Source organism: Bos javanicus, chromosome 2 (assembly GCF_032452875.1).
Source record: "Bos javanicus breed banteng chromosome 2, ARS-OSU_banteng_1.0, whole genome shotgun sequence".
Taxonomy (NCBI): domain Eukaryota; kingdom Metazoa; phylum Chordata; class Mammalia; order Artiodactyla; family Bovidae; genus Bos; species Bos javanicus.
The window spans coordinates 125,713,070-125,997,186 of record NC_083869.1 but is presented as its reverse complement, the minus strand read 5'-3'; the positions used below and the strand labels follow the sequence as shown (position 1 = coordinate 125,997,186).

At 47.7% G+C, this 284,117-nt stretch overlaps 8 protein-coding genes, 1 long non-coding RNA gene and 1 other non-coding gene across 31 annotated transcripts; 6 read left to right on the top strand and 4 right to left on the bottom strand.

Moving 5' to 3' along the window:
* Positions 1-34,003: 34,003 nt before the first annotated feature.
* On the top strand, positions 34,004-100,560 carry WDTC1 (WD and tetratricopeptide repeats 1). Of its 8 annotated transcripts, none has more exons than XM_061391772.1 (17): positions 34,004-34,089; positions 47,985-48,132; positions 49,501-49,584; positions 81,570-81,616; positions 82,051-82,162; positions 84,851-85,041; positions 87,075-87,257; positions 87,955-88,049; positions 88,422-88,537; positions 89,874-89,949; positions 90,563-90,671; positions 91,331-91,504; positions 94,538-94,773; positions 96,147-96,324; positions 96,961-97,153; positions 98,623-98,799; positions 100,240-100,560. In XM_061391772.1, exons 2-17 carry the CDS (start codon positions 48,085-48,087, stop codon positions 100,360-100,362), a joined length of 2,142 nt encoding a protein of 713 aa, XP_061247756.1. In that variant the 5' UTR covers positions 34,004-34,089; positions 47,985-48,084; the 3' UTR covers positions 100,363-100,560. The 8 variants fall into 8 exon arrangements, with proteins under 8 accessions (XP_061247756.1, XP_061247789.1, XP_061247764.1 ...); XM_061391780.1 differs by lacking the exon at positions 34,004-34,089 and adding an exon at positions 34,494-34,580 and having other exon boundaries at positions 84,854-85,041; XM_061391788.1 differs by lacking the exon at positions 34,004-34,089 and adding an exon at positions 34,494-34,580 and having other exon boundaries at positions 90,566-90,671.
* Positions 100,561-112,839: 12,279 nt separating this feature from the next.
* TMEM222 (transmembrane protein 222) lies at positions 112,840-124,151 on the top strand. Of its 3 annotated transcripts, XM_061391948.1 has the most exons (6): positions 113,281-113,499; positions 118,775-118,859; positions 120,137-120,168; positions 121,663-121,759; positions 121,860-121,990; positions 123,088-124,151. In XM_061391948.1, exons 1-6 carry the CDS (start codon positions 113,303-113,305, stop codon positions 123,173-123,175), a joined length of 630 nt encoding a protein of 209 aa, XP_061247932.1. In that variant the 5' UTR covers positions 113,281-113,302; the 3' UTR covers positions 123,176-124,151. The 3 variants fall into 3 exon arrangements, with proteins under 3 accessions (XP_061247922.1, XP_061247912.1, XP_061247932.1); XM_061391938.1 differs by lacking the exon at positions 123,088-124,151 and having other exon boundaries at positions 112,840-113,499; XM_061391928.1 differs by lacking the exon at positions 120,137-120,168 and having other exon boundaries at positions 113,103-113,499.
* A 2,617-nt stretch (positions 124,152-126,768) lies between these two features.
* Positions 126,769-136,094, top strand: SYTL1 (synaptotagmin like 1). Of its 2 annotated transcripts, none has more exons than XM_061391892.1 (15): positions 126,769-127,373; positions 129,461-129,689; positions 130,655-130,854; positions 131,003-131,075; positions 131,151-131,196; positions 131,622-131,706; positions 132,327-132,430; positions 132,599-132,706; positions 132,917-133,083; positions 133,350-133,446; positions 134,001-134,159; positions 134,436-134,514; positions 134,633-134,732; positions 135,447-135,652; positions 135,862-136,094. In XM_061391892.1, the coding sequence occupies exons 2-15, from the start codon at positions 129,499-129,501 to the stop codon at positions 135,999-136,001; spliced, it is 1,755 nt and encodes a 584-aa protein (XP_061247876.1). In that variant the 5' UTR covers positions 126,769-127,373; positions 129,461-129,498; the 3' UTR covers positions 136,002-136,094. The 2 variants fall into 2 exon arrangements, with proteins under 2 accessions (XP_061247876.1, XP_061247867.1); XM_061391883.1 differs by having other exon boundaries at positions 127,219-127,373; positions 132,593-132,706.
* A 150-nt stretch (positions 136,095-136,244) lies between these two features.
* MAP3K6 (mitogen-activated protein kinase kinase kinase 6) lies at positions 136,245-150,096 on the bottom strand. 4 transcript variants are annotated; one of them, XM_061391839.1, is made up of 29 exons: positions 148,822-150,096; positions 146,435-146,574; positions 146,324-146,347; positions 145,853-146,043; positions 145,569-145,737; positions 145,142-145,248; positions 144,574-144,744; positions 144,359-144,471; positions 143,790-143,949; positions 143,428-143,590; positions 143,232-143,351; positions 143,074-143,123; positions 142,895-142,990; positions 142,649-142,736; positions 142,433-142,566; positions 141,916-142,043; positions 141,538-141,674; positions 140,811-140,916; positions 140,122-140,279; positions 139,827-140,019; positions 139,585-139,723; positions 139,154-139,313; positions 138,822-138,998; positions 138,222-138,327; positions 137,784-137,955; positions 137,585-137,697; positions 137,418-137,491; positions 136,781-136,857; positions 136,245-136,478 (listed from the first exon to the last, which is right to left on the bottom strand). In XM_061391839.1, exons 1-29 carry the CDS (start codon positions 149,162-149,164, stop codon positions 136,259-136,261), a joined length of 4,029 nt encoding a protein of 1,342 aa, XP_061247823.1. In that variant the 5' UTR covers positions 149,165-150,096; the 3' UTR covers positions 136,245-136,258. The 4 variants fall into 4 exon arrangements, with proteins under 4 accessions (XP_061247823.1, XP_061247813.1, XP_061247833.1 ...); XM_061391829.1 differs by having other exon boundaries at positions 143,074-143,351; XM_061391849.1 differs by having other exon boundaries at positions 136,375-136,557; positions 143,074-143,351.
* Positions 150,097-150,546: 450 nt separating this feature from the next.
* Positions 150,547-156,118, bottom strand: FCN3 (ficolin 3). The gene is given in 9 exon segments (XM_061431245.1): positions 150,547-151,300; positions 152,129-152,226; positions 152,228-152,261; positions 152,374-152,488; positions 153,265-153,350; positions 154,174-154,288; positions 154,978-155,021; positions 155,349-155,444; positions 155,755-156,118. Coding segments are annotated over 9 exon segments (942 nt in total). The 5' UTR covers positions 155,891-156,118; the 3' UTR covers positions 150,547-151,082.
* Positions 156,119-160,323: 4,205 nt separating this feature from the next.
* Positions 160,324-164,352, bottom strand: CD164L2 (CD164 molecule like 2). Of its 7 annotated transcripts, none has more exons than XM_061391748.1 (6): positions 164,158-164,348; positions 163,574-163,741; positions 163,402-163,473; positions 162,870-162,914; positions 161,208-161,266; positions 160,324-160,649 (listed from the first exon to the last, which is right to left on the bottom strand). In XM_061391748.1, the coding sequence occupies exons 1-6, from the start codon at positions 164,243-164,245 to the stop codon at positions 160,572-160,574; spliced, it is 510 nt and encodes a 169-aa protein (XP_061247732.1). In that variant the 5' UTR covers positions 164,246-164,348; the 3' UTR covers positions 160,324-160,571. The 7 variants fall into 7 exon arrangements, with proteins under 7 accessions (XP_061247732.1, XP_061247687.1, XP_061247716.1 ...); XM_061391703.1 differs by having other exon boundaries at positions 160,324-160,457; positions 164,158-164,347; XM_061391732.1 differs by having other exon boundaries at positions 160,324-160,457; positions 161,208-161,352; positions 164,158-164,342.
* A 9,910-nt stretch (positions 164,353-174,262) lies between these two features.
* GPR3 (G protein-coupled receptor 3) lies at positions 174,263-177,440 on the top strand. Its single transcript, XM_061391672.1, has 2 exons — positions 174,263-174,383; positions 175,424-177,440. The coding sequence occupies exon 2, from the start codon at positions 175,429-175,431 to the stop codon at positions 176,419-176,421; it is 993 nt and encodes a 330-aa protein (XP_061247656.1). The 5' UTR covers positions 174,263-174,383; positions 175,424-175,428; the 3' UTR covers positions 176,422-177,440.
* Positions 177,441-184,858: 7,418 nt separating this feature from the next.
* WASF2 (WASP family member 2) lies at positions 184,859-255,344 on the bottom strand. 3 transcript variants are annotated; one of them, XM_061391642.1, is made up of 9 exons: positions 255,171-255,344; positions 204,762-204,934; positions 198,128-198,262; positions 197,446-197,599; positions 195,225-195,342; positions 194,074-194,198; positions 191,613-191,768; positions 189,351-189,856; positions 184,859-188,377 (listed from the first exon to the last, which is right to left on the bottom strand). In XM_061391642.1, exons 2-9 carry the CDS (start codon positions 204,889-204,891, stop codon positions 188,220-188,222), a joined length of 1,482 nt encoding a protein of 493 aa, XP_061247626.1. In that variant the 5' UTR covers positions 204,892-204,934; positions 255,171-255,344; the 3' UTR covers positions 184,859-188,219. The 3 variants fall into 3 exon arrangements, with proteins under 3 accessions (XP_061247626.1, XP_061247644.1, XP_061247634.1); XM_061391660.1 differs by lacking the exon at positions 255,171-255,344 and adding an exon at positions 219,417-219,586; XM_061391650.1 differs by lacking the exon at positions 255,171-255,344 and adding an exon at positions 206,116-206,313.
* LOC133232363 (uncharacterized) lies at positions 208,087-218,121 on the top strand. Its single transcript, XR_009731377.1, has 2 exons — positions 208,087-208,313; positions 217,901-218,121. It is a non-coding gene; the product is annotated as an uncharacterized LOC133232363 (long non-coding RNA).
* On the top strand, positions 214,519-214,625 carry LOC133236447 (U6 spliceosomal RNA). Its single transcript, XR_009732893.1, has one exon. It is a non-coding gene; the product is annotated as a U6 spliceosomal RNA (small nuclear RNA).
* Positions 255,345-284,117: the final 28,773 nt, after the last annotated feature.

Below are 284,117 nucleotides of genomic sequence, written 5' to 3'. Positions count from 1 at the left end.
AAAAATCCTAATCTCGCTCCTCCCTCCATTCTGTCTCCTGCCAGGGCTTCCCAGTGACCAAATCCAAGTTGAGGCTAGAGGCACAGAGCCCTTGATGTCCTCCAACCAAGTCAGCCAACCAGGGGAGAGAAGACGGGAGAGATAAGTTGGAGAATGGATCTGCTGGTCCACATGCAGGCTAGGTGGCACATTTTAATATTGTTCACTGAAACATCTTAAATATAAGCCACTGCAAAAGGTATACTTGTTTGGACTTCCCTGGTGGCACAGTGGATAAGAATCCACTTGCCAGTGCAGGGGACATGGGTTTGATCCCTGGTCCAGGAAGATTCCGCAAGCCATGGAGCAACTAAGCCTGTGTGCTACAACTACTGAAGCTCAAGAGCCTAAAGCCTGTGCTCCACAAGAGAAACCACTGCCATGAGAAGCCCAAGTAGCACAACAAGGAGTAGCCCCTGCTTGCTGCAACTAGAGAAAGTCCGCCAAAAGCAACAAAGACCCAGGGTAGCCCAAACTTTAAAAAAAAAAAAAAAAAAAGGATACACTTGCTAAATAAAACTGTTCCATCATCAGCTGAATGTAAGCATCATCAGGGTTTGATACTATCTTTCACTTCAAGAAAATACCAGAACAAGCTCACTTTAACAGGCAGAAATGCTACATCATTATTTTTTTTTCTTCTTGAACTTATAGTTGCATTTTGCTTCCTTTTCCAGAATGTTATCCTAAGGTAATATATTTTATGCTGGAAAGTCTGTTATTGATTACTTTATTCATACTCCGATAGAAATTTATATATATGATTGCAATTTAAGAAATTTTGAAATTTAAGTAATTTAAATTTTCCTTTGACTCTAAGTCTCTATGTTTTAAAATTTCTTCCGGATTGAAATATCACTTATTATTGTACTAATACACAATTGATCAAAGCAACATAACATATATCTTTTGAAAAATAATTATTAAACAAAGAGTGAAACAATATTGGAAATATGTCTCTTACTGAAATCGATTTTTTTTCAGTTAGTTTGTGAATTTATGGATGTTACTACTGGAATGAAGCTGGGTTCAGCGTCAATTTTATATCTATTTTTAACTTTTATAAATAGAAGCTCTGAGAAACCGTGTTCAAATAAATAAGTAGATGAAAATGAAGGGAGTTTTGTTATAATAATGTCACGTAACTTTTTTAATTCTTAGAGTTTCAAGCCAAAAAATTACATAGTGATTATTTTGAAAATGATCAAAAGTTATTTTGGGGGGATTTCCCCGGCAGTCCGGTGGTTAAGACTTTGTCTTCCAATTGCAAAGGGCAGGGGTTTGAGCCCTGGTCAGGGAATTAAAGGTCCCACATGCTGTGGGGTGCAACCAGAAATTTCTTTTAAAGTTGTTTTTAATGACAGCAAAATCAGAACCTCTTTCAACTCTATTTTGAGAGCAAAGAACTGGCAATTGCTCCACTTGCAAAATGCTTTATCCAGTCTTCAGAGTTCTTCACCTGTGGTTGGTACCCTGAAGGTATTTACCCCTAGGGTAAGATTGTGGGTAAAAACCAGGGCTTAGAGCCTTTTGTAAAGTTGGAGAGGATGCGTGTGAAAAAGACAGACCTGGACCAAAGAGCATCTTCTCCAGAAGATGTGTCTTAGCAAAGGGCGTGAATAGAGTTTGAGGATCTGGACACCAATTCTTAGAAGTTTCTGTGCCATTCACCTTTGCCCTCCAGGCATTTCCCATTTAGTCAGGGGGAGAAGTTTGCCTACAAAGGTCTGCATAGTCAAAGCTATGGTTTTTCCAGTAGTCATGTATGGACATGAAAGCTGAAACATAAAGAAGGTTGAGGACCAGTGAATTAATGCTTTTAACTTGTGTTGCTGGAGAAGACCCTTGAGAGTCCCTTGGACCACAAGGAGATCAAACCCAGTCTATCCTAAAAGAGATCAACCTTGAACATTCATTGGAAGGACTGATGCTGAAGCTGAAGCTCCAATACTTGGGCCACGTGATGCAAAGAGTGGACTCATTGGAAAAGACTCTGATGCTGGTAAAGATTGAGGGCAAAAGGAAAAGAAGGTGGCAGAGGATGAGATGGTTAGATAGCATCACCGACTCAATGGACCTGAATTTGGGCAAACTCTAGGAGATAGTGAAGGACAGGGAAGCTTGGCATGCTGCAGTCCATGGGTCCAAATTGTGTCCGCAAAGAGTCGGACATGATTTGGTGACTGAACAACAAAAACAGCAAGGGGAGAGGAGTTAGAGAAATGTGCTGAAGGGTCGGTGAGTAGTGATGGAGATGTTCAGGGATTTACTTTTCACTGTGGGGGCCAAAAAAGGCTTTGTGGGTGAAGTGGCATGTCAGCTGCTTTTCAGGTTGGGTAGGATTTTGACAGAAAATATAGGAGAGAGGACATTCAAGGTGGAGTGCACTGAATAAACAAAACCTCAGAGATAAGAAGCCATAAGGCAAAAGAATAAAAATGGAAGACATAGACCATGTGAGCATGTTTGGGAAATAAGCAGAGTGTAGACAGAGGCAAAGAGTGGGAGAAAAGGCAGAGACATAAACTCTCAAGGCTAAAATCTTAAGAACCATCTTATCTAGTCTCCACTGTTATCTCCAGCACTCCACCAAAATCCACTCAGTGCTGTAAAACATCTAGTCCTCAGGAGTTCATTATTCAGAGCTGCGGCTCCCCCCTTCTTAGTACTGGGGACCAATTTTGTGGAAGACAATTTCTCCACAGACAGGAATGCAGAGGTGAGAGGGATGGTTTAGGCAGTAATTCAATCATTTTTCTGTGACCCAAGGGCTGGGGACCCCTGCTTTACATAATACCCCATCCATTGGAAATATAAAGCAAGCCACATGTATAATTTACATTTTTCTGGTAACTACCAAAAGGGGGAAAAAAAAGAAACAGGTGAAATTAAGCATTTTTGTTTTCTTGGAATATTTAAATCCAGATTATTAATTTTTAAACAATTTTGTGTATGTATTTTTATTATTTATTATTTTGGCTGTGCTGGGCCTTTGTTGCTTTGCGCGGGGGTTTCTCTAGTTGCAGCGGACTTTCTCTTGTTGCGGCGAGCAGGGGCTACTCTTCCTTTGGTACTCGGGATTCTCACTGTGGTGCCTTTTCTTGTTACTGACCACCGGGCTCTAGGGGGCTCAGGCTTCAGTAGCTGCAGCACACGGGCTTCAGTAGCTGTGGGTGTGGTCTTAGTTGCTCCTCAGCATGCGTATTTTCCCCAGACCACAATCAAACCTATGTCCCCTGCCCTGGCAAGACGGGATCTTACCCAGGGCACCACCAGGGAAGTTCCCCATTATTAATCTGCATATCATAAAATTAATTAATTTTAAATGTATACGTTTTGTCATATGTACAGGTGAAATTAATTTTAATAGTTTTTTTATTTAGCTCAACACATCCAAAATATTATCATTTTAGTTAGAAATCAAAAGAAAAACAGTTACTGAGATATTATACATTCTTTTTCTGTACTAAACCATCCCAGTTCAGATCAGCCACATTTCACTTGCTCAGTGGCCCCACGTGGCTAGTGAGTAAAGCACAAATCTAGGGGGGAACCTATTATATTCTTGGACCACTTTTGGTAGTTAGACATCTTCCCTTGGATGATAGAATAATGCTGACTTGATTTCTTCTTTAAACACTTGCATCTTCGACTTGTTTGCTATTGACATGTATTAATATAGAATTAGGATAGGAATAACCACCAGGTGCTATGGTTTCTCATGTTAGGGGTGCCTCATCCTGGCCTTGCAGGTCAGAGAAGTTTTCAGGAGGAAGATACACAGGAATGGGTATAATTAATGCTTAAAAGAGATTTTATTATATTCAGCTTGTAATTATTCTCTAAACCATACTTATATGTTTGGTGTACTCCTCTGTATATGATATATTTCACAATTTAAAAATGTAAGTTTTCTTCCCAGTAGCAATGAGCAATGATCCAGTGTCCAGATTTTGGCTTCTAAAAATCATCTTCAAAAGAAGAAACCAGGGATCTTTGGAGAAGTAGATGATTTTATGGTGGGTAGAGAAAAGAAAAGGCTTCTCTGGTGGCTCAGATGGTAAAGAACCTGCCCGCAGTGCGGGAAAACCAGAGTTCAATCTCTGTGTCGAGAAGATGATCCCCTGGAGAAGGACATGGCAATCCACTCCAGTATTCTTGCCTGGAAAATTCCATGGATAGAGGAGCCTGGCAGGCTAAAGTCCATGGGGTCTCAGGACTGAGTGACTAAAAATTTCCAATTTCCAGAGAATAGACAAGATGAGCTCAGAACGTCTTGCAGTGCCAGAAAGTAAGAAAGGATTAAAAAACCAAAACCCGATAACCTGAAAGAGCAAGCGATGGGCAAAGCTGGGACAATTTGAGCTACAGAAGAAATAACGTAGTGTTGGATTATAACCCAAAGTGTCAAATAAATATTACATGAGTCCCTGTTAATAAAAATAAATAACTGAATAAATAAGTAAATAAATGGGGGAGAAGAGACAAATCTTCTTTAAAGAAGAATCCCAAATAGTTAATGTAGATGCTTCCCCCTCCAGGAGGCAGAATTTAATCCCATTCCCTAACCCTTGAGTGTCAGCTGATCTAGTGACTTGCTAAAGAACAGACTGTGGAAAGGTGTGGGGGCAGGGGTGGTGGTTATGGAGTGGGAGTGGTAGAATCAGCAAGTGGTGGAAGGTAACATAACCAGTAATAAGCCCTGTGGGTAGCATGTGACCCATGATAGGGTGTGATGAGAAGGGCTCTTCATCTCTGTGGCTATTTGTTCTCCAGAACCCATAACCTCAGTCTAGTCATGAGGCAAATAGCAAGTAAGTCCAAATTAAGGGACATTCTGCAAAATACCAAACCAGTGTTCCTCAAGGTTTTCAAGGTCATAGGAATAAGGAAAGACTAGTAAGTTGTCGCCGGCCAGAGCAGACTAAGGAGACAGGGGAACTAAATGCAGGGTGGTGTCCTGGCTGGGATTCTGGAACAGAAAAAGAAAATTGGTGAAATCTGATTAAAGTCTGGAGTTTGGGATTTTCCGGGCAAGAATACTGAAGCAGGTTGCCATTTCCTCCTCCATGGGATCTTCCTGACCCAGGGATCGAACCCGAGTCTCCGGTGGCTTCTGCATTGGCAGGCGGATTCTTTTTACCGAGCAACCTGGGAACCCCTCAAAGCTAGGGGAGAAAGACATCAAAAAAGAAAGGAAGGAAGAAAGAAAGGTCTTGCCTACTAGAAGCAGAAACCTTGGAGGAGGCTGCATTTCTGGGAGCATGGGGAAGGGGTGAAGTGGAATAGCAGACCCAGTGGAGACTCTTGGTCAGGTCAGGGTTAAGCCTTTGGGACTTTATCTCATGGTAGTGGGGGAACCATTGAAGGTTACTGAGTGTAGCCTGACTTCAAGGGTATGGCTGATTTCAGAATGACTCAGCCAAAGTCATCCTGTTCAGCTTACCCAGGCCCCTTTCTACCCTCCCCTACCCAAGGTCCCTTCTTTCCATGAGCTCTTTATTCTTTGCCTGTAGAGGCCAAACTCTGGCTGGAATCTGAGTCATTAGCACAGAGAGATCTCCTCCACTGCTCACCCTCCCACCCCCACCCTATCCTGGTTCAGTGGTCTTTAGAGGCTCAGCATTGCCACACCTGCTAAGGGCCAGAGCCACCTTTCAACCCACCCAGCAGAGACCCCTGGGCAGGGAGGTGCAGGATGGGGACTCATGTAGAAATCCTGTAAGCTCTTAGTGGAGTCATTTCCACCACACTCTGTCCCCTCTCTCTCCTCTCTTCCTCTGGTGAAAGGAAAGCAGTCCATTGGAGAGGGAAGCAGAAGGCAGCTTCAAGATGGAAACTTCTAGACTGCCACCAGAAAGATTGTTATCAGCCTTTCTTCGATGACCTGCTTGGAAACACAAATATGTCCAGGTCAGAAGCTGGGGGCAGGGATGAGGGAGAAAATGGGAGAGAAAAGGTAACTCTATAGTTTGCTCTCCATATCCGTGGATTCAACTAACTGCAGATAGAAAATATTCAGAAAAAGACATTTCCAGAAAATTCCAAAAAGCAAAACTTGAATTTGTTGAGCACTGGCAATGATTATGGCACCCCAGTCTAGTACTCTTGCCTGGAAAATCCCATGGACGGAGGAGCCTGGTAGGCTGCAGTCCATGGGGTCGCCAAGAGTTGGACATGACTGAGCGACTTCACTTTCACTTTTCACTTTCATGCATTGGAGAAGGAAATGGCAACCCACTCCAGTGTTCTTGCCTGGAGAATCCCAGGGACGAGGGAGCCTGGTGGGCTGCCGTCTATGGGGTCGCACAGAGTCAGACACGACTGAAGTGACTTAGCAGCAGCAGCAGCAGGCAATGATTTACATTGTATTTACAATGTTATTGACAACTATTTATGCAACATTTACATTGAATCAGGTATTATAAGTAACCTAGAGATTGATTGATATTTTGGGCTACGCTGGGTCTTTGTTCCAGCATGTGGGCTTTTCTCTAGTTGCAGCTCGCAGGCTTCTCTTTGTAAGAATCCGCCTGCAATGCCGGAGACCCCAGTTTGATTCCTGGGTCGGGAAGATCCGCTGGAAAAGGGATAGGCAACTCACTCCAGTATTCTTGGGCTTTCCTGGTGGCTCAGAAGGTAAAGAATCTGCCTGCAATGCATGAGACCTGGGTTTGATCCCTGGGTTGGGAAGATCCCCTGGAGGAGGGTATGACAGCCCACTCCATATTCTTGCCTGGAGAATCCCTGTGGACAGAGGAGCCTGGTGGGCTGCAGTCCATGGAGTCGCAGAGAGTCGGACACGACTGAGCAGTTAAGCACACAGCATGCTATTTTACAGGTATGAAGGACTTCAGCATCCACACATTTTGGTATTGGCAGGAGGTCCTGGAACCAATCCCCCAAGGACACTGAAGGAGGACTTCTCCTGCCAGCAGTGGTAGCTATGAGAATTCAGTGTTAGAATTTATCAATTTCCACACCTCAGTCATGCCAGTTTTCTCATCCTGTATCTTTAATCCTGTATCTTTTCCCTCTGTGGAAGAGAATACAAAACTTTAACTTTACTGAGCAGTCTGTTCTGTGCTAGGCATTATGCATAACTTCGTTCGGTCCTCATAACAACTCTGTCAGTATACACATTTTACAGATAGAAAGCTGAGGCTCAGAGAAGGTAAGTGACATGCCCAAGGTTATGCAGCTGAGAGGTAGCAGAGCAGGAAGACAGCAAAGCCAGTTCAAGTCTTTAGAAGCATGGGCTTGAAAAGGATCTTAGGGAATTTTACCTTTCAGGGTAGAGGAAGGGAATGGTTTTATGGTAAAATCCAAATTTCTTACAGGGTATCTAGCCTCCACTTCTGACCTCACCCCTATAATGTCTGAAGTAGCCACAGCATTTAGAGAAATTCTTAAAGCCTTGTCCTTCTTTCTAAAGGTGTCCCTCCAAATCGTTCATTCAGGTCTGGGGCTAAAAATCAGAGCCACCATCCTTGTTCACCCCATGCAGAGCCCACATCCCCTTCAGTCACTCTTTGCGACCCTATGGACTGCAGCACGCCAGGCTTCCTTGTCCTTCGCCGTCTCCTGGAGCTTGCTCAAACTCATGCCCATTGAGTCGATGATGCCATCCAATCATCTCATTCTCTGTCACCCCCTTCTCCTGCCCTTAATCTTTCCCAGCATCAGGATCTTTTCCAATGAGTTGGATCTTCACATCAGGTGGCCAGAGTATTGGAGCTTCAGCTTCCAATGAATATTTAGGACTGATTTCCTTTAAGATTGACTGGTTTGATCTCCTTGCAGTCCAAGGGACTCTCAAGAGTCTTCTCCAACACCACAGTTCAAAAGCATCAGTTTTTCAGTGCTCAGCCTTCTTTGTGGTCCAACTCTCACATCCATATATGACTACTGGAAAAACCGTAGCTTTGACTAAACGGACATTTGTCAGCAAAGTAATGTCTCTCCTTTTTAATACACTGTCTAGGTTTGTCATAGTTTTTCTTCCAAGGAGCAAGAGTCTTTTAATTTCATGACTTCAGTCACCATCCACATCCCCTTACACATGCTCAGGTGTCATCATAGTACCTACTGCCTCCTGACATATTTCTGTACTTATTTCTTTGCTTGTCTGTATCCATCCAAGAGAATATAAACTCCACAAGATCAGGACCTGGTCTGTTTGATTCACTGCTGTACTCCTAGTGTCTGATATAGTAGACCCATAATGTGTTGGATGAAGAAATTCTGCTTTCTTCCACTGAGTACTTGGCTCCTATTCCCCATCAGCTGCTGAATTCTCTCCCCACTTCAAAGCCTTACTCCTTCACTTTCCCATTAGGGACTGCTTCTCTCTCACCTTTCCTAGCCTAGGGACTGATACAGCCACCCAGTTAGTTGTTCCAACCAGAAACCAGAAGTCTCTTCAACTCCTCCTTTCTTTCTATCTGCCCTGTACCACTACCCCCAGTTTCCAATCAATCACCAACTCCAGTCCATTTTATCTCTTTACCTGTCCCCCAGATATGCCAAGTCTCCCAGTCCCTGCTATGCTCCCTCCTCCAGGCAGCTCTCCTACTTTGCCTAGGTTGCTGCATCAGCCTCCTCTGCCTCCGGTTAGGCCCTTGCCATTCAGTCTGCATGTTGTAATCACAATGATTAGCCTAAAACTCAAATCGCCTGGGTAAGCATCCCATTGAGTCCTCAGAGACTTGAAATAAAGTCCAAGATCTTAATGAGGAATATAAGACTCTGCCCTGTGTGCATAGCCTTACTTTCAACCACACTCTGCTCCTGTCTGATTGAAACACTTTTCGTTTCCCCAAACGTGTCCATGACATTTCTTTCGCCTGGGAACTCTGGCCAACTCCTGACTGTCATTCAGATCTTAGCCTGAACGTCACTGTCTCCAGGAAGCCCTCCCCAGCCTTTTCCTCCCCACCAGGCTGGGTTAGGAATCCTAAGTGTGTAGAATCAAGGCATTTTGCCTACCCTGAATGATCTCCGTGGTCACCTGGTCCAATTTCCCACCCTCTTCCATTGCGTCCCTCTGGGTGTCACTGCTTGAACAGCCTCCATTACTTCTCCAACACTTTCACCTTTCAAGACCCATCTCAAGTTTAGATTCATCTAGAAAAATTTCCAGAGAGGGAAAAGAAGGCTGCCTATGAGTTAGGATGTCTCTAGTCTCCCCATTGCCACTTCCTAGTGTGACTGTGGGCATGCCATTTTGCCCCTGAGAGCCTCAGTTCCCTCTAAAAAACACAGATGATAACATTACTATCTACCTCATGGTTGTTACAAGTCAAATTATAGATGTTAAAAAGCAGTGTAAACACTGAAGTGTTGTGTAGACATGAGGATGATTATCGTCTTTCTGGGCACTGTGCTCCTGCAGCACTCACAGGTCATGCCCTACCATTCTGCACTTAATTATACCCTGCCTCCAACCATCTGCTCTTGTTCCTGTGTGGTAGCCTACTGTTTACCCCAGCGCGGAAGCCAACTGGGATTGCATCTCTTACAGCCCTTCTGCATCCCCTAGAATTCAGAGATCAGCGCTGAGCTAACAGAAGGTGTGTTTTATTACTGTGATTGTAACACAGTACCGTTTATTGATTGCTTATTAAGCACTCAGCATATACTGTTTCTCAGAACTACCTGAGAGATAGGTATTTTTATTTCCACTATGCAAACTAAGGGTCAGATAAATTAAATAACTTGTCCAAGGTCACAGAGCTGTTAGGGCCATGGGGACAGAGGCCCTGAGAGTCTTTGTGGCACTATCCCCAGATGTATGTTAAGGGGCTGGTGGCTTTCCACCTATTCAGTCTTCTTCTGCCACAGCTGAGCTGTGTTGGAGAAAAAGGAAAAAAAAAAAAATCAAACCATAGGCTGATCAGAGGAGGTGGCTGCCATGTCATGGACCAGACACAGGGGCAGGAGACTTTTGGCAAGTAAGTTAGGTATGGCTCCACCAAAGGGAGTCACAAAGCCTTGGTCTTGGGGATGCAGTGGGTGAGAAGTGGTCAGCAAAAGCCCTGGGGCATCTGAAAGTGTCAGCACTGAATAGCTGCCCACACCTACATGAGGAGCGTAGAGAGAAGTGTGCTCTGATGGCAAAGTCACTCACAGCAAGAGGGTGATCAGCTCACAGTGAACGTGAAGTCGCTCAGTTGTGTCCCACTCTTTGCGACCCCATGGACTGTAGCCTCTGTCCAAACAGAGAGCTGTAGACTCCTCTGTGCATGGGATTTTCCAGGCAAGAGTACTGGAGTAGGTTGCCATTTCCTTCTCCAGGGGATCTTCCCTAATCGAAACCGGGTCTCCCTCGTTGTAGTCAGACGCTTTACTGTCTGAGCCACCGCTTCCATTTTCCTTGTCCAGGAACTTGATCCAGGAGGAGGAAACGTGGAGTTCACAGTCTACCACTAGGTGGCGCTGTGCACAGAGAGGGCGCACAAATTATGCGATCAGAACCTTTCACAAGAATCAGAAGGGATTTTAGATCAAGTAAGCCATAAAGTAAATGTCTCCTTTTATAGAAGACATGTGAGACCCAGAGAAGTTAACCAAGTTTCCTAGTTTTGTGGCTGAACCAGTTCAGTTCAGTCGTTCAGTCAAGTCCGACTTTTTGCGATCCCATGGACTGCAGCACTCCAGGCTTCTCTATCACCGACTCCCAGAGTTTACTCTAATTCACGTCCATTGCGTCGGTGATGCCATCCAACCATCTCATCTTCTGTCGTCCCCTTCTCCTCCTGCCCTCAATCTTTCCCAGCATGATTTTTTCAAATGAGTCAGTTCTTCGCATCAGGTGGCCGAAGTATTGGAGTTTCAGCTTCAGCATCAATCCTTCCAATGAATATTCAGGACTGATTTCCTTTAAGATGGACTGGTTGGGTCTCCTTGCAGTCCAAGGGACTCTCAAGAGTGTTCTCCAACACCACAGTTCAAAAGCATCAATTCTTCAGCGCTCAGCTTTCTTTATAGTCCAACTCTCGCATCCATACATGACCACTGGAAAAACCATAGCCTTGACTAGACGGACCTTTGTTGGTAAAGTAATGACTCTGCTTTTTAATATGCTGTCTAGGTACTAGAGGCCAAATTCGGCCTGCTTCTAAGTTCACTACACTTCATCTTTAATGCTCATCAAATCCCATCAAAATGTCCATCTATTCATGGTGTGATCTTACTCAAGTCATTCATGTCCTCTGTGCAGAGAATAGTGAATTAGTCTAGATCCATGATGTCAATATGGTAGCCACTAGCCACATGGCTATCTAAGTTAATCGTAGTAGTAGTGTTAGTTGCTCAGTCATGTCTGACTCTTTGTGACCCTGTGGACTGTAGGCCACCAGGTTCCTCTGTCCATGGGATTCTCCAGGGAAGAATACTGGATTGGGTTGCCATGCCTTTCTCCAGGGGATCTTCCTAACCCAGGAATTGAACTTGGGTCTCCTGCATTGCAGGCAGATTCTTTACCATCTGAGCCACCAGGAAAGCATAATTAAAACTAAAAGTTAAAATTCAGTTCTTAATCACAATAACCATATTTCAAGTGCTCAATAGACAATTGTGAATAGTGGTTATCATATTGGACAGCATAAATATAGATTATTTCCATTATTGCAGATAGTTCTAATACCATTGCTGCTGCTGCTAAGTTGCTTCAATCGTGTCCGACTCTGTGCGACCCCTGAGACGGCAGCCCACCAGGCTTCCCGTCCCTGGGATTCTCCAGGCAAGAACACTGGAGTGGGTTGCCATTTCCTTCTCCAATGCATGAAAGTGAAAAGTGAAAGTGAAGTTGCTCAGCTGTGTCCGACTCTAGCGACCCCATGGACTGCAGCCTACCAGGCTCCTCCATCCATAGGATTTTCTAGGCAAAAGTACTGGAGTGGGGTGCCATTGCCTTCTCCTCTAATAGCATTGGTTGGTATTTAAGGTCCTTCCAGCTTTTAGCATCCTAGAGATCCTCTGTGAGAGTGATGGAGGGTATAGGATTAAATGCATAAGGTTTTCCAGCTCTCAGCCTGAGTTTTTAACCACATACAAGGAATACAGAGGGAATAAGATGAATAAAAATCCTCCCTTAATGGAGTTGACATTCTAATGAGCCTAAGATACTGAATCTAAAAACCACAGCTTTGTGCCCCAGGACCTGTGGAGGGGTAGTTTGAGGTTACTATGTAAATAGTCCCTTGGAGACTGTTAGTGGCTACTGACAAATACTTCTTCTTAATTGCCTTTATTATCTCGATTCTTTCTTTCTCTACCCAACTCTCCCTGTGTTAGAACCCCAATAATGCTACCCTGCATAATTTTTGCAAAATAAATATCATTAGGAAATCCAGATGTAGGATATTAGACCATTATATACTATTTCAATCCATAGTCTCTGGAGCATAATTTTTAATCCATATGAAAATAATTTCACATTAATGCAATAAGAAAAATAACAATTTAGTGCATGCTCAGTCACTTCAGTCATGTCCAACTCTTAGCGATCCCATGGACTGCCTGTAGCCTGCCGGGCTTCTCTGTCCAGGGAATTCTCCAGGCAAGAACACTGGAATGGGTTGCCATTCCCTTCTTCAAGTGATCTTCCAAACCCAGGGATCAAACCCAGGTTTCCTGCATTGCAGGCATATTCTTTTACCATCTGAGCCACCAGGGAAGCTCAAGTACAAAGTAGAGGGACTTCTCTGCTGGTGGTTTAGCCATGGACTCTAGCCAATCAGGTTCCTCTTTCCATGGGATTTCCCAGGTAAGAATACTGGAGTGGGTAGCCATTCCCTTTTCCAGGGGACCTTCCCCACCCAGGGATCGAACCTGGGTCTCCTGCATTGCAGGCGGATTCTTTACCAGCTGAACCACCAGGGAAGCTCTTGTCACAGTTTACCTTCAGATAATATTCTACCATTTCTCTGATACAGTGTTTGCAACAATAAACGTATGCAGTAAGTTTACAGCAGTAAACTTCCAGTTCCTTCTGAGCACATTTTATACTATTATCATCATGCATTTTACTTTTAAATATGTTATAAATGCCATGCAATACATTATTGCCTATTTTGGTTTAGTTGGACAATTCCTTTTTTTAAATAAGCTATTTTTAAATTTTTTATTTCCTTTTATTTTTGTGGTGGGTCTTTGTTGCTGTGTTTGGGCTTTCTCTGGTTGTGGTGTGCGGGCTTCTTATTGCAGTAGTTTCTCTTGTTGAAGGGCACAGGCTCTAGGGCACGCAGGCTTCAGCAGTTGCAGCACTCAGGCTCTAGAATGCAGGCTCCAGCAGTTGTGGTGCACGGGTTTAGTTGCCCCACAGTATGCGGGATCTTCCTGGACCAGGGATTGAACCTGTGTCCCCTGCATTGGCAGGCAGGCTCTTAACCATTGAACCACCAGGGATGTCCTAGTCAGCCAATTATTTTTTAAATAGATTGAAAGTGTCTTTTCTATTTATTTTATTATTATTATTTTTTTTACCATTTTCAATACTTCTCAGTTCTTTATACATATCCAAGTTCCCTCAGGTATCATATTCCTTCTTCCCGGAAGAACTTCCATTACCTTTTCTTATTGTTAGGTCTACTGACAGTGGATGTCCCCAGCTTTTGTCCGTTGTCCCCTCAGCTTTCAGCCACCCCTGCACCCCTGCAACCCAGCAGGGGTTCTTCTCCATGCTCTCCGTGCTCTCCTTGGGGCAGCCTGCGGTTGCCTCTTACATGATGATATGCAGGTCACGATGGTAAGACCTAAGGTGGGTTTCTCCATTGTCGTGACCCAGCCTCAGTCTTAGGCAGGATCTATGCATCTGGGCCTCAGGCAGGAGCCTTCTCAGCATCTCTGCCCCTCCTCCTTGTGGCATCAAATTCCACCTGGAGTTTTTGGTTGGTCTATAGTGTTCCCAGACCTATACCAGACCTCAGATTGGTATTGCTGTAGGATTGTGAGCCTGAACAAGTTTCCAGCCCCTTTGCGAAAGGTGGAGGGTTTCTGCTTCTACTCACCCCCTGCCTGCAGTGGAGCCTTGCTTGTGTCTTGGAGTGAGAGTGTTCTCTACACACCCACCAGTCCAAGCAAAAGGGTGTTGCTGCTATTCCTCCTGCAGAAACAATAGATCTTTGCTGGGAGGAACCCAGGTGTGAGGGTCTGCTTCCCCTCCCCCAAAGGCTTAAAATTTTGCTTTGTTGAAAAGAAGGAAGCATCTGGAAAACTGTAAGGGACTTTGTAGTAGCTCCGTTGGTAAAGAATCTGCCTGCAATGCAGGAGACCCAGGTTCAATCCCTGGGTTGGGAAGGTCCCCTGGAGAAGGATAGGGCAACACATTCCAGTACTCTTGTCTGGGGAATTCCATGAACAGAGGACCTGGTGGGCTACAGCCCACGGGATCACAAAGAGTCAGACGCGACTGTGCGACTTTCACTTGCATCCTTCAGCAGGAGCCAGTAACCTGCTGCACACCTATCCCATGTGGGTGTTCTCTGGTCTCCTGCTCTGCTTTCAGTCTTTCTAGTGAGCCGCCACTGGAGGCCTGTGGAAGAGAACTTGGAGTGAAAACTCCTCTTGCGTCAGAGCCCCAGTCCATACCACACTGATATGCTAGCCCATGCATGGTTTTTAGAAATTTGTCAAAATTTTAGCTAATTTCTTCTCACCAGCTTCTCTGGCAGCCGCCACTTTCTCTTGTGTTTAATGAATGTGACGTGTGTGTGTATCCCATCTCACTTTTGAGAAGATTCTCACTCTTTGGAATTCAGTTGACTTCATTCTTCTCCGATGGGTTGAAGAAAAATCATGACATTGTAGACTACTTGCCTTTTTCTCCTTATTGAGTTGGGAGTGGTATTTTTCCCACTTTCTTCATCTGAAGTGGAAGTAAAAGCCTAGGAAATTTCTTGAAACGTACATTTTGTTACTGAACAGCACTGGCAACAGTAAAGGATTGGCGTAGTAAGTCAAGACTACTCTGGTGACAAGGCAGTGCCCCAAACAGGAATGTTGCCAAAAGTAATTCCCCATCCCTCTAGGTTGGGCCCACCTTTGCTGCTCCAGAGTGTGTGTCAGGCACTGTGGGGCAAATTATCCATTCATTCACTCAGTAAGTACTTACTGAGAGCATCCCGTGGAAGGGTATCCCCCAGGCTACCTGCTGGAGACTGTGCCGACAGGCATGGTCCTGGCCTTCATAGGGTTCACAATATAATGAAAGTAGATACTGAAAAAAATCATGGCAAGTGTGGTTAGTGCCCCAAAAGAGGAAATAGAGGATGCTATGGGACATCACGACCAGTGATCTAACCTAGTCCTGTCCAGGGAAGCATTTCAGATGAGAGCTGGAGGTTCAGGAGAAGCTAGCCAAGTGGAGAGAGGAGGTATTCTACTTAAGTGTGGGTATGTATCAAATTCCCCCCAGTCTTATTGGCATTTATTTTATGATCACAAGTTCCCTGTGTCAGGAATTCAGACAAGGCATTATGGGATGGCTTGTTTCTACACCAGTGTCTGGGGCCTCAATTGGAAGACTTAAAGTCTTGAGGCCTGGAATCATCTAAAAGTTTAATTACTCACTTATCTGGCGGTTTATGCAAGCTAGTGGCCTCAGCTCCCCTCTACATGGGCTTCTCTGAATGTTCTCTCCGCATGGATCAGTCTGGGCTTCCTCAGGTTCCAAGGGCAAACATCCCAAGAAAGAGAGCTAGGTGGAAGCAACACCAATTTTTCTTTTGGCTATGTTGGGTCTTCACTGGTGGTTCAAGGGGACTTCTCTAGTTGCGGGAACTTCTATTATTATGACATGCAGGCTTTGGTGCCCTGTGGCATGTAGGATCTTAGTTCCCTGACCAGGGATTGAACCCATGTCCCTTGCATTGCAGGACAGATTCTTAACCACTGGACCACCAAGGAAGTCCCAAAACCATCTTTTCTGACTCAACTTCAGAAGTCACTCAACATCACTTCTACTATTTTTCCACTTGCTGAGGCAGTCGAAAAAATTCCACTCCACGTCAAGGGAAGAAGAAATAGACTCCCATCTCTTTATGGGGGACAGCAAAGTTCTAGAAGAGCATGTGGGACAAGAAATACTGCTGTGGCCAGTTTTGAAAAAAAATCCCACAGATTGCCCCAGTGGGAAGAATATTTCAGTTGAGACAGTCCTTAAACAAAAATCTTCCAATGGGAGAAGGCAGAGTCCACCTGAGGACAAAAAAAGAGGCTGCCAGGCAGCCAAGAAAAGGAGACTAGCATGAGATCTAAGAAGTCAAAAACCAGAGTCCTCATCCTTACCCTTGATGAGTTTGTCATCTTAATGGCCGTGGTGCCTCCCTTCTGCTCAGTGCTTTACCATCAACAAAGCAGCACCTCAGCGATTTCATTTGTTTCAAACAACCACCTTGTGAGGGATGTATTATTAGTCCTATTGTACAGATGAAGAAGCTAAGCATCAATGAGGTGAAGTGGAAGGTGATACAGGAGGGGCAGAGGTACTCAGTGATTTTAGTTGACACACGGATAAACATTTTACATGTTAGTGTTAATAGTTAACATCTTTTTTTCATAGAGAAATATGTCTAAGACATCAAACGCATCATCTCATTGATATTATAGCTTGGACAAATCAAAGAAGCAAATTGATTTAAAGTTGACTTAAGGGAAAGTTTTATTTTTTTAATTTTTAAAAATTTATTTATTTTTGACTATGCTGGGTCTTTTTTGCTGTGTGAAGCCTTTCCCTAGTTGCAGCAAATGGGGGATACTCTCTAGTTGCTGTGTTCAGGCTTCTCATTGCAGGGGTTTCTCTTGTTGCAGAGCACGGGCTCTAAACACAGGCTCGGTAGTTGTGGCTCATGGGCTTAGCTGCCCCAAGGAACATGGAATCTTCCCAGACCAGGAATCAAACCAATGTCCCCTGCATTAGCAGAGAGATTCTTAACCAGTGGACCACCAGGGAAACTTTTAATATAAAAGGTGTGTAAATATTGTAATAATGATAAAGATGAGACGTAAATGAGGAGAGCGTGAGAAATACCGGCAGAGGAGTAAATGTGTTGGATATGTCTGGAGTCGGATCAAATCCTGACCAGTTCCAGGGGCAAAAAAAAAAAAAAAGGTGTGAAGAGAGAGCCTGGCAAGTTATTTAACTCCCTTCTGCCTCAGTTTTCTTATTTTAAAAATGAAAATAATCATATTACTTCCCTATGAAAAGTAAATCAGTGAATATTGGTAAAGTGTGCAGAAGAATTCCTGGCACTTAGTAAGTACTATATAAGTATTTATTAAACAACTAAATTAAATCAACTTACTTAAGCATAAAAGGGAATGTATTGGTTTGTGTAACTGAAAAGTTCATTGATGTTTGTCTGTCTTCAGTCTGGATCCAGAGGCTCAGAGTGTACCATTACTTCTGTCTCTCTCTCTTTCTCCTTCCCTCCCTGACTCCTCCCTCTCGCTCCACATCTCAGCTCTACCCTGCGTTGACTCATCCCCAGGTGACCTCTCAACCACTGTTGGCAAGGTGACCACAGCAGCTCCAGGGTTAGAGGAACCTGACAGAGTTCACAGCTCCCACGCCAAAAGGAAGAGACACCTCCTTTGCACGGATGTAGGAAAAGCCGCTTTATTCGTTCTTATTGGGCCTCCTTAGGTCACATGACCACACCTCAACCAATCATTGTGGCCCATAGGGAGGACTACTTGGGTCAGTTTAGTTACAAATGTAACCCTGACTCCAAGAGGTGGAGTGAGTTTCCGCAAAACCTTGGACCAAATATGCAGGAGGGGCGGTTCTCAGAGGAATATCCAGTGTTCTTCGAAGAAGAAAAAGCATTAGATACGGGAAGGGCTTCCCTGGTGGCTCAGATGGTAAAGATTCCACCTGCAATGCGGGAGACCTGGATTCAATCCCTGGGTTGGGAAAAATCCCCTGAAGGAGGGCATGGCAATCCACTCCAGTGTTCTTGTCTGGAGCATCCCCATGGACAGAGGAGCCTGGTGGGCTACAGTCCATGGGGTCGCACAGAGTGGGACACGACTGAACAACGAAGCACACAGCACTGGAAGGGCAAACAGAAAAAGTCTTCTATATTAAGTAAGTTTGTAAATTATCTAGAGTCGCCAGGCCTCAGTGTCCATGTGTTTATGTCAAATGAGTACAATATGAGACAGTGCCCACTGGGAATTCCCTGGCAGTCCAGTGGTTAGGACTGCTTTCAGTCACCAGCCTGAGTTCAATCCCTGGTCAGGGAACTAAGATCCTGCACACCTCAAGGTGGTGCAGCCAAAAAAAAAAAAAAAAGCTCCCATAGAGTAAAGTCATGGTAAGTTTTAAATGATATAAACATTTAATAAAGCTTAGCACCATACCAGTCATAAAGTAAGCACTCAATAAATATTAGTTACTATTAGTAATACCCATGTCACAGAGTTGATAATGATGGAGCTGGGAGTTACATCTATGTTTTCTGATTTTAAAAACTACTGGTACACTTCAATCAACTGGTCTTTGTACCCTTCAATCAGTTTTTATAACAACAAACCCTCCTATCTCTGTAGTATTTTGCAATATACAAAGAGAATTCACCTACAATTTTCTTATTTGAGCCTCGCAATAAGAAATAAGGAATCCTCCTTATTTGATACACTTTGCCCTATACAAATGATACAAAATTGGAGAACCGGAAGCTTGAAGAATAATACATTTGCTCTATTCATTTCCTCAACAAATATTAAGTGTACACTACTTTGTGTTGAGAGGGACTCCTCCTAATGCTCCAGCTTTCTTCTCTACTCACAATGATGAGACATGCTTTTCAAGTTGCAGATCATTACCTGTTAGTGGGTCATGAGATCAATTTCGTGAACTGTTACCAGCATTTTAATTTTTAAAATGAGACAGAAAACACTGAGTGCATCCCAAATAGTGAGCCAGAATTTGTGAAACTCTCATTTAATTACACAGCTGCATATATATGTTGATACAGATCATGATGAAAAATGGAGTTTCCTCTGAAAGACTGTTGAAAAAGTTTCAAAGCCATTGACCAACAGAGGATCTCAAACTTTTTGATCCTAGGACTCCTTCGTTGTTCAGTCACTAAGTTGTGTCTGACTCCTTGTGACCCCGTGGACTGCAGCATGCCAGGCTTCCCTATCCTTCACTATATCCTGGAGTTCGCTCAAACTCATGTTCGTTGAGTCGGTGATGCTTAAAAATTATTGAGAACCTTAGAAAAATTCTTGTTTTATAGGTTTTATCTATTGATATTTACCATGTTAGAAAATAAAATACTGAGAAAAATTTAGATCACAGGAATATACGGTGGAAAAGGCAGGTAACATTTCTTTTACTGAGCTGGGTCTTCCTTGGTGTACATGGCCTTTCCCTCGGGGCAAGCGGGGGCTACTCTTTGATGCTGTGCGCAGGCTTCTCACTGTGATGGCTTCTCTTGTTGCAGAAGACGGGCTGTAGACGCACCGGCTTCAGCAGTTGTGACAAGATGGCTCCGTGGTTTCAGGTCACGGGCCCTAAAACTTGGGGTCTGTAGTTGTGGCGCACAGGTTCAGTTGCTCTGTGGCATGTGGAATCTCTCTGGACCAGGGATCGAACCCATGTCCCCTGCACTGGCAGGTAAATTCTTATCCACTGTACCACCAGAGTAGTCCAGCAGGTAGCTTTTTTGCACTCTTATGGATATTGTTTTGAATGTACAGACCCTCTGAAAGGTTCGTGGGAAATGGTCTACAGGATATCTGTTTAAATGTTTCTGCCAAATTTCTAACTCACTCTTTTCAAAACACACTCATTATTTAATCAATAGACTTACCCAGAATGCCTGTTTAGTCATTGGCACTACTCTCCTTCAGTGATCCAGGTTTCAAACTAAGAATTCTGGTTTTGTGTTTATTTGTTTGTTTGTTTGTTTGTTTGTTTGCCATGCCTCAAACTCAGGCCCTTGGCAGTGAAAGCGCAGAGTTCTAACCACTGGACTGCCAAGGAATTCTCTAAGGATTCTGTCTGAGTCCTGTTTTCTTCATCCGTCAGACATCTACCTCTCTTCTGTCTTCCAAGTGGACCTGGAATTATTATTTGGGAGGTGCTGTAATGATTAAGAGCATTAAGTTGCAGTTACATGACCTTGCTATAGAGCTCTGGACAAGTTACTCACGTATATGCAAAATTCAGAAGTACTACCAGATATAAAATGAAAAGTAAATCTTCCCTTCTCTGTCCCAGAGCATCCTGTCCCTCACCTTAAAGGTAGCCATGTCTCAAATATCAGCCCTCAAAAGTTTTTCATGTCATTTCTTAATTTTTCTGTCTGTCAAACTCCAGGCTCACCTTGAACCCCTCCTTGACTCTCCCCCAACAAAACAGAATTGGTTGCTCCTTCCTATTGGCAAACTCTGCCTCTACAAGTTTACCAAATGTATCGCTTTGAACATAGACACATTTATCGTTTCTCACTGTATTTTGAGTGAATAGGGCAATGCCTTTTGCTTTTGTAAGCCTAGTGTCTGTCCAGTTCAATGCTTAATGCAGTATGAGTGTTCCGAGAGTCTCTGAAGACAGAGTGTATTTCCCTTGATCAAGAATTTTCAAAGACTCTCCAGTGTCTGTGAGGGTTCAGTCTACACTCATATGGAATTTCCAGTTTTCCCCATTTTACCTCAACTTCCCTATCTAAACTGATGCCCTGGAAAATTTTGCTGTAGCCAAGATAGTCTCCTAATTAGAGCCAGTCTGCCAAACTCTGTCCAAATGCCAGGCCTTTGTCTGTGCTGTTGACCATCAGCTGAAATTCTGAAATCAAATGTATGTTTCTTAGAAACAAGAAATGTATCTGTTTACTTATCAATATATAAGTGTTTAATATTTCTCACAAGAAATTATCTAGTTTGGAAAGTTGCATGATATCAATCCACTGCAGCATTGTTTTAAAATAGCAAAAGAATCCCACTCCTGGGGGCAGGGGGACATGTTTTGAAAGGATATATGTAGCCCAAAATTCAATGTAGCACTGTTTACAATAGCCAAGGCATGGAAGCAATTTAAACAAATGGATAGAAAGATGTGATACGTATATACAATGGAATACTTAGCCCCTAAATAGAATGAATTAATGCCATTTGCAGCCACACGGATGGACTTGGAGATTATCATGCTAAGTAAAGTAAGTCAGACAAAGACAATTATATGATATTGCTTATATGTGGAATCAAAAAATGATACAAATGAACTTATTTACAAAACAGAAAGACTCACAAACATAGAAAACAAACTTATGGTTAACAAGGGGGAAAAGTGAGGGGAGGGATAAATCGGGACTTTGGGATTGACATAAACATTACTACGTTAAAAATTGATAATCAATAAGAACCTACTGTATAGCACAGAGAACTCTGCTCAATATTCTGTAATAAACGTGAGAAAAGAATTTGAAAAAGAATAGATATATGTGTATGTATAATTGAATCACTTTGCTGTACACCTGAAAATAATACAACGCTGATAATCAACCATAGGCCCATATAAAGTAAAACATTTTTAAAAAGCAATAAAAATACTGAAAGTATCCTAAATGCCTACCAATATAGGAATGGTTAAACAATAATATAGTTTCTTTAGTGGCAAACTATATAGCTATTAAATGAGCTAGATCTAGATATATTAACCTGAATGAATTTTAAATGGAATTTTACTGCATGCTGGGCTTCTTTCTACAGTGTTATGTTCATGAGATTCATCTAGGTTGTTGCTTGTGACAGTGGCTTGCTCCTTCTCCTTGCTATATATCAATAGTATTCTACTGTATGAATACATCCATTTTACTATTGATGACCATTTGAGTTGTTTCCATTTTTCGGTTATGATTCTGTCTTCTGCTATAAATATTCTTGTGCATAAATTATGCTTATATGTTCATGATCCACGTAGAGTGGAGGATATGAGTATACATTCAGCTTTAATTGATATTTTCAAAGTCAATTTCCAAAATGGTTGTACCATTTTACATTTGTACCAATAATGAATAAGCTTTCCAGTTGATTCACACTGTCACCAAAACTTGGTAACATCAAGAATTCCCTGAGAACCTTACACTTGCACTGCAGGCAGCAAGGGTTTGATCCCTGTTTTGGGATCTCCAGTCAGGAACTAAGATCCTGCGAGCCTTGGCTTGGCCAAAAAAAAAAAAAACCAACAAAAACTTGCTAACATCAGTAATTTAAATTAACCATTTTAAGGGTGAATAGTGAGATCTGATGAAGTTTTTTCGGTTTTGGGGATTTGGGGGGTCATTTATTTTATAGGATCTTTGCTGGTAGACCACTTTCTTACACCCAGGAGACTTACATGTCTCTCAGACATGTGCCTAGAAGGCTTTTGAGGGACAAGTGAAAGTATAAGTCTCTCAGTCGTGTCTGACTCTTCGAGATCCCATGGACTATACAGTCCATGGAATTCTCCAGGCTAGAATACTGGAGTGGGTAGCCCTTCCCTTCTCCAGGGGATCTTCCCAACCCAGGAATCGAACCCAGGTCTCCCGCATTGCAGACAGATTCTTTACCAGCTGGGCCACAGGGAGGGCCAAGACTGGACCACAAATTCAACCTTGTATCAATGCCCTCCTCACCAATGCATAAGCCAAAACTTCCCCTCACCTCTTAACTGCCCAGGGGAGAGCAAAATCTTCTTCCTGATAAAGCAAAGTCTAAAGACATCTAAAGCCAAACATTCGGTAGGGACAAGCCTAAGAGAGGTGGACAAAAACCAGCCCAGTGGGTCCAGCACGATGACCAGGGGTGGCCAGGTTGGGAGCGGTCAAGGGCTGGCTCTGCACCAGCCACAGGATCTCGATGTCTCGGGCCAGCTTTGGGGGTCCCAGCTCTCAGTGCTCCAGTTCCGTGTAACAGCCACTGCCTCAACTCAAACGACTTGATGACAAGGGTGTGTGTGAGGCCTGTGGTGGCGACGCCCCTCTCCAGCTGGATGGGGTGGTCTGCCTGTGCAATGCGGTGCAGGTTGGCTTCCAGGCAGACGAACATGAGCTCCTCCTGGGCCTCTTCTATGTAAAATTGCAAGGGGAAGTTGAACTTTTCAGGCATGGTCCAACCACAGCTCTGTCTCCATGTCCTCCTGCCCCTGGCTGATTCTGAACAGGGGCTAGTTCAGGAATTTATCCCAACAGGATTTAAGAGGAATCAAGCTCATGAAGTTTTAATTTGCATTTCCCTGATACTTGAGGTTTAGCAACTTCTCATTTAATAGTCATGTGAGTTTTTTTCTCAGTATGCATCTTTTCAGGCATTTTGTCTATGTTTATCTTACCTTTTATTGTAAAGGTGGTCTGTCCTTTTCTAATTGGTTTATAGTAATTCTTTATATATTCAGAACACAAACCTTTCTCATTTGTATATATTGTAAATATCTTCTCCTGCTTTGTAGACTGCTGCTTAATTTGGGTGATATGTGAGTTTGCCCATCCTTCCCCATCTTTGTTAGCATCAAAATGGAATTTGGAAAAAAAAACAGAAAATTCTGCCCAAAGGTATTTCATTGCTATCATAGTTTTAAAATATTTTATTATTTATTTAGCTGCGCTGGATCTTAGTTGCATCTTACAGGATCTTTCACTGTAGCCTAAGGACTCTCTAGCTGTGGCACGGGCTCCTGAGCATGTCCTCTGCATTGCAAGGCAGATTCTTGACCACTGGACCACCAGGGAACTTCCTCATTGTTATTACTTTTTAATAAGTATTATTTATTTTTTAGAGCAGTTTTAGGTTTATAGAAAATTGAGCAGATAGTAGAAAGGCCCACAGACCCCCTTTCCATCGCCTCCAGTTCCTTAATATTAATACCCTTCTTTAGTGTAGCATACTTGTTATAATTGAGGCAATATTGATACATTAAATATAGTGCAGAGTTGTTTTTTTAACAGCCCATAGTTTTTACATAAGCTTCATTTTTTTGTGTTGTATAGCAATAAGCACTTTGATAAATACGTAATGTCATTTATCCACTTTTACAGTTTCACTGCTCTTAATGTCCTATTTCCTCCCTCCCTTCTTCCTTCCACTTTAAATCCCCTGCTAACCACTGCTCTTTTTATGTTGCTGTAGTTTTGCCTCTTCTAGCATATCATATAGTTGGAATCATACAAGTAGCCTGGCTTCTCGCACTCAGTAGTATGCATTTAAGTTTCCTTCATGTCTTTTTGTGACTTAATAGTTCATTTCCTTTATCACTGATTATTATTCCATTGTATGGATTTACCACAGCTTTTTATACACTCACCTTTAGAAGGACATCTTGGTTACTTCCAGCTCTTGGCAATTATGAATTAAATTTCTGTAAATATCTGTGTGCAGGTTTTTGTGTGGACATCAGTTTTCAACTCATTTGGGGTGAATGTATGTGTGTGTGTTAGTTGCTCAGTCATGTCCGACTTTTGGTGACCCCATAGACTAGCTCTCCAGGTTCCTCTGTCCATGGAATTCTCCATGCAAGAACACTGGAGTGGTTAACCATTCCCTTCTCCAGGGGATCTTCCCAAACCAGGGATTGAACTCGGGTCTCTTGCATTGAGGGCAGATTCTTTACCATCTGAGCCACCAGGGAAGCCCATTTGGGTGAATAACTAGGTGCTAAGACTAAGTCTGGGGCTTCCCAGGTGGCACTACTGGTAAAGAACCCACCTGCCAGTGCCGGGGACTTAAGAGACACTGGTTTGATCCCTGGGTCAGAAAGATCCCCTGGAGGAGGGCTTGGCCACCCACTCTAATGTTCTTGCCTAGAGAATCTCATGAACAGAGGAGTCTGGCAGACTATACAGGGTCGCAAAGGGCAGGACACGACTGAATTGACTTAGCACACATGCATGCAAGACTCAGTCTGGCTTTGTAGGAAACCACCAGACTGTCTTCCGAAGTGGCTGTGCCATTTTATATTCCCATCAACAATGAATGAAATTTACTGTTGCTCCATCCACATCCTTACCAGCATTTGGTATTGTTAGTTTTTTTAAATTTTAGCCATTCTATCATTGGAAAAGACTCTGATGCTGGGAGGGATTGGGGGCAGGAGGAGAAGGGGACGACAGAGGATGGGATGACTGGATGGCATCACTGACTCGATGGACGTGAGTCTGAGTGAACTCCAAGAGTTGGTGACGGACAGGGAGGCCTGGCGTGCTGCGATTCATGGGGTCGAAATGAGTCGGACATGACTGAGCGACTGACCTGATCTGATCTGATCTGATTAGGTAAGTTGCATTTATCAAATGGCATCTGATGTTGAGCATGTTTTATATGCTTATTTGATACCTATGTATCTTCTTTGGTGAGATATCCAGAACTTTGTCCATTTTTAAATTGGGTTGTTTTCTTATTGTTGATTTTTAAGAGATCTTTGTATGCTTTGAATACAAGTCCATTACATGACAGGTGTTTTTGCAAATATTTCCCCCCATTCTGTGGTTTATCTTTTTTAACCTCTTAAGTGTCTTTTGTAGAGAAGATTGTTTTAATTTGAATGAAGTCTGGGTTACCAGTTTTTTCTTTCATTAACCTGAAAATTCATGACCCAACTCAGGGCCATTTAACTTTTCTCTTTTTTTATTTTCTAGAAGTTTTATAGTTTCACACTTAAGTTAATATTTCCATTATAAGTTAATATTTATGAAAGATGTAACAGCAGTATCTAGATTCTCTATTTTTTTTTGTATGTGGATGTCCAATAATTCAAGAAGTATTTATTGAAAAGATTACTTTTACTCCATTGAATAATCTTTACCCCTTTGTCAATCAATGGCCAGTTAACTATATTTGTGAAGATCTATTTCTGGGTTCTATGTCTGCAAGGTTAACAACTACTTCTCATTACATATGAAAACACTGGAATTCCTTTTTTTTTTTTTTTTAATATTTATTTAGTTCCACCAGGTCTTATTTGTGACATGCGAGATCTAGTTCCCCAACCAGGGATCGAACCTAGGCCCCCTGCATTGGGCACACAGAGTCTTAGCCACTAGACCACCAGGGAAGTCCCCCACTCTTTTTAAAAAAGTTTAGTTTTGGCTGCGCTGGGTCTTCATTGCTGTTCAAGGGCTTTCTCTAGTTGTGGTTCGAGGGCTTCTCATTGAGGTGGCCTCTCTTGCTGCAGAGCAATGGACTCTGGGTGTGCAGGCTTCAGTAGTTGAGGCTTGCAGGCTCTAGAGCACAGACTCAGTAGTTGTGGAGCCTGGGCTTAGTTGTCTCAAGGCATAAGGATCAAACCTGTGTCCCCTGCATTGGCAAGCAGGTCTTTTATTTATTTATTTTGGGTTGTACTGGGTCTTCACTGCTGCTCCGGCTTTTCTCTAGTTGCGGAGATTAGGGGCTACTCTCTAGTGGTGAGGTACAGGCTTCTAATTGTGGTGGTTTCTCTTGTCGCAGAGCACAGGCTCTGGGGCTCTCAGGCTTCAGTACTTGCAGCACTTGGGCTCAGTAGTTGTGGCTCCCATGCTCTAGAGCACAGACTTAGTAGTTGGGGCACATGGGCTTAGTTGCTCTGTGGCATGTGGGATCTTCCAGGATGCAGGATCAAACCCAGGTCTCCTGCATTGGCAGGTGGATTCTTAACTACTGGACCACCAGGGAAGCCCTGAAAACACTGGAATTCTCTTTGATCTATCTTTTGTGAGTTTGATTAGCAAAAGTCATTGCCCTAATCTTGATTGATACCAGGAATCCTGATACCACCGAGAGTCTAACTGTAGAGAACTGGGCTTGTCTCTGAGTTCTGGACTCTTGAGTTCTGCCCAAATCTATCACCTTGAAAGATTCTACAGTTGATACTCCTGGCTGGGTAGCCCCCAAATCCATTTATTAATCTCTGTTCCTTTGCCTCCTCTTGGGATGCCAAATAATTGCTTACTGGACTTTTCCAAACCTACCTTGTACGTAGTTCTAAGACATAGTTCCAACAAGTGAGATATAAGCAGAAATCTGTTGAGGGCTTCTAAAAAACTTTTGCTTTCTAATAAAAGACAGCTAGCTGTTTTCTTTTCCCCTGTTCTTCTTGCTTTGAACATAGATATGATGTTTGGTGCTGCAGCAGACATTTTATTATACTGAACAATTAAAACTGAGTGTTGGAGCAGAAAAAATAGAAACAAATTATGTTGAACAGTTGGACTAATTACAACCATCACCTACCTCAGGACTTCTTGTTAAGCGTGAAAACAATCTCAAGTGTTAAAGCCACTGCTGGTCAGGTTATTTATTACTTGCCACTGAAAACCATCTCAATTAATCTTCTAACAGTCTTAGTTAATCTGCCAACTATTCTAGTGGGGCCATCTTTGGGTAGACATTTCTGGAATGCTTCTTTTGGAAATGATCTAGGATTCTTTTTTTTCATTGTGCCACTCAGCTTGCACAGGCCCTCAGCAGTAAAATCATGAAGTCCTAACCACCGGGCCATTAGGGAATTCCTACCATAGAATTCTTTGAGACATTTTCTTGAATGTTCCCATCAGTGGCGATCTCTGCCCCTTCTTTGGCTGGATTAAAAAAAAATGAAGATAATTCATTTAGGAAAGAGAAGACTCAGTGGGGACACGAGAGTCATATTCATTATCTAAAGCTTTTTTTAAAAAGATATTTAATTGCCTGGACCAGTTCTTATTTGCTGCTCATGGGATCTTTGATCTTCACTGGGGCATATGGGACCTTTAGAGTTGTGGCATGTGGGACCTAATTCCCAAATCAGGGATCAAACCCAGGCCCCCTGCATTGGAATCAGGCGTCTTAGTCATTGGACCATCAGGGAAGTCCCTAAAGGTTTTTTAAGAGAAAAAGGGATCATTTTGACTATCACTCCTAATCAAATTGACACAAGACTTTACAGTTTATGTAAATATCATTTCACTTAATACACAAAATCTATGTTGCCACAGAGAACAGAGTTGAGACAAATAAGTGGAAGTAAGAACTTCATTACAAAGAAGAACTTTCTAGTGATCAGAATAACGCAAACAAGGAAATGTGCTGCCCCATGACAGGAAGAATTGCTCACCTGGAAAGGGCTGAGCAGAAAGCTGAGGATGCCAAGCAGGAAAGCACATTAGGGCTCAGTTGATGCTAAAATTCAGACCCAAGTCTGGGGCATGAGATTGGCTAATTCTTTCTTAGTTTCGCTAAGCAGGATTTTAGAGAAGGAACAGAAGATCAGTAAGATAAATGGGAGCAGGAGGAAGCTTCCAAGTGGAGTGAGTAACTTGAACAAAGGTGCAGTGTCCTCAAGATGAGTTGGGATACTCTTGATGGACCAGTTGGACTGGAGTGGACAGTTTGGGCCCTTGAGGGTCTGTGACTTTAAGCAAATCACCAGACTGTTTTAGATCAATTTTCTCTTCCGTAAAATGAAAGGACTAACCGAAATCAGTGAGTCTGAAGTTTTCTCACAGCGACCTAGAGGGCACTCCCAAAGGCTTTGCAAACACAAGTCCTAAAGAAAATACTAGGAGGGAATGTGTTAGTTGCTCAGTCATGTTCAACTCTTTGTGACCCCATGAACTGTAGCCCCCAGGCTCCCCTGTCTATGAAATTCTCCAGGCAAGAATACTGGAGTGGGTTGCCATTTCCTTATCCAGGGGATCTTCCCGACCCAGGGATCGAACCCGAGTCTCCTGCATTGCAGGCAGATTTTTTTACCGTCTGAGCCGCCAGGGAAGCCCCTGATGAGTACATTTAAAAAAAATATATATTCAATTATAAACTATTTCAAACATTCAGAAAAATATAGATAATAATATAACCACTAAGATAAAAGTGATGTTTAATATTTTGCTGTGTTTACTATTAACCTCTTTTTTAAGAAATAAGTTAGCACTATAGCAAAACGCAGTTTCCCAGGTCACAAAAGTGGTAAACAACCCACCTGCCAATACAGGAGGCATAGAATACCAGACCACCTGATCTGCCTCTTGAGAAATTTGTATGCAGGTCAGGAAGCAACAGTTAGAACTGGACATGGAACAACAGACTGGTTCCAAATAGGAAAAGGAGTTCATCAAGGCTGTATATTGTCACCCTGTTTATTTAACTTCTATGCAGAGTACATCATGAGAAACGCTGGGCTGGAAGAAACACAAGCTGGAATCAAGATTGCCAGGAGAAATATCAATAACCTCAGATATGCAGATGACACCACCCTTATGGCAGAAAGTGAAGAGGAACTCAAAAGCCTCTTGATGAAAGTGAAAGTGGAAAGTGAAAAAGTTGGCTTAAAGCTCAACATTCAGAAAACAAAGATCATGGCATCCGGCCCCATCACTTCATGGGAAATAGATGGGGAAACAGTGGAAACAGTGTCAGACTTTATTTTTCTGGGCTCCAAAATCACTGCAGATGGTGACTGCAACCATGAAATTAAAAGACGCTTACTCCTTGGAAGGAAAGTTATGACCAACCTAGATAGCATATTCAAAAGCAGAGACATTAATTTGCCAACAAAGGTTCGTCTAGTCAAGGCTATGGTTTTTCCTGTGGTCATGTATGGATGTGAGAGTTGGACTGTGAAGAAGGCTGAGCGCCGAAGAATTGATGCTTTTGAACTGTGGTGTTGGAGAAGACTCTTGAGAGTCCCTTGGACTGCAAGGAGATCCAACCAGTCCATTCTGAAGGAGATCAGCCCTGGGATTTCTTTGGAGGGAATGATGCTGAAGCTGAAACTCCAATACTTTGGCCACCTCATGTGAAGAGTTGACTCATTGGAAAAGACTCTGATCCTGGGAGGGATTGGGGGCAAGAGGAGAAGGGGACGACAGAGGATGAGATGGCTGGATGGCATCACTGACTCAATGGACGTGAGTCTCAGTGAACTCCGGGAGCTGGTGATGGACAGGGAGGCCTGGCGTGCTGCGATTCATGGGGTCACAAAGAGTTGGACACAACTGAGCGACTGATCTGATCTGAAGAGACTCAGGTTTGATCCCCTGTGCTCCTGAAGGAGGGAGGGAATGGCAACCCACTGGAATATTCTTGCCTAGAGAATCCCATGGACAGAGGAGCCTGGCAGGCTATAATCCATAGGGTCGCAGAGTCAGACACAACTGAAATGACGTGGCATGCATAACCAAACCCCATTGTTCATCTTGGTTTTCTTCCTTTTCCTCAGAGGTACCCACTTTCCCCAAATTTCTATGTGTTTTTCCCATTTAACTTTTTGTACTTTTATTTCATATGTAAGCATCTATAATATGTGGTATTTTTGTGTTACGTTTTACATCAATGTCATACTGAATGGATCTTTTTCAACTTTCTTTTTTCCACTCATTATTATGCTTTTAAGATTTCTCTATCTTGACAGCATGTGAATCATTGAATTGGTTGTGTAGTACTTCATGATCAGGGATTGAACTTGCTTATCCTGCATTGGCAGGCAGATTCTTTACCACTGACACACCTGGGAAGCCCCTGATGGCTCAGCATTAAAGAATCCACCTGCAATGTTGGAGACAGAGGTTTGACCCCTGGGTCTGGAAGATCCCCTGGAAGAGGAAATGGCAACCCACTCAAGTATTCTTGTCTGGAAAATCCTACAGACAGAGGAGCCTGGTGGGCTACAGTCTATAGGGTTGCAAAGAGCCAGTGCAAGTAAACGCACAGTCACCAGTGGTTAAGACCCCGTGTTTCCAATGCAGGGGATGCAGGTTCAATCCCTGGTCAGATCCAACATGTCTTGAGTTGCGGGGGGAAAGGTTGTGTTCTTTTTAAATTTGTAAAAAAAAATATCAGAAGTTGCATTGCTGGGTTGTAAAATATGAGCATCTTAAATGCTTTAATGAGCATCTTTAATTTCAGGTTGACTATATCCCCTTTTGTCCCAGAGTCCAATCAGGACATGAAAATAGTGGTGTCAGTGACTACCTCTATAGAGCTGATCAGCTGGGGCATCATCGCTGCATTCACTACTACAAGCCATATTTGAGTAATCTTTGTCTACTTCCAAAAGTCAAATCAGAAAATATTAGAATTGGTCATATAATTAAATATCTATACAATAAAGTCAGAGAAGGCAATGGCAACCCACTCCGGTCAGTACTCTTCCCTGGAAAATCCCATGGACAGAGAGCCTGGTAGGCTGCAGTCCATGGGGTTGCTAAGAGTTGGACATGACTGAGCGACTTCACTTTCACTTTTCACTTTCATCATTGGAGAAGGAAATGGCAACCCACTCCAGTGTTCTTGCCTGGAGAATCCCAGGGACAGCGGAGCCTGGTGGGCTGCCGTCTATGGGGTCGCACAGAGTGGGACACGACTGAAGCGACTTAGCAGCAGCAGCAGCAGCATACAATAAAGTAATTCTTTCTAGAGTATCCTGGACAGATGACTATATAATATATCCTATACATGAATCCCACCAAAGACAGAGAGCTCCAAACCTCCCAAAGTAGCCCAACTCTAGTGGTTAGAAAGTTCTCTCTTAAATTGATCTGAAAACACCTATGGCTGGGAGGGGTCTTATTCTGAACTGAACTCCCCTGTGAGTCTCTGTTTCTTCTATGTAAAATGAGAGTAAGAATAATACCTACCTCATAATGTTGTTGTGAAGATCAAATGAGTTAGGGTGTGTGTGAATGTATAATGTGTGTAAACAAAGATACATGTATATATGTATGTATACATGTGTGTATATATATATGTATACATATGTATATGTGTATATATTTATCTATAAATGTGTACACATGTATATGCGGACATGGATACATGTATGTATATATGTATATATATGCAATATATAAACCTGTCATATATACATATATATTCATAGATGTAGAAAAGAAAAAGAGTGCGTGAGAGAACAAGTGAGCTCCTGATAGAAAATAATAAATAATAGATGTAGCTATTATTAACATTCTTCTTGCTATCATCCACTCCCTATCAACAACTTGACAACAAATATTTACTGAATGTCTGCTCTCTGCAAAATATTGTGCTAAGAGTCACAGAAAGATCAACCATACTTCTCTATCAGTATTTCTAAGATCCTCTGATATTGCCAGCATAGAACAGGGTTTAAAATGGGGGTTCTGGACTCAAATAAGCTGGGTCTTAATTCCAACTAGCTATATGATTCATGACAGTATTGCTTAATTCACTGATAAGTACTTATCTCCCATGGTAAATGTTCAATAAATGTTAGCTATTATTCATTTGAATTGACCCAGTGGTTTAGCCTGCAGCTTGGGAGCTATACATAGGTGATCTCAAAGCTTTCTCCCAGTCTCGAAGTTTATAATTTTTTATTTAAATTATTTATTTATTTTTATATTATCTTGGTCACACCATCCAGCATGCAGGATCTTAGCTCCCCAACCAGGGACTGAACCCATGCCCCTTGCATTGGAAGCGCAGAGTCATAACCACTGGAAGTCCCCTATACTTTTTTTTAAATTTTATTTTATTTAACTTTACAATATTGTATTGGTTTTGCCATATATCAAAGTGAATCTGCCACAGGTATACATGTGTTCCCCATCTTGATACTTTTTTAAATTTGGTGAAACATCTATCTGTAAGAGAGAGATCAGGAGGAATGATCCACAACATTTTTAGGATAAAGGCATTGCACAAAGCTGAATTGACAAGGGTAGGCTTTAACGCCTCCAAATGGGGAGAAATAGCACTTAGGGAGCTCACAGACTAATTCAGCTCTTGATATGAGCAGAAGCAGGACAAAACAAGCAACTCATGGAGTAATAAACACAGGGCAAACACTCTAAATGCTAAATACCTATATATAGTTCTTCCTGAGGACAAATGCTGCCTGGTTCTCACTGGAGGGACAGGTACTATTCAAAAGTTCAGACTCTCAGATTGGTTCCTTATCATCCATTTGACCCTGGGCAAATTGCTTTTAACTTTTTTATGCCTCAGTTTCCTCTACTGCAAAACAGATACAGTAATAGTACCATCTAAGGAATAGCATCTTCCTTAGTAGCTCAGTTGGTAAAGAATATCCTGCAATGTAGGAGACTGAGGTTCTATCCCTGGGTGAGGAAGATCCCCTGGAGAAGGAAATGGCAACCCACTCCAGTACTCTTGTCTGAGGAATTCCATGGACAGGGGACCTGGCGGGCCACAGTCCATGGGATCCCAAAGAGTTGGACACAACTGTGAGACTAACTTTCACTTTTCAAGGAACTGTACTCAGTACAGTGCTGACATAGTAAGCAAATGCTCAGCAAAAGCACATTATTGTTATTGTCTGATAGAGGGCACCCTATGGGTGAGCGATAAGTTTCCATTCTTGGAAGATGACCTTGTCTTCTTTTTCTGACTGGAGGCTCCTCGTGGGTGGGGCCCAGTCTCTACCTTCAGAAGTTAGGCAAAATGACTCCCTTGTGACCTTGGGAACTTCTTTAGAGAGGAAGTGACTCCTCCATCAGACTTGGGACTCCACAAGGCTGGAACCGCCTCTCAGAGGTGGGAACAGCAGTACTTGCACCGATCTCAGATGCATCTTGTCTCTTCCAACAGACTGAGGGTTTCCAAGAGTGTGTGTATGGCTGGCTCCCCTCCAGGCCACCCAGTGTAGGCTGATTACCTTTTATCCTCCTCCTTCAGGCGGGGAGACAACGGTGAGGAATGTGCCGCTGCAGCAGCCCCCAAGAATAGGATGGAGTGAGCTGAGACTTGGCTCTAGGGGAGTACCTGGGGCCCCAGCCTTGAGGGGTCCCGCAATTAAGGGGCTCTGAGGAAGTCTTGAGAAGGCTCTTGAGAGACTGTGTCGGCCTCTGGGGGCAGTGGGTGAGGGGAGTGTCCCAAAAGTGACAGCAGGGAGCATTTTACGTGGATATAGGATAGAAGGCGCGTCCGGGTAACTAATGGCAACTGGGCGGGGTAAGCCCGCGCTGCGGGAGCTCTTCGACGGAGAAAAACTACGACTCCCAGGATGCCTCAGGGCCTAGCACAGCTTTTCCGCCCGCCCACTGGCTGCCGGTCTGGCGAGCGGCGAAGCGGATTGGCCGCGGCTGTGCGGGGCTCCCCCACTAGCAGGTTAGTGGGCGCCGCCGGCAGCAGACGTTGACCGGGCGCGGGGAGTGGAGGGTGTTGGAGGGGGCCCTGATCGCCATTCTGGAAACTGCCGGGCGCTGTCTCCGTAGCGTAGCCGCTGGCTGTGAGGCGCGGGGCGGGGGCGGAGACTGCGTGGCGCAGGCGCGGTGCTGGGCTTCTCCTGGGTCCCCAGACAGCTGGAGGAGATAAACAGAGCAGGAGGAGGGAGGGGAGTGCGTGTGTGAGAGCGCGCGAGGGAGTGTGAGTGTGTGTGTGAGCGCGGGTGTGAGGCGGTGCGCAGGGGCGGGCGGAGGCGCTGTCCGGCCCCGGCCAGGCGCCGGGCGGGGAGCATGGGAAGGGGCTAGAGCAGCCCGGGCCCCCCAGCCCCCTCCCCGGGATCCGCGCCCCCCCTCCGGGGAGAGGGGCCGGGCCCCCCGGACGGACATGGGCTCCTGAAGTTGCGCCGCCACCGGTCCTAGGAAGAGGCCTGACAGGTACGGGTAGCCGCCGCCCCCTGCTCTTCGCGGGCGCCCAGGCGAGGACCGGCTCCGGCAGCCTTGGGCGCACGGGCCGCCTCTGCTCTGGGCCGGCCCCAGCCCTGCCGGCCCGGGGGCCTGAGCCCGTCCGCCTCGGGGAGGGGGGCCCGGGGTGTCCCAAGAAGGGGCAGGCCTCGCCGGGGCGGAGGGCAGAGTGGGCCGGGGTCGAGGTGGGGACGGAGGGCTGGCTGGGAAGTGGTGGGGAAGGCTCTGGGAGTTCGGGGAGCCTCAGCAGAGGGAGAGGTGGAAGTCGTCCCATCACGGGACTTTCTTGCGGAGTTTTTGTTTGACATCTGATATGGCCCGGGTCTCAGGAAGAAGGGGGCAGGTGGAAGTGCCGAGAGGGCAACGTTGACCTGACCTCCTGCTCTCTCTTAGTTTCTCTCTCTCTCTCTCTCTGTCCGTCCCCGTGTCCAGTCCAGGCTTCTGGCAGCCGCAGATGCCTTCAGTGGCCCATCCTGGCACCAAACTGAACTCTGCCGAGGTGTTTCCACCAGGCGACTGTAGCGCCCGTACAAAAGGGCCTTTACTTGGGAACTGGCTATTCAGTACCCACTTCAAAGGGCAAATAGGAAGTGTGGAGTAAGAGAGAGACTGCGACCCAGCAGGTTCCAATTCTCGTTGCTGAAAGCTGCAGAGACGCCCCCTTGCCAGTCAGGTTGAATTTGCCCAGTGCCCTCTGTCTCTCCTCTGCAGGTGTGCTACCGGGGTCTCTAGAAAAGAGATATCGGGGACTTACGACTCATGTCTAACAACCTAATTTGACTATTTCGCCCAAAGGCCTTTTTTTCTATGACTTTCTTTAACTGGTAGAGCAACTTAAAGTTTTCTTCTCAAGTTAGTGAGTTTAAAAGCCTGGTAGGGTGGCTGTAGCTTCCCCATTCTTTCTAAAGATGGGTAGGTGATCAGGGCCAAGTGGCAGTTAAGTCACCACTTTTAATAAAGCCTGAAACAGTTTTGAGAAGACTATTCTGAGGTCACCTCCTGACTCAAAGGCATTATGAAATCCCCACCTAGGGCACAGGTATGCCCAGTGGCCTCACTAAACTTTTCTGTATCTTGCAGTCCTTCTTGACTGGCTAGTCTTTGTTCCTAAGTTGAAGGAACTACTTAAGGCTATTTTGGTTTGAATTCTGGTTTCTTCTTTGTAATTCTTCTGTTTTTAAAGAGGTTGTTGGCTGTTGAGTATAGTAATAACTAGATCCTCTCTCACATGCCAAGGAGTAACTAGAAGGGCTTCCTTGGGCCGAGTCTAAAGACTGACAATCAATTTCTTCCTTGCAAGCTGTTGTGTTTCATTAGTAGGTGGGAAAACAACCTTTTCTGCCGTAGTTTGTCATCACACTGCTTCAGTTCTGGAGTCCAGCGATCCTTCCCTCTTTTAATCTGCTTGGGGGCACTTGTGTTCAAGTCACATCCCTGTTTGTAGAAGCAGTGCTTTGGGTCAACTTTGAGGAATAACTGAACAGCAATTCATATTTGTGCCTGGGACTCCTTCCCTTGGGGTCACTGAAGGAAAGAGAATATGTGTAATGCTTGTGGTGATGATCTCATTGACGATTTGCCAGTTTTGAGTTTTAAAGTAGTCAAACAGCTTTCCTAGCTGGCAAGAACTCATGAGACATCCTGTGAAGGATATTTTCACACACCTGGGCTTAGAATCTGGCAGATTACAACTGAAGAAGCCCCCTGCTAAACATCTGTAGCTCTGGAGAGGCTACAGATCCCTCTCCAGATCATCCCAGCATGGGATGATCCAGAACTGTGACTTTAATTATTCTTTAATTATTTTTCTTCTCTCTTTTTTGAATTAAGGAATATAGCCTGTATGTGCAGTCCTGGGTCTCAGAGAGGGAGTCATAGACAACGCGTAGTGTGGTGATACTTACCTTTTCTTTTGGGCGACTGGTTTAATGATCCATTCTGTTTCCTTTCTTCTTTCATTGTCACCTTTCCAGATTCTCCACCACATCTTTGGGCTGCCAAACCCATATAACTCTTGGGCTGTGCGTGCTTCTCAGCTGTATAATAAGAAAGCTCTTCAAAAACCCAAGCCTCGATAGTTCCCATCAGAAACCAGTCCCTTGTGTTACATTTAATTCTGGCTCATTTACTGTGAGGGATATTTGCTAATTGGAATACATCCTAAAAAGTGACTGACATTTATTGAAGGCCTGGTATATGTCAGACTCTATGCTCAGTAGTGTTTTTACTTTATCTAATTTAACCTTCATGACTACCCAGTGAGGCGAAAATCATTTTTCCTAATATACATATGAAGATACTGGTTCAGAGAGGTAAAATAACTTGCTTAAGGCCGCACAACTAGTAAGTGAAAGGATCAGAATTCAGACCCAGGTCTGTCTCCTCGGGAATCGTGACACTTGATCAGGAGCTGAAGGGACCAGAGCTAAGAGCCTGGGGGACATATACTTGAAGAACTGTCCTTGGAAAGGGACCTGGACTTTTCTCTGTGTGATTCTGGAATGCAGCATTAGGATCAGAGGATGAAAATCCCAAGAGGGTAGATGTTGGCGTGACAGGAGAGAATTTGGCTTTCTAAAAACAAAATGGGCTGCCTTGTGAAGGAGTGAGTTAGCCATCATTGGAAGTATTCAAGCAGAGGCTTTGCCACTTTTTATCAAAGATATGGTAGAGGAGTTCATACTTATGTAGTTAATTGGACAAGTTTTTTTTTTTTTTTTAGTAAACTGTTAATATGTGAAAATTATATAAAATTCCTATTGTTTTGATCCGTAAATAACTAGTATGTATTGAATATTTTGTGTCTGGTACTTGCTGGACACTTTTCTTCCAAGATTTCATTTAGTCCTAGTGATAAGTATTATCACTATTCCCACTCTACAGATGAGGAAGCTGAGGATCCAGAAAGTTGACAGATACGCTGGAGGTTACACAGGGAGTAATAGTAGGGCTGATACTTGATGCTGCGTGTGCACCTTCTTAGATGCGTGTCCTGGAGTAAATCAAATGTTCTCTCTGAGCTATGCTTTTCTGATCTGTGAAATGACCACCTACTCTACAGTGGGTTTGTGAGGACTCACTGATGTAATATTTGCTTTTCATTAGATCTCGTCTATGGCCCATCAAGGGCCTGGGTTTGGGGGTGAAGGGACTTTGGTTTCTTCAGGGTGAATTCAGGCCTGCCAGAAACCCTGAGAGTAGTTCTGGGGTTCATTCTTGGTGCTATTAGTAATAGCTGCTGACTCCACAAAGGGCTTTGTGGCATTAGTGACTAATACCCTAAAAACTTGAGGCCTGAATAAGAGGAGGATTCAGCCAACAGGTTGGGGTATAGGAGGCAGTGTTGGAGGCTGTGTGGAATGGAAATTCTCACCCTGTTGTAGAGTCCGCTTCAGGGATCAGTGCTGCATCTTTATATTTAATGTCTTCTTTTAGAATGAACAAGGTCATAACTGCTAGAGCTGTGACAGAGCTGGATGCAAAGAATAATAACCCTTAATCCTCCCTGTAGCCATCTGGGGAGGTATTAACCCCATTTTCTTGGGGAAGGGGGCAGAGGAGGATCTGTCCTTGCCCAGGTAGCTATCTACAGGCTCTTTGGAGGCAGTGTTAGGATCAGGACCTTGGTAAAATTATGTCCTTGTTCATAACCTCCAGATTTTATTTTCGGAAAGCATAAAACTGTGCTTATTCGTGAACCTTTTAGAGAGCCTTTCTCAGAATGGGAGTCAGGCGTTTCTGGTCAGGGAGCTTCATCAGTTGAGGCCTGAGTGTTTGGGTGCCAGTGGCTCTTCCGGTTCCCTCTTGAGCTAGACATCTGGATGTAACACAACTGCAATTGAATCAAAAAGGAAACATTTCCAAATTGATTGACTTAGTTTTCCTTGACCTTTCTGCTAGAAGTGAAATTAGAGGGTGAAACTTAAGGGCTTCCCTATGAGAGGTACGTTGAGTTGTGGCAGGATTTGGGGCGATCCAAGTTAAAGGTGAAATGCAAGACCAGATGCTCTTGAATTCAATGAGAAAGGATAATGTTATCAGAATACTCTCCCATTTCTGTTTCTGTTCCCTTCCACTACCTTAAGATAATTGTGGCCCTATGACACTGCAGATAAATTAGTATGGTCACTGAAAAGCAAAGTTCTGAGAACAGGAAAATCTTTTACAAAACTTCAGATGGCAATAGAGAACTCTACAGACAGAGAAGACATCAAGGTGAGTTTTCATCCAGAGCTCCCAGAGTGGAGCATTTCTTAGATGGCCTTTCACAGAGAATGCTTCAGTCAGCTCCATACGGAATCATTTAAGCCAGGAGCCTCAAAGATGGCAAAGAACTTTTCCAGTGATGCTTGGCTGATGGGCTTGTCCTGCCATCCACACCTTTCTCAGATGTTCTTGTGCCAACTTAGTCCATGACCCTGAAATGCAAGCTTTAAGTTTGTGTTTGAGACCAGCAAAGTCAAGGTGATTTTGATGCCTTAGCCTAACCCTAAGAAATAAGAGACAGTTTCTTTTGGCAAAGAGTGCTTGGATGTGGTCTAAATAAAGATAGTAGGAATTCTTTTTTAGTAGTCAACAGCCTGGGTTCTGGAGATAAACTATCTAGTTTGACTCATTTAATTACTGTAACTTTGGGAAGTTAACTTCTCCATGCCTCAGTCCTTCATCAATAAAATGAGAATAATAGTAGTACCTGTCTCAGGGCTGTTATGAGGAGGGGTCTGTCAGACAGTACTTGTAAACTGCTTAGAATGTCCAATAAATACTATTTGCTAGGCTCAGTATCAGGCATTTCCTCCCATTCCTCATCACTCTGTGAAGGTGGGCTTTATAATCCCTGTTTTATAGATTAGGAAACTGAGGTTTAGAAATAACTTTCACAGAGAAAGTAGGTGGCAGAACTGGAATTTGAACCTGAGGTCTGTTGGACTCCGCAGCCAACTTTATTTTATTATTTTAGTTCAAATTACCTTTATGCATTGGAAGTGCATTTTTTTCCCCCCATAGGATTGCTCCAGTAGGAAAACCATTGCAAACAGAGAGGAAACTTGCATATATCTTTTGCGTAATTCAGGATGTTGACAGGGAGGTCAGTCAGTTGTCACTCAGCCGGGGCACTTCCCTGTAGTGGGAGGCAGCAAGTCCAGAGGAAAGAGAATACAGATGATGTGGATTCAATCTCCACTCTACTGCTTCCTAGCAGTGTGTCCTGGGATAATGGTATTGGAACGAATTTTGCAGTGCATCTCAGTCTACCTCTCGTTTTACAGATGGGTAAGTAGGCTGAGGGAATGAAATGCCATACTCAGAGTCACGCCGCCAGTTAGAGGCAGGTCTTGGCTTGGAGCACAAGACCCTAATCCCAGTTCCGTGCCTCTCCCTCAGTACTGCGTAGCAGTGGGCTTCAGTTCCCCCTTGTTAAAAGGGGATCGTAGGAACTTTCCAGCTTCTTCTCAAGGTTATTGTGAAGTTCAAATAAAAGCATGAACAGAAGCATTGTGATAGGTATGAAACACTGTTTGTATGCAAGGCAGTCATGCTGTTGTTCATTCAGCAAGTTTTAATATATTGGTACCTGCTAAGCCCACATCACTCCTTGGGAGACCCAGGAGGGGTCAGCAGATGAATCAGATAGATAGAGTTGGCCCTCAGGATGTTTTCAGTCTGTTAAGAAAAAGAAGCCACATAAATAACTGCTATTCAAGTTAGGAGACAAATGAAGGAAAGGGTGAGAACTAAATTTTCTTAAATTGTGATTTTGAGGTAGAGAACCGAAGAAAGGGTTTGGGGACTTTTCCTCCTTTATAGCTGAGATATAATTTACTTACCATAAAACCCATGCTTTTAATGTGTGCAGTTCTTCACTTTTTGATATAGTCACAGTTCTATAACCATCTAATTCTGGAACATTTTCGTCACCCCCCCCCCAAAGAAAACCATACCATTTAGCTATCACTGCCCCCCCCCATCACCCCATCTTCTCTCTCAACCCTAGACAACCACTAATCTACTTTCTGTCTCTCTAGCTTTTTCTATTCTTGAGATTTCACATAAATGAATTCACACAATATGTGGCATTTTGGGACTGGCTTCTTTCCCTTAGCATAATGTCTTCAAGTTTTCATCCATGTTACAGTGTGAATCAATACTTCATTCCTTTTTATGACCAAATAACATTCCGTTGTATGAATAAGCCACATTTTGTTTATCCATTCATCAGTTGATGGACATTTTGGTTGTTTCTGTCTTTAGCTATTGTGAATAATGTTACTATATGCATTCTTATACGAGTTTTGTATAGAATTTCTTTGTTTTGAACAAAGTCACTTTTTTCCTCCTGATCTTGTATTTCAAAGCTAGCAGAGGTGATAAAGACATCCTGTTCTCTATGCCCCACCATACCACGCACAATGGAATCCTCAATGTCAGCTTTGTCTCTCTGGTAGGGAAGGAAATGTGGAAGAAATGTTGTAACCATGCCACTGAGCATAGATAACAGGAGTTATCCTGTCTTAGAATTTAGGTTTGGCTACCATATATTCCCTCATAGCTCAGTTGGTAAAGAATCTGCCTGCAATGCAGGAGAGCCTGGTTCGATTCCTGGGTGGGGAAGATCCTCTGGAGAAGGGGTAGGCTACACACTCCAGTATTCTTGGGCTTCCCTTGTGGCTCAGCTGGTAAAGAATCTTCCTGCAATGTGGGAGACCTGGGTTTGATCCCTGGCTTGGGAAGATCCCCTGGAAAAGGGAACAGCTACCCACTCCAGTATTCTAGCCTGAAGAATGTCCATGGGGTCACAGAGTCGGACACAGCTGAGCGACTTTCACTTCACTACTACTGCTGTTGCTAAGTCACTTGAGTCGTGTCCAACTAAGCCTTCAATTAACAATCTATTAAGCCCCTACTATGATCCAGGTATGTATTTTGCACTTTTATACATACTTTACCATTTATTCCTCACAGTGCTCCATTGAAGGAGGTTAGCATCCTTCTTTTACACGTGAGCAAATTGAAACTCAGAAAGATTAAGTAACTTGCCCAACCAGAGGCTGAAATTCAGGCCCAGGTGCCTACGTATTTTAAGTCTGCTCCTCTTTCTGCTACATTAACCAGAGCCCAAACAAGGACTGTGGCACACCTAAAATGGGCGGTTCCTCGTGTTTGCATATTGCCATTTAATCCTTGGTTCCAGATGAGTAATCTTCTCCAGGTGTACTTTGTTCTAGGTTTGTTAACCTTAAGCTGTTATATTACTGGTACCCTTTGCATTATGACCCTGGAGAAGGAAATGGTAGCCCACTCCAGCATTCTTGCCTGGAGAATCCCATGGACAGAGGAGCCTGGTGGGCTACAGTCAGTCGGGTTGCACAGAGTCCAACATGACTGAGTGACTAACACTTGCATTGTGAAGTATGAGTTGAAGTCCTCCAAACTGAATTTTATTAGCTTCCTTTAACTGTAACAGATATAGGCCCATTGAAGAAAGTTTCCCAGTAGCCTAAGTTAGAAGTCTGTGGAAGTGATGGTGTTAAGTTCTAGGTGTTTTAGAGCTCCAGGAACAGAATACCCTTTGGAAGATACAACATCTACATAGCAGCTCATGTTTTCTTTATAACATTAAGTCATATGTTTTCCTCTGTGCCTTAGGTGTTTCTGTATTTCTCATATTCCTGATTCACAAAAACTGGCTTCTTTCTTCCTCTTTTCCATTGAATATCAGCTGGAGTTTGCCTGTAGTATCTTAAATTACAAGTAAATACCATTCCTAAACCTTTGTATTCTAGCTGGAGAACGTTTTCTTGAACTTTCATATTCTGCTAGCAAATTAGCCCTCAATGTTATGAGAGCTTTAAGTGTGAAAATCAGAGTTTATTTATTAACTGTGCTATCCTTGGGATGAAGAAGATACATTAGAAGTTTTTTGTTGTCTGGGAGTTCCCTGGTGGTTAGGACTCAGCCCTTTCACTGTGATGGCCTCAGTTCAGTCCCTGGTTGGGAAGCTAAGTTCCCACAAGCCGTGTGGTGCAGCCCCCAAAAAAGTTGCTTGTCAACTGTTAAACTCTTCATTCTTCATTAGTGATTTCCCAGGAGTCTGCCTAGCTCTACTGTTATATGTTTAGATGTGTGAATAAATGAGTATAAGATTTAATTTATTATTCCATGTTGTTCCTTCTGAATTTACTGTCCTAGCTATTCATTTTGATCATCTGACTAAGTTAAAGTCAGCCTTCTTCAGTCTCTCCTTGGAGCTCCGATTATGGCCTGGGTGCCTTTGATGCTCCAGTAACTATGCCTACATTGTGTGCTCTTAGTCTGTCACAGTCCCTGGCAAAGTAGACACTGAATTTGTTACTTTATGGGTTCTTGAAGTCACTTAGTTTGGTCTTTTTACCCCTCAACAGAACTGAATATTATGTAATTCGCATACTGCACCAGAGATAGAAATTCTCTTGAATTAAACACTTTTCTAGTGTTTAATCACACACACACACACACACACACATATGTAACCTCCTTTTGCCAATTTCAATATTTCATTCATATCATTTCATGTCTATGAGTTCTTTACTCTGTAGAATTGACTATTTCTGAACCTTCCTTAAAATAATGCTTTTAAAATTTGACCATGATTGAATCTCACATTCATATAACTTTTATTTACTGCTCTGATTATTTATGTATTTGAGAAGTATGAAACTAGTTATGCCCTCTGTACATTTGAGTATATTTCTCTCCTGAGGTGAGCCTTTTAAATGATCTCTACTTAAAAGTGTTTCCAGTTATGCTTGTCTGCCTCTTAAAGTTTGTGAAGAGGCACTGTTTCCTTGAGAGAGGAGAGGGTGGGCTGTGTTACAAAATGAGCTATTTGCCAGTGTGCTATCATTTCTTCTTAGGATGGGAATGGAACTGTTTACCAAAATACCACCTGAGCAGTAGTTGTGTTAAATTTGACATTTTGGGTCTTAAACCTCTGCCTACCAGTCTGATACTGTTTTAAATCCCAGTTTCCATTTTACCATTTACCTGAATAGCAGTGATTTTTGCTTGCCTGGTTTCTCTGCTTTTACTCTTCTTATTCCTTTTAGTATTTCCAAGCCACACACCAATATTAGCTAGAGTTCCTTGTGGCTTGTGGGATTTTAGTTCCCCCACCAGGGACTGAATGCATGCCCTTGGCAGTGAAAAACACAGAGTCCTAACTGCTGGACCACCAGGAAGTTCCCTAAATCCCTTGCCTTTGATTCTTTGCATCTTAGCATAGGTACTGTATCTTTTCACCTTCACTGTTCCCTCATGACTAGCACAGTGCTGGGTGCTTGGTAAAAATTCAGTTTATGTTTTAAGAAAATTAGTGAATGAATAATGACAATTTATTTGGCTCTTTTGGGGATTCCCTGATAGTTCAGTTGGTAAAGAATCTGCCTGCAATGCAGGAGACCCCGGTTCTATTCCTGGACCGGGAAGATCCGCTGGCTGCTGCTAAGTCGCTTCAGTCGTGTCCGACTCTGTGCGACTCCATAGACGGCAGCCCACCAGGCTCGGCTGTCCCTGGGATTCTCCAGGCAAGAACACTGGAGTGGGTTGCCATTGCCTTCTTCATTGTGTGAAAGTGAAAAGTGAAAGTGAAGTCGCCCAGTCATGTCTGACTCTTAGCGACCTCATGGACTGCAGCCTACCAGGCTCCTCCATCCATGGGATTTTCTAGGCAAGAGTACTGGAGTGGCTTGCCATTGCCTTCTCCGAAGATCTGCTGGAGAAGGGATAAACTACCCACTTCAGTATTCTTGGGCTTCCTTTGTGGCTCAGCTGGTAGAGAATCTGCCTGCAATGCAGGAGACCTGGGTTTGATCCCTGGGTTGGGAAGATCCCCTGGAGAAGGGAAAGACTTCCTACTCCAGTATTCTGGTCTGGAGAATTCCATGGACTGCATAGTCCATGGGGTCGCAAAGAGTCGGGCACGACTGAGCGACTTTCACTTGGGGATTCTTGTGGTGATCATTACTCTAGGAAATTGCATACTGGAGCAGTTTATTTATGTATACATAGTGGTTAAGAGCGTACGTACAGTTTTGGGTTTGGGTCCCTGCTGTGTCTCCAGTTTATCAGCTATGTGACGTTGTGGGAATTGTTTCATACCTATGACTGTCTCCTCGTGTGTACAGTGAAGATAAAACCAGCACTACCATACAAGCTTTTGAGCTGATCTTAGCACTGGTTGTCTCCCTTCTCAGAATTGTATCCCCCTAGATCTTTGTGACTTCTTGCCATTCACATTTCAGCTTAAATGTCATTTTCTCAGAGAACTCCTCTGTATCAGACTGGATTTGTAGTTGTCAGCAACAGAAACCAATTCTAGATGATTCCTAAAAGGATATTAAGGAAACTCAACAAAATATCAAGGAAGGCCACAAAGCCAGACTTGAAGAATGGGCTGGAACAAGGGAAATTAGTTAGCAGCCAGGACCCACAGCCAAAATTATTCACAGAACCAGTCCGTGAGGTCACTGCTGCCACTTACGTAGCTTACCCCACCAGCTGACTGGACCCTAATGGCAACTGTAGCACCCCTTCCTGCCAGCATGGACTCTCCATGGTCCTCTGATTCTTTGACAGCATATCTCAATTAAGGTCTGGGGCTCATGTGTCTGTTGACATAGCCTAGGCCATATGCACGCACACTAGGTATAGGAGAGCCTCAGAAAGAGAATCTTGTCTCCACCATTCTCACTTCATAGTGAGAGGGCTCTCTACTTCCCACCAGACTCATGAGATGGGAAATTCCCAAAATGCAGGAAGGAAGTTCACATGCTGAGCAGCCAGACAAACTCCAAAATGCACTATATCTTTTTTAACCTCAAGTCTAAAAGTAGCTCATCAGTCACTCTCTGATCAGCTTGTTTTATTTTCATCATAGCACTTTTCACTACTGGATATAGTCTTATTTTATTTGTATTATTATTTGTTATCTATCCCCTCTTGCTAGAATATAGGTACCCTGAGAATAAGGAATTTATCTGTCTGTTCACTGCTATGTCTCCTAGGTCTGGAATAGTACCTGGCATATAGTAGAAGCTTCTTGTGCTTACTTGTTGAGTGAATAAATGAATGGGTGAATAAATATAAAGCACTTAGCATAATTCTTGGCACATAGTAAGTACATAATATTTGGCAACTTACTATTTCTTAGCAGATACAAGTATTTATGTTCCTTTCAAAATAAAATTAGGGAAAGGGCTTTATACTTACATTATTTTTTTTGACCTTCCCAGTAACCTTCTAAGGAAAAGGGTGTTGGGAGGAAAAAGTGAGCCTTCTTCTGGTGAAGCGTGCATGGCCCCGTCACTGTTTGCTGCAATGCTTCCTGTGCCTGTGAGTCACAGGAATGAGTGCCTACTTAGAGAGATTAAGAGACTTGACCAAGGCCACATGGCTGGTCTTACTTTATATCAGATATACTCACTGACTTTGGTGTTTTCCATTGTGATAAGCCCCATCTCATATTCATGGTGATTGTGGGGGCAATTACTGTTAATGTTTTGGCTTTGACTGTTATAACACAAATCAGAGTCATAAACACAATTGCAGGCCAGTGCTTAATTGATGTCAGTTTGTTCAAATTTATAATTTTAATTTGATAGCCAAGGGCCCCTGGAAAAGCCATCACAGAATTGTAGTTCTTACGATGGCATCCCTGGATGTTCTTGGTGCTTGTAGGTCTTGTGATCCTAGGTAGTGCCCATGACTTCCATATATCCCTAGTAATGCTCACTGAGACGCAGTGCTGGTTGGCTTCCACATTCTAAGGGAAGGTTTTTGCCCTTTTAAGAGCTTGTAATCCCAAAATAGATCATGGAGACATAAGCCCCAAAGAATTCAAGCCGAATGGGAGCATCTAATCAGGCAGCAAGTTTTGTTTTGTTTTTTTGTCCTACTGTGTGCCTAGCACTAAAGGGAAAAAAGCAATCTCCAATAACATAGTGTTTGTAAATGGAGTCTCCTTTTGTGGTTAAATGTCAAAAGGAAGGGAAGGAGTCTGCTCACAGCTCAGGTGGGGAATGTTTGGTTTTAGGAGGGTATACAAGGGATCTGCAGGAGGCCAGCAGGAGGAAAGCCTGGGCCAGGAGATCCAGAAGTGGCTTCAGGGGGTCCTGCTGACTCAGGAGGGTTAGCAGAGAGGCCTGATGGGTCCCCAAGGCATTGTCATAGGGCCATCATGGAGAAGAAAGACCGGACCTCCTGTGTGACTCCAGAGGTAGAAACAGGACCAAAAAGTGGGCATAACAACAGGCAGAACTTTATTTTAAAATTTTGTGGGTTTATTTTCTCTAGCTGTTTTTTTTTTCTGATTGTAAAATTAATGTGGTTATATAGAAAAAAATTGAAAACATCAAAAAGTAGAAGGAAAAATTCAGTCATACTATTTATTATCTAAAGATGGCAATTGTTATTTTTTATATTTCCTTTTTTAAACATAGCTGTGATGATAGTGTTTATTGCAAAAGAAAATACAGGCAATCTGATATAAGCATTTTTCTTTCACAAGTAGCCTTTCTAATGCTGCATTATATCATATGGCTATCCATTATTTAGCTGTTCCTCTATCATTGGAAACTTGGGTGGCTTTATTTATTTATTTTGCTCTTCCAAAGTCTGTGATGGGTGTGCTTCAGTTTGGAACTTTTTTATTTCTCATATTTTGTGCTTTCTTAATGATAAATTATCAGAAACGGTTTCTCTGTCAGAGTTGTATAACAAAGAAATAGTTTGCTTCAAGAGGTTCTGAGTATGAAAATCTACCTATCAGGATACTGAAGAAGGTTTTCTTAAAGTTGGACATGGTCACCATTACATTTCCTTTCCACTCTTTGACTCTGTGAATCTGTCAGACAGTTGAATGTTCTGTCTGTGTTACTGATTTTGTTTGGGGGAGAGCCAAGCTGAAGGTCAAGGATTTTGAAGCATAATTAAAAGTTACAGACTGGTGGCCACAGATGCATACTGAGCAAGTAAAACTTGACATCTTTCTCGCTGTATGCCTTGTTCTTCCTTTCAGGATGTGTTTCCATCTTCCTTCATACTCAGTCACACACACACATGCACACACGCACACACACACCCATTTTCTGGAGAAGCATACATGGCTCCTTCAGTGTTTGTTCCAGTGTTTCCTGTGGCTGTGAATCACTGTTTCTCCCCTGCCCCCTTGACCCTCCAGAGGTTCTTCAACACTATGGAGCAGGGCCAGCGCACCATGTCGTAAATCACAGGAGATAGCCAGTTTACTGGGTGGGCTGGTGGGGTATTTTAGGGGTGGAATCAGGGCTCCAAAGCCACCTTTCCCCATCCCTCAAGGTTTGATGATTTTTCTTCCCCCAGGTAATTAAATGTGTGTCTTGTGGACCTGGGCTTGGCTGGAATGCTCAAGGGTCCTGAAGATCCTTCTATAGCGTCCTTCTGTTGAACCCATTAAGAGAAGATGGCAAAAGTCAACATAACTAGAGACCTCATCCGTAGGCAGATAAAGGTAAGCAACCCAGGCCCATGATCCAGAACATGAGGTCCTTTTTTCCCCACAGGTTTCTTTTATAGCTGAATAAACTGAGGACTAGAGTCTCTGACTTGCCCGAAGTCGTACAACTAATTTAATCAGTGACAGACCCAGGACTGGAGCCGAGGTCTCTTGACTCTGACCTTCTTTTACCCAAGAACGTGGGATGCATGGGGATTCCTCTGTCCAAGCACGTGTACCTGGGCTCCTGAGATTGGTGGAGTCTGGGGAGGGAGGGGAGCACGAGTGTGGACATCTCTGAGGGTGGGGGTACAGCAGATGTAAGGAGAGCTTCTTCATGTTGCTCTGGCTGCTCAGCTGAACCTGGGAGAGTCCTAATCCCACTTTAGCTTAAGCTCACTCTTCTCTTCTTCGAGAGTCTCCTGTACCAAAGCCTGCACCTCTTCTCTGCGGTTTGTACATGGAAGACTCTCTAGTACTGTGAGATGAATAGATGACTGGGCATTCACACTCATTTAGCTATGTAGCCCGGACTTTGTCAGGGAGGCCCTCAGTAAAGGAACACGGGTGTAATGGAGGAGATTCAACCAAGACAAGTTGTGCTTCTGAAATAAGAACCCCAGGCTGGGGTCAGGAGCTTAGAATCTCACTGCCCTAATTAACTACCTGTATGACTTTAGTCATTTCACCTCCTTGTGCTGCGGTTTTCAACTGTTAAACGATAATAATGTCTGTCTGCCTGCAGGCTAATCTTGAGGATGAAATCTAAAAGACCCTGAGAAAGTTCTTTGTAAAGGTTTGGTGACAAAAATCTTTAAAAACTTAAGTGGCCTGCAGCATCAGGTGTGGTTGCCATCTAGAAGGACCAAGCACAGCCTCCCCATGAGCCATGCACTTGGTGCTCGTCAGTCTGTGTGTCACGTGTTCTGCTCTGCATCCTTTTGCAGCTTTGTTCACTTGTCAGGGCATTTTCTTGGTTTGATTTCATTAGACTGGGTGGCCCTCAAGGGCCAGGACTAATTCCTAGAGGCACAGAGTCACATAATTGGAGGACTGTGCAAGTTATTTTTCTCCTTTGTATATATCCCGGAATATGTGTCCTGAAGATGATGCCCACCTTCTTTAACCTAAATATGGAAACATTCTATTTGTTGTTTCAGGTTTGTTTGTTATTTTGAACCTAACAATTAGGACTTAGTGCTTAATTACATACTCTCTTCTGTTCTCTAATCCCTGCTGAAGTATAGTGTAAGCTCCTGCAGGCCAGTTTCTTGTTCTCTTTTTCTAGCTCTAGCCCAGCACATTGCTGTATATGTAATAGGAACATAGTAAATCATGTTACATTTCAATCAGTTGAACCCATGAGTTTGTTTCTGTCTGCAGGAGCGGGGAGCCCTGAGCTTTGAGCGGCGCTACCATGTCACTGATCCCTTTATCAGACGGCTGGGCCTGGAAGCAGAGCTGCAGGTAAGAGCTCCAGTTTGCACCCTAGATGCAGATGACTGGTTCTCCACTCTCTGCCTGCCGAGAATCTTCTTGGCACTGTTCAAGGCATAAACAGTTTTTCTCTGTAGGTCATACCTGAAGGTTACCTCTCGTTTATAGCAGCTTTATTAGGCACAGAAATCTGAATCAAGGTTAGTGATTGACACGGTCACACAGGAGTTGTTTTTTGTCATACTATTTCCTTGGTGCTTGGAAAAAGACTATTGAATTTCTTTCATACTGCTGTTTTTACTATTGGCTTGGACAGTTAAGATTCTTACCTTTGTATATGAATTTAGAATTTACAAAGTGTTTTCTCTCGCTCACACACGCACACACACGTTTTCTCATTTTATCTTCAGAGAAATGCTGTGGGAGGTAGATAGGAAATAGATACATATTTTTTTGAAAAAGCGATTTAGAAAAACTCAGCACCTTGTCCAGTGTTGTGTTGGCCTGTCCAGTCCATGGAGAGTCAGGTCTAGAGTCCAGAAGTTGAGCTTTTTCGTTGTGTCAGACATAAAAACAGTCCATAATATTAGTTTCATTCCCTTTTCTTCCACAAGATCATGTTCTGAATCCAGCTTTTAGCTGTCCTGTCCAACTTAGTGTCATTCTTGGTTCCTTCACATTAGTGTTTATAAGTGATTGTGTTGATCTTAGAAAAAGATTAGAAAGGAAATTATTGAATACTAACAGTGTTATCTGGAGGTAATGAAATTATAGATGATTGTTATTGTTTTCTTTCCATTATAAACTTTTATCCCTTATAAAATATGACTACATTAATAGTAATATGGAAAAGAGAACTAGAAATTACATCTTATTCCCACCTCCCTAATATAGTTACTATTAGCATTTTATATACTTTGTTTTATCTCTTGCATATTTTCACATAATCGTAATCACATTTTGATTTGATATTTTTTTCTATAATAATCCTTCTCTCTGTATTACCAAGTAGTCCTCACAGCTTTCACTGAAAATTTTTTTCTGATTATAGAAGTGGTAAATATCATAGTAGAAAATATGGAATTGACAGAAATATATAGAGAAGAAAACAAAAATCACTTTTAATTCTTCCATCCAGAGATAAACATTGTTGCTGTTTGGAATATTACTTTTGTGTATTATGAAGCAGAATGCTCATTAAGAGATGGGCATTAGAGTTGGATAAATTTAGTTTCAAGATCTATCTTCTCTCCAGCTGTATGTACAAGTTACCCCTCATTTCCTGATCTATGAAAAGGAACAATAGCTGAGAACTGTGGTGATGATTAAATGAGGTGATTTTGTAAAGTGATTAATACAATACCTGGATCATAGTAAGGTAGTTCAGTAAATAACAATTATTATTATTAAGTCTTCCAGTTTTTTTAATGCTTATATAAATTTTTTTTTACTTAATTGGTCTTATACTATTTACAAAGTTTGTTACACTCTTTTATACTTTTATTTCCCCATATCCCATGGACGGAAGACCCTGGTGGGCTAAAGTCCACAGGGTTGCAGAGTCAGACACGACTGGAGCGACTTAGCACACAACGCACATATCTCTAAAAAGCCTGTGAACACATGAGTTTGTAAATGCATTGTACTATTTGTCCTTTGTTTGTTTCTTTCCGTGTTTCCTTTAGAATATAAAGTGCATCTGTTTAGTGCAGTTGGGCGTGGTGCATGGAAAGTTTTACCTCCGAGGAGACATTTGGTAATGTCCAGAAACAATTTTGGCTGTGAAAACTAGAAGAGCTCTACGGGCATATAGTGAATAGAGTGTAGGGATGCTGCTAAACATCCTACAGTCAGAGTACAAAAAGAACGTGCAGCAGAGGATTATGCAGCGCCCAGTGCCAATAATGCCAAGGCTGAGAAACCCCGCTCAGGAGGCGGGGGATGCTGAGTAGACAGTTCCCACTAGCTGGCTGGGCTTCTCCTTTTAACTGTGCCTCCACCCAACCTGTATTGTCTCTACTATCTCTTCCTGGTTTGATAACTTTGTCCACAATAGACTTGGAAACTTCAAGAACACAAAACAGGATTCTATGATTCCCAAAGATTTGGCACTCAAATACAAAAATATGTTAAGGTGGATGAATTGTTTGAATTTACACCTGGCTGAAGGCAGCCTTGTTGGGGACCTGTAGCAGCAGTGCACAATATGAAGGAATGCACACAGGTTTAGATGGTAAAGCAAACATCCCAGCTTTGCACTTGTGAGGCTTAGAGAAGTCAGAGCAGATGGAAAGAACACTGGGAGAAAAAATAGGCTTATGAGAGAATCAGGGGGTTGGACCTGTAAAGTTGGGAAGCCTTTTGGATAGCTTTGTGGAGATGTCAGGTAGGCAGTTGATGGTGCTAACTGGGGGAGAGCTATGGACCATAGGGAGAAATTCAGAGACTTCAGCATCCATTTAGGCTTAAAGAATAAGCCTAAATCTCTCTAACTCTTAAGAGATACTCCAGCTGTCAGAATTGATTACAACCTAAGGAGATTGAAAAGTTAACCACCAAAGAGAGTCCATGAAGTAGAACAGAAACAAAACCAGAAGAGTGTAAGGAGAGCATTTCAAGAAAGGAGTGGTCAGTTTTACTCAGTGCTTCGGAAAGTTTGAGTAAGTGGGGGCAAAACAATGACTGTGGCCTAAACTAAAGCAGTTTTATTGGAGTGGTGAGAATAGACACTAGACGGAAGGAGTAAGTTGGACATGAAGGAGTGCAGAAGCAAGTAATGGTAGTGGTTTTGCCACTTAAGTCCTGTCCAGCTCTTACGACCCCATGGACTGTAGTTTGCCAAACTCCTCTGTCCATGGGATTCTCCAGGCAAGAATTCTGGAGTGGATTACCATTTCCTTCTCCAGGGAATCTTCCCAACCCAGGAATCAAACCCAGGTCTCCTACATTGCAGGCAGATTCTTTACCGACTGAGCTACAAGGGAAGCCCGTAGCAAGTAGACAACTCTGTATTTTAAAAAAAATTTTTTAGGAAATTCTCTCATAGTCCCATGGTTAAGACTCGGTGCTTTCACTGCAGTGGGCCTGGGTTCATCCTCTCGTTGAGGAGCTAAGATCCCACAACTGCACAAAATTTTAAAGAGGGTGATTAAATTTTACTTATCTGTTTATTTAGTTATTACAAACTTTTCCCCTAGATGAAAGGAAAGATAGGATGTAAGCAGTAAAAAGGGTAAACAGTGGCAGGAAGGGGGACCCCTTCCAGGGCCGGAAAGTGGGCTCTTGTCTAACACTCAGAAACGAATTGTCCGAGGAGACACACACGCTGACAAAGCAAGAGACTTCATTGGGAAGGGGCACCCGGGCAGAGAACAGCAGGGTCAAGGAACCCAAGAGAGCTGCTCTGCCCCGTGGCTTACAGTCTCAGGTTTTATGGTGATAGGATTAGTTCCTGGGTTGTCCCTGGCCAGTCATTCTGACCCAGGGTCCTTCCCGCTGGCACACTCATCACTCAGCCAGGATGAATTCCATGAGAAGGGTTTTTAGAACTTGATGGGACATACGGCCTGGTGCCCCCTCTCTCCTGACTTTTCCCAAACCCTTCCAGCTGGTGGTACCTTGTTAGTTCCATTTTGTTCACCAGGACCTCCTGTTGTAAGAAAACTCTTAGTGTTGTGCCTGGCCGTGGTGGGAGGTTTTGATAAGTGGTGCCCCTAACAAAATTGTAAAAGATAACCTTCTCTTGTCTCTACACCTCCTCTTCACCGTTTTTTCTTAGCTCACTGCCTGGATAGCTGACTTTCACAGATGTGAATCTCTCTTGTCCTGCTCTCTTCTATTTGACTTTAACCAGTGGGGAGTCTTTCAGGAGATTGGAGGAAGAAGACATCTGTTTTGTTTTCCCTTCATTTCCACCCTTCAAAGTCACTTTTGTTTTGTTTTTGTATTTGTTTTCCAGCTCTATTGAGCTGTGTAGACAATTCTTGAAGGACTTTGTTTACCAAATGGGACGGTAGATGGAGGGGCATATGGGATCAAAGGAGGGATTTGTAAGAATGGGAAGAAATACTAGAGCTTGTTTGTATGTTGATAAGAGAGAAAGGGATTGAGGATACAGGATTAGGACAGAATGACTGAAGGAGCAAAGTCCTAAGGAAGATTGGAGGGTTTAGGATTCAGAGTTGAAGCAGAGGGCTCAGCCTTTGATAAGTGCAAAGACATTTCTATCATTGTTACAAGGTCTGGTGGGTCTGGGGCCAAAAGAAGCATGAAAAGTGAAAGTGTTAGTCGCTCAGTCTTTTCCTACTCTTGGCGACCCCATGGAGAGTAGCCCCCCAGGGTCCTCTGTCCATTGAATTCTCCAGGCAAAAATCCTGGAGTGGGTCGCCAGGGGATCTTCCCGACCCAACGATCAAACCCAAATCTGCTGTGGCCCCTTGCCCGTGGATTGTTTACCCGCTGAGCCACCGGGGAAGCGTAGACTGGGATAAAAACCAGAACATCATTGTAATAGTCTGTACAGTAGCAGTTCTCAAAGTGTGGCGTGCAGACCCCTGGGATCCCCATGACCTCTTCAAGGGAATCCATGAGGTCAAAACTACTTTCATAGTAATACTAAGACATTGTTTGCAAAACTAAACTAATTCATTTAAAAGTTTGTGAAAAAGTGGTAATATTGTCATTTTAGTGTGAATCAAGGCAAGTAACATCAAATTCATTGAATCATTCACCCTATGCATTTGCAGTGACAAGCCAGTCTTACTTAAAATGCCCTTGATGTAAGTGCAATAAAACTTACTAATTTTAAATTTCAACTCATAAGTACAGATCTCTTTAGTATATGGGGTAGGAAGTACTGCTGCTGCATACTGAATTATGATGGTTGTCTTGAGGAAAAGCACTTGTTCAGTTGTTTTGGGTTGTAAGCTCAACTGGACATTTTTTTCATGGAACACCATCTGAAAGAATGGCTAGCAGACGAAAACTGTGGTTATTCAAATATGGATATTTGGCAGACATTTTCTTTAAAATGAATGAAGTAAACTGTCACTTCAAGAAGAACAACTGACAGTATTTGTTGCCAAGGATAAAATTTTAGCTTTAAAGAGAAAAAAAAAAAAGAATGTAGGAAAACTTGTGTTTGCCACCAAGAGCTTGATAGCTTCTCAATACTTAAAAAAAAAAAATTATTCAGCTCTGCCAGCTCTTAGCTGAGGTATGCGGCATCTTAGTTGTGGCGTGTTGCATCTAGCTTCCTGACCAGAGATAAAACCTGGGCCCCCGGCATTGGGAGTGCAGAGTCATAACCACTGGACCACCGGGAAAGTCCCTTCTTAATACTTCTTAAAAGACTTTTCGATGAGATCTGTGGTGATTTTAACAAATGTCAGCAATATTTTATTGTATAATAAATGTTAGCATTTGAAGATATTCAAATTCAATAAGTCGCTATTTTCCAAACAGTCATACATGTACAGAAGTCATACGTGTGTAAAAGACCCAGGCATAATGTAAAATCAACCAGCACTTTTTAATGTAGCAGGTTACCAACAGCTCATTTATGTGGATTCAGATTCCACATTGTAACATTAAGAAACCATTATTTGTCCAGTTGTTGTGTAGTATCAAAGAAGGATACCTACAGTGATCTGAAAAGGCCATTAAAATACTGCTCCTTATTCCAACTACTTATCTTTATGAGGCTGGATTTTCTTCATATACTTCAACTGAAATAGCATCTTGCACCAAAGTAAATACAAAAGTAGATATGAGCACCCAGACATGAGAATCCATTAAGCTGGACATTAAAGAGTTTTGCAAAATGTAAAGCACTACTGCCGTTCTTCCCATTACATTCTTTTGCCTTGGAAAATATAGTTACTTTTTATTTAAAATGTGTTAACTTATCATTTATTACTATTTTAAGTGAAATTAATAACTATTTTCATTAAAGTTATAATTAATAATGTTAAGTTTAAATGAAGTTAATATTTCAGTTTTAATTTCTAATATGGTAAATATTGATAACCTATATCAATAGGTCTTGAGACTAAAAAGTTTGTAAACCAGTTGTCTATAAAGACACGAAGCCGAGTGACTGGATTGTGTCACTGGTGAGAAAAAAGAAAGAAGACAGATAAAGGCCCAGGACTTTCGGCATCTAGAGATTATCTTTCTTCTCTTTCTCTACCCACAGGAGACAGAAAGAATAGCATAGTGGTGGAAGAACATGATATCTTGGAAGTCAAGGAGGAAAAATATTCAGCTGTACTGATTCTTACAATCCTGATCTCAAAAGTCTATCCTATTTCCCTCTTTCCTAGTTTGAGGTTGAAAAGGATAATGTTTTTTGATACTCTCACCCCCCACTATAGTAATAAAAATGCTATTATAAGCCATATGACCTCGGATAAGCCCTTTAACTTCTAGGGCTCATTTCCTCATCTGTATAATAAGATACACATCCTGTTTGTCTCCTGGGTTTAAGAGAAGGAATAGTTAATTTGTGTATGTAAAGTATTTAGCCGGAGAAGGCAATGGCACCGCACTCCTTGCCTGGAAAATCCCATGGATGGAGGAGCCTGGTAGGCTGCAGTCCATGGGGTCGCCAAGAGTTGGACATGACTGAGCAACTTCACTTTCACTTTTCACTTTCATGCATTGGAGAAGGAAATGGCAACCCACTCCAGTGTTCTTGCCTGGAGAATCCCAGGGACGGCAGAGCCTGGTGGGCTGCTGTCTATGGGGTCGCACAGAGTCAGACACGACCAAAGTGACTTAGCAGTGACTTAGCAGAAAGTATTTAGCATGGCACTTAGTATATTGTAAAATTCATCGTATATAGTACTCAAATATTAGCTGCTATTATTATTGTTATTTATAGAAAGTTCTTAAAGTTTCCTAAGATGCTGATTTGATGGCATCTAACTTTTAAAAACGCTTTCTGGTCATTTTCTTCCCTTGTTTTGTTTCCCATCCATTATCACATTTGTGTGTTGGTCGCTCAATTGTGTCCAACTCTTTGCCAACCCCATGGACTGTAGCCCACCAGGCTCCTCTGTCCATGGAATTCTCCAGGCCATAATACTGGAGTGGGTAGCCTTTCCCTTCTCCAGGGGCTCTTCCCAACCCAGGAATTGAACCCGGGTCTCCTGCATTGCAGGCAAATTCTTTACCATCTAAGCCACCACAGAATCCCTTATCACATATGGACCCCATTTCATTTAGCCAGAGTTGGTTTGGGGCATTAAGAAGAGGTGATATTATAAGGGTTGGGGGTGGAATAAAAGAGGTAAAATCAACAGTAAAAGCTCCTGCCTTTTGTGGTTATTGATTATAATGCTTTCCATACTGTCTGGGGGAATTTTTTCTCCTGGATTTGCTAATTTACTATTTTGTATACTTTTTGAAAAAGCAAAAGGAAATTCCAAGAGAACTTTTAGGATATAGTGCTGAACATTTAGTAGAGGTTCACTGAAAGCCTATTGGTTTGATTGGCTTTTAAATTTTTCTATTTTAGAGCTAGCTTAAAAGTTTAAAAAGGTCATCTCCTTTCCACTGTTTTTCTCAGCCACCAAATGCACTCTCCTGGAATCAACTAGCATACTCAATTTCAATATCCTTCCAGATAAATTTTATTCATTTTTATGTAGATTCTCACCTTTTCTCACAAATGTTAGCCTAACGTATTTACTACTTTGTATCTTACTTTTGAATTTAAAAATATACTTTCTTGATTTTACCATATCAGTACATAAAGATGTCTCTAATATCTAAATTTTTCATGGCTTCAGAGTATTGTGTTGTATGAGTGTAGTATAAATTATTTAAATTGTCCCTGTTGTTGAAGATGTAGATTACTTACAATCTTTTGTATGGACAGTGTTATTCCTTGCAACATCATTTGGCATATGTGGGTGTTTATCTTTAGAATAAATACCTACAAATAGAATTAGCAGGCCAGAGAGTGTATCTACCTGTAATTTTGATAAATATTAACAAAATTGCCTTTCATGGAATATGCACAGTTTATCAATTTATACTCAAAGCATCAATTTACACTCTTATCACACTTCTTCACTCTTAAACATAGTATTCAATAAACAATTGTTCTCTCAATCTCAACCTCTTCTCCCCCACGTAGCCATCATTCTGAGAAATTTCACATACAAGTGAAATACAATGGGCCAGTGAGTTGGCTTCCTAAGAGAAATGTAGTCTAGGCTGATACCTGAAATATGGATGGAAGGAGCTAACTAGATTTGGGGGAGATAGGAAGAGACTGAGCAACTTCACTTTCATGCATTGGAGAAGGAAATGGCAACCCACTCCAGTGTTCTTGGCTAGAGAATCCCAGGGACGGGGTAGCCTAGTGGGCTGCCGTCTATGGGGTCGCAAAGAGTCAGACACGACTGAAGCAACTTAGCATCAGCAGCAGCAGGAAGAGAAAAGTTCTAGACTGACAGAACAGCATTTGAGTGATACAAAAGAGAGTAGAGGGTACTTGGTTCACGAGAACAGATAGTTACAGATACAAATTGAAAAAGGATATAGATAAGGTTGGTGAGATGAGTGTGAGTGGATGATGTTTCATAATGAAGGGTGTTGTAAGCTGTATTGAAGATTGTTGATTTTATCCTCAGAGCAGTGGAGAGCTATAGAGTGGTCCGTATCATGTAAGCAACATGATCAGAGTTAAGGTTGTTTTTGTTTTTTAATTAAAATTGCCTTCAAAATGAAGATTGCTGACATTTAAACTGTGAACAAATAGACCACTTAAGAGACAGTGGTAGTGATTCAGGAAGAAGTAATTGGTTACTTGAACCTAGATAATGGTAGTTTGGGTGGAGAGAAGTCAGTGAATTTGAAAGACATGTAAGAGGTAGAATTAACAGAATTCTTGATGATTAAATGTGAAAAGTTAGGAAAAGAGAGGAGTCAAGGATGAAGTTAAATTTCTTTTAGCAGAGTAAATGATAGTATCATTCACAGAGTTAAAGAGCACTGGAGAAGAAATAATTTTGAAGGAAAAGATGATAACTTGGTTATTGCTGTTCTGGAGCTATAGGCCATGTGTCATCTAGTGCTTTCTAGATTGTTGCTGTTCAGCCACTAAGTTGTGTCTGACCCTTTGCAACCCCATGGACTGCAGCACTCCAGCCTTCCCTGTCCTTTACTATCTCCCAGAGTTTGCTCAAACTCATGTCCGTTGAGTCAATGATGCCATCAAACCATCTCATCCTCTCTTGCCCCCTTCTCCCCCTGCCCTCAATCTTTCCCAGCATCAGGGTCTTTTCCAGTGAGTCGGCTCTTTGCATCAGGTGGCCACAGTATTGGCACTTCCACTTCAGCATCAGTCCTTCCAATGACTATTCAGGACTGATTTCCTTTAGGATTTACTGGTTTGATCTCCTTGCAGTCCAGGGGATTCTCAAGAGTCATCTCCAACACCACAATTTGAAAGCATCAGTTCTTCAGCGCTCAGCCTTCTTTATGGTCCAGCTCTCACATCTGTACATGACTACTGGAAAAATCATCGCTTTGACTGTACAGACCTTTTTTGGCAAAGTGATGCCTCTGCTTCTTAATATGCTGTCTAGGTCAAAGAGGAATGTTTCATTGAGAAGGAAGTGTAGTCAGCATCATCAAATACAGCCAGGGACCAGTAAGATAAGGACTGAGAACTGTCCCTATGATTTAGGGCGAGGAAGCCTCGTGGTCACCTTGGCAAGGGCCACTTTTGTGGTATCGATAGAAGTGGGTTGAGAAATTATTGGAAAATGAGGAAGTAAAAATGTCCAGTATAGACTGCTCTTTCAGTATGGTTATGAAGGGGAAGAAAAATGGACGGCCACAGCTAAATGTGAATTTGGCATCAAGGGAGGACTTTTTAGATTAGAGAACCTTTAGGACCCTTAATCCCAAGGGGAAAGAATCAGTAGAGAAAGGGAAAGTTGAAGATACAGAAAAGTTAAAAGATCATCTAGGGTTGGGATTTTGTCAGATGAAGGTTGGAAGAGAATGATTGTGGTAACGAATCATACATTTTTAGGGAAGTGGGAAGATACGAGTAGCTTGTGAGGGAAGAATAGAGTGATTGGACTTAGAGGACTTGTTAAGGATAAGAATCATTGAGGAATGATATATATTCTCTTTTTTTCACTTACTAATGTATCTTGAAAATCACCCAGGTTGGTTCAGAGAGTTCTTTTTTTTGTTTTTTGGCTCCGCCTTGCAATCTGTGTGACCTTACTTCCCTGACCAGAGATCAAAGCCAGGCCCATGACAGTGAAAGTGCTGAATCCTAGCCACTAGACCTCTGGGGAATCCCTCATGGAGCTCTTTTTCACAGCTGCATGGTAGTCTATTAATAGTATGTAGATAAAGCAAGGCTAAGTCAGTGAATTTCCCATGTATGGGCTCTTACAGTTGTTTGTAATAGTTTGTAATTACAACGCCATAATGAATAAACTTTTTGTGTATATGGATTTTAGCATTGCTGGAGATACATCTTCAGGGTAAAAACCTAGAAGTGGGAGTGCTGACCAAAGGGTAAATGTATATGTGGTTTTGTTAGCTATTGCCATGACAGCACCTGTTTCTCCACAACTTACCAACAGACTGGGGGATTGAGCTTTAGAATATTTTACCATTCTAGCAGATGAAACACGGAGAAGGCAATGGCAACCCACTCTAGTACTCTTGCCTGGAAAATCATATGGACAGAGGAGCCTGGTAGGCTGCAGTCCATGGGGTCGCTAAGAGTCAGACACAACTGAGCGACTTCACTTTCACTTTTCACTTTCATGCATTGGAGAAGGTAATGACCACCCACTCCAGTGTTCTTGCCTGGAGAATCCTAGGGACGGGGGAGCCTGGAGGGCTGCCGTCTATGGGGTCGCACAGAGTCAGATACGACTGAAGTGACTTAGCAGCAGCAGCAGATGAAACATGATATCTCAATAGAGTTTCAGATTATATTTCTCTTATGAGTGGGCTTCCATGGTGGATCAAATGGTAAAGAATCTGCCAGCAATACAGGAGACCCAGGTTGGATCCGTGGGTCAAGAAGATCCCCTGGAAAAGGGACTAGCAACCCACTCCAATATTCTTTACTGGAGAATTCCATGGACACAGGAGCCTGGAGAGCTATAGTCCATGGGGTCTTAGAGAGTCAGACACGACTAAGTGACTAACACACAAGAGTGAAATGGAATATCTTTTTTTTTAATGTATGTAAGGGCTTCCCTTGTGGCTCAGCTGATAAAGAATCCGCCTGCAGTGCAGGAGACCTGGGTTCAATCCCTGGGTTGGGAAGATCCCCTGGAGAAGGGAATGGCTACCCACTCCAGTATTCTGGCCTGGAGAATTTCATGGACTGTATAGTCCTGTGGAGTCACAAAGAGTCGGACACGACTGAGCAACTTGCACTTTCATACAAGGGTTGCTTTAATATAATTTTGCGAAGTTTGGTTTAATGAAGGAGAGTAAGAATTTATATATGTAACTGCATAGTTTTACAAACATAAGTATAGACTGGATAAGCAGAGACTAATGCAATTGGTCATCTCTAGGGGATAGAAGGGAGAAGGCAACGGCACCCCACTCCAGTACTCTTGCCTGGAAAATCCTATGGACGGAGGAGCCTGGTGGGCTGCAGTCCATGGGATTGCTAAGAGTCAGAGCGACTCCACTTTCACTTTTCACTTTCATGCATTGGAGAAGGAAATGGCAACCCACTCCAGTGTTCTTGCCTGGAGAATCCCAGGGACGGGGGAGCCTGGTGGGCTGCCGTCTATGGGGTCGCACAGAGTCGGACACGACTGAAGCGACTTAGCAGCAGCAGCAGCAGGGGATAGAAGGCATAGAGTGGAGGGGTAGAGAAAAGGGAATAATGCTTCTGGACCTTTTTGTAGAATTTTTACTTTTATAACCACATTGAGGTTTTACACATTCAAAAAGTAAAATAAAGTTGGCAGAGATGGGGAAAGTGATGTCAACTAACTCAAGTAATTTTTGACCGTAGTACTTTGACTATAAATATTAGTTGACTGTATATATTTTGAAGACAAACTAAAGAAATCTTGATTGAACTCTAGTTAGTAAATTTGTCATTTGTAGTGCAATTGCTGCAGCAGTTCTGTAACTATTTTGCATATGTTGCAGAACTGAGCAAATTAGTAAATATGTCGGTGTTGGGGTAAATTTATCAATGTATAATAAATATAATATTTATAATGTTGATATAATGTTATCAGTGTTATTCCCTTCCAAATATGGAATAGGCAAAAGAACTCTGAGGTATTGAATTGGAATTATTAGTATCAGTAGGAATTCATGGGTGTTTTGGGGTTTTTTTCGGCCACACAGCTTGTGGGATCTTAGTTCCCCAACCAGGGATTGACTGTGGGCCCTAGCAGTGAAAGCGCCAGATCCTAACCACTGGACTGCCAGGGAATTCCTGAATTCATAGTTTAAAAATACATATATTTTAGCATACGTTTATATATTATTTCTAGCTCTATCTTCTGAGAGGGTCCAAGAAGCAATCATACCTCAATAGCCATGAGTTACTGGTTTCTAAAAAGAACTATGGGTTCTTGGAGGAGTGACTGATTCAAGTCTGGGACAGCCATGAGCCTACAGCATCTTGTGGCAGAGCATTAACAGAAAGTGAAGAAGTAAAAATGATAGGGGCTTATCATAAGGACACGGAAGCCAGCTTGAAAGGCATGCTGCTGGCCAAACCCGTTGTAGTTTGAGCATCAGGATGAATAATGACTATACTGAATTAAAAACCCACTGAATAAAAAATACCTGAGTTTGTGCTGGTGAGAGAGAGAGAAAGAGAAGGGGAGGAGAGAAAGCGGGGGAAAAAAACCACTTAATTCTAGTAGATTGTGGTGGTGGTTTAATCTCTAAGTCGTTTCTGACTCTTGTGACCCCACAGACTGTAATCTGCCAGGTTCCTCTGTCCATGGGATTCTCCAGGCAAGCATACTGGAGTGGGTGGCCATTTCCTTCTCCAGGCGATCCTCCCAATCCAAAAATCAAACCCAGGTCTCTTGCATTGTAGGCAGATTGTTTACCAGCTGAGCTACAAGGGAAGCCCAAAGTGAAAGTCATTCGGTTATGTCCGACTCTTTGCAACCCCATGGACTATACAGTCCGTGGAACTCTCCAGGCCAGAATACTGGAGTTGGTAGCCTTTCCCTTTTCCAGGGGATTTTCCCAACCCAGAGATCGAAGCCAGGTCTCCCGCATTGTAGGTGAATTCTTTACCAGCGGAGCCTCAAGGGAAGCCTAAATGAAGAAATGAAACGTTGGGAAAATCACAGATTTATAAGCATCATACCAAATCAGTAATTGATTCAGACAAAAATAATCAGTGAGTTATCGAACCTTTGGGTGGAAATTGATGTTTGCACAATGTAGAAGTATTTTCTCGCAGACAACAAAAGGGAAAATAATATTGGAGTGGAAACCCTGGTCTGTCTGTACTCAGTCTCGTCCGACTCTTTGCAACCCTGTGGCATGTAGGCTGCCAGGCTCCTCTGTCCATGGGATTTTCTAGGCAAGAACACTGGAATGGGTTGCCATTTCCTGCTCCAGGGGATCTTTGTGACCCAGGGCATCTTCCGCATTGGCAGGTGGATTCTTTATCACTGCACCAGCTGGGAAGCCAGAGCAACCTGTAGATGCCACCTTAACATCAGGTGCCACCTGATAGTGTGCACTGAGGACACAAGATCACCCGGGTGGTGGTTCTGTCAAAATGCGTGATCTGAAACTAATCCTCAGGAGGTAATCAGACAAATCCAAACCCAGAGACGTTCTCCAGCACAAGTGACATAATTATTCAGAGATGTCAGGGTCAGAAAAAATAAAGGACTGAGGAACTGTTCCACACTGAAGGAGACTAAAAGGAAAATGGCAACTAAATGCAGCATGTGATTCTGGATTGGATCCTGGATCAGCGGAATCAAAGGGATGATATTGGGACAGTTGATGAAATGTGAATGTAGACTCTGTATTGAATAATAGTATCATGTCAAATTTCCTGACACTGAAATTTAAGTATGTAAAGGGTCCTGAAGTCTGTAACTTATTCTCAGATGGTTCAAGGGGGAAAAAACGTGTGTGTGTGTAGAGAGAGAGGCGAGGGGGACACAAACGTTAGCAGTTATGAATTAGGGGAAAGATGTATGTGGGTGTTGTTGTTCTATTCTTGTTCCTTTTTTATATGTTTGAAATTGTTTCAAACAGAGTTTAAAATGCTCATTAAGAAAATATGAAGAAGTGTTGTAGTGGCAGCAACTTAGGAAGAGAGACCAAAGGGAGGTCAAAATTAGAAGATTTAAGTTTAACGTTGATTAGGATAAGTTGTAAGTTGTTCTTACATATAGACTAAAACAATTCTCTGTATTCCTTGAACACCTTTGCTGAGCGTTCCTCATCCCCCTTTAGTTTTATGTGCTAGCTCATCTTGTCTCAGTGAGTTTTGTCCTAACCAGACAGGAGCCAGATACCCTGGGATTTCAGTTTGTGACCTGCAGTCCTTACTGTGGAGGCAGGGAGCTGTTTGCTTTCAACATCACTAGGATTTTCCAGGTCTTCCTTAAACTTCTGATCATACTTTGATCCATTCTATTCCTTCCACTCATGGGATTTCTTGCCACAGTGTTTGGCATCAACACTGAAAGGCAGAGGGAGAGAGAAGAAAGTACCCTCTCTTTACAAATAATGAGAGTAAAAAATCACTTCCAAGTTCACATGAGTGGTAGAAATAAGATTAGTAAGATTTGTATCAGGCCTGTCTGGCCTTAAAGTTCATAGTCTTTCCTACCTCACCCATGTGTCTACTTTTTTAAAGGCCTTATTAACAAATAGTTCTTAGCTTGGTGGATTTATTTTTCTGCCTTTTTAGTTTTATTAATAATGTCCTTATAAGTTGCATACATTATATATGTCCCAACTTCACAATTGGTTTGATGTTTTTTTGTTTCTCTTTTGTTTCTTCTGTAAATTTGAGCATAAATTCACTGGAAACAAGTCATACCAAACTAGTGAGGTTTTCTTTTTGAATATAGTTGGTATGGTAGACCAGGATAGTTTGATAGAGTAACCTGATTCTAATGAAGATTTGTCAGAGTTTTTTTACAATATCAGTTTAGAGAAGGAAACTTGACAACTTTTATCAAGTAGTCACCCTGAAAGAAAGAGATGGAGCAGAGATCTGACTTTGTGAGAGATTTCAAGGACTGTCCTTTATATCAGGAGCCAGCAGATTATGACTTGCAGGCCAAATCCAGCCTGCCACCTTTTTGTTGACTTGAGTTTTGGGGGTTTTTTTAAGTTTATGTGTTTTATGTAAGTGTACAATTCAGTGGGGTTTTTGTTTTGTTTTTAGTATATTCACAAAGTTGTGCAGCTGTCACCATTACCTAATTCCATACATTTTATCACCCCAAAATAGAAGCTCTTTACCCATAGTACTCCCCATCCCCTACCCCTGGCTCCAGTCCCTGGCAACCACTCATCTATTTTCTATCTCTATGGATTTTCAGAGAAAGCAATGGCACCCCAATCCAGTACTCTTGCCTGGAAAATCCCATGGACAGAGGAGCCTGGTGGGCTGCAGTCCATGGGGTCGCGAAAAGTCGAACACGACTGAGCGACTTCACTTTCACTTTTCACTTTCATGCATTGGAGAAGGAAATGGCAGCCCACTCCAGTGTTCTTGCCTGGAGAATCCCAGGGACCGGGGAGCCTGGTGGGCTGCTGTCTATGGGGTTGCACAGAGTGGACATGACTGAAGTGACTTAGCAGCAGCAGCAGCATGGATTTTCCTATTCTGGATGCTTCATATGAATGGAATCATATACTATGTAGCTTTTTGTTTCTGACTTCCTCATTATGGGGGCTTCCCTTGTGGCTCAGACAGGTAATGTGGGAATGTAATGTGGGAAACATCAGTTTGATCCCTAGGTCAGGAAGATCCCCTGGAGAAGGGAATGGCTACCCACTCCAGTATTCTTTCCTGGAGAATTCCATGGACCGAGGAGCCTGGCAGGCTATAGTCCATGGGGCCGCAAAGAGTCAGACACGACTGAGTGACTAACATCTTTTTCATTTCCTTAATATGATAATTTCAAGATTTATCTATGTTGAAGCATGAATCATACTTCATTCCTTTTTATTCCCAAACAACACTCCATTATATGGATATGCCACATTTTATTTATCCAGTCATCAGTTAGTGGATGTTTTGTTTCCACTTTTTGACTATTGTGAATAATGCTGCTGTGAATAATTGGTGTAGATGATTTTGTGCAGACATTTATTTTCAGTTCTTTTAGTTATATACCTAAGAGTAGAATTGCTGTGTCATATGGCAACTCTATGTTTAATTTTTTGAGGAACTGCCAAACTTTTTTTCCAAGTGGCACCACCATTTTACATGTCCACCAGAAATGTACAAGGGTTCTATTTTCTCCATATTCTTCCCAATACTTACTGTCTTTTTTTTTATTATAGTCATTCCTAGTGGGGGTGATGTGCTATTTCATTGTGGTCTTGATTTGCACTTCCCTAATGACTAATGATGTTGCACTTCTTTACATGTGCTTATTGGCCATTTGTATGTCTTCTTCTTTGGAGGAATGTCTATTCAGATCCTTTGACCATTTTTATTTTTTTTTAATTAATTTATTTTAATTGGAGGTTATTTATAATATTGTAGTGGTTTTTTTGATACATTGATATGAATCAGCCATAGGTGCACATGTGTCCCCCATCCTGAACCCCCCCTCCCACCTCCCTCCCCATTCCATCCCTCAGGGTCATCCCAGTGCACCAGCCCTGAGCACCCTGTCTCATGCATCAAACCGGGACTGGTGATCTATATCACATATGGTAATAAACATGTTTAAGTGCTATTCTCTCAAATCATCCTACCCTTGCCTTCTTCCACAGAGTCCAAAAGTCTATTCTTTACATCTGTGTGTCTCTTACTGTCTCGCATATAAGGTCATCATTGCCATCTTTCTAAATTCCATATATATGTGTTAATATACTGTATTGGTATTTTTCTTTCTGACTTACTTCACTCTGTATTATAGGCTCCAGTTTCATCCACCTCATTAGAACTGATTCAAATGCATTCTTTTTAATAGCTGAGTAATATTCCATTGTGTTTATATAGCACAGCTTTCTCATCCATTTGTCTGCCAATGGACATCTAGGTTGCTTCCATGTCCAAGCTATTGTAAACAGTGCTGTGATGAACCTTGGGGTACATGTGTCTCTTTCAGTTCTGGTTTCCTCGGTGTGTAGGCCCAGCAGTGGGATTGCTGGGTGGTATGGCAGTTCTATTTCCAGTTTTTTAATGAATCTCCACACTGTTCCATAGTGGCTGTACTAGTTTGCATTCCCACCAGCAGTGTAAGAGGGTTCCCTTTTCTCCACACCCTCACCAGCATTTATTGTTTGTAGACTTTTTGATAGCAGCCATTCTGACTGGCATTAGATGGTACCTCATTGTGATTTTGTTGTACATTTCTCTGATAATGAGTGATGTTGAACATCTTTTCATGTGTTTATTAGCCATCTGTATGCCTTCTTTGGAGAATTGTCTGTTTAGTTCTTTGGCTCATTTTTTATTAAATCGTTTATTTTTCTGGAATTGAGCTTCATGAGCTGCTTGTATATTTTGGAGATTAATTCTTTGTCAGTTGCTTCGTTTGCTATTATTTTCTCCCATTCTAAAGGCTGTCTTTTCACCTTGCTTATAGTTTCCTTCGTTGTGTAAAAGCTTTTAAGTTTAATTAGGTCCCATTTGTTTATTTTTGCTTTTGTTTCCATTACTCTGGGAGGTGGGTCATAGAGGATCCTGCTGTGATTTATGTCAGAGAGTGTCTTGCCTATGTTTTATAGTTTCTGGTCTTACATTTAGATCTTTAATCCATTTTGAGTTTATTTTTGTGAATGGTGTTAGAAAGTGTTCTAGTTTCATTCTTTTACAAGTGGTTGACCAGTTTTCCCAGCATCACTTGTTAAAGAGATTGTCTTTTCTCCATTGTATATTCTTGCCTCCTTTGTCAAAAATAAGGTCTCCGTAGGTGCGTGAATTTATCTCTGGGCTTTCTATTTTGTTCCATTGATCTATATTTCTGTCTTTGTGCCAGTACCATACTGTCTTGATGACTGTAGCTTTGTAGTATAATCTGAAGTCAGGCAGGTTGATTCCTCCAGTTCCATTCTTCTTTCTCAAGATTGCTTTGGCTATTCAAGGTTTTTTGTATTTCCATACAAATTGTGAAATTATTTGTTTTAGTTCTCTGAAAAATACCGTTGGAAGTTTGATAGGGATTGCATTGAATCTATAGATGGCTTTGGGTAGTATACTTATTTTTGTTATATTCTTCCGATCCATGAACACGGTATATTTCTCCATCTATTTGTACTTTGACCATTTTTAAACTGTTATTTATTGTTGAGGCATAAGAATTCTTTGTATGTCCTGGATAATAAACTTTCATCAGATTATGTGATTTGAAAATATTCCTCTCATTCTGTGGATTTTTTCACTTTCTTGAGAGCACTTTTGACTCACAAAACTTTTAATTTTCTTGAAGTCCAAGTTATTTTCTTTATTTTTTCATAATAAATTATTTTCTTTATTTTTTCATAATAAATGTGACACTTTTGATGTCACATTTAAGAAGCCATTTCCTAATACAAGATCACAAAGACATATACACTTGTGTTTTCTTCCAAAAGTTTTATAGTTTTAAGTCTTCTGTGTATGTCTTTTATCCATTTTGGGTTAATTTTTATATATGGTGTCATGTTGAGGCCCAGTTTCATTCTTTTGCATATACATACTCAGTTATGTATATGGGCTTCCCTCATAGATCAGTTGGTAAAGAATCTGCCAACAACGCAGGAGACCTGGGTTCGATTCCTGGGTCAGGAAGATCTCCTGGAGAAGGAAATGGCAACCCACTCCTTGCCTGGGGGATCCCATGGACAGAGGAGCCTGGCGGGCTACAGTCCACAGGATTGCAGGAGTCGGACACAACTTAGCGACTAAACCACTACCACCATTCAGTTATTGGGCTTCTCAGGTGGCGCTATTGGTAAAGAACCCACCTGCCACAGCAGGTAGATGTAAGAGACTTGGATTCGATCCCTGGGTTGGGAAGATCCCCTGGAGGAGGGCACGGCAAATCACTTTGGTACTCTTGCCAAGAGAATCCCATGGAGAGAGGAGCCTGGTGGGCTGCTGTCCATAGGGTCACACAGAGTTGGACACAACTGAAGTGACTAAGCAGCAGTGGCATTCAGTTATTACAGCATCATCTGTTGAAAAGACTACTCTTTCTCTCATTCGAATTGTCTTGGCACTCTTGTTGGAAATCAGCTGCTGCTGCTGCTAAGTCACGTCAGTCGTGTCCGACTCTGTGCGACCCCGTAGACGGCAGCCCAACAGGCTCCTCTGTCCCTGGGATTCTCCAGGCAAGAGTACGATCTTGCCTCTGCTCACCTCCGAAACTTAGCTTGCCTTACTCTGTCCCTTTTATCCCTGTATTCTAGCCACTGGCCTTAATTCTACATCTATAGCATGCCAAGCCTCTTCTTACCTTTGTACTTGTTCTTTTCTATACCTGGCATGCTTTTCCTTCTCAGCATTCAAATTTCTTCTCAAACTTATCTATAGGGTTTCCCTGGCCAGTGTATCTAAAGTATAACCCATCACCATGTTTTCTTGTCTTTAATTAATTTTCTGTTTGTGCCGGAGCCAGCCGGCAAAGTCAATCAGGTCCCGAGAACGTGCACGACGTGGCTGAGAAAGAATACTACAGCAAAAGAATACTACAACAAAGATGGGGTCAAGAGGTTCAGACACGTCTCCACAAAGGGAAACGGTCTGACCACGACTTTATTCAGCATCTTATATTTATACAGGAGAGCAAGAGAAAAACAAGACAGTTAACATTTTTCCTGGCTGACCTATACATCTTACGAAAAGTCACAAAAAATCTTGAGAGCATGGGAATAGCACCCTGTTATTATTTCTTACACCAGATAACATTTCCCTGTGCGTGAGAAGTTTGTCCAGAACTCCAGGTGTCTGCAGTAAATAATCGCCTAATCTCTGGGGTGGCGGGACAGAGAGCTATGTTTGCAAGCAAACTCTCAAGGACTGAGGCAGCTCCCAGAGCTGTATCCTTTAGATAAAGGACCCCGTTCTCACGGGCAGCTCCCTGCATCTCCTCCTTTCTTTTTATATAGGTGCACGCTTATGTTCCTTTAACCGCAATTTCCATAGATAGAAACCTTTATCATCCATAGATCATCAATCAGCTTTTTAATTAAACAAGGTGCAAGAAATAAAACAGTTAAAATTATTAAGAATAGTCCTCCTATGGCTGCTCCCAAGTACCAAATACTATTGATGGTAGGTACATGTCGAAAAAGTTCTTTAACAAAAGACTCAGCTCTTTTTGCAACATCCAAATCAGGTCTAGGTGCATTCTCAATATTCATTATTTCTTGATGTAGATACAGTAAATCTAAGGAAATATTTTCATTATGCCAAATACCTTCTAAATGAGCTTTCACCTTATCCCAAGCAGTTATACTACCATTATATTTTTGGGGGGTAACACAGATCCATCGAAAATCGGCATGACATTGTACCCATAATCTCAACTTTATACTTTGAACCTCTTCACCTAAACATTTTACAACATCATAAAGGGCATTCAATCAGTCCTCTAGCTTTTTGTCAATATCTTCTTGAGTCCCCAGGGTAATGGATACATTTTGTGCCAGATTATCAACAAAAGTTGCAGTTTGCACTGATTGTGCCAGGGACAGGGCTGCAGTAATCGAGGAGGCGATAAGGGTTACCAAAGCTATAAATCCCAGAATTATTAACCCTATTCCCCTGCAATAACACATTAAAGCACCCTCTACTTCTCTCCAAAGCTCAAGTCCTTTTTCATCATACCAAGACGCATTAATCTTTACAGGAATCATAACAAAAGCAGACTGTCTTAAGACTAGAACCCTAGTTTGATTAGTAATTCTCCTAACGCAGTTAGATAAGGTACAATTGTTACAAGTTATATTATAATTTCATAATCCAGGTTGTACATTTACAGATCCTACTAGCAAAGCATAAGGGTGAGGCACACATGCACGAGGGTACCTCATGGTGAGATTCCATAAATAACCGTGTCTCACTTTCGATCCCACCTGAAGGTAGAAACCCTCACATCCAAGGGTGGCAGCTAGTTTCCAGATTTCTGTTTGGAACACTTTAGAGCCGCCCAAGTTCCAAATACGGGATGCAAACTTTCTATTATCTTGTGCTCCGGAGTTTCTGGCCGAGTCTGGAGACCAGTCCCACAATGACTCATTTGTCCCAAATATGTTATAAACCGTAGCAGTTCCATCTCGACACAGTTTCCATGGTGCAGCAGTGGCTCTTCTCCTTGCTTCAGGGTCACAGAAAGGGATATCTAAAGGACCAGTTCCATTACGACATTGAGGAATTCCAGATTCTTTCGTTACTCCAGGAATATATAGGCTCCAACCGTTGTCATAATCAGCCTATCCTGACTCCCCAACAAAAAGACATCCTGTTGAATTAAAATATCTAGACAGACAAATAGGTAAACGATCAAACACTCCATGATAAGAGAAATTAACTTGATTAGGAATAATATGTTTATCTGAAAACCTCCCAGGGCATATCCTCTCTATGGTACTGAGCCGCTTGTTCATTGAACTCTTCCTGTTCATCAGAGCTTAACACATCATCATTCCCTCCAGCCTTACAAGCTGTTCCCTCAGGCACGGCATAAAGCGGCTCAGGCGGAGGGGCAGAAGGCTCTGCAACTTCGGGTTCTGTGGAATCCCGGAGGGCCTTTTGAATCTTACGTCCCTCATGTTCAGGATCCAGACAGTCTCTTATGAGAGTCCACAAAGAAAAAGTATCTACAGGGACACGATTGGGACCATGTAAGGAATAATATGTCTGCAATTGTTTTCCTACTTTTTTTCAAGTTTCCAGATTAACTGTTCTTTTCTCTGGAAACCAAGGACAAACTTCTTCTACAAAAAGGAAAAACTTTTCTAGCTGTAACTTATTTACATGAATTCCCCTGCCTTTTAACATAGTTTTCAACATATGTACAAATAACTGGCAGCTACTGCCTTGTCCCATGATTTATTACTCTCGACAATAACACTCCCTGCCCCTTCAATAATTAGGCATTCCTCGTTACTTAACCTCAATCCTGATGGGCAGCAACCGTCGTTGCACTCCAATTCTCGAGTCCCTGTTCGGGCGCCACCTGCCGGAGCCAGCTGGCAAAGTCAATCACGTCCCAAGAACGTGCACGACGCGGCTGAGAAAGAATACTACAGCAAAGATGGGGTCGAGAGGATCAGACACGTCTCCACAAAGGGAAGTGGTCTGACCACGACTTTATTCAGCATCTTATATTTATACAGGAGAGCAAGAGAAAAACAAGACAGTTAACATTTTTCCTGGCTGACCTATACATCTTACGAAAAGTCACAAAAAATCTTGAGAGCATGGGAATGGCACCCTGTTATTATTTCTTACACAAGATAACATTTCCCTGTGTGTGAGAAGTTTGTCCAGAACTCCAGGTGTCTGCAGTAAATAATCGCCTAATCTCTGGGGTGGCGGGACAGAGAGCTATGTTTGCAAGCAAACCCTCAAGGACTGAGGCAGCTCCCAGAGCTGTGTCCTTTAGATAAAGGACCCTGTTCTCACGGGCAGCTCCCCGAATGTTTGCACTAGATCTTCATTGCTGTGCAGGAGCTTTCTCTAGTTGCAGCAAATGGGAGCTAACTCTTTGTGGTGCCTGGGCTTCTTATTGCTGTGGCTTCTCATGTTGCAGAGCACAGACTGTAGGCCCACAGGCTTCAGTAGTCGCAGTACGTGGGCTCAGTAGGTGTGGCATATAGTTCTAGGGCACGTGGGCTTCAGTAATTGCAGCACATAGGCTCAGTAGTTGTGGCTCTCAGACCCGAGAGTTTGCAGCCTCAGTAGCTGTGACCCACAGGCTCAATAGCTGTGGCACATGGGCTTAGTTGCTCTGTGGCATGTGGAATCTTCCTGGACCTGGGATTGAACTCGTGTCCCCTTTGTTGGCAGGTGGATTCCTATCCATTGCACCCCCAGCTAAGTCCCACCATGTTTTATTTTCTACGTAGCACTTATCACTGTCTGAGCTCATTTTCGGAGAAGGCAATGGCAAGCCACTCCAGTACTCTTGCCTAGAAAATCCCATGGATGGAGGAGCCTGGTAGGCTGCATTCCATGGGGTCGCTACGAGTGAGTTGCGACTGAGCGTCTTCACTTTCACTTTTCACTTTCACGAAATGGAGAAGGAAATGGCAACCCACTCCAGTGTTCTTGCCTGGAGAATCCCAGGGACGGCAGAGCCTGGTGGGCTGCTGTCTATGGGGTTGCACAGAGTCGGACATGACTGAAGCGACTTAGCAGCAGCAGAGCTCATTTTACTGATTCCTGTGCTTTTTTTTTTTTTGGTCTCCCTCATCACTGGAGTTCTTTATCTTATTTACCACCATAGCTTTTGCACATGTAAGAGTGCCTATTTTATAAGAAATAAAAATAAAATCAGTCCATCAATCAAATAAAGTGAATTTGCTGGGATAGACAGCAGATATAGGTCAGCATAAGGAAAAAGTTTCTCATATGGTTGTTGACTCACCCCACTATATTCATACTTAGATTTTTGCTTAAACATATAGCAGTTGAAATATATATTACCTTATTTTTTTAGAAATATGTTTTAAATTGTTCCTTTTAATAACTTCTAGGAGGATTTTTCCTTCCCCAGTAATCATAGTTCACATTAGGCTGTACTGTAAGTCTTAAATTATCCTGGTGCAGGGGAGAGAACATATTTGGACTTGATTTCCAATTTTGCTACTCAGCTATCACAGTGTTTTACAAATACTGATTTGTGCCCCACAACAATTCTATGAGGTTATGTATATTATCACCGTTTTTTTTAGAGATATAAAACCTGAAACACAGAGAAGTTATAGGACTTCCTCAAGGAAAAACAGCTTGTGAACCCAGAAACACATTTACTGTCCTTTATGAACAGTTTAATGAACTTTGAAGAGTAATTATGTGAAGCAGTTAGGGCAGGGCCTGACACGTGGTATGATGGGTTTTGGTCACTCTTGTTTCTCTTACTACTCTAGTAGGCAATTTTCAGTCACACTAAAATTTGAGAAAGCATTGAACTCAGTTAAAGAAGCAACAGAGGATTTTACAAAGATGTTTGTTTACTCACATCATTCTGCCTTTAGGATAACTGAGTTTTTTTTTTTTTTTTTTAGCTTTACAATATTGTATTGGTTCTGCCATATATCGAAATGAATCCGCCACAGGCATACACGTGTTTCCCATCCTGAACCCTCCTCCCTCCTCCCTCCCCATACCATCCCTCTGGGTTATCCCAGTGCACCAGCCCCAAGCATCCAGTATTGTGCATCGAACCTGGACTGGCGACTCGTTTCATATATGATATTATACATATTTCAATGCCATTCTCCCAAATCATCTCACCCTCTCCCTCTCCCACAGAGTCCAAAAGACTGTTCTATACATCAGTGTCTCTTTTGCTGTCTCGTATATAGGGTTATTGTTACCATCTTTCTAAATTCTATATATATGCGTTAGTATACTGTATTGGTGTTTTTCTTTCTGGCTTACTTCACTCTGTATTATAGGCTCCAGTTTCATCCACCTCATTAGAACTGATTCAAATGTATTCTTTTTAATGGCTGAGTAATACTCCATTGTGTATATGTACCACAGCTTTCTTATCCATTCATCTGCTGATGGACATCTAGGTTGCTTCCATGTCCTGGCTATTATAAACAGTGCTGCGATGAACATTGGGGTACACGTGTCTCTTTGAATTCTGGTTTCCTCAGTGTGTATGCCCAGCAGTGGGATTGCTGGATCATAAGGCAGTGCTATTTCCAGTTTTTTAAGGAATCTCCACACTGTTCTCCATAGTGGCTGTACTAGTTTGCATTCCCACCAACAGTGTAAGAGGGTTCCCTTTTCTCCACATCCTCTCCAGCATTTATTACTTGTAGACTTTTGGATCGCAGCCATTCTGACTGGCGTGAAATGGTACCTCATAGTGGTTTTGATTTGCATTTCTCTGATAATGAGTGATGTTGAGCATCTTTTCATGTGTTTGGATAACTGCGTTTTATTTGCCTTCAGGACTCATTACATTCTGTTATATTGTGACTGTGTAATCTTAATACATTAAGGCTAATAAACAACATGTATTGTGAAGTTTAAATGAATTCGTATACATGAAAGCTTAGCACTTACAGGCACATAGCAGACATTTCAGTTTTGAGGGAGATACCCCAGAATTTAAAAAGGCAGTATGACACCATGGTTAAGAGCCAAGCAGTGGAGTCTGTCAGACAAGGATTCACATTCTTACTATACTGTTTATGCAATATGGATATTAACCTTTTTCTCATTAAAAAAAATGAGAATAGTAGTGGTATTTCCATCATGAGGCAGTTGTAGAGTTTAACTCAGCATTAAGTGAAGGGCATAATGTTGTCCCTAGAGGATGGTGAGATAGCACTTACTATATATTAGCTACTACTATCACTATTATTGTGATTACCTTTTTTCTTCCCTCTCTTTATTGAAGTATGATTTGCATAAAAATAAAGTACATGGGTCTCAGGTTGGATGAGTTTTGACAAGTAACTACTACTCATGACAAGACAGAAAATACTTCCATCACCTTAGAAGTTCCCATGGTGCCCTTTCCAGTCAACACTCCTCTCTCAGAGCAACCACTTTTTGGCTTCTGTCTCCGTAGATTAGTTTGTTTGTTTTCTATTTCTCCCCATAGGTTAGTTTTGCCTGTTCATACACTTTCTGAAACTGGAATTATACAGTATGCGTGTTTTTCTGTTTGGCTTCTTTTGCTTAGCATCATGTGTTTTGAGTTTCATCCACGTGGTTTCATGTATCTATGGTAGTTTCTTTTTATTTCTGAGTAGGATTACAGTGTTTGAATACACTACATTTTGTGTATCTCTTCTGTTGATGATCATTTGGGTTATTTCTCGTGTGGGACTTTGAAAATTAAAGCATCTAGGGGGCAGGTGGAGAAGGGGATGACAGAGGATGAGATAGCTGGATGGCATCACTGACTCGATGGGCGTGAGTTTGAGTGAACTCCGGGAGATGGTGATGGACAGGGAGGCCTGGTGTGCTGCGATTCATGGGGTCGCAAAGAGTCGGACATGACTGAGCGACTGAACTGAACTGAACTGAATGCTATGAAACTATAAAGAAAGCTGAGGGCCTAAGAACGATGCTTTTGAAGTGTGGTGTTGGAGAAGACTCTTGAGAGTCCCTTGGACTGCAAGGGGATCCAACCATTCCATCCTAAAGGAGATCAGTCCTGAGTGTTCACTGGAAGGACTAATGTTGAAGCAAACTCCAAAACTTTGGCCACCTGATGCAAAGAACTGACCCATTGGAAAAGACCCTGATGCTGGGAAAGATTGAAGGCAGGAGGAGAAGGGGATGACAGAGTATGAGATGGTTGGATGGCATCACCAATTCAATGGACATGAGTTTGAGTAAACTCCGGGAGTTGGTGATGGACAGGGAGGCCTGGTGTGCTGCAGTCCATGGGGTTGCAAAGAGTTGGACACGACTGGGCGACTGGACTGAACTGAACTGAACTGAAGGATATTCTTATACCAGTCTTTAGGTGGACAAATGTCTTCATTTCCCTTGAGTAAATACCTAAGGAATGGAATTGCTGGGTCATACAGTAGAGGTGAATTTGACTTTATATCAAACTGACAGTTTTCTAAGGTGATAGTAGCAGTGAGATCTCTTTTTAATACGGGTGGGAATAAGGGTGGCATTTGAGGTAATCCAGCACAGAGAAATATTTGGAGTCATATGGGCCTGGGTTCCTATCTGGGCTCTGGTGTTTACAGTCTGAGTGACTTATTTAATATCTCTGAGACTTAGTCTTACCTGTTAAAAGGGAATGACAATAAGGTCATGTATATTACTATCTAGTATTCTACCCAGCAGCAGCATACCAAGCTGGGGGCAGTAGTGCAGGCTTGTAAGGGGGTGTGTGGTCCGCAAAGAATTTAAAAGCAGTAAGAAAACCACCAAAAAAAAAAAAAAAGAAAGCCACCTAAGTGTCGGTCTGCTTTTTACCATCATTATGCACCTGCAGGTCGAAGCAGCGTCAGTGATAAAATGCTTCTCCTTGCCTCCTTTTCCTCCTGTATACTATGCTGCCTAGCAATTATAGGAATTTATAATAAATAGTCATTATAAGCAATCTTTAATCAAGTTAAGCAGGAAGTAAGAGGTTGGAATTTGGAACCTGAGTGAGATCTAGGACTTCTGTTGCAGGTTCGTTCTCTGGGCAGTTTGTTTCTTCCTTATTCCTGGTATGCAAGGCTCACCATAAGCAGGTACGTGTCCAGGGTTCCAGGGAGCCAGCCACACAGAGGTCTGTTCCTCTCTCAGAGCCATCTGTAAACAACCACTCCTCTCTTTCTTTAAAGTTTGAGGTTTTCTCCCTTCTTTTTTACCCACTGTTTAATTCTGATATGCCATAGGCATATTTTCTTCCGTTGTATTCTTCAACTTAATTCTAGATCACGTACCTCATCTAAGGCAGGCTTATTTATCAAGGCCAAAACAAATCCTCTTAAACACCCCATGCCTTATATAAATTAGCTTCCCAAACACATAGTCTAACTTATAGAGCCCTTTATTAATGCCTTTTGTCAATAGTTACTTTGTATTTTTGTAGAATCTGATTTGGACTTTCTCTCTACACTTTCTCCAACTTACCTGTCTCTGAGCTGTTTTTTACTGTGTAAAAATGAGTCATAAGTAACATGTTTGTCTTCTGTGGCCTGTCTTCTGTACTTTGGATGCACTACTGATTTGAGGACAAATATAATAATTCTGGAAGCATTCATGCACTTTTCAGACAGTGCTTAAGAGCCCGAGCCCTTGAGTTAAAATGCTTCCTGATTAAAAAAAAAAAAAAAAAGTGCTTCCTGATACCACTTCGAGCTGTGCTACATTAGCCATGTCCAACGTGTGGGTATGTGTTGGTTTGGTTTATACCACCAAGCAACTCTCCAATACCAGCTGGTTCCCTACAATTTAACTCAATTCTGATACTGTCTACCTGGAGTTAGTGTCAAATCCCTCGGGTTAAGAGCTCAGTCCTTAACCACTAGACCACCAAGGAAGTCAAAAGCTTAGTCCTGTGAACAACCCTGCTGCCCTTCAGCCCCAGCAGCTACTTCAGACACCAGTTGCAAATCCAGGCTGTCACCTGTGCTTTCGACTAATTGTAGATTAGAAGTTCCAAGGGGCTTCCCTGGTGGCTCAGACAATAACGAGTCTGACTGCAGTGCAGGAGGCCTGGGTTCGATCCCTAAGTCAGGAAGATCCCTTGGAGAAGGAAATGGCAATCCACTCCAGTATTCTTGCCTAGAGAATTCCGTGGACAGAGGAACCTGGCAGTCCACAGGGTCACAAAGAGTCAGACACGACTGAGCGACTAACATTTCAGAAGTTCCAAACCCCTTTTCCTTGGTTTCAATTAATTTGCTAAAGTGACTCACAGAACTCAGAGAAACATTTTACTTACTAGATTACTGGTTTATTATAAAACAATATAATTTAGAAAACAACCAGATAAAAGAGGGCAAGGTACGTGGGATGGGCTGCATAGCTTCCATGTCCTCTCCTAGCATGCCACTCTCCCCAAATCTCCATGTGTACCAACACAGAAGCTCTCTGAACCCTGTCCTTTTGTGTATCCCATTACCTTGGCTGGTTGATTAAATCATCGTCCATTGGTGATCAGTTCAGCCGCCAGCCCCTCTCCCCTCCCTGGCGGTCAGGTTGGAATGAAAGTTCCAACCCTCCAATCATATGTTTGGTTCTCTTGGTAACCAGCCTGCACCCTTAGGTGCTTCCCAAAAATCTCATCATCAACATAAACTCAGGTGTTAGCTGAAAGAGGTTTGTTATGGATATCACGACATCTTTATTACTTTTATTACTTAGAAAATTCCAAGGGTTTTTAGGACTTCTGTGCCAGACAGACTATATCAAGACTATATCTTCCTGACATACAATAAATACATATAAATTACAGAATCGCAGCAGTTTACCTAAGCTCTCTGAGTATTGGGTTTTCTTGGGGTTTTTTTTTTTGGAGGGGGGGAGTTGTTTCTTTTTGTTTTGATTTTTTTCGGTCACACTGCTCAGCGTGCAGATTCTTAGTTCCCTGAACAGGGATCAAACCCATACCCCCTGTGTTGGAAGTACAGAATCTTAACCACTGGACCTCCAGGGAAGTTTTTCTTATCCATGAAATAAGTAATGATACCTGTTTCTTAAACAAGATAATGGATGTGGAATGCTGTAAAATTCCTGTGGCTGCCGTAACAAATCACCATAAACTTAGTGGCTTAAAACAGCACAAATGGATCATCTTCTAGTTCTGTAGGTCGGAAGTCTGACCTGGCTCTCACAGGCCTAATGTCTTGACAGGGCTTTGTTCCTTCTGGAGGCTGGAGAACAGAATCCGTTTTCTTGCACTTTCCAGTTTCTAGCATTTCTTGGCTAGAAGAAACCTTCCATCTTCAGAACTAGCAGTCGTCGGTCAAGTCCATTTCACACTTACATCTCTCTACTCTCTGCAGCCAGGAAAGGTTCTCTGATTTTAAGGACTCCTGTGATTGTATTGGGCTCCCCTGGATAAAGATAATCTCCCTACCTCAAGGATTTTAGCCTTAAGTCACATCTGCAGAGTCCCTTTGCCATCTACCATAATGTGTTCATGGGTTCCAGAAGACCAGGACATGGACATTTGTAAGGGGGCCGTTATTCTGCCCACCACGGGTGCACGGTACTACACCTAGCTCTTTGTAAGCCCTTGGTAAGTGATGAACATTAAAAGCCCTCAGCACTCCGGGAAGTTGCACGCTAAAGATGTGACCCCTGGGCGCAAGTAATTTAAAGCTTGGAGGGAAAATGAGAGGGGTGAGGAAAGAAATGAATCTGATTCAGGAAGAGTGACCAGAATCGTGTATGGATTTCAACCCAGTGCCATGGGAAAGTGAGAGGCCGCAGGTGAGCCAGTGGTCTGGCAAGTTTAACAGAGTGAATGTGTCAATAATGTATTGAAGTGCAGAACCTATGAAGACATGAGGTTCAACCCACATGAGCATTTTTATAGGACAATGGGTGAGAGGGAAGGAAAAAGCAGAGGAAAAGCCTCTGCTGACGAGAGAGTCAGGGGTTTGTTCATTCTCTCAAGTCTTCCCACGAGGCCCACCGGACCCACTTGTTTACTGTGCAGCAGATACGTGCCAGGCACTGTTCCTGGCCTCGGGGATACAGTGAGCGTGGTCACAGGGGCTGCCTTCCCCACTCAGTGTGGTGGAACAGACAGCCGTGTCAACACAGAGCCGTGATACAGCGTGACAATAGGAGCCCACAGGAAGGGTGTGCCTCCTTCCCAGGTTTACGGGATGGGAACAGCTGCTTGAGGGAAGTGCCCACGAACTGAGACCTGAAGAGTGAGTTGATCAGGATGCTCTGAGCCACAAGTAACAGCCCAGCTCAAGTGACCTTAAAGCAACGAGCAGACTGGCTCCTGACTGGAGCCCAGGAGTCGGGTAGGCATCAGGGTGGGTTACTCTGGTCATTCTGGCTCCATCTTTCTGTGATTCCTTTGGCTGGGCTTTTCTCTCCATGTTTATTTCACTGTCAGGCTGGCTACCCTCGTGGTCACAGTTCTAGGAGTCACATCAGGACACCCAGCATCCACAGGAAGAAAGGTGTCCCTTTTGTAGGTTCTTTTCTGAAAATGAGAAAATTTCTTTTCTACACGCTCTCACCTCCTGGCCCCCTTGCATCCAGTTGGGGTTACAGGCTCATTTCTGAGCTGGTCCCTATGTCTGGGTGAATGCCATGTCCAATTTGGCTTAGATCTAAGTTCCTGAACCCACCATTGTGGAAAGGACAATGAACTTATACTTCCTGAAATACATGGTCTTATTTTGGGCTGGACAGATAATGAAATGAAAATCAAGATTCCATTAGGAATGAGGGAAAGAAAGAACAGAATGTAGGAATGGAAGTGGCTTGTTCTCCTCTTCTCCAGTGTAAGACTTCTTTCTGCCACTGCATACCTTCTGCTTTTCATGGTTTCTGTTTCCTCGTAATTCTGGCTTTGCCATGACTTCTCTCTGTGCATGCTTTCAACTTCAGCATTCGTCAGTAAGTGCCTCACTTCTCCATGTCTCTCAGTTCACATCCCTGTGCTTGATTTACCTCACTTTACACGTACCTGAAGTAAGCTCCAGGAGACCAGGGACTTTGTTATGCCCCCAGAATCTGAACAGTACCTGGCATGCAGTGCGTGCTGGGTAAACACGTGCCCTATGAGTGAAAGATCAGGCTTCTGGCAACTAGCTGCGTTTCGGTCAGTTGGGCTCCTCTGTCCAGATTTTCTGTGGCTGAGGGGCTGTCCCTTGAAGCGACTGTTAATAGATACCCCTCTGGTGGTAGGAGCAGAAATTTGTTTGGATACATTTCCACTATTACCTGAATTTCGGTTTACTTTTCTGCAAAATAAAGTCAATAAAATCTTCCCTTTGTGGCTCAGAGGGGTTCAGTATCAAGTGGAATTATGCATATGAAAGTGTATTATATATTGTGAACTGCGTGGTGGTTTGATTCAGTCCTGGTCACTCACTCACACCTAGAAAACCCTGATGATGGAAAGGCTATTTTATCTGTTCACTTCTACTTCTTAACATTGAGTTCTCCAGGAGAACTTCTAACTGGCTCTCTTCTTGTCCCCCAGGGTCACTCAGGATGTGTCAACTGCCTGGAGTGGAATGAGAAAGGAGAGTAAGTATGAAATCGGCACCTATGGGTGCTGGAGGAGGGTGTGGGGAGGTTGGGAGGAGGGGATTTTCCTTCCTCTTTGTAGATCGAAGGAAAAGAGTGGACCCAGAAGAGGAGTTGGGTCCTCTGCTCTCTGCTGTGTCCTTAAGTTTCATTCATCAGCAGCACACAGTTAAATAATGAATCCCAGATAGATGGAAGGTTGGATGACCTTCCAAACTCTGTTTTTTTGATAAGCTAATGCATTTAAGGAACAATGAGAAATCCTCAGAACAAAATATGAGACTCAGTCACTGTTTACAAGATAACCTTATAGTCTGTGACACGTACTGTTGTTCTTAAAGTTGTGTGTGGCCTAAGTCCTTTCACCTGGAAAACATGGGCTAGAGGAACTTGAGGAGAGGAGAGGTCACAACTGTTCCTCTCTCCGCTTACAGCTTGCTGGCCTCTGGTTCTGACGACCAGCACACGATTGTGTGGGACCCGCTGCACCACAAGAAGCTGCTTTCCATGCACACAGGACACACTGCAAACATCTTTTCTGTCAAGGTGAGCAGGACGAGCCGCGGAGCAGACGGACGGTGTGACTGGACTCCGGGTGTGGTCGTGTTTGCGTGTGTGTCTCCCACCTACCCTGGGGGTCACAGACCTCTTTGTGATCTGAGCATCTGCTGGTGATTTCTAAAACTCTCTGTCTCTTTTCCATGCGCTAATTCCTCTCTCAGAGCCAAGAGGTCAGCTCCAAATGAATGTATACGCATGTGAGTGGTGATGATATAAGGTATGGTTCTGAGTACGAACTTTGATAGCATAGCAGGCAGACCCATATTTGACTCCCTCATCTGCCTCTTGGAAGCTGTGTGAGCTGGGCAAATCACCTGACCTCTCTGAGCCTGTTTACCCATCTATAAAAAGGAAGTAGCTAAGGACAATCCCTCAGATTCATGAATAAATAAACTAAAAAGGGAAGTAGCAATCCACAGGGTTGATGTTACAGTTTAAGGAGATTGTTGATTAAAAAAAGCACCTGGCCCAGGTGATTGTAGGAAATGAGTCTGCTGTCTGTTGGTGGAGGGGGGTTGAGGAGAGGGGAGGGAGGGGACTTACAAATGCCTTCAGACCTCTGAAAGTGAAAGTGTCCAACTCTTTGCAACCCCATGAACAGTATAGTCCACCAGCCCCTTCTGTCCATGGGATTCTCCAAACAAGGATACTGGAATGGGTAGCCATTCCTGTCTCCAGGGGATCTTCCCGACCTAGGGATCAAACCCAGGTCTTCCACCTTGCGGGCAGATTCGTTACTGTCTGAGCCACTGGTGCGGCCCCTTCAGACCTCGGGAGGCCTGTTACGTGGAGGTAACGTGAGGCTTGTCCCTTTTGGTCCCAGAGAACAGACCTCGAATTAGTGACTATGAGTTTTCAGAAGCAGATGGAGGCCTGATGAAGGAAAGAACTGCCTGATGCTTAGAGGTATTTGAAAAAGGCAAAATGGGCCTTCTGAGGATGTAATCAGTGTCCCAGCACTGAGGTATTCCTCACGGGGAACTTAAAGGAAATGACCTTTAAGGATGTTTCCAGCCCTGAAATTCTATAATGGTGTATGTGAGAGTGAGGCTGTCCTTTGAAAAGCCTCACTCATCCAAGAAATCTTTTCCTGATTAATATCAAGACCAATTACAAGAAGCCTGAAGAGGAAGACAGATTCAAGAGCTCAAAACCAACTCATTTCCTTAATCAGAACTTCTTTCCCAGCTCTGACTCTCATCTACTGTTCCAAGGACCAAGCCTAGATTAATTCTGTGATTTTTAATGGCAGGAAAATGCTGATTCACCTCCTGCACGATGACCAGAAACTGCTTTCGTCCCCTGAAAAGTGTTAGGTCTAGTTTAAATCTGTGGGGTCAGATCAGGAGAAGGGACCTAAGCCATCATTTTGGCATCATAGAACACAAAATGTCGAGTTCAGAGACCGGAATTGGACAGTGGCCTTGATATTCCCTAATACTAAGACCTTGGGCAAGACCCTCAGCCTCCTCTTCTATTATAAAAGGGGTTCTCTCCCTTCTGGTGATAAACCACAGATGTATTTAACCCACGAGCTCCCCCTAGTGGCATCTATAATGTAGGACGAGTAGGGCAGCAGCCGCAAGCTCTTCCCAAGGGCTCTTGTTTCTGTTGGGAGTGGGGTATATGTTGTTTCCAGACAGGATTAAAGATCCCTAGTTGTCCCTAAAAATGATCAAATTCCATCTTTCATCTAGCCCTTATGCTAGTGAGCTATTAGAGAAGTGGATGTGGAAAGAGTGAATTTTTAGCTCAAGCCAGGTGGGACTTAAGTATTTTTAGACAAAATTTTAGTATTAATCAAAATTATGTTTGTGGCTGTTTTGTCCTTGCCATATGTGATCTGGACCGTTCTGTTCTCAGCTTCATTGGAATGATGGTTGTCCTTCTGAATGATGGCCACATAGAGCTGAGCCTTCTGATTGAGCGCTCAGCCCTTCCCCAAGGTCTGACTTCTGAGCCATTTCCAGCACTGCCCTTATAAGGAGTGCTACTTGGAGCATCTTTGCACGGGTCCCGTTTTTCTTTTAGAATTACTTCCCAGAAGTGGTAGCTTTGGGTCAAAAGATAGAAATAGTTTTTATATGTTACCTGTTGCCAGATTGTTCTCCAGAAATATTTGAACCAATTTAAAACACTCACTCTCTTAAAACACTGAGGGACTTGTGTTTTAAGACTAATTTATTACTTAACCCCCAGGTTATTAAATAGTCATCATGAAGCATCTAAGAGTCAGACAGACTTGAATTTGAACCCAGTCCTGCTGAATGCTAGTGCCAAACCTCAATTTTAATGAGATTTTTATATTATATTAATAAGATAAATCACGTACTCAATGTCTAGCACATGGTAAATGCTTAATAAATGGTAACAACTGTGATTATCATCCATTCAGCTCTTGGCCTGGGGAAGAATCAGAAGAAGAGAGTTCCTTAGATAGTCCAGCTTGGCATGGGTCAGGACCACTCTGGAAAATAAAGGTGTACACCCTGATTTTGACTGATAGGCCTACAGGCTGATGCTCAAGATCCAAAGTTGTCTTGGTTGATTGGCCTGGATGGGCTCCTTTTCTTATCTGCTGTGGAGAGGGGGGAACGATGCTAAGATGCAGGCTAGTCTCCTTCCGGGGCCCACCCCTACCACCTGCCAACCTCTTCTTCAATCTCTCCCAAGCAGTTCCTGCCTCACGCTGGGGACCGCATCTTGATCACAGGGGCAGCTGACTCCAAGGTGCACGTCCACGACCTGACAGTGAAGGAGACGATCCACATGTTTGGAGACCACACAAACCGGGTGAAACGCATCGCCACGGCACCCATGTGGCCCAACACGTTCTGGAGCGCTGCTGAGGATGGGCTTATCCGGTGAGGCCCTAAGGCGGGGCGCGGGGCCTGGGCCTCCCCTGCTCCTGCTGCATGTGGGTTCCCCCCTCCCATCTGCCCTCCTGCTTCCTTCCACAGACCTGGCTCCTTCCCTCCAACGGAGGTCCAGCCTCATTGGCCTGCCCAGCACAGTTATCAGGGAACAGATACAGTGGGAACACTTGCTGATTCTATTCTTCGCCTTCCTCACTTCTTGCCCTCTCCTGAGCTACACAAGCCCACTGGCTTTCTCGCCGCCTTGCACACACAGTCTGCTTCCTCAGGCTTTTGCCCCTGCTGCCCCCTCTGCCTAGTTTTCTCAGCCCCAGCTCTCTCTCAGCTCTTCTCACCCTAAGGAGACTGCCAAAGAGTCACCTCCTGGGAAGCACCTTCCCTGGCCACCCTCTGCCACAGGCCTTCCACCACTGTGTTTTGTCTCTGTGCTCTCACTGTATCCTCTATAGCTCTGATCACCACCTGGAGTTATTATTTGCTGGCTCACCCTTTTGTCTGTGCCCCTCACTGAGTAGTAAACTGTCAACACTTTCGCCTGTCCTGCCCTTGGTTGTGTCCCTAGAGCCCAGCACAGTGCCCCCACACAGAGGCACATGATCCGTTTGCCTTGAACAGTCGGCCAGTGGGCATATTCTTGGGAGGGGGATCGCAGCCAGAAATGGTTAAGTGGCCTCTCCCCCTTTCCGCTGACCTGCATCATCACACCTCTGCCTCTGCTTCCCTTTTTCTTAACATGGCCTCATTGCCTTTCTCTAACTCCTTCAAATATACCCTGAGAACTTTCCCCCTATCCCCACAATCTGCTTTAACTGCCTCCCTGAGGTCCCACGGGACTTGGTGCCCTCTCCCTTTTCACAGAGGACGAGGGGTATCTGAGTCATGGAGGAACAAGGACTCGGACCAAGTCAAGTCCTACCTCTGTCACTCGTGTCCGGGCAAGTCACTTCACCCTCAGACCTCAGTTTCCTCATCTGTAACAAAACCAGCATTTCAGGAAGAGCAGTCTGGTGAGGATGGCTGAGAAAGATAAGCGAACGACAAAGAGATTATGGCAGATGTTTAGGTGGAGGTGGGTAAGCGCAGGGGTGATGCCCCTGCCGTTTTCTGGATGTGCCTGCGTCCTAGAAGCAAAACAGGTCCCGGTAGAAGTGTGCTTGTGCTGGGTGGGCGTTTTGGCCTCACCTTTACCATTGGTTCAGATGGTGAAGAATCTGTCTGCAATGCAGGAGACCCGGGTTCGATCCCTGCTTTAGGAAGATCCCCTGGAGAAGGGAACGGCTCCCCACCCCAGTATTCTGGCCTGGAGAATTCCATGGACAGAGGAGCCTGGTAGGCTACAGTCCTTGGAGTCACACAGAGTTGGACACAACTGAGCGGCTTTCACTTTCCCTTTACCATCTGGATGGGACTTGGGCTTGTTCTGGGAGTAGGCGTTTCTGGGAAGCTCGTAGATGATCTCCAGATTCTCCTTCTGTCACCTCTGTACTTCTTTTGTTTCCTACAATAAACTAGGTTAAGAATAGAATTAAGAATTAGAATCAAGGAGCAGAGCAGAGTGGTTAAAACAGTCTTCCCAGCACTGCACTTAACTGCGGTGTCATCCAGGCAAGTTATTGAACTTCTTTGAACTTCTAGTGGTACCTAGGGATAGTGTGAGAATTTAATTAGATAATACCTGTGTAACACTTGGGAACAATACTGGACACCAAGCAATGTCTCATGAACTGTTAATACTCAGTAATAATGGTACTTAGTGGCAATAATATTGATATCTGTTAAAAGAATAAAAGGGTTCAGTAGTATCTGCCTTAGGGAGTTCTGTTAGAATAAAAAGAATGTATGAGAAGCCTGCTACAGGTGCTTGGCACACAGGGCACTCAAGATATGGGAGTGGTTTTTGACATTCTTACTTACACACAGATCCAGAACCCCTCCCAGTTCGCTTGCGCTCCAGGCCTCGGCTTCTCCCCTGCCCTGTGCCCACGGATGCAACCCCCAACCCGCCGTGTCCTCTCCCACAGCCAGTATGACCTTCGGGAGAACAGCAAACACTCGGAGGTGCTGATCGACCTGACAGAGTACTGTGGCCAGCTGGTGGAGGCCAAGTGCCTGACCGTCAACCCCCAGGACAACAACTGCCTGGCCGTGGGGGCCAGCGGGCCCTTTGTGAGGCTCTACGACATCCGCATGATCCACAACCACAGGTAGGAGCACACGACAAGTCCCTGGGAGCCTGATACCCTGACCCTCGTTGCCAGGCCCTCTTCTCTTTGAGGTGGTTTTTTTTTCATTCTGTGATTTTTTTTAAAATAATTCAATCCATGTTTGTTTTTATGAGAAGTGTATTAAAGAAATTACTTTTACTCCATTACCTGAAAGAAATCCCTGTGTGTGATGTCTTCTGTACACACGTAGTGTACGTAGTTACCATCTTACACGTGTAAACGCCTTTATTTGTACATACAATTTTACTTTATTCTTTTAAAAAAAAAAAAGTATACTCAGAACCTCCACAGAAGTCCCAGACCTGCGCGGCCCGCCAGTCTGGTTTTCAGTGGACTCCTGGGACAGGTGTGTGGACTTCTGGCCTGCGTTGCTTTCGTTTGTGGATTTGGGCGACTGTTGTTGCTCTTCACACACTACATGACTTAGAGTAGGCCACGAGCTTTAGCTTCCTCATCTATAAAATGAGAGTAACAGGGAGGCCATGAACCAAAGACGGGTAGGCAGGGCCACTGTGATGGATGTGCCCACAGCTCTCTAGTTGGTTGACTTTTGGGGGTGCTCAGGTGAGGAAGAAAGGTACCTCTTCCTGACACAAATGGCTTTTTCCCGAGGAAGTGTGGTCCAGCCAGGAGTCCTGATCGGTATTATAACCTATTTCGTTTGCCTTGCCACCAGAAAAAGCATGAAGCAGAGCCCTTCAGCAGGCGTGCACACCTTCTGTGACCGGCAGAAGCCCCTCCCGGATGGCGCAGCCCAGTATTACGTAGCAGGTAGGGCTCACCCCAACTCTGGCCCTAAACTCTTGGCGGGGTGCTGATTGTCTCCAGAGCAGTGCAGGGAAGCAGTGCTGAGAGTCAGACAGACCCAGGTTTAATCCTGGTTACCACCCACCAGCTCTTACGTGACCTTTGGCAAATTTCTTACTCTGGAGGAATCTTAGTTTCTCTTCTGTAAAATGGGATTATGATGACTCAGTGAGACAGTGTTTAACGTTGGCCCAGTTCATACAGTAAGGGCTCAACTCTTAGAGCTGCTTTTCTGAGGAAGATGATTGGTCACTGGTAAGGCTGACTTCTCACAACTCCTTGCCCCTTTTTGGAGGGACTGGAAGCCTCCCACCTGGGTAACTCTGCTCGCTGCAGGTCACCTGCCAGTGAAGCTGCCTGACTACAACAACCGTCTGAGGGTGCTGGTCGCCACCTATGTCGCGTTCAGCCCCAACGGCACAGAGCTGCTGGTCAACATGGGGGGAGAGCAGGTATGGCTGGCCCCCCGAGGTGGCCCCTCCCCCTGCCCCCCGCCCCCACATCCGGCAGCCAGGGCTGGGTCCGCCACATCCCCTACCGTGAGGCAGACAAGAAGCCTCACTGGAAATGACGTTACCGTGAAATACGGAAATGCCCCGGCACGGTTGGAATTCCCAGAGAAGTACCCTGGTCTTGAGTGTAAGCTTCAGAACTGACAGACCTGTCTTTAGTCACTGGCCTTTTATTTATGAGCTGTGTGCTGTAACTTTGAACACTTCTCTTCATTTTCCTGAGCCTTGGTTTCCTCATCTGCTGCTTTCCTAGGAGGAAATCCTGCGGCTCAGAGCCTGCAGCCAGGGTGCAGTTCAGGGCCAGTTTTGGGAAGTGTTCTTTGATAATGGTCGGTTGCTAAACCTTCTGTTGTTCTCAGTCAGGTTGTTTAATAAGCCTTGCATAAATTAATTTACTCTGCAAACACTCACTGAGTACTTACTCTGGGAGTAGCATTATCATAAACATGAGGGAGACAGGTGCAAAATATGATCCATGCTAGGCTGACGGGAGAGACATGGCAAGTGAAACAAACCATTGATGACATTTAAAGGCAAGGTGTGATACAGGAGAAATGGGATGTGGAGACTGGGTGAGCCCCCGAATTCAGAAGAGGCCTCTGGATTCAGATTGCTGAGCCGTCCCCTGGCTTAAAGGTAGTGTAAGGATAAGTGGGAGAGACAGTCTCGCAGAGTGGTTCGGAGCCAAATAGACTTGGTTTTAGGTGCTGGCTGTGCCACTTGCTACTTTTATGGCCCTGGATAAATTAATTAAACTTTGAGCCGACATTTCTTATTCTGGAAAGGTGGCTGATAATAGTACCTTTTGTGGTACTAAAGATGGTACTCTTTTTGTGGTACTCATTTCTAAAATGAAATGAGAAAAGTCATATAAAACACTTAACAGAGGAGCAAAGTAAGGATTCAATACATGTTAAGTAATAGTAGGTAATATTTACTGAGGGAGGTAACTAGCAATGTTACTTTGGGCAAATTGCTTCTCTTCTCTGAGGTTTCAGCTTTCCCATTTATAACACAAGATCACTGAGGCCCTTGTTGACCTAATACGCATGTGATTCTAAGGAATGACAGTATTTCAAGCCGTCCACCCCTAGGGCCAGGCCCTGGGAGGATTTTCCTGCCTGAGGTTTGCTCCATGATGCACCCCATCCTGGGTCACTCGGTGGTTCCCTGCTCAACACTCAGCTGCATTCCTGACAGCCGCCCAGGCCTCGCTCCTGACCCGGCCACGTTCTTGCCTCACAGTGTCCATCTTCTCTTGACCCCTGCGCTCTAGGTCTATTTGTTTGACCTGACTTACAAGCAGCGGCCGTACACCTTCCTCTTGCCTAGAAAATGCCACTCCTCAGGGGGTAAGTTCTCCCTGCCCAGCTCCTTCGGGGCATCTCTGCTGGGATCGTGAGTGTGCGCTGCCTCTGCCGGGCAGCCTGCCCCTTACTTTGCACTGTGGCTGTGATCCTCCGGAAGGAGAAGATTCTCTGAAATAGCACTGTACAGTAAGAAGGAAGGGAACCCCAGGTCAGAGAGCTCTGTAAAAATGGGTTTGCCTCACAGCCCTTTTCACTTCTTTCAGAAAAAGCAGGTTCTTCCCATGGCTTGGCTCTTGAGGACCTGAAGTAGTTGTGCCCTCCCCTGCCGTCCTAGACCAGTCTCCTCAGTGATTCTTCCTGGGCCTGCAGTTGATTTAGGCACCTCCTCACCCCCCCGACTTTTAGGCATCCCCACAGCCAGATAATGCCAAGTTGAAGTTATGTCCCTCTCCAGCCAGCAGAGGGCGCATAGGCTTTCTTTATGTGCTTGCGGATCTGCCTGTCAGAACTTGCTTTCTGGGAGTGGATCTACCCTGGGAGGGATAGCCCTGCCGTGGAGCCGTCAGATCCCCGGATGGAAGCTGGAGGGCTGCTGAGGAGAAGTGAGGACTGCCTCCTAAGTTGTTGCTGTTCCTTTCTAACCACCCCCCGCCAGAAGTTCAGAATGGCAAGATGTCCACCAACAGTGTGTCCAACGGCGTGTCCAATGGCCTGCACCTTCACAGCAATGGCTTCCGGCTGCCAGAGACTAGGGGGCATGTCAGGTAAGGCCAGCCTGACTTGGGGCACAGAGGCTTCTGGAATGTGGCAGTGGTCCCCATGCCACCTCCGCCTGGTGGGACTCCAGTCGTGCTCCAGCTGAAGCTCTGGTCTCTTGGTGCCAGTAGCTGGGGTCAGGACCCAGGGGCTAGCTGCTTTTAGCCCTGGGCTCCCTCCTAAAGGGTCCCGCACAGACAGGCCTCCCCCATTGTGTTTTCTGCATTCATCTTCACGCCTCTTTCACTGCCAGGCCCTGAGCTCAGCTTTCGATACAGAGGTGCCCAGGTCCTCTAGCCCTTGAGAGAAACCTCTCTATAGAGAGATCCATGGGCGGGACTTGGACGGTGACAAAGTTCAGCTCAGCATAGAGGCAGGAGGTGTCAGCTACTTTCCTGCCTAGTTTGATGAAGAATTCCTTTAAACCTGTCTAGGACAACTTCATTTCTGCCTCTCTGTTTTTTTCACTGGCACAACGCATTTGGAATTGTGGCCATTGACCTGCCACAGTTACCCAGGCCAAGGGTGGGAGTGGTGTCCTCTTTCAGAAGACAATGCAGATCTCAGGGACCAAGAAAACCAGAGAGGCCTCCAGGCAGGGCCACAGATGTCCTGAGGGGCTGCTCTGACCTTCCTTGGTTGGCCTGACACTCTGCTTCCCCCGTAGCCCCCAGGTAGAGCTGCCCCCATATCTGGAGCGGGTGAAACAGCAAGCCAATGAGGCTTTTGCTTGCCAGCAGTGGACCCAGGCCATTCAGCTTTACAGCAAGGCCGTGCAGAGGGCCCCTCACAACGCCATGCTCTACGGGAACCGAGCTGCTGCCTACATGAAGCGCAAGTGGTGAGTGGGCCTGATGGAACCAAGTTGCTGAGGCATCCAGGGGCAGTAGCAGTGGCATCCTGCCGGCCCTCAGGGCGTGTTAGGCCCAGGCCTCTCACCAGTTCCTGGTTGGTGGTGGGCAGGTGCCTGACCTGTTGGTCAGGAAGCCTCAAACACCAGGAAAGCTCACAGTTAAGTGAAACATGTTCACAAGTAGCTTCAGCATGTCAGTGCTGTGGTTGCTGGAAGTAGGAATTGGGAGAGTGGTTAATCCCAGTCCTTGGAGAATTGGGCCTTGAATCGGACTCTTAAAGGGGCAGTAGAATCTTGCTAGATGGAAATGAGGCCCTGGTGAATTCAGTTGCTATCTGTTTGAAGTGATTGTGCAGTGCCTTGACCTTGGGGTTTGCTGTCCTATCCTCTTGGACCCTTTGGACCAAGCACAAGTAGGATCCTAGACATCTGAAGCTGGCTGTGGGTCTTGTTGTGTGGTAGTGGCCAGTGGTAAGGGAGCAGGTCCATATCCTGAAGAACCCTTTACCTTTGAAGACCACCAGGGCCCCCAGCCCTTCCGCCTGCAGCACCAGCAGGCAAGCAGGCAGGCAGACCCCATCCCCCAGCCAGGGCCAGGATGGGAGATGGATAAAGCTGGGCCCACAGCCATTTCTGCTCCGTCTGGCATCCGTCGGCTCTGCCCAGACAGACAGGCCAGCTGGTGTGCCATCGTCTGGCTGCAGCTCGGCAGGCCAGAGAGGGAAGCTTAAGAAACCCACCCAAGTCAGCAGGCTGGTGGATGGGGGTTTGGGAAGATGCTGCCCCTACAGGCCTTAGCTCAGACATCAGGAGTTGAACAAGGACTCAGATGGCAGCCAACCCCAGGAGATGACAGTTGGGGGGCCCTCCTGAGGTGTTTTGCCCCTCTTCCAGCAGGTACGTAGAATGCAGTGGTCTTCATGCAGGCTCTAGGCTGAGAGCGCTGTCCTGCATTTTTGCTGAGAGGGGCTGATGATTTCCCAGTCCACAGTACCCTTAACATCTTCTTTGAGTCCCTACTGCGCACTGGGACCTAGAGACACAAAGTTCTGTCCCTCCGAGTGCCTGTGCTCTGGCGCGCACAGCCTCTGGACAGAGGGTAAAGAGGTGGGCATGGTCCATCACCGAAGAGGCAGGAAGCAGTGAGTCTTTGCAGGGTCAGGTGAAGTGCCATGGGCAGAGGAAAAGTCGGGTCACTGTAGCTGGGGATCAGGGAGCACCGGGAAGACGTAGTGTCTGCTTTCAGTGTGGGCAGGCTTAGACAGGAGAGGGAAGGGGGAGGGGACTGTGGGGGAAGGACATTCCCAGAGAGATGAAACGTGTGAACAAAGGCGTGGGGGTGGGGGACTGACTGAAGAGCTTGTTTGCAGAACAACAAATCCATTTGGCTGGAGCAGAGGGTTCGGGAAGGGACTGGCAGGAGATGAGTCTGTGAGGTAGCCTGGGGCCAGCCTGGGAAGGACTTGGAATGCAGAGCGGTGGCGTTTTGGCCTCGATTCAGTGGATGATGGGCAGCTACTGAAGAGTTTCGAGCAGGAGAGGGAGGTGTTGAGGGCTGTCTTTTCAGGGAGATTGAGCTGGCAGCAAGTCCGGATGGGTGCGCCCTGGGGCCAGCCTGCTCTCTCCCCATCCCCACGTGCCTGCCAGTGACCCCTAGAATGTCACGTTCTGTCCCAGGCCAGTCTCCCCAGGGCGGCCATCTGCTCCTGGATGCGGTGGGAGCTGTCGCCCTCTGGCTCCTGGCTGCTTTCTGGTCTGGCTCTCCTCGGGAGTTCTGAGGGGCACCTTGCAGGCGGTAATTGGGTTTCCGAAGCGCGCCTGCTCCTCCGTCACAGCCGCTCGTTCTGACGCAGCCACGCCGTCGGGACACTCTGTCTCCTGCCCGCCTCCGCACTGCCAAGCCGCTTGTCCCTGGTCTGAGCAGGCTGCTCTGAGCACCGGTGCTCCCTCTGGGTGCTGTAGGAGGGAGGGTCAGGAGCACAGCTCCAGCGTCGGACCTGCCCTGGCCCCCTCACACAGGGGCTGTGAGCTGCGCCTTGGTGGGGAGGCCATCAGCTCGGGGCCAGAGAGGTGGCGGGGGGCGGGGGGCCTGCTTCTTAACACAAGTGGGTCCTAGGCCCGCCTCACCCCAGCAGAGGGGAAAAACGGAGAAGTGGATCCCGTGAGGGCACCTGGCTCTCCAGTTGAGAGGTGGGGCTGTCTGTGGACCTGGGCAGATGTGTATTCTATACTCCTGCACAGGGTGGGAGGAGGAGGGGCTTCTTCTCTGACCCTCCCCACCCCCCAAAATCGTTCCCACTTCCCCACATCCGTGCTTCGGGAGTTTGGAGAAGTTAGTATGGACGATTTGCAGCTCCTGTGGCCTATGCCCACCCCCACCCCCGCCATCCGCTTCCAGAGAAGTGGCTCTGCCAGACTGTCGGGCCCCATCCTCCAGCCCCTGGAGGTAGAGGCCACAGCTGCTGTGGATCAGTCAGCCAGGACAGAGGGGGGCCTGGCTGAGGACTTGCTGCCTGCCGGTCAGACCCTGAGTCCCCAGCCTGACACTTCTGGCTTCACCGGACCACGGAACTGTCCTTGAGGGCCCCCTGCCTCAGACCTGGCTTTGAAGGCCAGCCGGGGGGATCTGAGGAGGTGGGTGGAGGAAGGGAGAAGGAGGGCCTGGGGAGCCTGAGGCGGGCAAGATGCCAGGCCTTCTGCTGCAGAGCTGCGGGTGCCTGGGGTGAGCGGGCGCACAGTTGCACTCTGTGTCCAGCAGAGGGCAGCCCGACACTGGTTTTTGCCTCATGCCCACCCTCTACCTGCCAAGACGCCGGGGTTCCTGGCTTGCCTCCTAAACATACTCTGCCTCCTAGAGAGCAAGTCCTGGGCTGAACCAGGATTCTCTCCATCCCCAAATACCCTTGCCCTGAGATTGCTCAAAGGTGGGCTGGGGTGGCCACAGGAAGCGATGAGACTGAATGGGGACTCCCTGCCTGCCACGGGGCCCCGCCTCCAAACCACACTCCCTTGCCTTCCCAGGGATGGTGACCACTACGACGCCCTGAGGGACTGCCTCAAGGCCATCTCCCTAAATCCATGCCACCTGAAAGCACACTTCCGCCTGGCCCGATGCCTCTTTGAGCTCAAGTACGTGGCTGAGGCCCTAGAGTGCCTGGATGATTTCAAAGGGAAGTTCCCGGAGCAGGCCCATAGCAGTGCCTGTGACGCATTGGGACGTGACATCACGGCCGCCCTCTTCTCCAAAAATGATGGTGGTGAGTAGAGTGCGCACTGAGGAGGGGTTGCTGTCACTCTGTCTGTTGGAGATGCTACGTGACATTCTGGAGAGGACATAAGTTCTGAGACTGGAGAGGCCTGGGCTCACGCTGATTGAGAACCACGTGACCTTGAGACAGTCACTTGGTCTCTCTGAGACAAGGATTAGCAATAGCGTGTTTAAGGCACCTGGTGTAGTTCCCCCGGCCTCAGGAGAGGAGTCGGCTGAGCTAGGCCATCCTCTCCTGTCATGGACAGGGCCTTGGCCATTCTGCTGGGATCTGAGCTCCAGCTAGTTGGCTAGAGTGCACTTGCTCCAGATGGCGTGGGTGCAGAAGAGACAGCACACAGAGCAGTGGTGAGGCCCCGGGCACAGGTATAGAGCCTTGGTTCCAGTCTCAGCTCTGCCATGTGGAACCGTGAGACTTTGGGCAGAGCACAGCCTCTCTGAACCTGCTGGCTTATTTGTACAGCGTGTTGAAGGGCCTGCCCTGCTCCTCTGGGTAGCGCTGGAGAGTGAGCCAAGTAACTGCAGTCTGTAAACGTGAGAGGGGAGCTCACTGAGGGCAGACATGCAGCTTCCTCTTCTGCTGTGCAGCGTATTGGACCACGGATTGATCCATCTGTCTGGGTAGTGCCAGGCACTGTGCTATGTCCTGGGAATACATCTGGGAACAAGTCAGATGGAATTTCTGTCTTCATGAATCTATAGCCTGGAAAGGGACTGAGCGATGAAGGAGAAGCAAAGAAGACCCCGGGGGCCTGATAGGTGCAAGTGCAGGGGGAGGGCTTGAAGGCAGCCTGGGGTTCTTGAGGGAGACGTTCAGGTGGAGATCTTGAAGCTGGGGAAGGGGTGACTAGGCACGGAATGTCGCCAGAGGTGAAGCGTCTGGCAGAGGGGCCAGCACGTGCCAAGGCCCTGAGGCAGGCAGAGACAAGGCACTGAGAGAGCTGGTGTGACTGTACAGAGGCATGTAAGCAGCCCACCAGGACCCAGGCTGACTTGTCTTCCAGGGCAGGAGGGCTAGAAAAATCACCCGCTCAAGGCTCTCTTGGCAGCACTTTGCCCTCCCCTCCCTGCCGCTCACCTCCACAGCAACAGACCTTAGGGCCGTGCATCCTCGGGGCTTCCAGACATTATTCAGGGAGCTAAGCCAAGGCTCTCCTGGCATCAGCGGTCTCCTCTTGAACACCCTCAAGGGCAGGATGCACAGATGCCTCTTTTTCACAGTTGTTCCCTGCTTTTCAGGGTAGTGGGAGAGAGATAACCCTTCATGGCTTACTACTTGGACGGAGAACAGGATGAAGGGGAGGAAACGGGGACCGAGGGAGAGATGGGCAGGACTCTCACGGTCCCTGTTCTCTGCCCCAGAGGAGAAGAAGGGAGCAGGCGGTGGCGGCGGCCCCGTCCGCCTCCGCAGCATGAGCCGCAAGGACTCCATCTCTGAGGACGAGATGGTGCTGCGGGAGCGAAGCTACGACTACCAGTTCCGCTACTGTGGCCACTGCAACACCACCACGGATATCAAGGAGGCGAATTTCTTTGGCAGGTCTGAGGCCCTGAAGAGGAGGGGAGGGCCTAGCCTGGTTCGCGGCAGGAGGTTGCGGGTGGCATGGGGACTTAGGCTTTCAGAAGTCTCAAATCCCAGCTCTGTGCCCTTGGGCAGATGGCTTCACCTCTGTGAGCCACCATCACCCCCAGCCCTCCTCTATAGATGACATACTCTCTTGGGTAGGTGAGATCCATAAATATGAATCAAGCATCTCCAGCAAGATCCCTTCTAAATATCAGCAGTGTGTTGGGGGCAGGTGTGCTGTGGGATCTGGGGGTCTGGATCCAGAGAGGCTAGGACTACTGAGGAAAGGCTGAGGCAGGAGAGTTCCCAGAGACCCCCGAGAGGCAGGATCTGATCCTGGCACCCAGGGGGCTTATGACGCACTTTGAGGGAGAGTAAGTTAGAGGGACCTCGGCCGTCTTTGAGCCCAAGGTTTAGAACAGTTGGACAGTGACACGACTCTCCAGTGTGGAGAGGATTCTCGTGTGCGTGGGAGTTCCGAGTCGGGTGAAGACTCCAGAGTTCAGGGGGCTGAGCGGCTCCAGGCTTCCCTGCCCGCCCTTTCCCTCAGCCATGCAGCCTGCGGGCCATCCCCCCACCTGACCTCCCTGCCCTTTGCCCCTCCGCCAGCAACGCTCAGTATATCGTCAGTGGCTCTGACGATGGCTCCTTCTTCGTCTGGGAAAAGGAGACCACCAACCTGGTCCGCGTGCTGCAAGGCGACGAATCCATCGTCAACTGCCTGCAGCCACACCCCAGCTACTGCTTCCTGGCCACCAGCGGCATCGACCCTGTTGTGCGGCTCTGGAACCCCCGGCCAGAGGTGAGGGGGCGGGCAGGGTGGCAGCAGCCAAGCCGGGAGGAAAGAAGCGGGGGATGCTCTGCGAGGCCTCCAGCTGAGCTTGTGTGGGGCGGGAAGGGAAAGGAGTCACAGCCTCAGGGAAGCAAGGGGCTTCCGGGGAGGAGCTCTCTCCCCAGGGGTCCAAGCTGCATCAGGGCGGGAGCCAGCGAGTTCTGAAAGCTCCAGATGAAGCGGGCAAGTCCAGGGGCATATCCGTGAGCCAGGTGTGAAGGTGAGCCTCACACCCGGGAGGCAGTGGCCCAGTAACTGGGCCCAGGTATGGGAGGGCAGGGAGGGCACCTGCCCCGCCCCAACACCAGCTCCCAGATCGGCACCTACTTCAGTGCCCTGTCCCTCGTGTCCCTCTGCGTCATGTCCCCCAGAAACCCTGCAGAGGCCAGTGCCTCAGGCACACGGGCAGCGCATAGGCTTTGGAGTCTGATGGCCCTCAGTTTGAATCCTGGTCCCTTCACTTAGGCCTGAGGGACTCAACCCAGGTTTTTATCATCTGTATATCAGAATGGGCATGACAGCAGCACCTCAGAAGGCTACTTTGAGGATTAAAGAAGTGATGCCTGTGATGTGTCTGGTCCACGGGGACACAGGGACGGTGCGGGTAGTCAGGTGGGCTGGCCTGAGGCCTCCCCTCCTCTCTGCTCACCTCCTCCCCCTTCCCAGCTGGTAAAACAGAAGTCAAGAGGTGGATCTAATTCCAGAGGCAATTTCCTATAAATTTTAAGACCTTTCCTTGAGGGACGAGTGGCAGCAAAAGAACGGGGTGGGGGAGCTGTGTCTGCACCCCCCCGCCAGGGTATGGTATCTGTGCCCCCGCCTCAGGGTATGGTATCTGTGCCCCCGCCTCAGGGTATGGTATCTGTGCCCCCCACCCAGGGTATGGTATCTGTGCCCCCCCAGGGCATGGTATCTGTGCCTCCCCCCAGGGCATGGTATCTGTGCCCCCCCCCAGGGCGTGGTATCTGTGCCCCCCCAGGGCATGGTATCTGTGCACCACCCCCCAGGGCGTGGTATCTGTGCCCCCCAGGGCGTGGTATGCGTGCCCCGCACATGCTGGGGCAAGTCCACCCTTGTCCGTGTCCATGCACCCCGCCCCCCGCTGTATTCTGTGTCCTCTTCACTTTCCAGTGTGGGGCCCACCAGAAGACGCTCTGGTGTGTGTACCCCCTGGTATAGATCCCACTGTGTGACCGTGTGACCCCCACCCCCAGTGTAGTGCGTCATCCCCTCACATGTATCCTGGCGTCTGTCTGTCCTTCCATCCATCCACATACATCCCAGAACGAATTTCCCCTGCACCTGGGCACCCATGGGTACACCCACACACACACCCTGGTATGTACATGCCCCTCCACACGCACAGCTCAGTCTGTGTGTACTTGCCCTGCTTACAGATCCCCGCAGTAAGCGTGCCTCCCCTGGCTCCCTTCCCGCAGAGTGAAGACCTCACAGGCCGAGTTGTGGAGGACATGGAGGGCGCCTCCCAGGCCAACCAGCGGCGCATGAACGCAGACCCGTTGGAGGTGATGCTGCTCAACATGGGCTACCGGATCACAGGCCTGAGCAGTGGGGGCGCCGGGGCCTCTGACGACGAGGACAGCTCGGAGGGCCAGGTGCAGTGCCGGCCCAGCTAGGCCCTCCCAGCCCCCGGCCCAGCCCCCGCCATCGGCTGCATCCTCCGCCCTGGGCAGGAGGTCAGGGGGTTCTGTTTTGGTTTGTCTTCCCTGTCCCTCCATTTTTTTTTTCATTTTTCCCGTTACATTTGTTAGTTTGGCATTGCGGGTGGGGATTGCTACAACTTGCTGGCTTTTGGACTTTTGGGCAGTTGCCCCTTGACTGGCCCCTTGACTGGCCCCAGCCCTGAGCAGAAGAGCAGGGGGGAAGCCCCTCCATCTCCCTCAACCCCACCTCCCCCCTCCACGTTCCTGAGGGCTCTGGCCTGCCTCAGGTGGGGAGGCCAGGGCTGCCGCTGTCTCCGGGGACTGCCCCACCCTTCAGCTGGCAGCAGGAGTGGGGTGGAATTGGACAGGCTGGCCTTGGCCTGTTAGCATTCTTGCTCCTGACGGCGAGGCTGGCTCCCTCCTGGTCTTCAGGGAATGTTCTAGAAAAGGACAGGGTGCCCCCAATCCCTGCAGAGCCGCTGTGTCAGGGTGGAAACAGAAGTGAGGAGGGAGCCCTGGAGTGGGCACGGTCAGGCCACTTCCTCCTGGCAACCCGATGTCCTTTCCCTCTCCCCCCTCCGCCCCCGCTGGACCCCCCAAGCACGGGCGCTGGGTCCTTGCTGCGCCCGCACGCCCTCACCGGCCCTCTAGGGGCTCAGCCTCTCCCACGGGCCCTGGCAGTGGGCAGGGGCACCACACCATTCCCCGCCCACCCGTGCCAGCCCTTCTGCACTCTCGGGGGGCCCCTCTCCTCCCTTGGGCGCTCTTCGGCCTCACTGTGACCTTTCTGCCAGAGCTCCCAGCCAGGCCTCCTCTCGCTGAGATGGCACTCCCTCCCACCCCCCACACGCTGAGCCGCCACAAAGACCAAAGAAGTGATGGCTTTTCTCTGTCCCCTGCTGCTCTGGGGGGAGGGGGTGGGTCTCCTGAGCCCTGGGATGGAAAGTCCCTAACTCGGCCCCCTCCTCAGCAGCCAGAGCTCTACACTGGATGCAGCGGTTCCCCCAGCACCCCACCACTCCCCCGAGGCCTCGCTCTTGGCCCCCTTGGCTCTCAGCTCCCCTCGGCATTCCCTGGGCTCCAGCTTCCAGCTGCAGCCTCCCTCCACCCTGCTCCCTCCCTCCGCCCTGTCTCTGCCAGGTGCCTCCTCTCAGTCAGGCTTCAGAGAAGCCCTGGAGACAGCAGGGCCATGTTAAAAGCTTTTTCACAGTTTTAAGAAGATGGGGGTGGGGGTGGGGTGGTAAGGATAGTGGTGGGGGGTCTGGCACCATCTCCTCATTGCTTTAATCCCAGCGACACAGGTGGCAGCCTCTCCCCCTTCCTCTCCCCCCCCCCATCACCCTCCCCACCCCTCTCTCCTAGCTTGGTAATGAAGTATATTTATTGGTGAAGGAAACAGCTGCTGCTGCTTCTCCTGCTGCTGGGACTCGCTCCCCTGTCTCTTCTCCACGACCTTTCTCCAGCCGGGAGGGGAGAGCCGGAGCGCTGAGGCTGGGCCTGGGGCCCAAGGACTAGCAGGGGCCCCTTTGCTTTCCTGTGTTCCAGCCACCCGCCATTTCCTCCCTCCCTGCCTCCTGCCTGCCCAGCCTGGGCCCTGCCGTGTGGAGAGACACAGAAGCCTTACTGTCCTCTGGGGGCAGGAGCCGAGCCTTTTTGTTGCTCCGCTCCCAGGAGAGTGAGGGTGACGCAACTGATTAAAACCATTTTGTTCTAGGTGTGGCTGGTGGCATTTGTGGGTTGCCCATGGGTCTGGGGGAAAGGGAGAGGATTTCATCTCCGCAGCTCCGTGACTCTTGAGTAACCACACCTCTGAGGGGTGGAATGAGGCCCGCCTTGGAGCATCCCTGTGGACCGTGGCCACCAGCAGGGCAGGACCAAGTGTAGAGCCTGGCCCTGATGGCCGTGATTTGCAATAATCAGCTTTCATTATTTGGGCTGTCTTCTCATCTGTAAAGTAAGGAGGGTGAAGTCTTAGTGGTTTTTCAGACTTTTAAAATCATAACCCAAACAAATACACATCTTGCATTGTGACCCAAGATACCCATGCTAATTTGTATGCATATAATGAACATAAGTTTTACATAATAACACTAAGCCTTGCTACATGCAGTGTGTTCTAGTTACCATTCTATTTTATGAAGGAGGGGAAAAAAATGCTGTCTATAACCCACTAAATTGATTTCAAAATCTGTTGTTTCTTGATGGGCCCTAGATTAGAGGGTTTTCTTACACCAGAGGTTCCCAAACTTTCTCAGCTCCCTGAACCAATAGTGCCTCGGTAGTTTGTACCTGGACCCCCTAAGCCCAAAGAAATACCTGACATTTCAACATGTTAGTTAAGCCAAGATCACTTAAGAATTTATGTCCTGGGCTTCCTTGGTGGTCCGGTGGTTAGGAATCCGCCTGCCAAAGCAGGGGACATGGGTTCAGTCCCTTTTCTGGGAAGATCCCACATGCCACAGAGCAGCTAAGCCCGTGTACAACTACTGAGCGCAGCCAGCCACAGCTGCTGAAGCCTGTGTGCCTAAAGCCTGTGCTCCACAGCAAGAGAAGCCACCAAAATGAGGAACGGGTGCACTGCGGCTAAGCAGTAGCCCCAGGCATTGCAACTGGAAAAAGCCCATGCAGCAACGATGACCCAGTGCAACCAAAAATAAATAATATTCTTTAAAAAAAAATTTTGTCCTACCAAGTTAGTCATTAAAGAATACACAAAAGAAAAAAAAATTGAAAAAAAAATACATATCAGAAGAACCTCTCTCTATTTCATTCTCAATAACTACAGTAACTACTGGAATCTGTGTGCTTGTTGGGTGCTGTAAAACTTGTCAGACTTTCTAATCAGATTGGACGCCACCCTCATTTCGTGTTCCACAGTGACTTTCATTTACTTTGTATCTCAGCAACCTCTAAAAACTCAGCTTCTCAAAGATGGCATAATCAAAGGAATGTAGTGGAGTCTAAGGATAAAACTGAACCACCCTGAGCTTGAAGCTCTCTCAGTAGCCAACAGATGCTAAGTAACTCTAAATTTAAAATATCCTTCTGTGCTCCTGTGACTTGACTGTGGCACCCTAAGGTAACTTTATGCACAGTTTGGGAACTGTGGGTTAGTACTGTAGGAACAATAGTTTCACTAGTGAGATTTTGTGGTTATTCTGTTTGTACATTTGGAAAGAACCAGGCTGAGGCCAGCAGGGTATACTCAGTTTAGTACAGGAGACAGGGAAGAGATTCTGTCAGAAGCACAATAGGTGATGTCATGAAGCAGGTGCTTATCATTCCTCTGTATTCCCAAACTGATGCTGCTTTAGCACGTTTCCAGACTATGCAAGGAAGGGGTGATGTACCAGATCGAGGGACTAGGACAGAGTCCCAGGTGCCCTCATGGAGCCTGAGTGACTCAGTTCAGCTGCATGGTAGAGGATGGAGTCACCCATGGACTTCAGGGGCAGCTAAACTGGGGAGGACTCCCTGTGCTTGACTGCAGGGATTGCAGGCTTGGTCCTGCGAGCAGGGATTAGCCATTGGAAGACTTCACCAGGAGCTCCATCTCATTTGGAATTGGTACATTTAAAAAAAAAAAAACAACTTTTTTTTTAAGAGCAGTTTAAAGCTTACAGAAAATTAAAAAGATAATACAAAGTCCCATATACCCCCCTCTCTCCCTGCCTCCATTTCTCCTCTTATTAACATCTTGCATCAATGTACATTTGTTACAATTAATGAACCAATGTTGATACACCATTAATAACTAAGGTCCGTAGCTTATATTGAGGTTCACTCTTTGTATTGTACAGTCTGATGGGTTTTGACATATACATAATGTCCTGTATTCACACTGTGAAAAACAGTTGCACTGCCATAAAAATCCCCTGCCCTCCACCTATTCAGTCCTTACCAGCACACACACACAAAAAAGAAAAAAAGTAAGTACTGTAAGTACTAAGTACATACATGCTTCAGTTCAGTCGCTCAGTCGTGTCCGACTCTTCTCGACCCCATGAATCGCAGCACGCCAGGCCTCCCTGTCCATCACCAACTCCCGGAGTTCACTGACTCATGTCCATCGAGTCAGTGATGCCATCCAGCCGTCTCATCCTCTGTCGTCCCCTTCTCCTCCTGCCCCCAATCCCTCCCAGCTTAGTACCTACTAAGTATGTGCCAGCAAAATATACACAAGATATTTATGAGGAAAACTACAAAATCATGATGAGTGAAAACAAGGGAAATCAGAATATGTGAAGAGATATTCCATGCTCATACATAGGAAGCCTCTATTATTAATAAAGATGTCATTTCTTCCCAACTTGGGCAGTGAAATCTCAACCAAAATCCCAGCAGATTATTTGATGACTATCCACAGGCTTATTCTAATGTTTGTATGGAGAGACAAAAGACCCAGAATAGCCAACACAGGTAACAGAAAGAACAAAGTCAGAGGACTGACACTATCCAACCTCAAGACTTATCATAAAGCTACAATAACCAAGACAGTGTGGCATTTGCGAAGGAAAAGACAAATGAGTGGAATGATCTGGGGATCCCAAAAGTAGATCCACACAAATATAGTCAACTGATCTCTGACCAAAGAGCAGAATCAACTCAATGGAGAAAGGAAAGAAACCTTTTCAACAAATGGTGCTGGAACAACTGGATATCTCCTTGTGTGGGTGCATGCTAAGTTACTTCAGTCATGTCTGACTCTGCAACCCCATGGAGTGTAGCCCGCCAGGCCCTCTGTCCATGGGATTCTCCAGGCAAGAACACTGGAGTGAGTTGCCATGCCCTCCTCAGGGGATCTTCCCCCACCTAGGGATCAAACTCACGTCTCTTGTGTAGCCTGCATTTTGGTGGGTGGTTCTTTACCACTAGAGCCACCTGGGAAGCCCAGACATCTACATGCCCCACCCAACCCCCCAAAAAAAGGATCTAAGCACTGAGTACACTGTCCACAAAAATTAACTCAAGATTGATCACAGAACTAAACGTAAAACATATCAATAAAACTCAGAAGAACACATAGGAGAAGATCTAAGTTTGGCAACACGTATTTAGACACAACATCGAAAGTACAACCCATGAAAGAAAAAATTGATAAACTGGACCTCATCAAAACTCCTGTTCTATGAAATCACTGTTAAGAGAATGAAAAAGACAAGCCAACAATTAAGAGAAAATGAATTTTTACAACTCAACAATATGAAACAAGCACCCCAATTTAAAAATGGGCAAAATATCTGAATAGACACCTCACCAAGGAGGATATACAGGTGACTAGTAAGCACACAAAAGCTGTCCAGCATTATGTCACTTCAGTTTAGTTGCTCAGTCGTGTCCAACTCTTTGCGACCCCATGAACTGCAGCACGCCAGGCCTCCCTGTCCATCACCAATTCCCAGAGTCTACCCAAACTCATGTCCATTGAGTCAGTGATGCCATCCAACTGTCTCATCCTCTGTCGTCCCCTTCTCCTCCCACCCTCAACCTTTCCCAGGATCTGGGTCTTTTCAAATGAGTCAGCTCTTTGCATCAGGTGGCCAAAGTATTGGAGTTTCAGCTTCAACATCAGTCCTTCCAATGAACACCCAGGACTGATCCTTTAGGATGGACTGGTTGGATCTCCTTGCAGTCCAAGGGACTCTCAAGAGTCTTCTCCAACACCACAGTTCAAAAGCATCAATTCTTCTGGGCTCAGCGTTCTTTATAGTCCAACACTCTCATCCATACATGACTACTGGAAAAACCATAGCCTTGACTAGATGGACCTTTGTTGACAAAATAATGTCTCTACTTTTTAATATGCTATCTAGGTTGGTCATAACTTTCCTTCCAAGGAGTAAGCGTCTTTTAATTTCATGGCTGCAGTCACCATCTGCAGTAATTTTGGAGCCCTAAAAAATAAAGTCAGACTCTTTCCATTGTTTCCCCACCTATTTGCCATGAAGTGACAGGACCAGATGCCATGATCTTCGTTTTCTGAATGTTGAGCTTTAAGCCAACTTTTTCACTCTCCACTTTCACTTTCATCAAGAGGCTGTTTAGTTCTTCTTGACTTTCTGCCATAAAGGTGGTATCATCTGCATATCTGAGGTTATTGATATTTCTTCCAGCAATCTTGATTCCAGCTTGTGCTTCTTCCAGCCCAGCATTTCTCATGATGTGCTCTGCATATAAGTTAAATAAGCAGGGTGACAACATACAGCCTTGACGTACTCCTTTTCCTATTTGGAACCAGTCTGTTGTTCCATGTCCAGTTCTAACTGTTGCTTCCTGACCTGCATACAGATTTCTCAAGAGGCAGGTCAGGTGGTCTGGTATGCCCTTCTCTTTCAGGATTTTCCAGTTTGTTGTGATCCACACAGTCAAAGGCTTTGGCATAGTCAATAAAGCAAAAATAGATGTTTTTCTGGAACTCTCTTGCTTTTTCAATGATCCAGCGGATGTTGGCAGTTTGATTTCTGGTTCCTCTGCCTTTTCTAAAACCAGCTTGGACATCTGGAAGTTCACAGTTCACATATTGCTGAAGCCTGGCTTGGAGAATTTTGAGCATTACTTTACTAGCATGTGAGATGAGTGCAATTGTGTGGTAGTTTGAGCATTCTTTGGCATTGCCTTTCTTTGGGATTGGAATGAAAACTGACCTTTTCCAGGCCTGAGGCCACTGCTGAGTTCTCCAACTTTGCTGGCATATTGAGTGCAGCACTTTCACCACATCATCTTTTAGGATATGAAATAGCTCAACTGGAATTCCATCACCTCCACCAGCTCTGTTCGTAATGATGCTTCCTAAGGCCCACTTGACTTCACATTCCAGGATGTCTGGCTCTAGGTGAGTGATCACACCATCATGATTATCTGGGTCGTGAAGATCTTTTTGTACAGTTCTTCTATGTCACGAGGGAATTACGCATTAAACCAACAATGCGATACCCCACCACACCGATTAGGATGACAACATCAAATGCTGACAAGGATGTGAAGCAACAGGAACTCATTCACTGCTGGTGAGAATGCAAAATGGTAAGAGTTTGGCAGTTTCTTACAAAGTTTCAATAGTCTTTTTGTAAGATCCAGTAACTGCTGTCCTGAGTTGCAAGTGTTACGTCCATGCACAAACGTGGATGTAAATGTTCACAGCAGCTTCATTAATAATTGCCAAAAACCGGAAGCAACCAAGTCCTTCAAAATGTGAATAGATAAAATAGGTACAGCTGTGCAATGTATGGAAATGAGCAATCAAGCCCCAAAGCCAGGGTGGAAATTTAAGTGCATTATTGCTTTTGAAAGAAGCCAGTCTGAAAACCATACCATATGATTCCAACTATATGACATTCTGGAAAAGGCAAAACTAGAGACAGTAAAAAGATCCGTGGTGATCCATTTTTAACGTCCGTCCGCATGTGTTACTCAACCCTGCTGATGGGGAGCCTGGGGCTCGGTCAGATAAGCGTGCACAGTGAATGTGTAGCAAAAGAGGCTTCAGGACTGGAACTCCTGTGTTTGTGGTGGGCAGATGTGGTCCCAGGGTCCTGCGGTGGGTCTCTGTGCTAAGGAGCATGCTAAAATGTAGTTGCAGAACTGAAAAGGAGATGAGAGATCATCTAGCTCAGAGGTTCCCAGCTCTGGTTATACATCAGAACCACCTGGGATACTGTTTTAACCAGAGATTCTGTTTTAATTGGTCTGTGGGGAAGGTGGGGAGGCAAGCATCCATCCATTATTTGAAAACATCCCAGATTCATTCTAATGTAGGGCCAGAGCAGAGAACCACCAATCTAGTCCTATTTCCAGACCATCTATGGAGTCCTATTTACGGATATAGACAAGTTCCAAAGAGGGGCAGGAAGATGGAATGGGCTGCCTAAAACCCAAGTTAGAGGCAAAACCACTAATCTCTGCTTCCTGGTCCACTTCTTTAAGAATCATTTTTCTTATTTAATGTCACGAAACTTTTTGAGCCCCTATTTGCCCAGCACTGGCTTAATGAAAATGCACCCAAAAGGTTAGCCCCTGCGTTCCTGGAGCCCCCACAAGATCTGGAAGACGTGGGTAGCAAATACAGGGGTCATGCACTGTCCCTGAATGTTGGACTTCGCCATGGAGCTCCCCACTGAGTGGTAGGCCGTGTGTCTGATGGACGTGATGGCAGGCGTGAAGCATTCATGGGGACAGGTTGGCTTCCTGCATCTGACCCATTTCTGTACATATAACAGGTCCTAGGGTTTCCCTGGTGGATCAGAGAGTAAAGGATCTGCTTGCAATGCAGAAGACTGGGGTTCGATCCCGGGGCAGGAAAGATACCCTGGAGAAGGGAATGGCAGCCAACCCACTCCAGTATTCTTGCCTGGAGAATTCCATGGACAGAGGAGCCTGGTGGGCTACAGTCAATGGGGTTGCAAAGAGTCGGACACAACTAAGTGACACTGGTCCAGTGAGGCTGCAGTTTGCACCATTTTATGATGATTTATAGAATCTCAGGTCTCCTCCTCCTCTCTCTTTAATGGCCCTAAAAGGGGTCACCAGCAGAGGAAAAGCAGGGTTGAGGTTCAGAACCCCAACTCTATCTAGTTTATGCATGCTAAGTCGCTTCAGTTGTGTCCGACTGTGCGATCCTATGGACTGCAACTTGCCAGGCTCCTCTGACCATGGGATTCTCCAGGCAAGAATACTGGAGTGGGTTGCCATGCCTTCCTCCAGGGGATCTTCCCCACCCTCGGATTGTAACACCCCTGTCTGTTACATCTAACCTGCATTGGCAGGCGAGTTCTTTACTGCTAGCACCACCTGGGAAGCCTGGCTTATGTTTAGACCTTGGAAAAGTTCCTGAACCTTTCTGGGCTTATTTTTCTCTTTGGGAAAATGGATGCCATGATACCTGCTCTCTGGTTACTTCACTGCATTGTAAGGAGGCACCAAATCATAGGAGAGTATGCACATCAAAGTGCATTTTAAGTGGTTAAGTGGTGATGAGTGATTTTAATTGCTATAATAGTTAACACCGAATGTTCATATTAGGCCAATAGCTGATCAGCTATAGCTTATCCAATAAGCTTTGCAAGAACTTTGCAACTTTTTTCCCCCCATTTTGCTACTGCTGCTGCTGCTGCTGCTAAGTCACTTCAGTCATGTCCGACTCTGGCGACCCCATAGACGGCAGCCCACCAGGCTCCCCAGTCCCTGGGATTCTCCAGGCAAGAACACTGGAGTGGGTTGCCATTTCCTCCTCCAATGCATGAAAGTGAAAAGTGAAAGTGAAGTCGCCCAGTCGTGTCTGACTCTTAGCGACCCCATGGACTGCAGCCTACCAGGCTCCTCCATCCATGGGATTTTCCAGGCAAGAGTACTGGAGGGGGGTGCCATTGCCTTCTCCTCCCCCTTTTAGGGATGAGGAAATTGATGCCCTGACAGGTTCAGTTACTTTCCTAAGGTCTGACAACCTCTGACAGAGCTAAGGGTCAGTACTGGACTTGCTGGCTGACACCTGAGTTCACATGTTCAACCATCATGCTTTATCGCCCACCTGGCAGCAGAACCCAGCAGATGCTGGGCCTGGCTGTGCTTTCTATATTCTTAGGGAAGTTTACCCGTCTATAAAATGGAATGGAGAAGGAAGTCATTTTGTAATCTCTAATGTCTTAACGGTCAGAGGGTGTATTCTCAAGTGGTTTGTTGCATTGTATCTGCCCCGGTGGTCCCTTCCCCACCACGGAAAGGTTTGGAGCCATCCAGGAAGACCATTTAGGGCTTAATGGAGGGAATCCAAAGGAGCATAAGCAGAAAGGCTGCAGAAGAGAGGGGACACACACACACAGCGTCACCCCTAGCAGCTCCGCCAACCTGCGCTGAGATTGCCCCAGGCTCAGCTCTGCTTCCCTGGCTTATTGATTGAGGTGATTCTTCTGTCAGAGCCCTGAAGGAGACCAATCTATGGTCAACAAACAGCTCCTGGGACAATCCCTAAGCGCTTCCTATCTGCCGTTCTGACTCCAAGGTCCAATGGATCTAGTCAGTCCCCTTCTCAAGGAGTTCACAGTCTCCTGAGGTAGACAGACATGTAAACAGCTAATGCTAATGCAAGTATACATGAATATTCAATAGGCAGAAACAGCCTCCGTGCTCTGGGAGCAAAGAGGGAGGATTTACTGGAAACCTTGAAAGTGGTGTAGGAGAGCAGGGGAAGGGCACCCTGCTGAAGGAACAGTTCGAGCAAAGACACGAGGTATGAAGTGCAGGGCTCATTCTCTGAAGGGCAAACAGCGCAGTGAGGTTAACTCCAAGCAAGTCCCAAGGGAGACAGAGAGAGCGATGAGGGTGGAAAAAGAAGGTTAAGGGTTGGGCCAGACCATGAGGGCCTTGAATGCCAGAATGAGGAGTGAGATGGCCTGGGGAAGGAAGGAAGGATGTGAGCTCTGGGGACTTCTACCTGGGGCCAATTGAGGAGGTGTCCTGACCCACACCAAGAGAGGACGTGCCCTGAGTTCACCCTTCAAACAAGCAGTGTCTTACCCTCAAAGCTTTCCCAGCTTGACGCTTCCAGCTCTGCCATCCTTCCCTCCCCCAGCCAGTCCTATAAGTGGGTCCAGATGGTCATTCCTATTTTAGGTCGGGGTGTGTGTTGGGGGAGGGGTAGCTATGAGCTCTATCAATCCTCTCCTGAGCTGTCTGTTAGAGGAGCTTCTTCCAGGACACTGCTGTGATCCTCTGAGCCTGGAAGGGAGTGTTAGGCCTTGGTGGAGATACCCCATCTGTCTGTGTGTGATAGGGGTGGCAGCAGCAGAGGAGGCAAGGACACGGGCCACGGAGGCTTTCACATTGGGTAAGAGAACCAAGGTGACGTGTACAAGTGGAAGGCGGCCCTGTGAACAGGCTGTGATGGGGAACAAGCCTAGGACAGAGGCTCCAGAGGAGTCAGAGAAGGAGCTGGCTTCTCCCTCCAGGTACCTGGAATTCTCCAGGCAAGAATAGTGACTCTTTGAGACCCTATGGACCATAGCCTGCCAGGCTCCTCTGTCCGTGCAATTCTCCAGGCAAGAATACTGAAGTGGGTTGCCATGCCTTCCCCCAGGGGATTTTCCTGACCCGGGGCATGGCAACCCACTCCAGTATTCTTGCCTGGAGAATCGCGTGGACAGAGGAGCCTGGCAGGCTATGGTCCATAGGGTCACAAAGAGTCAGACATGACAGAAGCAACTTAGCACAGCACATGGACCCCTTCAGGTACCTGCCTCTTCTCATGTCCCTGCTTCTGCAGCTGCTTAGACCAAGGGTAGGAGGATGCAGGCCATGGGGAAAGGGGCTGGGGCTCTCTAGTCAGACCCTGCTCAGCACTGTGCCTACCAACATCCATGGGGCCCTTAAAACTCTTGGGGCACTGCCAGGTAGCAGCTAACAAGCTAGGTTCCTGCCCTCAGACTGGCTGTAGCTGTCATACTAAGCTTATAAGTATTTGTCATTCATTCAGTTTAGCAAATACTGATTAAGGAAATGCTCTGTGCTATGGATGGAGGAGCCTGGTGGGCTGCAGTCCATGGGGTCGCTGAGGGTCGGACACGACTGAGTGACTTCACTTTCACTTTTCACTTTCATGCATTGGAGAAGGAAATGGCAACCCACTCCAGTGTTCTTGCCTGGAGAATCCCAGGGATGTGGGAGTCTGGTGGGCTGCTGTCTGTGGGGTCGCACAGAGTCGGACACGACTGAAGTGACTTAGCAGCAGCAGCAGACACTAGGCATTGGTTTTACAAAAGCGAATAAGACAAATACAGTGTCTTCCTTCAAGGAGTTTCCAGCCTAGTCGGGGAGTCCAACAAGACATAGCCACAAACGTGCTGCAAAGGAAAAGAACAAGGCATTCCAGGAGCTTTCTCATTCAGATTGGGAGGCCAGGGAAGAGCTCTCTGAGAAAGCGACTTTAATCTGTGACTTGCAGGATGAATGGAAGTTAGCCAGTTTTGGAGGCAGTAGGGGCATTTCAGGTGAAAGAGAACAGTATGTGCCAAGTCCGTGGGGTATGAAACAGCATGGCCCATGAGCAGAACTGAAACAGGCTGTAGGATGGTGAACAAGTAAGCGGAAGGGCATGATGCAGGGCCTTGTGAGCCACGGCGTATTTGTGTTTTATCTAAAGTGCCATGGGAAGCCACTGAAGGCCGTAGAGTAAATGTGGTGCTTGTGTTAGTACTTGCAGATTTGTGGCAGACTCTGAGAAAGGCTGACTTTGGTTGTTTATTCATCCATATACACAATAAATGTTTAAAGAGCACCCACTGGCCCTTTGCTAGAATTACGGGTTGACAGTGATAGAAGAGGCATGTCTAAGGTATAGATTTTCCTTGGAGACCTTCCTCCAGAAGAGATGAGACAGGTATAGTCAATGAATCAAGACGCAGTTCCCTCATTCCACAAACATATACTGTACACCTCTTCTATATCTGTGCCAGGTGCTGGCTGTTGCCCTTCACAGATCACACACATGGGCCACAGGAGAGGCACAAACATACTCAAAAGGATTTTGAGTGGGTGAGAATCATTTTCAGCTGTGATATCTGTGAGGCCTTTATAAAAACATCCATTTAGTCACTCTGTAAGTCAGGAACTATCTAGTGGGCATCTGCTCTGCACCAGAACAGTGCGAGCTACTGAAATTAAGGACCTTAGAGTTCCAGAACAGAGGTAGACGTACACCCCAAAAATGCATTAAAATATTAGGCGCCAAAAATAGACCAGCATCGAAAGAGGGTAATTCAATGGAAAAAAATCTTCCCCAAAATGCACAGCTCCCACCTTTCTGAGTGGCTGTAGCCATACCTCTCACCAGCTTAATTGTGAGCTGCTGCCTTCCTTCTTTGTCCTCCCATTTCCCCTTCCCACTCCAGCAGATTCCATTTCCTTTGTCTATCTTGGCATCTGTTTAAAAAGCCCAAAGAATTCAGGATTTGAGCCTGGCTTCTTCATATGATACTGTGTGATCTCAGACAATTACTTAACTTCCCTGAGTCTCATTTTTGCCAATTGTACAATGAAGGGATGGGATCACATCTAAGGCTTGTGATTTACTCCAGCCAAGGTGATATTCACACTCCTGCGCATTGCTCTGCAAGGCCTTCCTTTCTTTGCACCACTGCATGCACCCATCCTGGAGCCACCTGGCAAACATCAGGACTCGGTTCAAATATCTCCAGGCAAGTTTTCCCTACTTCTACACATATGCCACACATTATTTTAGCTTATCCTTCCTTTATGCTACCACTACCTCATGAAAGACCACAGAATGAAAAAGAGAGGGAAACAGACTTGGAGTTGAGTCCTGGCCACTTACCTCACCTCCTAAGCCTCAGTTTCTCACTGGTAACATGCGGGAAATGGAAACAGTGACAGACTTTATTTGGGGAGGCTCCAAAATCACCACAGATGGTGACTTCAGCCATGAAATTAAAAGACTTGCTCCTTAGAAGAAAAGTTATGACCAACCTAGACAGCATATTAAAAAGCAGAGACATTACTTTGCCAACAAAGGTCCGTCTAGTCAAGGCTATGGGTTTTCCAGTGGTCATGTATGGATGTGAGAGTTGGACTATAAAGAAAGCTGAGCACCAAAGAATTGATGCTTTTGAACTGCGGTGTTGGAGAAGACTCTTGAAAGTCCCTTGGACAGCAAGGAGATCCAACCAGTCCATCCTAAAGGAAATCAGTCCTGAATATTCATTGGCAGGACTGATGCTGAAGCTGAAACTCCAATACTTTGGCCACCTGATGCGAAGAGCTGACTCACTGGCAAAGACCCTGATGCTGGGAAAGATTGAAGGCAGTAGAAGGGGACAACAGAAGATGAGATGGTTGGATGGCATCACCAACTCGATGGACATGAGTTTGAATAAACTCCAGGAGTTGATGATGACCAGGGAGGCCTGGCTTGCTGCAGTCCATAGGGTCGCAAAGAATCGGACAGGACTGAGGGACTAAACTGACTGAACTTTTGTTCGCCTGTCTAGGGGCTTCCCAGGTGGCGCTAGAGGTAAAGAACCCGCCTGCCAATGCAGGAGACATGAGACGTGGGTTCGATCCCCTGGTCGGGAAGAGCCTCTGGAGGAGGGCATGGCAACAATTCTCGCATGTCTAACCAGTTTGTGGGGATTAAAAACAATGTATGTCAGGCGCGTCGCACCTAAGGAGCTCTCAATAAGTAGAGACTGCACCACACCTCTCAGAAACCCTCAGCGTACTGAATTACTGAGTGCTTAGTGAAGCTCTAGCCCTAGACTGCGGGAATGCCCTCAGGCAGCGCCTCGCCGCCGGCGCAACGGCACGGCGCTGGTGGGCGTCGGGCCCAGAGGAACGCGGCTCCTATTCCCGGGGGGAAACCCAAGCCGGGCGGACCCCATCTTCGGGAAGTGACGCCGCCACCCAGCGAGCGGCACTGGAGCAGGGGCTGGGCGGGTAGGGCGCACGCAGCATGGCGGAAGCGGAAGGGAGTTCGCCGCTCCTGTTGCCGCCGCCGCTGCCTCCCCCGCTCGGGATGGCGGAAGTGGAGGCGCCGACGGCGGCCGAGACGGACAAGAAGCAACTTAGCGGTGCTGGCAGCGGCGCCATGGACGTGGAGCGGAGCCGCTTCCCCTACTGCGTGGTGTGGACGCCCATCCCGGTGCTCACGTGAGTCTTCTCTGGCATTCGGCCGGGACAGGGAGAGATGGGCCGGCGCGTTGTCCTCCGGCGGCCCCGGGCCAGCCTCCGGGCCCAGCGCGCAGCAAAGCCTTCCCGAGGGGCCGGGGTTCATCAGTACCCCGCCACCCGCGTGTTGCCAGTGGTGCTGACGGATGGGACCGGCTCCTCGCTCTCGTTACACCTGGTCTGATCTGAGAGACAGTTGTTGACCGTGGAGAGGTTCAGAGGCTGGGAAGCTCAGGACCTGTGGGCGTACAGAAAAGGGGCCCCTTGACTTAGTGTGAGAGAGACATCTTCATTCATTCACTGGCTTATTCATTCATTAAACAGACGATTACTGGTCACTTCCTGTACGCAAGACATCCTGCTGGGTCCGGAGGCCCAGAATGGAAGTTTGGTTGGAACCACACTGACTCCTGGGATGTCGTCATTGGAAGGGCCCCCAGAAATATCACCACACCATCTCTGTTGCAAAGCGCGTCAGGCAGTCTGCCCATCAGACCAAAGTTATTTCTACAGCATCAGATCAGCCTTTGTCAGAAAAGAAAGCAAGTGCTCCAGAAAGTGCTGGCGCCTTGTAGCAAGGAGCCGCGGGGTTAGGGAGGTAGGGAGCTGGTTTGCCCTGGTGCTTCAGCCCTGACAATTGATGATAACCATTACCCCCCGTGCTGGACACTTGGCTAAGCTCTTTTACACTCATTTTCTCTGAATTTCACAGCCACTTTCTGAGGTAGGAATTATAGTCTCAGATGATGGATCTCTACCATTAAATGTCTTGATCAGGTTCACACGAAAGTAAGCAAAGCCATGCCCAACACCGTTTTCTGACTTGCTCTCTTTTGACCACAACCTGTTCCCTCTCACCTGATGGAATAGACTTATTTGTTCCCTGTATCAAAAACAGCCAGGTGGTATGGAGAACGGATCATTTTTGTCCTTATATGTTTCTGATTCTAAAATGAGCTCTTTTTCTTAAGTCTTGCATCATGTTAAAATACTTCTGTTGTTTCTGTTTCAAATGCTTTTGCATTTGTTTAAGAATGTCCAAGTCTGAGTCCTTTAAAAATAAAAATATTTAAGAAAGTATTTTCATTGATTAACTCAATATTCCTTTTAACACACCTGCTCAGTGACTCCTGTGTGCCTAGAATAGTTCTAGGTGATAAGAATATACAGTGGTGAGTAAAGCAGGTATGATCCTGGCTCTCACAGAGTTAAATCATGGTGGAAGGAGATAGACAGTAAACAGGTGAACTATAAAAGAACTGATAGTGATTAGTGCTATGAAGAAAGTAAAATGTTAATGTGAGAATAAGTGGGAGGGAATGTATTGGTTTTGCTAAAAATTGTGTTGTTATCCCAAGATCTCTCTGGTTTTCCCCTGTTCTCAAAAACACTTTTGCAGAGTCCTCTGCACTTCAGACCTCTGGTAGCAATGTTGAGTGGAAGCACCACAGTCCCCAGTCATCGGGGCCAGAAGCAGCGCACACTCCGTTTCTATGTAGATCTGTGTACAGGTGTTCATAAGATGAATCTAGTGCCCCTGTCAGAGGGCTCATGTTCCCATCACAGGACTCGCCCTCCAGCAGGAGAGAGAGGTGGACCAGTGTGTGCCTTATGGTGATTGCTGACGTCAGGTGCAGAGCTAGGGACGGATGGGGCACAAGGGACTGTCGTTGATTTTGGAGAGGCAGGATCAGAGAGGAGGCAACTGAACCCAGAGATCTGTCTGTCCCCTCAGAACTGTTGATGATTCTGCGTGAAAAGCCTGAGAACAGCTACGGCTGCTACAGAAAACAGCAAAGAGTAGATACTTACTCTGTTCTGGGCTCTGTTCTAAACATTTATATTCACTGTCTCATTCAGTCCTCACATCAACCTAAGGAAACAAATACTATCACCCCCATTTTCTAGATGAGGAAACAAAGGCTTTGAAGCCAGCATAGGGCTTTTTCCACTGAAATACTCTACCTTACTAGGTAGAGGTCCAGGGGCAGTAACTCATTCATTCAACAAGCAGATCTTGAGGCCCTTTTGCACAGGTCTGAATATACGGTAGTCCACAAAGCAGCTTTGGAGCTTGCCTTCACGGAGCTTCCAGACTGACACACACTTTGAGAGTTTCTTCTCTGGGCTTCCCCAGGCGCAGGCGCTGTCACTGTCTCTAGTCTGTATTCTGACCTCCAGCGCAGCCATGGTATGTGGAGTACTGGTCAAAGCCATACCTTTGCCCCAACCAGATGAAAGAAATTGAGGGGAAGAGGGGGAGAGGGATCTCAAGATTAGGGTCTGAGAGGTCCGAGGCCTTTCCCATAATCCTGAATGTCCGTGCTGTGGCCACTATGAATCTTCAGCAACTTATATACCAGTCCAACCAGTCATATAGCAAGTATTTATTATACAGCTCATGGTAACTACATTGAGCAACTACCAAGTGCAAGGAAGTGTCAGGCATTTTGCAAGCATATCCTATTTGATTCTCACGATTAGGCCACACTGAGGCACTGTCATTAGCGTTTGCCTCTCACTGAGAGATGGGAGTGAGCGCCTGCCCAAAACACAGTCCAGACTCCACCCAGGTCTGACTTCAGAGCCTGACTCCACTCTTAAATGCAGGACATTCACTCATTCAGCATTTAGTCAATGACTGCTTGGCTCCAGTCATGTGCCAGGCACTGCCTGTGGGCTACTCTAATACTGAAGAGAAAATCCCTGCTCTCTTGGAGTTTACGTGCTAGTGGGGAAAGACGGGGGCTTTCCAGGTGGCACTAGTGGTAAAGACCCTGCTTCCCATTGCAGAAGACAGAGATGTGGGTTCGATCCCTGGGTCTGGAAGATCTCCTGGAGAAGGAGATAACCCACTCCATATTCTTGCCTGGAGAATCCCATGGACAGAGGAGCCTGGCAGGCTACAGTCCATAGCGTCGCAGACACGACTGTTAGACATAACTGAGGCAACTTAGCATGCAGGCACGGGGAAAGACAGTGACCATATCAGTGAACAAGGTAATCTGAGATTGTAGTAGATGCTATGAAGAAATTAAAGCAGAGTAATGGGATCTGGGGTACCTGGGGTTGTGTGTGGCCACTTTAGATGGCATCATCAAGGAAAACCTCTAAAGTTGATGCTTGAGCTGAGGCATCAATGATAAGAAGCAACCAGCTATTCGAAGCTCTAGAAGACAGTTTGGGATGAAAGCCAAAGCAAAAAACAAAAAAAGCATTGAGGTGGGAGGACTTGCTGTGTTTGATGAACCAGAAGTGGGCAGTGTAGCTAGAGAAAAGAGTGAGGTGGCATCAGAGGATAAGCAAGACGAGACTATTCTGGAAGGAGTTTGGAGTATAAGTGTAACAGGAAGCCTTCAATGAATGTCAAAGCAAGGGAATGACGGGATCTGGATTACGTTCTTAAAAGACCACTTGGGAATTCCCTGGTGGTCCAGTGGCTAGGATTTAGGCTTTTCACTGTGGGGGCCTGGGTTCAATCTCTGGTGTGGGAACTAAGATCCCTCAAGCCATGTGACAGCAAAAAAATTTAAAACAGACCACTCGGTCCCCACCGTCCTTTCAGGTCCTCAAGCTGCAGCCCAGAAGTGCTCCATTCTGTCGTCATAAAACCACCCAGTTTCCTCTGAGAGATCTTGTGAAGCCATCTGCTTCTCACCACCCCACCACCAGTACTCTGCTTGGGATCACTGTCACCTCTTGCCAGTGTTCCAGAAGAGCCTCTGAACTCCTGTCCTCCCATTCTCCAGGCACAGGCAGCGCTTTGCTTCCTTTGGAGTTCTGCTTTCTTCCTCTTGACATCCTGTCCTTTCACAGGTCTGGGTTAAAGGTCACCTCCTGTGTAACATCCTAGCCCCACATAATTGTTTTCCTGGGGCTGCATCTCTAGGCTTTTCTCCACCTCTCCAGCAGGCAGCCTTAAAATCACTTGCCTGCTGGCCCTGTGAGGCCGTTTTTTTGCCCCCTGTGAGTCCTTCTTAAACTGATCAGTCTCTCTACCACCTAGTTCCTGTGGAGCCATCGTTCTCAGACTGCAGACAGATCTGGAGTTCCTATGTGTTTTGCATATAGGAGTCCTACTGAGATTTGGGTTTTTGTAAATGCCTGTGACTTGGAAAAGTTTGAACTCTCAATTCCTGTGATACACTGTGCTTTTGTCCGGATCTCTACCACATTCTTCATCAGTTCCTCAGAGGAAGCTTCTGAACTACCCCCACCCAACACACATACACACACACATATATATTGGTTGAAATGCTCCCCCCTACTTTTCTAAAAATAACTTTTTATTGAGATATAAGATATAGCATAAAGGGTACAAATCTTAAGTGTATGGGTCAGTGAAGTCCCCATATGTGTGTGCTCACGTCACCCAGGTCAAGAAAGGACATTTTTAGTATCCAGGGGAGCTCCCTTGTGCCTGTCAGTTCTGCAGAAATAACCCATCTTCTCCCTCCAGCACAATAGATTAGTTTTGCCTTTTCTTGAACTTTACATAAACAGAATACTATGCATGCATTTTTGTGTGAGATTTCGTTTACTCTGCTTATGCCTGTGAAGATCTGTGTTGTATGTAACAGTTGATTCTTCCTCGTTGTTACCTGCTATTCCACTGTGTGACTATACCCCAGTCTACGTACCCGTTTTATTATTGTTGGACATTTAGCTTATTTCTGGTTTTTAATCAACTTTACTGTGGTATAATCACATACGGTAACGTGCATGGGCTTGTAAGTGTGCAGTTCAGTGAGGATTGACAGATGTTTGTTCTAGCTATGTGTTTTTCTTCTTTTAAAAATTTCCTTTTTCTTTTTTCCTGCTATTTTTAATAAAGGCGCCGTGAATGTTCTTGTCCGCAGCTTTGGTGGACACTGGCACCAAGGCTTTGCTTTTGTGGGGTGGATACTCTGGAGTGGGGTTGCTGAGGTAGAGGGTATAGTGCCCGTTTGCGAAAGCTGTAGAAACGGCTTATACTCCCAGCAGCAGTGAAGGAGCATTCCTGTTGCTCCACGTCCGCGCCTCACTCAGTGTTACTGTCCTAGAGTTTAGCTGTGTTGTGGGCACGCGGATTCCCCGCTCTGTTAGTTGTCTGCACTAGCCTCTCTTCCCTACTCCCCCTCCCCTCACACCACCCTCATGGGCACTCGTCACATGTATTATACTCATCTGCTCTCAGCCGGATGGAGTGTCCCAGCTCTGTCTGATCAGCCGAAAGACTCCCCTGAGCTCTGCCCTTCCATGTCCTTTTTTCCCACAGGTGGTTTTTCCCCATCATCGGCCACATGGGCATCTGCACATCCACAGGAGTCATTCGGGACTTTGCTGGCCCCTACTTTGTGTCGGTGAGTTCCCCGTTCTGCCCGCTCTGGAGGGCTCTGAGGCTCCCGTGGAAGGCTGGCCTATCTTGCCAGCAGGCAGCCTTCCTGTGTCCCCAATATCCAGAGAGTGCAGCTGCCCCGCAGTCCTGGCCCTGGCCCTCTGCTCCCCACCAGTATTTTGACCCCGTTTCCCCTTCTCTTGCCTCCAGGACAGGCCGGGAGGGCAGTGTGGCCAGAAGGAGTCTTAAGTAACTGACCCAGCCCTTGGCCCACCCGGGGGTACCAAGACATGGGTAGGGGTTAGAGGCAAGAGTGGAGAGTCAGACCATCCTGGAACTACATCTCTGGACCTTCAGAAGGTGGGAGTCACAAGGTGGGGGCACATGGGAGGCTGACCTGGTCCCCTGGGTGTGGCCATGGAGAAGAAGGGGCAGGCCTTCTAGAGGAACCAGCTGTGTTCTCAGGTCTGCTCCCCGGGGCTGGGCCCATGTTAGGGGCAGTGGGCTTGCTCCAGATAAGCAGGCAGCATCCTGCCTATTTCAAGGTTGCAGCTTCCTCTCCATCAGAAACTAAACGAACGAGTGTGACAGTACCAACCTGTCTGATTCATACTTACCATGATCTCTAACACCACAGAGGTCTTTCCTACCCCTTACTTTCAGTGTCATACACATTGATGAGAATTCATCTCTGACCAGCTCTGTGAGCAGATGCTAAACCCAGACTCTGTCCCTGTGCAACTCCTGCACTCCGATCTTGTGCGGCAGGTCTAGGACTCGGCTATAACATCTCCCTCAAAGGAGGCCTCTTGAGACCCAACCTCTATGTCCCCCCACAACCCACCCCACGTCCTGCTCCGACTGCAGTCACACTGCCAGACTCCGTGTGGGCCACCACTGTCGGGTCAGGAGGTCAGAGGGTGTCTTCATTCATACTATCAAGGAAACCACCTCCCTGTGGGCAAAGACCAGAGACTGCCCAGAGAACCTGGAGAAAACCAGGCCCAGAGAGGGTGAGAGAATTACCTGGGAGCCACAGGGAGGGGCAGTCATGCCTGTACCCCGAGTGTTTGGCCTCTGGGCACAGGGCTCTGTGCACTCCTGCCGCATCGCCTTCTTCACGCAGGAAAGCTGCTGCAAGCACTTGAGATACCCCACCAGCCCCAGAGCAGGGCCCACGCCCCGCCTCGTGCCCACCCCACATACTTCCTTCTAAGTCGCAACACTTCCACCACCAACCCAGGTCTGTCTTTCTGGCTGGATGCAGGCTCCCCACTGACCTCAGCTCTTGTCCCCCAACAGGAAGACAACATGGCCTTTGGGAAGCCTGCCAAGTAAGTGACGAACATGCGTGTGACTGGCCCTGGAGCCAGGTTCCTCTGCCTGGAGCAGCAGGCCAGGCCTTCTGGGGCACAGCAGGAGCCAGGAGCCTGAGGAGGGGTTGAGGGGGGCGCAGGCAGGGTCCACCAGAGGGTCTGGCCTTGTACCACACATCTCCTGCTCCGGTCCCTGGCCGGGTCCTTTACCCACAGGCCTTCTAGGCCTTGCCTCAGCCCTGCAAGGTCGTGTTCTCAGCTGCGTCGGAAAGGTGAGGGAAAGAAGGAAAAGGTGAGAAATGGAAAGGAGGTGGCAGAACTGGAACTTGCACGCAGGTCTGTCTCCCTCCAAACCTAGACCCTTTCTCCTGCCCCTCAGGGAACAAACACACCATTTAAGGTGTAAGGGAGGCGTTGTTTAGAACTCTGCTGGAAAGTTTTGGTTGGAGAGAATGAAAGCAAATTCAGGCCCTCCTGGAGTATTGCTAGTTTGCATGGGGTTTGGGGACCTCAGTTTTTCTGTCTGGGGGCCTGTCTCTTGTGGCCTGGAGACAGCGCTTCAGTCATCGGTCTGCTCAGGAGAGCGTCAGGTGCCCTGTTGCCCGAGGCAGCGTCCAGGAGGGTGGAGCCCTGGAGGAGTGGGTGTCCCGCACAGCACTGGCAGCCAGGAGCGGGGCTCTCAAGCCCTGCTGGCGTCCTCAGGGGCCTCTGGCCTGGGTGTCTGCTGCTAGCCCACTCTTCAGCAGGAGTCGGAAGGGCACCGGGCACCCGTTTCCAAGCAGGAAGCACCGAGCAGCCCAAGTCCCCAGACCACGTCCCCAGACGGTGGCGGTTTCTCTCTGGTCCAGTCTGTAGGCTCTGTCAAGCCACTCCCCACACAGCAGCCAGAGGGCGCTTGAGCTCCCAGTGCCCCTGCCTGAGAGACCCTGTGGGCCGACCCCCAGCTTGAGGGTCCTGAGCTTTAAGCTCCACCAGCTGTTCTCCTACTCACCCTAGCCTCCCCAGTGAGGCGATGAGGGGAAAGACGGATAAACGCCTCAGGAGGACATTCAGGTCCCCAGACATGGCCCCCTGCCTCCCCACCCTCGGCGTCCAGCCTCCCTCACCCTGTTCCTCCCTCCGAACCCTCCAGCAGTGCCCAGTGTCTTCATTCCTGTATGCGCTGCGAGTGTCATGCCCCTTCCTCCCTTCAGACTGTTCCCTCTGCCTGGAACGTCCACTCCCCACTCCGTGCCTGGCTGCTGCCTCCTGTTTCACACCGGACTCAAGTGTTCCCACCCGACTCCCCACAAGGAAGCCTCTCATACCCCCACTGAGTGAGCCCGTGTCCTCCGCAGGATCTGCGAGGCTGCGGCATGTCACACTGTTCAGCTGCCAGCTGCGTGGCTCTCTCCCTGGACCTGGCTCACCCCTGTAGCCTCCGCGCCCGCTCAGGGCCCCACACGGAGCAGGCGTCAGGGGATACTCATGGAGCTGAGCCAGTGCCCAGAACGCCCTCTTCCCCCCTCTCAGGTACTGGAAGCTGGACCCCGCTCAGGTCTACGCCAGCGGGCCCAACGCGTGGGACACCGCTGTGCACGACGCCTCTGAGGAGTACAAGCACCGCATGGTAGGTGGGCCACCCCTGGGGGTGGGAAGCAGGGTGGGAGGGCGCCCCCTGCCCCTCACGCCCACAGCCCGGCCTGACCCAGCCCTCCCCGCATCTCCAGCACAATCTCTGCTGTGACAACTGCCACTCGCACGTGGCCTTGGCCCTGAACCTGATGCGCTACAACAACAGCACCAACTGGAACATGGTGACGCTCTGCTTCTTCTGCCTGCTCTATGGGAAGTACGTCAGGTAAGCCCCCGGGGCTGCGCGTCCACAGATCCCACCAGGGCCACGCATCCCAGCAGGGCAGCTTCTGGGGCCCAGCAGGGCCAAGCAGGCGCTGATGGGAGCCGCGGAGGTTCTGAAACAACTAGCTGAGCTGGCCGAGAGGGCGTGCCATCTGAGGCCGGCTCTGTCCCCTGCCCACGGTGAGATCTCGGGGAGTGGCCCTGGCCTCTCTTAAGCGGCAGCTGCCTTTTGATATAACGGAGATAAAGATGCTGACTCCTTGGGGATGCTGCGCGTGTGCAGAGCCCTGTGCTCAGGTCAAGGGAACCAGGTAGACCTTCGTCCCCTCCCAGCTTCTCTTGCCAGAGGCAGGGTTCTGGGCGATTGGGCCCCCCGTGGTGGCCTGGGAAGCCCTTTGAAGCCACGACCCCATGACTTGTGAGGTAGCACAGGCCATAGTCACGATTCACAGGTAGAGGGAGCTTGGAGAGGTAGAGTGACCCACCCACAGGGCCCCAGCACACACCTGGGCTAGCCTGACCGCCCCTCCAGGCTTCCCTCCAGCTGCGCTCATGATACAGAGCTTCTGAAAAGGAGGTTCTTTTCAGAAGAATCTTTTGGTCCAAAGGGTTTTAGAGGTCCCCTGGGAAGCCCTTAACTGTGGTCACACAGAGGCTGAGACAGAGCCAGAGTTGAACCCGGGACCCTGACTCCAGCCACAGCCCTGTGCTGAGTCTCGCTAGCCCCTCCCCACCTCTTAGGCTGTCTGCACCACACAGACTAAAGACTTCCTGGTTCTCTTGCCAGAGACCCCTCCCCAGACACAGGAGCCATTGTGGATGGAGTCAGGAAGGCCCAGAGGGTGGGCCTGTCTTCCCGTACCCACCCAGTAAGGTGTCCCATCGCCAGGCGCCTGGAACGGCGGCAGCCTGGGACGGGAGCTGGTGGGCCTCTGTAGTGGACCAGTCCCTCAGTTGACCGAGTTCGGGGCTGAGAGGGTGGGTCTGGGAGCTTCCTGGGGGGAGCAGCCCCATCTGGGTGTGCAGGTGGACGGTGTTCTGAGCCGCACACCCACTCCCCAGGCCCCTGCGGCCCACGCGCTCCTCTCTCTCCACCAGCGTCGGCGCCTTCGTGAAGACCTGGCTGCCTTTTGTCCTTCTCCTGGGCATCATCCTGACCATCAGCTTGGTCTTCAACCTGCGGTGATGGCCACTCCGTGGCCCTGGGCCCACCCAGCTCCTGAGGAGGCAGCCGCCACCCCCCTTTTCACCCCAGATTGTTTGTCCTCGCCCCGAAAGGCAGGGATGGGCCTGGTGGGTTTGACCCGGGGTCTGGGCTAGGTGGGATGGAGTAAAAGGCTGAGGGTGCGCTTGGGGCAGAGGCATTTGCATTTTGTGCCTAACCGGTCGCTCCGAAGCTCCCGGACCCCTCCATCCCAGGCTCGTGACCCCCATCCTCGAGGCACCCTTTGTTCCTCTGTCGGAAAAGCCTTAGTTTCCCTCTGGAGCTGGGCTCCCTCTCAGCCCAGTGCCTGGCTGGGGGGAGAAGGGCATTTGGACTCACCAGCCAGGGCAGCCCTGGGGCCAGAGCTGCGCTTGAAGCCCATTCTCCTGCCAGGGCTCTGGTCTCGGGACAAGGGCACCCTGAGAAGTCTCCGTGAGCTCGGCGCCCCAGGGCCTGCCTTCTCCACTGGCCACTGGAATGGCCCAGCAGGACTGACCCCCCCCCCAGATGTTTGTCAGAAGCTGCGCTCGGGGTGCTTTGGGCCCCACTGCGGACAGCCTCCAGCCCATGCAGCACTCTCTTCCCACTCTCCCAGGGCCTGCAAGCCCTTGGGCCTATCTTCCCCTGCAGTTTGGGGCCTGGGCTCCCCCAACCAGGCTGGAGAAAGGAGTGATATATCCAGGGTGACCCCTGCAGATCAGAGCAGTGTCACAAAACTTGGCCTCAGCCCCAGGTGTGGACTTGACACTGGTGACTGGACGACCTCCAAGACATTGCGGGGGTGGCTGGTGCAGCCAGCGCCATCAGAGGGCTGAAGGGGAGCTGCTTCTGCCCGCCTCCCACGGCTCCCCCTTCTCTCCAAGATGTGGACGGGCCCGTGCCGCCCCCCCTCACCTCTGCTCCACAGATTCCTTTGTGCGAGCCTCCCTGGACAGGACAATAAAGAGTTTTAACTCCAGACCAGGCCTCGTCCTTGTTTTCTCCCTTTGGTGGTCCCTGGGTTCACTGGAGACGTGAGGTCCCTTCAGCTCGTCTTCTGGGTGAACTTGGGTTCCTCTGCCCCCAGCAAGGGGTCTGGTTGCAGAAGACATGGCTGTGTCTGGAGCTTAGAGTCAGCGTCCCTCGGGTGTATCCCGCTCGGAGCCTGAGCTATGGAGGTTCCTCATCACGCCTCATCCACCGCCCCGAAGCTGTCTCCCTGAGGCAGGCGGATAGTGAAACCCCTCCCACATTCCCTTTTGGAAGGAACTTGGCAGTGGGATTGGAGGTCAGCGCAGGGATGACCCCAGGGGCCAGGCCGCTGCCCTGCTCCGTGGTGCCTCTGCTTGTCATGGCCTTCGGGGCCCTGCAGTCTAACTCTGCATCCTGGCCTCCACTGAGAAAGGGTAGCGCCCACTCTTGACACTTGCCTGCTTCTGGTCCTCTGCTTTCCACCTGTTGAAGTCATGCCCTTCCCAGCTTGAAAGCCACTCCTTGGCAAAGTCTTTCCTAATCTTGTGCTATGCCAGGTGTCACTTTAGTTGAGCTAGCAAAAGATTGGTCTCTGAATCCTGAAATCCCAAGGATGGCCCTCCAGGCCCTGGATCGGGTGTCCGTCAGCTCACCCCAGACCCTACAGTGTTGTGGTTTGCAAGCCTGGGGGTTCCCCGGGTTAAGGTAGTACCACCTCCCCTCTTAGGAGCTATTCCATTTTCAAAAATCTGTTTTGCACGCTGGGGTCCACCTAAGGTTTGGGGTTAGGTTCTGATGCAGAGGACACAACAGCAGAATGAACAGGAACGTTTTCGGGCCTGCTCACACAGGCCATGTGGTGATGGACCTAAACAGGTGTCATAAAAATCACTGACAGTTACTAAGTGCTGGTAAAGTATGTCATCTACCCTCACCTCAGCCCCATGAGGGTACATGCTGTCATCCCCATCTGAAGATTAAAAAGAGAAGGGATTCCCTGGTGGTCCAGTGGTTAAGACTCTGCCTTGTAATGCAGGGGACGTGGGTTTGATCCCTGGTCAGGGAACTAAGATCCCATGTGCCGCAGGGCAACTAAGCCCGTGTGCTCTGGAGCCCACGCACCCCAAGGAACGATCCCGTGTGCCCCAACTAAGACCCAAGGCAGCCAAAATAAAATTTAAAATATATATTTTTTAAGAAGCACAGAGAAGTGATGTGATTTGCTCAAGGTCACAAAGGTAGGAAGCATGGAACCACGTTCAAAGGCAGCAACTGGGCTCCAGAGCCCCCCATTTGGAACCACCCCGCGAGGTGGCCCCACTGGAGCACAGGAGGGCAGGTGAGGAGGGGCTGTCCCTGACAAAAAGGGAGAATGGACTCTGGAGGCAAGAGAAAGGGACCTCCTTAAGACAGTCCTATGAGACGGCTGCCATTGTCCGTTTCATAAAGGGATAGAGAGACGCTTACAGAGATTGTCATTGATCCAAGGCCACGGGAGCCATGCGGCAGAGCCAGAATTTTAACCGAGGTCCGGGGCCTCTTAGCCAGGAGTTGCCTGGAGACCAGCCGCAGTGCAGAGGCGCTGAGTGGCGGAGGGTGGGGCAAGAATTCTGCAGTTGAGCTGGGAGCACGCGTGGACCAGGTGGGGGGCGGGCAGGGGGTGTTGAAGGACAGGAAACAGCGCCTGTAGGTAGGGCTCTAAGGGTGTAGGACCACTCAAAGCCAGGCAGGGGTCCTGAGGGTCAGGCCAAGGGGCCGGGCAGCCCAAAGGAGGATGGACCGTCTTGGGAGATGATAAGACTTGGCTGGGCAGGCTTGGAGCAGATTTGTTAAAAGGGTCAGAGGGTTCCCCTGGCTGTCTGCTGGCACCTTCCAAAGCTGAGGAATGACACAAAAAAGGGCCCTCTGACAGCTGGGCGATAAAGGGCTGGGGGTGGAGGCCAGGAGGCAAGGGGGAGGAGGCTTCCGAAAGAGACCGGACAGGAACGGAAACCTGGCCAGTGGGACAGCGGTGGAGGTGGGGGACAGATGGCAAAGGGAGCAGCCGGGGAATGGCAGCAAGCGTCAGGAGGCCTGGGGGCCAGGACAGGAGAGCCGGCCACAGAAGTGGAAACTTGAAAACGGGAGGTTAGAGATGGGGAGGGTACAGAGGAGTTGGGGCTGGGAAGAAAGGAGAGTCACAGATACTAGGATAGGAGATCAGAAAGAGGAAGAGAGTATAGAAGCCAGAATAGACAGCAAAGTTTGATGCCTTCCAGGGTGATAGCCGACAGGTGGGGTGTTAGAGAAGCATCCTTGGGTGGAGCCAGGACAGAATAATGGGCAGGGTTGAGGGTGCTGCTGGCCACTCGCCTTCCATTTGGGGAGACTTGGCAGAGGAGGCTGGCATCAAAGTGACGGCTCCCATAGTGGACATTCAATGGCTGCCGCATCTACCCATGCATATACATGCTTATTAAGGGCCTGTAGGGATCTCATTGCACTCTAGTGAGACCCGAGGAGGGATGATTATCCCCATTTAATAGACACGGGTAACAGCACTTCCTGGGAAGCATGTGTGGACACTGAGGGACAGCGGTTGGGGCTTATGTTGGCCAGAGGACACCTGGTAACCGTGCCAACTGATTCCAAGCACTTCCATCTCCCTTAGAGGCTCTTCAGGCTCTGCAGCCTGTACTTTGCATAGGAGGAAATTGCAGCTCAGAATGGTTGAGACCTGCTAAAGGTCACACAGCAGCAGAGCAGGAACTCTTCGGGGTTATCTGGCTGCCGTGTGCAATCCTTCCACTGCCCTTGTTCTCAGAAAGGTTTCTAACTTTGCTTTCAAAGCAAGTTTCTATCAGCTCCTTAGTGGGCGGGATGGGGCTGCAACCCATTCTGTGGAAGGGGCAGCAGAGGCTTTGAGGGGTGAGAGCCAGCTCGGGTTACAGGAGCCACAGAGGAAGTCTGCCTAGGAGCTGGAGCCAAGCCCTGGGCCTCTCCCACTGACCAGATCAGCTCTGGGTTTGCTGAAAGCCACAGCTGCACCCCTGGGGAGCCAGGAGTCCAGGCCCGGTTTTGCATCGGGCCCTGTGAGAAGGTGTTTCCTCCTCCTCAGTGGGGCAGCCGCTTTGCTGGGCTGCGGTTGAGTCAGCCTTAGGCCCTCACTGCTCTCCTGGTCCCTGAACTTGACTGCCAGGGAGCCGGGGTTACCCCACAAAGGCGTCCCCTCCATTCTGGACCCCTACAGGTAATACACCTTGGGCCGGGGGTCCCCTGCCTGTGCCCAGAGGGGCGGGCACTTCCACCTGGCATCCTGAGTCCCCTCTAGGATCTCGGGGTGTAGGAGGGAGGTGGAACGCGTCTGGGACTGGAGCAACCAGACAAATGGACAGACGCTTAAGCTGACCAATGGATCTGTCCCATGAGGGTCAGAACCATGGGGAGGGCTGGACGCTGGATTCTGCCTCTGGGACCAGAAGGGACTGCAGGGAGGGGGCGCTGCTTGGGACCCTGAACTCAGAAGCCCACAGCCCAGCCCTCAACCTCAGGACCAGGGTAGAGTCAATTCCGCAGACCGTCCCTCCGCCTCCACGCTCATACACACACTGGGTAGCCCCAGGGCACCAGGGTACACACCGCCACACACAGCCCCGTCATACACACACAGGCGCACATCCCACCACGCTGTCACCAGAAAGTCACAGAACACACAGTCTCCTGTGCAGCAGCACACAGTGACATGATGCCCAGAGACACACGCAGCTACAACACTCACACCCACAAAACATACAGGCTCCCAGATCCACGGTATGCAGACACCTGCCGAGAGCAGAGACTCACAGCAACACCAGGCAACACAGGGGCTCCCACACCAGGCCCCAGAAGCGCCCCGAACCCTGCATCTGCAATACCCCAGACCTGCACACAGTAGACGTTCAGGAAATGCTGTTAGCGTGGGCACAGGCATTTCCACAGCGTCATACAGGACACCTGACTGAGACACCCGTCCACCCCCCCGGGAGGGTGGGGCAGGGGCTTGCTCGACGGGCTCGCTGACTCAGCTGGGAGGGCACAGATTGCGGCAAAGCCAGGGCCTGCCTACTGAGTGCCCTCTCCCCACCCTGGCCCTGCCTGGTGCCCTGGGAGGGAAGGGACTGGCAGGGCAGGGGGAGCAGAGAGACCACCCCGGCCCGTGGGCTCAGGCCCGGCCGCGGGCCCCTTGCCACGTCCACACACCCCCTGGGGCTGCCCAGGTGTTTTCCTTCCGGAGTCACCATGGTACCCGAGCTGCTTTGCAGCACTCAGCCTCCATGGCCAGGACCCCAGCCAGATCCAGGCCGGGGCGTGGGGATCCCATGTGGTCAGAGTAGAGGGGCCTAGGGCCTCTGGGTCAGGGTGCAGGGCTGGCAGCAGGGGCATCCCTGGGCTGGAGGCCGCAGGGGGAGTGGGTGCCGCGGTTACCTCCGGGGAGGAAGTTGGGCTGTGGGCTGGGGAGGAGGTTGCCTCAGACAGGAAGGCCCACTGGGCCAGGGCAGGGTGGGGGTGAAGGGTGGAGGGGAGGGACCCAGGTAGGGGGATTCCCAGGGCAGGGGGCCAAGCAGATATGTGTGTGAGCCTGTGTTTCCCAAGCCAGATATGTGTCTGGCTGTGTGTGTGTGTGTGTTCCCCATGTGTGTGCAGCTGCATTTCTGCATTTAACTAGTCAAACACTTACTGACTCTCTGTTGTGTGCACAATTCTGGCTTTAGGGGTGAGGCCCTGGTCTCTCTAGCTTCAAGGCCACAATCCAGTTTCAGGGGTGCAGTATGTGTGTGCAAAAGTCTGTGTGATTTGTAAGTATCTAGGGACACGCCTTTGTCCCCAGACTTACCCTTGTGCAAGTGAAGCCATCTGTGGTCCTTGTCGCCCTTGTGTGCTCTTGCCTGTGTGCAGGTGTAAGAATGTGTGAGGTACAGCTCTTGGTCTGCACATAGATCTGGGTCTATGACTGCCTAGGGCCCTTAATGTGGGACCAGGTATCGTGTGCCTGTTTTTATACAAGGGTCAGTGTGCATGTGTGACCAGGTGTACTTCTCAGTGGGGGTAAGTGTATCTACATGTATCAGTGAGTACACATATGTGTCTGTACATGTCTTGGAGTGTGTCCCTGAGTATGTTCATGGGCCTCTGTAAGTGTGTGTCCATGAGTGCCTGTCATGCCACCTTGATCTCAGCCTTCCTGGGCTTGTACCCTGCCCACCACAGGGGTGTATATTTGGGCAGAAAAGGGCATCTGGCTCCAGGATGTGCCCTGTACAGGGGCAAGGCCTGACCTGACCCTTGGTCTGCCCCCAGGGAGTCACGTGTGCCCAGCCTGGGCGCTGGCCCGGCTGATGCCCCAGAGGGGCCATCCAGCTCCAGAGGGGCCCTGGTCCCTGCCTGGCCTCCTCATGGCACGTGAGCCAGAGCCCGAGGCCGACGGGCTCCTGGATCTCAGCTTCCTGACAGAGGAGGAGCAGGAGGCCATTGCTGAGGTCCTGAAGCGAGATGCCCGCCTGCGCCAGCTGGAGGAGGGACGGATCAGGTAAGGCAGAACAAGGGGAGCCCGGGAAGGGGCCTTGGGAGGCTCAGGTGGCCCCCACCCTGTCCCTTCAAGGTGCAGCTTGTCAGATATCCCGGTAGGCTTTGCTTTTGCCCCCTGGTCTACTTGGCCCTTGGCCCGCTCAGCTCATCACCTCTCCCAGCGTGGCTGCACCCGCTCCCTTGCCAGCCTCCCTGCCTGCAGGCTCGCCCTTTCGGGCCCACCGCCATGCTGCAGCCAGAACTCTCCAGATCTACTCTTGGTATCCACTCCTGAAACCTCACACGGTTCCTCAGCGTCCCATCAGCTCCGCACTGCGGTCCACAAGGCCCCCCTGGTTGGTCTCTGTCAGCCTCTCGCATCTCACCTTCCACCAGGAAACCCCACCCCCCGATGCACAGACTCAAAGTGTAGCGCTGCAGCCACTCAGCTGCTCCACAGTCCCTGGACACACCCTTCACTTCTGGGCTGTTCCTCGTGCCTGGAAGAAGCAGTGAAGAGGAGCACCATCAGTAGTGTCTGGGGATGCACAGACACCTCCTAGCTTGTAACTTGGACCTCCCCAGCACCGCTCTCCTCATCTGTAAAATGGGGTTAAGGAGCCTACTTCATAGAGTTAGGAAGGGTTATACACAGTCATTTAATGAAGAATAAATATTTTCCTTCTCTACCTGGAGAACTGAATTTGTCCTGGGTAAGAAATTCAAATGTCACTTCCTCTGGGAAGCTCTCCAGGATTCTCAAAGGCAAAGCTGATCTTCTTACATATATATGACTCCTACCTCACTGTAGTGTCCTGGTTTATTCCAGACTCAGTTCCCCACCAACCTGAGCACCTCCAAAGCAGGGATCAAGTCTGATTTACTGTTATATCCCTGGCCCCAGGTACAGGGCCTGCCACACAGAGTGGGTGGCGAGAATGTTTGGTTGCATAAGCGGTGACCGCCATGTCCTCCCCCATCCTCCAGCAAGCTCCGGGCATCACTGGCAGACCCTGGGCAGCTGAAGATCCTAACTGGGGACTGGTTCCAGGAAGCACGCTCCCAGCGGCACCACCACGCCCACTTCGGCTCTGACCTGGTCCGAGCTTCTATCCGCAGAAAGAAGGGCTGCAGGAGTGAGAGGAGCTCCCCAGAGGGGGCAGGTCTTGTGCAGCCCAGCTCACTGGGTATGTGCGGACAAGGAGATGGGGCCCCTGGTACTATGTGACTCTGTGTGGGCACCACCCCTCCATGGGCTGTGGGGAGTGGGTGGGTATCTCCAAGGACCAGACATCCCAGGAGCAGGGGTTCACAGAACGTCTCACCTGGGTGCAGGAGACCAGGCTGGAGGCAGCGATGTGGAGGCCGAGGCTGCAGGGAAAGAGACTGAAGAGGCCCTGGAGCCCAGGTGAGGAGGCGTGGCGGGCAGTGGCGGGTACTTCCCAGTCGGCCCATCCCTGACTACACCTCTCCCTCCTCCCAGGCTCTCCGTAGACGAGGGCCCCCAAGAGAGGTTCATTGAGGCCGAGGTGAGCAATGAGTGACTCAGCGGGCTAACGAGTGCATGTACAGAGTCTCTGGAGGGGAGGTGGAGTGTACTAGGGAAAGAACCCAGCCTGCAAATTAATTGGGAGACCCTGGGCTAGGCCACTGTCCTCCTCTGTCACATGGGGCTGTGGACCCAGGCTCCAAGGGATGGGGTGGGGGACAGAGCTGGGCAAGGTCCAAGACTCAGATGCCACCAGTGGGGACCCTGGGAGTCAAGCAGAGCAGGCCCTGAAGTGTGAAGGGGCATGAAGTAAAAGGGCCAGACTGGTCCTGCAGCTGGTTACTGGCTCGGCCCTGAGGGCGGTGTAAAATCTGGAGCTGAAGCCTCTGACCTCTGACCCCATCATAACCTCTGACCCCTTCACCACCAGTCCCCACTGTGACTTCTACCCCTTGCTTCTTTCAGGGACCGGATGTCCCCTCATCACGTGTCTCCACAAAGCCTTCAGAGCAGGAGGAGGAGCCCCAAGCCCAAGCAGATGAGCAGGAAGGTGTGTGTTCAAAGCACCAGGAGGCTGGGGGATCAGAAACAGCTCGGTGTGTGCTGTGTGCTTAGTCGCCCAGTCGTGTCTGACCCTTGCGACCCCATGGACTGTAGCCCACCAGGCTCTTCTGTCCATGGGAGTTCTCCAGGCAAGAATCCTGGAGTGGGTTGCCATGCCCTCCTCCAGGGGATCTTCCCAACCCAAGGATCAAACCCTGGTCTCCTGCATTGCAGGCGGGTTCTTTACCATGTGATCTTCCCTGGTGGCTCAGATGGTAAAGAGTTTGCCTGCAATGCAGGAGACATGGGTTCGATCCCTGGGTCAGGAAGATCCCCTGGAGAAGAATGGTAACCCACTCCAATATTCTTGCCTGGAAAACCCATGGACAGGGAGTCTGGCAGGCTACAGTCCAGGGAAGCCCAGAGACAGCTATAAGTGACCCCCAAACACCTGTTTTCACCTTTCTCCTCTTGTTTTGGGGGCGGGGAGGCGTGGTCTCCACAGGCGACCGCAGGGCAGCCCTGGGCCTGAACCTGGCTGGTAAACCAGTCCCTCCAAATTTGCTCAGGGGCGGGCTGGCGGGCGGGCAGGGGAGGGGCTCGCTGAGCAGCTTGTGCCCCTCCCAGCCCCTGACCTGGAGCACCCTCTGGTCGTCGCCGGAGAGAAGGCGGACCCGGAGATGCAGCCGCCGTCGATGGGAGAGGAGGAGCCGCAGACCCCGCCTGCCCAGGTAGGCGGGAGCGGCCCGCGGCTGCTCTCAAGACCCGGAGCGGATTCCGGGCGGGGAGCGCCTCTGCCCGAGGCTGCGAGTGTGCGGGACCAGGAAAAGCCGCGGGAGGAGCAAGGGGTACGGGGGCGCCCCGGTCACTTAGTCACTTACTCCCCTCCTGAGACTCAGGCGGCGTCTGAGATGCTGGAGAATGGGGAGGAGAACCCGGGGCCCGACTCCTCGTTCGACCGCATGCTCAGCAGCAGTTCCTCCATGTCCAGCCTCAACTCCTCCACGGTGAGGGGGTGAGGGAAAGGGTCTGGGGGTGGGGGTGGGGACACCTTTCCCCGCATCCCAACACACAACCCCTGCATAACCCCTCCCTCGACCTCACTTCCCCCCATCCCCCACCATTCCCGCGATCTGAACCCTCGGCGCTCCCTCCGCTTCCCCAGCCCCGACGTGAGCCCTGGTCCCCCACTCTGACCTCCCACCCTCGGTCCGCAGCTGAGCGGCAGCCAGATGAGCCTGTCCGGGGAGCCGGAGGCGGGCGCGGTGCAGGTGCGCGGCTCCGTGCACTTCGCCCTGCGCTACGAGCCGGGAGCCGCCGAGTTGCGCGTGCACGTGATCCAGTGCCAAGGCCTGGCCGCTGCACGCCGCCGCCGCTCCGACCCGTGAGTGCCCGACCCCGCGAGGCTGGGGGACTAAGGGGGCCGCGCTCTCCGCCCAACCACGCCGCTTTTCTTGGCCTCAGTTTCCTCATCTGCAAAATGGGAATAACCTTCTTGGGAGACGCAGGCGTTGGGTGATTTAACTCCTATAAAGTGCGGCACGAGGCCTGCCACGCGTTCCAGGCTGTGGCTGGAGCAGGTGCTGCAAGGAGCTGGAAGGGCAAAGGGCCCCCTCCCTTTACCTTCGTTCCTCACCTCCTCCGCTCCAGCTACGTCAAAAGCTACCTCCTCCCGGATAAGCAGAGCAAGCGCAAGACAACAGTGAAGAAAAGGAATCTGAACCCGGTCTTCAACGAGATTCTCCGGGTGAGGTTTCGGCGACGGGGCGGGCCCCATTAATGAACCGAACCCCCGCCCCTTCCTGCAGGGGTAGGGGGGCAGGGGCAGACATGGTACTGTCACTCCTGGTCGCTCCAATCCTCTATTCTGCGGGAGGAACGGCTAGGAGGCCCTCGCATTAACTCACCCTCCGGCACTTCGGTCTAGAGGTGGGCACGGCGCTAGTCCAGACCCGCATTTACCCCGTCTGGGGCTCCCCGGGATTCCTTCCAGCAAGGAGCGTGGTAGGATAAGGCCCAGCGAACACTCCTACAGCACTGAGGCCGCGGTCTCGACGCTGCTCCATTTCAGTGCACCGCTTTCCCTCATAGCTCAGTTGGTAAATCATCTGCCTGCAGTGCAGGAGACCAGGGTTCGATTCCTGGGTCGGAAAGATCCCCTGGGAGAAGGAAATGGCAATCCACTCCAGTATTCTTTCCTGGAGAATCCCATGGGCAGAGGAGCCTGGCGGGCACAGTTCATGGGATCGCAAGAGTCGGACACGACTGAGCGACTTCGCTTTCTTTCTTTCCTGTCCCCAGTACTCTGTCCCGCAGACGGAGCTCCGGGGCCGCGTGTTGAGCCTGTCCGTGTGGCACCGCGAAAGCCTGGGTCGCAACATCTTTCTGGGAGAAGTCGAAGTGCCCCTGGACACGTGGGACTGGGACTCCGAGCCCACCTGGCTCCCCCTGCAGCCGCGAGTGAGCAGCTGGCCCGCGTGGGGAGACCCCGGCCCAGATCTCGCGCCTTTACCCCACCGGGCTTTCCCCCAGTCCCCTTCGCCCTCGAAACCTTAAGGCCCCAGGCGGAGGTCTGGTCTCCGACCGCTGGTGCCTGGGTGGCTCTCGAATTCCCTAGGCGGTTCTCTCGGAGCCCCGCCCCGAGACCCCGCTCCATAGACACGCCCCACCCATGTCCGGGGACCCGTCTTTCCCTAGGTCCTGGTCCCCAGCCCCTGACAAGCCCGCCTCTCGCAGGTCCCGCCCTCTCCCGACGACCTTCCCAGCCGCGGGCTGCTCTCTCTGTCCCTCAAGTACCTCCCCGCTGGTTCCGAGGGTGAGTGACCGCCCCCGAGGGTCAAGCCAGAAGGGCCTTGAGAAGCGGGGAACCCGGGTCCCGCAAGGGTGAGGGGACGCTGTTCCCGGGGCAGGGTCTGAGCAGAGTCTCTCCGCAGGCCCGGGACTGCCCCCGAGCGGGGAGCTGCACTTCTGGGTGAAGGAGGTTCAGGATCTCATCCCTTTGCGCTCAGGGTCCCCGGATACTTTCGTACAATGGTGAGGGGCATCGCCACTTCCCGGCTTCCCTTCCTTTCTCCAGCGGTGGAGGGGACTGCTTGCGCAAACGCCTGGAGTCAGGAGAGTGAGGACTCTTTCCAGCAGCTGCATTCCAGTGACTGGCGCTTATAGGACTTGTTGGAGAGCTGAGACTGAGACCTGGCAGGTCTCAAGGGCCAACCTATGGAAGACCTGGAAAACCAGGTTGTGAGGCTTGGTCCTTGCAGTTCAGTGGTTTTCAAAGTAAGCACTGGAGGAATTCTAGGGGTGCCTGCATCTGCTGTCCCACCCTCAGAGAGTAAAACAGAGGCAGGCCCCAGTGAGGTTCTGAGCTCCCAGCCCTGATTTAACCAGAAGCTTTGGTTTCCCTTTAGGTTTTGTACTTCTGAGTAATATTTTGTCTTACAGAAAGAGCTCCAAGCGCCTGCTTTAGAAAAGTGTGGAAATCACTTCTGGGTGGTCTTGAAGGTGACTGAGCTGAGGAGCAGCAGACGGGCATTTCAGGGACTTTACTCTGGGGTCCTGTGGATAGGAGTTGTAATTTTTAAAGGCAGGAGATCGAAGTAAAGGTCCCAGCAAGGGTTTGAGGCTGGTTCTCAGGCAGGAACCAGAGGACATGGACATCGCAAGGGAGTGTGGGTAGGACTCGGTGACTGGTGGGTACTGGGGAGTGTGAGGGGGTGGCCACTTGACGTCAGCCCACCTCCCTCACAGCTCAGTGCTGCCTGATGACAGCCGGGCCAGCCGCCAGCGGACAAGGGTGGTGCGACGCAGCCTCAACCCCATGTTCAATCACACCATGGTCTATGATGGCTTCGGGCCTGCTGACCTGCGCCAGGCCTGTGCGGAGCTCTCCCTCTGGGACCATGGGGCCCTGGGCAGCCGCCAGCTGGGGGGCACACGCCTCAGCCTGGGCACCGGTGAGTGGGGCAGAGCCCCGAGGGGACCTGATGCTAAGAGGCCGGGGCTCAGCATGTGGCCTCGGGCAGGTCTCTGTCCTTTCCTGAGCTTGGTGTCCACTGAGAACTGGGGGGGTGATGGTGCATGACCAGGGACCAGTGTTCCTTGGGATCTGGGGTGTCCAACATGACCATGCCTTCCACCCCTTTCCCCCGCCCACTGCATCCAGGCAGCAGCTACGGGCTCCAGGTGCCCTGGATGGACTCCACACGTGAGGAGAGGCAGCTGTGGCAAACCCTCCTGGAGCGGCCATGTGAGTGGGTGGATGGCCTTCTGCCCCTCAGAACCAACCTGGCCCCCAGGACATAGCTGCCTTACATGCTCTACAAAACCCTTCTTTTGGGATCCCCATTTCAGGGCCTGCCCTTGGCTAAAAAATAAAGTTTATTCTGAGGGTAACAAGGGGCTGATGTCTGCCTGGGATGGGGGAGGGGGTTGGTGGTGAAAGTGAAGGGGGCCAGAGGAAAGAATTTTAAACTCAAGACATAAAGACCTCAGGGAGCTGGTCCTAGGACCCCTCTCCATACTTCAGACATTGCCAAGGCCCAGGGGTACAAAAGTATTGTTTAATAGTCTTTGCCTGTGGCCCTCATGAGCTTGAGGCACATCTGTGATTGGTTCTCCCCACTGGGGCTAGAGGCCTGGCCCCTACCCTGACGCCCTCCCACCTGGCCTCCTCCAGTTGCTGCTGGGTCCTGGGGCAGGTATGTCAGAAGCCTCTTGTGTTTCCTCCATTCATCCATCCTTGGGTCTGGCCTCCTGCCTCGGATGTCCTCATTCAGCCTCCTGGGGGCCAGGGGTAACTGGCGTGGATCTTGTTCGCTGTGCCAAGATGGCTCTCCAGATGCGGCATATCATCCCCCCCCTGGGGGTACCAGGCTCAGTGAGGCTCAGCCAGAAGAAGGCCCTGGGCACTCTCTGGTACCCACTGTCTGCCTGATGCCCCCTCTGTCCCCAAAGGACACTGGTGTCCCTGTATTTTTCAGGGAGGAACCCAGGCAGTCTTGTAACGGCAGGGTGAGGTGATATCAGGATCTGGCCAGCATGAGGCCATGTGTGTGGGTTATCCTTCGAGGGCCAGGACATACCTGATGCCTGTGTAGATGAGGTCATCTCTAGTGGCACAGGTCAGTAGGGCATGGAGGGTGAAGCTGTGGTTCAGTAGCTGGTTGTGGACAGAGACCCCCACACAGAAACAGGGAGAGGTAAAAATCAGACAAAGCTAGATCCAAAGATCCAAGAACTAGCTCTGGGTTACTGGGTTGGCCAAAAGTTCATTCGAGTAAGAAAAACCTGAATGAATTTTTGGCCAACCCAGTACTACCAACATGCTAGGGCTGTCCTTTCTGCACCTCAGTTTTCTCATCTGTACGATGGGGGGAAAAGTAAAGTGAAAGTGTTAGGCGCTCAGTCATGTCTGACTCTTTGCAACCCCACGGACTGTAGTCCGCCAGGCTGCTCTGTCCATGAAATTCTCCAGGCAAGAATACTGGAGTGGGTAGCTATTCCCTTCTCCAGGGGATCTTCCCAACTCAGGGATCGAACCTGGGTCTCCTGCGTTGCAGGCAGATTCTTTACTATCTGAGCCACCAGGGGTATACAAAGTGCTCATTCAGTATTGAGATTCTCTGCATTAGACGGAGAAAGAGAGAAGAGCTGAAAGATGGGCATAAGAGGAGTCTTTGGTTGGTGGGTGTCAGGGGCAACCAGCGCATTTCCTCTCACCGTCTGGATGGTGCCTGAATCCACATTCAGTTCCTGTAACCACTGCACCAGGCCCTGGTCCACCGCGAGAGCCGCTGTCAGGGAGGTCATGTGTTGAACCCAAGGGTGCCTTGGCCAAGAAGCTGCCCCCACCCACCATTCATGTTCACCAGCCTGGTCCTGCTCACCTGGGGGCTCTGAAGCCAGGGCACAGGTCCTGGCCTCCCCACTGACCCGCTGGAGGGCTAGTTGCACCAAGGCCTGGCATTCCCTTTCCTTCTCAGCCAGAACATCTCGAAGCCTGTTGGAAGGCAGAAGCCCACAGAATGGAGGGGGAGTAGCAGTAAAGCTTGTGCAGAGATTATGGGCAAGTCCCCGGAGCTGTACCTATCGGTCTCTGCTCGCAAGAGGCCCAGCTGCACCATCAGAGAAAGGGTACCCTGCTCCGGTTCCCCCAGGAGAGGGCTCGGCTCGGCTGGGGTCTCCTGCTGCTTGGGCTCGGACTCCTCTGCGTTACTGGCCTCTTCCGACTTCGGTAGGACCGCCTCCTCCTCCACCTCTGCCAATCCGAGGGGGATTGAACTCAGGCAGGGCGAGAATGCCCATTTAGGACCCCAACATTGGCAGAAGACGCGGGACTCGGCACCGGCCAGGCAGCGTTAGCCTGGGAGGTATCCTTTGGCCACATCCCCCTCCTTGGCGCCGAGTCTAGGCTGGGCCTCACTGACCACGCCCCCACCTGCCCTATTGGTGTTCGCCACGCCCCAAGGATCACACCCTCTCCCCACGCGCAGGCGGGCAGGTAGGCTCCGCCCTTCCGCCCACCTGGGGCCAGCACGGCCAGGGCTGCCCGCACAGCGCGGCTGAGCAGCGAGTCCAGCACGAACATCCAGTGTGGGCGGATCTGGCGCCTGCGGAGGACCTGCTTCACCTGGAGAGGGAGGGAGGGCGCGGCTAAGACGGCTGAGCCTCAAGGAGGAGTGGAGCTTAAGTTGGAAAGGCCAAGGCAAGTAGGATGGGCGGGCTTGGGATCAAAGGAGGGTCAGAGCAGCTAGGACTGGGCAGGCGTCCCATTCCCAGAGGCTCTATCTTCACGGGGAAGACGCGGAATCTTGCGATATCACCTTGCACATGCCTAAGTATTGGGAGCGCCCTACCTCTTACTGCGTGCATGTGTGCTAAGTCGTTTCATTCCGTGTCCGACTCTTTGTGACCCCATAGACTGTAGCGTACCAGGCTCCTCTGTCCGTGGGGTTCTCCAGGCAAGAATACTGGAGTGGGTTGCCATGCCCTCCTCCGGGGGATCTTCCCAACCCAGGGATCGAACCCCCGTTTCTTATGCCTTCTGTATTGGCAGGCGGGTTCTTTACCACCAAGCACCACCTGGGAAGTTGGGTACCCCTTACTGTGAGAGGGCTCCCTCACCTCATCCGGGAAGGCGAAGAGCGGTCCTTGCAGAAGCTCGGGCTCAAGGCCCTGGGCCCGAAGCTGCCCTTGGAGTCCCCGCAGCTCCTGGGCCAGCTGCCGACGGTTGGGAGTATGGATGTGCGCCCTGAGGCAGAGCAGTAGCTGTTCCACGTGACTCCTCTCCAGACGGGGACCCTGGGAAGGAAAAGAAGGGTCCTCAGCGAGTATACGGATGAGCCAGGAGAGATGCCGGTGGGAGGATGTGCTGGGTGGGCGCTAGGCCGTCAGCAGGAAAAGCAGGCGTCCTGTCGGGGCTCGACCAGCAGGGGGCGCCGGGGCGAGCCTCCCACCTGTTCCTGCTCCAGGCGCAGGCTCTCCGCCAGCGCCGGCAGCTCCTGCTCCAGAACCGTGGCCAGCGTGGCCCGGCGCCTACTCTCTTGATGCAAGAGGCTCAGCCCCGAACTCTCCTCAGGGGACGCGGGCTCGTCAGCCCCAGGCTCCTCGGGCACCCTGGGTGCAGTGAAGAGTGGCCGATGGAGGATGGGTAGCAATACCATTCAAGCCACCTCCACCCCAGAGACTGAATCCTGGCTTTTACTTTTATCCCCCACCTCACAGGGATAAAAGAGATGAACTCAGCATTGAGAGGGCACAATAAACTTAATGCCATCCTTGCACGTGGTCCAAGTGTCTGGGTCCCCAAGAAGGGCTTTTGCTGAAGGGAGTCCCCCAGGGACAAAACCAGATGAAGCGAACCCACCCTGGGACCCTGGGTGCTCACCGGAGCTGGCTGGTGTCCCCATAACTGAGGCAGCGCTTGGGGGGACTGGGAGGGTGCTGAGAGGGTGCCTGAGGGCGCGGGAATGTCTGGGACTGGGAGGTGGAGTCTGCTGAAGGAGCAGGGCTTGCGGATGGCGCCTCTAAGGGAGGGACAAAGCCGTCGGCCTGGGCCCCTGAGCCCTCTCCCTCCAAACCTCCGCTGCCCTCACCCCAGGGTGCTCACTCCCTCCACCCACTTAGTACCTGAGGACCTTAGAGCCTGTCTGGGGGAGCCCGGGCTGCGGCTCCTCTTCCCGGGCTGCAGGAAGGGGTCTGCCAGCAGCGCTTGAGCACTGGCTCGGAGACGGGGGTCGGGCTCAAAAGTTCGGAGGAGGAAGGCTTGAGCCTCAGCTGACAGAGAACCGGGCATTGGCGGATGCACCTTGTACATGCCCACCTGGGAAGGGAGCAGGGACGGGGAACAAGGGACACATTTAGAAGTGTTCAGGACTCAGTCTGCCCTCACCCCACCTCATAAGCCAGGCCCTGAGGATCTCACCTGAAACATGGCAGCCTGCGGGCTCCCTAGCTCGTGGAAGGGTGGGTGACCTGTGGCCATCTCGATGACTGTGCAGCCCAGTGACCAGATGTCTGCTGCCTTCCCATACCCTCGTGGGCCCTGGTCAATGATTTCTGGGGCCATATATTGTAGGGTCCCTAGGACAGGAGCAGTAGCAGTAATGCTCACCTAGGCTGTATCACCATGGAGGGTGGCAGGGGGCTCTATCATTTTCTGGCCACCTGCTTTCACCCTGAACTCTATCATCCAAAACATCCCATCACCTACCCTGGTCATCAAACCTCTATCCTGAGTCTCCTCACTCATCTCAGGCTCCATCACATTCATGGCCTCCATCACCCACAGGAGGTGCCATCATTTATCCTAGACTGCACTGTCCGCTCTGAACTTTGGTCCCCATCCACGCTTTTGGGCTCCATTTCAGGGACTGAACTCAATCAGCTCAGTTATCAGCTCTCCAAGCTCCAGTTCTAGATTGTATCATTGCCCCCTGGCTCAGCGACCTGCCCTGGGTTCCATCTCCCATTAAGACTCTAACTCCGTGCCCAGGAGAAACGTCACTCCCTGGAATGTCCCAAGAGTTCTCTGCCCCACATCAGCAAGCTTCCTTCGCCACCCCACACCCTGTTCCCTGTGAAGGTCTCAGTGCAGGGTATGTTGGCTGTTACCTGTGAAGGTCTCAGTGCAGGGTGTGATGCCTGCTAGTCGCTTGGAGGTGCCAAAGTCAGAAATCTTGAGCAACCCGCTGAAGGTGTTGATCAGCACGTTGTCCCCCTGAGCAGAGTGGACATTGTGCTCAGCAGACATTGGACTGGGCTCCTGATGCCAGAACTTGACTCTATCCCAGACCCCATCTCCCAAGACTCCCAGCCTGACCCTGCCTCTCTCAACCCCCGCCCCCTGCCATCCCATTTATGTCCCCCTGGAAGTTGGCTGCATTTTACTGATTTATTTTTGGCTGTGCTGATCTTTGTGGCTGTGTGCTGGTTTTCTCTAGTTGCGTCGAGTGGGGCTACTCTCTAGTTACGGTGCATGGGCTTCTCACTGCAGTGCCTTCTCCTTTGCAGAGCATGGGCTCTAGGGAGCACGGACTCAGTAGTTGTGGCGCACAGGCTTAGTTGCCCCACAGCATCTGGGATCTTCCCGACCCAGGGATGGAACCCATGTCCCCTGTGTTGGCAGGTGGATTCTTAACCACTGGAAGAATCAGGGAAATCCTGGAAGTTGGCTTCAGATCTGAACTTCTTTCCCTCCCTAGGGAAACTTCTTGATGAATTTCCCAAGCTTTTGCAAAGGGTCTGTCCACTTCAACCGCCAGCCTGTGTCTGGAGCCCTCTCTGCTCCTCCCTCTCGCCAGCCCCACCCCCCACCAAGGTGAGCCAGCAACAGGCTGACCTTGATATCTCGATGCACAATGTGGTTGTCGTGCAGGTAGCTGAGTCCCTGCAGGATCTGGCGGGTGTAGAAACTGATGGTGCTCTCGTTGTCCTGCAGGGGTCCCCACACCGATCGCAGCAAGGAAGACAGGCTGCCTGGAAGGTGCAGTACAGGGTCATAATTGGCACCCACTTAGTCCAGCCCACAGCTGTCTGCTTGAAGGCCAGGCCATGGCCCAGCTTCCATCACCTAATCGCAGTGCCTCAGCTAATTCTGGGCTACACCACCCACACAGGCTAGGGGTCATTTTCCCCGGAGGGTTCTCCACCCCTTGCTTGGCTCCATCCCCAGGCCCCACAACTCCAGTTCCATTTGCCTCCCACGCAGGGCAGATACCTCCAGGCACTTCCTCCATGAAAATCTTGAGGTAGCCGCCCTGGCTGACGGAGCCCAGATAGCGCACAATGTTCTTGTGGCGTAGGCGTTTGTGCAGAGCGATCTCTTCATGCAGCGGCTGAGAGAACCTGGGGGCCGGTAGGGAGTGACTAACAGGCCTGCTTGAGGCAGGGGTGCTTACCCCACTCCGGTGCCAGCAGGACAGGCCTATAGATTCTCCTCCCTCATCCCAGACCCCCGCCTCGTCCTTCCTCACTTTATCACCCAGCCCACACGCCCCTCCGGACCCTAGCCCCGCCGCTGGGTCCCTGCGGTTCTGCGCACAGGCCTGGCTGGGCCCCGGGGGCTCGAACTCTCACTGCACAGGCACTCAGTCCCGCCCATGTGGGCCTCTGCGTCGCCCCGGCCTACAGTCGGGCCCACAGGAGCCTCTCAACTTGGGGTCCCACCCATGTGACCCGCCCACTTGTTCCCTGGAGCCCTGGCCACCCCCGCCCCCCCGCGCCAGCCCCCAAACCTGCTGTCCCGCTCCGGGATCTCCTTGATGGCGATGCGCACGCGAGTGTGTCGATCGCGGCCAGCGTACACCACCCCGTACGTGCCCTTGCCCAGCACCAGCCGCTCACCCGACTCCGTGTACTCGTAATCAAACTGCGAGGGCGGGTGAGATGAGGGGTTCAGTGGGGCCCTCGGCCCAACCTCCTCCTCCATCTCCCAGCACCCGCCCCCTTACCTCCAACACCTCCCCAGCGCCCTCCGTCTCCTCTGCGGGCGCCCCGGAGTCTGGACTCTTCACCAAGGCCTGGATCAGGCCGCAGAACCTGAGGGCGGAGGTCGAGACTGACGGGAGGGGCAACCTGGGGCAGAAACTGTTCCCCTCTCTGCCCAGAGCACCCAGGGAACATGGTCCCTTCCTCTCCCGCGATGCCCTGGTCCTCCTGGCCCTCGGAGCACCCCGACCCCGCGGGGCTGCGCGCACCACTGGCAGTGCCCGGCGCTGGGGAAGCACAGCTGGACGTCCTGAGCCGGAGGAGGCGCGTAGAGGAAGCAGCAGCGCTCGTCCCGCTTGGAGACGCTGGAAGGGATGAAGAACCCGGGTAAGCCGGCCTCCCAGCCGCGCTGCCTCCCCCGCTCACCTCCCCCAGGGTCCCCTCTTACCTGACGCCGCTGATGGAGGCCACCTGGAAGGTCCAGCTGGAGGGAACGTCCTGTGAGAAGAAAGGGGTCCCAGAGGGGTGCTGGAGACAGCGAGAGGGGTCTGGGGATGGGGAAAGGCCGGACAGAAGAGGTGCATAGATGTCAATGGGGTGGCTCACCAGCGACTTCACCTGCTTCTCCGGCTCCAGCAGGCTCAGGGTCACCGCGCTCACCGGGTTTGTACCCTGAACCTCCAGCCTGGCGGGCAGCAGCACCTTATTCATCTCCAGGACCAGCACCTTCAGATGACAGGGGAGAGGGGTTGGTCAGAAGGGGCTGGCACCTCTCCCGGGTCCCACACCCCACCGGCCTCACCAAGCACTGGTCCCCTTGGGGACAAGCTGTCTTGAGTGGCTGGCAGGACTGTAGGAAGAAGTGGAGCCAGAAGTGGGCGCCGTGGGGGGCTTCTCCAGGAAGCTCTAGTGTGGGTCTGAAGTGCTGATACAGCAGGAAGGTTTCCATCACGGACACCAGGTACCTGCAGACAATAGGCATGTCTTCAGTCCAGGCACCAGCTGGCACTGCCAGGGGGATTAGACTGGCTTGGTTGCAGCCAGAATCAGGCCATTGGGTGCGATGGGTACTGGTCTGGAAGAGGTTCAGACTAGATGCCAGGGGATACAGGTGCAGAAGCTGATAGCCCAGGCCGGCCCAGGACCCCAGAGGGGGCTGCTTACCATATGGGGGCGTTGAGCTTGTACAGCTGCTCTGCGGCCAGTGCCACCTGAGTGAGGTCATTGGCAAGGATCTGAGCTCCCAGGTAGAAGCCTACATCCCAGTAATACTGCATCTTCTCCACGCAGCCTTTTCGGGCCAGCAGGCAGCCCAGCTTCATGCCTGGGAGAGAGGGGCCTGGGTTGTAATGAATGTGGTTGCGAATTTCGGCAAAGCCCAGGTGTAGGCCACCAAAGTCACATGGGCAGGAAGATAGAAATGGGTGAAAACTTAGGTGTGGCCATATCTCAGGTGGGAGTAGAAGCTCAGGCACAGGTGAGGGTGTGGGAACAAGTGTACGTGGCATTCGGTGTGTAAAGAGCACAGGTGTGAGCTTAGGAACAGTTGTGGCCTCAGGGGCTCATGAGGGTCCAGGTTAGGCATGAGGACCCAGGTGTGAGTTCAGGCAGAACAGGTCCCAGATGGGATGGGTCAGCCCCAGCTCTAGCCCAGTGTCCTCTCTCCCTGCCCTGCCCCCAGGCCCTTCAGGGCGCCTGTAAGTAAGGGATAGGGATGCAGGATTGCGGCTCACCTATGAGCCGGAGCTCCTCGGAGTCCTCAAAGCGCTGCCCGTCAGCAATGAGGAGCACAGCGGCATTGATGCCCGAGTGAAGGCTGGGCTCTATGTCAAAAGCCTTGCGATACCTGGGGTGAGGGTGGGGGGTGATGCAGGGAGGGACTAATGCCCATAGCCCCATCCCTCAGCTCACTAGCTCAGCCCACTGTCCACTTGTTTGGGCCACTTACCAGTGATATGCCTGCTCCCGGTGCCCAGCATCCTGGAAGCCAGAGCTGAAGAACATGTCCTTGTAGATACGGCCACACATGCAGTACAGATCAGGTGCCACGGGGCCCTCTACCTGTACCAGTGGCAGCAGCACGGCCAGTGCCTTCTCCCGGTCCCCAGGCCTGTTCCTCCTAGGGGGAAGGGGAAGATAGGCTGGGGACCACTCTCTGTCCAGGAACCCCAAGACCTTGAACAGCAGGGACCTTTCCAAGGGCCTGACCATCATGAACCCAGAAGAGCAGTGCCTCTGGTCAGCGCTGACCTTCCGAGAGGTGGGAATCCCAGATGGAAGTGACTGCAGTGGCTGCGGAGCCGTGGCCTTAGATGGCTGTGACCACTCCAAGGTCAGCACCACCACCCCACCCCACCCTGGGCAGCAGACACAGAATCATAGGGACGATTTTACACCAGGGTGATCCTGGTCGGCAAATTCCCTGAACAGCCGTGATTGTGGACCGCAGAGACTTTGCACAGCAGAGACCCATGTCCCCATGTGGCTGTGACCTGAGCCTTGTTCTGCCAACCCACCGGTTGAGGGCAAAGGTGTAGTGGAAGCAGACATTATGCTGCTCGGCCACGTCACAGGTGGGCAAGGCCTGCAGGGTCTCCACCAGGTCAATGATGGCTGAATAGTCCTGCAGGAGGGAACAGCATGCACTGGCCTCATGGCCTCCGGTGGGTCTCATCGGCTCACGGACCCTGAGGCAAACCTTGAGCGGGGGTCCCCTCCCACCTGACCCCCCACCTTCCCACCCACCATCCTCTGCACACTTCCAGGAAGTGCAGACACTGCACCGTACGCGGAGACCCCACTGGGTGCCCAGCCTTTCCTGGTTTTCTCCCAGGAAACCAAGGCTTGAAGATGTCAGATAATTCATTCAGAGCCTCTGGTGGGTCTGGAAACTGGCCTGGGGCTTGTTGGACGGGCCTGCCTGCCTCTCCGAGCCCCGCACACCTGCACGTCCCGGTAGGAGAGCAGCAGGTTCATGATGATGTCGGGGCTCAGCAGCTCCACACTGTCCAGTCTCCGCTGCAGGCGAGCCAGCTCCTGCCGCAGCTGTAGCCCACTGAACCGCTCCCGAGCCCTCCGGATGTCCTGCCGAATGGTCTCCCGGAAGTAGCCACTAACGCCCAGGGAAGGGGAGAGAGAGAGAATGGCAGGGTCTGCCCCTCAGCTCCAGGCCCCCCTTGTCCTCACCAGCTCCTCCTGGCACTCCCGCTCTGGGGGGCCCCCATTACCAAGAGTCCGTGGGCGTGGCCTCCAGCAGGTGGGCCAGCCGGCCCACCAGGGGTGTGAGCAGGGCCTCTGTGCCCACCCCAGCCTGGAGCAGCCCGTCAGCCAGGCCCCTCAGGAGGCCCGCATCACCACATAGCACCCGACCGGTGGCTGTCACCACGTAGGGGATCAGCGTGTAGCTGCCAATGCAATCCTAGGGTGGGAGAGAGGCCAGGAATCAGAGGAGGTCAGAGGTCAGGAATAGATTAGAGAGGGGCAGTGAAGGGGTCAGAGGTCCACCCCCATGGGGATTAGAATAGCCGGGAAGGGGCCCACTTCACAAAGGGAGGCAATAGGGGGCCAAAGGTCACATGGATGTCAGGGGGGCACTAGGGAGGTCAGAGGTGAATGAGGAGGCCTGGAAACATGGTGGAGAGCAGAGGTTATAATGGAGGTCAAAGGGAAACCACAGAGGAGGGGTGGATTCGGCTCACCGAGTTCTTCTGGAAAATGTCCTCCTGCAAGAGAGAGACATTCAGATACTGGCATTCTGGGTAGGCCACTCCCGCCCTGGGCTGGTCCCCACCAGCCCCCGGGCCACCTACCCGCAGGGCCTGCAGGTCAGGGAGGTCAGCCTGGGAGCAGAGGAGCACGTTGTTGGTCATGCTGAAGCTCTCCCTCACACCCAGGTGGTAGAACAGGGAGGGCTGTGCCAGGGAGCTGCTCACCTCAAGCACCACCACATCTGTGGACACACAGGTGGAGGCCCTGAGCTCTGAGCCTGAACCCCAAGCTTGGTACCCAGAGCCTGGAGCCCCGAGCCCTGAGCCCTGAGCCCCAAACCTCAAGTCCCGAACCCAGCTTGTGGGGAAGAAGCCTGGGGATCCATCCTGGCTGGGTCTGCCTTCCCATGTAACTCCTCAGAATCCAGTTTTGCTCTGGGCCTCAGTTTCCCCCTTTTAGGGTCCCTCTGGATCATACACAAATTATGCCTATGGTATTGAAAGGAGAGGGGTGGAGCTCCCCAGGCCCCACTGCTTGTATCCCACTGTTCAGCGCCTACGGGCATTGGGCACAGAGAAGGGGAGGCTGTGCACTAAACCCGGAGCCTGTTCTGGGCCTTTTGAGAGGCAAGAGTTGTGCAAAGAGAGACGTGCCCTTCCCTGGGTCCTCAACACAGTCTCTTGAAAGGGGCTGGCACCAGCAGTGTGCTGGGTATATACACATGTATATACATACTTGCCTAGTGTGTGTACAACACTGTGCCTCTGTGAGTGTGTCGCTTGCTGTCTGTATCCCTGTGTGGGACAGTGTCTGCATCTCTGTGTGGGACAGTGTCTGCGACAGCCTTTGTGAAGCAAGATATGCACGATTTGTGAGTCCGTCTATGATTGTGTGTGTGTGTGTCTTTGTGACTTCAAGGTCGAGTCAGCCTTCATTTTTATCTCTCTATTTATTTTTGGCTGTGACGGGTCTTTGTTGCTGCTTGCAGGCTGACATGGGCTCAGTAGTTGTGGCACACAGGCTTAGTTTTCCCGCCACAGGTGGTGGAATCTTCCCCGGACCAAGGACCAAACCCATGTCCCGTTTCCCAGGTGGCAGCAGTGTGGTAAAGAATCCACCTGCCAATGCAGGAGACGCCAGAGACGTGGGTTCTGTCCCTGGGTCAGGAAGATTCCCTGGAGTAGGAAATGGCAACCTGCTCCAGTATTCTTGCCTGGGAAATCCCGTGGACAGAGGAGCCTGGCAGGCTACAGTCCACGAGGTCCCAAAGAGTCGGACCGACTGAACGAGTAAGCACGCCCCGCAGGTGGATTCTTAACCACTGGACCACCAGGGACCTCCAGCCTTCATTGTTAGACTGACGTTTTATGGACATCCTGCAAGCAGGGTTCCTGAACTCTTGGATAAACAAATTAGTAGCGGGGCGGGGCATCCGGGTTGGCGAGAGGGCGGGGTGATCCCCCTCTGGAATACCCGCTTTCTGGCCCCGCCTCCGGACGACCCTTCTCCGCCTCCAGTTTCCGCCCCAGCTCTGCCGATTCTCCTAGAGCTACTTGTTCAGTCGCTCCGTTGCGTCCCGCTCTTTGCGACCCCGTGGACTGCAGAACGGCCAGGCTCCTGTCCTTTTCTATCTCCCGGAGTTTGCTCAAATTCATATGCATTGAGTCAGTGTTGCTATCCAGCCATCTCATCCTCTGCCTGCCTTCTTCTCCTTTTGTCTTTAATCTTCCCCAGCATCAGGGTGTTTTCCAAATGAGTCGGGTCTTCGCATCAGGTGGCCAAAGTACTGGAGCTTCAGCTTCAGCATTAGCATCAGCGACCCCTCCCCCCATGAAAATTCAAGGTTGATTTCTTTTAGGATTGATTTGTTTGATCTCCTTGCCGTCCAGGGGACGGTTTTCCCCAGCACCACAGTTTTCACTTTTCTCAGAACTATTGGGGCCTCATAAACCAAGCTTCCTCCTCTAGAATCCAGTGCCGTTGGTGCCCTTCGCTTCCCTTTGCAGCCGGATCCCCGGAAGTAGTATGCTAGGACCCCTGAACTCTAGCCTCACGTGTTAGGGGCCCCTTTCCCAGTCCAAGTTCCACCTCCAGGATCCTCCGTCATGAGCTCCGTGAGAGATCATCCTGAGGCTGAGTTCTCCGATCCCATTCCTGAGATACCACACCCTGCCCCGCTCCCAGCCTCTCCCTAATTCTAGCCCCACTCCCTAGGCACGGTGCCAACTCCAGAGTGCCTAAGCTCCCACTCTGAACCCCGAGCCAGACCTGGATCCGCGAGGTCTCTGCCCAAATCTGGCCACGCTCCAGATCCCCTAAACTCCGCTTTTATCACTGGTCCCTCCTCGAGCCCCTCTGCTTTAGTTCACTTTATGCCCCCACGACTCCGGACCTCGGGGGGTCTCCCGGGAGTCGCTGAGCCCCGCCCCTCGGCCCCGCCCCCAGACTCTAAGCCCCACCCAGCGCTCCGCCCCGCGGGCGCGCTCACCCGCGTTGTAGAACGAATCGAGAGCTGCGGTGTCTCCCAGCGCCAGGGTTCCAAAAGGCAGGCTGTGCAACTGAGGTCGCGGCCGCGGTCCGGAGAGCTGCGCGCAGGCCTCACGCAGGCAGCGCAGAGGCAGCGGCTCCGCCTCGGCTCCCGTCTCGGGTTCTACCTCTGGCAGCGGCTCCCGGGTCAGCACGTAGACCACGCTGAGCGGCCGGCTTCGCGCACAGCCCCGACCCGGGGACGCCGCGAGCGGCCGGCCCCGGCTCAGCGCCTCGGCCAGCGGGTCCTGCCAGCAGCTGCCGGCGCGCTCCAGAGCTCCGGACCGCGGGCTCGGCCCTGCCATGCGGGGGCGCTCGGGTGTCGGGCGCCCGGCTTTGGGCACCCGGGGCGGGACGGGAGCCGGGAACAGATCCTGGGATCGAGAATTTCCTGCAGGATCTGGAGGTCAGGAGTCTGGCCAGAGATCCCGTTTGGGAATCTGGTGTGCAGGGCGAAAATCCGGCCTCTGACTTGCAAGGTCCTGAAGATCAGACTTCGGGGATTGGGTCCTGGGAATCTTGGGCATCCAGTGATCCGCGGTTCAGAGTCACGTGGAAGGTCCCAGGCATCGGGCCAGCAGTGCCCACCACCCAGGATCCGCCGCAGAACGCCGGCCGTCGCTCTCTCCTGCCCCCACATGTAGGCCGGGCCCAGCCCTTTCCCGGCCGATCGGGAAAGCTCCACCCTCGGCCTTGGGGCAGCACCGCTCCCTAGCGGCCCGGGACACGGCCTCTTCCCTCCCTCCTCTCCCGCCAGAACCTCTGAGACAGGCCGCTTCCGGAACACCCTGTGCCCCTGGGCAGGCAACCACTGTGGACTGCACAGAGCAGGCACTCGTGAGATGGGTGCCCAGGCCAGAGCAAAGACCCAAGTGCATTGCAGGCTCTGCCCTGCAGGGATCTGTTGGAAGAAAGGATCTTCAGAGATGTCAGGGTGTGTAGAACAAACACGGCGGAGAGAGCCCGTCCCTCGACGTCCTTGCTGGGCAGGCTGGGAGGGACTGGACTGGGGAAGCCTGCTCCCCAGCCTGTCAGGAGCATGGGTCTTGGCATCAGAGCTGGGTCCTTTGCCTTTTCTCTGCTTTCCCCAGAATTCAATCTGCTTTGGAGTCCTTCTGACCCCTGACCTCCAACCAGGACATGACCATGAAACATCTGAGAAGAATCTTAGTGCAAACGTTTCTCCATCTCCCTGGAGAACCCCAGGAACCTCAGCCCTTGGGTTACAATGGCTTCCCAGCTCCAGTTCCCAAGAATCCCTAACCTTCTAGTGGGAATTAGTGAGGCCTCAGCCTGGCATAAACTTCAGTGGACTCTGAAATCAGAAACTGGGAACTCTGAGGTTGAATAACTTGTCCAAAATCACTCAGCTTCATAACAAAGCAGGATGCAAGGCCAGGAGTCCCTGTCAGACTCAGAGATCAGACTCTTAACTATTGTTCTAACACTTTCTTGAATGTGACTCTGGCAAATTATCTAACTGCTTAATAAATGCCAGTTCAGGAACTGCTGTTTCACTGCCCTGTTGCCCCATGGGAGAAAAATGTACCTGCCTTGTTTTGACTGAGTTCAAACTAACCCCTAATGGAACAGGCAGGAAGTAGCAGAGGATGAAAACGTGACTTACAACAGAGCCTGGAAAACAGACAACTTTGAAGGGACAGGCAGGGGATAACAGGGTGAGATGGCGGTGCAATTTCCACCACAAAACCATCCACTCGTAGGACCCAGGGGACCCAAGAATGTGGTCAGTTGATGCTTGAATCCTTCCAAGTCTGCCATTCCATGTGCCTCTGGCCTCGACTTGCACACCTCTAGGGACGGAAGCCTCATTACCTTTTGAGGTCAACTTGTCAATCTTCCTGACTGGAAAGAAGATCTCCCTTGAATGGAACTGAAACTTGTGTCCCTGCTCTGCCCTCTTGCATTTTTCCCAATAGCTGGAAGACGTCTGCCAGTTGGGGAAGAGTTAAAATGATTTTATTTTTTAATAAAAAGTAAGAGGAGCAGGGATGAGATGGTTGGATGGCATCATTGACTCACTGGGCATGAGTTTGAGCCAACTCTGGGAGACAGTGAAAGTCAGGGAAGCCTGACATGCTGCAGTCCATGGGGTCATGAAGTGTCGAATACGACTGAGCAACTGAACAATCGCTGAGAGTCCGGAAGCTGTGTGATAGAGATAAGGGTGCTGGCTACCAGGGTGCCCTAGCGAGGCACCATTTAATCCCTGTGGTAAGGGTGGCCCACGCCTTGGTGTGAGGCCCAGTTGATGCCATAATTATGGGCAGGGGCTTTGAACATCGAGTAGTGCCCATTGAGATTGGTCTGATAGCAGGATCCATACCACCAGGCGCCGGGAAGAGTCACTGTGCAGTTTCTCCCACTTGTATCATGGTCGGTGGGAAAGGGTTTCCAGCCGTGGAAACTCTGGGAGGCCTCTGGCAGGAAGAGGGTGGGAGGCGCCTCGGTGCTGGCACCATGCCTGGCACCCTTGAAGAGATCATCTCACAGGAGCCTCAGAGCAACTGTGAGGTGGGTTTTGTCTGGCCCCGTGGGAAAAACAGCAGTGTCATGGAGCCAGGGCGTTGGCCCAGGCAGCTAATCACAGAGGCATTGGGACTTGAGCTCAGGACTGTGGCTCCAAAGCCACTGACGCCTCCCTTTGCCTCGTCCCCTCCCAGAATCTCCGGCTTCCCTCTTGCTCGTCTGTCTCCTCACAGCTCCCAGCTGCAGCCTGAGCTACTGTGCCGGGGGGAGCTAGGAGGGACTTCTTAGACGCTTAGGCAGGAAAGGGGGCTCTGCTGAGGCACTCCTTGTAACCACTTCCCTCTTTCAAATTTCTTCTCAACTGTTGGTATTTCTTTTAAAAAAAACAAAGCCTTTCTTGGTTCCTCTTCCAAAGCAGATAATGATATCACTCAACAGAGCCTCAGCTGGCTCTCACATCCCCCCTCCCTGCCTCCTTACCCATTTTACAGGAGAGGAAATTGAGGCTCTAACCCAGAAGGGACTTGCCCAAGGTCACACAGTTAGTAAACGACAGAGCTGGATTTTACACTCAGGATCGATTGCCTCCAGAGCCTAATTTGTTCACTCCTGCACCACCCTGTCTCATCACTGCCATTTTTCCAATGAGGAAACTGAGACCCACAGCAGGGGAAAGAGTTGTCCTGGGTCATTCATGGAGGCCATCGCAGCTCTGGGGAAAAATCCAGCCTCCCTAGATTTCTTGGCCTGCTCCAGGGCCCCACCGTAGGCTCCCTCACCTGCCCTGCCCTCTGAGAACCTGCCCAGCACCAGCTGGTGATGGTCTGCCTCCACTAGGAGGAGGAAGGACCTGCGGGGAACAAAGGTGTGGTTGCCTAAAGTCCTCCAGCTCCATCCACAGCTCCTGGGTGCCTGGGGGAGGGGACGGGGAGGCAGAGATGGAGGAATCCTCAGATCCCAGGTGGGAAGTCAGAATGCCCAGGAAAGGCCCCTCAGACTCCCTGGACCCTACTGAGAAACCTACATTGGAGAGTAAACTGGTGCAAATTCTCATTCCCTGGCCAGAATTCAGACTCCTGGCTCCCCACACCTGCTGTGTAGGGTGACCGAGAGCAGAAGGAATCCACGGGACCATCCCGTCACCCCTGGAGCACCTAGGGAGGCAGAGAAGGTGACGATGGGAGTCATCACTCCAGGCTGAGCCTGGGATGAGGAGATGCAAGGGGCAGAGGCGCTGCGAGGGGTGGGCGGACAGACGCCCCCCTCTTTGGTTTGGGGGCTTGTTGATAAAGTGTGAGTCCAAGTGAGACTTGCCTGTGAATATACCAGTCAACTCTACACACCTTTTACTGACTCTCAACTTCACACCACAGTCCCTGGATGGACTGAAATAGTAGAAACGTTGTCCCTGCCTTCAGGAGATGGTCAGTCCAGTTGGGAGTCGGATTCAAAATAACCCTGCTTTCATTTACGCTAAGAACCAAGGTATTAGAGCAGAGGTCCATTCAGTCTTACCCTGATACTCCCTCTCAACCCCAGTTTCCTCTTCATGCCAAGCAGTCCCAGGTCCTGTAGAGTTTCTCTCCTAAATATCTTTCAGTCTAAGAGCCTCTACCTCCGTTCCTGCCCCTGCCCACCCTCTTCTCCTGCCCAGACCCCTGCAGTCATCCTAAACTGTGTCCCTACCTGCACTCTGGTCCCCATTCAATGCATTCTCCACAGTGTAGCCTGAATCTTCTTTCGAAAACATGTCTGACCTGGTCCCTCCTCTGCTTGAAACTCTTCCAAGGCTCCCCACTCTCAGAGTCAGTCACTCAGCGCCCTTTGTGAATGGGTCTCTGCAGTCTGGGTCCTCCTCCATGCTTGACCCACACCAGTAGACCTCAATCGAGCACTCCACCTGCTCTCAGCTCACTCGCACGGTCTCCCCCACCCCCTCATGCTCTCCGGCCTCCCTGCATTTGTCTTTCCCTCTACCTGGAATGCCCTTCTGCACCTCACCTATTTCGAGAACTTCTACACAGCCTTCAGGGCCCTTTCGAATGGCATCTCCTCTGTGAAGCCTTCTCAGACTTCTTCAGGCCCTCTGGGAGCTCAGTAAGCATTTGTTAGTGAATCAGCGAAGGGATGTCTTGGCTCCAGTGGGCTCTGGCTCCCCCTAGGGGCCAAGGGGTAGAAGTGCCCATTGGGTCTGACTTGTTCCAGTCCTTTCTCTCCCTGACACTCCTTCACCAGCCAGCCACCATTTGCGGTGTCCTTGTCACAAAAGACAAAATTAAAAGACGCTTGCTCCTTGGAAGAAAAGCTATGACCAACCTAGATATCATATTAAAAAGCAGAGACATTGCTTTGCCAACAAAGGTCCGTCTAATCAAAGCTATGGTTTTTCCAGTAGTCAGGTATGGATGTGAGAGTTGGACTATAAAGAAAGCTGAGCACCAAAGAATTGATGCTTTTGAACTGTGGTGTTGGAGAAGACTCTTGAGAGTCCCTTGGACTGCAAGGAGTTCCAACCAGTCCATCCTAAAGGAAATCAGTCCTGAATAGTCATTGGAAGAACTGATGCTGAAGCTGAAACTCCAATACTTTGGCCACCTGATGCAAAGAACTGATTCATTTGAAAAGACCCTGATGCTGGGAAAGATTGAAGGCAGGAGAGGAAGGGGGCAACAGAGGATGAGATGGTTGGATGACAACACTGATTCAATGGACATGAGTTTGAGTAAACTCGGGCAGTTGGTGATGGACAGGGAGGCCTGGCATGCTGCAGTCCATGGGGTCGCAAAGAGTCAGCCACGACTGAGCAACTGAACTGAACTGTCACAAAAGACTGGGAGGGCTCAGCCCTCAGGTAGGCACAGATGCTGCCAGTCACTCAAAGTGGTATTCCGGCTCAGCAGCTCCTGGCAGCTCCCAGGGCCTGGGGAAGGGGAGATGAGCTGATGGGGGCCCCCAAGTTATTTCTCAAGCCCCAGCAATGGAACAGGCCATGTGTTGGACTCCAGGAGCCCTCTCAATTCCTTTGGACCCCTGAAGAGGAGCTCCGGGGTGGGCTGGGCCACACCTGCTGACCCACCAACACTCCAGCACCATCTGATTCTAGGTGCCAGGGCTCCAGTGAAGGTGGCCTCAACCTTCCTGTCCCCACAGCAAGTTCACTGAATCTCCAGCCCCAAGAAAAGATGAATGTTGGCTCTGAAGTCCGAGTACTCCCAAGAGAAGGCTCAGGAACCACCAGAGGGGAGGGTGCCCAGGCCCTTCTCCTGATTTTCCCCACTCCTCCCAGCTTTCCACCCCCACTGCACGTGTGCTAAGTCACTTCAGTCATGTCCGACTCTTTGCGACCCTGTGGACTGTAGCCTGCCAGGCTCCTCTGTCCATGGGATTCTCCAGTCAAGAATACTGGGGTGGGTTGCCATGTCCTCCTCCAGGGCAATCTTCCCAATCCAGGGATCAAACGTGCATCTCTTATGTCTCCTGCAATGGAAGATAGGTTCTTTACCACTAGCGCCACCAGCTTTCCACCCCCTCTACAAGAGATCAATCACAGCCAATTCCTGAGCAGCAGCCAAGCAGCCCCCTCTCTGGTTCAGGGACAGAGCAAAGAAAGAAGAGACTCTAGCTCCACACACTCCCCAGGCTCACCCATCTTGCCCGGTGGTCCAGGTTGCCCTGACATCCCAGAATCAGAGAGATGCCTTACATCCTGCCCCATGTCAGGGGCCAGAAAGCAATGAAGTCAGATCCCAGCTGCAGCCTTTCCTGGCTCCTGGCTCTGTGTACTTGGGCGAATGACTGATACTCTCTGACCCTCCCTTCCCCCCAAGCCCAGTGAGATGGGGATGATACTACCTACCCCACAGGGTTAATCTTAGGATGCTGGGCATCCAGCCTGGAGCCTGGCACACAGTAGGTTCCTTGCCCCTTTGCCATGATCTCTTAGCACAGACTGTAATTGCCACCTCTGCAGGCCCCTGCCTGATCCCTGGCATCTCTTACCTTGAGGACCTGGTGCTCCCTTCTCCCCAGGACTTCCTGGGGCTCCAGGACAACTGGGCAAGAGGACAACTTTACTGGCTTCCAGTTTCCTGGGTTCTGCAGGGAGACACAGGGCCAGGTGGGCACAGGATGGGCATGGGGATAGTGGGTATGTCTCTTCCAGACCCCTCTGCACTTTTCTTTCCATCCCCCAGATTCTAGCTGTCAGGTTTTTCATCATTTGCATCTATTTGCATACATTGTGTGTGTGTGTGTGTGTGTGTGTGTGTGTGTGTGTAGAGCCCAGATTATCAAACTCCCACCCTGCCCCTTGAGGCTAGTGAGCTGGGTGGGAGAAGGATACCTAGGGAGAGGATGAGGATGGGAGGGTGAGCGGGTGAGTGGGGAGGGGACCCGGGGCCCCTACCTGGGCAGCTGGGGTAGTCCTGGGTCCTCAGAGAGGCAGGATCCCCAAACAAGAGGAGGAAAAGGGGAGGTGGGGTCCGCAGCAGGCCCATATTGCTGGGGCCCTGAGAAAAGATTCCAGGCTGGTGGGAGGACATGAAGCAAGACTTCCTCCATTGTCTTTCCCCAGGGATACCCCACCCAGGCTGGAACCAGCAGAAGGTGGGGGCTTTTCCTCCTTCACCTTTGAGAGAATGGGCATTATTCCTGCCCGGTCCAACCAGGATGGAGTCCAACTTCTGATCCTGGCCACCAAGACTCTGCAGCCATCTCTTCAGACTTCTGCGTTCACATAGGATCTTTCTACTTTTGTACCTTAGCTCATCTGGAATCCCCTCCTCGTCTCTCCCTGTGAAGCTCCCCCTGGGCATGAAGGTCCAGCTCTCATGTCATCTCCACTAGGAATTCTTCCCTGATCCTTGTCACCATATCAGGAATGACCACGGACACCATCTGGTGGGCAGCAGGCCCCCCAAGTCATGCTGGGTGCTATTTGTATATCGCCTCCCATCCTTACACAGTCCCACTGATGGTTGTTATTAATATTATTGAAACTGGGTTATAGGCTGGTACATAGCAGGTGCTCCATTAATGTTTGTTAAATAAGTGAATAAACAAGGAGAAACAGGCTCAGAGACAGGACATGATTTGTGTTCTCTCTGCCAGAGATTTTGCCCAAGCCCCTAACCATGTCCCCAACCAGTGAGAAGCATTGTTAGCAAGGTGACTTCATGCCCACCCTCAGGTCCACTGAGGAATCCCTGGCAGAGGCTAGAAAACAGCTGGTAATACAGGCCGTCACATGGGCAGACCATGCAGGGCAAGCGTGGAGGCCAGTGAGGAAGAGGCAGCAGCCTTGGTCCAGATGTGAGGGGTGAGGTCTGAGCTGGAGAGGGACCTCTGGTGACAGAGGAGAGGAAAACGTTGGTCATTCATTCATCAAACCGTCTCTGAGGGCCTTCTCTATACCAGGCCCAGTTCTTGTGGGGGCAGAGAAGACCAGGTTCATGAAAGTGTCAAGGAAGGTGGAGGCCAAGCTTGCCAGACAGGACGGATCCATGAGATGAACGCTGAGAAGCTCCAATTCCAGTTCTAGGAATATGTCCCACCACACACGCTCTGCTGCAGGTGTGCCAAGATCTGAAGACAAGCCCGTTTATCATGATGCTGTTTACGATAAAATGGAAATAACCCTGTTGGACTTTGATAGGATGCAGGCAAATCAACCATCACCGTCTGAATAAGTCATGGGGCAAATCTGATCTCTAACGAAAGGGGCAAAGTTGCAGAACAAAATGTAAAGTATGCTCCCACTTCGTATTTTTTTTTTGTAATGAAAAACTTTAAAAAATAATTTTATTTTTGGCTGACTGGGTTTTCATTGCTTTGTGCGGTCTTTACTTGCAGCGAGCATGGGCTACTACTCTTCATTGCCGTGCATGGGTCTCCCATTGCAGTGGCTTCTCTTATTGCAGAGCACAGCCCTTAGGCATGTGGGTTTCAGTAGTTGTGGCACACGGGCTTAGTTGCTGGTAGAATCTTCATGGACCAGGGATCGAACCCACATGCCCTGCACTGGCAGACGGATTCTTAACCCCTGCGCCACCAGAGAAATTGTCATTTTGTATTTAAAAAAAACTAAGGGTGTGTAAAAGGTCAGTTTTCATTCCAATCCCAAAGAAAGGCAATGCCAAAGAATGCTCAAACTACCGCACAATTGCACTCATCTCACACGCTAGTAAAGTAATGCCCAAAATTCTCCAAGCCAGGCTTCAGCAATATGTGAACCGTGAACTTCCTGATGTTCAAGCTGGTTTTAGAAAAGGCAGAGGAACCAGAGATCAAATTGCCAACATCCGCTGGATCATGGAAAAAGCAAGAGAGTTCCAGAAAAACATCTATTTCTGCTTTATTGACTATGCCAAAGCCTTTGACTGTGTGGATCACAATAAACTGTGGAGAATTCTGAAAGAGATGGGAATACCAGACCACCTGATCTGCCTCTTAAGAAAATTGTATGCAGATCAGGAAACAACAGTTAGAACTGGACATGGAACAACAGACTGGTTCCAAATAGGAAAAGGAGTATGTCAAGGATGTATATCGTCACCCTGTTTATTTAACTTATATGCAGAGTACATCATGAGAAACGCTGGACTGGAAGAAACACAAGCTGGAATCAAGATTGCCAGGAGAAATATCAATAACCTCAGATATGCAGATGACACCACTCTTATGGCAGAAAGTGAAGAGGAACTCAAAAGCCTCTTGATGAAAGTGAAAGTGGAGAGTGAAAAAGCTGGCTTAAAGTTCAACATTCAGAAAACAAAGATCATGGCATCCGGTCCCACCACTTCATGGGAAATAGATGGGGAAACAGTGGAAACAGTGTCAGACTTTATTTTTCTGGGCTCCAAAATCACTGCAGATGGTAACTGCAGCCATGACATTAAAAGACGCTTACTCCTTGGAAGGAAAGTTATGACCAACCTAGATAGCATATTCAAAAGCAGAGACATTAATTTGCCAACAAAGGTTCGTCTAGTCAAGGCTATGGTTTTTCCTGTGGTCATGTATGGATGTGAGAGTTGGACTGTAAGGAAGGCTGAGTGGAGAAGAATTGATGCTTTTGAACTGTGGTGTTGGAGAAGACTCTTGAGAGTCCCTTGGACTGCAAGGAGATCCAACCAGTCCATTCTGAAGGAGATCAGCCCTGGGATTTCTTTGGAGGGAATGATGCTGAAGCTGAAACTCCAGTACTTTGGCCACCTCATGCGAAGAGTTGACTCATTGGAAAAGACTCTGATCCTGGGAGGGATTGGGGGCAGGAGGAGAAGGGGACGACAGAGGATGAGATGGCTGGATGGCATCACTGACTCGATGGATGTGAGTCTCAGTGAACTCCGGGAGTTGGTGATGGACAGGGAGTGTTGCATGCTACGATTCATGGGGTCGCGAAGAGTCGGACACGACTGAGCGACTGATCTGATCTGATCTGAAGGGTGTGTAGGTATGTATTTTGTAAATTCATAGAAAAAGGTCTGACCCATCCTGTTAAGCATAGTTATTTCTGGGGAGTGGGACGCTGGGGAGAGTGATTCTCGTTCTTTACATACATAAATGTCCGTGTGGTCCTTTTGTTCCTTGCAGGCATTTACTACATTTGAAAAAGAAAACATCCACTAGAGAAATGTCCTTAACTGGGCGAAAAGCCAGGGGTGAGGGGGGGCATTCTTTCCTTGGCCTGGGAGAGAACGGGCATCGTTCCAGCCAGGGGAGGGCGACCCAGGCAGGAGAAACCGCGTGTGCAGAGGCTTGGAGAAGAGAGAACAAGGCAGGCTGGGTCACATGACCCAGATGCAGGGACCTGGAGGGGAGGCTGATGTCTGAGAGGAGGGTGGGTGTTGATAGAAGTGAGTCTGTGTTGGGGGTAGGAGGGGGTGGACTGCGTTTGGCATTGATGGGTAGGCAGGTGAGCCCTCTGTGAGGCCAAGGAGTAGCTGAAACTCCCTGTGCAGCCCAGGGGCCCTAAAGCCTTTCCAGCTGCAGCCAGAGATCCTGCAAGGAGAGGAGGCCTTGAGGGGAGGAAGAGATGCAGGCATTTGGGCAGCTGGAAGGGTGAATGGGTGCCCTGGAGTGAAGCAGACGGGGTACATGTTCCTGCTCTGAACCTGCCCTACATCCCACTGAGATGCAACAGCTGTTACTGGACTTTACAGATGAGGAAACCGAGGCCCAGAGCTGCTCCATTAACTTCCAGTCGCACAAAGCAGTCGGGTTCCACAGGCTAAACTCTTGCCTGTGACTCTCTACTGCCTCTCAGCTTTCTAGGACAATCATGAGACTAAATCAGACACTGATGCCAGACTCTCAGCCACATGCCTGGTTTCCAGCAAGTGCCCCATGGGTGGGAGATGTTATTAGAGAAGACTTCTGGGCCCAGGTTTGAGGGGGTGAAGAGAGGGAGGTGGGCATGGGTGGTGCTTTCTAGGAGGGCCCATTCAAGGAAGGCCAGAAGTACCCTGGGGAGGGTCCCGGGGGTACCTCCACCTTGGAACAAGGGCAGAGATCCAATTTAGGAGCAAAAAAAAACCTGGAGATGCCTCTGCAGAGGAGTTCTGAAGTTCTGTTCATTCTGGAGTCAGAAAAACCTGGATTAAATTCCCAGCCCTGCCCCATTCCACTCTGTGTGATCTTAAGCCGGCGTGTTTCCCTTTCTGAGTCTCTGCACCCTTCTCTATAATGCAGTGGAGGAGGGGGTTAAACACATAACAACAACAACTATTTTTTTGGCCAGGCTGTGAGGCTAGTGGGATCTTAAATTTCCCGGCCTGGGATTGAACCCAGGCTCCGGCAGTGAAAGCACCAAGTCTTAACCACTGGACTTCCAGGGAATTCCTGCAAATAAAAATACTTTAAAAGGTGACAGTGTCAATTTAAGGCTGAATTTCCATGAAAGAGAGGGCAGTGGACCATACCTCCCACCCCATCCAATCCACACACAGCCCAAGACATGGGACATAAAGCACAGTGCTGGAAAGAGCTCCTTTATTGGGGGCAGTGTCCAAGCCGGGTCCATGGGAAGAGGCCAGGCCCAGACCGAGTACCAGGCGGGGGGCCACAGGGATGACGATGAGGCAGAAGGTGGTTGAAGGATGCTCTCATCTGCACGAACCAGGCCCAGGACAAGAAGGGATGTCAACTATGGGGCTCTGAGTCTGCTCAGTGTCCACAGGGGCCACAATTTGGTGACCAAAGTTTTTCCCACCCTGAGTGCCCTTAAGGAAGCCAAGAGCGGGCAGCCTCTTCATTCTCTTTCCCCTGATTGTGGAATCTGGGCCTGAAGGGGGTCAGATTCTGCAGAGGCCAGACAAAGAAGGCACTCAGGGTGGTGGTCCCACCTCAGCTGGGCTGAGGACCCCCCCTGCACCCCGCAGAGAGCAGGCAGCGGGCAGAAGAGCAAACACTTTAATGGAGGTTGCAGCGATCCACCCCACAGCACACTTGGGGGCCAGAGCACACGGGAGCCTCAGAGCAGCTCCCCTTCTCAGAGGAAAACCAAACCACACACGTGGCCTGGGCTCCTGCCCGCAGCCACAGAGCTGCAGGCGGAAGGCGGCCTGGGCTGTCACCTACTGGTTCTCCTCCCTGCTGACAGCATGAGGGGACAAAGACAGAGGGGCTCAGCTGGGCTCTCAGACGCCGCGCCCGGGCCGAGTCCCACATGAGCCAACACCCAGCCGAGAGAACCCCACAACTGGAGTGGGGAGACGTGGTGCGACCTACATGGAGGAGGCCAAGAGGGCCTCAGGGCCCCTGAGGCTGCCCCATGCAGGAGACGGCACACGGGCAGTGAGGGCCACCTGAGGGGCCACAGGGAAGCAGGTGCAGGGGGTCGGTGGGCCAGGTACTCACAGTGTCTGGTAGGTGCTGTCCTTGGCCTTGAGGAAGCGCAAGACGAAGAAGGCCACCGCCTGCAGACTCAGCACCATCACCACGCCTCCGATGAAGCTGGCCCCGTCAAAGCCGGGGCTGTGGGCCTCAGGGACCAAGGGGCTCTCTGCAGGGTGGAGGCCACAGCAGGCCACTGTAGGCCAGGGGCCCAGCCCCACCCCAAAACCCGGCACAGGTCATCTGGGAGGCCCCCAGTCCTCATTAGGGGAGCCTTGGACAGAGGGCTCAGAAGTTCCACCCAGATTCTACGGGTGGCTGGAAAGTGCCTGGAAGGACGGATAGCATCCGGCCCTGGCTCCGCTCCTGAGTTGCTCTGTGGCTTGATGCCTCTCACACCCTTTCTGGGCTTCCTGACTACAGGTCCCAGATGGTGAGTGAGCTCCCTGCCTGCCTCCCTCTTCCACCAGGACCCCACAGGGTGATGATGGACCCAGAACTTGGGCGTCCACACCGCTTTCAGCTCACAGTCCCTCTCCGCCTTGGGTCTTGAGCTTCGAAGCCCAGGTGTAGATGCCGTGGTCTCCTTTCAGGACTCCCAAGTCCCGAGACCCTGGAGTCACCCAGGGTCCAGAGAGAGGGAAGGAGGAGAGGAAGACGTGGCGGCCCACCCTCGACCAAGGGGATAAATGAAGACTCGATGACATGTGTCGGAGGGACTAACCAGGCTCTGAATGCCAGGCTTGACAGTCACCTCTCCGTTAGGGCAGAGCCAGACTTACATGGCATCCCCGACCCTTTCCCCCACCCCCGCCTCAGGGCCCACAGTTGCCAGGACATCTAGGTGGCTCCCAGCTGTGCCACGTTAGCCATCCACTCCCACCAGGGATTTGATTTCAGGCCCTGGGCCAGGTGCCCAGAGCAGGGCAGGACTGGTGGTAGAAGAGCATTCTAGGGCAGTGAGAGGGGCCCAGTTGGGTGCTGGATCCACTTCCCAGAGGCTGGATCCCACTTCCCCAGAAGGGGAATCTGAGAATGTGAAGGGTGGTCCCAGCAGCAGCTCAGGGAGCCCCAGAGAAGGGGACTAGGGAAAGAGGAGCAGAAGAAGGAAGAAATAAGCTGCACAAGACCCAGCTGGGGCTCAAGCTGGAGGAGGAGCCATCAATAATTCAGCCCCTGAGATCATGTTTCTGGCTTTAATTAACCAAGAGCCTCTTCAGCCATCCTTGCCAAGCCTGCTGACCTCCAGACCCTGAGGGGCAGTGGGAACCAAAGGGTGGGGTTCTTGCCTCTGTTCGGCTGGGACCCTGCTTTGTGACCCTCTCTGGGCCTGGAGGTTGCAGTAGGTAGTCACTGAGAACATCTCCTTGGCAACCTGACATACACCCTCAGCACCAAGCAGGTCCTGAGGGGGGCCATCCTGAGTTCTCAGAACCGGGGTTGGGGAAAAGGGATGGGAACCATCATTTCTTGATCACCTTCTATACATTGGAAACTGAATGAGGTGCTATACACCCTCTCATAAAATCCTCACTTTGTGAGATATTCTTCAACCCATTTTACAGATGTTGGACACAGGCTCAGAGGGAGAAATCACAGGGTTGAGGTCACAGAGCACGTCAGTGCCTGACCCCAGCTGTTTTTCCATGCACCTCTTATCCTTCCATTACCCCAGATAGTACCTACCTGTTGTGACTGTCTTCGGTTCATGAGTTGGGTGATGGTGCACAGCTGAAGAGACAGGAAATCCATAATTAAACCAGACCCCTGCCACTTCCCATCAAGACCCCATCTCAGGCCCACCTGGCACACTCTTAAGCCTTAGTTTATACAGTTCCTTCCACCAGCGGAGCCCTCTCTCTCCATCTCTACGTTAATCATCATCTGTGACGCTGCCTCCTTCAGGAAGCCCTCCCCCCATTCCCTTATGAGCTTCCAAAGTCCTCACTGTGGTTTAAAATAGAAGAGCTAGTTCCTCCATTTCCTCTGCATGCTTGTCCTAGATCCTCTAGCTGCACCAATTTTCAGAGGAGGAAACGGGCCAGAGAGGGGAAGCGACATCTCAGTGAGCTAAAGGCAGAACTGACGCTGGACCCAGTGCTTGTGGGCACAGTCTTCTCTCGGGGAGAGGCCGATTCCCTACTGGAGGCGGGCTCTGGCTGAGGACACCTCCGCCCCCTCCCCGCAGCTTGACTTAGGCCAGAGGGAGCCCCCTTACCTGGACATGACTCTGAGCGGTTGTAGATGGAGCAACCTTCCTTGACCACCTCTGATTGAGCCACGCAGTGTCCTGATGGGAGAAGGAGCAGGGAAGCGGTTTAGGGAGTGGGGCCAAGGCTCTGATGTTCAGAAATGGGGGCACTAACCTTGGGGAGGGCCTAACTCCATACCTGGCTCCTCTGGCCGACACTGCTCCCACACACAGCTGGAGAGGTTGTGTGCTCGGTTCCCCTCCACACAATGTTCACAGGGCTTCAGCTGTTTGCAGGCCACTCGGACAGCTGGCCAGATGTTCACACGGAGCAGGGCTCCCCGCCCAAAGCCTCGAGCACCTTTACCTGGGCGTGAGGTGGGTGCAACACTTGGAACCCAAGCTACCGTTCCCCTTCCCCACTACTACGGATCTCACCCCCCTGCACACATACACTCACCTGGATCCCCTAAGCCCCACCGCACGCCTGGAGTTTCCACAAACACATGGGCACACACGCCTAGAAGCTCCCTGACATTCACCAGAGCACCCTCCCTTTGCATATATCAGGAGCCACCCCCATCCCATTCACCTGGGGCCGCTTCACTTCCCTACACCTGAAGTTGCCTCACACCCGGAGCCTTATATACGGCTCCACAGACAGTCGGAGCCTCCTTCTACCCACCCCAGGAGCCCCGCACACAAGTGAGAAGTCCCCTCCCGCGCCCCCTCCCCAAGCCCAGACTGCTCCTGGCAAGCAGTTGGGTGAAGGGCACGCGTTACCAGCCACAGCAAGCTGGGCACACAGGAGGAGGCAGCAGCAGCCGCCACAGAGCGCAGCCCGTAAGGCGCGGGGTCCCGGCGCGGCCATGGGCTCGGAGGCGGGGCCTGGGGGGGTTGTCGGGGTCGGCGGAGAGCGGGTGTGGCGTGGCCCCTCTGGATTCGGCTCCGCCGGGGTGTAGGTAATGAGACCAGGGCAACCTGCGCTAGGGTAGGTGGGCGTGGCCCAGACAGGGCGGGGCTAGTGACGCGAGTGAGAGGGCGTGGCTTTGTTGTCTGGGGCGGGGTCCGATGGGGCGTGGTTTGTGGGGGTCTGGGGCGGGGCTCTGGCAAAAAAGACGGAGTCCAGAACTATTCCGAGTACGCGACCAGGTCCCTGGATGTCCCCTTCCCTCGCTGGATCATGAACACTCTGTTGCGTTATTATCCCTACTTCACAGGTGAGGAAACTGAGGCTCAGAAAAGGTGTGTGACTAGTCGGAGGTCAAAATTCTCCAAGCCAGGCTTGAACAGTACGTGAACTGTGAACTTCCAGATGTTCAAGCTGGATTTAGAAAAGGCAGAGGAACCAGAGATCAAATTGCCAACATCCGTTGGATCATCGAAAAAGCAAGAGAGTTCCAGAAAAGCATCTACTTCTGCTTTATTGACTATGCCAAAGCCTTTGTGTGGATCACAACAAACTGTGGAAAATTTTTCAAGAGATGGGGATACCAGACCACCTGACCTGTCTCCCAAGAAATCTGTATGCAGGTCAAGAAGCAATCGTTAGAACTGGACATGGAACAATAGACTGGTTCCAAATTGGGAAGGAGTATGTCAAGGCTGTATATTGTCACCCTGCTTATTTAACTTATATGCAGAGCACATCATGAGAAATGCTGGGCTGGATGAAGCACAAGCTGGAATCAATATTGATGGGAGAAATATCAATAACCTCAGATACACAGATGACACCACCCTTATAGCAGAAAGTGAAGAACTAAAAAGGTCTTGATGAAAGTGAAAGAGGAGAGTGAAAAAGTTGGCTTAAAGCTCCATACTCAGAAAACTAAGATCATGGCATCCAGTCCCATCACTTCATGGCAAATAGATGGAGAAACAGTGGAAACAGTGGCAAACTATTTTTCTGGGCTCCAACATCACTGCAGATGGTGACTGCAGCCATGAGATTAAAAGACACTTGCTCCTTGGAAGAAAAGTTATGACCAACCTAGACAGCATATTAAAAAGCAGAGACATTACTTTACTGACAAAGGTCTGTCTAGTCAAAGCTATGGTTTTTCCAGTAGTCATGAGAGTTGGACTATAAAGAAAGCTGAGTGCTGAAGAACTGATGCTTTTGAACTGTGGTGTTGGAGAGGACTCTTGAGAGTCCCTTGGACTGCAAGGAGATCCAACCAGTCCATCCTAAAGGAAATCAATCCTGAATAGTCATTGGAAGGACTGTTGCTGAAGCTCAAACTCCAACACTTTGGCCACCTGATGGGAAGAACTGACTCCTTGGAAAAGACCTTGATACTGGGAAAGATTGAAGGCCGGAGGAGAAGGGGCTGACAGAGCATTGGATGGTTGGATGGCATCTCCGATTCTATGGACATGAGTTTGAGTAAGCTCCAGGGGTTGGTGATGGACAGGAAGCCTGGTGTGCTGTAGTCCATGGGGTCACAAAGAGTCAGACACAACTGAGCAACTGAACTGAACTGAGTCAGAGGTCACAGAGTTAGTGGCAAAATCTAGATTTGAAGAGAGGTAAATTTCCTGATTTCTGAGGTTCTGTAGAGTTCATCCTTTAACCAGGAGGGAAGAACAGGCCCCCAGACTCTGGCAGCCTGTATCGCTTCACCTGTTGCATCTTCTTCTCTTCTGCCCCTCAATACACTGCATCTATCTCTGACCCACCACACACTTTGGCCAAGCCAGCCATCTCACTGGTACTGGGATAAGTGGTCTTTCTGCAACCTTCCCCTCTCCCTCTTCTGGCTTTTCTCCCTCTGCAGCCACTTCTCAGGTCCCTTAGAAGACAGCTCCTCTTCCACTCTGCCCCATCCTCCATTCTTCCCTTTCCCCTCCCCACCTCTCCCCTCTCCTCCCCTCTCCCTTCTCTACTTCTCCTTTTCTTCTTTCTCCCTCTTCATCGCTGCTGGCCCAGTTCAGTCCTGAGCCCTATTCCTCTCCTCTTCTGGGTCATCTCAGTCAACAAGTACCATATCTCTATCTCCAGCCCAATGCTCGCTCCCCAGCTGCCACACCTGTAATAATATATCGTTAGGTGGTTCAGTGGTAAAGAATCTGCCTGCAATGTAGGAGATCCAGGTTCGATCCCTGGGTCAGAAAGATCCCCTGGAGAAGGAAATGGCAACCCACTCCAGTATTCCTGCCAGGATAAATCCCATGGACAGAGGAGCCTGGCAGGCTACAGTCTGTGGGGTCTCAAAGAGTCAGACATGACTTAGGGACTGAACAGCAACAAAGCAACTATTAATGACTTACTACTAGCGGAATTTACATTCTACTAAGCAGAAAAGACTCTGATGCTGGGAGGGATTGGGGGCAGGAGGAGAAGGGGACAACAGAGGATGAGATGTCTGGATGGCATCACTGACTCGATGGACGTGAGTCTGAGTGAACTCCACGAGTTGGTAATGGACAGGGAGGCCTGGCATGCTGCGATTCATGGGGTAGCAAAGAGTCGGACACAACTGAGCGACTGAACTGAACTGAACTGAACTGAAGCGGCTTAACTTATCAGGTCTTTTCTGATGTCCACAACTACCCTCTAAACATGGGTTTTGTAATCTCCCATTTGCAGGCCTCTGGTAAAATCACTTTCCCAGGGGCACACAGTTATAATGGAGGGGGTCAGGATGTGGACCAGGATCTAGTGAGGCCAGAGGCTACTCTGCCCTCCACTGTGCCTCCTGAGGGTTCATCTGCTTCTAGGGCATCTCCACTTGAGTTTGTGCCTCAGGCCCTGGAAATTGCCCAGTCCCTCTTTTCCCCTCAGGGAGGCTCCTTTCATCTTACCAGGCAGCTGATTGGAAACCCTGGTCTCATCCTCACCCCCTCCCTCTGTCTTGCCCCCAGACTAAAGTCCTGCAAATCCTGCTCCTGGGTCCTGCTCCCTCAGCTTTCCTTTGCTGATCTCACACTTCCTCTCAGTCTCCAGGCCTCTCCCCAGCTCACCCCTCACAGTGCAGAGCTGTCCTGAAAACGTGGATTTGACCATGAAACAAATTTCAACTCAACTTGGCTTTCACAGCCCTTTGATTCCTAGCTCTGGAAGCCTCAGAAGTCTTGTGCTCACCCCAACATCTTACCCTCTGAGAAAATAGAATAGCTTTCCCCCTAGCATGCATCATTTGTACCTCCTTGCCTTCATCTGGTAGTGGTTTTCTCTCTTGGAGGGTCCTCCTCCTCTCCAGACTACATGTGTCTGGCAAACTAATCCTTCATGACAACACTAAATGGCCACCGCCTGCAGGAAGCCCTCGGTGACTGTCACGGAGCAAGGCTGAACTGCTGTGGCACTTGTCCCAGCTGGAAGATCCGAACCCATCTGTCCTCCTGCACCCAAGGCCTCACCAATCTCTTGCCTTGGTGACTGCAGTGGCCTCCTGGTAGGGCTTCTGCTTCTGCCATAGTCTGTTCTCAACTCAGCAGCCAGAGCAATCCTTTGAAAATGTGAATCAAATCATATTATTCCATGTTTAAGCTCACCGATGGCTTCCATCTAACCACTTTCCAAGACTTACATGATCTTTCCCCGGCCTGCCTCTCTGAGCTCAACTCCTACCTCTCCCCTTGGCTCCTTTGGTCCAGACACACTAGCTTCTTCTCTGTCCCTCAAACAATCAACCCTTTCCTCATAAGACTTTCAGTTCAGTTCAGTCACTCAATCATGTCTGACGCTTTGTGACCCAATGGACTGAAGCAAGCCAGGCTTCCCTGTCCATCACCAACTCCCAGAGCTTGCTCAAACTCATGTCCATCAAGTCAGTGATGCCATCCAACCATCTCATCCTCTGTCGTCCCCTTTTCCTCCCACCTTCAATCTTTCCCAGCATCAAGGTCTTTTCCAAGGTGTCAGTTCTTTGCATCAGGTGGCCAAAGTACTGGAGTTTCAGCTTCAGCATCAGTGCTTCCAATGAACATCCAGGACTGATCTCCTTTAGGATGGACTGGTTGGATCTCTTTGCAGTCCAAGGACTCTCACGCGTCTTCTCCAATACTACAGTTCAAAAGCATCAATTCTTCTCCGCTCAGCTTTCTTTATAGTCCAACTCTCACATCCATACACGACTACTGGAAAAACCATAGCCTTGACTAGATGGACCTTTGTTGACAAAGTAATGTCTCTGCTTTTTAATATGATGTCTAGGTTGGTCATAACTTTTCTTCCAAGGAGCAAGTATCTTTTAATTTCATGGCTGCAGTCACCATCTGCAGTGATTTTGGAGTCCAGGAAAATAAAGTCTGTTACTATTTCCATTGTTTCCCCATCTATTTGCCATGAGTGATGGGATTGGATACCATGATTTTAGTTTTTTGAATGTTGAGTTTCAAGCCAAGTTTTTCACTCTCTTTCACTTTCATCAAGAGGCTGTTTAGTTCTTCTTCACTTTCTGCCATAAGGGTGGTGTCATCTGCGTATCTGAGGTTATTGATATTTCTCCCAGCAATGTTGATTCCAGCTTGTGCTTCATCCAACCTGGTATTTCGCATGATGTACTCTGTATATAAGTTAAATGAGCAGGGTGATAATATACAGCCTTTACATACTTCTTTCCCAATTTGGAACCAGTCTGTCGTTCCATGTCCGGTTCTAACGATTGCTTCTTGATCTGCATACAGATTTCTCAGGAGGCAGGTCAGGTGGTCTGGTATCCTCATCTCTTGAAGAATTTTCCACAGTTTGTTGTGATCTACACAGTCAAAGGCTTTGGTGTAGTCAATAAAGCAGAAGTAGATGTGTTTCTGGAATTCTCTTGCTTTTTTGATGATCCAACAGATGGCAGTTTGATCTCTGGTTCATCTGCCTTTTCTAAATCCAGCTTGAACATCTGGAAGTTCACAGTTCATGTACTGTTGAAGCCTGGCTTGGAGAAGTTTGAGCATTACTTTGTTAGCGTGTGAGATGAGTGCAATTGTCCAGTAGTTTGAACATTCTTTGGCATTGCTCTTCTTTGGGATTGGAATGAAAATTGACCTTCTCCACTCCTGTGGCCACTGCTGAGTTTTCCAAATTTGCTGGCACATTAAGTGCAGCACTTTCACAGCAGCATCTCTTCAGATTTGAAAGACTTTGCACCTGCTCTACTCTCTTTGAAACTCTTCTATTCTCTTTTCAATTGACTTGCCCCTGACCTCCCTACTAAAAACAGGTCTCCTGGTTATTCTACATCATGATGTCTCCTTTTCCCTTCAGAACATGTATCAGCTATGTACTTAATTACTCAGTTGTTTCCTAGTCTATAAATAAGTTCCAGGAAGGCAGAAACCATGTTTGCCTTCATCTACAGTTAACTCCCTGCACCCATAAAAGCTAAGCAGGTGCTTATTAAATAACCACACTGTACCATGTTGTGACTGTGTACATGTTTGCCTGTCTCACTGGCCTGTGAGACCCTCAAGGGTTCCCTACTTAATATCATATTAAGTGTTTATTTGTAGATTGTCCATTTCCCCATTAGAATGGAAACACCATGAAGAGGAGATATCTGTTCATTGCTATATTCTGTGCCTAGAACTATGCCTGGCAAATAGTAAATAAACTCGATAAATATTTACTGAATGTTGAAAATGCAGGGATATGGCCACATCGTCTCTGTCTGTAGCACCCTCTCAAACCCAAGCCCAGGGGAAGTGTCAGTGAATATTGGCTGAATGAATGGGTCTGTGCTAAGAATGTGTACACTGATGATGGCCAGATTCTTGGAGCTTGGACAGGGGGCTTCTGTCTGTGTCTCTCTCACACACTTCCCTCCAGAGTCTAGGCCCACAGGGTTGGTAGAGGGAAAGAAAGGAAGAAGTGTAACCTGGAGGTGAGTGCTCACAGCCATCTGGTGGTCACCTGGGGAACTACAAGTATTGTCCACCTTAGTCAAATTTCACCCCCAGCCCCTTTTGGGGAGAGAGCTAGGCTAGAATGAAGGCACACTGGATTTGGTTCCAAATAGAGTGGCTTCAGATCCCAGCTCTGCCATTGACAGTGTGATTTGGGCAAGTCGTCTGGCTTCTCTGGGCTTCACCTATGAGATAGGGGTGTAGGATTATGGTACGTACTGGGCTCTGGTCTGGCACCTGGTAGGTGGGAAGGGCTGGAGGGGGAAGTCAGTGACGAGCAGAATTAAGGAGACAGGGAAGTGGGCCTGAGGATGAGAGAAGAGAAAGGGTTGCCTTTTCCTCTAGATAGCAGATCTCTGGGGAACAGACCTGGTTGGCAATGATGGCCTCAATTGTCCTGTTGACATGGGGCAGTTTTGGAGCACGAGAGAGTGTACTCACATGAAAATCCATAGCTTAAGACTTCCCTGGCAGTCCAGTGGTTAAGACTCTGTGTTTCCACTACAGGGGACGCAGGTTCAGTCCCTGGTCGGGGAACTGAGATCCTACGTGCTGCATGGCACAGCCAAAAACCCAAAACAAGCAAAAAAGAAACTCCACAGCCTCACTTGAGTCTCTTAGGTCTCCAGGGTTCCTCATGGTTAGAAATATCACTCCACTCTTTTCCTCTTTGGCTCGCTGAGGATCGCCTCCATCATGAACCAACACCATGATTCTCTGGATCAGGAAATTCTGACCAACCAGCTACTTCAGGGGAAAGGTGGTCACTGATGTTCTTCACCCTGGAAGGGCAACCGTATCCAAGACAGAAATTTGGGGAAAACTAGCCAAAGTATGGAGAAGGCAATGGCACCCCACTCCAGTACTCTTGCCTGGAAAATCCCATGGACGGAGGAGCCTGGTAGGCTGCAGTCCATGGGGTTGCTAAGAGTCAGACACGACTGAGCAACTTCACTTTCACTTTTCACTTTCATGCATTGGAGAAGGAAATGGCAACCCACTCCAGTGTTCTTGCCTGGAGAATCCCAGGGATGGGGGAGCCTGGTGGGCTGCCATCTATGGGGTTGCACAGAGTCGGACACGACTGAAGCGACTTAGCAGCAGCAGCAGCAGCAGCCAAAGTATACAAGACCACACCAGATGTCATCTTTATATTTGGAGTCAGAACCCATTTTTGTGGTGACAACTGGCTTGGATGTGATTTATGATTCCTTGGGTTATGCAAAGAAAAATAAACCAACACCACCTTGCAAGACATGGGCTGCCCGAGAAGAAAAAGAACTGAAGGACAGAATGAAGGAGCTTGGGGGATCACAAAGACCAATGTAGGTGCTGGCAGAAGGAAGGATTAAAGATCCTGCAGTGACTTTATTTGTGGTGATTGTACAGATGTTTCATGAGAGGATTAATAAACTATGCAAAATAAAAAAAGACCACTGCCACTCAAAAGAGAAGATGGTCTCTCATACATCTCCCCTCTCTATTTGTGTGTGTGTGTGTGTGTGTGAGCCACATGGCTTGCAGGATCTTAGTTCCCTGACCAGGAATCGAACTTATGCCCCCTGCAGTGGAAATGTGGAGTCCTAACCACTGGACCACAAAGGGATTCCCTCTCATACACCGTCTCATGCCAACCTCCCAGCAGCCTCTCTGAGACCAATTGGACAGTTGTTGGGACCTGGCTCTGACAGGGGAGAAAGTGAACATCTGGGTTCCTGGGGGCAGATGTCCTTATATTCTCTTTGATGCCCCACTTTCCTCGACACTGTGCATATTACTACTCCCTCCGTGTTTTCCTTCCCTTTCTTGGATGTTGCTTTTTGTCCAGTCATCCAGTCAGCAAGTATTTATTGAACACTTCCTGCATGCCAGGCTTTGTTCTCCAGCACAGACCAGAACAAAGTCTGTACCCTCGTGGAGCTTTTATATCCTGGTGGGGCTGACATGTCTTTTCTCTTAAAACAATAAATTTATAATTTCAGGAGTGCTAAGTGCTCTAAAAAATGATAAATCAAGGAAAGCACAGAGAGAATGATGGAAGCGGGAGTGGTCGTCTAGGGTAGATGTTGGGAAAGCCTGCTCTAGAAGATATTGACTTGGCCACAGAGGCTCTCGAATGGAGTAAAGGGGTTCTGGGCAGAGGGAAGAGCCAGGCAAAGCCCAGGAGCAGGAAGCTTCTTTCCCACAGTCTGTACTCTCACTGGTGGGTTTCCCTGAAGCTCCTCCTCTCTGCTCCCTCGCCGCACACCCAAGCCTCCCGGGTGTCCTCCTGCAGCCAGCACAGCCAGTGCTGACAATGTGCCAGGCCCCTCCCAACAATCCCATGCAGAAGATACTAACGTGGTCTTTTTCTTAACTTTTATTTATTTGGCTGTGCTGGGTCTTGTTAGTTGCGGCATGCAAACTCTTTAGTTGCAGCACGTGGGATCTAGTTCACCTGACCAGGGATCAAACCCCAACCCTCTGCATTGGCTATGCAGCATCTTAGCCACTGGACCAATTGGGAAGTCCCTGTCTCTAGAGAAAACAGGCCCAAAGAGCCTAAGATATTCACCCAATCTAACTGCTGACCACACCACCTGCTAACCACCCCAAACTCACCATGTCCAACCTGAAGTACAGTATCTTCCCCAGCCCTGACCTCCCCATGTACCCTGCCACTGGCCTGCCCCCTCCTTCTCCCTGTGACACTTCAGTGGTTCTGTGCTGGGAGGATAAGTGGTGGGGCCTGGGATCTGGGCCCTCACCTGGTCCCTGCCCCCCAGCCCCATCCCACAGGCCTGGTTGATTCCAATGAGGATCAGAGCTCGAGTTGGAGGGTGGAGGAGGCAGCTATTTTCCCTTCCCCAGAACTGGCCATATCTGTGGCATCTGGAGAAGTCAGCTGGGAGAGGTTCCCTGGGAACAGGAAGAGGTGGGGAAGGGGGAGTTCCTTCTCTGTGCCCTGACCTGCCAGGGTGCCTAAGATGGGAGGCTGAGAGGGGCCCGCCCTGGGGACTGAGCTGATGGCTTTCTGCTTCCAAGTTCTTCCCGGCTCCCCCACTCCTGCTGCTTCGGGGAAGTGACCCCCACCCCCACCACCACCCCGCTGGCTTTCCAGATCCTTGAATAAATAATTCAAGTTTTGAAATCTTGCCAGGCCCACCCCTCCCTGTGCAGTGAGGGCGCTATTGGGCTGACATGATTGACGTCGCCCGGTTCCTTCTGCCAGCCCCAGCATCACGAGGGCTGGCCCGGTCACTGTCAGTCCAGACCCTTTACCCTGTCCCACTCACCTGGGGGCCCACAGTCACCTGGTATCTTCATTCCAGGACCCTGTGACCCTCATCACAGCCTGGTCACTTCAGCACTTGTGACAGGGTCACGGTGACCTGAAGAACTATCACCCAGCCCCTCCACCTTCCCTTTCTTTCGCCACCACCTCATCCCTGAACCCCATCATGGCCCAGAGTCACCCTGACACTGCTATGGTTGCCCTAGGGGCTTCTTCTCTACCTCAGCGTCGTACTGCCACCATCCCCCCAAGATCCTGTCACCACGCTCATACCGTCACTTCCACCCACCTCCCTGCTCCCTCGTGCTCCTGTCACCATCACCTCAGGGCCCCATCGTCTTGGCAACCCCTGTCATCCTCACTGGGGACTGGGACGCTCATTCAGCCCCCATCACTCGGTCTCCGTCACCTGAATTCCGTCAGCCTGTCTCTGCCACCCGAGGGTCCCATCACCTCCATAAACTCTCCGGGGCCCCTTTCCTCCTCTCCCTCTAACACATGCCCCCCGCCACCTTCCTGAGACTTCAAGGGCTCTCGCACCAGCGACCCCGAAACCCCCGGCCCGTAGAGGGCGCAGCGTCAAGGACAGCGCGGGCCGACTCAGAAGGGGGCGGAGCCGCAGCCACGGTCGCTTTTTATGAATGGGGGAGCGGGCGGCACGAGGCCTCATTACTATGCCGAGCGGCGCGCGCTGCGCCCCAGCGCGACGCACCCATTGGCCAGCCGGGCCACTGACGTCACCAAAGCGGTGGTCGGGGGCGGGGCGGGGCGGGGTGACTCACGCCGCTTCTCCCGCGGCCGCGGGGGCTTCTCGGGGTCCTCACACACCCTGCGCAGCCCGGACCCGAGTTCAGCCTTCCCGCGGCCCGGCCGCGCCCGGTTCCGAGAGGTGAGTAGCGGGCCCCGGCCTGGGTACCAGGCATCCGAGAGGGCACGCAGGATGCTGGGGCGCTGGGCAAGCGGTCAAGCTCCCAGCGGTTGATTGGGGTCGGAGGTTGAGACCAGGAACCCTGAGTCTGGGCTCACAGGAAGGGACCCAGGGTCTGGGTGATAAGAGCTGTCAGCTGGGTAGCCCGGCGTGGGGTGAGCACTCCTGCAAGGACCCGAGGCCCTGAAGGGACTGATGGTCATCTGAGTTTGGGCCGGCAGGAGGCGTCTGGGCCAGGACCCAGGCGTCCGAGCAGGAGGAGGTGTCCGACTTAGAAATCCAGACGTCCGGACAGGAGGCGGAGTCAGGCCCAAGATCCAGGTGTCCAAGCAGAGGGAGGGATCTGACTACAGGATCCTGGCTTCCAGCAGGGGGTGTCTGTCCCAAAGACCCAGAGGTTCAGGCAGAAAGAGGGGTCCAGCTGGGGGGCAGAAGTCTGGCCGAGTGTGTGTTGGGGGGCTGAGGTCCCAGATGTTGTTACCCCAGGAGTGCAGGGTGGGGGCTGGCGGGAGCTTCACGAGCATTCTCTGGGGGCGGAGTCTGGGGCTGGCCATACTGAGAATCGTGAGGGGTCTGGTGAGCCTCAGAAACTGAGCGTCATCCTCCCTGGTGGGGAGGGAGCAGAGCTGCTGTCAGTCTTGAGATGTCCCCTCCCCCGGTCCTGGGCCTTTCCCAGCTTCTCCGGGATCCTATGGGCCTCTATCCACTTATGGTAGTCCTTGATCTTGTCCTCCTCAGTCACACAAGTGGGAGAAAGAGACCTGCAGGACTCAGTGAGTTAGAAGGGAGAGGGGAGCGACCCACCACAGGGATCACCAGACCCCTGCTGGCCTAGGGGCATAGGCGAAGACAAGGGTATCCTGGAAGGAGCTTCAGGGCATGGGAGGGGGTGGGCAACCTGGGACCCAGCCAGGTATCCTGAGGAGAGACCCCCACTGCTTCCAGACCCCTCCACCCAGCACCCAGCCCTGCCAGCTTCTCACAGGGCCTTTCTCCTACAGGTACCATGATGTGGGGTGCAGGCAGCCCCCTGGCCTGGCTCTCTGCTGGCCCCGGAAACGTGAACATGAGCAGCATGGGGTCCACAGAGGGGCCCACAGGCCCTGCCACACCACTGCCCTCCCCCACGGCCTGGGACGTAGTACTGTGCATCTCAGGCACACTGGTGTCCTGTGAGAACGCGCTGGTGGTGGCCATCATCGTGGGCACTCCCGCCTTCCGTGCCCCCATGTTCCTGCTAGTGGGCAGCCTGGCTGTGGCAGACCTGCTGGCAGGCCTGGGCCTGGTCATGCACTTTGCTGCTGTCTTCTGCATTGGCTCAGCAGTGATGAGCCTGGTGCTGGTTGGCGTGCTGGCCATGGCCTTTACTGCCAGCATCGGCAGCCTACTGGCCATCACCGTTGATCGCTACCTTTCTCTGTACAATGCGCTCACCTACTACTCAGAGACAACAGTGACGCGGACCTATGTGATGCTGGCCCTAGTGTGGGGGGGCGCGCTGGGCCTGGGGCTGCTGCCTGTGCTGGCCTGGAACTGCCTGGATGCCCGGGCCACATGCGGCGTGGTCTATCCGCTCTCCAAGAACCATCTGGTGGTCCTGGCCGTTGCCTTCTTCATGGTGTTTGGCATCATGCTGCAGCTGTATGCCCAGATCTGTCGCATTGTCTGCCGCCACGCCCAGCAGATTGCCCTCCAGCGGCACCTGCTGCCTGCCTCCCACTACGTGGCCACCCGAAAGGGCATAGCCACCCTGGCCGTGGTGCTTGGCGCCTTTGCCGCCTGCTGGCTGCCCTTCACCGTCTACTGCCTGTTGGGCGATGCCCACTCCCCACCCCTCTACACCTATCTCACCCTGCTCCCTGCCACCTACAACTCCATGATCAACCCCATCATCTACGCCTTCCGCAACCAGGACGTGCAGAAGGTGCTGTGGGCTGTCTGCTGCTGCTGTTCCTCTTCCAAGACGCTCTTCCGATCCCGCTCCCCCAGTGATGTCTAGTCTCATCCTGGTGACCCTCCAGCCCTGATCACTACAGAATTCCAGAGTGTTAGGTCCTCCAGGGCTTTGTTCCAACCCCCAGCTCCACACCCCAAGACCCAGCTGGTTCTGGAGTTCTAGGACTTTGGGTGTTTCACAGGATTCTGTTCAGATCCCTGCAGGGCCCAGCTGGCTCCATGGTTCTAGAATGTTCCTGTGGTCAGGGTTCCAACTCAGAAATGTCCCACAGCCCAGATGGGCTTGGAGTTCCAGTAGGCTGCTGGGTGTTTCACAGTGCCATTCCAAGTCCCTGACCTTCCCCCTGCCTTGACCTTGACCATGTCACTTTACTTTTGGGTTTCTGAGCTAAAGAGTCAGAGAGGTTAGTTACTCCGTTGCCTAGATAAGAGAAAGATTTATCTGTATATATGTGCACATACAAAGAGAATATCTATTTATTATTTATTTATGAATTTATTTATGGGTGTTAAGGGGAAAAAAAGAGACCCACACCTTGAAATCCAGGCCATACCAGGGTACTCCCAGTCCCCAACACCCTCATTTCTGACCTCAGTTCCTAGAGGGGGAAAGGGGAGAGAGAGAAACCACGTATTTTGTTATTATTTTTGCTTACTTTTTATCGAAGAGATCATAGAAACCAGAGCCTTCTCCCCAGGCCCGCCCCCCTCGGGTTTGCAGGGGGAACACACCAGCCTCTGGTTTTTTATTTTTTTAAGAAGCCATCACCTGAGAAACCGAGAATTCCTCTGCTCTGGGGGCCGACTGCCCTCTGGTGGCCGTTTTTGGGGAACTGCAGCCGGGTCGGCCGTCGGAACCAGGCCAAGCAACCCCAGCTCCACTCCAGCCTGGTGTCCAGCACCATAGCCAGAGCCTGGGGTCAGGTCTCACCCTGCAGTGCCCTACAGGAGGCAGGGTGCGAGCCAACACCTGAGCCCTCTGCCATCTGGGGTAGGGTCCCCAGTCCCCTATTCCTGTTCCTAACCCAACCCTCAATAAAAAAATGATTTTGTGATAAATAAGATTTGTCTGTGTGTGGAAGGAGTGGTGTGGGGTGTAATGGGTGACAGCCTGGAATGGGAGGATTAGGCCAGGCCTGGGGACCTATGGGAGGATCCAAGAAACTGGAGACCCAGGTGGAGTATGGCTGGCAGGTGACACCTCCCACCCCAGGATGCCAATCTGATGGGTTCCTCTGTTCAGACTCAGGCATCCCCAAACAAGAACCCCACCTCCACCGAGACTAGAACTCCTGGTGCTAGAGCCCCTTGGGTTTCAGTTGCTCACATCTTGCCTACATTAGCTTTAGTTTGGGGTTTGGGCATGAAGAATGTGCTCAAGGCATGTAGGTGTTTCAAACAACAGCAGCCTCTTCCACTCACAGGTGTCTTCTGTGTGCTGGGCACTGCACTAAGCATTTTGCATCCGTCAGCTCACGTTTGCCTAACAAGCACCCCCTGGCACGGGTAAGAACTTCTCATGTTACAGACCAGGAAGCAGGCCAAGGGAGAGTCAGTGGTCAGCTCAAGGTCATACAGCTAGGAAATGGCAGAGCCAGGATTCCAAAGAGGAACATTTGTTTCCAGGCCCTGTGCACTGTCCCCTGGCCGATGCCCCCTCATCTCCTGCCTTCCCAAGCCAAAGGCTTAGGACATTCTGGACCCTGCCTTGTGTCGGGGTTAATTTTCAGAGCCAGTGGCCCCATTTTGGGAGGTGGTTGGATGGGGTCTGTTCACTCAGGAGCTGGAAGGGCTTTTTTTCTATGCAAAGGTGAGTGATAGTAAGAGTGTGTGTGTACCCTTGCGTGCATTTGAGGACAAAATTGGGCAGGACTCTGAATTTCACTGTTTTGGAACCAAAAAGAACTTGTTCACCAGGTACAGGCAGGAGTAGGTTTGGGGTGTGGCTGAAGAGGAAGCTCTGACTACCCCAAACCCACATCTACCCAGATGGGCAAAGCCTGGAGGTGGGGCCCTCAGAGCGCCCCTATTGCACAGATGGGGAGACTGTTTCCACTGGCCAGAGAGCTTTTGCCTGATGTTCATGTCTCCTCCCCAATAGTAGCCACAGGAATCCAAGGGGAGTGGGCATACCAACAGGGTTGGGTCACAGCTGGCGGAGGGCGGGCCTGGGCTGAGCTACACACAGTGCCAATCCAGGCCCAAAGTGGGGAGGCTCCACCAGGTCAGGTTGAGGCTTACCTCCTCTCCCCACCTTCCTGGAAGGTCCCTAGGGAAAAGGTCCTCAGTCAGGAAGCACCTGTCCCATGCCAAACATCTCACACAACATCACCATGGTCCCTTTGGGGGAGGGGGGGGTACTACTGCTTCCCCCATTTTACAGAAGAGAAAGTTGAGGCTCTGAGAGTAATGAATTTTCGTTTATTCATTGCTGTCCCTGTGGGCAGCGTAAATTCTAGCTGGAGGACACAGTAATAAAGAGAGGAACTAAAATATGATAATGTCAGAGTGATATATCCTTAGAATCGAGGCACAGGGAGCACATGTAATCTTTAAATGAGAGTGCCCCTTGGGACTTCCCTGGCAGTCCAGTGGTTAGGGTTCAGCTTATCCACTGCTTCTGGGGACCCGTGTTGGATCCCTGGTCGGAGAACTAAGATACTGCAAGTGATATGGAGTGGCCCAAAAGTAAAAAAAAGATACGGATGCCCTCAAAATCCTCACTGAAGGTGACATTTGATTTGCCTAAAGTCACACAGTTAAGAGCTGAGCTGACCTGAGGGTTGAACCAGGTCCTTGTGACTCCCAATCTGTTTCTTTTCTGGGTGAGGGAATTGGTTTCAGGAGCAGCTCAGAAATAGCAAGCAAGGAAACCAGGGCAGGGAGCCCTGTTCTGGGCTATGGGAAGTTTTGGGGGTCTCCAGGGTACCCCTAGGCCTTTAGGAGGGGCAGTGTAGGAACAGGCCTCCTGTTTGCCTCCGCCACACTCCCAAGGAGCACCCACCAAGGTCCCGCAAGAGCAGGGCCAGGGCCCATCCCACCCTCGGCGGACTTGGCTCTTGGCCCCCTCCCCGCTTCCGGCTCCAGGGCCCAGCAGGGCCAGCCTCACTTCTGGTGGACCCTCACGCTGTGAGTCCTCTTCTGTCTCCGTGCAGCTGTGAGGTGGCGCTCAGGCATTTCTGGAAGCCTGCATCTTCAGTCTCGGCCTTGAGTCCTGGGCCCACACGAGGGTGTCTGAGCCTGTCCCCGGGTTGGGGTCTGTGTGCAAGGTGGGGCCCGCTGGCTTCTCCTTCCCCTGGGATTCTGCAGCTACATCTCAGGTCCTCCCTGTACCCTAAGTCTGTGTTCCCTCCAGGAAGCCTCCCTGGCTCAGCCCTCCTGTGGCTGTGAAGATGAAGTTTACACACCTCGCTACACTTCTCCTTAGTAAATATTTACAGAGAAGTTTTACCTTCCTCATCAGAGTGGGGGCCACTGAAGGTTGTGTCCCAGCTCCAACCGAAGGGCCCTGAGAAAAGGGACATGTCTGGCCCTCAAACTGAAGCCGTCTGTGTCTCTTTCAGGCTCAGACTTCTCAGCCTGGGGCTGCTCATCACGTGTGCATGTATGTGTGTGTGTATGCCTGTGTGTCTGTTTTTCGGGGTGGGGTGTAGCCAAGCCTTCCAGCCTCTCTGCCTTAGCCAGTTGTCCAACTCCATACCTGATCCCCCCAGTGACTGAGGCCCAGGAGGGTGAGCTGGGCAGTTGGGGGGGGGGTCCCTGGCTTGGAGGAGGCAAAGGCTGGGGCCCAGAACCCTGCCTTCCTGCAGGGGTAGGCCTTAGGGTGGGGCTGGGGCCCTTCTCTTCTCCCCTTCTTCCCAGGTCCTGTGGAGGGGGCAGCCCCCACCAGGGCCATGACCGCTTCTCCCTGCAATAAGTGAGGAGACAGCAGCTATTAATATAAGATGAGTTCACGGGCTCACAGCTTCTGCAGGCTGGAAAACAGGCTCCTGGGGCCAGGGGCTGCGGCAAGTCTCGTCTGTCAGATTTTCTCCTGGAGCCTGAAACCTGCCAACCCTGCACCCCGAAACTCCCTACATGCAGAGACATGTGTGCACACAGGCACATAAATGGAGGTCCAGGTTCCTGGCTGTTGAGAGAAGACCCACACATGCATACACATCCAGACACGCACGTATGATCAGTGTGTCTGCACACCAGTATGCGCACCTGTGCACACAGATATATCACATGTACACAGACCATGTCAACCTCAGGTACACATGTTCTCATGCAGAAGCACAAACCTAAATGTATGCACATGCCCCTGCACAAATACGTATGCACACAGACACACAGCCTTGTATATACATGTGTGCACACAGGTCCAGGCATGCTTGCATACCCAGACCCATCTGCACACCACGGCACACCCACATATATACAGACACAAAACTGCCCGTGTGCATACAGATGGCATCAGTCATGTACACACATGTGCATACAGGATTACATTCAAGGACTTGTACATGTACACATATATGTACATGCATGTCTTTTGCACACAGTGTACACACAGTCACACAGGTTCCTCACTGTCAGTGTTCAGCAATCATGAACTCACAGGCAGACCCTTGGTTTCTAGCACCATCCGGCTGGCTCAGCCTCCCCTCCCCCCAGCCTCATGACAGGCAGATCAGGCTCCTGCCAACCCCAATGTCTGCCCTTGGCTTCCCACCCCCCGGGGGTCCCCAGATCCCTGATTAACCCCCTCACTAATTGGCCACCAGCCCCTTGACTTTGCTGCAGGCCTTCTCAGGAGCTGGGAGCGAGAGGCTGCAAATTGGCCAAGCAGGTTGGGTCTGGGGAATAGAATGCGAGGCAGGGCGGGGGTGCTATGAGCTCAGTGCTGAGCTGGAGCCAGGCAGGGTGCCCCTATACCAGGATTGGGGGGGGCACTGGCTTCGTACCCTCGTGGGAGGGCACTTAGGATTCACATGCACCCAGTCACCTGAGCCTTGATTGCACGCACTTTCAAACACACTAGTCATGTGGGTGGACATGCTCCAGCCCACTTCACACAAATGCATGTGAACATTTGCACACACCCACACTCAGGAAAAACCCCATTAATCAAAATCTTACATGTTGATAAATTCACCTGTCAGATACAGAGACCACTGATATATGTACATCCAAACACACTTCACCTAAATGCCCAAATGTGTCACATGTATACATGCTTGCAAACACGAGTTTACATGCTATACATGCCTATGAATGTACACCTAGGTATATCCGTAGGCATGTAAGAACATCCATCCACACCTGTACATGCACACCCAGAGTCCAGGCATGTGTGTGCACACCATTTATGTGTGTGCCTACCATGATGGACCCCCAAATAGCCACAGAATAAGAACTCCCACAGCCAGCCACCGGCTTTGTGGAGGAACAGGGAGTTTCAAGTTCCTGCAGTCTAGGGAGAGGGGTGTGTGTTGGGGGCGGGGAGTGGTGGAACTTGCCTAATACCTAAGCCCACTACTCCCTCTGGGTTCTCCTCAGCCTCGGGGCTCCCAGACAGGACGGAGGTTCTGGCTTTGCTTCTCTAGTTCCTGTCTCCTTGGCTCTGGGCCTGAGCCCACAGTGAGTTCTGCTTTCTTGCAGACAGCCAGGGGCATTGGAAAGCAGAGGGTTTCTACTTTCATGCTTGCTGCCAACTTGCTGTGTGAACTTTGGGCAAGTTGCTGTACCTCTCTGTGTCTGCCTTTCCAACTGTAAACTAGGAATAAAAAGCTTGGTATTGGCCATCCTTCCAGGATTGCCTGAGGAGTCCATGGGTTCATCTTTATGGATGTGCTTTACCCGGGCATATGTCTGGGAGAGGTTAGTTCCCAAGACAGCAAGACACTGGAGCTGTGGTGGGGGGTTGGTGTTGGGCAGAATACATAATCCTGTTCAACTCCTCACTGAACAGGAGGGAGCTGAGTCCCAGAGGGAGCCGCAAGGTGAGAGCTACAAAACCTGGCCTCCGACTTCTCAGCCAGGAAATCTTCTTCTCTTTAAATACGTATGCAGGGCATGAGCAGGTGCGTGCACAATCCCCCAGGTAAGGGCGGGGATGCCTGCCTGCTGCAGTGGGAGGGTGTCTCTGCAGAATGCCTGCCACCATGGTACCGAGCATTCTACCAGGGAGAGATTCTTTTGGGTGTGAAAGGCTTATTTTCTTGTCCTCTAGCTTCAGACCCCTCACAAGACACTTCTCCCGGGGCTAAGGCTGGCTTTGGGGAGCACCTGAGACAGCTCCTAGCTTCCTGATCTAGGAGGGAACTAGCTGACAACCACCCAGAGCAGCGCTTACAGAAGTGCTGCCAGGTTGCCCTGGCCGCCAGGCGGCCAGGAGGGGGCAGTGCGGAGCTGGCCGAGGCAGCACAGGAGGGGTGGCTCCTGAGGACTTGGTGTGGTTTGCTTGTGCTTGTGCTCCTGTAACTGTGTGCCGCTCTGTGCTCTTGTGTGCACAAAGACAGCATTCTGTGTGCACGTGTCTCCATGTCTGAGTGTGCACAAATGCCCACATCTTAACAGGTGTGTGCATATACTGAAGCTGTGTCTGTTGGGAGCCCCCGCCCATACACAGGGAGACCACTTTGTTCCAGGCAGTTGAGGGCACAGGGTACTTCTAACTCTAAAGGTCTAGGATAGCAGGGCCCCCAGTACAGCTCACTTATTTCAAAGCAAGAGCAAAATTAACCATCATTTATAAAACTAGGCACCAGCGGGTAGGTAGGTCAGCCTGTAACAGAAAACCTTTAACACACCCACCTCTGACACCAAACACCATGATCCTCGATGGAGAGATTCTGAGAATGGTTTACGTTGTGTGGTGGGCAGAACAGGAGACCCACGAGCGAACTACGGCTCTGCTCTTGGTCGGCTATGCGGTCTTAGGCAACTCAACCTCTCTGAATCTTTTTCTCAACTGTCAAGTGGGAGACCCTTGGTTGGTGAAATAAAGCATAGGCAGTCTCGGGCAGGTAGTAGTTGAATGCTCATTCTTCTCACGACTAGCCCAAAGAGCTGAAGCTCCCAAGCGGAGGAGCTGGAATTTAAGTCAGACTCCCAGCTGCCCAGAACCACATTCCTTCCCTCCAATTCTCCAGCAAGGGCGGCTCCCGACACCACCATTTTGTCTTCTCCCAGGGCGGGCGTCTGGCTGCCTGTCAGTCACCGACCTCGGGAAGCCAAGTGCTGACTAAACACAGGCCTGAGCACGAGGGTGGGGCGAGGGGCTCCGCCGGGGCCAGCCGGCTCCCGCGCCCCCTCCCCGGCACCCCCACCCCCAGCGATGAGCTCAGAGTGGCTGGCGCAGCACTTGCTGACGATTCAAAACTTCTGCCCCCTCTCCTGGGATGCCAGTGGGTGACTCTCTCGCAACAGCAGGCGTGACCAGCCGAGTCACCAACCCGGCTCCCACCCCTCTCCCGGGGCCGCCCCACACCGTCTGCTGGGCTTGGAACAGGGAGTCCGCTCATCAATTACCCCCGGGGACAGCTACTCGCAGCAGCTGTGCTCGGTACAACCGTTGCTTCCTGGGTAGGTCATTTTTTTAGGGTCAGAAGAGAAACCCAGACCTGTCACCTTCCCAGGCAGGAGAGAGAGGGGGCCTGCGGCAGCCTAACCCTTTTATCGGATTCCATTGTAAGTCGTTCTATTTAAGGTAAGTTGCTCGGGTCTGAGAGGCAGACAAGATGCCGGCCAGATGCTGGCAGGCAGCATCAGCATTCTCCTGCCTGATGTGAGGCTCCCCACTGCCCCCCCGCCGCCCTCCCCGGCCCCAGCACACCCCTCTCAGCCAACTGAGGCGGCCTCCACATCCCCCAACAGGTCTCCTCCTAAATCAACACCCCCACCTCCCGCACAGGGCGCACCAGCCAGAGGCAGAGGCCCCCGCCCTCTGAGCCCACCCACACCGACCTCCCTGTGGAGCTCTGGCCACCACCTGTGGCTATCAATGTCGCCCCCTTGGAACTGCTTCTCCCATTACACAGATACAAGTGTGCGCGCGCGCGCACACACACACACACACACACACACACACCCCAGAGGTGGCTGCGTGGTTACAAAGACTTTCATCAAATTATTTAAAATGTTGGCATTTATGTATTCGGAAGTATACATTAAAAGTTACATAGAATCTTCAGGTCACTTGGTGTGCTAACGTGCTACACACATGAAACCTGGCAGGGACTCAAGTGAGACCAGGCCTGGAGGCACAGGGCTTTGAAAAACTGGATGTCCTTTTCTAAGGACCTGAGAGGAGCAGGGGAAAGAGGAAAGGGTCACTTCAGGGGTCTGGCTCAGCCCCACTGCTCAGATCTCAGTTGCAGCTCCTGTCCCATCTTCAGGGGAAGGGGCCCCATCTTCAGACTGTACCCCACGACATACAAGCCCAGTCCCTAACATCTTCATGTGGCAAACACACCCAAGAATAATCCACCAGACCAGGTCCTTATAAATATATTTATATCAGAGAAAACAAGGCACTTTGGGAGCATTACAGCTCACTCTCCTACACATACATCATTCTAGACAGAAAGTAAAAATTGGTTAGTTTCTCAAGTGAGTTAACTGAGTAAAGTTAATACAATAACAAAATTGCTCCCTAGCCCTTCCTGAGGCACGGGATGAGGTGCATCTCTGGGCACACCTGGTATCCCAGGTCAGCTGGACCCCGGTAGAGCTCAAAGTCTGACGACCCCAGAAAGCCTGACATCTCTCCTGAGCAAAAGCCCCTAGCCTTGGGGCACTGCGCCCCTCCCCAAGCCAGGTGAGGGGGGGCTGCAGTGGGAGGCAGGCAGAGAGCAGAGCTGGGACACGGTGGGAATGCTTAAGCAGGGTCACCAAAGCCACAGAGACCTCAATCTGTCCGAGCTGGCGCTGCAGAGCCAGAGGATCGGCGCCACGGGAAGAGATTTCACATTAGCCCTGACAACACCGCCTCGGCTCTGCGGTGACATTGGCCAGGGTCATTTCTGAGGGGCGCGAGCTTCCGATGGACGCGAGCTGGAGCTCAGGCCAGCTGCTCTGAGCCTCCAAGGGATCGCTGAGCCTGCCCCCTCCCCGTGGCTGCTCCTTTGGAATGTACTCATCTCACAACCAAGGCAGAGCCACAAGTCACTTCTGACACTGCCGAACTGGAAGCTGGGCCCCTGGGCCACAGGAATGGGGGCAGGTCCCCTGGGCTGGGCAGAACAGGGAAGGGAGGCGGCTCCTTGCCTTCAGCCCTCAGAGTCCTTAGGGGCCATTGCTCCACACCCTCACCAGCCTCAGCCCAGTTTAAATAATCACTAAACTTGGCTTTCTACAATTACAGGATTCCAAAGACACACAATTACCTGCACAAGGTCCTTTATCATCTTAAAGGGCTCTGGGTTTAAAGAAGCTTTTTTTTTTTTGGTGCACATATGCATAAGTAGAGCCCAGAGGGCCTCTCGGCTGACTGGGTCCCCAGCCCCCCGAGCTGAGGAAGCTTCGCAAGGCCGGCTGCTACAAAGCGCCGAGCTTGGCTGCATAGATTTTAATGAGAGCGTCAGGCAGAGCTGTGCTGTTGCTCTCCGGGACTTGCAGATCATTACCAAACCAGCTGTAGGATGAGAACACAGCACATCGAAACCCTAGGAGGTCACTGAGCTAATGATCTAATCCTACCTTCCGCAGGCAGTGCCCCTCCCCACCTCCTCCTGCCCCCAGCCCTCTTCCACGGCAGGCTCTGTCCATTCCAGAAGCCAGGCCAACACCGCCCCCTTCAAGGTCAGAGCAGGATGATACGAGCACAGTGCTGGCTCCCCCTTTTCCAGAAAGGAGGGGGATGGGGGTGATTCAGTCAAAGCCATTAGGCCCAAACCCTGGCCTGGCCTGGCCAGGCCCCAAGACTCCTATTTGGGAGAACCGCTGCCCTCTGCCTGCTGCCCTGGTCACTGCTGGGCGACAGCTGGGGGCACCTTCAACAGCCATTTTAGAGTTCTGAAGAAAGCACCTTCAGCTTCTGGAGCACACTGTGGGAGGCACGGCAGGGGTGCACACGTTCTGGTTCTCAGCGCTGGAGCCCGGTGCCCGCCCTGCGCCCAAGACGCCCTATCTGGGGAGACAGGCAGGCACACTGGCCTCTTAACGGCTCCGTCCTCATGACTGCACGCTCTCCTCGAGCTGGAGGGGCTGATGAGGGCTTTGGCAATTACTAGAACCATGTGCTGTGCTGGGGGGAGACAGATCCTGTTTGTCTTTGTTTCAGGGCTCGGAGAGCTGGAGAAGCCAGGAAAAGCCGGTTTCAGCCTAAGAGGCTACACAACAGAAGAAACCTCACTGCTGGCCAAAGCTGACCAGCTTTTTTTCCTCAAGAATAGCACCTGTGTATTAGCTTGGGGAAAAAGGGAGGAGGGAGGGAGGGAACATCATGGTACAGTGAGGAGGGGAGCTGGAAACAGGACCCAGAGATGTCCTGCGTCTCAGCCCTCCTCACAGCTGCCAGGCCTCCCCACCCAACCTCCCCAGGCACTACCTGCGGCCGCTGCCAGCCTGAGGGACTGAAGTTTCTACAGTTGGCAGGACCTATGCTTAAACTGGGGAAACAAACGGGGGAGGAGATGCAGAGGAATTGAAAGCAGCACCTGTCACACTGCCTACCCTCTTCCTCCTCTCACTACTCTGGTCCCCCAAAAGAGCAGCTCTCAAGGCCAGGTGCCGGGCTGGTGACAGGAAAGCGGGGGCAAACGACAAGAGCAGCCACGAGGGTCTGAGCAGTACGGACAGGCCTGGCGCAGGCCCTGAGCCCTGTTGCTGGGACTCCCCTCTGCGCGGAGGTCTGGAGCAGCGCAGAGCCCAGAATCTAGCAGGTGCCCACAATTTGGTCCCATAAAGCACAGGGGACTCGGAATCAGGAACTCTGGGCTCGAGCTCTGTCCCCATCCAATGGTGTGACCGTGAGCAAGTCACTTCCCATTTCCAGGCTTCAGCGTCATTCAACCCAAAGACTTCCGTCTTCTTCCAGTCCTGCAGCTCCAAGTCTCTGCTCGGCTCCTAACCGCAGCAGAGGCTCAGATCCCTGGGTGTCAGGGCTAGTTTGGTCATGGGGTCTAGAGGTTAGAACCGGGCTGTGGTGCTTGGAGGCACCTGGTGGCAAGGGAGGGGTATTTGAGGGACACAGGAACAGCACAGTCAGGGAAGGAAGCCTGGGAGGGAGGCAACCACCCCTGCCTTCATAAAGGCACTGTTTCTGAGCAGAGAGGGTAAGACATTTCTTTAGGGGCCTGATGGCTCCTGGAATAAAGGGCATCTAGAAACAGAGATGGCTTAGAAAAAGGCAGCCTCACCCTGTGGATGAGGACAGAGGGGTGAGGCACCGGGCCTGCGGCTGCTCCGCCCTCTCGATGCACGGGAAAAGGGCCAGCAGGCTTCAGGACCAGAAGATGGCTGGCACTATGCAAAGCAGCTGAGGACAAGGATTCTGGAAGACTACAGAAAATGGCTCCTGGGGGAAGGCACCATTCCAATTTAAACCCAATCAAAGGAGTGTGCTTTGGGGTCTTCCCTTCTCTTCAGTCGGCAACAGTCACTTGAAGGGAACAGGGAATATCCCAGGTACTGAACCTCAGCAGCCCCATGGGGCCTGACCTCAGGGAGACGGGAAATACATGGTGATTTGGAGGAAGGACTTGGGATATATCTTTGGTTGCTTCAGGGAAGGCTCTGGCCCCTTGAAATTCTTTTTTTCCTCCCTTTTCTTCCCCTTGGGACTGTTGGGGTAGGCATCAAAAAAGGCAGGTAGGAAAGAAAGAAAAAGGAAGTAGGCGGCAGGCAGAAGAGTTAATCCGACCATTCGTCTTCATCAAACTCAGAGGAGTCGTCTTCCGAATCGCTGTACTCCACAGCAATGCGACGCGACAGGATGGTGGCCACGTCGTTGCCCACAACATCCCGCTTCTCTTGTTCCCGCTGCTCCTCAACCCTGCGCAGCTGAAAGCCTGGAGGGGGAGAGAGAGGAGGGTTAAGAAGGAGCGTCAGTCTCTGAATCCATCCAGGACTGAGGAAGAGGGAGTGGCCCCTGGTGGAGGTGGGTACTGGAAAGGACAGCTAAATAGAAGGACGCTGGAGGAGAGCAAAGAGGGAAAGGGGAAAGCCGATGAGAAGCCAGACAGGCTTTATGACACTGTGGTCCCAGTGCGACAAGAGCGTCTAAAGGGAGCCTGCCATTCTTTCAGGCTCCCACGCTCTCAGGCTGGTGAGGACGGTACTTCTCACGAGGCTTTGAGTGAGGAGTGGCTGCCATACCCCATCTAGCAGGCACTCAGTCTGCCGAAGTCATTGATTTTCATGGAGTTGAGCTGCCTGAGGTTGTCTCCTCTAGACAACCCTTCAATTCACTGAGGATCAAACAGAAGAAACCACTTTCGCCTCCTGGGAGCAGAACCAGCCTCTGACAGAGAATAAGTGCTCCACAATGGGAAGACGATGATGAGGGAGAGGAGGAAGGCAGGGTGAGAGGAAGGAGACGTGGAGACAGGAGGGAAAAGGAGGAAGGAAGGAGGTGGGAAGGTGGGGGAGAGGAGCGGAGAAGAATAGGAAAGGTAAAAAAGTGAAGGACAGGGAGTGTCTGAGTCCAGATGAGGAAGTACCTTCCAAGACAGTGATTCTTGGTTTTCTCTGGGGCACAGAATGAACGCAAGAACACACAAAGCATAACTTTCCAAGCAGTTTGAACATCCTAGGTTAAGAAGCCTTTACTTTAAACCAAGGTGGAAAGAAATACAAACCTCTGCATTTTGGGGTGAAGCCTTTCTTCAGACTGATCTGAGGTCTGAAGTCCTACTCTCTCCACCCAGCGAAAGCCATTCCCCTGGGAGGGCACAGGGCCCCCCCCCCCGTCCACCCTCCAGTCAGTCAACCCAGCTGCCCAGACAAGGCGACATGATCCTGGACCCACCACTGGGGGTTTACCTTGACGGATGGCTGAAAGCAAGTCGCTGCGGGCATCGCTCACAGGAGGCAAGGAGGACTTGGGCTTGGTGGTGTCAGAAAGTGGCGGAGGAGGTGCAGCCAGCTGGCCATCTGCACCACTGAAAGGGGGCGGAGGGGGCCCTGGAGGAGGGGGCGGGGGCGGAGGCGGAGGTGCGCCTCCTGCTGACTGGGACAAGGGAGGTGGTGGCAGAGTCGAGTAGTCAACTGCCGGCGGTGGGGGAGGAGGTGGAGGGGCAGCAAAATCGGGGTGAGGCGGGAAAGATGGGGGTGAAGGTGGTGGAGGGGTCGCTGGAGACCCAAATCCTCCAGGTGGTGGTGGGGGTGGAGTGTTTATCATCGGAGGTGGAGGCGGAGGGGCAGGTGGTGGAGCAAACCCGGGTTTGGGGCCTGGCGCAGAGCCCAGAGGAGGAGCTGGCGGTGGGTGGCTTGGGCTGACCACACTGGACCTTTTGAGTCCAGCTCTTTGGTTATTGTCTGCCGGGTAGCTGAAAGGACAAATGAAAAAGACCCACTATCACTCTCAGGATGCAAACACCCACCCTTATGTTAAGCTTATCGATTACCCTAGGTTCATTCTGGTTGACGGTATAATTTCATTTTAGCTCAAACAGAAAGAACAACCTGGGGATGGTCAGAAATTCCCAGCCTTGAAATGGGCAGCTTTGTAAGATAATGAGCTTCCCGTCAGCAGGAGTAGAAGCAGAAATTGAGAAATACTGCCTGAAAAAAAGTGGACTTAGAGTTCTCTAACAGGTAAGGCTGGCCAAGACCATCTCTTAGGTCCCCTCAAACCTTTCAGCTCTGCAAGGGAAGGCGCCCTCCTGAGTCCTCCTCTAAGAGGAAGGGTCAGCTCAATCTTGGAGCCAGGACTAATAAGCCACGCAAGAACGAACCGAAATAAAAATTCAAACACCACCACCCACCAGGCTCCATTCCACAGGCTATTAACATGCACGGGATCTTGTGAGGGCAGGGAACCCAAGCCAAGCTAGGCAAACCTGACCAGGGTGCAGATTCAGGTGAGCACACGTTCAGTGCTCCTGTGGAAAAGCCTGAGCGCGAATGAGGGCCTGAGGGTCAGCAGAGACGGGAAATGAACGTGCCGCCAGACTTGACCCAAGTTGAGGGAGCATTAAGGCTCACCTCTCCTGGGTCAGGCCTGCTTGCCTGCAGCGGCGAGGTCTGAGGCCATGTGTGAAGCTGAAGGGCCTCTTTTTCCACCTTTGTGTCTGTCCTACACTAATAGCTACTCCTTAGGAAAGCATCCATCTTGGAATTTTCCACAGACCTTGGAGCCTCACTGTATCTGACGCGGCAACCAGCAGGAAGTGATTGGGAGGCAGAAGGAGGTTTGGGATTAATGGTTTCAGACGCCAGGAACAGGGCGGGGGGTGGGGTGACAGCGCGGCTACAGGTCTCCATTGGGAGGGTCCTCAACATCCAGTCTCTGATTAAACAGTGTCCAAGGAGACAAATGTACCTTTCAAAGCTCTCACTTGTTAGGCATCAGAAAGAAAAGTAATTATTTTTCCTCAGGAAACACTGAAATCTAACACTCCTCAGATCCCTCCCCTTTCCAGCCATGACATGCTAACTCTTCCTGTATACACCTCTGCCAGGGACACTGACAAATATCAAAATGGTCAGATCCTAAGTCTCATCTCCTTCTCCTTTGTTTCATTCTTTCTGGAGATTCTGGCCCCAGTGAAATGGAGCAGAGGCAACAGGAGAAAAAGGCAACTACTTACTAGGTTCCTAGACAACTAGGGAGAAAGGCTATTCAGTATTTTATGGACAGCAGCAGATTACACCACTTTATTTCATGCTGAGTCAGACAGAGCTAAGCTAAAAAACAGAGAGAGAAGCTGGTGACTTCTCTGTTCAGGTGTAGCCAGTAGTTAAGAATTCAGGCTCTGGAGTCAAACTGGCCTGCTTTCCAATCATGAGTCTGCTTCCTACTGACAGTGTGATCCTAGGTGAGTTCACGGGACTCTGTGCGTCCCTGTCTACTCGTCTGTAAGATGGGTACCTATCTCAAGAGGACTCTTGTGGAGGTTAAGTAACATATATAAAGTTTGCTATAATGCCTGGTACCTTACAGACAATAAATATCAATTATTTCTATTATCCTGACTCACTTGTCTGGAGTTACTTTAGTGGTCCTGGTCTGGATTTGGAACTTTTACTTTGTTCTTGAGTGTTTAACCAACCAGAGTAAATAGAAGAGATGCCACTGTTTACCTGAATTCTGCTGGTGGGGGAGGCAAGTTGTCCTCAGAGAAGGAAGGAGAAGGTGGAGAAATGGAGTCTGACTGTGGTGGTGGTGGATAGTTGCCTGCATCCACATTCTCAACAGAGCCAATGCTGCCATTCTGGTACACCAAGGTGGGTGGATACCTGATAATGAACCCAATGCCAGAATTATTATTTAAAGCCTGAGTGATACTCTCTTGCTTTCCTAAAAAAGCCCACAAAAAATGCATTTGATTGCTAAATATCTCCCAGATATTTCTACTCCCCCAAGTTGCTGTAGTTGTAATTATTTTATTTTTTAAAAAAATTTAATGGAGTATAGTTGATTTACAATGTTGTGTTAGTTTCAGGTGTACAGTAAAGTGAATCAGTTACACACACACACACACACACACACACCGACTCTTTTTTAGATTCTTTTCCCATATAGGTTATTATGGAGTACTGAGTAGAGTTCCCCCTGTTATACAGTAGGTCCTTACCGGTTATCTATTTTATACACAGTAGTGTGTATATGTCAATCTCAATCTCTCAATCTTCCCCTCCCCTCTCCCAGATATTTCTGTTGGATTGTCTGTAAAAATGGGACTCAACCCAGCTTATCAAAATCATGCTGTTCCTTTCCTAGTGCTGGCCTTGTCACACCCAGCAGTTCTTTGAAATTCTCTCCCAAATGTTAGGAGCAGCCCAGACCCAAATCCCAAAGTCTGTCTTGCGGCAAAGGGCAAAGCCAGGCCCCAAGGCTAGTGAGCTGCAAACACGTGACTGGCACACAGCCTGGTTTTGAGGTCGGCAAGCCTCTGGAGCGCTCAAAGGCCAAGGAGGCATCTGACTGCAAAACCAAACTGAGGATAAAACCAAGCTGAGGATAAATGCAAGTTGCTATGTGGTAGTTGGATGTGGTCTCTTATCTCACAAACCAAGCTGCTGATTCAAGTGGGGTCCTAGGGCTGGCCTCATGAACACCTGTCCCTCATAGCACTGGGCCGTGGGTGAATTCACTCTGGGTGAACAGCAACAAACTTCCACACACACAGGAACACACCAGGCAGCAACTAATAAAAGTGTGGCCTGGCCCGCTCCACCTCACCCTTCTTTCCACCACTGCTGGGTTATAAGGAACTCATCTAAAGTAGACCCCAAGGAGAACAGAGTTGGAGGAAACTAACTAAATCAAATGATGCTCTGACGTAAAAAATCCCCAAGGCCTTCAGCCCTGTAGACCTGGCATATCTCTTTACAGGTTTACCATGTGGAACAGCCTTGTAGCCTGATCCCGAACCTCTCGGACAACAGAATCACCATACACACACACACACACACGTAATGGTTGGCATTCTGAACACACAAGCTGCTGGTCTTAAGAGTCACTGAGCCTTCCTATGACAAGGGCCTGTCTGAACAGGATGAGATCATGGAACAAAATGGCCCCTTTTTATTGGGAGGTGAAGGTAATGGAGGTACCCTCAGGGCTGATTCCCCTGTAGAAAGGTTCGTTTTTTTCCTCTCACCATCTTCATCACTCTTTAAAACAAATCTCTTAATCTAGGAAGAACAAGTGTCAGAAGTGTCAAGATTTCTAAAAGTCAAGAATTTCATGGTAGAATTATTCCTAAAAGCAAGAACAACTCAACTCTTTCCTTTCATCATTCCTAGACACCCGGTATGGGCTGGCATGGTTCTCCGACAGCCAGGATGCAAGGTATTTAGGGGAAAAACCAGGGCGACATTTATGCCAGGCAATCTCAGCGACTTGGCTTTGAATGTCACACAGGTCGGATACCAGGATAAGCATCAAACCAAGCTTTAAAACCATTTTCCCCCCTTTTAAACCTCTAGTGTGATTTGGTATTGGGAAATGGGGTCAGACTGACATCTACTATTTCTCCACAGAGATATATAGCCTCAGTACTGGCTGCACGGCCTTTCCCACACTGTCTCTGAGGTCCGCTTTCAGTCCCTTGGCCAGCCTCTCTCCCGAGACTGACAAAGGCTGACTGAAAAGTTGCTTTGGTGATGTGCACAAATTCTCTGCCTGGCCTTCCCTACTCCCATGAAATGTCCAGTTCTTAGTCACGACCTTCGAATCAATGCTCTGAAGGCAAAGAACTCCTAAGACCACTTTTCTTCCCTTTCTAGTCTTTCATTTGAGGCCCTCAGACATCGTAAGGGCCCTAGAAGCCATGTGCTTTATTTTCCAGACCACTCTGGTCACCTTATTTAAACTGCTGAGCCTCTAGATTTTTTTCTGTTTTTTAGCAAATTTTCATCACCAAATGGAGGTACTTTAAAGTAGCTGATTAGCAGTGGTATTGATTTAAGCCACACAGCCAGACGTCAGGGGTATGAAAGGTGTCACACCAGAGCTGTCAGGCTGCTGCCCCCAGGTGCCCAGACCCTTCAAAGAATGCTGCCAAGAGGAAGCAATGCTACCAAGAGCAGCACCTACCGAGAAGGCTTTTCTTTGGATTCCACAAATTCTTGACCCATCTTCATTTTCTCCCACTCTTCCTTACGTGTCTTGATTTTACGTGGGTTTACATTTCCTCGATTTGGATTATCTTTCTTTTCTTTCTATAATGAAAAGTAACAGAAAAGCTTAATAAACATTTCCCAAAGTTCTTCATTAAAATTCCACCCACCTTCATGGATATACACCCTAGAGATAATCTGCCTAGACAACATACAGTAACCACAGAACTTACAAAATTGCTGGGTTTAGAGTGACCTAGAGGTCATTTAATCCAAACCACCTCCTGGGCTCAAACACATTTCTTCAACCCCACACTCAAATACCTGTAGCAATGGAAATCTACCATCTTTCTGGGTAATTCATTCATGTTTTTGAGCAACTCTAACTGTTAGGAAGTTAATAAATAGCTATTTATTATTCGTTATGCCACAAAGGTCAGTAAAGAGAGAAGAGAAATAATGACAGCCATAGATATCTGGGACAGATATAAGGAAATAGTTAAAAAACAAACCCAAACAACTGATGGATTCTTCAGCTTGTGCAGCTGCACTAGCCCCTGGTGCTCTCTTAGGCCTCCCAGCAGCCATGCTAATGGGATTGTGAGGTTGCAACTGCTAGGTCATATGCTTACACACATCACTGGGAGTCTAAGGGGAGGGGAGCACCTCTACCAAAACTAGGCCTATGCCCCCACCCCTGCCCCGCCCAACCAGTAGTCAAGTGTTAAACCGCTCCCGTTGCAAATCGAACACTGTAGAGCCTTGTGCTGATCTCTGAGAAATGAGCTGCAAAGCTGGCGCGGAAGGGACTAGCCTAGCTCAAGTGTCCAGCAGAGTCAGGTGCAAATTGCAAAAGAAATAAATGGTGAATAGAAAAGTCAGTTTCTAAAACTCAGCCTGAATATACTCAATTGTTAATAGCACTGGGGGGAACAAACACATTTTTGGTGTGATTTATACTTTCATCTTGGTTGTGCTTGGAGTGGACACATTTTTTTAAGAGTCTCACCTGGCATCCAAGCAAGCAGCCACTCAGAATGATTACTTCACATAAGACTGGCTTCCTTTTTATCCCCCCTCCACAATCGTGCCTACTGATGTGTAGAACAGAAGCCCCTTTCCCCTCACCCTATGCTTCCTCTTCTCTTTCATGATATCCTTGGTGTCCTGCAGCATCTTCTCCTTCCAAAGATCAAAGAAGTACGAAGGGTCTGTGTAGAATTTGAGTGCCTCTTTCCCATCGTCCCTGGGATAGAAACGAAGACAAGTAGCTGTCAGTAGACAAATGAGCTCCCAACCAAATCCAATATTCCAAACACCTACCAGTTAGCAGTTTTTACACTGAGGAATCAAGAAGTCATTCAAATCGACTGCGTATTTTCCTCCTCTATACCAGAGTTCCAAAGCCCCTGAATGGCATGGCACCTCTTTACTTATCTAGCTTTTTAAGAACCTTAGTCTTACATTCAATTCCTGGTGGAGGAATCTGCATGGTTAGGGCAAGAATGGTTTATAGCAGCAGGGATCCTGCTTATGTCTAATGATCTCCAGGGCCGCAGACATCTCCCTGAGGACATTCTGATATCCTGGCACATCAGACGGGATTTCTGCCACTGGCTCCCCTACCACCATCAATTGCCCAGGACTCTCCAGCAAGCATTAATGGCCTTCCACCCACCCAAAACCTGTGTACACATGCACAGCTTCACATGTGTACAGACGTATGCATATACACACATGAATGTGTATTATGTGTGTAGCTGTCATTCCTCTGTAAATATAGGCAACACAGCACTTAACCTATGAGAAGAGCTCAGCATCCGCCCCCATCCCCCAACCACAAGGGGGCCCCAGTGAGAAAAGACAGCCAGCTGTTCTATGACCACAAGATTTAATTACCATCTCTTACTGGCTGTGACAGAAGAACAGGGTGAGCTGATGAGTGTCAGTGTAAGGGTCATCCACCAGATTCAATGACCCTGGCTGGAAACCTGAACTTTGGCATGGCTAAGTCTCTCCCCTTTTTCAGAAAGCATGCATTACACTATTCTGAACTAAAACAAATTGGAAAGGTAATTCTTTTCTGACCTCCAATCCTATCACAATACACAGAAACCAGTTCCAATCAAGCACTAATGATTTTTATATTAAATCTTATTCTGAGTTAGCCACATCATTCGTTTCTGTTAGGCTAAATCCAGAAAACTGAGAAGAGAATGTTAAAAAGGAAAACACCCTACATTAGCTGAAAAATATACTCGTCTTACCATACTCCATTCGATATTATTAAGTGTGTAATCCCTTGCTCTCCTACAAACCCTCTGCCCAGGTCCAACCAGACTCAATGATGGAGGCTGCAGAGTCAGATCTCTGCCCTGCTATGTTAGTTGGCCCCTTTGAGAGCCAAGGGGCAGACGTAATTTCACACGGTAATAACAAAGGATAGGTACCACGCACTTTCTCTGCATCTGTGTGAGAAGTGGCCATGTTCCTATTCTGGCTCTCTGGATCAGGTGGGTGTCCTTGAATTTCACACACACACACACACACACACTCTACTTTGCAGTACACCCATGTCTCACAGAAGACATCTGCCTCCAGCTATCTGTAATTACTTTTACCTGTTCCAAAGATATTTATGGATGCGAGCAAGATAAATATTCGCTTTCTGTCCCTGCTTGGAAGTTTTTTACACGGTAACACTACCAGACCAGACCACTAGAGGGGAGGGGCTTTAAGCTGTCTGTAAGGCTGCCTTTTTCAAGTCCAGCCATAGCACCGTAGGTCCTTTCACAGGGGAATGTTGAAAGGATGTTCAAAACAAAGTGAACGACACTCACTGGAAGAATGCCAATTACTCCTTAGGCTCTGGAAGGACCCTCAGGGCCCAGAGAAGCCAGTCCAAAAGGCTGGCCCCACTAACACGCCCAAACATCTGGTAATCTAGCGGTTTCAGAGTAAGTGGGAGCCTTGCTAAAATGTTGCCCCTGGGATGCAAGCTATAGGACTGCCTTGTAACAAAGTCCTTTTGGTTCTATAATAACTAAATTCCTTGGATGGAGTCCAAGATGGACCTGGCTTATACCAAATTAAACTCTGCAGCATAAATGCTGTAACAAACTTTCAATATTATATATTATATTCACTCATATTATATATGAGTTTCAGAAACCAAACAATAATAAGTGACACCTGTTTATATGGTAAATGTTAGCTTCTTCCACCATAAGCAACTCCGGGGTAGGCAGTACGCTTTTCAATACAATCCTCTGATGTACACAACATCTTTAAAAAGACAGTCTAGTGTTGTTAGCCACAGGCTGAAGAGGGGAGAAGCTAGCCAGGCTACCTGTAAGGGGTAAGGTTGTTGAGAGGTGGAGGAGTATCACAGGTGTTGTATGTTTCCAAAACAGGTATGGGGAGAGAGTTTCTGTCAAAGAGCTTCTGGTCTTGAACAGTAGAGCTTCTGAAGGCCTTTCGGGTGTTGATTCCTTGTAGTGATACTGAAAGAAGATGGAAGGCATTAGAAAATGGACGACAGGCTATCTGAGCAAACACTGAGTCACACCAGCCAGAGAGGCCTCAGCTGCTGCATTTCTTGGCTGCGGCTGCCTGCAGCCAGGTTTTTTTTTTTTTTTCTTCTCCCCCTCTGGGGAAGCCCCACAAGGCTGTCAGCGGCCCAGCCATTTCATGACTGAACAAAATGAGGCAACACAAAGGTTTACTATGTGGCCAGATCTAGCAGGCCCCTCCTTAGGAGGATTGAATCTTCCAAGTACTTTTATGGTAGCAAACACGACTGGGGGGAAGGGGAATTTGAGAAAGAGGGAATTGGGGAAATGGGAGAAAGGGAGTATGTGGAGGTGTGGTAGAGATGAAAAGGTTTCTTCGTATCACCCAGGTTTGTGTCATTTCAAAGAAGAACTCCATAGGTCTCTCTGATTTCCCCCCTCACTTTTTTATAAATCAGGGGAAAAAATTCTAAGCAACTGCTCAGCAGAGCCTGCAAATGCTGAGCTCAGCTTCCTTACCTTCTTCTTCCTTGGGATCCAGCTGAGTGACTTTAACTTGTAGGCGGTCGACCCTCTCAGCAAGGGAGCTTACCCGAGAGGCAAAAGTATTTGCCTGAGTAAAGAGCTCTCCAAAAATGTCCTCGGCATATTTACCTGAGAGAGCAAAGAACCAAGTCACTAGTGCATAAAAGTGACAAAAATGGTCAGAAAAACTGGCTACTAAAGACTGTACTCCCCACCTCCCAAATACACACGGACCCCGCCTCTCTAAGATGGTTCAGGCTACAGGAAGAGCTTGTTCTTGGAGACAGAGATATACCCTCCAGAGCCTGGGCAGCCTACAATGTGCTCTGTAACTAAGAGTCTTCTTGGCAAACTGAGCTGTCATGAAACTCAAAGCAAGCTGAATAAAATCAAAATGTGTAATACAAAGAAACATCCTAGAAGAGTGGATAGTATGTCTACACATTTGCCTATAGCCCTTAGCTGTTTGCTGTTCTGTAAAAGTACCCTCTGAAAGTAGTTCTGGAAAACAAATTGTGAGTTAGTTAAGTGTTTACAATTAACATAAAAAATAAGAAGTTACAACCTCAATGGAGCCCCCAAAATACACTGAACCACCATGATGAGATGTGGTATCTGTAAGAGGCCTTGAACTGTCACTAACAACTCCTGCTGCTGCTGCTGCTGCTAGGTCGCTTCAGTCGTGTCCGACTCTGTGCGACCCCATAGACGGCAGCCCACCAGGCTCCCCCGTCCCTGGGATCCTCCAGGCAAGAACACTGGAGTGGGTTGCCATTTCCTTCTCCAATGCATGACAGTGAAAAGTGAAAGTGAAGTCGCTCAGTCATGTCCGACCCTCAGCGACCCCATGGACTGCAGCCTTCAAGGCTCCTCCATCCATGGGATTTTCCAGGCAAGAGCACTGGAGTGGGGTGCCATTGCCTTCTAGTAGAGACTAACAGCTTCTTCTAAAGGGTGAAAAGGTGATTTTATGATTCATAAGCTACAATTTTGAAAGTCTTTGCTTTAGGTTATAATCCTTCAAATCTACATCTTAGGAAACAAGTGGAAAGCTGAAACATTCAAGCTCTCCCTGAAAAACAACATACCAGTGGTCTCATTCCACAATGTCTTGTTTTTTAGAAAAAGAGCTCCGTACTTTCAACCCTGGAATGCAAGGAGAATCTGCAGCCAAAGAAACATAACAGCAATCTGACACTACCTCCATACTGTCATTCCAAGCCACAAAGCACATTCTTGCTAGGAATGAAAAGTGGTGCATACGAATAAATATACCATCTGAGTGTGTTACTTGCAAGGTGAAGGCAGGCATAAGTGACTGCGCCCAACCGACAGATCATTTCTTTGAGAATTATTTAAAGTAGATCTGATTTTTAGCTTCTAAACTACATTTATGCTTAGTCCACACCTGAGGGGGAAAAAATTAGTTCAAAAGGCCAAAACTTCACCTTGAGGGTGAACTGCAGCTCACTCACCTTCCTGGTGTAACCTCAAGAGTAAGCATAAGACCAATCAACAGCATATTCTGGATTGCTAGTAGATTTAGTCAATAAGGAGTTTCTAATCAAGGAAGAAGCAAGTCTTTGCATACTGAATGGTTCTGTAATCTAAACAACCATGGGAAGCTCCTGAGCTCAAAGGACTCAAACTGGCTAACAAACTGCATTTCCACTGTGCAGGTTGAAGATTCCTATCTGATCCCTGTCCATAAAAAGGCTAAGTTCCTATAAGAACCATACTGTATTGACTCACAGATACAGAGAACAAACTAAGAGGGAGAGGGAAGAGGAAAGGGACAAGATGGGCTAGGGGATTAAGAGGTACAAACTACTAGGTATAAAATAAGCTATAAGAATACATTGTAGAGCACAGGGAATATAGCCAATATTTTATAATAACTATAAGTGGAATATAACCTTTGAAAATCGTGAACTACTATGCTGCACACCTGACACATATTGTAAATCAACTACATTCAAAAAAACAAAAAACAAAAACCATACTGTATCATGCTTGCCTAGGTAATGAAAGACCGACTGAGAAACACACATTAGTATGGAAAATAACAAAGGCTCAAAGATATCTGGTAACCAACCAACTGTTGTGGAGGAAAAGAAAACCCCAAATCAACTCACCCTTAGATCACCGAAAGACAGCACTCAGGACTTTGCGTGCTCCTCAGTGAAAGGAGCAGTGACAGGAGGAGCAGAGCTCAGTGCGGCACAGTGACTTAGGATAAAAGTCATACAAAGAGCTCCACCACACAGAAATGGTGACGCTGAGAATGCTACCTGAAGGGGCAGTGAGGCGGCGTAGAGGCTTCCCCACTGTCAGGTTACATCAGGACTTAAGCATACTTAGAACCCAAGATAATGCGTGGAAGAAGCAGTAGTCTTCAAACCAGAAAGTCTGAATTTAAGTCTCAGTTCTTTCTCTCTATCCTTGTCTTACTGACTCTTCACCAAGTCAAACTCTCAGCCTCAGTTTCATCATCTGTGAAACGGGGACACTGTATCTATCTCACCAAGTTGTCATAGGACTAAATAAGCCCAAAACGTAAACAGTTATATAATGAGATTCTTCCTTATACTGATGACTTTTAAGAGTATCGATATCTCAGTATCTTAAGACTTATGCTTGAAAATGAAAGTGAAATTCGCTCAGTTGTGTCCAACTCTTTGCAACCCCATGGACCACACAGTCCATGGAATTCTCCAGGCCAGAATACTAGAGCAGGTAGCCATTCCCTTCTCCAGTGCATCTTCCAATTTAAAATATAATTCCAGTTGGTAATGTGATCAGATCAAATCAGATCAGTCACTCAGTCGTGTCTGATGCCCTGCTCTGTAAGTACTAAAAAGTACTACAACCTCTGAAAACAGGAGTGTGATACTTACATATCTTGTTCAGAGTTAAATTTCACTCATTCAGATTACCAAGACAGATCCACTATCAAATCAGGGCATTCATAATAGACATCTACCTCATTCTGCAAAAGATACCTTAGCAGTGGAATTTTTCAAACGAAAACAAATCTTCTTAATGACCCAAGAGGAGGTTCCATTCTCCTAGGTGGTCAGAATACTGATTCAGTGCTGGTTGGCTGCACGTTTTCTAAGACATGGCAACCTAATACGTGAAACGCCAATCTCACTGCCCTGAGGGAAAATAAGAACTCTGGATATGCTATCAGGGAGCAATCCATGGCTGTGAAATTTTTAGTTTTGTGCTTCATGCATTCCATAATCAGACTTTCCCTACTAGACCAAGCACTTCCGGCTAGAATATATAATGCATGAGGTCAAGGTCATAAGCCTGAAGTACACAGGAGCCCATTCCTGCACCCCTCTCTGTTGGACGTAATCCTAGTCATCTTTCAAGGTTCGGTTCATTATGTAACCTCTTTTATGAAGCTTTTCTTGACTCTCCCTATTCCTGCTATGTTCCCACTCCCCGTAGGAAATATTCCTTCTTTCCCTGTATTCTCTGTGCACCGACAGCATGGAAGGACAGAAAGAATAGAAGCACGAATCACTTAACAAATATTTACTGAGCTCCTATTGGGTGCCGGGTACTACACAAGATAGACACTGGGGTTCAAGGAAACAACACACGATTTCTGCCTTCAAAAACCTTTTAGTTTAGTATAGGAGATACAGATAATTTTTAATATAATGTGGCAGGTAATAATACAGCAAGTAATAGGATCTCAGAGGAGTACTCAGTCCAACCTGGAGGAGATCCCTGAGCTGGGTCTTAAAGATCCACTGCAAAGATGGCAAGGGCTCTCTAGCAGTGGGAACAACAAAGGCACAGTGCAGAAGTATGAAGAGTACACGGCCCGTCTCAGAAGCTATGCGTAGCTGGCAATTCATCTTTTCTTCCTTCTTCCTCCCCCCCTTCTTTTTTTCCCTTTTTAAAAGAATCTCTTTAAAAGATTGTAAAATGGGAGAAGATGGATTGCAGAAGATGAGGCTGAAAAGAAAGGTATGTCTTAAAGTCTTGAATGCCATGTGAAGGAATTTAAAATTAAGTAACTCCATAATGAGGAAGACGGGAGATGAAATACATAGCTAACATTTATGCTCTTATTTTAAAAACATTTTTTAAATTGCAAAAGTTAACACAGACTTAACTTTTTAAAATTCAAACAAAAATAAATAAAAATAAAATAAAATTCAAACAATTCAGAATTATGAAAGTAAAAGGTCAGATTTAGTTTTGTGCAGACCACTCTGGCAAGATAAGTTTAAGATTTAAAAGATTTTACACAATTTTTAGGTTTATAGATTTAAAGAGGTTGATCAGAGAAAGGGAGGCCAGAGGTGGGCTAAGAATCGTTTGGTGAGTGTTCAGTTGGGCTGCCCTGGTGGCTCAGCGGTAAAGAATCCGCCTACAATGCAGGAACTGCAGGAGACATGGTTTTGATCCCTGGGTCGGGAAGATCCCTTGGAGGGCACAGCAACCCACTCCAGTATTCCTGCCTGGAGAATCCTTGGGACAGAGGAGCCTGGCAGGCTACAGTCTACAGGGTCGCAGAGAGTCAGACATGACTGAAGAGACTTAGTACGGCACAGCAAAGGTCTAATACAGGGCAGTCGTGGGAAAGACAGGGAGCCAGGGGACAAGCTTAGAAATTCTTAGGAAGTCTGACTTTGCCTCTCAGTGGCTACTGTGTCTGCATGCAAGTTACCTTACTTTTCTAAGCCTTCATTTCTTCACCTGAAAAACAGGAATGCCAACATCTAACCTCAAAGGATTATTAAGAAGATTAAATGAGATAGTCTATATGTCAAGATCCTATTAAAACCTGGCATAAAGTAGGCAATCAACAAATATGAGATCTCTTCTCACCCTCTCTCATTCTCCCCTTATTTCTTTCTTTCTCCTCTGGTAGATTATGGGCTCCCAGAAGGCAGAGACCACTTCTTATTATTGCTGTATCCTCTCAGCACCTGGCACATAAAATATGTTCAATACATGTTTACTGGATGAATAAAGGGTCAGCCAGCTCTACGACGTGAGAAAATCTTGTTTCCATAAGCACAGGCCAACCCTGGCCCTCAGATGAACTTCCTCAAGATAGGAGTGGCCTGATCACAAGTGGGAGAGTGAGCAATGGCATCCAGCAACACTACCCTGGAAAAACACCTGAGAGAGACCATAACGCCTGCTGAGAGAGAAGACGACGCATCATTAGCTAGATGGCCTCTGTCCTACAGAGAAGGAGCCCGAGTGTGACTGACTTCCACCCATTTGGCCTTCTCAGGGTGACAGAAGCAGCAATGGTGCTTTCAAGGCACAGTGAGGCTCTCTGCAGTCTTCATGTGCCTCCCCGTCAGCCGTACTGCTGTGGCACTGCTGTCGACATTCCTTTGTGTAAGACAGACACTGGCAGGGTTTCATTTCTTTCCTGACGCCCCATCCAGGTTTCCCTAAGCCCTGGATCAACTGAGACGGCCTCTGAGCTGGGTGACGGCTTAGGAATCTCAGACCCCATACATCATCTGGTCACAGGCCTCTATCTCCTCAGGCCCCTGTTTCCAAGGCAGGGGCTATTACTATCTGGGGTGGCGGGGGAGGAGGGGAATGCAGACTTTCTTGATATTCCACTGCTTTCACGAAAGGCAGTGATGCGACAGGAGGGTTAAATGTCTGAAATAATTCACACTAAGATGCTTCTGCTAAGGAAGATCACTAAAATGGCATTTTGACAGAGGTTCTTATGGGAGCTAGAATGGCACTAGACAAATGCAGAGCCTATCCAAGCATCTGCCTTTCCCATATCTCGGCTCCAAGCAAACAAAATCCGCTCAATTCAGAATGAAATCCAAACCCAAGCATGTACCCCACTCAAGGCGGTCTCATTCATTCTTAGCAATTAAAAAAAAAAAGAAATTACAGTTGAGCTGGCTTTCCTTCAGCTTCAAAATAGACTAGGTTAACCCCCATCTTCCTCCTAGAGAGGAATGGCTCCAGCTACAATCTGTGTCACTGTGTTCACACAGCTTGCAAAACTCCCAATACCCCAGAGACTACAGAAGTAATTTGTACCCTGAACTTGGACCTGGGGGCTTGCAGCACAATTAAATGTGTACCAAGGTAGACAAGTCAGCCAGAATCTCTCTGAATGTGTGTTTGCTTTACTCCTCTTTGTGAAGAAAGGTGGTGGTGGTGGGGGTGGGGGGGTTGGGTAGATAAAGACTATTGGTACATTTGAGGCTTCAACAAAGTCAGGCTACATCGAATAGCTTGTGCAATTACAGGCACATTCCCCAACCCAAGATACTGCTCTGTGAACCTCCCACTTTACACAGAGAATTCTGCTCTGTCATTCCATCTGCAGTTTCTGCTGCAGCCCTTCCTGCCACCCTTCCCACAGATTTCTTTTGAAGCAGGTGGAGGGGGAGGTGGAGGGAACCTAGAGGGTGGTGGTAGAAGAAAGGGTTGAAGGGAAGAATCTGTATAAAAAGAAGCCTCTCTCTGGGGAGGGGTGAGGGTGGGATAAATTTTCGCACTACCTAGGGAAGGCAGATGGGGGAGAAATAGGAACACGGAGGAGAAGGGGAGGAAATAAAGAGCACCAACGACCCCTGAGGGCAAAGCACAGGCTCTCTGCGGCACTCACTCAGGCTGCCCAGCTGTCGGATGACATTTGCCAGGGTGATGTTGGTCATGCATTCCAGCTCGCTTCTAACGCTAGGCAACGTCTGACGGCACAGGTGCCTTGGCTCGATGTTCCTCGTTACTAACGGCATGGTGGACCTGCTTCAGGCAATGTTCTGAATGATGAAAAACAACCTAAAAAAGAAATAACAGGAAAGTATTACTCAACCACAAATTCCAGGCACACCAAGGCTGTGTGAGTCGTTTTTCCTTTTGTCTTGCTCTGATCTAAACAGCTTTAAAAAATCTTTCCCTCTATCTCTCTTTTTTTTTTCCTGCTTTAAGCCCTCCCCATCACACCCTTCTTTCACAGGTTTGCTATTAGAGCCCTGTTGGATGAGTTTAGAAATTCTGAACTGGTGACTGCTGGCTGAGAGTACGCAGGCAGCATAAAAACCTAAAAACCCTAAAATAACAAGTATGCTCCAGCTAACAGAAGTCTCTAGAGGCAGGGACGCATGGTCAGAAAACAGCCCATTCAGCAGGTCCTGGATGGTACAGATCCTAACCTAGGGGTGTCCACAATCAGAACAGATCAGATTCCAAATGATCAATTATGAGAATCAAAAAAGAGCTTCTGTCATCTGACAGGCTCCACAATGAAATTACGTTGCCAAGTGATTCCACTGTTCTACATCAAAACATAACTTCTCCAGTTCTTCCCTGATGGAGGACTCTTAATGTACAACTAAATACTGTATCTATTAAGACTACTAAAGTTCAGTCTGTAAATGGACAGCATGAAAGAATACCAAGGAAAACTTTACATGTTCAATATATCAAACATGATGCCAAGCACACTGTGCTGTAAGATTCTCCAGTCCTTTCTCTTCTACTCACAGCTCCCTTTCTCTCTCCCATCCGGTTCAACACACCTGGGCCAAAAGGCTCTTGAGACAGCAGGAAGTGTCTGGAGCAGATCCGGAAACCTTCCAGTTACTGTTTCTTATCCTGTCGGCTAAGCCCCTTTCCCTAGGAAATCCCCCAGCACTTTAGGTTCACGCTGAGCTATTGTTTCAGAGTTAGATTACCAAATTCCTAACTTTACAAGGACAGGAGGAGGTTTTTTTTATCCAACAAAATGACTATATGACTATAACCAAAGTACACGGGGCTGGAACTGTTCACCTAACTTGTGAAACTAAAGAAATCTGAAGCAGCCTAAAGGCTTTTGTGCTAGGGAAAATGGCAAGTTAAATGGTAAAGCATAAAGGTAATATACTCAAGTCCCCAAGACTGCAAACACCTCTTAACACACACACACACACACACACACACACACACACACACACACAAATCCACAGAGGTTTACTTACATTGAATCTTAAAACACCAGCTCATCACCAAAAAAGTTGACTGTGAACACGAAATGCTTAAACCAAGCTATACATCATAGAACTTAAAAGTGAACCAACATATTGTCTGACCAAAAGAAAAAAAAGCCCTTCAGCTCAAAGAGGGAGTAGAACCCTTTGGAACAGACTGCTCCTTGTTATGGACATTCTGATCTGCTAAGAGTAAAAATAAAACAGGAAGCCAGCAGCTTGGGGAACAAGATTTCCTGTCACCAACAGCAACAGCCCAAGAACCAAGAGAATCAGCTGTTTGCTCATAACTCTGAACCTCCCTTTGATAGTCACTGTGTGGCAGCTGTGCCTATCTTTGGGGTGCAGAGGTGTTTCCTGAATATTTGTCTACTGTCTAAGGAAATAATTTTCATTCTGTTCCTCAGCTAAGTTCCCCTTTGATTCAACAGATTTTCTAATCCAAACTCTGGACTTTCCCTTCCAGTCTAACGATTCTCCTCTTTTACATAATGTAAAGGGTACTGGGTACTAACATGCAAGCTTCAGTAACTAACTCAAACTGAAAGAGAGTTTAGAACAGAAAAGGAGACAAGGGGTTACAAATAAAAGAAGCTCACAGGGCTCTGCATCCTCTGGATGCCCTCAGATTCCCAAAATTTCAAGCTTACCAGAAGAACCAGAAATTCAGGGTACAGCCAAAGATGACTGAAAATAGCCACTATGGCTCCCTCCCTTAGCAATCATTTCAGAACTTGCTCCAGCATCTTAGAGGAGCTACAGGAGCCAGATCCCCTTGAAATTCTGTGTCGAATGGCTACTGACAGGGCATTCCAGACATTCTCTTTGGACACCTAATGGAAACTGGATTCCAAATAGCTAGGTAAATGTCAGACGGGGATGAAGCTGGGGAAGCCACTCTTAACACCTTGGTACTTTAGCATTTATGTTTTCCCAAGTTCCTTGGGTAAGAAGACACAAATGGAGTCAACCCTGTGTCATCTGGAGTGGGGGGGCAAGTTTTCAATACCAAGATAGCTAGGTGCGTCTTGCCAAAAAAAACCCAGCTCCCACATCAAGCTAGAGTAATCAAAAAATTACAGTATTCAATATCCATCAAGACAAAAGAATTTAAAAAGTGAATCTGCTACTAAAAAAAGTCGTTTTACATGTTTCAGAGTCACCAAAGAAAGACAAGAGTCCTTATTAAATGGAATTACCCACATCACTGCTCACTTTTCTTCAAAAGAAGTGTGGAATTATGCACAATCTGAACCAAAATACTAACTTGACCAAGAAAGAAATCCTATATTCCAGTGAAGATAAACTTGGAAATGAGGCAAAGACTTCCAAGGCTCTTGACTCAACTCAGCTTTAAGTTGTGGAGTTGAGACATACTTGGGTTAGTGCCCTGAGTCTTGACACCTTACTAGCTGTGTGATCTTGGGCAATTTTCCTAGAGACATTAAATAATGTAACATATATAAAATGTCCACTACAGGGCTAAGAAAAAAAGGTAGCTATTTTTAGTTCACTGGACCTGAGGCAATCCTCCTGTAAAGTCAATTTTATTCATTGACAAATATTTTGAAACACTTTTAACAATGGACATATTATGCAGTAGAACGAAGTGTTCACATAAATTTAAAGATGAAACCCTAGACGTCAATGAAATTTGTGAGTTCTTTTTCTGGGGACTGCTCCCAGCCATGCTGCTGGACCTCTTAAAGAACATAAATTCTCTCTCCTCTACTTTTACAATGGGTTCCTCATCTGAACCACAGAACAGAGAAAAGGATTAGAGTGACTGTCTTCTCCATTCTCATCAAGAGTGTAAACAACCAGCACCATTCCAGATGCACTGGAGAGAAGCTAAGGCATTATGTACAACGGATGCCTACTGGCATTAGGGCTTAATGTTCTCATGGGAATCCAGTTGAGAAAAACTCCTCGATCATCAGTCGTCATTTAGTGGAAAATGAGTGGAGCACTGGGTGTTGAAGAACCACTAAATTAAGGAAGTGACATGGTCAAATCTGCATTTTTAGACAAATCATTCTAACAGAAGTAGGAAGCTGTATTGGGACAGAAAACTGAAGGTGAGAAGACCAGTTGGGAAACTCTTCCCAGGATGAGAAGCAGACAATAGAATGGAGAGGCCCACCACAGCTAGCAATTAAGAACTGAGAAACCACAGACAGGCTGTGAGGGTGAGTCCAATCCTTCAGCTATCCTATCTGTAGCTCTCCCCTGATTGTTCTGTACAAAGTGATAAAATGTATGTTTCTTTATTAAACATATTATGAGAGAGTTCCCTGGTTGCCTAGTGGTTAGGATTTGGTGCTGTCACTGCTGTGGCCTGGTTGCAATCCCTGATCAGGAAACTGAGATCTTGCCATTTATAAAAAATTTTTAAGAATAAAAGTACTATGAAAGAACTAAATGCTAGTGCCAGTAATGAAGGGACAGTGAAGAAAACCAAGAAAGTAGTCATTCTTAGCTAGAAAAAGAAGTTTTGGACACATGAAAAGTGGAATGTCCTGTCTTTATAGAATCAGTAAAAGTTCTTTTTCAGTTATACTTTACTTTGATTAGAAAAAGTATACACTATAGTGATATTTGCTAATTTGGGGGTTTGAGAAGGTCTTACCTTCAGGGATGTTACATAGGAGAGGAATTAAATTAGAACCATTGAGAAGATAAAAGTTATAGGAACGTAGATTTCAATTAAGTTAGTTCCTTTTAATTAGAGCTGTCCTATATTAGAATGGGTTCTCTTCAGAGATGATAAGTTCCCCAGTATCATCCCCTGGATATCAGCTATTAGGCATGCTGGGGGAGAGATTCCTAGACTGTAAGAAAATGATATGGAGAGGTCAGACTGGATGATTTATACAATGCCCTCTAAATCAAAGATGATATAATTCTCACTCTGGGCTTCAGTTTCTTCATTTGCAAAATAAAAGGACTAAGCCAAGATCTTTAAGAATTTCTAAAATTCTTGGATTTGCTGGACTTTGGCCACCTGATGTGAAGAACTGACTCATTTGAAAAGACCCTGACACTAGGAAAGATTGAGGGCTGGAGGAGAAGGGGACAACAGAGGATGAGATGGTTGGATGGCATCACTGACTCAATAGACATGAGTTTGAGTAAACTCCGGAAGTTGGTGATGGACAGGGAGGCCTGGCGTGCTGCAGGCCATGGGGTCACAAAGAGTCGGACACAACTGACTGACTGAACTGCCATAACCTCTGCTTGGCCAACAGTCACTTGCATTTTGAACATAAGGCCAGGAGAGGTCTAGGTACTGTAAAGATGGATGGATCATGTCCATGAATCAAACTCTTCTATAGATCTAGAATGGTAAAAAGGACATTCCAGACAGTGCTCTGGGGTTAAGTTAATTACACTCTGGGAGCCTCCCAAGCCAATTTGGGGGTTGGCTACCCAAAGATGTAAAAATGTCTGGACCAGTGACAAACATCCAGTCAGACTCAGCAGCAACCCCCATCTTCACCCCCAGCTATTTTCAGCTTAAGGGACTTGAGAATGAGTCAGAATAAATCAAAGACTTCAACCATCTCCTCCGAGCCATGGCTTGGAGTACACTGACCAGTTTGGACTTCCAGTACCATGATGGGATTCATGCTTTGAATTGGAAACTGGATGTGTTCTTTGAGGTCTCTTCACAACAGTAAGACTCTACAAGTTTGTGTATTTGAAGTTATCATGGGATATTTATATATCACATTTGGCCAGTCTTAAGGAGACTCTGACATGTACCCTACACTCTGAACTCTCAACTCTGCTCCCGACAGCCTGCAGCAGGAGTGGGGTGAAGTAGGTGAGAGGGATGGATTGGAAGCTGGAAGAAGGTAATAAAGGAAGACTGCATGTGAGGGGGAAGATGCACTCATCTGTACCCTACACTTTGAATTCCTATTAACAGCAGGACAAAAAACAGATGACTGCTCATTCTGGCAATGACATGTATTACTAGCTGTTTATTATAAATAAATAAGCAATGTTTCATTTAGAGCCATGGTCACTGATAACACCTGCAGATTTCTATGGTCACATCCCAAAGCAAGTATATCTGAACGACAGCAATAACTATAACAACAGAAACGCTTCTCAAGGCAGTTCCTCTTTGAAACATACCCTCAAAATGCTGATCAGCAGTAGCATGGGATGAGAACATGTGGGGACACTGTATGTGTGGCAATTAGTACTTCTGCTTTTCACTTCAGCATTTCCCACTGTTCTATAGTTAACAGCACTTTGGATAGGGGCATATGAGAAGCGCCTTCCTTTGTAGACTAGTTTCCTCTTTCAGGAGATAAATTTCTTTATGATAAAGAATATGCATTCCACAGTGGTTCAAGAATCTCAACTGAAAGGTCAAACAATCGCTTGATTTCAAAATGAAACACAACACTCAGGTTTACTGTAATCTAAGTTGGTCCATCAAAATATTTAAAGAAGTATAAATTGACTGTTGCATATAGCAGTTCCTCACTATCATGCAACAATTACAAGGAGAATTGCCTCTTTATAGACTTAGGCACCTGCCCACTTCCTGTTGAATACAGGGCGGGGCTGAAGCCACACATATAACCAGACTCTCTCCAAACACAAGAAATTACTGATAAACCAGTTTAGGTCACTAATGTTCAAAAAAGCTAGCAAGATAAATGGAACTCCACGAGTGGACAAAGAAAGTATCTGACTGGGAGAACCAAGAATAAAAGCTTACTTGTGATCTAAAACCAGGAGAGATTACCAATTTCATAAATGAATGACACCAGCTATGGACCTACCTTCAATAAATGTAAAGTTCCTTCTTGTCCTAATTTGGTTTTGGGAAAGGAGTCCAGGGGAACAGAACTTCTAAACTACAGTGTCTTACTCCTTCAACATACTGCACATCTAGCAAGGACCACTCACATCTGGCAATTTCATAACTTTCTATTATCTTTTAGGGGCAATACCACCTTTTTTCTTCTATTACTCTTCAGGCTCTATTCATAGCTTTGTTCTTCAAGCTAAAATCGGGGGGGCTAACTTCGACCTGCAAAACTGGTTTTTTCTAGTATCAACTATTCCATAGAAAACTGCCTTTTTTTGTTGGTTTTTGTTTTGGGGTTTGTTTGTTTTGTTTTGATTATTACTGTATAGCTTTACAATGTTGTGTTAGCTTCTGCTGTACCGCAAAGTAAATCAGTTACACAGATACATATATCCCCTCTTCCCTGGCTTTCCTTAGGTCACCACAGAGCACTGAGTAGAATTCCCTGTGCTGATAGCTGGTTCGCATTAGTTTATCTATTTTATACATAGTAGTGTATATACGCCTATCCCAATCCATCCCCAATCCCACTTCCCCCTTGGTAGCCATATGTTTGTTCTCTGCATCTGTGCAATACCTGGAGAAAACCATAATTCAAGAAGATACAAGCACCCCCAATGTCCACTGCAGCACCATTTACAATAGCTAGCACATGGAAGCCACCTAAACGTCCATCAACAGAGGAATAGGGAAAGAAGATGTTGTAAATATATACAATGGACTATTATTACTCAGCCATAAAAAGGAATGAAATTGTGCCACTGGCAGAGATGTGGATGGATCTAGAGACTGACATACAGAGTGAAGTCAGAAAGAGAAAATCAAATATCATATATTAACACATATATGCAGAATCTAGAAAAATGGTAAATATGAACTTATTTGCAAAGGAGAAATAAAAAACTACTTTTCAAATGGCCAAAATTAAGCTCTTTTTTTAAGTAAGATCCATCTGGTTGTCCAAAAGAAAATACACTTAAAATTGTGCATTGGAAACCACTTAAAACTGTGAGTCGGGTTCTAGTTCTTAGTCTAATGATGACTAGCAATTGGAGAAAAACTTTCAATTCATCTTTCCAGTTCAGCTGTGAGCTGCACTAAAAAAAATGCTTGAGAGGTGCTATATGAAACTGAGATTTTGTTTACAAAATATTCCTAGCTCCAAAGAGATTTATTCACATAAAATATTTCCTGTATCTGCATCTTTGCCTAAGTTCCTAGTTATGAATCCATTTAAATTACACAGGGTCTGCATGGTTATCACTGATAACTCTAATAACAGACACAAAGTTCATTTTACTCTCCCAGTCTTAATTCCAATTTCTAGCAAAACTTAATTCATCAAAATGGAATGGTCTGAAATACTCCAAACTATCCATCTAAAAGGTCTTTTGATCCAGCAATTACACTCCTGGATATTTATCCAAAGAAAACAAAAACACTAACTTGAAAAGATACCTGCACCTCTATGTTCACTGCAGCATTATTTACAATAGCCAAGACATGGAAGCAACCCAAGTGCCAATCAATAGATACACACTGGAATATTACTCATCCATAAAAAAGGAATGAAAACCTTTGGGACTGATATATACACACTACTATATATCATATAGGAAACTAATAAGAACCTACTGCATAGCACAGGGAACTCTACTCAATACTTTGTAACAGTCTATATGGGAACAGAATTTAAAAAAGAGTGGATAGGGACCTTCCTGGTAGTCCAGTGGCTAAGACTCAGGCTCCCAATGCAGTAGGCACCCGATCAATCCCTGGTCAGGGAACTAGATCCCACATGGTGCAACTAAGAGTTCGCACATTGCAACCACAAGATCTCGCATGTCACAACTACAGATCAAACACACCATGTACCTCAACTAAGACCCAATGCAGCCAAATAAACACTTTAAAAAATTAAAATAAAAAAACAGAGTGGATATGTACATGTGTAACTGATTCACTGTGCTGTATAGCAGAAACTAAAACAACACTGTAAATCAACTACTGTAAAATTACTCCCCCCACCAAAAAGAATGAAATCTTGCCATTTGCAACAACATGGATGGACCTAGAGGGTATTATGCTAAGTGCAATGTCAGACAGAGAAAGACAAATACTGTATGATTTCACTTATATATGGAATCTAAAAAAGAAATGAACAAACATAATAGAAATGGGTTCCCTGGTGGCCCAGCGGTTAGGATCTGGTGCTTTCAGAACTGCCGCGCATGTGTGTGCGTGTGTGCTCACTCAGTCACGTCTGTTTGCAATCCCACTGACTGGAGTCCGCCAGACTCCTCTGTCCATGGAATTTTCCAGGCAAGAACACTGGAGGGGGTTGCCATTTCCTACTCCAGGGGATCTTCCCAAGCCAGCAGTAGAACTCGAGTCTTTAGAGGCTACTGCACTGGCAGGCGGATTCTTCACCACTGGGCCACCTGGAAAGACTGGGATTCAACTGCTAGTTGGGGAACTGAGATCCCTTAAGCTGCAAACTGTATGGCAGCGCCATAAAAAAAAAAAAAACAACAGAAACAGAATTATGATACAGAGAACAAAATAGGTGGTTGCCAGAGGACAGGGGGAAAGAAAGAAACAGGTGAAGGAGATTAAGATGTATAAACTTCCAGTTTCAAAATAAACAAGTCAGGGGTATGAAATGTACAGTATGGGAAATACAGTCAGTAACTATGATTATGTATTTGTATTGTAACATATCTTAACCAGACTTATCCTGGTGATCAGTTTGAAATGTTTCAAAACACCAAATCATATACTGTATAATAGGAACTAACACAGAGTTGCAGGTCAATTATACTTCAAAAATAAACTCATAGAAGAAGAGATCAATTTTATAGCTATCAGAGGCAAAGGGAGGGGAATTGGATGAAGGCGGTCAAAAGGTATAACCTTCGTTATAAGATAGATAAGTGATAGGGATATAATGCACAACATGATAAATATAATTAACACTGATGTATGTTATATACAAAAACTGTTAAGTGTAAATCCTAAGAGTTTTTAACAAACACACAAATTTTTTATTTCTTTAGTTCTGTTATCTATATGAAATGATGGATGTAAGTAAAATCATTACACTGCATACCTTAAACATATACAGTGCTGTATGTCAATTATATCTCAATAAAACTGGAAACAATAAATGGGGGCTTACTTTTACTCTGACTGCATGCATGCTAAGTTGCTTCAGTCATGTTTGACTCTGTGACCCCATGGACTGTAGCCCACTAGGCTCCTCTGTCCACGGAATTCTCCAGGCAAGAACACTGGAGTGGGTTGCCATGCCCTTCTCCAGGGGATCTTTCCGACCCAGGGATTGAACCCACATCTCTCTGTATCCTGCATTGGCAGGCGGGTTCTTTACCACTGGCACCACTATGAATAAGTGAGGAAACCTTATTCCTATCATTCGTGGGTACTCAAGTACCAGATTTCTTTCAGCTATCGTCATCAAATGAGCATTAAATTCACACAGGAGTTTAACATGAAAAACAACTCAACTGCTCTGGGACAAAAAAACCCTCACAAAACAAAACCTCGTGCTCGCTCCAGCAGCACATATACTAAAATTGGAATGATACAGAGAAGATTAGCATGGCCCCTGTGCAAGGATGACATGCAAATTCATGAAGCACTCCATATTTTTTAGGAATAAAACTACCATATGACCCAGCAACCCCACTCCTAAGCATATACCCTGAGGAAACCAAAAATGAAAGAGACACATGCATCCCATTGTTCACTGCAGTACTATTTACAATAGTTAGAACATAGAAGCAACCTAGATGCCCTCTACAGATGAATGGATAAAGAAGTTGTGGTACATATACACAATGGAATGTTACTCAGCCATAAAAAGGAATGTATCTGAGTCAGTTCTGATGAGGTGGATGAACCTAGAACCTATTATACAAAGTGAAGTCAGTAAGAAAGAGTCAGAAAGAGAAAGATAAATGTCATATTCTAACACATATATACGGAATCTAGAAGAATGGTACTGAAGAACTTATTTACATGGCAGCAATGAAGAAACAGATAATAGACTTATGGACATGGGGAGAGGGGAGGAGAGGGTGAGGTGTATGGAAAGAGTAACATGGAAACTTACATTGCCATATGTAAAATAGATAGCCAGTGGGAATTTGCTGTATGGCTCAGGGATCTCAAACAGGGACTCTGTATCAACCTAGAGGGGTGGAATGGGGAGGGAGATGGGGGGAGGTTCAAAAGGGAGGGGATATATGTATACCTATGGCTGATATGGACTTCCTTGGTGGCTCAGATGGTAACGCATCTACCTACAATGCAGGAGATCCGGGTTCGACCCCTGGGTTGGGAAGATCCCCTGGAGATCCAGTATTCTTGCCTGGAAAATCCCATGGATGGAGGAGCCTGGTAGGCTACAGTCCATGGTGTCACAAAGACTCGGACACGACTGAGCAACTTCACTTTCACTTTCTTTCATGGCTGACTCATGTTGAGGTTTGACAGAAAACAACAAAATTCTGTAAAGCAATTATCCTTCAACAAAAAAATAGATTAAAAAAAACCAAAACCTCAACAAATCACTGCACAAGATTATTAGAAACGTGTCAATAACTCACACAAGCCCTAATAAAGTATTCTCTTTTTAAAAAAGTTTTCTTTATTTACAGACAATGACAGAAATGAGTGATCTCTGGTTGGTGGTGGCCAAAAAACTGAGATGAGGATAGATACAAAAGGCATTCCTCTCTAAGTACCTGGGCTTGAAAACCTGGGAGGAAGCCTAACCTGGACATGTGCTACATATGGGAACACAAAGTTGTTTTTTATCGGAGAATGTCTAGTTCCCAGTTTACTATCTCACCGAGGGATAGAGAAAATGGAGCTAGGCTGTAACCCTTCTTTCCTGGTTCTCTACTGCACTTCGTTAAGCTCCCTACAGATGAGACATTGGAGCACCCACTGGTGGATGAGATACTGAAGCAAGTTTGAAAATGAGGAAGGAGATAATCAGGATGGAACCGTACATTAGGCACTGAGTAGGTCTCATTTCATCCTGCTGGCTCTCTAGCCATGCATTTAATCTCTATTATGCTTCTCTTCATATTTCAAGCATCCCTCTGTAGTAACTACTCCCTCTCTGGGATGAAAAGGCCAAAAAAGAAGCCAGTTCTACACAAATGAGAAAGGCCAGGGGGAAAAAAGGTTACAGAGTAACAACAAAAAAGGAAATTCAGCAAAATGTTTTGCTGACAGCTCAAGGTGATACACACACACTGGTCATGGAGTAGCCAGAGCAGTAGTCCTGGACGTGACTGCTAATACACCGACTTAAGTGAGGAGAGAGACCTAGCAATCTCAACTGCATCTGTACACCAGGGAGTGGAATTATGAAGCAAACTGCCATGAAATTTCATAGCAACTATTCTGTTCTGCCAGCTGTAACAAGAATTCATTGCTGAAAAAGTGTCATACACTCATCTGTCACTAACGGCCAAGCTGCCAGCAACTGACTAAGAGCAGCAAAGGGCAGCTGTACATCTTCCTCTCACAAGGTCTATCCACCATTCAAAACATGGGATTTATAAGGAAAAGTCCCTGAACAGCAGGAAAAGTACGTGTCCATTTCTTTTCTTTCTATTCTCAGTTTACTAGGTTACCAAAACCCTCAAAAGACCTAATAAGCAGTGATGTAGAGCAGCAAGAGTATGGACATTAGAGAAGGAGGTATGGATTTCACCCCACTACTGCCAAACTTCAGTTCTGGGACCTTGGCAAGCAGTACTCGCCCTGTCTGTTTCCTAACCTGTTAAAATCAGTAAAATGATCCTTAGTTTAAGGTTGTTGTGCAGAAAGATGAAATAATGCATGTATAAAATATTTAACATAGTACCTGGCAAAGCATAATTACAATAATAGTAGCAATGACTGTAGTATTAATAGTAGTCCCTGCAGCAGTAGTAGTAACAGAAATACTAATTCTACATCTATCTAGCGCTTAGTTCTGGCATACAGTTAAATATATGGTTCTTTTAACCAGTAAACAACTCTTTAAGTTTTGGGTTGCATTAATTGCTAACTACTAATTATAGCACGCTTATCAATCAATGAATATTTATCAAGTAGACACTGCTGCTGCTGCTGCGGCTAAGTTGCTTCAGTCATGTCCAACTCTGTGCGACCCCATAGATGGCAGCCCACCAGCTCCTCCGTCCATGGGATTTTCCAGGCAAGAGTACTGGAGTGGGGTGCCACAGACACTAGATGATACAAATATAAAATTCTTCCCATGACCAAGAGCTTATAATTTGAGGAGACAGATAAAACACAGGTAAGTAACAACATAGTAAACAGAAGTTATCAAACGAATGATGTAGTCAATTATGACAAAAGAAAGGATGAAAAGATCACTTTCAACTGAGCAGAATTCCTGGAATAAAGACTGGAACTGGGCAGGATTTGGATTTAAAGAATAAAGAAGGGAAGTTTTCTAGGTCAGGGTAATATAAGTAGAAGACTTGAATTCTACCGTTAAGTATTTATGGAAAAGTCACAACTCTAATGGGTTTTTACGGTATTTCATGAAATTTAAGATGCATGATTATTCCAGAGATGTTAAAATATGGGGAAAATATGCATCTCAGAATTAATGAAACATAATATTTCTTTTTCTATAATATGAGAGGGTAAACACGATGATCTTTAAAAAGTTCTTTCCAATTCTAAAATGATATAAAAAAAAGAAAAAAGAAAATGATATGATTTGGTAACTTAGACTTACAAGATAATACTCAAATTTTACCAAATCATCAACAGCATGAGAAGAAAGATAATAAAAAATAAGAGAGACTGAAACCAAATTCCACTATTTGTTTGCAAGGCTAAAATGTTTACCTCCTAATTAATATGTTTGTATTTTCTTTTATATGTGCTAAGTCGCTTCAGTCGTGTCCAACTCTTCGCAACCCAATGGACTGTAGCCTGCCAGGCTCCTCTGTCCATGGAATTCTCCAGGCAAGAATACTAGAGTGGGGTGCCATTTCCTTCTCCGGCATCAAACCGCCGGTATCAAACCGGCGTCTCAAGTCTCCTGCACTGGCAGGGCGGGTTTACCCTTTCCTCTGTATATTTGAACATAATTATAACAGCTGTTTTAATATCTTTGTCTGGTAATTCTATCACCTCTATCATTTTTGAGTGTTTCTACGAACTGATTTTTCCCCTAATTATGGGCCACATTTTCCTGGTAACTTTTGACCAGACGTTGGACGTTGTGATTTTATGATGTTGAGTACCTAACATTGTTGTCTTGGTTTCAAAAATGTGAGGCTTTGTTCTGGTTGGCAGTTAAGTGACTTCTGGTTCAATTTGGTACACCTGAGGTTTCTTTTTAAGCTTTGTTAGGGTGGATCTTGAGCAGCTTTTACTCTCTTGGCTCTTTAGCCCCCGTACAGACGTGGCCCTTCAGTGATCTCTACTGTATACTTTCTACTGGATCTCTGCTGGAGAGTGAGCAACATGGGCTCTCTACTCAGGCTGATAGGAATTAGTACACCTCCCTGCACTAGGAATCAGTTAGCTCATAAGTTTCTGGTCACTCTTTTCCAACCTCCTATAATCTGACCCCAGGCAAAGAAGATTTCTAGAACAGTATTCTTCCTTTCTTCCAGAACTGCACCCCACGGCTTCCAGTTGCCTCAGACTCCCTTGAACTATTAACGCAATTTGTCTCAGTTCAGTAAGACGAATCTGCTCTGCTTGGGATTCCCCACCGCCCTGCCCCGCTTTGCTCCATGGTTAGAATCTAGATAGAAAATCAGGGTAATCACGGGGCTCACGTCCTTATTTCCCTTCTCCCAGAGATGAAAGCCACAAGCTTCCTACGTAAGTCAGGACTGATTTCCCCTCTGGTTTTGCAAGGTCCCCAATTATAAAGAGGTATTAATTTCAATTTATCTTCAATAAGTATATGCCATAGAAAACTTTTAAAAGGAAGAACAGGTATCCCAAAATCGAATAAGAAAACACTGCAAAAAGGTAGGATATCACCACTATATGCCTATAACATATTTGAATAACATTTTTCTGAATAATCATAATTAATAATGGCAGAAAATTTTCCCTTTTTCTTTTTTTAAAGTTGGTACTCATATAGGTATTTATCACATTAAAAAAAAAAATCAGTACAGCTTGATGAATCCAGAGGCAAGTTCAGCCAAGAGACAAGGGTCCCCTGAGCCACTAGTTATATATGACTCTGGGCTGGTTAATCTCTCCAAGCCTCATCTGTAAAATAGGGAAAATAAAACCTATCCCATAGGATGGTTTTCAGGATAAAAGGAGGTAACATACGTAAGCCTTCTAGAGGGGTATCTAGCACCTAGTAGGTACTCAACAACTGACAGCTCTCATTATTGCTAATTCAAAGCAGCACCGAGTTTGTTGGACTTACCTCCTAGTGGTAATACAATAATTTAAAGAGCGCAGGTCAAATTAAACAGCACTGGGCATTACACAGAGTTCTCCTAATTGGTTCTCTTTTCTTTGGTCTCAGAAGAAACCAAGCAGTAGGTAGGCCTCTTAACTTCTGCAACGGGTTCTCTGGGAGTCTGAAGACAGGAGCTGAGAATGAAATGGATGGCCTCAAAATTCCACCAAATGCAAAACTTATTTTTGAAGTGGAATTAGTGGATACTGACTAAAATAATAAAGACATCAACAATAAAACATGGCTGTAAAGAAACTTATGTATCTAATTAGAGCTGGTTACTATTGTTAAGTGAAGAGTCAGCTGGAAAATTCAAGTTAGAACTTGTTTACTTGATCCCTCAACTTTTAAGAAATGCAATCCATTATAAACCTTTGAATTTTAAAATATTTTACTACAGCTGTGTAAAATATCACTTGAAGAGAACTGATTTGCCTTTTACCTCATGTTGTAAACTAAAAGGTTCAATAAAAATGTATCCAATGTCAAAAAAAGAAAGAAATGGATGGCCTCTGCTTACGTTATACCAATTTTAAGGATTAAGACAAAGGGTATCAGTCTATCAGTCTTTCCAATCATAGTCAAGAGTGAATTCAATATTTTCACTTTATGTATTTTGAAAGCAGTCTCAAAGGTACTACTATCTGGATTGTGCCATTTCTTAAAAAAAAAAAAAAATTCCTTCATCTTAAAGGCCCAAGGCAGACGCCACCCTTTCTAAAAGCCCAAGGCAGACGTCACCATTTCTAAGAAGCCCTCCTCAACTCTTCTGGTCTGAAGCCATTTCTCCCTCTCCAAAGGTGCCAAAAAAGTACGCTGCGCCTTTTACGGCAGTCACTACATTCTATATTGTAGCACAGCTTTTTGGAGTGTACAATTCTTTGAATACAGGAACTGAAAAACAAAATATCTTTAAACTTAACAGAAACAGTAGTAACAGCAGCAGCTATTGGAATCTGCTGTAATAAGGGTGGGATTTTTAAAAACTTCTTTGCATCCTATAGTGTCTGCCCAAAATGTGTCAAGTATTTATTCACATTTTCTTTAACAGATCTAATCTTCAAAACACTACTGAAAGGTAACTGGGAGCATTCTGATTTTACAGCTAAGAGAACTAAAACACCAAGAGCAGTTCTATAACTTTCTCAGTCACACAGCTTTTAAACCCAGGTCCACCTGCATCCATGACACTATGCTGACTTCACAAAACACCCTGGCCAAGACTGTGCCCACATTTCTCATTTTCATACACAAGTGCCGTCAAACCCCAGACTAGTTTCTTCCCCCTCAAAAAAAAAAAAAAAAAAAGATAATATGCTAACATAAGAAAGCCTTCCTGACGTATTTACCCTGGAAATGCAATGGTGTTAATGAGAATAACACACTGCTTTCTCCCTCTCTACACCCAGTTTTAGCCAGCTGCTCAGGGGCTTCACATCTTTCACTTTAAATAACAGAAACACTGGCTCATTTAAAGTGCCAGCCTCAGATACCATGTTCAGATGCCACTGCTTTTCAAACAAACGCCTGTTTTCAAAGAGCTAGGCATTTGGGGTTCTGTCACTTCTGATGGGTTACTTTTATTTACAGGGTCTCTGAAAATCACTTTAAGTTTCATTCTCTGGGCACTGTTGAAATCATCAAATCTTGTCATTAAGGACTTTTTAAAAGTGCCTAATCTGTCGTCTTCTTTTACAGTGAACCAAAACACATTCCCATGGGTAATTCCTAAAGTGTATACAGTAGTCCCCTTTCTCCAAGAGTCATACATTCCAAGCCCCCCAAGGATGCCTGAAAGTACCAAACCCTATATATAAACAAAATACTTTTTTCTTTCCTTGTTAAGTCGAGAACTTTCACCTTTTCACTTTTTGGCCTCTCTTTGCCTACTCTTGCATTTGAGGGTCATTAATAGGTAAAATAAGGATTATGTGAACACAAGCACTGCAACACCTGACAAGTGATCTAATAACCGAGATGGTGGCTAAGTGACTAACAGGCAGGTAACATACACAGTGTGGCTACACTGGACAGAGACGATTCACGTTCAGGGCAAGACAGCATAGGATGGCGTGAGATTCTGTTATGCTACTCAGAAAGGTGAGCCATTTAAAATTTATGAATTGCTTATTTCTGGAATTTTTCATTTAATAATTTTGGACTACTGAAATTAGTTATTATTTAACAATTTTGGTAACTGAAACGGAGGAAACTGAAACTTCAGATAATGGGTGATGACTGTATGTATGTTTTAAAATAATATTCTTCTGAGCCTTTTTCTAAAAAGCACAATTGTTTTTCCTTTTTAGCCCAAGTAAAGATAATTATATATCAGAAGTGAGTCCCACCCCCCCATCTCTTTCTGCATATGGGGAATGCTGAAAAGAGAAGTCTTTTTTAATTATTAAATGTAAATAGCTCATTAAATATAATCCAATTACTTTAATTGTAAAAAGGAAGTAATTACAATATGTACATGTATTCTTGCCTAGTAGATTTAATATCTTAAATTAATCTTTTCAGCATTAATATTTTAAATTAACCTTTGATATCAGAAAAATTCAAGAGACTGATGTCTACTTTAAATATATACATATAAAGCTGTACCTTATGGATCTTTGTTGTGCTTTCACCCACAAACAATTTTTGTGGGAACAGCCCCATCCCCATAAAGAAGGGTAATTAAATAACACCTGCCCTAACTGAACTGGTATTTCTAGTCTGCTGTAATTCATGTTAAAGGGTCTGTTTTAAATTCTAATGCTTTTGTGGGACAAAAAGCCAAGAGATGAATTCTGTGGCATTCCAATAATCACAACAGCTTTACTTAGCAAGACAAATTCAAGCCAAAATTAGGAGCATGTCTCTGGTATAGTAGCCTAAATTTTCCACTACCTCATTTCTATTCTGTTCCTATCAATTACAGTTCCCTGAGACTACCCCCGAGCATTCTTCTCTTGCTAGCCCCTTCTGGTCTAGCCCCTCAAGTTTGCTGTTACAACACTTTCCCTTAGCAGCCATTTGGCTCTTTGATTTTTACTCTTTCTTGGTGACCGAGAGTAAGTAAATTGCATAGCTAAATCTATGAACTGCTTTGAAAATGGGCTCTGCCACGGTCTGTGCACAGAAGAACTTCTATTAAAATGGAGAGTAAAGGCCTATACAGATGAGAAATTACGAAGACTGAGTTTTGTTTTTCTACCCCCCACCAAAATCTATCAATGAGTGTTGTTTTAAGATATGACCATGTGTTTAGAAAAATTAAAATTGTGTTTACATTAACACGGAACTTTTCCAAACTTTAGAAATATCAAGAACTGAATGAATATATATGTTGTAGCAGTAACAACTGCAGCCATGTTTGTACAGCACTTCCCCTCCAAAGTAGAAAAGTTCTATTTAAAGTACAAAGAGGAACTTCTCTGGCAGTCCACTGGTTAAGATTTTGCGCTTGCACTGCAGGGGGCACAGGTTCAATCCCTGGTCAAGGAACTAAGATCCTATGAGTCACTCAGTGCGGCCACACACACAAAAGAAACTGCAAAGAAGCATCATGCGTTTTCAGCAACTCTCCAGGATTTCAGTGAAATAAATTTCACGGCTCAGACTCCAGTATTAATGAGCCAAAGGTGCATCTGTGTCTCACTGTTATGACTTCTCAAAACAAATAATGAAATAGGTAAGCCTGCTGCTGCTGCTGCTAAGTCGCTTCAGTCGTGTCCGACTCTGTGCGACCCCATGGACTGCAGCCTACCAGGCTCCTCCATCCATGGGATTTTCCAGGCAGGAGTACTGGAGTGGGGTGCCATTGCCTTCTCCAATACATAAGCCTAACTATGACTAACTCCTTTCGCCATTCAGACTGTAGCCATACTGGAGCGGTTCCTGGCACATAATACATAAGGCTGGCTTCTGCTGTCATCCTGGCTAACCTGGAAGGCTATTTTATGGTCCAAAAGGATAGTGACAAGGGGTCACTGTGAGTGCCTCATTTCAAACACTGTAATGAATTCTGAACAGTTACCAAAGGTTAGCAGAAGGAATGGAGTCTGATATCTGATGATGATCACAGGACTCCAGAAGGACAGTGCCATTAAAAGACAAGAAGTAATTTCATAAGTAAAAGGTGTACTGGCAGCTAAAACTGAGCCCCTTTCAAGATTTAAATGATTCAAGTCTCATCTTAGTAACACTGGTATTTTTGTACAAAATATATCTTATTAGGCCAGCCCTTGAAAGTTAAAAGGTGTCTTTAAATGCCTGCTGACCTAAAATTGCCATGTTCCATGTTTAAAGGGATTGATTTTCTGGAAAAGGACAATAAGATGCCAAATTTTGTTCAATGGAGATCAGAATACTATTTGGTGAACCTATTCTGCACCTGTGGAAGCAAAAGAATAAGACTGGCTCACACACCCCAGAGGGAGGGTAGTATTTATGTGGGCTCTCCCTATGACCTCTTTGGCAGCAATGTAAGAAAGCCCTTTTTTGAGGCTAAGGGGTGGGTCCAGGACTTTCAACTACCCATTCAAGCAGGGTTACGATTCCCCTCCTCCGTAATTAAGTTCCCTTTCCCACTCTCCATGCATGCATGAATTGTAGTGACATTGACATGGGGGTCTGACATTAGTCTTTGAAGGTCATTTAAATCCTCCTCCTTCCAAGCTGCCTTAAAAGCAATGCATCATCCTCTCCACAATGCCTGAGTATGGGGTTTGACTAGATGGTTCTCAATGTGGAGTGAACCTAAAGCATAAAAGGAAAGGGGGCTCCAAATTCATATGATACCTCCAAGGGGTATCATAAAACGAACAAACCAAAGAAATAAAACATTAGGTAAAACTCAGCTGCTCAAGAGACAATACCAAGAGAAACACTAAACATCTAACATTACATGAATGAAAACATGTCTACTGATTAATTTAGGAAGGTAGAAAAGGTCATTCACAATATGGCCCCTTTCTTTGGCTCCAGTCTCATCTTCTGTCATATCTTCACATTTACATACTCTTCCCTGAAGTCCCACAGACCTTCTCATGGTTTCCCATCTCATCACGTTCTCTCTTGCTTCCATACTTTTGTTCAAGTCTAACCACCTACCACAACCCCCAACTTCTTGGTTCAGTTCAGTCGCTTAGTTGTGTCCGACTCTGCGACCCAGTGGATTGCAGCAAGCACGCCAGGCCTCCCTGTCCATCACCAACTCCCGGAGTTCACCCAAACCCATGTCCATTGAGCCAGTGACGCCATCCAACCATCTCACCCTCTGTCGGCCCCTTCTCCTCCTGCTTCTAGGGTCTTCTCCCCAACATCTAGGGTTTTCCAAAACTGAGCTCAGGTATTTCGCTGGTGGTCCAGTGGCTAAGACCCTGCAATCCCTGCAGGGGGCCAGGGTTCAATCCCCGATCAGAGAACTAGACCCTGCATGTCACAACTAAGACCCAAGGTAGCCAAATAAATAAATTAAAAACAAACAAACAAACAAACAAACACACCCACTGAGCTAAAGTGAAACATCTTTTGACATGCCTTGACCCCAAAGGAGCTTGATGCCCCTCCCTCACACCCTCTTCAAAATTCCATAATACTCTGTGCATGCCCATCCTATCCCACTGCTTAAAAATGACTGATTTTCTTACCTGCTCTCCCACTAGACTAAATTGAGGTTAGTGATCAGTCATCTCTAATTCTAATGCCTACCACCATTCGAGACACAGAATGTTCAATAAAAATTTATCAAATGAATAAAGCTACAGTAAGTGGCTACTATGCTTTAGCCCTCAAAAAGGTGAGGTGGGGAGAGTGTCTCTGGACCTCCAGTCTTACAGCACTGCTTCCTGAGGGAAGAGAACCCAATCTGAACGGTCCAAGTTTAACCTCTATTTTAGATTAAGAGTCCTGGTAGCACACCAGATCACAAGACAGAATCTCCATACACTTTCCAAGCCCTAGAAAATATCAAGGGTCTAATCTGGTACAGAGTGAGACATTAAAAATTAAAACCCAGGGCAAAAATTAACTAAAAAACAAAAGGCTACCCTGACCAATATGATCAATCTGCCACCTCCTTTTTATTCACTCACTTCAAAGTTCTTACTTCCTAAAGTAGAGAGAGATGAATGATAAGAGTCATCAGCCAAAGAAGATAAATTTCCAAAAAGGCTAGGGAAGGTCAGAAGAGGGTAAGTCATGAAAATCAGCACATGTCCACAGCTTGAAAGAAATCCAGGCTGTTATTAGAATCCCCGGGCACTTAGCCGAAAACGTTAATAAGCCTCTGAATCTTTCCTTTCCCTCCCAAGTCAGCTTCTGGCTTCCCTTCCCTCGATACTTCTTCCCCATCATCTACTCACCCAGCAGCCTGCCCCCCGTCTTTCTTTTCCTTCCTACCTTCACAAATACTGACAGAGATTATCAGAATGTGGCAAACAAGTGACAACTAACTGCATGTGGGGCATCAGTATAAAGGACATCCAATTACTCATTTGTTTGTTCCTCCTTCCTTCACTCATTCAACAGACCTTATATACCAGACAGTGTGCACACAGTGGGGAAATAATTCAACACTGCCCTGTCCTCATGAAGCTTGACCGCTCCTGAAGGAGACAAATTAAAAAGGGGGACAATAATATAAAGTGATGAATGTGACCACAAATGTTAAAATCCAAGGGTTATGGAGGCATCCAGCTCACACTGTGGGTGAAGGGGTCATAAGAAAGAGTGTCTTAAAAAAAAAAAAAAAGAGTGTCTTAAAAGATGAAAAGGGTTAGTTAAGAGAAGTTTCAGGGGAAGGAAGCAATGTGTGCAGAGGCGAACAGTGTTCCAGGAACAGCAAACAGCTTGGTGTGGCTGAAGTGCAGGAGGTCACGAGTGATGAGGCTAATCAGACAGACAGAGGCCCAGGTGCAGAGAGCCTTGTGTGCGTACTATAGCACTTGGGAGTGTGTTGATGGCTACTTCGAACTACTTAAGATTGAGGCCAGGGAGTGACATGATCGGATTTGCATTTAGAAAGCTCTCTCTGGCAGCAGAGAGAATGTATTACATGAAGGGGAGAAAGACTGAGGCAGTAATCCAAGTGGAAGCACTTCTAATTGATCGATAGAATCTACATAATGGGAAAGTTGCAACGTAAGATGACAGAAATTGCTCTATATTGAGTTTGAGACCAAGTTGTCACTGATAAGCTTTCTCTTTTGAACAATTAAATTACCTAATCTCTCTCAGTTTTTACATTCTGAAAAATGCATTTGTGTGTTCTAGGGGGAACACTAGACTATCACCTATCATCAACCTTTTCTTAATGCTTTAAAATTTATAGTATAAATTTTTTAATATATGTATAGTGAGATAGCAAGTATCAGTGTAGAGTGTACCTACCGCCTAGTTTAAGAAGAATATTACCATTAGTTTTAAAGTCCCCTGCATGTCTCTCCCCAAACCCACCTTCTTCTCTTTTCACCATGAGGTAACACTATCCCAAATAGTGATAACTTTACCACATCTGTATCTCTAAACATTTTTAGTTTCACGTTTCTTCACATGAATCTTATCATAATATATATTCGTCTGCAACTTTTCACTCTACAATTTGTTGAGATTCATTCAAGTTGCTACAGTTGCAATTTAATCATTTCCATGGCTACACGGTGCTCTACTGTATGGCCACACTGAGATTTATTTATACAATCTGAAGTTGATGGATACTGGGATTTTTTCCCAGTTTGGATTTTTTGTTTATTTTGCTAATGCCAACAGTGTTGCTACGGACATTTTTGTACACATCTCCCACTGCACACGTGCAACAGTTCTTCAGGGTAGATACCCAGGAGAGAAACTGCTGCGTACAGGTAAGCACATCTTCAATCATGAGATAATACCAAATTGTTTTGCAAAACAGTTGTACCCATTTACACCACTATTTGCTGGGTTCCGGTTGCTTCATGTCTTTGCTGACATTTTTTGCCAAACTTTAATTTTTGCCAATCTGATAAACACAAAACAGTACATCACTGTAGTTCTAACATGCATTTTCCTGATTGCTCATAAGGCTGAGCATCCTCAATGCTTTTTGCAGAAAGGAGCTACTTTTTATTTTCAGAAACCTTCTCTGAAAGCCTTGAATGGCTGGAAGTCCTTCAGAAAGCTGCCTCCCAATAACTAACAAGATGAAAATTGGTCTTTCTTAGCACTAAGCTAAAACTGTATGACCAAACCTCAGCCATACTGACATCTGACACACAGGCAAATCTAAGATTTTTCATCTGACAACTGATGGTGAGTTAGAGGATTTAGAAGAACTATGCTGCTGCTGCTGCTGCTGCTAAGTCGCTTCAGTCGTGTCCGACTCTGTGCGACCCCATAGACGGCAGCCCACCAGTCTCCTCAGTCCATGGGATTTTCCAGGCAAGAGTGCTGGAGTGGGGTGCCATTGCCTTCTCCAAGAAGGACTATAATGAGACAGAAAAATCAGAGGGGCAAATATTGCAATATTTAAGGCCTCTGACTATCTGATATCAACATACTTCTTCAGCTTCCTTTCTGGTCACACCTTTACAATGCTCTACACTTCTCCTGCCTGTGATTTCATAAAAGACATTTCCTGCTTCCTGGAATACCTACCTTTTTTAAGTTTTTTTTTTTTTCCTCCCCCTACTTCTTGAAATTTTATTAATCCTTCCCTGCCCAGTTCAAATGTAATTGCTTCCGTGAAGCCATCCTCACCCTGTTCCCCAGAAATAATTAATCAAGCTCTCCACTGCTTCAATAGCACTCTATAATTCTTCTGTTAGAGTACCCATCCCATATTACAGTTGCAACAGGGATCAACTAGGAGCTTTCTAAGGGAAAGTACTATCTCTTAAATCCTCAGGGGCTGAGTAGCACTCTGTCAACCACCATCAATTCTTCATAAAACACTGGGTAAGCAGACAGAAAGATAAACAGAATCTGCTAAGAAAAATTCTCTAAGGAATTTCCTGGTGGTCCAGTGGTTAGGACTGTGTGCTTTCACTGTCTAGAGCCCAGATTCAATCTCCCTGGTCAGGGAACTAAAATCCCGAAAGTTGCACAGTGCGGCCAAAAGGAATATAGTTCTTAAAAAGAAGAAAAGAAAAAATCTTTCAACAATAAAAAGGTTCTTTCTTATTCTTGCTCATTATGAAAGAAAAAAAAATCAGAAAAAAGGCAAGGTAGGACAAAAGCACTGGGAACTAGTAAGAATTAACTTTGACAATTCAGACTCCTTAATGGAGCTCCGTGTCAGGTAGGCCAGGAAGTGAACACGTAAACGGTACAGTCACCTTTTTAATGGGGGACAAGAACATCGAAAAAGAGATTTATAACTGAATCTAAAACCTCAGGTTGTATCTTTAAATTCATCTGGAAATTATTTGGGCCTGGTATTTTCTGCAGGAGAAGTTGTTTTCATTATAAATTCAATTCATTAAATAGTTAAAGGTTTTCAATTTTTTCTTAAGTCATCTTGATAAGCTTTCTTTTGAAGTTTGTCCATTTTATCTAAATTTTAAAATAAAATGACATAGTATTCTTTTTAACTTGATTAGCAAAAATGATTACTATAAATAAAAAATATCTAGAAGACTGGACAGAATAAGGGCAGAGATAAGGATCCAAAACAAAGATTTGAGATTTCACAATACTGCAAAGTGTTCATGTGTCTCTGCATTCCTAAAGCATAGACTTCTTTTGGACAGGGATCATGTCTACCAGTCTTTTGTACATAATGTGTTCTAAAAAGTATTTCCTGATTTCCCACATCAAATAAAAAATACAAAATTGATAGTTCAAGTCAACAGGTATTTTCTTATTTTAAGAGTTGATTTTGATTAATATATGGTTGACCCAAGTAATATTTGTAGTTGTCTTTAAAATAAAAACCTTTTTTTCAATCAAGTAAAAACTGGTTTCAAAGGTTACTCTCACTCATTAACTTAGCTCTTAAAAAAAAAAATCCATTTAAATACGGGAATTCATTGAATTTAAAGGGAAAAAAACCCAGCAGGAACTGATTTGAGCTATAAAATACAGCTTTAAATGAAAAAATACACATTACTTTAAAAAATAAAAATGCAGTTATTATTAAGACTATTGTTACTATAAAATCACACTTCATGACTTAAGAAAAGTCAGTTTACTGGTTTAAAAAAAAGCATGGTAGTCATTTGTTTTATTCACTTCTTCCTCAAACCTTAGAACACAGTAACTAACTGGAAGGAAAACTATCTGATTTAAATTTCAGGGTCCCTACCCTGTCCCACCCTCTCCTGCCCCAGCGGATGTGCACTTGGTTAAATGCATTTTGTATGAGAAAGGAGAAGCAAAGAGATGGTTTGAGCTTTAAAAATCCAGAGCAGATTATATTAGAATAATTTTGAAAGCTTGTTTAGCGACTCATGGAATACTAGTCCTCTATTAGTGAAGGTCAACCTTTTTAATTGGACATAGTCCAGGACACTACCTGGGCAACAAATCAGTGAGACAGTACAGACACCTCTGATTCTAAACTGGTATAATCCTTTTTTAACAAGCATTATCACAGCCTCCAGTATTATACAATAAGATTTCCCAAATATCTATGAGAAGTTGACAGTGGTAATACTTCTCTACCTATCTCATAATACCAATGTATTTTACCAGCTCTTCTCCCTATAGAAATCACATTAACAGAGATGTTTAGAGAAATTCCCTGGCTGTCCAGTGGTTAGCACCCCACGCTCTCTCTGCCCAAGGCCCAGGTTCCAACCTTGGTTGGGGAACAAAGATCTCACAAGCTGCTCAGCACAAGTCCCCCCCCCCAAAAAAAAGATGTTTGAGGATTTATGGTTTTAAATGTCCGTAGTTTTAAAAACTAGACAAGTGTTACAAAAATTTTTGTTGGTATTTTTCAGGCTTGGTGAAAATGGAATTTGACAAAGATTATTTTCCAAGTGGTGTGGAAGGAAGCAGAGAATTAGCAAAATCGAGAGGAGAAAAAATGCGAACGCATCAGGTGAAGGCCTGAGGTTTGTTGGCAGGAGAAAAGTATGGTACTCTGTAAACAAGAATCCATGGTAAACAAAATTTAATTAAAGTGAAGCAATTATCATGTCTTGTCACATTTGTTAAAACTAAACTCTGCCAACAGGTATCCTGTTTTAGGGTGTCCATCAACTTGATTTCCATCAATTGTCCCAGAGAAATTATTAATAGTGCCCCCTCTTACTCTTAAAAGTGAACTAGTTTAAAAAATACCAAATCACCATGTTGTACACCTGAAACTAACATAACATTGTAAATCAACTATCAGTCAGTTCAGTTCAGTCGCTAAGTCGTGTCCGACTCTTTGCGACCCCATGAATCGCAGCACGACAGGCCTCCCTGTCCATTACCAACTCCCAGGGTTCACTCAAACTCACATCCATCGAGTTGGTGATGCCATCCAGCCATTTCATCCTCTGTCGTCCCCTTTTCCTCCTGCCCCCAATCCCTCCCAGGATCAGAGTCTTTTCCAATGAGTCAACTCTTCGCATGAGGTGGCCAAAGTACTGGAGTTTCAGCTTCAGCATCATTCCCTCCAAAGAAATCCCAGGGCTGATCTCCTTCAGAATGGACTGGTTGGATCTCCTTGCAGTCCAAGGGACTCTCAAGAGTCTTCTCCAACACCACAGTTCAAAAGCATCAATTCTTCGGCGCTCAGCCTTCTTCACAGTCCAACTCTCACATCCATACACGACCACTGGAAAAACCACAGCCTTGACTAGACGGACCTTTGTTGGCAAAGTAATGTCTCTGCTTTTCAATATGATATCTAGGTTGGTCATAACTTTCCTTCCAAGGAGTAAGAGTCTTTTCATTTCATGGCTGCAGTCACCATCTGCAGTTATTTTGGAGCCCCCAAAATAAAGTCTGACACTGTTTCCCCATCTATTTCCTATGAAGGGATGGGACCAGACGCCATGATCTTAGTTTTCTCAATGTTGAGCTTTAAGCCAACTTTTGCCCTCTCCTCTTTCACTTTCATCAAGAGGCTTAAAGGGTGGTGTCATCCGCATATCTGAGGTTATTGATATTTCTCCCGGCAATCTTGATTCCAGCTTGTGCTTCTCCCAGCCCAGCGTTTCTCATGATGTACTCTGCATAGAAGTTAAATTAGCAGGGTGACAATATACAGCCTTGAGGTACTCCTTTTCCTATTTGGAACCAGTCTCTTGTTCCATGTCCAGTTCTAACTGTTGCTTCCTGACCTGCATACAGGTTTCTCAAGAGGCAGGTCAGGTGGTCTGGTATTCCCATCTCTTTCAGAATTTTCCACAGTCTATTGTGATCCACACAGTCAAAGGCTTTGGCATAGTCAATAAAGCAGAAATAGATGTTTTTCTGGAACTCTCTTGCTTTTTCGGTGATACAGAGGATGTTGGCAATTTGATCTCTGGTTCCTCTGCCTTTTCTAAAACCAGCTTGAACATCTGGAAGTTCACAGTTCACATATTGCTGAAGCCTGGCTTGGAGAATTTTGAGCATTACTTTACTAGCGTGTGAGACGTAGCGTGTAAATCAACTATACTTTACATAAAAAAGTTTTAAGTGAATCGGTTTACACAATCAATTATATGATCACCCTGTCCTTTAAGAACCAGGAGGTAGAGCTGCCTCAATGTTCAGGATCGAATCATAGTCCCAACTATTTAAAATTCAGTACATATTTCCCTCATTTATCTAGCACCATGACCACAACAGCAACAGCAGAGTAACTAAGAACATGGACTCTAGAAGCAAACAGCCAGAGTTCAAATCTTAACCCTGCTACATAAACTCTAGCTATGTGACCTCAAGAAATTTTGCTGTTTTTTTATTTTGAAATAATTTCAAACTTGGAGAAAAATTGCAAGAATAGTACAAAGGACTCCTTTATGCCCGTCACCGAGGTCCACCAGTTATGAACATTTTGCCATATTTACTTTTTTATCTTCACCACACACACAATTTCTTACTAATTTTTAAACTATTTTGATAACAGGTTGTAGATAGACATGGTGCCTCTATGTCTAAATACTTCAGAAAGTCAACTCCTAACATACTACAGTCCAATTATCACATTAGAAAATTTAACAATAACAGTACAGTATTATTATGCAACATAAAGTCCATATCTAAATTTTACCAATTGTCCCAATAATGCTCTTTATGGGAATTTTTTCCCCTCAATCCAGGATTCTAATCCAGAATTGTGGCCAGGTTTCTTCATTTTTCCCTCATGGGATTACTGGGAGAAATAAAGGAGTAAACATACAGAATTTAGAACAGTTTTTGGCATTTAATACAGGTATTAGCTGCTTTTAGGGAGAGACAGACTCCATATAGGGCTTCCATGGTGGCTCAGATGGTAAAGAATCTGCCTGCAGTGCAGTGCAAGAGACCGAAGTTCGATCCCTGGGTGGGGAAGATCCCCTGGAAGAGGGCATGGCAACCCACTCCAGTATTCTTGCCTGGAGAATCCTATGGACAGAGGAGCGGGGCAGTGGGCCACAGTCCATGAGGTAACACACAGACTCCATACAAAGTACAATAATTGTTGGATAATGAAAATAACTCTTTAGACACTATAGTTCTATTGTGTGTGTGTGTGTGTTTTTTGGCGGGGGGAGGCATGCTGTTCAGCATGTGTGATCTTAGTTCCCCAACCAGGGAACGAACTCCTACCCTCTTCACTGGGAGCAGGGAATCTTAATCACTGGACCACCAAGGAAGTCCCTAGACACTATACTTCTTGAAGTCATTTTAATGAAAACCCTCTGTAAAATTTGTTGTGCATATCCATTATTTCTTAAACACAATACACAAAATATAATTCAATCTTTTCCTTAGTACCTCAGGGTCTTCACATAAGCAGGAGTACTGTGCTATAAAACCATGATGCTGTCAAAGGTTCTTGAGGCGTGAAGTGCTATATACCTCTGTAGTGAAATGGCAATAAAGTTCTGGACAGACATCTTGAATCTCCTCCCTCTGCTGTCATGCTTTTGATCATTTGTATGTATCAGTGCACCCACTCTATATTATTCTAATAATGCTTATAGTCAAACAAGGCTTTTAGTTTAAAAGGCACTTTCATGTCATCTCTCATTAATTCAATAAATATCTACTATGTCATTTGATTAATTAGCTGATTTGAATTTCACAAGAAGTCTGTGAGGTAAAAAGAACATGTATTACTACTTCCAATTTTAATTACCTTGTTATAGATGAATAAATTAAGGCTCAGAGAGGTCAACACACTTACTCTGGGCCACAGAGCCAACAGGCAACACCGACAGCCTTTGCACACCTAGATCCTCTACCCCTCAATACAAACACAGCTACCTCAGAGTGAGGCCCTAGGATGATAGACTTTTTAGGTAGGTGAACAAGCTTTTGGAAAGCTCTTTGACTTTCAAAAGTACTTTCAGCTTCCTTTCAAATGCAAGGAGTTGCATTCTGCTCTGCTGAAAATGCCAGATGTCTGACTTTCAGATGCTCTTCCTCTGTATTTTCTCAAATATTTTTTCTAAAATTCTCTGAACTTAAAAAAAAATAAAAAATAAAAATAAAAAATAAAATAAAATTCTCTGAACTTGATGGCAACACTTTATTAACATAGACTCCATACCCATTTGAAACTTGAGATAAACTCAGATCTGAGCTAAAGTTAACCTCTGCACTCTAATAAAGAAAAGCCTGGCTAAGAAAATGGTGTAAATAAGATTGCAGGGAGAAATGTTTAATGAGCTGTTTTTAAGCATTTCAGGAGTCTAATTTACATACAATTAAAGTTAAATTGCACATCATTCTCAGCTATTCATTAAACCAGGTACAGGGACCTCTACCTAACAAAATAACCTGGTAACATTATTAGCCTAGTTTCAGTTATGGCTCAAAGTAACAGCTGCACCTAAAGAAAAACAAAACACAACACTCTCACTAGGATTTACCCCAATTAGCCCAAATTAATGAGGTTTGATTGTACCTCCAACAATGACCCACAAAACCTATCTTCCCCTGACGGCCTAGAGTAGAAGCTCAAATGCAGTTAAAACAGCTGCCGCAGAAGCTAAGTAGAGAAAGAAGACAAAATGGCAATGGCAGAGTTAAGAGCCAGAAGCCTCAGGTTCCAGGTCAGCTTATGCTGCTAATCTGTGTGACCTTGGTTAAATCACTCTACTTCTAGAGCCCTCAGTTTTCTAAGCAATAAATGTGGTCTTTAAATACCATATCTCACTGAAAGCATCCAGAGCTCTTTGACTAAAGGGCAGGAATTGTTCAAGACGAGTCTGGAACATCTTATAACTAGAAAGCAAGGAACAGTATCAAAGACTACTTCAGTTATGTCAAAAGGAATCAGGAGCCAACCTGAGGAGGCTCCCACTAGCTCAAGACGGAACAAACTGAACATCAGTAAAAATAACTACAATAGACTAAAACATATCAAGTATGAAAAAAAATAATAATAAAAAAAAGAAAAAAAAAAAAATAAAACATATCAAGTATGCTAAAACTCATGATGATACTTTTTTTAAAAACCCAAACAACTCATTCATTCCCTTTGGAGTGTATCAGGGAACCAACTTATTTTCAAACTTGCAAATAAGGGAATAAAGGTAAAGAATAGAGTATTTATCCTGCCTTTCCTGCACAAATCAAAAACTTCAGAGAAACCAAAGAGTTGATTAGGGAAGTTTTTCTTTTTTTAAGTATTCCAGCTCATAAATGAAGAAAGAATAATAGGGAAAAAAAAAAGAATGATAGAACAGGAATGAATATCACCATTTTGCAAACATCTAGGTAATCATCCATGACCACTTACAACACAAAAAGAGACATCTGGACATTACAGGCCTTCTGACAGAACACAACCACACTTAGGAAGCATTATATCGTCAAAGCAGGGAGCTGATTTAGTTCAGGCCATCAGCGTTGTGCTGACCAGTAAACAGCCACTACACACATGAAGCTACTGAGCACGTGAAATGTGGCTGGCTCACATGAACTGCACGTGCTGTGAGTGTAAAATACACTCCAAACCACAAAGGTTTAGTATGTAAAATATCTCAATAATTTTTATATTTATTACATGGTGAAACGGTAGTAACTTACAATAAAATGAATTTCACCTATTTCTTCTTACCTCTTAAATGCACCTACTAGAAAATTTAAATTTCACTTCAGACTTGAATATTTCTATTAGATAACGGTGCTCTAGATCTAACAACCAGTTTACAAGGAATACAAGCGGCAGAGAAACAAATAAATCACAGAAATTCAATAAGCAAAATCTAGAATAAGAAAACTTGGTTTCATCAACAACAACAAAAATATAAGGGAAAAAAGAGGCAAGAGAACCCAAAGATTAAAAGAGACTTAAGAGCCATATAAACCAAATCAATGTATGGACATTTTTTTGGAACCTGATTTGAATAAACCAACTGTTTAGAGAGAAGGGAGGAGCACTGGTGAAGAGAAAGCAACTGTGGAAATATGAACACTAACTGGATGTCCAATGATGTTACTGTGTACTGTGATTATTTTTTTTTCAAGAATAATTACCTTTTAAAGCCACATAATGAAATTATTTACAATTTAAATGATATGGTGCATGGAATTTCTTTCAAAAAAATCTTGTGAGGATGCGACAGTAGCAGTACAGATGAAACAAGACTGACCATGAGACTGATGATTGTGGAAGTCCAGTGACGGACATGTAGAGGTTCATTACATCATCTTCTCTACATCTGTAATGTTTGAAATTTTCTAAACATACTTTTTTTATGAGAAAAAATTTTACTATAAGGACACTTCCAGCTTGTGAATCTACAAATATCTATGAAAATAAAAGATGGGGTTGGCAGGTACCTCAAGAAGTCATTCAATCTAGTTTTTTGCTTCCAGGAATGTTACTTGCAATATTACTTCACTCAACAAATATTTATTAAGTAATTACTAAATGCAAAGGCCATAGCACTGTAGAAGACGTATGCAGATATAAGAGTTTCTGTTTAAAGAGTTTCATAATACAGGAGAGACAAGAAAAGAACATAAATATAAAATAAAGTAAAAGTGATGAAGTTATGGTTTACCTGGTTAAGTAAATCACAAAAAGGCATGATAGAAGTGTGTCATATAACTAGGTGTTAAAATAGGCAGGATTTCGACATGTAAAGACAAGGAGTATTATGTCTAAGGTGGACAGTGTGAGCAGAGGTACATAAGCAGAAAATAATGAGACATTTCTGAGGAATGAAGATGAGTACATTATTGCAAAAGCAGTAGGGAACACGGCTGGAAAGACAAGTATGGCCAGATGATAGAATCTTAAATATCAGGTTGAGTTTGTACTTTAGTCGCTAAGAGATAGGAGTCACACAAGAAGAGATACAGATTAAAGAATATTTAGGAAGATGCTAGGCATCTCACTTGGTATTATTGCCTGGAAAATTCCATGGACAGAGAAGCCTGGCAGGCTACAGTTCATGAGGTCACAAAGAGTGGGACAAGACTGATTGACTGAGCACACACACATACATCTCACTTGAGTAGAGAAGAACAGAATGGACCTGGGGGGCGGTGGGAGTGGGGACAGGCGCAATACAGAAAGTAGAAGCAACGGTCAAGGCAAAGCTAACAAGGAACCTGAACTGGTATAGTAGGGAAAAGAGGGAGGGACCTGAGAGTATCTTGGCATGAAAAGGGGAAGGTCAGGAAAGTCAACCAGCAACTAAGGCCTTACATCTCACTGAACTGGGGAAACAGTAGAGCCAATGTTTGGTATGTTGGCAGACCTATACTAGCTCTGAAATGTACTGAATAAACGACTGACTGAGTGAATAAGTAAATAAGGGGGTTTGGGGGGTGGGATGGGCAGAAGAACAGCTCAGCCTTCCTGTTTTAACTTAGGAGGAAGTCAAGGTGCTGAAGGAAAATGCTGCCCAGGTGTGCTAAGCAACATTGTCAGAAAAGCAGAGGTTCCATCGTTAAAACCTGTATAAAAAGTATAAAATCCATCCTGAAAAACTTTTACCATGTCTCCCTAGCAAGAAGGAAACAAGTTGTACCAATATGACCACTGGTTCCCAAAAGCAAACAATCCATGAAAAGCTGAAGGTGCAGAAGAGATGACCAAGTGGAAGAATTCAATAGGAATTCTGGGACTGGGGTTCAAAGGTGGAAATACAGATCTGGAAGTTTCCAAACAGAGGAGGTGATAGTCAAAGACATGAGAGAAGAGATGACCTCCTCACACAAAAGCATGAAGAGAAAGGTAAGGACACAGGACCACCTGGAGACCGACAAAGAAGAAAGATCAAGGAAAGCCAGAGAATCAGAACAATGCCCTGTTAAAAAGTTTAGAGAAGAGTTTCTAGAAGGAAGGCATGCTCAATCCTTGTTTTCTTCCTTGACCCACATATCTAATTCATCATCAAGCCTATCGGCTCTACCTCCAAAATACTTACTAAATACATCTACTTCTCTCATTTCTTCTTCCACCAACCTAGCTGACATCTCTACCACACCTGGACTTCTGCTATGCTATGCTATGCTATGCTAAGTCACTTCAGTTGTGTCCGACTCTGTGTGACCCCATAGACAGCAGCCCACCAGGCGACCCCGTCCCCGGGATTCTCCAGGCAAGAACACTCGAGTGGGTTGCCATTTCCTTCTCCAATGCATGAAAGTGAAAAGTGAAAGGGAAGTCACTCAGTCGTGTCCGACTCTTCGAGACCCCATGGACTGCAGCCTACCAGGCTCCTCTGTCCATGGGATTTTCCAGGCAAGAGTACTGGAGTGGGGTGCCAATGCCTTCTCCGGACTTCTGCTATTCACCTTAAATCAATCCCTGCCCCTCAAATAATTTTTTTTTTGTTGCAGCAATTGGATTAATCTTTTCTTTAAAAAAAAAATTATTTATTTAGTTGGCTGCGTTGGGTCTTCGTTGTGGCATACAGGATCTTCAGTCTTCATTGTGGCACACGGAATCTTTAGTCGCTGCATGCAAACTCTCAGGAGCAGCAAGTGGGATCTAGTTCCCTGGTCAGGGACTGAACCTGGCTCCCTGCATTGGGAGCTGGGGTGGTGTAGCCACTGGACCACCAAGGAAGTCCCTGGATTAATCTATAAAAAATGGAAATCATATCACATACCTACTCCCTCTTTAAAACACTAACTAAATGGATATTTAAAGACACTGGGGTGTGACAATGCTAATATAATCATGTTCCTGTGGGGGAAATACTTGCATTATATATATATATATATATATATATACACATATTATATATATGCTGAAATATTTACAAATGAAGTCTGCTTCAAAAATAATAAGGGCAAACAAGTCTGAACTTATTCTATGAGGCCAGTACTACTGTGCTATCAAAACCAGACAAAGGGACTTCCCTGGTGGTCCAGTGGCTAAGACTCCATGCCCCCAATGCAGGGGACCTGAGTTCAATCCCTGGTCAGGGAACTAAATCCCATATGCTGCAACTAAGGCCCAGTGCAGCCAAATAAATAAATTAATTAAAAAAAAAAAAAAACCCAAAGACTTCCCCCTAAAGTTAGGAACAAGGCTGCAATATCCATTCTTATCACTTCTGTTCAATACTGTGCTGGAGGTTCCAGCCAGGGCAATCAGGTAAGAAAAAGAAATAAAAGGCATGAGACTGGAAAGAAAGAAGTAAATTCTATTTGCAGATAACATGATCGTGTAATATAGAAAATGCTAAGAAATCCATCAAAACACTGTTAGAACCAAGGCAGCAGGATACAAGATCAATATACAAAAATCAATTTTAGGGACTCCCCTAGTGGTCCAGTGGTTAAAAGAATCCACCTTGCAATGCAAGGGACAAGGATTCAATCCCTGTCAGGGAACTAAGATCCCCCATGCCTCAGAGCAACTAAGCCCGTGAGCCACAATTAGAGTCCATGAACTGCAACAAAAGATTCCCCATGACTCAATGAAGAAATGATGTGCTGCAAGTAAGACCCACAACGCAGCAAAATAAATTTCTTTTTAAAAAATCAATTTTATTCCTATACACTAGCAATAAACAATCCAAAAATTAAACTAAGAAAATAATTTCATTTACAAATGCATCAAAATAAATTTAGGAATACTTAGGAATAAATTTAATAAAAGAAGTGTAAAACTTGTAAAGACTTCAAAATATAGAGAAAAATTTTAAAGGCCTAAATAAATGAAAAAACACCCTATATTAAAAGAGTGAAAGACTTAATATTGTTCCAACGGCAATACATCCTAAATTAATCTACAGATTCAATGAAATTCCTATTAAAATCCCAGCTGAATTTTTTTTTTTGGCAGAAATTGACAAGCTGAGCCCAAATTCATATGGAAGTGCAAGGGACTCAGAAAGTCAAAACAATATTAAAAAACAGAACAAAGCTGAAGGACTCATACTTTTATATTTCAAAATTTATAATAAAAGAGCTTCAGTAATCAAGACTGTGACACTGGTGTAAGAACAGACATTCAGGTCAGTGGATAAGAACTGAGAACTCCCCAAAACCTCTATGGTCAATTTATTTTTAGCAAGGATGCAAAAAAATTCAATGGGGAACAAATTGTCTTTTCAAAATATGGTGCTGGGACAATTGGATACTCATCTGAAAAGAATAAAGTTGAACCTCTACCTAACACCATAACAAAAAATTAACTCAAAATGGATCAAAGGCTTAACTATAAGATCTAAAAGTATAAAACTCTAAGGAGAAAATATGGGTGTAAATCTTCACAATCCTGGACTAGGCAATGGTTTCTTAGATAGGACACCCAGAAAAACAACCAACCAAAGGAAAAGTAGATAAACCGTACTTCATCAAAATTAAGAAACTTTTGTGTTTCAAAGGTCACAGCAAGAAAGTAAAAAGACAACACACAGAAATGAAAAGAAAATATTTACATATCATATCTGGTAAGGGGCTTGTATCCAGAACATATAAAAAACTATACAATACAATAATAAAAAGGATGAACAACCCAACTTAAGAATGTGTAAAACATTTAAACAGACATTCTCCAAAGAAGATACAGAAACAGCCAACAAATACATGAAGGCTGCTCAACATCACGCTAGTTAGTAGGGAAATGGAAAGCAAAACATTAGCTATGTGGGAGGTGGGTAAACTAGGCATTTGGGATTAGCTGATACAAACTACTACATAAAAAGCAGATAAACAAGAGGTCCTACTGTATAGCACAGGGACTACACTCAGGATCTTGTAACAAACTACAGTGGAAAAGAATTAGAAAAAGAACATATACATGTATAACTGAACCACTATGCTGTACGCCAAACACTGACACCACACTATAAATCAACTATACTTCAAAAACAAAACGAAAGCTATGAGGTATCATTTCACACTCACTAGGATGGCTATAAAAAACAGATGAGAAATATTGGTGAGGGTGTGCAAAAACTGGAATCAGACAGTGCTGGTGGAAAACAGACTGGCAGTTTCTGTGTTACCATATGACCCGGCGAACCCATTCATAGGTATGTACTCAAGAGAAATGAAAACATACATCCACTCCAAAAAATCTCTATATGTTATAGCACCATTATTCATGACAGCAAAAAAGTGGTAACAAACCAAATGTCCACTAACTGATGAATAAATAAAAGTGTTACATCCATACAATGGAGTAGTGATACAAGCCTACCACATGATGGACACTTGAAAGCATTATGCTAGGTGAGAGAAGCCAACCACAAAACACCATGTATTGTATGACTGAATTTATATGAAATGTCCAGAAAGGGCAAATCCACAGACACAAGAAGCAGATTAATGGTTGTCTAGGGCTGTGGGGAGGGGGAAATGGGGAGTGACTTCTTTTTATTTTTTTTACTTTACAATATTGGTTTTGCCATAGGGGAGTGACTTCTAATACGTATGGGGTTTCTTTCTGGTGTAATAAAAACACTCTGCATTTTGGAATTAAACAGTGGTGATGTCTGTATAACCTGTGAATAGACTAAAAAACACTGAATTGCATATTTTATTTTTGTTTTTAATATTTATTTATTTTTGGCTGGGTTGGGGTCTTAGTTGCAGCACATAGAGTTTCCTTGCAACATGCAGACATCTCTCTAGTTGAGTCACCCGCCTACAGGTAGCGCGGGCTTAGTTGTCCAATGGCATGTGGGATCTTAGTTCCCCGACCAGGGATTGAACCTTGGTCCCCTGCATCACAAGGCAGATTCTCAATCACCAGACCACTGGGGTCCCTGAACTGCATGTTTTAAATGGGTAAATTGTTTGGTATGTGAATTGTATCTCACTTTATATACATATTTATTTATTTATTTATGGCTGTGCTGGGTCTTCATTACTGCTCGGGCTTTTCTCTGGTTTCGGCGAGTGGGGGCTACTCTCTACTGGCGGTGCACAGGCTTCACATTGAGGTGGCCTCTCTTGTTGCAGACCATCGGCTCTAGAGCACAGGTTCAGCACTTGTGGTGCACAGGCTAAGCTGCTCTGAGGCATGTGGAATCTTCCCGGATCAGGGATCGAACCTGTGACTCCTGTATTCACAGGCGATTCTTTATCACTTAGCCACCAGGGAAGCCCTGCATCTCACTTTTAAAAATCAAAAAGAAATGTCCACATAAAAACTTGCACACAAATGTTCATAGCAGCTTAATTTGTAATAGCCCCAAACTAGAAACATCCAAATATCCATCAACAGGTGAATGGATAAACAAACTACTATATTCATGTAATGGATTATTACTTGACAACCAGTGAAACTTGCAACAACATGGATGAATCTCAAAATAATCATCCCAAATGAAAGACACCAGACCTCTGTCAATCAGCATGTACTGTATGATTCCATTTATATAAAATTTTAGATTTCCTGATGGCTCAGCAGGTAAAGAATCTGCCTGCAACTCAGGAGACAAGGAGACAAGAGTTAGATCCCTGGGTTGGGAAAATCCCCTGGAGGAGGAAATGGCAAACCTCTCCAGTTATTCTTGCCTGAAAAATCCCATGGACAGAGGAGCCTGGCAGACTATTGTCCAAAGGAATACAAAGAGCCGGACACAACTGAGCATGTACACTGGCTAGAAGATTCAACATAATTTATAGTGATAATGTATCAGTTGTTGCCTGTGGCTGGGAGTGTGAAGGTGAGCAACAGAGCAGAAGGGAGTGATTACAAAGAGGCAGGAGGAAAGATTTATGGGTGATGAAGATGTTCATTATCTTAATTATGGTAGTGTCTTTAATGGTATATACATATGTCAAAAATTACCAAATTTTACATTTCAATATGTGGTTTATGCCAATAACATCTCAAAAAAGCTGTTATAAAAATGAAAAAAAAAAAGGTCTGTTAATTCAAGTATTTAAACTGCTGCTGTCTATATAGGCTAGATAGTAATTTAAAACAAAAGTTACATGATTAATAGTTACTATGTGAGGTGATGTATCTGTTAATTGGCTTGATTGTGGTTAATCATTTCACAATGTATACACATACACCAAATTTTCATGTTGTATACCTTAATATAAGATTTTTGTTTGTCAAAATATCTTGATAAAGCTTAAAAAATAAAAATAAATAAAAGTTACATTAACTGTTGAAAAAAATAACATTAGGGGAAGAGACAGAGTATTAGAGGAAAAAATTAGCCATGAATTAGTAACTCTAGTCAGGAAATAGATACACAGGGGTTCATTATACCATTTTTTACTTTTATATATGCTTGAAATTTTGCATTAACAACTTTTTAAAGGGAATACCCTGGCAGTCCAGTGGTTTCACTGGACTTTCACTGCCAGGCACAGGTTCAATCCCTAGCTGGGGAACTAAGATCTCGCTCGCAAGCCACACAGTGGGGCCAAAAAGAAAGAAAAACAACAGTTTTTAAAAAAACTGTTCAAGCATCTGAATTAAAAAAATAAAATCTCATCAAGACTTCCCATTTTACTTAAAAATAAAACTTAGCAAGCCTACTAAGCTTTGAAATACCTTTGCCCTTCGTTCCTTCTCCTTCTACCTCGGAACTGTCTTTTCCTCACCTCTTCATTTGGTTCATTCATTTTCACTCTTCAGTTTTGGTTTGTCACCGTCTCACAGAAGCCTTTTCTGACCATCTCTGTGCTGTGCTTAGACACTCAGTCATGTCTGACTCTTTGTGACCCCAGGGACCATAGATTACCGGGCTCCTCTGTCCATGGGGATTCTCCACACAAGAATACTGGAGTGGGTTGCCATGCTTTCCTCCAGGGATTCTTCACAACCCAGGGATCGAACCCAGGTCTCCCACATTGCAGGCAGATTCTTTACCAACTGAGCCACCAGGGAAGCCCAACCATCTCTAAGTTCCTCCATTATTTCTGTTATAACACCTTATTTTATTCTCTTACTAACATATCACAATCTTTCAATATTTTATGAGTTTGTTTTTGTTGTTCAGTCACTAAGTTGTGTCCAATTCTTTGCGACCCCACGGACTATAGCACACCAGGCTTCCCTGTCCTTCACTATCTCCCAGAGTTTGCTCAAACTCCTGTCCATTGAGTCCATGGCATCATCCAACCATCGCATCCACTGTCACTCACTTCTCCTGCCTTCAATCTTTCCCAGCATCAGGGTCTTTTCCAGTAAGTCAGTTCTTCGCACCACGTGGCCACTGTACTGGAGTTTCAGCTTCAGCATCAGTCCTTCCAGTGAATGTTCAGGGCTGATCTCCTTTAGGGTTGCCTGGTTGGATCTCCCTGCCGTCCGAGGGACTCTCAAGTCTCCTCCACACCACAGTTCAAAGCACTGATTCTTCCTCACTCGGTCGCCTTTACGGTCCACCTCTGACATCTGTACACGACCACTGGGAAAACCAGAGCTTTGACTAGACAACCTTTGTTGGCAAAGTGATGTCTCTGCTTTTTAATATGCTGTCTATGTTTGTCATAACTTTTCTTATAAGGAGTAAGCGTCTTTTAATTCATGGCTTCAGTCACTGTCCTCAGTGATTTTGGAGCCCAAGAAAATAAAATCTGTCACTATTTCCACTTTTTCCCCATCTATTTGCCATGAAGTGATGGGACCTGAGCCATCATCTACTTTTTTGAATGGTGAGTTTCAAGTCAGCTTTTTCACTCTCCTCTTTCACCCTCAACAAAACACTCTTTAGTTCCTCTTCACTCTCTGCCATTAGAGTGATATCATCTGCATATCTGAAGTTGCTGATATTTCTCCAGGCTATCTTGATTTATTTGTCTATGTGATTAATTTAATCTTGATTTATGTGTTTACTTATTGCCTACCCGAGCCTCCTTAAACTGCATGAGAGCAGCGACCTTGCCTCTTACAATCACTGAGCTGTGTTCTTCATGCCTGGCACATAACAGATATTCAATAATTTTTTGTTGAATGTTAAACTAGTAACCCAATACTGGGTATTATTGTTGAACATTTAATACATTAAGGTCCTACAGAGAACCTATTGTTTGCAAAGCTTCAGGTAACACATATGCATGTCTGAAGTGAAAGGATACATGATGTAACATGAATAGAATGAAAATTTTTTTAAATTCCTCCAAAGGCTAGTGAAAACAGTAAATAAATACTATTTAAGACTTATTTTTTTTCTCTGGAGAATTCATTTAGAAACAGAAATAAAGAGTGTTCTGATATAGTAATTACCTTCTTCTCAAGGCAGACCTATAAACAAGGGGATCCCCCAGTGATTAATGCTGAAACCTATCAGAAATAACATTTTTAGAAATTATCTAGAAAAAAAACTGTCTAGTGAATCTTCTCAGCTTGCATACGACTCTAAAGTAGTAGCTAGAAGTACGATGATACAAAGTCGTGTGTTAAGAAAGGTGGAAAATAGCATCCATGTAGACAAAAATAAGGTCATGCCTGGATTTATGCTGAATACAGCTACAAAAAGGCAACAAAATGCTGGTCATTATTACGAAAGCTTTGGAAACAGGGAACACATCATCCTGCCCTTGTACCAAGCAAAGTGTATCTGTATTAGAATAGAATGTGCAGTTGTGGTCAACATAACACAAAAAGGTAAAATAGAGAAGGCCTAAAAAGATACCCAAAAAGGCCAAAGGACAGAGGAGCTTATGTAAGTATATATATATATTTTTTAATATAGATATATAAAGGACACATTAGTATGAAACGAAGAGGGTGTGAAATGGTAGACTACATCAAATCTTAAAAGTTACAATCCAGTTAGAAGTGTAAATAAACAAACAAAAATAAAGTATATATTTTTTTAATTTTAAGCCCAGGTTTTAGAATAAGACAGACAGAAGTTTTATGTCAAAAAAGGGAAGGGAAGGGGGAAAGGGAAGAAGGGGAAAAAAATGAAGGCAGGAAGGAATTGAGCTTTAATCCCAGTAGGCTTAGCTGTGTGACAGTGGGCATGATACTTAACTTTGAGCCTCGATTTTCTCATCTTTAAATATCTAATTTGAAGGGCTGCCATGAGGATGGAGATATGCACACTACCTAGTATATAGTCTACATTTACTACTTTTATTAGGACTAATAAAAAGTAATAGTTTACTACCCAATCCAATATATAAAGTAATAAAACTCATTACTCAGATGATGAGTACAGAATGTAAGGGAAAAAACAATCAAAGATAGTCTGGAAAAATTCATAGGCAGCTTTTCCATAAGAACCTTCTTCCTAAGAAAAATTACAAACTTTAGAACAGAGCCTTAAACTTTGAGGCTGACACTTTCACCCCTTTACCATTAGCAGCAGAATTCTGGACGAGATGATATATCCAACCAAATACGCCATTCATTGTCTTAATTTAACTAGACAGGTCCCTCTCTTACAGATGAGAAAACTGAACCTAAGAGAGTCAATGCCCAAGGCTACACACAAAGCTAATACATGGAGGAGCCTACATTTGAAACCAGATGGGCTGACTCTGGAATCTATACTCATAACCACAACTAACTGCCTCCTACTCTGCAAGAAATGTTGGATGCTGGGTATGCAAGAATGAGATGAGTGATTAAGGAGTATACAGTAAGTATTCAAAAAGGCTGCTTGATGAGTCCAGCCCAGCCAAGGTCACCACCAGTTAGATACTCAGATTTAGGGTGACCACAAGCACAAACACTGAAATAATAACTGATTAATGAGGATGTAACAAACCTAATAAAAGATGGGAAGCCTAAAAATCCCTAAACTGTGGTCTCAGATATGGTAAACAAACTGCAGAAAAAGAGGAAAATATATCAAAATGCTAACTAGTGGGATTATGTGAAAGTGAAAGTCGCTCAGTGTGTCCAACTCCTGTTGACCCTGTGGACTATACAGTCCATGAGCGGGTAGCCTTTCCCTTCTCCATGGGATCTTCCCAACCCAGGGATGGAACCTAGGTCTCCCACATTGCACGCAGATTCTTTACCATATGAGCCACAGGGAAGCCCAAGAATAACCCAGGAATCAAACTGGGATCTCCTGCACTGCAGGAGGATTCTTTACCAACTGAGCTATCAGGGAAGCCCAATGGGATTACGGGTAACTCATTCTCTGTTTCATATTTTTTTAATTTGGCTTTAAAAACAAAAAAGAGCTCATATTATTTTCATAACTGGAAAAATGAAGAAATAAAAATAAATCTGAGGAAACTTTCACTCTTTACTCACTTCTAATTCTATAATTTGTTGCAATGAGCATGTATTACTTTTGTAATTCCAAAGACATTTTAAAAACAAATAAATCTAATATATTAGAAAAATGAAGTAAATTACATGCAAATACCAAAGCCAAAAAAATGGATATAAGAATTAGCAAATAAGGAGTTACAGTTTGTTGGAAAGAACTCTATACATACACCACAAGACTTAAGATTCACACTGAAAAAATGAAAAAAAAAAAAAAGATTCACACTGATATACACACTAACACGGACATCAAAAACTATTTTGAACAGTAGAATTCAGACACAAGAGTACATACTGCATGAGCCAAGAACAGGAAAAATTAATATGCAAGGATAGAAATCACAACAGTGGTTGCCTATAAGACAGCAGGGAACTGAGGAGGGTTATGGAGACATTCTATCTCTTGACTGGGTGTTAGCCATCCACGTATTTACATGTGTCAAAACTCATCTATCAATAATTACATACTTGTATTTCTATGTATTCCACTATATGTAAATTTTACCTTTAAAGAAATCTCATTTTTAAAAAAAAGACAGGGTTCAATCTCAAAAGACAGGGTTCAATCTCAAATCTGTTATTTATTAGTTGAATGACTTTAAGGAGGTTACTTAACCTCTCTGAGGCTGCTTATCTGTATGTATGCTCAGTCACATCTGACTCTCTGCTACCCCAAGGGCTGTAGCCCACCAGGCTCGTTTGTCCATGGGATTTTCCTGTCAAGAATACTGGAACGGTTTGCCATTTCCTCCTCCAGGGGATCTTTCTGACCCAGGAATCGAACCCCCGTCTCCTGTGTCTCCTGAATTGGCAGGCGGATTCTTTACCACTGAGCCATGGGGAAGCCCATTTATGGGTATAAAATGTAGCTAACATAATTTATCTCAATGCTGGGAACTGACTGTAACATGTATCAAAGTCAGAGACTGTGCTTTGCAAACTATCACCCTATGAATGTTCAAAGAACTTTAAAGGTAAAATGGGGGCAAAGTGGATCTTATATTTCTCATAATACCACAAATGGCTTTGTTATCAGGAACCCTATTCTTTAAAGACTATCAGTATTCTACAAAGGGAAATTTACTTATAGTTCTCCATTGTGAAGGGAAAGGAACATCATGGACATGATCTAAGACCTCCTTCTACACAGTTAAAAACAATTACTCAAGATACGACTTGAGAGAAAGCTTGCTAGACTGAGTACTTGCCAGAACAATGGCATAATCACAGGAGGAAAAGGTCTCAATTCTAAATATGTGAGAGTAAAAGAGTTGCTCACTACTTTACTATGTCAATTACAAAGTTTAAATGTCTCTGTAAGTCATATCATAAGTGTGTGTAAATGTGTATCTGTGCACATACATACACATATTTACTCAAATTGGAACAGAGTTAAACCACTGCTTCTTCCAAAAAGGGCTTCTACATTCTAAAAATAAGAAACTTAATTCTGTTCAACTAGAATTCAGAATTCATCTTATAACTGAGAGTATGTCTCAGGCTTTCCCATATTTACCCAAAAAGAAAAGCAGCTTGAAAAATAATATCATAGGCAAAGTCTAATAGCCTCTCCCATCAATCTCAAACTGTTTGTCTTTATTAGTGTATAGAAATCATGAAGACAACCAAATTTTTCTGCGAATTCTATATCTGAATGTTATTTCTTCTGTAAGCATTCAACAATTCTTGTTTCTATTCTTCTCTTTTCTAATTCAATTCTGTTTGGTTTCTAAGTTAAGAAGTGTGTTTCATTTGCATAAATGGTAACTATTCTGAGATACCATTCATAACTATACATTTGAATTCTCTAGAGTACTATTCATAACTTTAAATGGAACAGGGGAAAAAAAACCCTCATTCAACTTCACTTTAATGGTGACTAAGACATGAATGGTTATGCTATCCTGTAGAGGGCTGGCCAAAGGACTCAAGTCCCCAGTGCTACTGCTAACTTGTCATCATTTTATGAGCGTCCAAAGGAACCAAGAGGATCACTGCCTTGACCAATCCACCTACCACAAAAAAATACTGAGCTCAGAAAAACATGCTCATTAGCTAAACATGTTTTTTAGAGTTATGAAGTATCTATGTAGAAACATTAAAAGAGGTATCTTAGCCAAGAAGCTCAAAAATTAGCTGAGAAGAATCCTGACAAGTCCTGGCAAGTTCTCTATAAGACCAATGCTGGTTATTCTCTAAGTGTTAAAACAGCTTTTCTGAGAAAAGCTGAGTCTTTTATTCAAAGTAGTAATATTCTGGTAGTTCTTTACCTAATCAGTGACAGAAACTGAATTCACAAAATCTGCATAAATAATTCAACTGTACTGCTCTAATAAATTTAAACCAAATAAAATAAAATTTGAGCAGAATAAAAATGATGGTGCTATTTTAAGTTTGTCACCTCCTGATTTCCCTCATTTTTCTTTCTTATCCAAAAGTCAGAGACAAGAGACTATATAACCAGAAAAGAGGAATGGAAGGACAGTGCATATGTGAGGACACCTACATTCATTTCCGCTGTATGACCCTATCCTTGACAGAGTTTTCAACAGAGGGCAATTTTCCCCCCAAAAGACATTTGACAATATCTGGAAACACTTCTGGTTGGCACAGCTGAGAAGGGACAGAGGTGTAGTTACCATTAATAGGTAGTGGGTAAAGACCAGGGATACCGCTAAAGATACTACAATTCCCACGACAGTCTACCACTATACAGCATATTATTCAACCCAAAATGTCAATAGCACTAAGGATGAGAAACCTGAACCCAAGGCTCAATAAAGACCTACCTCTCAATAAATGTTTGTTGGAATGAACTGAAAAGGAAAGACCATAAATTGGAAAAAGAGAAGCCTACAAGAATGAAACAGAAGACAGAGGCCTAAATTAAACATTACTAGCATCTATCACGGAGAAGGCAATGGCACCCCACTCCAGTACTCTTGCCTGGAAAATCCCATGGATGGGGTCGCTGAGGGTCCGACGCAACTGAGCGACTTCACTTCACTTTTCACTTTCACGCGTTGGAGAAGGAAATGGTAACCCACTCCAGTGTTCTTGCCTGGAGAATCCCAGGGACAGGGGAGCCTTGTGGGCTGCCGTCTATGGGGTCGCACAGAGTCGGACACGACTGAAGCGACTTAGCAGCAGCAGCAGCAGCAGCATCTATCAAGCCTTTATTGAGACTTCCTGGAGGTCCAGTGGTTAAGACGCTTCACTTCCACCACAGGTGATGTGGATTAGATCCCTGGTGGGGGAACCAAGATCCGACATTACACGTCGCATGGCAAAAAAAAAAAGGCTTTACTGTGTGTTTCACAATCGGTCATACAGAAATGAACAACAGAGCCCAGCCCATAAGAAGCTCATCGCCAGGTAAAGGAAAGAGTTTTATAATTTGTCTGTTATCTGATTTGACAATATCCGATAAATGCTTTAATGAAGGAGAAGACAAACAAGGGAGTCACTCAACTTTTCCTAGGAATGATTCACATCTTAGAAGACATCTTAGCTCAGTTCTGAAGGATGAGTAGGAAGCATCTTACTTCACAGCTTACAATGCCTCTTTCTAGACAAAAAGCCATTCAAAAAAAACTGTGGAATACCAATTATGTTCCACGCATTCTGTTATGTTTTGGAGACACAAATTACAACTTTCCACTTTTTCCCTTGGCATTGCCGGTACCCAGCAGCCCACCTCCACAACCCAAATCCCAACAATTCTTTCATTTAGCAATTGTCACCAACCTATCACAGTAGTCAGTAAGGCCACTACCTACAGATTTAGTAGAACTTCCAGTTGCCTGTCGACAAGACTGTATCTAATCTTGCCTAGATCACAAAATCAGGATGACGATGCTGGCAGAGTAACCTGCAATGAACTGACTATGCGTCCAGATCTGCCAACTGTTGGATGTGTGCTGGTATCTTGGAAAGCTATTTAACTTTATGAAAAAATCCTCTTCCACCCTACCCAATTCATGCCAGAACCAACATGGAGTTGCTCAGTCGTGTCCGACTCTTTGTGACTCCATGGACTGTAGCCTACCAGGCTCTTCCGTCCATGGGATTTTCCAGGCAATAGCACTGGAGTGGGCTGCCATTTCCTTCTCCAGGGGATCTTCCCGACTCAGGTATCGAACCCAGGTCTCCCACATTGTAGACAGACACTTTACTGTCTGAGCCACCAGGGAAGTCCAATATCAAATTAATCAACATGTATTTACTGAACACCTTCCAGGTGCTTACCTCAATGGTTGTCAACCCTGGTTGTTTACTGACATCAGAATTCTCAGATATAATTTCCTTTTTGATGGTAAATTCTGATGCAACAAAAGTGTGATGCCTTGGCCTTTAGGCTTTACAGAATATACAAGAAGTGTAATACACAGTGCTTGTCTTGAAGAGCTTAACCACAGTCATAACAGAGTAAATTGTAATAGTATGTTTGTTCACTAATTTGTAACCCTTTTGCAATATTATCAATCCTTACCAAACAGAAGAAACTGAGGTAGTCTGGATAAGAACTACTTCTATTCCCTAGTCCAATCAAACACCAACTACACCTAATACACAGTTACACTGATACACTGTTCCACACCCTTTCTATCTCCCAGACAGTCAAAGTGCCACTCTCAGAAACTATGAAGACACTCCAATTAGGAGAATGAATTGAGGCCCTCACATCAGGTGGCAGTTGTCCTGAAGCCCAGAATCTCTCAAATTCATGCTGTCGAAGGCCTTCTTTTAAATAGGAAAAATAATTATTTAACCTCTAACAATACCAGTCTACCTCACTCCTAGTTGAATTGTTCAAGAATAGTAAAGAGCAGACTGAATTTTTGTAAATGCGCTCCTAGAGGTCCTTGGCCGTTTAAAGAAATCACCCAAATTCATAAGGCTGGTAAACTTCAGTTTTTCACATGGTAAATAATTGAAATTTTTAAAAAAGTAAAAATATAAATCAAAACTATCTAAATCCAATATATTTTAGTAAACTCCTTGATGTACAAATTGAAGAAGCTTGAAAAGTTAAAAACGTAAAAATTTTGATCTAAATCTCATCCAGCAGCAATAACCTCATACTAAAGACCACCTTGAAACTTTAAATTCTGCAAACATGATTCTACAGATCCTCACCTGATTAGTCTTTCTCTGAATTATATGGGAAAAGATACAATTCTCTTAATTGCTACATAAAAATTGATGATCACAAGACCTATAAATTACTTTTTAAAAAAAGAGGGCAGGAAAAAAAACTAGAGGGCAGGGATGTCATTCAAACATCTAAGATAGAGACCAATAATGGTATTAAAAGGTAAAATTTTGTACTTGAGGAAAAATGCATATTGATGTATATTAAAATAAGAATATCATATGAAAGAAAAAAGTGTCTTCTATGTAATACTGTTTTTAGGACCTATGACTTTAAAATTTGCTTGGTTGACAATATTTGTCCTTGTAATTGTTCATCATATAAATTATATCCATAAAATTCCACAATTCCTTATTTCCAAAATCCAAAAGGCTATAAAAAACAAGTTTTCATTATTCATTTGGTGGCAAATCCTGACATGAAATGACTATAAATGAAATGACATGAGGCTATTCATAACATTTATTTATCCCAGTTGGTGTGAACATTCTGACATTTTACTGCAGAAATAGAATTGTGTTCGATTACAAGGTGCTGCCCCACACCTCTCAGGGATGTTACATAACTTACAATATATGTACATTTCTTTTCCAAAATTCTAAATTCAGAAGCACAACTAGTCCCAAGAACCTCCCCCCGCCCACAGTACTGCAGACTGATAAACTATATATAATTAAGACTAAATCTTTTACAGAAAATATAACTGATATTAAGAGTAAATGCAAATCTTTACATGCAATAGATAATAAATTTAATGTCTTAACTATTCACACCTATACAATCCTGCAAAATAAAGCATTATAAAGACTTAACAAATGTCAAAAAACACACCATTTTTTGTTTTTCAATTGATGGGGACATTTGCATCATCCAATATCTAGATCAAGTCCTCTCAGGCTGAAATCCACTAATTTAAATGACAGTTTTAAAAAAAGAATCCCAAAGATGACAATTGGTAATTATGTTGAGAAAAACAATTATTCACTGACAAATAACATATTCAGTTCTGACTTTTTAAAAATTATCTCAGAAGGTTTAAGATTTAAAATTCTTTCATTCTAGAACATAATCTCTGAACGTAGAACATATTACAAGTGACTTTTTCTGTGAAAGCAGAGCCTTGGACAGGGGACAACAACAGGAACAGTCCTTAAAAACATTTCAATGGGAAGAAGAGTTTCACAGTTCTTTCCTTGCTTCCTCCTTCAGTTGCAGCTTTTCTGGTTTTAGAATTTCAAACAAAGAAATACATATTGGCTCCAATGCTAAGAAACGCCCTCCTTCTCAGCAACTTCCTCTTCCAATTTTCTTCCCTACGGTTGACATATGAGAACAATGCACACTGCCGAACTACCATTTTGATTAACCAAAAGCTCTGAGACTTGGAAAAATTAAGGGTTGCAATTTATTTGTAGTACCCACTCTAGGTCCACAATCTTCACTAATCTAGAAGTCAAATAACAGGAAGCAAAAAGAAAGGAGTATTTCACTTAATCAAAAAGCGGGCTGTTGAAACTTTCACCCCAAGAATCCAAAGAAATTTGCACTAACAAATGGGAAATTCCTTCCATCCCAAGAAAGCTTGGCCTTCTTAGGGAAGAGAAAAAGTTACTAGGCTGGCACCATTCCAAACCAAGAGTCAAGTCTATGCACCAATAGTTAGTGAACTTCTACTGGCCATGCAATCAGGATTCAAACTGAGTTCTCTTGAGATCCTGACACACTTCCGAGTGACTTTTACAATTCGGTAACGGTCCTTTCCAACTCACAAACGGAACAAAGGGGATGCACTTATGATTAACCAACCAGAGATTAAGACCCAGCCTGTCTCCTTGTCAGAAGTCAATTCAAGTGTCTGGGACCCAACCCCTCCCCCATCCATGACAAAGCAAACTTCCTTTAAGTAGACAGTCAATTGCCCCTAGACCAGTGATTCTCAAAGGAAACACCCTAATGTTGGTAAGCTCTGAACCTTACTGTGTGACCTTGGGCAAGTTACTTAAGTCCTCTGAAACTTAGTTTACCTATAAATTCTCAAGTGTGGCTGTAAAAATTAAACAAGAACCTGTTTGACATACAGTAGGAGCACCATAAATGTTCCTTCTAAACCACCCAAAAGAAAAGCGAGTTCTTTGGGGCCTAAATTTCAATCACAGCCCCAAGAGGCTCCAAGGATCCCTTCCTCTTCTCCGATTCTATGAAGAACTGTACAAAACTTCCCCATCTCAGAGACTCTAGGGTCCTGGAAGACCAAGACAACCAGACCCCATACCATTATAGTTTGGGGTCCATCCAGAGTCTTCCTCGATGGGCCCCTTTAGCCAACTTTCCTTATTACTTTGCAGACCATCCTGGACACACACCTACACTCACGTACACACACAGTCCTCTCCGCCACTCTGCAACTGAGGCCAGAAGTCTCAAAGAGCGCTTTAATGCCTTCATGGCCGAGAAATGGAAACTGAGGCTCCGCCGAGAGAAGATCTCTGACAACGTCTGCCCGCAAAGCCTTCGTTTTACAACTGGGTAAAACGAGGCCCAGAAAGGGAAGTGACTTGCCCAAGGTCACACAGGGAGTTGAAAGCACAGATAAATCAGGTTGGGGTACTTTCGCAGCCTCGCGGGCCCTTCCAAGCCTCCGAGGGGATCTCCGGGATACCTCCTCTCTGGGGAGGGGAGTGTACTGTGAGACATCACCCCGCGCTGACCGCTCACCGGCTCTCAGTCGGTATGTGGCTGGAGGCGCGGCACCCACTCCTCCGGAACCCTGAGCGGCTCGGGAGAGGCGACCCGACCGGGCCCGGCGCCTCACGGCTGGGCCCGCCCGCGGGGACTTGTTGCTCACCTGGTCTCGCGCGGTCTCCCTTAGCGTCAGAAGGGCTGGCCAGCCGCCCTTCTCCGCACAGGGTCTGCTCTCTCCGGCCACCTCTCGGGTTGCCACACAGCCGGAGCCCCCCCCCCGCCTCAGCGCGATACGCCCCCAGCCGCGCTCGCCCGGCCCGCGTCCGCCATTACGCGATTCCCCGCCCTGGGACGCAGCCACACCCCGCCAACAGCCCTGATTGGCTCTCTGCCCCACCCGCCTGGGACTTCCGGGCTTTCCATTGGCCTGAGTGCAATGTCAGTTAAAAGCTACGCAAACGACGTACTCAAGGGTACTGTCCCGGGAGCTCCACCCGAGCTACTTCCGCAATCGGAGTAAACAGCAAGGGGCAAACCAAGTGAAGTGGGGGTGGCTTTGAAACTAAACCAACTCTTATATTCAAAGTAGGAAAATCCCACCTAAAAACTCGTACAAAGTGTATCTAGAGGCGAATTCTTCTTGTTACAGTTCAAATAACCAGGATCTTTGGTAGAATGAATGGGCCAAACCTATAAAGTTTCTGTGGACACCCCTAAAATTACTGATAGTTTTGTTCCTTCCCGGCCGGTCTTAGGCCGGCCGAAAGTAGGGTGGGGAGAGTGAGTCACAGGCTCTTGCCTGCCGCTAAGGGTCCTTCTGGGCTGAGGCCCGGGGTCCTGGGATTGGGTGCTGGGTGTGAAAGGCCAGGGTCAGGTGAGTTGGACCCTGGTTCAGCCGCCACCGCACTCTGCGACCTCAGGCAACTCTCTCAACTTACCTGGGTCTCAGTCTGTCCTGCAAAGTAGGAGCAGTCACGTCTGCCTCTTGTTCTGTAGTGTTTGTTAAGGATTCATGCTTGAGTGGGTATATGCGCGTCTTGCTGATCATAAAAGGTTGCAGGCCGGATTCACATTGTACCTCAGTTAGTTCTCTAGAGCAACTCTTAAAGGCAGATACTGTCCTTATTTTGCAAAAGATAAAACTAAAAACGCCATGACTTAACGCCTGGCCATGAGTCGCCCAGGGAATTTGAAATGACCCTGGGACTCAAACCTGTATATTTTGGCTTCCATTTCTGTATTTCTCCCTTCCAGGTCTGGTGTCCCCTGAGAAAGACCTCTCCCCCAACTTGTTAGCATTCCAGGGAGATTCTTGAGGGTGCCCTCAGCCAATCCCTCATGTCTCTGGTCACCATAGACTTAGGTGACCACTCCCCAGCTCCGAGGTTCCTGGGAAAAATAAGCCACTCCCAAGCTCCGAGGTTCCTGGGAAAAATAAGCCAAGGGATGTACCCGAACTGTTTCTGGGGGCCTAGGAATCAGGAGGTGGGTAAAAGATGACAGGTGGGTCAAAAACCCAGGTAGAATCCTGAGTAAGGACACAGAAGCTCCAAGAGGGGCAGTCTCCATTCCAGGACTTAGGTCCAGGTCTCTCTGCTCTCCGAACAGGGCTCTTTTCACCGCAGGATTGTTTTTCTCGGAACGACTGCCTTGGCTATAATTCCTAGTCCTTTTCCCTCTCTGGAAAGGAAGGAAGCCAAAAAGGGAGTGTGAGGGGGGAGCAGCCTAAGACATTAGAAGGACAGAAACCACCAAGTGGGTGGTGCCCATAAGGCCCCAGTGCCCGCTGAGTCAGTGACCTCCAGGCTCAAATTGGGCCATGTGGTCTGACGACCGATGACTATTTAAATCCTGACTGTGGCCACTGGGTGCTGGGAGGCAGCAGGTGCTATGCAGAGGTCAATGACTTTAGAGCAGACTAACCTAAGATTAGGAGAAGGCAATGGCACCCCACTCCAGTACTCTTGCCTGGAAAATCCCAAGGACGGAGGAGCCTGGTAGGCTGCAGGCCATGGTGTCGCTAAGAGTTGGATAGGACTGAGCGACTTCACTTTCACTTTTCACTTTCATGCATTGGAGTAGGAGATGGCAACCCACTCCAGTGTTCTTGCCTGGAGAATCCCAGGGACGGCAGAGCCTGGTGGGCTGCCGTCTATGGGGTTGCACCAAGTCGAACAGGACTGAAGTGACTCAGCAGCAGGAGCAACCTAAGATTGAATCCAAGCTCCACTACTTTGTAACTAACTCTCAGCCTCACCCAGGTCTTCTCTAAAATGGGGACAACATAGCAGTTGTGAGGATTCAATAAGTTAATTGTGGAATTAATGAGTCATGTGTGTAAAGTGCCTGATAGCTATTTATTCATTCATGGATTCATCCATTCAGTAAAAAAATTATTACACATCAACCATGTGTAGGGCAGCCTGCCAGCGGTGTAGCTACAGTGGTAAGCAAACCAGACTCATACCTTCATGGGGCTTACAGTTTGATGAGGAAGCAAGTTGTTAAATGATCAGACAAATCAAAACTTATGATAAGGAATAAGGAGGCAAAGTATAATGTGTTTATGAGAGTGAATGTCAGGAATTGAGATGGGGTCTCAGGAAGCTTCCTGAAGAGGTGAGTCGATGAATGGGGATTAACTAAGCCGCAGATGGTTGGAAGAAGTGTTGGAGGCCAAGAGAAAGCGTGCTGAAAGTATCTAGGCCCAGGCCCATGCGTGTGAATTGCAGCATTGGGGACAGAACTCTTGCTGTGGGCCTAAACAAATAAGGTGTTACAGAGTAAGGCAACTGGCTTTGAAAGTGAGGCCATTCTCCAAGGGTCTCTGTTCTTTTCTGGTAGTGCCTGAGTGTTGACATCAACCTCCCGGGCTTGAATCTTGGCTCTGCCATCTCACCTTGAACCATGTGACCTTAAGCAGTCACCACACCTCTCTGTACCTCAGCTCCTCTTCCAGTCAGTGGGGATAGTGGTAGAAGGGCTTAAGGTGAGGGAGTGAGGATTCAGTGTAGAAATGTGTATAAAACACTCTGGCAATAGAAGGCACTTCACAAATGATGTTTAGCCTTCACAGCATGGAGGGAGGTGAGCCTAAGGCAGCATATCCAGTAGATAAATCATGCTAATACTAATTAGCAATTAGTATTAACTGATTAATACTGATATTGGGAGAGAGCTGATGCAAGCACCTAGGCACCAGGCAAGTTGTCATCTGACCTTAATTGTCATAAAAGACTTTGGAGCCAGGCAAGCCTGTGTTCAAATCACATCTGTACCATTTCCTGGCAGTGTGACCTTGGGCAGGTGACTCCACCTCTCTGAACCTCGGTGGTTTCCTTGTCTGTAAAATGAGGATGATAATTGCTCCTGATTCTCAGAGATGTGAAGATTATCACAGCTTTATTTATCTCAAATGCGGGGACTTCCCTGGTGGTCCAGTGGTTAAGAATTCACCTGCCATTTCAGAGGACATGGGTTCAATCCCTGGTCAGGGAACCAAGATGCCACATGCTGTGGGGCAACTGAGGCACAACTACAGAGCCCACATGCTCTGGCACCTTCACATCACAACAATAGATCCTGCATGCTGCAACTAAGACCTGAGGCAGCCGTAAATAAATATTTAAAATGTGTAGTAATTAGCATAGTGATTGGCACATAGCTGCAGTTGTTGAATGTTCGCCTTAATAATATTATTATTGATGTCAGGAGTTACTGTCTGTACTAGGTAAGATTCTGGTGCTTTGCTTGAAGGTTGTCTGGCAACAGGAGACTTCGTTTCTCCTTTCAGGCAATGGAGATAGGTTACTTTCAGAAGGGGAGGTGCTATGCATCTTAATACTAATCTTGGGACTTACCTGACAGTCAAGGTACTGCCAAGGGCATGGGTTCGATCCCTGGTTGGGGACCTAAGATCCACAAGCCACATGGTGCTGCCAAAAAAAAAAAAAAAAAACCATTACTGTTACTACTAATAAGCACTAACATTGAGCATTTGCTATGTGTCAGCCATGGGGTAAGTGCTTTACTCATACATTCTTACAGCAGGCCTGTAATTTAGGTCCTGTTATCATTTTCCAAATGAGATAAAGGAAGCACAGAGAGGTCAAGTGACTTACCCAAGGCCAAACAGTCAAGAAACAGTATGACTGTATTGGTGTTTTGGGGGAGGGAGGTGGGAGCGGGGTTCAGGATAGGGGACACAGGTACACCCACGACTGATTCATGTCAATATATGGCAAAAACCACTACAATATTGTAATTAGCCTCCAATTAAATAAATTAATTTTAAAAAAGAAACAATATGACTGCAATTTAAACCCAACCTTGGAATTTGAGAGGGCTTGGTGCTTTTGAGAGGCAAGCCCTCTCTCTAGTACCCAAGGAGTTCTCACCTGGAATGATGAAAGAGTTAGTCCCAGGTTCTGAAGACCAAACCCTGTTCCTTTCCCACCAGTTCTAAAAAATAACCCCTGCCTGCTCCCTGTCCTCGGAGGCTGATAAGATCAGGGAACCTAACTTCTCCCTCTGCAAGGGGAAGCAGGAAGACACATCGAGTCACCAGAACTGGATTTGAGTCCCAACTGTGCCACTTAATGGTTCTGTCCTAGCCAAGTCACACCCTGTCTTTGAGCCTCAGTTTCCTTGTCTATGAAATAGGGATGATAATAGCTCCGCCTCCAGGGCTGTTGTGAGGAGCAGAAAAAACAAGTCCTGTATGAACTATAAAGTACTCTTCAGCACAAGGCTTCCTCTCCTTGTTGCTATGGGGATGGTGAGCACTCCAGAAAAGCAGTCACAGCCAGTATAGTGCATAGCAGGCAGATTGCCATCTCTGGAAACAGTCCTGGATTCGAGTCCCAGATCTGCCTCTTACGCCTGTGTGACCTTGGGGCAGTCTTAACCTCAGTTTTCTCATCTATAAAATGGAGTGAATCGTACTGATCTTGTAGGGCTGGAGGGAGGGCAAGCACAGTGAAAGAAGGCACCAAACGCCATGAACCCGTGCCTGGTACAGAACTGCCAGAGCACAGGGATTCAGGGCAGAGGGACCACGGAGAATCACCCTGACCCCTCCACACAACCCCTGCCTGAGGGCGAGAGGGTGGAGAGGACTGTGCTCAGAGGCAGAATGGTCTCCAAGCCACTGCCCTGCCTGTGGCATCCTTAGCTCAGGCTGGGTCCACTGCATCTCTGTCTGTCTCCCGCCCTCCCTCCCTCTCGTCAAACAAGTTCTTCTCCACTGAGCAATCCCAGGGGGCCCCCGAACCTCGGTTCCAGCCAAGCTTGCAGGCTTTCCCCGCCTCCACATCCTGAATCCACAGCCTTTGCATTTGCCATTCCTTCCACCTGGAATGCTCTCTCCTCCCCGGAGCGACTTTGATGGGGGAAGGTGGGGGGAGGGGAAGGGGGGGCGGTGCTGGAAGGGAAGGATCTGGAATGATGCTCCCCCACCACCTCACTCCCCTTGCCTGCAACCCCCACACGGCAAGCCTGACCTCCCCCCCTCCCAGCATGGGGGATGAGACAGCGCTGGGAGGGGGAGGAGGAGGGGGAGGACTCAAGTGAAGGGCCCTCTGTGGGGTTTTTCACCTGCTCAGAAGAGGCAGACGGAAATGAAAGCTCTAGAAAAATGCCTGCCGCTCTGCTCCCGAGGCCCCAGCTCGGCAAAGCCTCCCTGCCTTCCCACTGTGCCATCTTCTCTCCCTCCCCCCTCCTCCTGCGGGCAGGTGCCACACAGTCAAGGAACACGGGTGGGCGGGCAGGCCAGAAAGCCTTGAGTTCAAGTCCCATTCCTGCCGCTTACCCAGGGAGTGGCCTCCGCAAGCTGTTTGGCCTGCTTACACCTCATTTCTTGGTAAAAGGAGACAACAATCCCTTCTCAGGCCGCTGTGAGGACTAAACAGGGAAGCCAGATGAAAGTGCCCAGCACAACCAAAGCGCTCAGCAATGGAGTTGGTAACAGTCATGGCAACACACCCAGTGCCCACGTGTGCCTGGCACAGCTCTCAGCACCTGGCAAATATTAGTCTATTTGATTCCTGGTGTGGTGGATCCCATTACTGTTAGGGGAAGCACACTGACTGAAACGTCCACCCTGGCCAGGCACCATAGTAACCATTTGCATGAGTTGTTTTATGACAGGAGGTCCTGGTAAGGAACACAGACCTAATAAGCCACCACCAACCAACCGGAAGAGTTCAGGAAAGGTCAAACGGAGACACCACATGTCTGACCACCTCCCAGAATCCTTCTCTCTGGCATCCATTTGGCTGAACAAGGCGTGTACCACCAGGAAGGACTCTGACTCAGAATGATTGCCTAAAGACAACCCGGAAACTAATCCCATCACCATAAAACCCGAGACTGAGAGCCACATGGCAGAGCAGTTGTCCTGGCTTCCCTTACCTTACTGCTCTCCACCCGGGTGCCCTTTCCCAATAAAATCTCTCGCTTTGTCAGCATATGTGTCTCCTTGGACAAGTCATTTCTGAGAGTTAAACGAGAGCCCAGTTTTGGGCCCTGGAAGGAGTCCCTCTTCCTGCAACATTACTCTCTCTCATTTTACAGATGAGGACACTGAGGCACAGAGAGGTTCTATAATCTGCGCAAGGCCACACAGCCCACGAGAGGCAGAGCTTAGCTCTGTTCTTACCCTTTGCACTCCGGTGCTCTCAGTGGTGGTGGTTTTATTTGCTGTTATCTGTACCGACTCTATGCCCTCGGTAAGTACATGTTATTCTTTTCTTTCCCTCCCACCTTCAAAATCCTGCCTTAAGTTTCTCTCCTTTGTAACGCCTTCTAGTCTATTCATTTAATGAGCCTCTACTGCTGATGGCTCTTGCCAGACAGACCTGGCAATCCAGGGATCCATCCACCCAGTCTCTGCCCTAGAGTGACTCCCAATCTAGTGAGGGAGAAAAGCACATACATAAAAGCTACACATACATAGGACTTCCCTGGTAGTCCAGTGGCTAAGACTTTGAGCTCCCAACACAGGGCCTGGGTTCTATCCCTGGTCAGGGAACCGGATCCCACAGACCACAACTAAAGATCTGAAAGAGGCCAAGTGCCACAACTAAGACCTGGTGAAGCCGAATAAATATGTAAATAAATATTTTAAAAAATATAAATAAAACTCTCTAACAGCAAAAAGAAAAGTATTAAAAAATTTACATTATTTGAAAAAAAGAGAGGAACACCAATTGCAGCAGGAGCTGGGAGCCCACAGAAGCATAGAACTTAACTGGAGGATTGGGGCAGGCTTCCCAGAAGAGGAATCATTTGAGTGGGGTCTTGAAGGGTGGATAGGAGTTCCTCAAACAAAGTTATAATACAGAGACATAAAAAAAAAAAAATAGAGAGACATAGAATATGATGTATAGTGCAAACCCTGCAAAGGAGATTGAATCTATAAAGGCTAGATACTAACATGCTGGGGTAAGTTCTATGCTAGGTCTTCTGGGCACCGCAGAAACAGAGGTGGAAAGAAATGCCCCCAGGGAGTTTACAGACTTAGAATCAGGGAATAGAAAGCAATAAGTAAAGCAAAAACAGCAGTATTAAAGAAGAATCCAGAGAGGCTTTGGGACTACCAAAAAAGAAACCTAAACCTGTCAAGGGGTCAGTGAAGGCTTCCTGGAGGAGTAGTTGATGCCTGTGCTAAGTCACGTCAATGGTGTCCGACTCTTTGTGACCCTGTGGACTGTAGCCCATCAGGCTCATCTGTCCATGGGATTCTCCAAGCAGTACTGGAGTGGGTTGCCATGCCCTCCTCCAGGGGATCTTCCCAAACAGGGATCAAACCTGTGTCTCTTATGTCTCCTGCACTGGCACGTGGGTTTTCTGTCACTACGACTACCTGGGAAGCCAGTTGATATCTAGGCTGAGATTTAAAGGTCAGGGCCAAGGACTTCCTTGGCGATCCAGTGGCTGAGACTTGGTACTCCCAATGCAGGGAGCTCGGGTTTGATCCCTGGTCAGGGAATTTAATCCCAGAAGCCACAACTAAGAATTCACATGCCACAACTAAAATTCCGCATGCCGCAAAGAAGATAGAAGATCCTATGTGCCACAACCAAGACCCAACACAACCAAATAAATAACTTTTTAAATTTATTTTTTTATTGAAGGATAATCGCTTTACAGAATTTTGTTGTTTTCTGTCAGAGTTCAACCTGAATCAGCCATAGGTATACATATATCCCCTCCCTTTTGAACTTCCCTCCCATCTCCCTGCCCATCCCCCCTCTAGGTTGTTACAGAGCCCCAGTTTGAGTTTCTTAGCCATACAGCAAATTCCCCCTTGGCTATCTATTTTACATATGGTAATGTAAGTTTCCAATAAATATTTTTAAAAATAAAAAAAGGAAAGATCAGAGCCAGATTATGTCAACCTACCACCACCCAGCCCATATGTAAATTCAACATAAAAAACGAAGGTAACTATAAGAGTAAGGAACTCCAATAAACTTCAGATGTTTGCCATGAATACTATTTAAATGTTTTTTAAATTATCAAACATCAAATCATTTTTTTTAAATGTTTTTAGTGTCCCTGCTTTGTTGGTGTCCTGAATACACGTTGCTCTGCTAGTTGGGTAATCGGACAAGGTAATTGGCCAGAGGGAGTCAGCCAGGTGAAGAGCTGGGGAAGGGTGTGGCAGGCAGGGGGGAATTTCTTGTAAGTACAAAGGCCCAGAGGCAAGAGAAAGATGGCGTGTTGGGGGGAAAAGGAAATCCTTTGATGCGATCCGGCAAATGGAAAGAGGTGGGGGATGGAGAATTGGACTGGATTCTAAGGGTGCTGGGGAGGCACGGAAGTGTTTTAACTGGGATGTGAGGTGATCAAATGTTCCTTTTGCAGGATCACCCTGAATATTGCTAGAGACCTTTTGATGGTTTGAAATCATTCATGCAAGAGACACCAAGTACCCAGGATGTTTCAAGCACTGACCCAGGTCCTGGGGCTGCAACAGATAATTAATTAAGGGTTCCGCAGGCAGAGCAAGACCTGGCGGGCACATTGAGTGCCCCGCTACGGAGGAGTCTGAGTGGATAGAGGCTTGGAGTGTGGAAGTGTATGGCTTTCACAAAAAGAAAGCCAAGCCCTGGTGCTGGATGACGAAGCAGTGAGATGGGAGATGGCGCTCAGGGAACTTGCAGGGGACTTGTAGTGGAGAGACTACAATGTCTAGGAGAGGAGAATAAAGGAATGAAAGCGGGAGTAGAGGCAGTGGGTTAGGGGTGAAAACTCCTGCTCCGTGTAACCTCCCTAGAAAGTGGCCAAGTGGGCAGAGGGCAGAGGCCCTGGCCAACCCCATCAGCCCCCCATGCTTCCTGAGCTCTGCTGAGCCCTGCAGCTCGTCTCCTCCTGGCTCCAGAAGTCAGACGAAACCCTGAAGGAGAGCAGAGGCGGGTGAGGAGGGGGTGGGCGGGAAACAAGCCCAGGCCTCTCACCCCAGCAGGGCCTTCCTTCCCAGCGGCTGGAGCCAACCCTGCTGAGGAGCCAGAGGTTACAGGGAAGGATTAAGGAGTTGGTTGCTTTTTTACCCAAATTGTGGCTGCATTTCTCTCTCTCTTTTTTTTTTTTTTAAAGAAAAATGTTCCTGTACACGCACCCGGAGGCTTTTGCAGGAGGCGGCTGTTGGAGAACTGGGAAAACAAGCCAAGAAACAAGAGAGAGGAAAAAGACCACGCCTCGCTTGGCAGATTCCTAATGGCCCAGGAGACCTGAGGCTTTACAGTGGGAGGCCGGTGGGGGCTGGCTCGGGTGGGAGGGAAGGGCAGGCCGAAGGACAGCCACTTGCTGGCCAGTGACCTTGGGCGGGATGCTGCCTGCTTCCCTCTGGTGAGAATGGGGAGGAGGGGGCAGGGGCCAGGCTGGCCCGCTGAGGTCACAGGAAGGCCCCTTCCAGCCTGAAACGCGATCTCGGGATGTGGGGCCTGCCAACCTGCAGCGACCCTGGGCCAGCAGAGATGAAAGGCTGCCTGTCCCCGGCTTCCGGACCCCCGGGGCCACAGTGCCTCCAGCTTGAAGGGCAGCAAAGCGGCTGCAGCTGGCTGAACCTGGTTACTGGGCTCCCCCCACCACCACTACCACCACCACCACCCTCCCCCACCACCTGATGTCCTTCAACCCTCCCTTCCCTGTTTTGCAGAGGACACTCGGAGCCCAGAGAGGGCTGGTGACCTGCCCGAGGTCACACAGCAAGTTGGAGGCTGAGCCAGGACTCACCACAAAGTCTTTAGATTCCAAGGCCAGGCCTCATTCCCTTTCCTGGAAACTTGGCTGCCTGGGGGGGCTTACCCTGGGGAGTTGGAGAGACCCAGGGTTAGGGAGGACAGTTGGGAGCTGTGTCTGTTTGAAGTCACAGCTTAATGTTGATTAAAGTGCCTTAAAAAAAAAAAAAAAAAAAGACGAAAGGAACATTCCCAGCCCCTGCCATGAGCCTGGACTTGCTCTGCTGGCAGGGGAAGGAATGGTGGCCAGCTGCGGCCTCAGTTCCTGCTGCTCCCGCCCCAGCAGACAGAGGGACAAAGGCCTCTTCTCAGCCTGTCCCCTCCAGCCCCCTGGATCAGAGCAACAACCAGGAGGCTCTGTCACTGACCAGCTAAGTCCCTGTTTCTCTCTAGGTCTTAGTGCCCTTTCAGGAAATGGGGGCAGAGTATCTGCCTGACCTATTTCTCAGCACCATTTTGAGGTTTCAAAGAGGGAAAGTTAACAGAAATACAAACCTCTCAGCACCTCCTTCTGCCTAAGGGTAGGCCACCTCTGAGACCCCTATCCCTTACCCTTAAACTGGCCAGCCCCAGTGCTCAGCGGGGACCATCCCTCACTTTGGGGAGCCCTCTCTCACCTCCAGACTGTGCTGCTCCTTCAAGGTATTTATCCCTGTTGTAATTAAATAATTAATTGTGTAATTGGATCTGTCTCCCCATTAAAAGGTGAACTCTGTAATAATAATAGCTGACACAAAATGCTTACCCAGTGCCAGCGACTTTGCATGTATTAACCCATTTAATCCCCGTGCTGGGTACGGTTAGTTTTCCCATTTTACAGATGAGGAGACTGAGAAAAGGAAAGATAGAGTAATGTACCTGAAGTCACAAACAAACTGGAAGCTGAGCCAGGACTCGGTCCAAGAAGTAGCAGAACCAGGATTCAGATGCAGACCCCAGGTTGGAATCATTAAGCCACTAATGAGGCTAGTTCAGTTTGTTCCTTGTCCATCCTAGCTCCAGAATACCTGGCATACAGTAAGTGCTCCATATGTATCGGGTGAACAAGGACAAAAGTAAGTGATGAATGCATTCAGGTATTTGGAAAAGACTAAGTGGTATTGGAGAAGACTCTTGAGAATCCCTTGGACTCCAAGAACATCAAACCAGTTGATCCTAAAAGAAAATCAGTCCTGAATACTCATTGGAAGGACTGATGCTGAAGCTGAAGCTCCAATACATTGGCCACCTGATGTGAAGAGCTGACTCGTTAGAAAAGACCCTGATGCTGGGAAAGATTGAAGGCAGGAGGAAAAGGGGACGACAGAGAATGAGATGGTTGGTTGGTATCACTGACTCAATGGTCAAGTTTGAGCAAGCTCCCGGAGATGGTTAAGGACAGGGGAGCCTGGCATGCTGCAGTCCATGGGGTCGCAAAGAGTCAGACAAGACTGAGCGACTGAACACCAACAAGAGCACCATCCAGGGGTGAGTTTTGCAGGTGACATGTGTGGAGCAAAGCCCTGATTAAGGGAGGCGGTACCCAATATATTGTTAAAGACCTGTTATTAAGCTTCTTTCTGGAACATAACAGGCCCCAAACCTGGGACATCATCTGTGATTTCTCCTTCCACTTCATCTGCCGGAGCCATTTAGCCCCCAGGTTCTGCTTGCCATCTCCCAGTGCACCCCGTCTTCTCCGTCCTTCAACCCCCATCTTTTCCTTGGATTTTTGTAGCAACTCTTACACAGGCTTCTCTGTCTCTAATTTCTCCTCCTTTGAGCTGGGGACTTCCCTAGTGGTCCAGTGGTTAGGAATCTACCTGCCAATACAGGGGACACGGGTTCCATCCTTGGTCCAGGAAGATCTCACATGCCATGCAGTAACCAAGCCCATGCGCCACAGCTACTGAAGCCCTCACACCCTGGAGCCTGTGCTTTGTGACAAGAGATGGCACCTCAGTGAGAAGCCCGTGAACCGCAGTGAAGACCCAGTGTAGCCAAAAATAAATAAATAAAGTTTAAAAGTGGTGAAAATGAACTCAGTCATTTAGGACTCTTTGCGACCCCATGGACTGTATAGCCTACCACGCTCCTCCATCCACGGGATTTTCCGGGCGAGAGTACTGGAATGAATTGCCATTTCCTTCTCCAGAGGATCTTCCCAACCCAGGAATCGAACCTGGGTCTCCGGCATTGTAGGCAGACGCTTTACCATCTGAGCCACCAGGGAAGTCACTTAAAAGTGGTAATAAATAAAAACAGAAAGCTAATTGTGTGTCCCATCCCTCTTTACTCCCTCCCTCACTAATGAACCTTGCATGGCTCCCCACTGCTCTCTGGATAAAGGCTGCACTTCTCACCAAGGCTTCTACCACCCAAACCTCTGCCTCCCCCAGCAGTCTCCCCACCCCCCAGTCTCACCGGCTACCCTTCTCCACATGTCCTTTGCCCAAACCACTCTACGTAGAAGTTAAGAGCATGGAAGACCTAGGTTCAAGTCTGAATTTTGCCATTTACCAGATGTGGAAGTTTGTAGATAAATCAGTTCCCTTCTCTAAGCCTCAGTTACCACATCTGGGAAAATGGGCATAATTATAATACTTCTTCATAGATTCATCATAAGGATTAAATGAATACATAGGGTGCTGAGCACAGCACCCAACACTCCCAGTAGTTCCCTTAATTCTTACCCTTTCCTCTGCTATAAAGAGCATTTCCTACAGTCAGTCTTACTATTCTTTATGACCCAGCACAAATGTCACCTCTTGGAGGAGATCTTGCTTGATATTCACACTCTGTTCCCCAAGTGAAATCAGCCTGACTTTCCAGGCTCACTTGCACTTTGCACCTCTGTAAAGCACTTGTAATATGGTTGCACCCTTTCCCCCATTACCCCTAGAGTTCCGGGAGAGCAGGAACAACACCTTCTTAACTCTAGCCCCTGCCTGGAGTGCAGCTCAGAAAGTGTAGGTAATATTGAATGGAGGCACCACTTTCAGCGCCTTTCTCTTTTTTTTTTTGGTTGCGCTGGGTCTTCGTTGCTTTTGTGTGGGCTTTCTCTATTTGCAGAGAGTGGGTGCTACTCTTCTTTGGGGTATGCAGGCTTCTCCTCACACCCACTACTCTCTTGTTGCAGAGCACAGGCTCTAGGCACACGGGGGTCTCAGGAGTTGCGCCTCTAGGACCATAGAGCCTGTGTTTAGTTGCTCTGCAGCGCATGGAATCTGCCCAGACCAGGATTCGAACCTGCGTCCCCTGCACTGGCAGGCGGATTCTTACACACTGCGCCACCAGGGAAGATCCTCGGTGCCCTTCTTGAGCGCCTTGCAGGCAGGAGGCCTGAGTGATGCTGGGACCTGGCTGCCTGAGTCCCACTTCAGCTCTGGCGCAGGTATGTTGGTATGTGGGTGGGAGTGGAAGTAGGCAGAAGAAACCCCTGACCTCTGTGCTCTTTCCTCCTGCCGGGCCTCTGCAGTCCTCTGAGGGAGGACGAGATGGGAGGAGGAGGGGAGGAGGCACAGGTGCTGAGCAGGGGTGAGGTGGGGCTATAGCCAGAGCTGGGGCGTGAGTGGGAGCTGGCAGACTCCAGCTGCTCCAAGACCAGGGCTGGGCCCAGCAGGACAGAGCCTCACAGCCCAAGTCCCCACCTGCCATGCCCCGCCTCATCCTGGCACCTGCATGAAGTGACTTTTCAGGTTGTAAAACTACATCTTGATCTGCAAGGAAGCAGAATCCAAGCCTGGCCTTGTCTAGTTGCTAAGCAGGGAAGAAGGCGAGTGTTCCCTTTTATTCTCTTTTTTGTGTGGGCAACCCCTTGCAATCCCAGACACATCAAAAGAGGTAGCACTCTGCAAACCTAGGTTAAGGTCAAGTTATCCCCCAACTGTTGCTTCAGTTGCTTCTCCTGCCACTCCCCCTATTCAGAATCTTCCTTTCAGGGCCTAGCACCCTCAGGATAAAGTCCCAACTCCAAACCCAACCCATAAAGTCCTGGGTAGTCTGGCTTCTGCCTCCTCTTGCACTTTTTCTGCCTCCATGTCTTCTGGCCTTTTCTCAGTTTTTTCCAACACACCTTGCCCCTTCCTTCCTCTGGGCCTTCACACACACTGTTTCTCTGTCTTGAATGCTTTTCCCCATGCCCTGATAATTCTGTTTCATGTTGAGTACTTTTGATGCCTAAGAAATCTTTGCCTATCCCAAGATCCTGAAGGTACGCCCATTTATTTTCTTCTAGGAGTTTATAGTGTTAGCTTTCTCATATAAGTCCCTGATTCATCGCGGTGTGTTGTCAGGTAGGGGCTGAGACTCATTCCTGCTCTAATTCCTACTCATTTTTTCATTTTTGTTTTATTTTTAATTTTTTGGCTGCCCTGGGTCTTTACTGTGGTAGGCGGGGTCTTTCGTTGTGGCATGCAGGCTTTCTCTAGTTGTGCTACAAGGGCTTCTCACTGCAGTGCCTGGGCTTTTCTTGTTGTGGGGTGTGGGCTTAATTCGGAGAAGGCAATGGCACCCCACTCCGGTACTCTTGCCTAGGAAATCCCATGGACGGAGGAGCCTGGTGCGCTGCAGTCCATGGGGTCGCTAAGAGTCGGACACGACTGAGCGACTTCACTTTCACTTTGCACTGTCATGCATTGGAGAAGGAAATGGCAACCCACTCCAGTGTTCTTGCCTGGAGAATCCCAGGGACGGGGAGCCTGGTGGGCTGCCATCTATGGGGTCACACAGAGTCGGACACGACTGAAGCGACTTAGCAGTAGCAGCAGTAGGTTTAATTACCTCATGGCATGCGGGATTTTAGTTCCCTGACCAGAGATTGAACCCATATACCCTGCATTGGAAGGCAAATTCTTAACTTCTGGAACACCAGGGAAGTTTCTCCTGCTTATTCCTGACAGTTGAGCTTATCCCTCACCTCCTCTGAGAAGACTTCCTTGACTGCTCCAAGACTAGATCAGTTCCTCCCACTCCATAGCCCAAAGCACCCTCTATTTTATTGCAGCACTTGTCACAATTGTAATTAAGCAATTATTTGTGTAATTAGTTGTTTAACATCTCATCTCCTCTTGCATGCTGTAGCTCTCTGAACTCAGTGCCTGTGAAGGTCTTCTTTAAAAACTTTGTATTGAAATAGACATTCCGAAAACTGCGCATATAGAAATATGCAGCTTGATAAATTTTCACAAAAGGAACACACCATGTAACCGGTACCCAGACCATCATGACACTAAACATTTTCTGTACCCAGGAGTCCCCGCATGTCTCATCCAGCTATGGCTGTCTTTTTTCACCCCTATATTCTTAGTACTCAGCACAGAACTTAGCATCATTAAGCTCTCAAAATTTTTGAATGAATTAGTTGGTGATGCTTAATTCTCCTGCGAAGAATTAGACATGGAACCTGATCTCAGCTCTAGCTCCAGTTCATTGTGACCTTGAGGAGGTCCTTCTGCTTTCTGGGTCTCAGTTTGCTTGTTTATAAAATGGGTGGGTTGGGGGGATGGAAGGAGGTTGGATAATAATCCCTTTGGGACTTTTCCAGATATGGCATTTGAGGCAGAGTTAACCCCTCAGGTTCTGACAATATATCGTCAGGGATGATTTTGGTTTCATGCCTGAAAATGAGGGCCTGGAAGGATTAGAAACTTGATCCAGATGGAGCATCAGGAGCCTGGGCCTAAGAGTCAGAAGAGCTAGGTCTGGCCTCTGGGTGACCCTCGGCAATTCCTTCCCATCCCTGGGTCTCCTTGGTTTCTTCACTTAAAATGAAGAGTCTGTTGGCCTCCAAAGCTTGACAAATGGTGATGCTGGCTCCAGGCCTCTGAGCACCAAGTTTCAGTTCCTGGAGCACAGGAAACTGGCTCCGGGCTCCTCCCTTGCCAGGCACCATGGGGGGAGAGGAAAGCACACAATGTGATAACCACCCTAGCAAAGGGAACGCACAATCTGGCCGGGGGACCCAGTGTTCAGCCAGGAACCAAATGGAAAATGGGCTGATGGTCCAAGTGATTCTCTCTACGTGTGGGGCTGGAGGGGAGGAGTTGGAGTGTTCCCAGTAGGGGTAGGAGACCTGGGAGTGGCGGTAAGGGAAGACAGAGATGGCTTCTTGGGGGAGAAGCCTTTGGAAATTGGCAGGGCAGCCCAGGGTGCTTCCCAGAGATGGGAGGAGGCAGGAAGGAGGAAATTGGGTCCAGGTGACCACAGAGCAGCAACTTGGCCAGGGAGTGGGAGAGGCGGGAGCTTGGGCAGCCACCCCACAGCTGAGTCTTGAAGGGGAAGGCGGGGGCGGGGGCGGGGGGCTGTTGCCTCTGCCTCGGCCCTGGGAAAGCGCCATCTTCTCAGGCCGCAGGCTGCAAAGGAGAGCATGGCTGTGAGCTCAGGCTAGAGGGGTGTCTTTTGGAGCTATCCCCCAGGGCCCTGCCCAGCTATCCTAGAGCTGCATAAAAAGCAGAGTCCAGCTCCTTCCACAGGGCCCTCCCTTCAGCTTGGATCTCATTTCTGCCTCTTCCTGGCTTTACAACCAGGGGGCACTCAGAGCATCTTCCCTGAAGCCCGTTCCTCAGATAGATGACTGAGGCAGAGTGATTGGGAGCCAAGCTAAGGCACTGAGTTCTGCCTCTGCAAATGGTAATAGGCAGCAGAGCCTAGAGTTAAGAGCTTGATTGCCAGGGTTCAGCTCCCAGCTCTGCCGCTTGTGGGCTGTGTGACCTGAGGCAAATCCCTTAACCCTTCCGTGCCTCTGCTTCCTCATCTGTAAAGTGGAATGATCATACTACTTAAAGCATAGGGTTGTTGTGAGGATTCAATGAGGCAGTGGGTATAAAGCATTTAGATATAAATCACTGCCACCTCCGAGGCAGCAAAACGAACAGACTTTGGAGTTGCTCCTCTGGTCCAAGCCTCAGTTTTTTTATCTCTAAAATGGTGTTAATAATGCCTGCCTTTCAGGTCATATGTGAATATTAGTCAGGATGAGCCGACCCCTAAGAAGAGTATACTGGAAGCCTCTCTCTCACATCCCCTCCCTGCCTCACCATCAGCCTGTTCAAGCTCTGTTCATCGGTCCCCAGCAGCAAACAGCTGCTCCGTGGCCAGCTCAAAGGCCTAGGAATCTACCCTTGCAGTGGGGTTTGGTTTAGGCTAGGGCCATTCAGGCTCTGGGACCTAGTTCAAGGGCTTTGGGGATCTGGGTACCCAGAGGTGGTCTAGAGGGGGTGGAGGTGGGCTTCAGGTGGGCATGGCCTCTTGACCTCTCTCTGACTCCTCATTCGGTGAGGGAAGGAGCCAGTAGAGGAGGCTGAAAGTAGACCCTCTGAAATGTGGGGGTTCCTACTTCCCTGGTTGCCTGGGCCTAAAGATCAAACTAATTAAGAAGAAATGACAAAGCCTATAGTGGTCCCTTGGGAAATAGTAAGACTCGCTGCTATCCATTATCTTCACAACAGCCCTGCAAAGCAGGCACTATTGAGCCCATTTTGAAGATGAAGAAACTGAGGCTCAGAGAGATAAAGTCACCTGGGGGTCACAGAACTATATCTAGGGGCACAGCTGAGATTCAAAGCTGGATCTGTCTGATCCCAAAGGGGCTGCCAGCCAAAGGATAGGAATCCCAAGGTCACCAGCACCTTGGTGACCAACTGGGGCTGGACCAGGGGCCAGATTTAGAATGGGCATGGTGTGGCCCCAGGATGATGACCAGATCCACTCAGGATAAAACTGTTTGATTTACCCTCAGAAACCTGTCTGTGAGCCCACTCACCACCCTCTAGTAGCATTCTTTTTTTCTTGGCCATGTTGGGTCTTAGTTGCAGCACGTGGGATCTTTTGTTGCCACACGGGATACTCTATAGTTGTGGCCAATCTCTAGATGTGGCACATCCCGCAGCATGTGGTATCTCAGTTCCCCGACTAGGGATCAAACCCAGGTCCACTGCATTGCAAGGTGGTTCTTAACCACTGGACCACCAGGAAAGAGCCAGTAGTAGCTGTCTTACTAAAGTTATTTATTCTGTCTACAGACATTTGCACACCTCTTCCATACATAGAGCCATATGCTCGGCCCTGGGGACCCTGGATGAATCAGACTTGGAGATTGCCGGCTAAGTGCTGCTAGTCTGCAAGGAAAGACAGAGGCATGGCTAGAAACCTTACTAGGGCAAGGTGGACTAAGGAGTAAGCACTGAACTGTGGCCCCCAGCTTCCTGGGTTTGAGCCTCAGCTCTCTCTCTTATTACCTTTAGAAATGGGGCAAGTCACCTAACTTTTCCAAGCCTCAGTTTCATGTGTGTAAAATAGAGATGATGATATTTTCTTTTAAGATATCCATGAGGATGAAATAATATCATGAACATGAAATGCTTACATATATAAAGTCTAGCATATAGAAGGACTTCCCTGATGGCTCAGCTGGTAAAGAATCTGCCTGCGTGTGGGAGACCTGGGTTCGATCCCGAGGTTGGGAAGATCCCCTGGAGAAGGGAATGGCTCCCCACTCCAGTATTCTGACCTGGAGAATTTCATGGATTGTATAGTCCCTGGGGTCACAGAGAGTCGGACACCAGTGAGTGACTTTCACTTTAGCATATAGAAAAAAGCATCCGATGACTATTAGCTGTCTGTAATTAAGTGGAATGGGGGTGGAGAGGAGAAATCTGTTTTTGTTGGGCAACAGGAATCAGGAGAGGCTTCTTGGAGGTGGGGACATCTGAGTTGGGCTCTGAAGGATGACTTCACCTGGAGAAGTGGGGGAAGACACGCCAGGGATAAGGCCCCAGAGACCAGGAGGATATGACCTGTTTGGGTGTGGCTGGGCAGAGTCAGCTGGGAGGAGTGATTGGAAATGAGGCTGGAAAGGCGGTTTCAAGGGCCTCCAGTGCCTTGCTGCCCGAGTTTGGACTTTAAAGGGCCGGGGACAGAGCAGGCCTTTAAGAGCTGGGAAGGGACATGATTGTGCCTATTTTAGGAAGATGATTCTAACTGTAGTGTGGATGGAGCATGAACCGGAAGGGGAGAGACTGGATGTCGGGGAGCGAATCTGAGCGTGTGCCCCGGAGGTTAAAGTCCCCCAGGGGCTCCCCCAGCAGCCTGCAGATCAGGCCCTGACCTCTTCCTTCCTGACTGCCCCCAGGCCCCTTCCTCTGCATGGAATGTCTTCCCTCCTCCCTTCGTGGGCTAATTCCTTGTCCTCCCTCTGGTCTCCGTCTAGCCATGCTTCCTCCTGGAAGCCCTCCTGGGCACACCCCAGCCAGGCCTAGATTAGGTCTTCTCCTCTTGGGGACTCGTGACTAAACTCTGGCTGAGCGACCACCTGCTCAGGGACCACCAGGCCCAGCACATAGGGGGCGCTCAACCCTGAGCAGAGGAAAGACGGAATCTGTGAGTGAAGGGACAAGCCCGTTAGGGGGCAGGTGTGAGAGTCAAGTGAAAATGATGGGGCCTGCGGTGCAGTGAGGAGCGAGAAGCATTGACAAGACGCACGATTGATGAGAAGTGAGCACAGGGTGAAAAAGAAAGAGTTGGCGATAACTCAGAGGTTTCTCCCTCTGATAGCCTGCTGCCTTTCACCAAGAGAGGAAACATGGGTGGGGTTAGAAGTAGGGGAGGAGGGGCAGGCCAGGGCGGAAGATGGGCCCCCAGTGCTGGCTGCTCCCCGGAATGCCCTCCCCACTGCTGGGTCCCCATCAATGTCTGACTTGGGCGAAACGTTGCCTCCTCAGAGAGGCCACTGTGAGCCCCTCTAGGGAGGGTGGCCCCCCCTGTAGATTACTCTCTATCAGCATACCCGCTCCATGCCCTTCTAGCCCTCCGCAGAGCTGTCATCGGCTATCTACTGATTTGTATTTTGTTTGTAGTGCGTTTTTCTCAATAGATGGGAAGTTCCTCTGTCACCTTGTTGCATGGACCACGTTGCATCTGGCAGGCTTCCTGAAACATGGTAGGTGCTCAAAACAAGATGTTTTTTTTTGGTACGAATAAGTGAAGGAAAGAAGGAAGGCAGGCCTTGAATGCCATGATAAGGAATTTGACTCTTGGCCTCCAAGAAATGGAGAGCCGTGGAAAGTTCTTAAGGGAGGCAGTGTCAGGATTCAGCTTGTGTTTTAGGAAGCTTGCCCTGGGGGCAGTGTGGAAGACGGACTGGGGAGGGAGGGGGACGAACTGAGACAAAGACAGTACCCAGGCCCAGGCTTGGAAGCCCCCATGCCTGTGGGGGCCCTGGAGACCCTCCCTGTCCTTCCCCACCCCCGGCCAGGCCTGTTGTCTCTGAGCCCAGCGGCAGGCGGGTGGTGGGAAGAGCAGGGCTGGCAAAGCTGACACTCACTAATCACGGCCCTCACCCCAGAGCCGCACTGACTGTCTGGTCTCCATGGAGACAAGGCAACCTCCGGCCACTTGTTAATGGCAGCTCAACAAGGCTGCAGCAACGGGGACGGGCCTGACCAGCGTGCCCCAGCCCGGCACCACCTGTCCCAGACTGGTCTGCCGCAGCACACCCCAGGGGCGCCCGAGTTGGGGGACAAGACTGGAGGTCTGGTGGCTGGGAGGCCCCCCGCCCCTCCACGGCCCCACCTCCCTTGGCACTGCCAAGTAGGGAGAGGGCAGAGGCAGCCTTCTGCCCTGGCTGCCTCCTCCGCCAAGCTGCTGGGAAGCTGAGCTCATGCAGGTCACCCAGGCAGGGCCAAAGGGCTGCAGGGGGATGGTGAAGGGAGTATGTGGGGGGGACCGGCCTACATCCCACACAGGAGAGGAACGGACAGGGCGCTTCGCTTGCCCTGACAAACCTCTGCTCTGCTAGCCTGAGGCAGGGACCCGATTGGGAGCCATCTGTCCAGAACCTCTTCTCTGGTTTGCTGTCACTACATCTGAAATCTGAAATGCCACCATTAGCAATTCACTCCTTCAGGAGGCTGTGTGGCATAGCGCACACACACACACACACACACACACACACACACAAACAAAAACAACTCTGGCTTTGCAGTCAGGCAGGCCAGGATGTAAGGCCTGGCTCCGTCTTGCCACCTCTGAGCACTGACCTCCCCATCTGTAAAATGGGATAGTAATTGCACCCCACACAGACTCACATTGAAAGGCGCACACGTCTCCGGGCTTACCCTGATGTAACCTGGAAGGCTGAGCACGATACCTGTGAACCCTCCAACTCCTAGAGGCCTTTCTTCACTCCCACAGCTGAGCTGGGTGTCTCCTCCCTGGCCCCCAGGACTAATACCACAGCATTCACCCCACTCAGGTAACCATGTGTCCCACCTTTGTCCTCCCCACAGATTGTGCTGTTGGGCAGAGTAAGCAGTAGGAGTTTGTCCAGTAAATAAAGGCGGCCGGGGTGGGGGGGGTTGGTGGGGGGCTCCCTCCACCTTTTGTCCTCCTCCCTCCACAGGGGGTGCTCAGCCCCTGGAGCACTGCTTGAGAGTCTCCTTCCCCCTTCCTCCCCCGCCGCTCTCCTTCATACCTTTGTTTGTCCATCTGTCTGTCCACCCAGCCATCCTGCAAAGATGTGGGAGAGGGCCCAGCTGTGACCCCAGCAAGCAGGTGAGGCAGAGGCCAGATTCCTCAGGTCAGATACCTGAGGCCCACCCACAGCTGCCTGGACCTTGCCACAGCTGCCGCCCCCAGCCACTTTTCTCCTCCGTCACTCCCCAGGCAACATTCCAAGCTGAGAGGGCCCTTGGAAATCATCTAGTCCAATGCACTGCAGCCAGATGAAGAAACCAAGGCCCAGAGAGGACTGGGGCTTGCCCAAGAGCCCAGAGAAGCTCTGTTTCTGAGCTGACAATGTACCAATTATGTGGGCCTGTTTGGGAGGTGACTTTTGGCTCTCTTGGCCCTGCTGACAGCTGTGTTCCCAGTGGCAGCTGGAATGCTGGTGGGAGGCCTGTCTGGCCTTTGCACCCTGACTCCCCAGGGCAGAACCAGGTGGCTTTGGGAGGTGGGGGTGGGGGGTGCTCAGGGCTCCGATGGGAGGGTAAGACGATGGGTGGGAGGGTAAGACGATGGGTGGGAGGGCCTTAGAGGGGCAGCCAGGATACCAGGGAGGGTGTGGGATGTCTGGAAGATAAAGGAGGCAACATCGATTTTAGAGACTAAATCAGAAGCCTTGAGCTGCTGTCCCAGCCCTGCCATATTCAGGGTGCATCATTTGACCTCCCTGAACCTTAGTTTTCTTATCTGGAAAATGCTGCTACCTTTGTAGAATGAAAACGTCCTGTCAACGGTGACAGCAGTACAGAGGGGAGGGATGTTTAACTGCTGGACTGAAAAGCCAAGTGTCTGAAAGGGGAAGGGACTAGCCCGAGGCCAAGGAGTGAAGCCACCTCTCCCTCCCCTGAGTTCTCTGCCCTGCCTTGGATACAAGGTTTGGGAGCTGGAAGAACCATACAGAGCAGACTGTTCACTCACTGAAGGAGGAGGAAACGGGATCAGAGAGGGGGAGCAAGTTCTCCAAGGTCACCCAGTGAGTCTGGGGCCAATGTAGGCCCAGAGCCCGGGCTGGGCACGAAGTCCCCCTGCCCAGCTGCCTTGCCTACTCATCCAGCCCCCTTGGCTTTTGTCTCCCCCAGTGAGTGGGCGCAGAACGGGCCCAGCTTCCTTCCTGCCGCCCTGCCCGCCGTCTGCCACGTTGGCAGCCGCCCGCAGCCTTCTCGCCCCTGCTGCTGTTGCTGCTGCTACGGCATCAGCCGAGACCAGCCCGCCGAGAGAGTTTGCCCAGAACAGCCAGGGCTGCCGGAGCTGGGGCTCGGCTGGCTTACTCTGCCAGACAGGAAGGAGCGAGCCAGCCGGTGGAGGGAGGGAACAAGGGCTGAGCCAGCCCCCAACCTTCCCAGTCCTTCCCCACCCTCACCAGCCAAGAAAGGGAGGCCAGGCGACTGGGGCTGCGGGCCTGGGGCTGGTGTGTCTGTGTGTGAGCTTTTAGCTGGGTCTCTCCGTGGCTGCGTGCATGCTTGTGTGTGCAAGCGGTGGGGGGCATGTGGGGGTGATTGGTGTGAGTCTGTTTGCCTCAGTGTGTGCAGGTGATGCTGTGTGGGGTGAGTTTGTGCTGGTTTGTGAGACACGGGGTGTGGGGGGGTACCACTGCGTTGTTTGTGTAAGCACGAGGAAAGACAACAAGACGACAACTGTCAGTGACAAGGAATTGGTGTGTGCATAAAAGGCTCAGCATGCATGTCTGAGTCTGTGTACTCACCTCGTGTCTGGGTGTGTTGGCCCCCTGTGAATTTGTTATTGTGTCCAAGAGGATAACGATGATACTGTGAGTCTGAGCTCCTCTGTGTTTGCCCAGGGGACAGTGTCTGTGTGTGTACACCAGAGGGATGCTTGCAGCTGGGATTTGAGGCAGGTCCCAGGAAGACACTGTGGAACAGAGAAGGCTGGCCCAAATGTCCAGGGCATGGGCACGGAGTGTCTTTCTGTGCCCGGCAGGCTTTGTAAGCGTGGTTATCTCTGGTCACGCAGAGGATGACCGTGTGTGACTGTCGATTGCTGGGCTGTGTGTGCAGAGAAGAGGCGGCCCGGGTGTTGTGTTCCTGGGGTTGCATCCGCAGGGGCCGCAGCAGCCGTGGTGGTGTGGCGGCTGTGTGGTGCAGGGAGACAATACGCTACGGGTTTGCACTTGTTTCTCTGCTCGGCAAGGCCCTGTGTGTGACTGTGTTTATGCGTGTTTGTGAGCACCGCGTGCTGGAAACGGCGTGCTTCGGGGTCTGTGGGAAGCTGAGTGTAGGAAGGGGGGAGCACATGGCTGTGTTTGTACTTGTCTGTGAGCCCGGGGTCAGATGCGCTCCATGTGCTACCTCCTGTGTGCACAGGTGGCCGCTGTGTCCAACCGTGTCTTTGTGTGTTTCGGGTTGTCTGAATGTGCACAGGAGGAGGACATGGCGGGGATGGTTTGAGTGCGTGCCTGTGCAGGCCCCTTTAACGTGGCAAGTCGAAGAAATGTCGGCCTTCTTGGCAGCAAATCTGGGCTTGGTTCCACTGGGGGTGTCTGCAGAGAGGGGCTCTTAGAAGGGACGTGCTTGAGCGAGAGAGACAGGAAGGGAAAGGGGGGCTAGCCCCAGCTCGGGGTTTCCAGGAGGGAAAGCCAGACATTGGAACTTGTCAACGCTACCTCCCTCCCCGCCCCCACCTCTCGTCCTGGCGCCTTAAGGCTGCTGGCAGCTGGACAGACAGACAGACAGCGCACACAGAGACTGGCTCACCGGCACAGAGCCCGAATGTGAGCCCCTAAATACACAAGCCTGGAAAGCCTAAGGTCCAGAGAGGCCGAAACACATGGCTCAGGCTTAGAGGAGCACATGTGTTTATAGGTACCAGGGGGCAGGGGGTGCTGTTGGCTTCAGGTGCTTCAACCCAGGGGAGAGCCCAGCCTAGAAGCGGGAGGAGGCTGCAGGGCTGGGGCAGCCCCTGAGGAGGGGCCTCTTATTACTCTAATCAGACTCCCAAGGCTCCCGGGCCCCCTCCCTGTTATATTATACAACTGCTGCAGAGTCTCTCAGAATTTTGGTTGCCTCAGAAATCACCAACTGCAGCTCTCTCTTTGTTAGAAGCAGAAGAGTGACCCAGAGAGGGGCAGCAACTGCTCCAGGGTAACACAGCAGAGTCAGAACTGGAACCCAGGGCTGCCGCTCTGCCTAGTATGTCTGCTGTGCGCGCTGGCCCAGGGGCCAGTCCATCCTATCCTAGCCTTCCCGTGACCCACTGAGCTGTTTCTCCCTCCTAGTTCTTCAGGATACGATAATGACCTCTGGCTTTTGCTTTGGTTTTTTTGTCCCAAGTGATGTGTCTGTCTGCTTGTTAGTCCGTCTGTTTATCACAAGGGCGCCAATACCCTCTGGGGCAGCAGAACCTGGAAGAGAAAAGGAGAGTTTGGTTCTGGGCCAAGGGCTACTGGGATGGGGAGATGGAGAAAGAGAAGGAAAGGAACTCAAGAAGAGATGGAAGGGACTTCCCTGGTGGTCCACTGGCTAAGACTCTGTGCTTTCAATGCAGGGGTCCTGGGTTCCATCCCTGGTTAGGGAACTAGATCCCACATGCCCTAAGAGCTGGTGCAACCAAATAAATATTTTTTTGAAAAAAAGGAGGAAGAGAGGGAGGCGGGGAGGAGAGCAAATTGGGGAGGGGCCTGGTGGCAGATCTGAGAAGCTTAAACTCTCCTGGCTCCACCTCCAGCCTGGGCACCAAGGGCAGACTCTGAGCTCCAAGGGAGTCTTGCCCCTTGCTGGGTTTCTCTAAGGCCTGGACTCAACCCCCCAAACCCTGGGGTCTGTAGGGTTGGAATCTTGGGGGCACCACACACGTGTGGTGTGCAGTGACTAGACTCACCTTAAGAGAAAATGGGGTGGGTGTGAACTTGGGTGTGTGGCATCTTTGGAGCTTGGGAGTTAGGTGTGTATGTGACCTTGTGAGTGTGATAAGACACTGCATGTACACCTGTGAACACAGGCACACACGCTTGGACTTCCCTGGGTAGGGGAAGGATTGTGGGAATGTGTACATGTGTGTGTGCTATAGGCAGGAAGAGGAATTTTATTTACCCTGAGGTTGTGTGCCTGTGTGTGCGTGCATTCAGGTACGTGGAGGAGGCTGTATGACCTTGCATTTACATGCTGTTGTGGAGGCTGTATTCTGTGTACACTAAGTAAATTATATGGCTATGCACAGTGTGTGCGTGGCTAGATTTGTGTGTGTGGATCGTGTTTGCGTATTTATATGTGAAGTGTATAATTGGATATGAGTGCAGCTGTGTACATGTCTGTGATTGTTTTGAGGTACAAGGTGGAGTGGTGTGTGTGTCTTGACTAAGAGTGGCGTGTGCAGTTGTGTATTTGTGGGACAATGAATGTGAGGGAGCTGTTCACATATGTGGTTGTACATTTTGGGGGATTGGGTTAAGTGTGTGGTTTTTGAAACGGTACTTTGTCTATTTTTTATTTATGGTCAAACATTCCCCCACCAGAATGTAAACTCTGTGAGGCTGGAATTTCGGTTTGTTTTCTTCATGGTATCTTTTGTGTTTAGAATAGTGCCTAACACACAGTAGGCATTGAATCCTATTTCTCCACTAAATGATGAGCGAATGCGCGCGTGCTGGGCTATGTGCGGGAAGTGTGTTGTATGTCTGAACTGTGTGTGTGTGTATCTGGGTGTGTGAACGGGTACATTTTGGTGTTGTCCAGGTGTGTGCAGTTTTAGGCTAAAGTGGCTTGTGAACCGAGTGTGTGTACAGGTGTGCCTGTGTGTGTCTAGATCCGCACGTAACTTGTGTACCTGAAGCTGTGCCCCTTCGGTGAGCGTTGGGAGTGTTGGGGGATGTGTCTGTGTGTGTGCACAGTTGTGTGTGCATGTGCACGGGGGCGGGAAGACGCTGGCGGCTTCTCCCAGCCTTCAGCACTCACTCAGCTTCACCCCAGGTCGCCTGCTGCGAAATGTCAGTGGCAGAGAAGCTAAAAATATCCGCTCTCCTCCTCCTGCTCACTGCTTGGGCTGATGGAGCTGTGGGGCCCCAGCAGGCCCCTCGGGCCCTGGGGGGAGGAGGAACCGCTGGGTGAGGGGCGGGTGTGGGGTGAGATAAGGAGGCCCTCCTCAGCACACCCCCTCCTCCTTCCCTCTTGGGCTCCCAAACCAGGCCCCAGGCTTACCTCTGTCAGGAAGCCCTCCAGAACCTCCCGGGAGCTGCCACATGCTGGGCTGTGTGTGTGTCTGTATCTGTAGTGTCCAGAGCTGCCTGGGAGGGAGATACGGGCTCCATCTGACCAGGGCTCCTGTGGGCAGGACCATGTCTCCTCTGTCAGTCCAGGCAGGGACTTGGGAGGGCAGAGCTGCCAACCGGGCGTTCTGGGGATGGGCTATATCTTTCCCCCTTAGCCTGGGTAGGGGGCTCCTGGGGAAGAAACTGGTGCTGTTTCCTCCCTAGCGCTGAGGGTCAAGGGTACAGCCCAGGCTGTGTGGGTTCATCTGGAGCTGGTCCTGGAGCCACTAGGGCCCTCTGACCCCAAGGCACATCTGCTGCTACTCAGGGCTTGTGGGCAGGGAGGAGTCTCAGCTCAGCTCACACCCTAGGCCGGCATGTTTTGTGTGGGTGTGGGCGGGACATGTCAGGGCCCGTGGTTCTTCAGGGACCTGTGTCCCATCACATGTTAGGCTCCTGGGTGTGTCTTCGCTTATGTCTGTGCTGTCAGCAACTGCCTGCCTTAAACCTTGTGGGCAATCAATGAAAGTTTGGGGAGTTGGGTGTTCCCCCGTGTGAATGTTCCTCTGTATGTGAGGCTGGGTTTCTTTCATAATGCAGACCCGCACACCCTAGGCTGGAATGAACTGTGGTGGTGTGTTAGCTGCCGGTGTTACCACACGGAGAATTCGGCGTGGCGGTGTGTTGGAGTGTGTGTCTCTATCAAATGGTCAGTGCCTGTTTGTCCTCTGTACCAAGAGGTCCGCGAGTGTGTCTGTATGTTGGGATGTCCGCCACCTGATGACTCTGTTTCCGTGTGTCTGTGTGTGTCTGCCTGGATGTCATTTTGTCCATGGGCACCTCTGTGCCAGTGTGTGTGCCTGTTGTCAGCTTGATTTCGTGGGTCTGTTGTGGCCATGTGTTGCTGCAAATGCTGGAGTTGTCTGTGGGGGTTGAAATCTGTGCACAAACTGAGCACCCCTGTCCCTCAGTCCTTTTTCAGTCTTCCACCATTTCTGTGTTGAAGGCCTTGGGTTTTGTGCCATGTATATGTGTGTGTGTGTGTGTGTGTGTGTCTATCAGTTGTCCCCAGCCCCAGTGCCTCCAGCTCTGAGATCTGCCCTCCCACCCTCTCTCCCGTTGGACTTGAGGTGGGAGCTGAAGTAGAGGGCGGGCAGGAACCAGGCATGGAGCCCACCACAGCCGGGAGCCGAGGCCAGGCTGCCACCAGGGCACTGCCTCAGCTTTCCTCCGAGCAAGCGGTAAGCCAGAGCCTCGGTTACATGTAAACACCAGCTGTGTCAAGACAGCGCAGCTTCTTCTAGGTCAACAGACAGCTGTGGGGTTGCTAGGCAACCGCCTGGCTCCCCCCTCTATTAAGCCCCCACCTCCCACTGCCTCTACCTGCAAACCCTCTGCCGGCTCCCCCCACCTCGGGATACTGCCACGCCCCCTCCATGCCAATTAAAACAGCGGGGTTGAGAGGGTAGGGGGTCAAGGCTGAGTGAAAGGGGGGCTCTGGGACTGGGATTAAGGTGTAGGGAGGTGTAACCCTTCTGGTGCCGCTGTCCTCTGGCCCCCAGTCCTCAGCCCACTCTTCCACTCTCCCCTCCTCCTCACCCGTCAGACAAGGGCAGGACTGGAGGGAAGGTAACTGATGCCCCCTGCCAGAACTGGAGAGATGCTGGAAGCAGATGGAAAGTGAGGGGTGCAGACCGTATTAGCGATTGGTCAAGTCTCTTCCCCCTCCCCGTCAAGCCTGGGGAAGACTGGCTGGAGGACCCTGTGGCAACCAAAGGGTTAAATTCCCCCTTTATTTCCACCCTCTCCCAGGATAGCCACCCCCTCCTAGCTACCCTCCCCACCCCCGTTTCCAAGACAGCACCTGCGCTCCCAGCTGCCAATGCCCGTTTGGTGCCCGTGCCCAGGCCAGGCAGCCCCCGCAGCGCCCCAGGCCCTCGCCCTGCGCCGCCTTTCACCTGGCCTGGGCCTCCTCTGGGGGTCCCGCAGCGCCCCCCCTCCCATCCCCGGGCCTCCAGACCGCCCCAGGCCCCAGGCCGGCGGGGTGTGTTGGCTCTCGGAGTAGGGTGCGCGGGCCCAGCCGCGGGGCCAGGGCTACTCTGGCTGAGCGGGAGGAAGGAGTGGGCGGAGGGAGCGGGCCGGGCAGGGGGCAGCGCCCGTGGCCGCCCCATTAGTATGCGGTCGCGCT

Coding starts and splice junctions, on each gene's coding strand:
- SYTL1 (XM_061391883.1), top strand. CDS start 129,499: ATGCCCCAGAGGGGCCATCCAGCTCCAGAGGGGCCCTGGTCCCTGCCT. Junction 130,855..131,002: donor TGTGCAGCCCAGCTCACTGG/GTATGTGCGGAC, acceptor ACCTGGGTGCAG/GAGACCAGGCTGGAGGCAGC. Junction 131,076..131,150: donor GAAGAGGCCCTGGAGCCCAG/GTGAGGAGGCGT, acceptor CCCTCCTCCCAG/GCTCTCCGTAGACGAGGGCC.
- MAP3K6 (XM_061391829.1), bottom strand. CDS start 149,164: ATGGCAGGGCCGAGCCCGCGGTCCGGAGCTCTGGAGCGCGCCGGCAGC. Junction 142,737..142,894: donor AGCGCCGGGCACTGCCAGTG/GTGCGCGCAGCC, acceptor CTCCGCCCTCAG/GTTCTGCGGCCTGATCCAGG. Junction 139,724..139,826: donor ACAGGCTCTAAGGTCCTCAG/GTACTAAGTGGG, acceptor TCCCTCCCTTAG/AGGCGCCATCCGCAAGCCCT.
- WASF2 (XM_061391642.1), bottom strand. CDS start 204,891: ATGCCGTTAGTAACGAGGAACATCGAGCCAAGGCACCTGTGCCGTCAG. Junction 198,263..204,761: donor CCGACAGCTGGGCAGCCTGA/GTGAGTGCCGCA, acceptor TTGCTCTCTCAG/GTAAATATGCCGAGGACATT. Junction 194,199..195,224: donor AAGAGAAGAGGAAGCATAGG/GTGAGGGGAAAG, acceptor TTTTCATTATAG/AAAGAAAAGAAAGATAATCC.
- CD164L2 (XM_061391694.1), bottom strand. CDS start 164,245: ATGGCCGCGCCGGGACCCCGCGCCTTACGGGCTGCGCTCTGTGGCGGC. Junction 163,474..163,573: donor GTGTCGGCCAGAGGAGCCAG/GTATGGAGTTAG, acceptor TTCTCCCATCAG/GACACTGCGTGGCTCAATCA. Junction 162,915..163,401: donor CCGCTCAGAGTCATGTCCAG/GTAAGGGGGCTC, acceptor CTGTCTCTTCAG/CTGTGCACCATCACCCAACT.
- GPR3 (XM_061391672.1), top strand. CDS start 175,429: ATGATGTGGGGTGCAGGCAGCCCCCTGGCCTGGCTCTCTGCTGGCCCC.
- TMEM222 (XM_061391928.1), top strand. CDS start 113,118: ATGCCCTCAGGCAGCGCCTCGCCGCCGGCGCAACGGCACGGCGCTGGT. Junction 121,760..121,859: donor AGGAGTACAAGCACCGCATG/GTAGGTGGGCCA, acceptor CCGCATCTCCAG/CACAATCTCTGCTGTGACAA. Junction 121,991..123,087: donor CTCTATGGGAAGTACGTCAG/GTAAGCCCCCGG, acceptor TCTCTCCACCAG/CGTCGGCGCCTTCGTGAAGA.
- WDTC1 (XM_061391772.1), top strand. CDS start 48,085: ATGGCAAAAGTCAACATAACTAGAGACCTCATCCGTAGGCAGATAAAG. Junction 48,133..49,500: donor TCATCCGTAGGCAGATAAAG/GTAAGCAACCCA, acceptor TTCTGTCTGCAG/GAGCGGGGAGCCCTGAGCTT. Junction 49,585..81,569: donor GCCTGGAAGCAGAGCTGCAG/GTAAGAGCTCCA, acceptor CTTGTCCCCCAG/GGTCACTCAGGATGTGTCAA.